The following is a 257,574-nucleotide window of genomic DNA, read 5'->3' as shown; positions in this document are numbered from 1 at the left end:
TCTCTGCTAAGGGAGCTCAGTCCCACATTAACCCTTCGGAGAATGCAGGGCTTTCTGTAGACTCCCCAGTGTTCAGGCTATTGACAATGGGGCAGATTTTCAAAGGGATCAACAGGTGCTAGGCACCCAACTCCCACTGGCTGAGGTTAGGTGCCTAACTTCCCTAGGCTCCTCTGAAAATCCCAACCAAATCAGCTACGTCGTCGTACAAAAAGCACAACACAGAACAAAACCCCGGCGGGCAAAGCCAAAACATTCAACGGCCCCCACGGCTTCAGAGAAACTTAAAGCCCAGGGCAAAGCTGGGGACCAGGGGCGCCCGCCCGCCCGCCACCTCTCAAAGGGACTGATTCACCAGCACGGCAACCACCAGGGGTCACGGAGGCACAAAAGCCGCCCGAGGCAGCCCGCAAGGGGTCTAGGCAGATCTGCTCCAGGGGTGGGAAGTCCTGCTGAGCAACCTGCCAGGAGCTGCTCCCCCTGGGCAAATGGAAACGCCAGGCAGGGGTGCAGGGCAGGAAGCAGTAGCCCAAGCTCCCAGGCCCTCGCTCATGCCGGGTTTTCGAGATGAATATCTACAGACACAGGCTCCCGCCAGCACTCAGCAGCCTGGAAAACTGCCAGCACCCCAAGGGTTAATTTAAACACACAGTAAAATGCCAGGGCTGATTTCACAGCTGTATGTTCCAGGTAGCCAAGTCTCCTGAGTCTCTCTCCAGCAGGGGCCTTGGGGGCGGAGGGAGTCCCAACCCATTACAGCAAGGGCATTGTGTCCTTGTTCCCGGGGTCTCTCGGCCTGAGGGGATCTGAGAAGGGATCCGGAGAAGTTCCTCTGGCCCAGCTACCTGCATGCAGCCAGCACACAGCAGCTCCCTGGCTTTCACAAGGGCGTGATTCCCGCTTTCCTCCCCAGCGGTGGGAGGCTGGGAAAGGAATCTCCAGCCCCCGTCTGTCTGCGGGAAACCCCTCTGAAATTGGCTGCCTTGTCCGCCTCCTGAGACAGAGGAGCCAATCAGGGTGACCTCACGAGGCAGGCCGGAGCTCCCCACCTCCAGGTTTTGGGGTAGGGGAGGGAGGAGAGCGTTTGGACCGTGCCTGGCACAATGGGACCCTGATCTCGGGCCACAAAACTGATGCTGAGGGCAGAACTGACAGGAGAACTTGTGTGGCAGGGGAGAACTTAATGCATGGGGGGGAACCTGACAGGAGGGCGGCGGGGGGCAGAATAGCTGGGATGGAGGGTGGGTGGGGACACAGAATGCTGGGTTTGGGGAGAAGCTGGCAGTGAGAGCTGGCACCACGGACCGATGCTCACAGCTGCGGAGGGGAGGGTCAATAATCACACCACAGCACTTGTTTTCAAAATCCCATGATTTCTTGGGCTAAGCTCGTGATTTGCTGGGCTCTGACGCACCCTGGGAGAACCGTGGGGGCTGGCAGGACAGGGCTGGGGAAAGGCGCGTTATCCCTGACCTCTAAGTGCACCGCCGCAGCCGAGATTCCCACGTCCCTCCAGGGAGGAGAGAGGGTGGCGCATACAGAGGGAAACAGACTAAAGGAATGGCCCCGGCGGCAGATACTAACCACAGTCACTTGGCCTGGCAGGCGGAGAGGCCTGGGACAGGATGGTGAATGGCTGGAAACAGCCGGGCCTAGAGAAAAAACCAAGTGTCTGTGGCTGGCAAGGACCGTGCCTCTCGGCCGAGCCCCGAGGATGGGTCTCAAAAGGAGGCCAAGGAGAACAGGTCCTGCTGCTAATCAAACACCCGCCAGCGCTCTGCACCCACAGGCGGCTCACCGTGCACGCTGCAAAGGCAGGCCCGCATCCCCCGCCCCACTGTAAAGACAGTGGAGGCAGCTCGGCTGAGACCACACAGCCACGTCACGGCAGAGGTGGGACTGGAGCCCAGGCCGACTGAGTCCCAATCCCGAGCTCTAGCCATTGGGCCACACTGCCCTGCAGGGGCCCCCTCATTCCTGCCACTGACCCCAATTACCAAGAGCCACTAAACCTCCCCGGGAAGCACCAGAAATGCCCCGGGAGAGAAGTCACAGCGAAGGAAGAGCCTGGGAACCGGATCATGCAGGGCGGGGAGAGTCCAGAGACTGGGTCCCTGGTCCCCATCCTGCTTTTGGTTCATGGAGCAGGGGGCCGAGGGCAATGGGGGGCGTGGTCTGGAGGGGGGCGTGGTCTGGAGGGGAGGGCTCCCCCCCACCGGGACTGCCCCTGCTCACACCAGACAGATCAGAGATTGTGGAGAGCCATTAACCCTGAGCGCGCTGGTGTTTCTCGGACACTGGGCAGCCAGGCAGAAGCTGCAGGAGAAGGCGCTTGGCTGCAGAGTCCAGGAGCCCGCTGGAGCAAGGTGACGGTTCCAGCAGCAACCCAGGGGCAGCCCGCGAGGAGCCGAGAAGCACCCTCGCACTCACGGGGCAGGGCGCTCAAGGATGTCAGTGTTGATCCAGAAAGCCCTGGCTCCTGGCTGCCTCCAAAGCCATCAGGGTTCCTCCCAAGACAGAGCCCCAGTCTGGGAGAGGAGCCATGGAGCGTGAGGCTGCTGCACTTCCCAGCCCCAGAGACCCAGCAGTGACACCCGGGTTTTATGACCCCAGACCCCACCAGCCTCGTCTGCAGGACCCTGGTTATTAACAGATTCTCAAGGACGCTTTGCAGCCCGCCACTTCCCCTCACGGCGATTTCATCACACCCTTGCGTCATGACACAGTGTCCTGACATGAGGTGATGTCATTTCAACACCGCATTGCCGTGAGTCTCCATGACACCCCAACACAGGGACCGTCAGGCCGAGGTGTGAGCCGCCACTGCCTCTCTAACACGCCTCCTGCAGCCCTTAGCAGCGGGTGGTATTAAAATACTGTGCGATTTAATTATTAGCCAATCTCAGCTATTAACCAATCAGGATGTTTTTACTATGTTATTAACCAATTAAGTCATTAACCTGCACTGAGACATCAACTTACTTGCTGTGAGAATACACAGAAGTGAAATATTTTCCCCTCGTACTGTTTGAATACGAGCAGACTGTGCTCCAGTACAGAAAGTGATCAATTCACGCGCCTCTGATCAATTCACGCAACTCTGGCTCTGTTGGGCAATGGTGATCGCCAGTTTGGCTCCTGAATCACCTAGGCCCCTGCACAATGTCCTGCAATGTCAACCCGCAGAGGCACCTGACCTAAGTGAATCATTCACTGCATGTCTCAGCCCTTCCGAATCCCCCCGGGGCCCAGGCAGGAGTTAGCGATCTGTATGTGGCATGCCAGGGCCTGTGACCTCAGCTCTCACTGCTCAGGTTTGCCTTCCAGGCTCCCTCTTTCTTCTCCCACACCATGGGAGGGCCCAGTCCTTTGTTATTTAATCCCACAGTTTGCAACCTGTCCTCCACCCTAGATGAGTATCAAACTAAAGGGCATCCCAGCTGCACCCACCGCGGGGGGATCAGACACACACTGTTATACACACACTGGGTGGGGCGCACAGAGGCCTCTGCTCCAGCGCTGGGTTGATTTCTAGGAACCTTTCCACTCGGAAGCGGGTGCAGCGGGATGCCGTCGAGGGCTCGGGGCCTTCCACCGAAATAACCTTCCCACAAGCAGCAGAGCAGAGGCTGGCATGAGACCGAAGATTCGCCTGTGGCTGGGACGTGCCTGAGAAGAGTCGCACACGAGCTGCCGAGCGGCGCGGTTCAAAACAGGCCGTCCACATCTGGCATGTCACATCCCTGCACCAGCGTGGGCTCCCAGTGAGGGACATCCCCTCGGCTGTCTGCTACCCAGCAGTGCTGGCTGCGTGAGCAAGGGGCTCGGCCCTCGCCTGGGACTACACGCAGGGCAGTCAGAAACATTTGGACGCATTGTGAAGAAAACCAAGGGAGTGGATGGGGTAACAGGACAGGGGCTGCACGGCCAGGATGACACAGAGGGCCTGGATTGCGTTCGGTTGGGTGTGCGTTTGTACGAGGGCGAGTGCTGCTGGCTTTGGGGTGAAATGCAGTGGCCATGCAGGAGAGGGGCTGGATCTGACAGTAGAAGGGTTGGGAGACAGAAGCGGGGCTAGAAGCAAGGAGAGGAACATGCAGCCAGGCGGGAGGGAGGGGGTGAGGCAGGCAGAAGAGGGGCAGAAGTTCATTGCAAACAACCAGCGATTTCAACGGGTGTCCAGAGTCCAGATCAGAGCTTTCCCCAGGACTGGGTTAAAGTCACTCCAAGGTCCCAGGCCCGTAACTGACACAGAGCAACCCCACAAGCGAGCAAGGCTGCTCTGCCAAGGAGCGAGCGGCACCGGGCAGCCGGAAATCTGCCAGGGGAGTCTCACCCGGAGACCCGCCTCCCCACCCGAGAACAAGCAGACCAGGCAACGTTGATCACATCGCGGCCAAATCCACCAGCCGCACTGAGCTGGGCCAGCCAACCCCAGCCGCACGGGGGCTCAGCTGGCGGGAAGCCTGAGCCAGGTTGGCATGGCCTGGCACAAGCGTCTCGAAACACTAACAGCTCAAGTGGTTTCTCTCTCTTCTAAACATGAACCTCTTGACTTGGGAGGAACCAATCCCACAGAACTAAGCCCTGCCCCGGCCAGAGAGCTAAGAGGGTGGCTGGGCCCCAGCCCCGCGTGCCGTAGCGCCCCAAGGGAGCCACGCCGGGCTGGAAATAGACCGAGATTGCGCCTCGCGTTCGGAGGAGACCACAGGGCACAGTTTGTGGTGTCTGATGTGGTCCCGCCTCGCTGTAAATGTGCTGCTCGCCCCACCCAGGCTGATGACAGGGCGGCAGCGCCTCTGGTAACAGGGAGACAGGCAGCTCCAATCTGGTCGTTTATGTCTCTGGCCGTTTTCTTGGCTTCCTTGTGTAGTAACGTGGAGCAGAGATTCAGTGACAAATGGTATTTAAAGGGACTGGGTGGATCTGCAGACTGTGACTCTAGGGTTTTTTGGTCAGTCACAGCCCCCAAGCCACAGCGATACAGCAATAGATCCCTTGGCTTGCCCCCGTCCCACAAACTCAGGCGTCTCCCACTGGTCTTGACGTTCTGGGTCACACCCGGAGGAGATCCAGACCGGCAGCCCAAACGGAGCTGGGTGTGCAGAGATCTGGGCACTGCAGCTGCACGTCGCTTTGCACTGGCAGGACCGTAGCGTCGGTGGGGATTACAGACTCCCCGGCCTGGTTCTGCTGTCACTTACCCTCCTGCAAGCCTGCACAGGAACTGGAGATGCCAGCAGATTGGACACGGATTTGTATTGGCCAGCCCTGGTGCCACGCTCGTCACCTGAGGCTCTCTAGTCTAAGCGACACTTTGCGATGGAGAGCGTCACACATCTACACTGCCAGGCTGCAGGGCTATAAAATTCCAGTGTAGATGTTCGGGTTCTGGCTGGTGCCTGGGTTCCGGGACCTCAGGGGAGGGAGGGTCCCAGAGCCCAGGCTCCAGCCAGCTGGGATGTCTACACTGCAATTGCATAGCCCGTGAGCCTGCATCAGCTGACACGGGCCAGCCACGAGTGTAGATGCACCCTTCGGAGCCCAGATGGACCAAGTGACTGGCCCAAGGTCACACAGCGAGTTAGAACCACAGCCTGGAAGAGAAGCCAGTTCTCCAAAACCCCAGTCCTTTGCTTTAACCACTAGACCGTGCTCCCCCTCGCTAGTGATTACTTTGTAGATCGCCCCCGGTGCTTCAGAGGATGCAGGGCCCAATTGCCACGATGCTCTCTGTGATCCCCAGTGGACTGGTCAGACTTAATGCCACTCCACTGACCGAAACTTCCCCTGCAGATTCATTGACATTCAGGATTCCCGGTGAGGGGCTCCACTATTGGAATACCTTGAAGAGCACACGAAATGTGGGCCGGGGTCACTTTCACAACACACCCCTCCAGAGGCTGGCAGCTTGTTTTTCCTCTTAAACTAAGAAAAACAGCTGAACAGCATCACTACGTAGGAACCTGGCTTTCCCCTTCCACGCCCAGTGTCACTGTCACGTCCTGAACGGTTCTGAGCCCCTCTGTTTGCGGCCAGCAAAACCGGGATCAGGAAAGAATGAGAATCTGGACTAACTCCTGGTGTGGGGCAAACAAGCACAGCTGTGTTTAGGCTACGCAGTCCCTAGGACTCAGGAAATCAGAGACATCAGCCCAGAAGGTACCTGCCCTAATCTCAGTCCAAATGTTTTATGAAATACTGGCCTTGATTTCAGTGACAACAGTGCTTTTATTTGAATTTAAATATCCGCTCCCTTGGGGTTTGCACCCCGATATTGCAGCCTATTGCTTGCGCAGGCGGACAAGAACGGGACAAAAGGTGAAGCCGGCCGGTCTCTTTTCCTGGCTGGGGCGGGGCGAAGTCAGAAGGCGAGTCACCGGCAGGCGTGATGGAAAAGGCAGGTAGTCTGGTAAGATTAGTGACACCAGGAGGGGAAGTTTGCTTTGGAAAATGTTTGATTCTCATAACTGGCCCCATTGAGTGGAGAAGCTCCGACAATCCCAGGGGCGGGCGGGCGGGTGGGCGGGCTGCCTGATGAGGTGATGCCAGTGGATGAATTGGGTTTTATTGAGCTGTCGGTTTATTTGTCTTCTTTCCAGATTTCCCCACCCTTCGGGTCATCTTGTTCCCTAACCACAGCCCAGTCTGCACAGCTTCAGGATGACTCCAGGCCCGGGCTCAGGGGAAGCCACAGGCCGCTTCGTCTCGGCTGGTGCCTCCGGACTGCCAGAGCGCTGCACAGCACTGCGCTGTGCTCCTGGACTGTCTGAAACCCAGCGGAGAGGGCACCAAGTTCACTGCGTAGCCACGGCCCTTTCCAGCTAAAGGCCACTGTTCTGCGACTGTCCAGTGACGGACTCCCGCCAGACCGCCTCAGGCAGTGATTTCAGCAGCTCTCCCAGCTGAGGACACGTCAGGCGTGGCCAGTCCTGGGATGGGAACACCCAGGAAGCGGTGTTACAGCTTCAGTAGCAGAGCATGCCCCGCTGAGCCAAGGCCCCCGTGCTTTGTTAAGGTGGCTCCGTGCTGCCGTCCTCCCAATGGGACACACGCCATGCCCCGGCGGCTGGTAAGAATCCCCCGGCCCTTTCATTTCAAGAGCAGGGAGGGGCGTTAGCCCCAGCCTCCTGGCCAATGACGTGCCACCCTCCTAACACCCGCCTGAAGATTCAATTGCACCCAGGATTCCTCTTCGCTTCCTGGCCCCAGCCGTTGTGCAGTGCTGCTGCGCTCCTTCCCAGATGCAGACGCATTTTCAGCAGAGATACTGTGTGTTGGGTCTTCTTCGTACCGGGCTGTGGGCTCTTTTGGGATAAAAGGTGCTACAGAAACGTGAGCTGGACCGTCATCGATGTGACGCACAGACCGTCGAGAGAGCTCTGCTGGCTGACCGGTCCAGCAGCGAGGAGGGCCAGCTTGTGTCTCGGTGCGTCCGTACCCAGTGCGTGAAGGGCTGGCACGGGTCCCCCTGCTGCATCCACTCTACGAGGTAGCATTATTAGAAGCCTCTAACTCCATAGCATCCGGGGACCATTTTGTGCAGCCATTCGCTTCCCAAACCTCCCGGCGCCCCAGCACCGCACAGCACGTCGATCCCAGCACACACCAGGCATTGAGGGCAGGTGGGGCTTGGGCTTCTTCCCCCCCAGGTCTCCTGTATTCACCAGCCATCATTCTCCAGCTCCTCAGGGTCCCCCCCATTTTCCTTGCTCTGACTGTCTGTTCCCCTCTCTTCACCTTTGCTTTCGACGGCTCTGGGAAGAAGTGGATGGCCCTAGTCCAGTTCCCGGCGAGACACACGTCCACATCCACCACGCCACCGGCACAGCTTGCGGTGAAGCTGGTGAAATATCTTTGGGGTTGCCCCGGTGTCATGCTGTGCCGTAAGCGGGACCAAAGAGCAGAGATCCTCCTTCGGGCAGGAGCCCACGCCCTCTCCCCCTGGACGCAGGGCCACCGTTCCCGCTGCCCGGCAGGGGGATGTTCTGACCTGGACATGGCTCACGGTGTGGATCCCAGCCTGAGATCCCCTCCCTGCCCCCAAGTTGTCAGGGCAGCTGAGAGGCTGATTTACAGGGAAGGGCTCTGCAGACGGCTGCTATCAGCCAGGGGCTCTCAGCTCTGCAGCTCACTCCCCGGAGCCTGTTGACCTTTAGCTAACACTCAGAGCCCCGTGGATTTGCACAGGCTTTTGGCAGAGGGGATGCTGTGGGGGTCAAAGGTTCTGTTTCCCTTAGGGGTTGGGGCCAGCCGAAGGCCTGTGGGGCTGCAATGTGCCTGGAGCCGGTTGCTAACAGTGCTCAAATTGGCTTCAAGTCTCCGAAGGGACCAGACCCGTGTGTCCTCCTAAGCCAGGCAGGGAAGTAAACATCCAGCTGTCTCCACGCAACGTGCAGGTTCCTCCCTGAGACCAAGCCTGAACCTTGGCAAGTGATCCACCTTGGCCCCCAGGGAGCTGCACGCCAGGCAGGCTCCAGCATTGCACCCAAAGTTAGGAGAAACGTACGTTTGTGGGCGGCACCGCCAGCTCGACGGGCCCCACCCGCTGCGTGAGACGCACCAGAGCCCCATGAGACTGAGGAACCAGGCGAGGCAGGAAGGAAGGGCCGGGCACGCTCAGCACCATCATTTCCCCTGAGCACGCACAGATTAGTGCAGGGCAAGTGGAGGGAAAAAAGCAACCCCTGCAGTTTGCCTTGTCACAAGCGGCGCCTTGTCATTCAAACCACGGCTGCTCTGATGAGACGTCCGATGTGGTTCCTCCGAGGCAGCCACTTGACACAGAGATTTAAACTTCCAGTTTCTATGTCTCGCCCTCAAGAAAAGCAGAACGCTCTCACGGCAGACGGCAAAGCGCTGAGAGCCGACAGCAGGGCAGAGTCACTAAGAACATCCCAAACGATTTCCTGCTCTGTCTGTGGGTCTGCCCCGGGGTACAAGGCAGGGGCTGTGGTTGCTGTGTGCCTTGTACAGCGCTGGACACACTCTCAGTACTTAATCAATAGAGAATGATTACAGCAGCAGGCAGGACAGCGGGGCAGGCATCAGCAATAGACTTTACGCTCTGGGTAATCCTGCCTCCCCTATTTACAGCTCCCAGCCATCCACCTGCAAACCAGCTCGCCCCGAACATATAAGTAAAGGCGCCCGGCTGGCTCAGGGGCGGGAGGCTTGGGATACGGAACAGCTCGCACTTCCAGGATACGGGTTCGAATTCAGCGTCAGTGAAACCCAACGTCACCCGCGCCGTGGCTGCTGGGTGGTCTCCATGAAGTTAGTCTCTGGTCTCAGCCCAGCTCCTTTCAGAACTAGCCTCGTCACAAAACCCGCCATCACACTTGGCACCACGTCCACAGCCTCAGCAGAGAGGCCAAGGGCCAGGTCCTGAGCCTGCCTCTCTGCAGAGACTCGGGTTCCTGCCCAGGCATGGGCGAAGCCACAATCTGTTCCAGGAGGATGTAAAGCCCTTCGGTCTCCAGCGCTGTGGGTCTGGCAGGGGGAACGAGAGAGGTTTGACACCAGGGTCTGGGCTACTCTCACTGATAAGGCAGGGAAGGGACACGCAAGCGGGATCCCTTCCGACCTTTGAATGCCCGGAACTGGTTCAACAATGACGCTAAGAAAACAGCTGATGGACTGGCTCCCAGACCATCACACTCCCCCTCTGCCCTCCAGACTCAACCCCACCGGCCCTAGGGCCTGGTGCAGAGACACACAAACGCTCTGCAAACCAGCCCGGGGCCTCTGTCATCAGACAGAGCCTGAGTGGTGACCAGGAATGGCGGCGGCTGAGATAGTGCAGGGAGGAGCTGGGTGGGTTGGTATGACACACAGACAGACACAGACAGACAGAGTTGAAGGAGAAGCCACTGGTGCACCCATACCAGGGTGTTGGTGAATCAGAAATCCCCAGACAGACAGACAGACTAGACCAGCTGCTCTGGGTCTGCAGGAAGGTCTCAGAGAGGCGGCAATGGCGGGTTCATTTCCAGATTCCCGGCCAGGAGGCGAGGGGCCGCACCGGCGGGTGCAGTGGGGCCGCACCGCGGAGACCCCCCGGGCAGGGCCGAGGATTTCGCGGTTGCCGGTGTCCACCTGCGCACAGCCGTCCCCAGCGCAGCCAAATCCCACCGCGACACGCCTGGGCGCACCACAAAGCCGCGGCTCTGCCCCGGGCTAACCCCCCTTCCCGGCCCGCCGACGGCGCCTGCAGAGTCGGAGCTTCTGTCCCAGCCCCGCCGAGTCCAGCCCCGGGGGCGGCCCGGACCGGCCCGGAGCGTTTGCTGCTCTCGGCCCCGCGCCTGAACCGCCGGGAAACCCGCAGCACGGAGCCACTTCAGCCGGACAGAGACGGCGGCGAGCCCGGGGCTCTGCCCGCGGCTCCACGCCCCAGGGACGGGGGAAGGCGCCTGCGAGCTGCCGCACGGCCCCGGGGGGAGCACCGCCCGCCCTGCCCCAGGGAACGCCGCCAGACCCGGCCCTGCTCCCGGCCGCTGCCCGGGCGGCTTCCGAGCGTCCTGCCGGGCTGCCCGGCGGCTCCCAGCCCCGGGGGGCGGCTCGTTCTCGGTCTAAGGCGCCGACACGCAGCGCCCAGCCCGGGAAAGGCTGCCCCGAGCGGAGCAGGGCGCGCCCCGCGGAGACACCCCCACAGCTGCGCCCCAGGGAGCCGAGCCGAGCCGAGCCCCGGCGAGGGTGCGGGGGAAGCCCGGAGATGGAGCCGGCCCGCCCCGGTACCTGCCCCGGTACCTGCGCGCCCTGCCCCGGTACCTGCCGTCCGCTTCCCCGGCCGAGGCGCGGCTGCAGCCGAAGGGTCCCTCCGGAGCGCGGGGCGCAGAGGCCGGCAGTGAGCGGAGTCCGGCCGCACCACCCCGCCGGCAGCCCCCGGCCCGCCCCAGCGCCGGCCCCTGCAGCCGGGAAGGGCTCAGGTTCCCTCCGAGCGCACCGCCTCCCGCCCGGCCCCTCTGCGCCCCGGCCCCGCCCGGCCCGGCCCGGCCCCGGGGGACTCGCTCTCTACACCCCGACCCTGCCTGTGCCTGGCCGGGGGGACCTGGGCCCTGCACCCCCTGCACCCCCACTCCAGGGGAGCTGGTAATGTGAAGGGACTGGATCAAGGGAAGAGAGGCTGGGGGTGGGCAGTAGGGGCTGGGTAAGAGCCACCCAGCTCCCCCAGCGCCCTCCTGCTGCCCCCCGACACCCCAGCCCTGGGTCTGTCCTTTCCCGCAGAGATTCAGGGATGTGCCCAAACGCCCCCCCGGGGCCCAGACCAGCAAACTCCCTTCCCTTGTGACAGAAGCTGGGAAGCTACCGGGCTCTTCCCCATCCCCGGGGCACCCCACTTGTGCAAGCCTGCGGCCTGCCCCTGTGCCCGAGAGACCAGCCGCGGCTGGGGGCTGGGAGTCCCCGGTCCGCATGCCGGAGGAGAGGCTCCGGGGAGCTGGGCATGGCAGGTTTCGGTTAGAGAGCATTCCCGAGAGCTGGGACCATGCCCTGGCGCTGATTCACTCCCCTCGCTTCAAGCCCAGCATTGTCAGCTCTGCTTTCCAGGCCAGGAACCTTTCCAACGTTGCTCAATTTCCCCTGCGGATCCCAGCCTTCCATGGGGATCCCTTCTGGACAGACAGGGACTGTGTGGGGAGCCCCCAGGTCTTTGGGGGGTGCTACTGTGGAGCAAACAGTAAAGCAGAAGAAGCAATTTTCCAAGCGGATTGAGGAACCTGCTTAAAACCAGTGTAACAACCTGCAGTAAGCTGTGGGTGCTGCATAGGAAGTTACACTAACCACCCTACAGCATCTGGGAGGAAACCTATTGACCTCTAAAGATGATGCCTGTTCTAGATAGGCCACTGCCTGGATGGTGCCTGACCTGAGCCTGCCAGGAAGGAGGAATTACTGATTTGCATCTGCATGTGACTGGACTGTGGTGTCATAAGTAGAGCTGCGGCCTGTGAGTTCTTTTCCCAACTTTGCTACCGACTTGCTGTGTAACCTTGGGCAACGTAATTCTCCATCTGTAAACGCCGTTAATACCTACCTCAGAGGCCTTCTTTATTTAAGTGAGGTACGAACGTTGAGATGGCTGAATGGACAAGTGCCGGGGTTGTGCGAAGTACTCTTTTTATCCACGATAAGCGGAGCAGGTATTGCTGACTATACTTACGTTTACTTGATGCCTTCCAGTATAAGACCCTGTTTTCAGTTGCTTCTAACTTTGCCAAACTTTAACCGTTTGGGATGAAATTTTCCATGCCCAGCGTTTGCCTCCAGCTGAACTTCTTTTTGGAAAGTTTCAGCTAAAATAGTTCCGCTATTTTAAATGAGGTTAGGGGAAAACACTTTCCTTCGCTCATGTCAAAAAACTCATAGCGCTGTTTTGTTAGGAAGTTCCAGCACATCCATGCTTTGGAGAAGGCACTTGCCCGGTATCAGAGAAGCACCTTTTGCTATTCCCATGAAAATCCACTGAATTTAGCAGTTATTAGCTCCTGAAAGATCTCAGTTTGCACATGCTCAGTAGAGACTTGTTAGAATTTGGCAGCTAAATTCTCCAGAGTCCATCTGCACTGAGCACGCTCCAACCCCTTGCAGTGCCCTGTGTGACCAGACTGCACATACGCCATCACCACAGAGCGACTGAGCATGCTCCAGCCCTGGGCTGCAGGGGCTGAGCTGGAATTTCAGGGCCGGTGCCTCTCCTGGCAGCTGGGTGACTGCTGTGGCACCAGGCCCTGGAACGGAGAGCAGGGAGCCTGGCCCCCCGGGCTGGTGCCTGGCCTAGGGCGTGTGGGGGAGGAGACCTAACTCCAGAGCAGAGAAGTGAGGACGTGGGGGGGTGGGGTATGAGACGCAGAGTGGGGCTCAGCGACAGGAGCAAGAGCTGGGAAGGGTGTGGAGATAGGAACCTGGAAGGCAAGTGGGTTAGGAGCAGGAGGGGCCAGGAACAGGAGCAGAGGGAGTAGGAATAAGTGGCGGAAAGGGGCAGGAACTGGGAGAGGGGTAGCAGCGGAGGAGGAATGTAAGTAGAAGGGGACAAGGAGAACCTGAGTGGGGGATAGGGTAGTAGGGACTGCGCTCACTCTACACCCCCCCTCCGGGAACTGACCCCAGAATTCCTAAATCTCAGCATTGCTTTGCTGTGAAACTCACCAGCAAAGTGTGTGCCTCCTTCGCCCTCTAGCAGCAGGTCCGCAGCCTGCAACTGCTAGCAGAAAACCAAATACGGAACAGCTGCATGCTGAACGAGGCAGACGCGCTGTGCAAAAAATGGTACCTAATCATGTAATTAAGGGCTGTATCACAATGCTTGTGCACAAGGGGGTGAAATTAAGGTTGCACAGACAACCTTAGCTCCTAGCATTTCCTGACATTGATGTGCTCGACTTCACAACCTGAAGAATATCCTTCTAATGCTGTTTTGCATGTGCAATTATATGTCCACAGCACATTAATGTGCATGGTGCTTTCCAGACAAACCTGGGCCAACGTCCCCACCCCATCAAGCACACAGTCACCCACCAGTCTGGAGGGGGAATTCCCGTGGAACTGATTGTTATTGAAACTGGGGCAAAGTGGAAACGTATCAAAGATCTGTGCCCAGGTGGCCTCCATAGCCCAGGCTGAAGACACTGAGCCCGTGGCATGATCCATTACCACAAATACATTTTCTGTGGATTTAATCTTTTTGTCTGATTGAAGCTGGTGCATAAGAACAAGAGTGAAAGCTGAGGACAGACCCATTGTTGGGAACACCTTAGATACAAACGCATTGGGCAAAAGTCTGTTCCTGTCTACACCAGCTTCAATCTGGACCAACTCCATTTAAATCAGTCTGGGTTTACCCAGGAGTAGGTGATAGCAGAAACCGGTATGTCACAAGCAATAGCCAACTACAGAGTAGACTCTTCCTAACAGTGTGGTGTTTACACACGGGGCTGTCTGCGTGTCTGGATTGGCTGACAGGGTTTTTTAAATTCTGGTCCCTGAACAACGAGCAGCAGAAGCCTGAACGTAAAGTGAGAGATGGAAGAGCAATCAGAGGAAAGTGTTTATTTTTTAGGTGATTTGAACATAATGGAACGGCTGGAAATGAAGAACCTGTCCAAAGGGACGAGCCAGCTGCCCATGGCCCACCAGCGAGTACCCGGCCTGCTATCCATGCTCCGTGGGCCAGCTGAAGAACTGCTGTATTAATGATGGCTGTTCTGAATGGTCCGGGAATGGAATTTTTCATTGCCAAGGGACCCGATTCCACTTCGACTGAGATCAGCGTCAGCGTTCCCGCTGAGGAATTGTTGGCGTGTCTATAACCACGATGCGCGACCCTCTCCAATTCCATTCCGTTTCTTTCAAAGAAGCTGGTGTCCTACCAAAGTACCTTGACAATCATTCTGAACCTACACGTGCTTTACTGGTATAGGTCACCCGTGCTCATCACCTTCTGAGATTGCTGATAAAACGTGGTTTGCTTTCCACTCCAGTGTATAGATAAGGCAAGATTCCTATCAAGACCGTGCAGCAGCAGTGTGTGGGGGGGTGCACTCACAAGAGTTCATCGGCACATTCACACCCTAGCTGAGGACCCCAACAATATAATTATTTTTAAAGTTAGCCACTTTGAAAGGTGAGCACATACCCAAGGGAGGACCTGCTTTACATGCAAGGATATCCCAGCGGGGCTATTGGCCTCATTCACTGTTGCAGGTTTTCTCCTTCGATTGCAAGTTCCCCACAGTGTTATTTGGCTGGACAGCATCAAACACATCGACAGGGCTGCGTGCTATAAAAATAATGCAAGGGCCTCTTGGCTCCAGGGTCCGTGTTTCACCTGCCCCAAGCAATCTACACACGCTGTCAGGTGAGGAGCTCCCTGCAGAATGTGCTGATTCCTCTACAGTTTTCTTCTTTTCAATAAACCCCTTTGCCCCTGGTGGCTGGGCTAGGGCCCTTTGCTGTGGAAGTCAGTGGGCTGCATCTTTGCACATCAGACACTGAAAGAACAAAGATGGGCAAACCTCTCCATGTGGCTCAGTGAGCCGTTACATTTGATGCTGAACAATGCATGCTAACGTCGCACCACTGTTGATTAAGCGGGCAGTGCATCAGGCCACACCGCTTCGTTTGTTTGCACAGCTTTGCTTGCACATACCCATCCCTTCTGGATTCCCGTCGGTGTAAGGACAGTCGCCCTTTCCGCATGTGCTGAAAATGCTGACACTGACAGTTCAAGACCACAGCTGCAGCTCAAAGTGTGGGCTAAGAACCCAGGACTCCTGCAGTGCCCAGGGGGGTTTATGGGCAGCTGTCTAAAGCGGTGTCCTGATGCAGGACTACAGGGCCAGTGTTTTAATAAGCCAGCAGGTGTGAATGGCCCTCCCAATGTCTGATCAAGCTAATGTGGAATGAGCCTTTAAAACCAAAACAAAAAAACCCCCACAAGCGAACGGTGCACATCGCTCTGCCCAGAGTACTGGGGAAACTTCACTAGAGCCATACTGACCTTGTTGGCCTGGGGGGGGGGGGAGGGGTTGGCATCTTGCTAATTCAACCCCCTGCTGCTGCAGGAGAAAGGGAGGCACCAGCCCGTCTCTGCCCCATTTCTCCAGGGAGAACTTTCTTGCTGCTCAGGACACAGAGGAAGCAGCATATTCAGCTCTCATCTCATAGGCGGGGGCAGAGCTTTCCTGCATGCTTTAAGAGCAGTTTGCTCTTCTGACAGTACATGGGGGACCAAGAAGAATGTGATAGTCCTGCTGATGCTTTTCTTGTCAGCCCAGGCTGATACTAGCTGGTGCCTGTCCCAGAGTTGAGAGAGCAAATGTATGGGGTGGTTCCTTATTACTCCCCCCAAGCTGGGAAGCCACCAAGAGACTTCTCCTGCCCCTCTGCTGTGTGAGCAAAGGCAGAACAAACACCCTGCAAATCTAGCAATGCTGCATAGGGGATAGATGTGGCATTGCCTGGGGATTAGCAGGGGTGAGGGGCTGGAGCCACTGAAGCTTCCCTCAAAAGCAGTTGGTCTGTTTCAGTATCGTTCAGGGCTCGGTCATTACAGAGTGAGTTAGAGAAATTAGAGGATTGGGCCAAAAGAAATCTGACGAGGTTCAACAAGGACAAGTGCAAAGTCCTGCACTTAGGTCAGAAGAATCCCATGCACAGCTACAGACTGGGGCCTGATGGGCTAGGCAGCAGATCTGCAGAGAAGGACTTGGAGGTTACAGTGGACAAGAAGCTGGATACAAGTCAACAGTGTGCCCTTCTTGCCAAGAAGGCTAATGGTATATTGGGATGCATTAGTAGGAGCATTGCCAGCAGATCAAGGGAAGTGATTATTCCCCTCTATTCGGCATTGGTGAGGCCTCATTTGGAGTATTGTGTCCAGTTTTGGGCCCCCCCACTACAGGAAGGATGTGGACAAATTGGAAAGAATCCAGCAGAGGGCAACAAAAATGATTGGGGGATGGAGCACATGTTTAGTCTGCAGAAGAGAAGAGTGAGGAGGGATTTGAAGCAGCCTTTAACTACCTGAAAGGGGGTTCCAGGGAGGATGGAGCTAGGCTGTTCAGTGGTGGCAGATGACAGAACAAGGGGGGAGGTCTAGGTTGGACATTAGGAAAAATTTTCACTAGGAGGGTGGTGAAGTACTGGAATGGGTTACCTAGGGAGGTGGTGGAATCTCCATCTTTAGAAGTTTTTAAGGCCCAGCTTGACAAGGCCCTGGCTGGGATGATTTAGTGGGGTTGGTCCAGATGACCTCAAGCTCTTTTCCAACCCTCATCTTCTATGATTCTCTCACCACTGCGTCCCCATTTGCTGTAAACTGGCTGCCCCTCGCTCTGATCAGGTATTCCTCATCCTCCATTTTCTGCTCTGCTCATCCATCCCCCCCATTTTCAATCCTGCTGCCCAGAAGTACAGAGGCGGAGATGAACTGAGGGCCTGACCAGCAGTGCGGACACCTATACAGGAGGGTGTCATAGCCCTCTGGTTGCAGACTCAGAAATGACAAGGTCTGAGTGGGGCATGACTGAGCTCCTCCTCCTTCCATGGCATGGGGCTGTCTCCTGGACCCCAGACAAGGCCTATTAGAGGGCAGCTAAGATTGTTGCTGCTCTGGCCTCTGTGAGCCACAGAACAGCACAGGCACCTTCCAGCAGCACTAAATTTACTTATTTACTCGGAGATCAATGGAGTATTAAGCATGTGAGCAGCTGTGCACCCAGCCAGATTTTAACCAACCTTTTTTCTTCTAATGCTGAGCATGTGGACAGAAAAGCAGCCACTAGTGCCTCAGTAAGAAAATGTAGCTAGATCCCATGGAGTATCAGACACCACCTGGAAATAGTCTAAAGACAGGGTAGAACTCTGTACCAGTTAGGGTAACCAAAATGTCCCTGGAAGAACACTGGCAGGAAAGACTGTGGGGGCAAGTGAACAAGGTATCTGAAGAGCTGGCTCTCAACCCTTCTACAGTGAACGCCATTTCTCTGTGCCGCCAGACTGGTAAAAGTTTGGTGGAGCAGGAAGGTCAAATGATAAGTTTAAAAGACAAACCTCAGTCAATTGAATTAAAGCTAGATCATGTTAAATAGCCCTATCTGCTGGTGAGATACAAGGACTCTGCATCTGAAATAGGCCTGTAGGTAATTTAGCTACTAGAATTACCTAACCGCACACCTAGGACTCCAGATGTTTGTAGAGGGATGCTTCCCGTTACTGAAGAGATGCTCCACGTGAAATTTAAGAGAACACAAGGGTTAAGGAGACATGTCTCTACATATGGCCCCAACACCACAGGAGAAAGAATTTTTCTAGTAAGAGAGGACATCAAAAGAAAATTTCAAAGACAGGATGTTTCATTTTTAGCATTTATTTGAGTTCTCTCTCTGCACCCCATAGTCCTCACATAAGGCTTGGTTGTGCCATAAACCACGATTAAGGCAACTTGTGTCTCTGCAGCAAAATGTTTTGAAATGGATACACATAAGTTACAATTCAGAGTAACTGTCCCTGAAGGAATAGTTATGCTGAAGAAACCATTCACACACAGAAGAAAACTCAATCCTACAAGATTAAAACGTGACTCAGGAAAATCATTGAAGCCTTATTTTCTTGCAAATTTCTGGCATTATTTTGGAAGCTTCTCTTAGTCACTCATAATGTGAGTAACACAGCTTGATTGCACTAACACCACTATTTTCAACACAGTACATCTCAGGTAATTGCAGCAATTGTAGTACAAACTCATCATGATATCTAAATATACAGGCAATCCAAAATATACACTAATATCTTTGTAAAATACACTCTTCTGGCAAAGCCAGAAAAAAGCAGAAGCTAAGTATTATTGTCAGTTATACCTCATTCCCCCAGCCATGTTTTAAAGGAATCCATTAAGTAAAAAAGAATAGAAAGTTTTATTGCTCTCCCATGGTAAAAATGTGTTTCAAGTTTCAAGATTTCAGATGCAATCATTTTTTTGCTCTGTTTCTATAGAGAACTATTTAAAAAACGGGCTATCCCCTGCATATCCAGGCCAAGAATCAAAGTCACTGGATGAACAGGAACAGCCCCAGTGCTCAGTGATAAAGAGTTCCCATTTTAGGGCAAAGGTAATGTGTACTTTATACGTGGTGATAGGAGTCCTGTGCAAACTTTAAGCTTTGTAGTTCAGTTCTGCATTCATTTTTGTGTACATGTCATAAATCGCATCCAGCACAGGAGTGGCTTTTGTTAGGAACTGGTGGATCTTCTCTAGAGTCTCCTCCTCGTTCACTTCCTTTCCCTTCTCAAGAGCCTTCATCAGATCCGACTTGTATGGAAGAGCATAGACTGATCCCTAAGTGGGGGAAAGAACTTGTAGTGAAACAGAGGTAGGCAGGACACCCAGTTTGCTTCAGAGTTCACACTGGTTTCTTGTACCAACGGTTTGTACAAGAAACCGAAGATAAAACTAGCACCTATCTTGGGCTGGACGCACCCTAGAAGCTGCAGGGGACTCAGCACCTCTAAGCATCAGGTCAGCATGTCTTAAGCAAACACAGATGTAAACTTATAGTTTCCTTCCAACTTGCTTAGTTTACTGAAGAAACCCTCAGTACAGACGATTAAATCAGCATCCCCATCCCCTGCCCTCTGCCATAGACACTGCCCTCTGAATTCACCATTCTGTTTTGCCTGCCAGTTTTCAGTCACCACCAACTTCCCCTGCCCTTCCCAGGCTCCCATTGGCAGCACCCTTAGGGCCCAGCCCACACACCCAAGAGCCCCCACGCACAGAGCAGAACAATCCCTGGCTCTGCACCAAAGCATTTAAGTTAGTTCTTACAAGCGCATCATCTGATCAATCTTCCAGACAGAATTTGCTGTGGCACGTGTCTATGATGTAAGCGCACTGGCTACTCAAAATTGAGCATCTCCTTGGGATCAGCGTACTGGCCCAGAGCCCCACGTCTCCTGCAGGGGCCTCGGGCATAGCACCCAGTGGCCAGGATTTCCAGGAGTGACTAGTGACCAAGAGGCTCAACCAGCATCACTTCACAGGGGCCAGGTTTTCAGAGGGCAGGAGCTCTGCACTGTCCGAGAAGTCAGGTTCCTCTATAGCGTCTAGGTGGGCTCCCAAATCCCGAGACACTTTGGAAAATCATGGCTCCCCAAGCCTAGGAGGAGCAGATCAAAGCCCAATCCCACAATCCTTATGCAGGAGAGACTGAAAGGTGTTTACAGACTACCTAGGGACCAACTCCCAGCAGCCTCCACCTCGAAGCTCTGATATAGGGGCTACACCCTTCAAGTCAGTCCTGTGACTCCCCCTCCCCACCCCCTTTTGAGACAAGGACTCACTGAAAAGAGCTTCTGCAGCATCCAGCCATGATACTTCTTCAGGGCTATTTCATAGGCTTTCATTGCATTGACTCGGATGAGGTTTGGGTTTTCCTCATCCCTCTCGCCATCCGAAATGCTCTGCAGGATAACTTGAATGAACTTCAGGCCTCTGAGTGAATAGAGAGAGCACAGAACAACCCTGTGAGAGGTTGGCACCAGACAACTGCTGATCAAGCATCGCACAGTTCACCTACCATCCCTCAGGTGAGGTTAGGAGGTAAACAGCACCTGCCAGCCTGGCAACTCCCTGAAAGCGTCACCCACATTATCAGTCTCCAAACGTCTCCCTGATGGAGGTTAACAGTCTGTGACCCCGACCACTGGCCAACCAACCCCGGGACTCTGGATTTCTTGCACCAGGGTTTTCACATGGCCCTCTCCGGTCAGGGAGCTCACATGGCCTAGGCCAAGTTCAGGTCACTCAAGACCCGAGCCACATTCCTTTCTTTTTGATTAGGTATTGGGGTCACCCAGAGAATGGAATTTCGTGGGCTGGAGATGAACCAGAGGGACAGTGCTAGCCTGACCTGCCAGAGGGAAAACTGAAATAACTCCACTGAAGCCCTACGTAAGACCAGCTAGACTTGCTATGCTCTACTGAGCTAGTGGTATATTTCTGCTTGGGATGGTTTGTGATCCAACCGCCCCCCACTTTGCCCGCCCCACAGCAAACCTATTAGCCACACCCAGCCTTTGTTTGTGCTGCACTAGACAGAACAGCATGCACCCAGAGAGGCACCGCCACATTCACCTGTAGAGTATACTTTACTCTAGGGAAGAGGCATTGTTTTACCAGGTGAAAGACATACTGAAGGGGGACACAAATTAATAGCAATGGCATTTTAACTAAGCTGGAAACACAAAGAGCGACTTCATTCTCTGTCCTGGAATCAGCATTTGGCATACAAGTCTAAGGAGCAAGAGATACACCCACAAGTGTACCACAGATGCAGAATCCACATTTCACCTTTTCAGCCACATTAGCGCCAATGTCGCACCAGCTTTTGGCCATGCTGCTCCATACATTTCCTTTTCCACTTCCAAAATGTTCTTTAGTGTTTTGAACTTGGTAGGATTGGATTCATAAACTGCTCGGATTTTCTGAAATCAACCAAAAGAAAATTCAGAGCTTTGCCTGAAAGTTGTCCACAGTGCAAGAGAAGAGTGAGTACATTTGCAATTAAAATACACAACGTTATGAGCAATGACCTCTCTGCTCCCATTACAGGCAGCTCAGCAATGCACAGCAGCATTGCAGAAGGAGGGAAAATGGTCCAAGTATTTATCCAAACTCAGGGTGTTTAGCATTTATTATAGCATCACAGCTGTGTAAATGGGGGATTCAGCAATCAACTAGCCAAGAAGCACATTCGCTGGAAACCCAAATCCACAGAGCTGCAGAAGTTCAGGCTCCTTCAGGAAGAACTCTCGTTTTAGGACTGCAGTGGTAAGGAACAAAATACTTCCAAGATCTGCTGAAGACGTTAGCCTGGTTCTCTCATGCCAACTTTGGTCCTGGTGTTCACCACTTTAGGGACTGTGTGGGACTTCACGCAGAAGCAACTAACTGAAAAGAGGCCAGCCAACACACAGGTAATCCAGTGGAAAGAAACCTATACAGATGGCTTGGGGGGGGAGACAGGAAGCAACAAGCTGCTCTGACTGCTCTTCTTCTTGAAGCTGTGTTAAACTCAGTGCCATCCTCTTTCCCATCTCCAACAGCTGTTCATTTTGACAGTTTCACATGGGAGGAGTTCACCATATTCAAGTCTCCCTAGCACAGCACAACACATCAGTTATTACAGCTATTGTAGCCTTGTGCATTCACATTTGAAGACTTAATGCAAGTACCACCAGAATACGGGTCTTGAAGAATCTGAGATCTCCTTCCTACCTTGATATTTCCAGCTAGATCTGCTTTGACTGGTGAATACACTATCGGTGCCCCGAGGCAATCTATGGAGAGAAAAAAAAAAAAGCTTGTGTCAGGAAGGGCAACAGAAAGAGCCGGTTTATAACAGAGCAGATCCCTGAGTCAGGGCATCCAACTAGCTACCTTTGAACTACAGTCAAAAGGCAACAGATCCGGAACATTTCACAGGTACAAAAAAGCCAGGCTGAAAAAAGCGTGGTCTGTCTAGAAACAGCTGAGTTAGAAAGAGGGTGTCCAGTGAAGTGAATAAATAACCATACGCAGGGCAAAAAAAAAAAATCACAAGCAGTCTGTGTGCTTATATCAGTATTTCAGAGACAAGCCAATTCAGACCCTACCAGTCAGTACCACCCATTTACCAGTGCAGTGAGCAAGACAGGTTTGCTTAAGGTCAAAACACTCTCAAGGTGGCCAGCTTGGTAATGCTGTATTACCACATCACTTTCGTTTTCACTCTGCCTCTCCAACTATTTAGCAAGCTTACATGTGTCCCAATTTGAACCTCTTCCTTTACTGAGGAATCTGACTTCCCATCCCACAGGCTTTTATAGTCTATGTTCTTGTCCTCACTGCTCAAAGGGAAGGATTTAGGCATGAACTATCCCGAGGGAAGAACACAGGGAAGACCAGGTACTTCGATTTGAATTCAACCCCAGGCGAGGGTCTAGCGCTGACTACGCTTAGTTACCTCATTATGAAACTGAAGTGCGGTCTTCATTGTGTCCTTCCCTTGTGTTAGCTCAAGCATTAGTGACCCAGAGGTAAGGTGCACCACTTTTTTTTTTTGTTTAGAGCAATGATTCCGATTACTTCCCCCCTTACGTGGCTGTGAACCTTATTTTTAATCAAGGCTGGTTAACTGAAGGGCAGCGCCACCTACTGTTAGTTACCCTGTTTGAGTTGGTGTATAACATTTCCCCGATCCCCTGAAATCCTGGCCCCTACTTGCCCATGGGCTGGCAATGATGTTTCGATCCAGGAGAGCCTCTAAGGGATATGGAGCCTTCACCTCTAGATCACAGGCCTGAATCTGGATTGGGTTGAAACTGTCCAGGAGTTGGGGCTGGGCGAGTCTCACTTGGACAAGCACACAAGGTAGAAAAACCCTAGCTCCACAGTTTGCCCTTGGCCAGCAGTCTCACAGGCGCCAAAAGTTGAATGAGATTCCTCTCAACCATACCAGCTCCCATCGGGCCAGGGCAGAAACACGCTGACAATGATGAGAGCGGAGACTCGGCACCGTTGCTGCCCAGGCCGTGCCTGCACTGGTCTTGACCTCACTTCCACCCAATTCACTTTACTGAGCCTGAAACTTTACTTTCCTGTGCTTCGGCCAGACCTCCGGAGAGAGTTACATACAGAGATGGGAAAGGACCATGACATGCTTGCACCAAATTTCACACCAGCACTGCTGGCTCTCAGGAACATCTCACCTAAACTGAAGAATTACTAAGAAGGCCAGCACGCAGCAGAGCACTAGAAGCCAGACCCCTAATTCAGAGAGCCACGAGGGCTGGTACCACTGACATTTGGGAACCATTTTCATGCTGTCTTACTTCTTCACATAACTTGAAGGGTGTTTATTTTACTGTACTGTTATTTATGGAGTTCTAACAAAATGTTTCAGTAAAATCAATGCATCTAATTAAAAAGTATAACAAGTCATTGATAGCAGTTGGCAATCAAGGCAGCCATTATCCAGTTTTATACTCTGCTTTGGTGGACTTTTGTCATGCAATTCTACCACAATAGCAGACATTGTCAGGAGCACAACCACTGTTAGCAGCTCCTGGAACAGAACACTAGCTATTGTCGGACGAGGACATTTAAAAGAGCTACAGATTCCACCTGTACAATGAGAGATGGACGTGGCCCGAGAACAGCAAGTCCTGACATCAGGATATGGAGAGGCAGCGGAATCAGCCCTCTGGATTTGCCACTGAAGATCATCAGCCCTTTACTCTATGCACACATCATGCCCACAGCCCAGCGCCTGGGGCACCCCAATACAGTGTAATCCCCACATACACTGGCAGGGTGCCTCACATACCACACTCCCCACTGAGATTTCTCTGCAGGGGTTGGGGCAGTCTGCTTAGAAAAAAAAAAGTTACATTTCATGACACCCCCATGGATGGATTCTGTGAATGGAAATGCCTAACAATCCATGCAAATCCTAGTAGCCAGCAGCCTGGGACCGCCAGGCACATCCACTCTAGACAAGTGAACTGGGTAGTTATTTCCACTGGACAAACTACTGACCCTTCCTGCATCCACAGCACGCTGCTGGGAGAGCAGTCTGACTGATTACAGACATTACCGTAGCACCCAGAGGCCCCAGTCAGCCTTAGGGCATCATTGTGCTGGACTGCTACATGGACACAGAAAAAGAGAGGTCACGAGAACGGCTTTGGCCATGCTAAATTTAAGCTGAAAGCCAGAGGCCCAGAAGATATCAGACAGGGCGAGGTGCAGGGCTGGCCGGAGCGGGACGGGTCAGAAGCAGAGGCATATCCTGAGCCTTCAGCATCAGGACAGTAGCCGGGACTGTACAAGTGAGCTCCTGTAGAGGGTGCAGAGTGAGAAGATGGAGAGCGGAGGACCATCCCCTCTAGGAACCAGCCAAACGGGAAGGAGAACCAAGAGGAAATCAGGAAAGCCAAGGGAGGACAGGATGAGAGAAGGAACATGAGCCTGGCAGGACCCAAAGCAGCAGCAAGGTCCACAAGAGGGCTGAGCTGAGAAGGAATACTGGACTCCGATCCACTGAACGGCAGAAGTGGCACTTTGCCCACCTAAACCAGTTTGCTAAACCACCTTCTCTGGCTCCCTGCAGCCCATTCCACTTCGGGGAAAGGGCCCAGGCCTGCCCAGAAGGGAGCCACCACCAAACAGCCAACATGAGATCCCAATCAACCAAAGGAGCAGCCATCCCGGGGGAGGATGACAACAGTTTGCGGGCACTGTTGGTGTGTTGGAAAGCAGTCTGTCACCCCCCCATTAACTTATGAAATTTTTCCATAAATACATACACAGAAAACTCCGCCCGCCCCCCCCCCCCAAAAAAAATCCCACTATACGTAAGTTTCATGATATAGTAACCCTTTGCTACCTAACCTTACCTATACTTGAAACATTTGATTATACAGAACATGAATCAATTACAGAGTTTACAATTTGTTTGTAAAAATCCAGCTATTTTTAAATCTTATTCTGCCTTCTTATTTTACATACAGAGAAGCTGAAGGGAAAAAAACAGTTATTAGAATAAGAAAGAACTGAAGAAAATTCAAAGGTGGGGCAAACAGTGGGGCATTCATTTAATAGGATCATTCAGATATTTCCAGGACAGCATCCCGTATCGCAGACTTTTTCTTGGGTATTTCTGTTACATTATACATTTCTTTCCATGGTGGCCAAGTTTACGTGGTCTCTTCTCTAACCTTCAGTTGCGGATCACTTTTTGGATTTCCATTTTTATAGCAGTATTCTTTTAGCAATTATGAGTGGCCTGCTGAGCCAAAGTCTTTCAGATTTATTCCACTTCCAGTTAACATCCATTAGCTTTAAAACTATGTTATTAGCTTGTACCAACTTTAATAGGAAAAAGTTAACTCAACCATTAAGTTCTGCCTAAAACATGCGGGTGTAGGAGCAGTCTCAGAGCATAGGCCACAAGCTGTTTCTTGCTCCTACAAGATCAAAAAGGTGCCTACTGCAGCCGCCTGTGGCACAGACCCTGTCTTGTGAACACAGCTGCTCTGCCTTTCACATTCCTGTTTTACCAGTTTTAGCCCAGTTACTCAGTTTCCTTCTGCTCTGTATCACTCCAGAACCCAGCATATTGGCTCAGGCTAGCTGCCTCACCCTAGCAGCTTCTATCCATTGACAGTGAAGTGCCCCGTTCCTATTTCACCCCACAAAGAAATCCTTGAGAAGCTGGTGATAAACCGGAAGGTGAGTGGGATAATCAGTACTGTTTCCTGCTCGAACTATACTAGACACTCGATGTGCTCACAATGTAACAGCAGAACGTCCACGGTGTTGAAATATCCCAATGCTATTCACTGTGGCCTAATACAAATCAGGATTTTTAGGGCTGGTTTACACACAACTTATTCCCAAAGAGATATTGCACTTTAAATCCACACCCTACTGTAATCCAAACTAACTTTCAAGTGTAAACAAGCCCTTAAATTACTCTACAGATGAGTCAGTGGTTACAGAAGACAAGCATGACAGGAATTCATGAAGGTGGCAGCTACTAATGTCTCCACTTGTGGCTCTGTCATGTGTTTATAACACAGTTTACTTTGGATACTACTTTGGATACTACTACCCTAACACACCACCACCTGGTTTGCACCAAGGCTGCGGTGTAATAAAACGTCTCTTCAGAAATCCTGTTTCTAAGACATCGCCAAGATTACCTGGTTGCCTGATGCAGAGTTTAAGGGTTGCTGACAGACTGGGGAAGGCTCAAGGAAAAGAATCCTGGGAAATAGAGAAGTTTCTGGAAGTGGCAATACATGCAAATCACTCTCACATTTGGCCGAGATCTCATCTCTCAAGCTGCCCTCCCCACAACAGTAGTCTAAAAGTACTCCCCCAGCATGATTTGGACAGTGCAATAAGAACTCAGCCAATCTTTGGGGTTATGGAGGGACAGAGGCTATGAAGTACTGTAAAGATCACTGCATGGAAGAGGAGTTTGCAGTGGCCTAGGGAATGAGGGGAACAGAACACAGACAGCAGTCTTGTGGTTAAAGGACTGGACTCCAGTCTGGGTTCCATCCCTGGCACCTCCCCTGATTTTCCAGGCTACTGTGATTTATCCAAGGTTTCTTGTTGTGGCTCAGCTCCCTCTTTGATGTGGTTGGGCTAGCCCAGGTGGGTCTTACAGTGGCCAGTTTGACTCAAGGGAATTTGAACTGCCTGCTTCAGCAGTTTTTCAACACAGTAGTTCAGCCAGTTGGATGTGGTCTTTGCTAATTAACCTTTCACTGCGGGAGTTGTCCAGTGACAACCCCATCAGTCACGGCATTACAACATGATCAAGTCAGACAGACATTGTGTGGGATGATCCCTTTGTAAAAAGCTTTGCATCTCACACATGAGCACTCCCCGAGCCCATAGCAAGGATGGGAGTGCCAGGTACTTTAGGGAGGTTTTAATGCACAGCATTTCTAACACTCTGCTGGGAATGTAAGAGCAACATAGTTTAAAAAAAAAAAAAAAAAAAAAAAAAGTGTTCAACAGATCTGCTGCTCCCCATGGGAATTCAGAGTCACACTTTTATTTGAACAAAGTTACTGTTTTTTTCACCCCAGATACATGCGGGAAATCGTGCTAGATTCTATTCCGGCTCACAAACAGAACTGTTAAGTTGGCTCCAGTTTCAGTGCCAAATTCTGCCTTCAACACACTGATCGTAAGCAAATTTTGTGAGGCTGCCAGAAGAAAAACAGCTTTTCCCTTGAGAAATCAAATAGTCACGGAGACAGGCATGGAACCTCTACTGTCTGTTTACACTGTCACTTTTGACACAGAGTTGCCCTTTACACAGACTGTTCTAGACCCTCCCCACACCAAGCCGAAGCAGGTTTTGTATGATCAGAGGTTCCAGCTCCACCTTGGAAAAGGATTCTCCCTCTAAGGGTTGCCAACTTGACTACAGGCCAGAGGTGCCTCACGCTTAGCAAGAATTTCAAGCCGTCTCTGTGCAAAGTGTTCAGCATAGCCAGGGAGCTCAGATGGGCTTTCGTTCGGAGGTTGAAAACTGAGATTGAAAACTGAACTATGCCTTGTCACTTGTATTGCTGCTAGTCACAACCTTCCCAGCAGCAACGAAACTAACAGAATGAAGTCAGCTTCCTCACTGCTGCTGGAGAGGCGGTCGGTATTCCCTAAATGACGGGTCACAGGAAGGGTGTAGGTGGATTGCATGTCACTGCCCACCCACGTCACTCCCCACACCCCACACATGCCTCGGAAGCACTCCCTCTCCCACCATCCTGCACTCTCATTGCTGCTGGGCCAGGGCAGCAGGGTGAGAAGTGGGATCCAGGCAGCCACAGCACAGGGGAAGCAGCTGGAGCCAACAAGTGGACAGTTAGCAGCCAGGGAGACAGGAGGGGGCAGGGGCTGGGAGAGGGGGCAGGGGCTGGGAGAGGGGGCAGGGGCTGGGAGAGGGGGCAGGGGCTGGGAGAGGGGGCAGGGGCTGGGAGAGGGGGCAGGGAGCCGAGCAAGAGGTTTGGGGAGGGAAGAGGAGGGCATTGGAGGACTGAGAAGAGCAGGGGAAGACAAAATGCAGTTGGTGGGTCGCCTTAATTAAAACGTGTGGGAATTACTGTGACAGCAGAGGCAGGCACTGGAGATATCCATTGGGAAAATGGATCAAAAGTTGAGTTTGGAGGACAGTGTCGCAGACCCCTCTCCACTGCAAAAGCCAGGAGGCTGGGGGAGGGCCAACACTTCCATTGGAATCCCAACATCCTCCTCTTTGCAAATAGCCCATGAAGGGAAGGGGGGCACAGAAACTGGTTTCTCACCTGGGTGTTGCCCCAGTCAGTATCTTTGGCTAGTAGGTTTAATCCTCCGGCTTTTAGGTGTGGGGTACAATTGCTAAACATTGTGTGCACATAGGTGGGAAGGAGGGAAAGATTTACAGGAAGTGCAATAGTGAGAATTGGGGTGGGGTCGAGAACTCAGGTTAGGGAAAGAAACGGGATAGAGAGTGATGAAAGGAAGAGAAGACGAAACAGTCACCAGAGACCATCCAGGAAGAGATGCCCCATGACCTATTCTAGGACAGCACATAGAAGCAGAGTTCACCTCTCTGTGTGGGGTGAAAGGACAAACCTTTAGAAGGCAGATGTACCCAAGGTATGAAGTTTAAATCTCATCACTGCTTGAGACTCAAACGATCAGAGGAAGTATCTACCAGGAATCCACGAACGTTAAAATCCACAGTACCCACACCTTACATGAATTCTTAGCAGGCGTTCAAGACAATGACTATTGTCAAAGATGAACCTGCCTTCTGAATGCAGAAAAGGAGTGAGGGGATTAAAAAGCCTTAAACCTTAGGCAGGAGGACAGCCTGTGCCAGGTCTCTAGCTCCTTTCCTGCAACTGCAATAAACCTTAAGCCTCTTCTGCTTTAACTACAACCCTGTCCTGAGGGTGTGAAGAGTGGGGTTTTACTTTAAACCTCCCTGCTTAGTTCAATGCTCACTTACCAGCCAAGTCCTGACAAGTGTCCCCTCCTCATTAGAACTGAACTGCAGACTTCAGCCCTGAAATGATAACAATTCTTGTACCCCAACCACTGAGCAGGACTGATCCAGTAACTTGCCTGCTAACAAACTGCATTCTCTTCCCACTCACAAACAGCCCCATCCCCAGATCTTGTTGGAACTGAAAGTCTGTCTCAGGAAGCAGAGCAACATTTTAATTACATTTTAACACCAAAAGGGAGAGACCATTATGATCATCAGTCTGACCTCCTGTGTAACACAGGCCATAGCACTTCATCCATAAATCCTGCATCAAGCCTTGCGCTCTACTTGTCAACTCCTCTGGGCAAGAAAGTTTTGTTGATGGGCAAGTAAACAATGTATTGTCCCATCACCATGCTACATGCCAGGCAAGCAGACTTTATGCCTGCGGAGCATGTTTTCTTCTAGGACAGGATTTAGAAGGCCAATTCCTGAGGACTGGGCAAAGTTCTCCCATTTAAATGCATTACAGGGGGATGCTGCCAACCCCAGCTGAGGCAGAAGAACTGGGGTGCAGTTTTCCCCTGCTCCATCAGGATATTTAATGCCAGAGTGTGGGAGCCTGTTCTTCTGGTTGGACTGTGTCCATTTACAAGATGACTGAGTATTAGTCATAGATTTGGGGGAAAAAGCAGCAGGAATCTCAGAACAGGAAAATGCCTGTTTCCTAGAGATGCACATTGACATTATGGAAGGAAGCTGCTGCTTCAGTGATGCCCTTTCCTGGGGCCAGGCAAGCCTTCACTTGTCCTGTGTCTCTTCCAGCCATGCTTTTCTGGACATCCCACCAGTGCGCCGAGTTTCCCTACACAGCCCTCATGGACTCACCACACTGTGTAACCTTAAATGCTCCCTTGAAACCTTACCTTATTCCAAGGCAGCTAATTAGGCTGAATTTTAAAGGGGGAGACTTCTGTTTAACTGTCTCCTCTGCCAGCTCCTGCTGTATCGAGATCTGGGAGAAGTTTGCCATGATCAAAGAGTCCGAATTTAGAGAGCATCTTAACATTACACCTGCCCGCGCCTCTCCTCTTAGGCGGTTGTAACAGAACCGCAAGCCACAGCTTGTTTGCTTTTGAAAACAAGCAGCCCTCCCCGCTTTTCAGACCCAGGCTGGGCTGGTTTCAGGTCAGAACGCAGGAGCAGAGTTTTAAACCCCAGAAAGGGAAGGCTTCGGACAGGAACACTGGGAAACCCGTCCACACGGGGCTCCTGGTGCCATTCATTTCCAAACAGACCAGGTCACCTCCAGGCACTTGAACTGTCGCCCAGGTTTGTGGGCATGCAGGGGAGGAAAAGAGCCCCACATACAGCTGTAGAGCTGTGTCGCTGAACACAGAACCCCGTCAAACCATGCCCTGTGTCGGCGTGGCCCCACGACCAGGAGAGGAAGCCTTCTCCGAAGGGCTGGGCCATAGCCCCGAACTGCTGGCCGGACCCAGGGTGTGGGGGGCGCTTCTCTGTTCTCGAAGAGACCCTCCGCCCGGCCCAGGGCTGACACGCACCGCACGGCCAGGCTGCGAGCGGCGCGGGCACGGCACCTGCAGGAGGCGCTGCCGTCCAGAGAGGGGCAAGCCGGAGCCGTGTAGACATAATCCCACCCGCACCGGGGGCCCGGCGCGGCTTTCACCGGAGCACAGCGGGGGGGAGGAGGGGGACGGGACGCACAAGCGGTGCCGCTTTAAAGACCCCCACGGCCCGGCCCAGGTTTAAAACAGCCCCGGAACCCTGCCGCCGGCGCCCAGCGGGAGCGCGAGTGACTCCGAATTAAGGGGCCGCGGAACCCCAGCCCCCGGCCGGGCCCAGCTCTCCGGACACCGAAGCCGGGCGGGCCAGCGGCTCCGACCCAGCCGCAGCCCCGCGTCTCCTCAGCCCGCCGCCCCCCGGGGCTGCCCGGCCCCAGACCCGGCCCCAGAGCCCGGCCCGCCCCGGGGCCCGGCCGCTCACCGAAGAAGGGCGGCAGGTGGGTCACGGCGTCCAGGAAGGGGCCGGTCTCGATCTCCCGGTCGGCCGGCACCACCCGGAACTCGTGCTCCAGCAGCAGCGCCATGGCGGGAGGGGGGGGAGGGGAAGCGCCGGGAGCGCGAGCGCAGCCGCCGCCGGGGCGCGGGCGACTCCGAGCCGGTCACTGAGCGCGGCGGGGGGCGGGGCGGGGAAGAGCCTCTGCGAGGCGGGGCCCAATCAGCGGGCCGGGCCTGACCCGCCCAATCAGCGGGCTAGCTCCGCCCAAGCCCCGCCCTTCCCCTCGCGGGGCCCGGCGGGCCGGGACACGCCCACTCAGGGAGACTGGCTCGGCCCAGCCTCGCCTCCCCGGGCCCGGCGCGCCCTCTGCGGGGTGAGAGCAGCGCCGCACGTGCCGCGCAGCCGCGCGAGGCCTCTCGTCCTCCCCGTCACCCTCTGCGGCGCGCGGACGAGGAGCTGGGACGTGCTGCTTGCCCCCGCCCCCACAGAACACGGGGTGGGGGGGGCAGCTGGTGACAGCAAGAGGCAGCAGGCTGCAAACACCTGTTTTCCCCCAGTGCACAGTGGGAACTCCTTGCTGGGGTGTTGTGAGGGCCAAAAGTATAAGGGGGCTAGAGACAGAGCGCGCGAAGGTGGTGGAGGACAGGTGCATCAGTGGCTATCAGCCAAGAGGATCAGGGGTGCAGCCCCATGATCTAGGTGTCCCTAACCCACCGACCGCTTGCAGCAGCAGCTAGGTGGCGGGGTGCAGCACCTGATACTTGCCCTGTTTGTTCATTCCCGCTGAAGCACTTGGCATTGGCCGCAGTCAGGAGACAGGCTACGGCGCTCCATGGACCATCCATCTGACCTCAAGTGCGGCCATTGTTATGATAATTTGCCTGGTGCTGAACTTGGGGTTAGAAGTCTGTAATTGCCAGGATCACCTCTGTGGCCTTCTTTGAAAATCAGCATTACATTGGCTGTCCACCAGTCATCAGGTACAGAGAGAGGTTTAAGCCATAGGTTGCAAACCACAGTGAGTCGTTCTGCAAGTTCATATTTGAGTGCCTTCAGAACTCTTGGGTGACCACCAGAGCCAGCACTGGGCATAGGCAGACGAAGCAACTGCAGTTCAAGGGCCTCTCCATTATGAGAATGTACCTATTTTAGTATGGGGTCGGGGTGGGGGGAAGGAGAGGAGGCAAAAATACTCCAGGCTTCCAATGGGCTAACACCAGCTCTGGTGAACACCACCTGGTCCTGGTGGCTGTAATGTATCCATTTGCTCCAAAACCTCCTGTATCCACACTTCAGTCTGGGACAGTTGCTCAGCTTTGTCACTGAAAAAGAATGACTCAGGTGTGGGAAACTCCCCCGCATTCTCTGCAGTGAAGACAGATGCAAAGAATTCATTCAGCTTCTCTGCAACAGCTTTGTCTTCCTTGAGTGCTCCTTTAGCACTTGCAGTCCAGCAGCCCCACTGACGGTTGGGCAGGCTGCCTGCTTCTCATGTACTTAAAAAACGTTTTGCTATTAGTTTTTGTGTCTTGCTCGTTGTTCTTTTTTGCCTAGTTATACTTTTACACTGGATTTGCCAACATTTATCCTCCGTTCTGTTTTCCTCAGCAGGGTCTGACGTGCTGTTTTTAAGGGATGCCTTTTTGTCTCTCACCCCCTCTGTTGTTTAGCCATGGGGCATTTCTGTTGGTCCTCAATGGGTTTTTTTTTTTATTTGGGGCACACATGTATAGTTTGAGCCTCTATTATGATGTTTTAATGCCAGTCCCCGGTGCACCCCACCCTCATGCCATCCTCTGTGCCCAGCGTGCTCTGCCCAAGTACTCCACCACGTTAGTGCCAGACACAGCCCCTGGTGTGTCCCACTATGCTAGTGCCAGCCGCAGCACCCGGCGTGTCCCCCTGCGCCAGTGGTGGAGGGCCTATCACTCCCCAGCCAATCAGCATCACAAAGCCCAGCACACTCCGCAGCAGAGGTGCCCAGTAGGTCCCACGGAGGCAGCACTAGTGATGCATGATGTGCCCCGTGGACCAAACCGACACTGCACATTATCCTCAGCAGGCAGCTTACCCGCCTAGTTGCACTTCTGAAATTAACGCCGCGCAGTGCCAAAGGCCTACCCGCCCTTTGGCTGAGCTGAGTTAATTACAGCTGGCACTAATGTCTTTCAAAGATAGTTTGCAGGCCAGGGCTGTGAAAACTGGGACTGATCCATGTGTTTTGTGGTGGTTAAACTGACAACCTGAAGTCTAATATATTGCATTAAGGTTGAACGTTGTATTTGTTTTCCCCTCCCAAAATATATCTTTTACATGCTGGCATTACATGGCAAGAGTCCTGTGCTAGGTCATTAAGCTGATTAAGATAACATCCCAGTCTGGCTCAGGAGCAAAATATCTTTCACTGTTTGCTTGGCAAAAGGTCAGCCTGACAGGGACAAATATATTTTGATGTCTTTTTGTTCCAGGAACTACGGTGTGTAGCTTGAGAGAGAACTTTGTGCCCCTTGGTGCCTGTCCATACCACAACCTCCAACTGTGCTGGTTTCCCCCATTTGTGAAAATCTGCAATCTGCCAATTACAGTTCTGCTTCACAGGATAGCGGCACGTTAGACAGAATTGTGCTGGAGCATCTGCACTGAATGCAATTAAAAAATGTGTTTGTACGTGATCATCTGGACGATTGTATCTATAAATCAAACTATAATCCTAGCAACAGATGCTGAGAAAACTGACTGGCTGTTCAGCCTCTTTCTTTATTTATACTTGACTGGCCCTGTTCCACAGGTTCCTTTCTCGGGCCTTAATGAGGTATTCTAATCTAGTTGTCATTAATTATTTAATATAGCTAAATTTTTTATATAGACCAGATGGTTTAATTGGCACAACATAACTCACCGTCCCTGTTAGATCAGGCTTAAAAAACTTGACATGCAAATGGTGAATTTGAAGCCCTCTTTCAAAAGGGTGGAAAAAGAGATTCAAACCAAAGTCCTGCACACAGAGGGCTAAATGCATGCACAGTGCTTTTTCCAAGGGCAAAGAGAGTTATTTCCCTAAATTCATGCTGGGCTTCATGGTACATCTGAAACAAAATATGTCCATGGGGAAAAGGAACTCAGGGAAGAGAGACAAGGTGGAAATGTAGTAAATTGTAGTAACTAAAATGAATCCCATTAAGCTTGGCACCAGTGTAGAGATAAGACTTGTTAGTGATAGAAGCCTGAATCAGATAGATATCACTGCAGTGTCTTTGAGAAGCGACTTGCTGAAGAATATATCTTCACTGATTTGTCTCAAGTACGACTTCATAAAAAGTCCTGTATATAACTAAAAATAAAAAAATTGTGTTAATGCAATGGTAAGGCAGCCCAGTTAAAGTCAGAAATTCAAAGGAGGCTGCAACCACCCCATTAACTTGTCATCTCACCTGTGTTTTACATTTATGTTATACATTTTACAGTATATGCATAATAAGACATCAAATGGGACATTTAACCTGCAAAACAAGTGCAAAAATTGCATATGTGCATCACAACCAAGCTAACATTGCTATTGGAACCGGAACTTCTGTATTTTCTGACTCTTTGTGATTTTAACTTTGCAGCATTCATAGGCAATTGGTGTAATATTTTGTATTTAATTTCTTAGGTTTTAGAAAAAAACCATTCCTTAAGGTGGCTAAGTGCTTACGTTAACTCAAATACTGAAAAGGATACCTTCAAACTGCCTTAAATATTTACAGCACAATAAATACTTAAACTGCTTGAAAGCCTTACAGAGGTGTAAGGTTTTAAGGCACAGTAAGTACTTGAGGGTAGCTACAAGTGCCTAAAACAACTCAAATCCTACAGATCACTGAACCTTTTAAACTATTTTATTTGGGGTTGCATATCTGTTCAAATGGCTAATAACATACATTTACAAGTATGCACTTATGAAAGAGCTTAAGCTTATTTAGGACCCAATCCTGCAAGGTTCTGAGCACCCTCACCACACACAAAGGTCACCTCAGAGCCTCATAGATTCAGGCCCTTAGTCTGTAAAATCATCAGGGCAGGGACCTTGGGTGAAATTCTGGCTTTATTGAAGTCAATCACAAAACTCCCATTTATTTGAATAGAGTTGGGATTTCACTCCTTGTCTCTTTCTTTAAAGTGTCATGTAGACTTTGAGCACTGTATAAATAATAAATATTAATAACTGCATTAATCCTCTAGACTGACAGGTGTCTATTAACATGCAGCTAAAGCATGCAGTGATTAGGCACACATTAATAAACAAAAATGTTTTGTGCTGAGTTGCATATGCAGAATATATTTTGCAAACTATAAATGCCAGCTCTGGATATACCTGGCTTTCTATTTCTGTACTTTTTACCTCCTTTTTAAAATGGTGCCTATTACTATCTGTATTTTTTTTAATGCCGGGTTTTCTTCAATATTTAAAAACAAAAAAACACCCTTTGAGCAGAAAACAATCATAGAAAAATCCAGCTCAGTAGGCATTTTTCAGTAAATTATGAGCATGTGAAAACAGGGGATTACATTGTTAAACAACTTTCACTATAGGATGTGTAACTGAGCTCCCACTATTTGAATTGTATTTAAGTAAAATCTTTCTCCTATGCACCCAGCCACCTTATCTTTCTTGATAAATTCAGAGATGGCACAGCCCAGTTGTTGTGAAATAACCATGAAGCAATTCTGATGTCACCGCCATTCAGAGTTCATGACTTGTATGTGACATTTATATACAACGACTTGTCTGCGATATTTAGCTACATTTGAATTATTTGCCTACAATCTACAAGCACCTGTGTTTTCTAGTTGCATGACCTTTGTCTTCCTTACCACTTCTAGATGAAGAACTTGGACCTGTCAGCAAGGGGAAGTGTGAACAGACGATAAAGTGGGAGTAGAAGATAAGTTGGAATATGATTACACTGTGTCTGTGGGGTTTGTTGAATTCTGTTTGCTAGTCTATGATCCTGTCTTCGGTATGAGTGCTCTGTGCTCTCTGAGAATTTATATCAGCTAGGTGAAAAGTTCATGTAGTTCAGTTTTGCCATATTCAGGTCATTTAACAGGGTGCCCGTCTTGCTGATTATTCCTAAATCTGTGTTGTATTTTATAGCTAGAACCGGCAGGATTATGTAAAAGAGATTTGTAGTAATAATATAAAAGCAGCTAATTTAAAGTAATTTTGTAATTTACTGGCCAGGCCTGTATGCAAATGAATTAGTCTAAATTATTAATATTATTTAAGTGACTTAAGACATTTCTGGTGTCTGACAACCAGAGATGAGGACACAAACTTTTAAAAACACATCTAGTTTGCAACCTTATGTCCATTAGGCTTATAACCTTGCTTGGCAATGTCAGGAAAAACTACCCCCCGTTAGAAAATGTGATCAGAACCATCTCTGCAGCCTTTGTAGAGATGCAGAAGCTTAGAAACTTGCTTCCATATCCTATTGTCTAAAGACAGGGCAGTGCATCTCATGTACTGCCCTCCATAGCAGTGATACGATTACCCCGAGCTCTTATAAGGGATTAATAATGATGATCAACCTATGTATGTTCTTCCATCGAATGCAGAATTCAACAAGATATGGGATTATTAGAGGCAGTAAGAGCTTGTTGATTTTAATCAGTGGGATTTCTTCAGGTTCATACAGGCCCCAGATGATTTGGGGCCAGCTTGTGGAGAACACCAGGTTGTGCTCGCTTTCATCTTTGTGAGTTCACCCCCACTACAACACTGTCTGCCACTGTCGCTAGTGCTGTTGTTAACAGCTTGTTGCTCATCCACTCTAACTATTCAACCAGGTCTGAAAGAAATTAAATTCCTAACCCTCCAGTGCAAATAACACTTCCACTTAATCAGTGATAACTGCTGACAATAACAGAGCATTGCCCAAATCGCATTCAATAGGAGTCATCCCAGAGGTACTGCCAGACAGATTAGAGCTATCTCCTTGACGGCCTGTCAGATCTCTGGTCTTAATGGTCAGCGTGTGGAAGTTTTGTAATGCTCTGCTCATCAGACAGCATGCTTTTAATAGCAGCCACATCTCCCGTTCCAAAGGTTAACATGCTGACAGTTATGTTCCCATTAAATACTGTCTCATCTCTGAAACCCTTCTATTCTGCACACAAGACATTGAAGGCAATTCAGCCATTTCAGTATTTTCTGCTAAAGAAATTGTTTCAGTAAGGTCAGATTCAAGAGAGCATGACTTACTAACTCACACTGAGTGCAAGGCTGTAATGTAGGTGCCTAAAACATTCACATGTATTTTTTGATCGTAGAAGGCAACAACTCCAGTCAATTTGGGGTCAGAAACTAGATATTTATAAAAACAAGGCTTTATAACACCTAATATCCATGTTTGTTTCTTTTTAAAATTCCAGTTGAAATGGTGTTCTGTTTGGCATTAAATCTTCCCCTGCAGTGTTTGCAACCTAAAGTATATCACCAGAGGCAACTGCCTGACAATCCGCGAATGTAATATTTACTTACGCACTCACAAGGCAGGCTTATCAAGACAGAAGGCTCACCACAATGTATTAAATGACTACTGCAGTAGCACTCCGCTCAGTTTGTGTCTGCTCACCTGAATCTGGAAACACCTCATTTATCCTGGGAGAAGCCATATCTGCACAGTCATCCCAGGACTGCTATCACCTCATTTCATCCTCATCAAAAGTAAAACTGATTGGAAGGAAAAGTGAAACTAACAAGTCCTTCTTCCTGGCCATGCTGCCTGGAATGATAAAAGCAAACAAATGACATAAATGGTGAAAAATACATTAGATGGTTAACATTCTTCCTGCTGGTCATGTGAACAATACGGGTGTTATTAAAAGCACTGGCAATATTAATTATATAATTTAAAATTCAAGGTTGACCCTTTAATATTCATAAGGACATACAGACTTCTGCCCATGGAATTAATCCTGTCTCACCTCTCCCTTTATCTCTTCATCCTTGCATTCTCCTACACTACTCAGCTACCTCTGTATCACTCTCCCTATTGCTACCTTCCTTCTAATCGCATTTTAAAGTAAGTCACTCCTGCTACACTGCCCACAAATGCTCATCCCACACTTGACAAAACGCTGCCACCCAATCCAACATAGGGGAACGTATACATAAAAAGCCATAAAAAGCCAGCAGTGCTAGTAAACTGCATTGTCTGGGGTCCATGATGCGGTTTGCTGTGTGCAAACACCATCCACCCGCTTATGCCTTGTCTACACTAGCACTTACACCAGCCAAAATGTTGCTGCTCAGCAGTGTGAAAAAAAACAACCCTGAGTGGCATAAATTTTGCCTGCATAAGTGCTTGTGTAGCCGCATTATGTCAACAGGAAAGAGCTCTGCTGTCAACATAATAAAACCACCTAAATGAGCAGCGGTTGCTATGTCGGTGGGTGTCTCCCGCCGGCATAGAGTTGTCCATACAAGCACTTATGCCGGCAAAACTTACATTGTCCATTTAACACTCCTGAGGGACAAAAGTTTTGCTGGCATAAGTGTTAGGGTAGACAGGACCTGAGTGCAAACTCCTGAGAGGGCTGATGTCTTCTTCTGTGTCTTGTACAGGGTCCAGCACAAAGCAGGGACTTTACCAATAAAAATAACAGTGACAGCTTAGTGTGGCCTTCACATTCGTGGGTCTCTCCGGCAGGGCTGTTTAAACAAGTAAGGGCCAGATTTTCAAATGTGTTCCTTGTTCAAAATGCAAAGACACGCACGTTGAAGGTGCCTGACTGTCCGTGCAAATGGTCCGAATGCACGTGCAAATGGTGCATGTGTGCATGCAAACAGTGGGAACACAAAAAGGGTCTGAGTGGAAATGTGTGTGTGTGTGTGTGCACACGTGTGTGAGCACAAAGGGTCTGAGTGCACACACCTGTGTGTGTGCAAACACCTGTGTGTGTGAGCACAAAGGATTTGAGAGCAAACCCCTCTGTGTGTGTGTGCACACGCGTGTGAGCACAAAGGGTCTGAGTGCAAACACCACCTGAGTGCAAGCACCGCGGGCTGGTGGAGGTTTGCACTGCGGGGGCAGCGGGGAAATTGTTGCTCGGAGTCGGCGCCGGCGCGTTCACCTATTTGCAAACTAGGCTGGGCGGGCGTGATCCGAGGGAAGGGGCGGTCTCGCCTCATTGCGCTCTCAGGGACAGCGTTTGTCCCTCGGAGGCGCCCGTAGTCCGCCCGGAAGTGTTGCCATGGTGCTGCGCGGCGGAGGCCGGAAGTGCCGAAGCCGTTTTACCGTTACTGTCTATCCGGCGGCCTGTCAGCCTGCCCCGCTCGGTGCCGCCCCGCGAGCCGTGCCGCCGCAGGCTCTGTCGGTAATGGCAGCCCCGGGCCCCGCGGCCGGGCCCGCATCTCGCTCAAGCGGGGGGAAGGGAGCCGGGGCGGGTTACCCCCGGGATTGCGGGGCCTGGCCCAGGCTGGGCTCCCCACCCCCAGCAGCAGGGCGGCCCGGTGCGCTGTCCCGTGGGGCTGCCAGGGACCCGGAGATGCCGCCGGCCAGCGTCAGACTGGTCCTGCTGCGAGGTGTCGGCAGCGGAGCGGAGCGGGGCGAGGCGGGGCTGGGCTGGGCTTAATGAAAAGGAGGAAAAGCGGCTTCGCTTCGCTGCCTGGGGGTGCTCCGGGTCCAGACGTGTCCCAGCTCACACCAGCGAGCCCCGCCTGCGACAGGCGGACCCGCACATTTGGGATCGTCTGAGCCGCCAGCTGTCCCCTCCCTCCGCACAGAGGCTGGGAATGGCTGTAGGGCGCTGCCCGTCGCTCGGTACGTTTAGACTCCCCTGTCTCGGTGCCGTGCAGATGGCCTTGCCTACGCTGCCCTCTTACTGGACCGGCCGGAGCCGGGCTCTGGAGAAGCAGATCGTGCGCCAGCGCGACCAGGAGGCCCGTTGGCGGCAGCAGTGGGAGCTGAACAGCCGCTATTTCAAGCAGTCCGGGGTGTGCAGCTCTAAACAGAGCCAGTGGAGCTCACGTCAGTCCTATCAGCAGAGGTAAGGACGCCGGTTGGGAGAGGGGCGCAGCAGGGGCTCCCGCTGCCCAATGCTTTCGGCTCTGTGGTCGGTGTTCCGGTGCAGAAGGACTCGTTGTAAGTGCATGCGCTGGTATGGGAGGCAGTGGACCCTGCCAGGTAGTTCTGCTGTTAGTCTCGTAAACTGAAACGGTTTGGAACAGCTAGTGGTCTGTGTGATTAGACTGACCCAGGGCGCCACTGCCATCTATCTTGTGTTTTGCAGACTGTCTTACTCTGGGCTAACATGCTGCTTAATCTTCCCTTCCATTGTGTGTCTTTGTTAGCATGAATGCATATCACCGTGAGAAAATGAAGGAGGAAAAAAAACTGAGCTTGGAGCAGAGACGAGAACAACTTAGGAAACTTTTGTATGAGGAGCGAGAATTGCTAGCAGCGGAACTGAGGGAGCTGAGTCTGAACAAAGAGACCGATCTGAGCACGATCAGAGAGAGACGCGAAGATCTGAAATCTGCTAGAGAAGAGCGCCGAAGAAAGGTAACTTGTGGAAGTGGGTTGAGACCTGTATGTGTGGGACAAGTGAATTGTAGGCTGAGTGGAGGCTGTGTCCGTCTCACACATGGGGCTGAGGGTAAGTCTCTCTTTGATTTAAAACTTCAGGAGAGAAATAAGTATCCCCTGTGTCTGCCTGATTGTGTGTCCTGTTGGAAAGGGATCTCATTCTGATTTCTAAATGCCCGGTTGGGTCTTGGTTAACTGAGTATCAACCAACACAAGAGGAAGAACTAAGTCTTGACTTCTTGCTATTGAAGATTCCTCAGAATTTTCTGTAAAATGGGCCGCTATCCCTGGGATCCTGACTAATTACACGCATCCTCCTTTTTATTAGTGCAGAAGTTTTAATTGGGGAAGCTGTTCTTCACTTTCCCTCCTGTTGCTACTTCCATGGGTTGGCTGCCAAACTAAATCATGAAGTGGCTTCATTTGACTGGTCAGTGAGTCAGTCCTTAAATAGACAGTTTGCAAGGCACTTGGAGAGCCTCCTGGAAGAGAGAAGCCATATAATTCTATCCAGTAATACGTCTAAAGATTCTGGGGTTTAGTCTTTTATTGATGGATTAGGACTTAATAAGAGTAATCCCCTCCCCCCATAGTATATGATACTGACCTGCTGATAGGATGGCAAATCCATTTGATTTAAACTGAGAGTTTTTAATCCATTTGAAAAAAAATGTATCTGGTAACATTCCAAAGACGCATTCACTAGCTGTCTGGGGCATTGTCAAGTGCTGTATTTCCCAATCATGATCACACTTCTTCTAATATTCTAATATTTGTTGAAAATATGATTTTCTCTAATGTAGTCCAACTCTCATGTTTTGTTGATAGCTTGCTGAAGAGCTGCTGTATGAACACTGGAAGAAGAACAATACCAAACTCCGAGAGGTGATAATTACTGGGATCCCTTCACTACTGGTTTGCATGTACTAAATCAGGTTTCAGATTTTTAAAAATTTAAGTAAAAGATGTCAAGCCAAGAAAAATGGTTCAACTACTTAAGAGCTCTGTGAACTGCCCCAGAGGTAGGTTCTCCTCTAGATAATTGGAAATCTCTAATTCCACTACTGACTGCAGACCCTCAACTCAACTGCAATGACTAAAGTAGAAGAACCTGCTTGTGAGGTTGGTGCCAGTGCAAGAAACTAGTTCAAGACAGCAAGAATCTCCCTGACCCTCCAGTCAAGCACAGGGGATTCTGCTGCTGCACTGCGGGCTGCCCCGGAGCAGCCAGTTGTCTGGGAATGCAGTGCTTGCTAGTTACAGTTTTCTCCCTGCCTGCAGACCTGTGACAATCCACGTCATAATTTCTTAGAGCCCGTTTCATATGACATGATAGAGAATAGGAGACCAGAGTGCACCAGTTGATTTTGTGATTACCTGTCTGTTCCCTTCTTCAGATTGAGTCAGAGCTACACAAGAAGCATGTCATAGACGCTTGGAGTGATCAGCTAACAGAAAAGAAGCAGGTATACTGGGATTGCTCTAAGTCACTCTAGTAACTGTTAGCTGTAGGACGAGTTCTGAAATGTAAGAGCAGATATTATTTTGGGGTGTTTGGGGGCGTAGGGTGGGGGAGAGGAATGCTCATTTTATCTGACTTCCTGCTGGGAAACCTTGCTTTCCTGTAGGGACTTATATGTATGCATAGGAGGTGGAAGGTTTGTGTGTGTTGTCAGAAGTGGAAGGGGCTGCCAAATAATCTCTTCTGCCCAGTTGTGAGTGAATGTGTAGTGAGTGTGACTCACTGGCTTACATGAGGATGGGATCTTGCAATTTAATTATTGCTCATCTTCTGTGTCAGGCAAGTATATAAATCTCCTTTCTGGTTTTATTTCTGGTTTGTTTGCCTGGTCATATAAAATAAGTGGCACGGCTTATTAGACTACATAAATTGCATGATTTGTTGTGGCACCAAGGGCCCTGTTCCAGCCTAGGAGAGCTAAATGCAGTATACACGTGAGCACAACTTCAAGAATTTGTTCCTACACCACAGGCTAAACTGTATGTCAAACTTAGCAGCTTCAGATATCAAAATAAGCAAGGTCTTATTTAAATCTTCAGTTAGTTTGCAGGCAGCCCACAGCAGATGGCTGTGTTGGCAGTGAAACTACAGATTGTCAGGATGCCTGGAGTGGCTCATGCATATGGGTGCCAAGTTCAGGGCAAACTGTTACAAACTAAACTGGCTGTATGTTCTATAATTAGATTTCACCAACCCTGTATCAAGTATAAACTCCTCAGACACTATAACAGCCTTAACATGGAGTCACTGGCAGTCCCTTTGGGCACTCCAGTCTATCTTGCCACACAGGCAAGCTTGCCTTTGTAATAGTTGGTGTCTTACACCAAAAATCACAACAATATTCAGGTTACTCCCAGTCATTTACCCCAGGTCATTTGTATCTGGGATCTCTCACCAAACACAATGCTTGTAGCCAATCCTATAATAAACTAACTAAAGAAAAGGAAATAAGAGTTATTTACAAAGTTGAAGTAGGTAAACATACACACACACACAAATGAGTTATAGTCTTAGGTTCCAAAAGGTAATAGAAGCTGCTGTAATATGCAAGTTTGCATATTATGTCCTTTAGGGCTGACCCAGCTAAACAGCTGGGGATCCCTTGCTTATGCTTAGAAGTCTTGCCCCCTCACTGAAGTCCAAGCAGCATCGGGGTAACAATTTCTTCTTGACATGGATTTTTATTATCTTCCCCTGAAGTTCAAGCTGTGATGGGACCAGTGTTTGTGCAAGTCTCCTCTTCATGGGTGTAGGGGGAACAATCAACAAAGTCGTTTTTCCAGTGATGTCCAATGGTTTGTCTGGCATCTATAGGCCTTCTTTTGCTGGGCAGGAGATGACCCCTCCTGTGGTAAATTACTATTTCACACTTGGTGATGCTTCTCTCCCGATCTGAGGGGATGGGGAAGGGGTTACATTTTAAAGCAAACACTTTTATGGTTATAGAGCACACTCTTAAATATTACCTTATAACATGGGATACAGACATTGTAAGTAAGTTTAATACATGCAGCATCCTACAAACATTTTATAAAGTCTAAACACTAAACACATTCTTATAACTCTGTCTATATTAACAGTACTAACACACAGGTGGTTTCCAGCTAGGCATTTGTTAGTGGTCAGGGAAGCCTAGGGGCCTTGGCATGAGCTGGCACCTGGTCTGCTAGCATCACACAGGTTAAACAACGTTATTTCAGATAGAAGGCTCCGTTTTAGCATTGTCTCTTTGTTCCCTTTTGAGGGGGGAAGGGCTTTGAACTAATTGTAAAGATGTTGAGTACTTACATTTCCACTTGGAATCCAGGGGAGCACTGGCTGCTCTGCGTGTCTGAAAATCCGGCCTTTTTTATTGAAATGACTGATAATCCAGGCTTTTAAAATATTCAAATATCTGTTAGTTGAAATACATGTGATTTGGTCTTGAATTATAGTTATTACATTCAATGTTTTGTTTGGGCTCAATCAGCAAGAAGCAACTGAGAGAGAAGAAAAAAGACGGTATGAAAATGAATATGAAATTGCCCGAAGGGAAGCCCTGGAAAGAATGAAACAAGAGGAAGAAAAGAAGTGGCTAGAAGAGAAGAAACGAGCGGAGGTGTTACTGCAACAAATGGAGGAACTAAAGTTCCAGGAGATGGAGGTAACCATTTAGTTTCCCCTCGTCTGAAGCAGAATGCAGTTGCTAGCCTCCAGTCCGTGTGGGAGCCACCAGAGCTGCGAGTTTGTTTCAAACCCAGTGTAACGGACTCCGAGAAGAGAGAGGTCAGGCCAGTGTTATGGCTCTGGCTGAATCTGTCTCTCAGCACTGAGGTGAAGCAGCAAGGCCTGTCGTTCTAACTGGATGTGATGTGGCTTCCGCTGGCGATGGCTACTTACCTGCTCTCTGTGTGTTGGTACTTTTTAGTGAGATTTAGCCTTGGGCCTTCATGTCTTCCTCCTGAAGTCTCTGAACACCCCGATCGCCTTCATTACCTCAGAGAAGGGGGGTTATTTTAAGAACCTCACCAAGCATCGTGGATTGCAGGCTGAAGGCTTTTTTTCCAGCAGGAGTTCCTAGTTGTGTCTCCAATATGCTAACACATTAAGGCAAGAGTGAAATTAGCGTGGGATATTTACCATATCCTAAAAACCTGCTTGAAAAGGAGTCCAGTTCTTCTTGCCATTTATCCCACAGGTGGCAGTAAAACATGCCACAACCACAGGTACAGTTCTGAGGTGGTGTCAGTCTCCTGTCGGAAGGAGTTCTGCTCAGTGTTGCAAGCTGCCAATCCTGAGAACACTTCCAGGGTAGGTAGGATGTTGGAGGATTTTATCTTGTTCCCTTCTCCTCATTTTCCCCCTGCACACCTGAGAATCAGGCTTTGCTATGGCTACTGCTCACTGTCAAGGAGGGCCAGCTAAACACTGACGTAGCTTCTGAGTAATGGGCACGGTTTTTGTGCTGTGTAACTGGTCTTCTGTGCTGCCTTTGCTCCTTCAACAAATATAAAGAATCTGAGCCTAGCTGGGGAAGATGGAGGCCTTAGCTCCCTGAAATGCTATTCCTCTTATAACAGGCAAGAAAACTGAAGCAAGAGCAAGAGAATTTACTAAAACAGCAATGGGAACTGGAGGAGTTGGAAGAAGAGAGGAAGCAAATCGAAGCAAGCAGGAAGAAGCTGGCGCTTGGGTATGCTCTGATATAGCTCAGTGCAGTGGTGGTTGGGTGGAATCCAGTCCTGTGTCCATGGTAGTACTTACCGTAGCTGGGGATATTTTCAGTGTCACTGTGGGCTGTAAATATTAATTAGCTGGATACTGTATATCTAGAAATGCCCAGAGTGGTGGGTAGGCTAGCACTTTACATAGACATCGGGAAAAAATGGCACTAAAGCAATAAGAACTGCTTCCCCTACCACTGCTTATAGATGGTTCTAGCCCTGGGCTGTGCTTTTCTGGATGTTACTAAATAAGAACATGGGACTTTGGAGCTATTCTAGTTTTGTATCCCTTTTTTTCCTCCCCCCAGTCGCTTTTTGAGACATCAGTATAATGCTCAGCTAAAGAGACGTGCACAGCAGATACAACAGGAGCTGGTAAGACAAGACCACAGATCACCTAACTGGTATATGTAGTATACCCTTCTTGCACTAAAAACTGCTGCTTCTGCATGTTGATTGCTTTCTTTTCGTATCTCATGTCTGGCCAGAGCCTTACCAAGTTTCTTCCATCTCCTCCTGGTGGCATTAGGGCATGAGGAAATTAGGAGTGGTGCTGAGGCTCTGTTACGTTATCAGCTTCCATTTGTGATCAGTCTTGACATTTGCGTGTTTGTGCAGATGGAGAATTTACTTGGAACCTGGTTTGAAAACCTGCTGTGTGTGTGTGTGTGTGTGTTACTTCTCTGGCTTTGCTGCAGGAGATGGACAGGCAAATACTATTAGCCCTTCTAGAGAAGGAAGATGAGGACCAGCGCCTCCACTCTGCCCGACGGGAGCGGGCTGCTGCAGACGCCGCCTGGATGAAACATGTGATTGAGGAGCAGCTCCAGCTAGAGAAGGAGCGTGAGGCAGAGTTCCAGACCATTTTTAGGTGCGTCCAGCACGTCTCCTGTAGTTCCTGTAAAGAGTCTAAATGTGTCAATGTATCCCTTTAAAAAAATCCTTGCTTCAGGTTGGTAGAACTCTGTAAACGTTACTTTGTTGTTACACATGGGTGAGGAAAGGACAAGTAGAAACCATCTTCTTCTATTCTGGCTTCCTAGTTAGTCTTGGGCTTTAGTAGGAAAGGCTGATTTAAGGCTGAATAGAAGTAGCTGGGGCGGGTTCTTTTGTGTTGAATGGTTTGGCTCCCCAGTCACAATGTGGAGATACACAAGGATATTAAGACACAATGACACAGTTCTTTTGGCTGGAAAGCATCAGGGTCCCTTTTCCTTGATGGAAGTGATTCCATAAACCCTGTCTTGTTGCAGCTAGTACCAGGGTTAATAAATCGGAAGCACCTCTTTTTAGAAGTAATGGATTGGCAGTGGTGAACAAGTCCACACCATGATTCTGGTCTGTTAGATTGGTTCTTCTGACAAGAACTTAAAACTAGCCTTTGACCATCCAGCCAATGGGCTTTGTGGCCTAAGTAGGACTTGTAAAGTTGTGTGTTGCTCTTTGTTTCTCAGGAGAGACGGAGGTTGAAAGGGATCCATTGTAAACCCACTGACTTGAGAACGTTTCCATGGGGTGTGAGTGGGAGCTGAATTTGGCTCTGTGAAAGCTACAGCAGACAGTATGCCCAGATGAGTTAGCACGACTCTTCGTACCCAGACAAGTCAGGCCACAGAGAAAGTGTCCTTGCTAAACATGCTGTTGCGAAAGAGAAGCTTTGCAAACTAAATTTCCCAGCAGGGCCCTGGGTCCCCATCCCTCTGGGAGCCAGGAGAGCCCTGAGCATAAGGTTTAGAACAGGCACACTTCTTCCCTGCAGTCCTCTCTGCATGCATAGGTAACCGGAGAGGCTGCAGGAAATAAGGCATTGAAGGTTTGTCTGTTCCTGTCTGTCTTGCTTTATTGCAAGCAGTAATGCTGGAGATCAACTCTCTCTTTCTCTCCCCCCTCAGGGAAGAAGCTAAACAAGTGTGGGAAAAAAGAGAAGACGAGTGGGAGCGAGAGAGGAAGGCCAGAGACAGACTGATGAATGAGGTGGTGCCTTCTCTAAAGAGGTTACTCTGCTCTCTGAAACAGGGCTTTCATACCGGCCTATAGTAGAGGCCAAGTGAGGCCTGCTAGTTACCTCTGTGCTGGGGAGGGGCTTTTCTGCTGGCCCAGGGTACTTCCTGAGGACTGGGTTAACTGTCTAGACTGAGATCTGCTCAGTTTGGTTTCTGAGTCTGGCCCCTTTCTTCCCTTCATCCCCCTTCTTATTCCAAACAGGTCCTTGCAGGCAGACAGCGGCAGATCCAAGAGAAGATGGAGCTAAATCGACGTGCCCAAGAGGAATCTGTAAAATGTCGGGAACTACTAATTAGAGAGCTTGAGGAGGCAAAAGAACTGACTCAGCGAGAGAGAGAGGAAGAGGAGGAACTAAAAACAGCTCGCAAACAAGAGCTGGAGTCCCAGGTAGAGCCCAGGTCTTCATCAAACCCACCCCAGGTCATTTAGGATGCTGTTAGTAAAGCAGAGTTACTTAACTGGTTTTGCTAGATTTTTCAATACATGGAAAAATGCTCTGTCACTTTCTACTGAAACTTTCCCAATTTACTAGCAGAGTAGATGCACAAGCAGATGTAACTGGTGCTTAGTCAAATAACCTCCCACCCCCATGCTAAAATACTCCCATAGATTACTGGTTCAAGCCTCTTGAGTCCTGACCCCCGCCCTTGTTTAGGCTGGGTCTCTTTATCTGTGATCTGGCTCTAATAGCGTATCTTCACAATGCTCAGCTTACAGAGCATCACCTCCGCGAGCAGGAGGAGCTACAGCGCCAGAAAGAGGAGGAGGAAGAGGCCAGGCTGGCAGAGCAGCACTGTGAGGAGTTAGTGCAGCAAGAGGCCAAGCGCATGAGTGAGCGGGGCTATCCCAGTACGGTAAGGAGCAGGATCCGGGGCAGGCCCAGATGGAATCATGCACGTCGCCCCTGGTAACGTTCCATCCCCGGCTAGTTCATGGGGGTTGACAATGGAGGTCAGTGTGCTGCAGGGAGTGACCAGCAACTGAACCCAGCACAGTTCCACTTCATCAGGAAGAGTCAGAGCTGCTCCTCAGGTGGGCAAAGGCTTCACACCTCCTAGAAATACTCAGTCTGTGCTGCCAGCGCTGAGGGGCAGTGACTGCTGGCAGAGCAAAATTCACTGCCTCCCACCATGCCACTTCTACCGGAGCTCCCTTATAATCAAATGAGAAGGGGCCACTGTCTCTGGAAGGTTGAGATTGCTACGATACTGTCTCATGCATTGCCCTTCCCCGTCTTTTGTTGATCCAGCTATTTTATAAGTCTTTAAAGCATGATCCTTCACAGCTGCCTCTAAGTACATCCCTACTTCTCAGTCTGTGCACTAGGGTGTGTCTGTCACCGGGTGATTCAATGCTTCAGCCGGCTGCTCCTAACATCCCCTTCCCTGCCCAAGGTCTGAAAAAGCTTCAGCAGAAGCAGGATCCTGTTAGCATTCTGGCAGCAGGAAGGCTGCATTTGACTTGAACTGGTTTCAGGAAGAGTTTGACATGCCCTGAAAAATACTTGTCTGACGCCTCGCTGGCCTCTAATTCCGGCCAGTGTGGCAGAGTGGTTCCATTCTTATCCCTTTACCAGGGCAGTGATGCTGACCTTCCACACCCTCAGTGCTTGGCACTCTGATTTTCTTTGGAAAATTGACTGTCCAAGTCACTGGTGGCTTTTCATGGGATGTTGTTTTGTCCACTAATAGCGCATAGTACTTCCTGTACAAAGCAGAACTGCCAGCCACAGCTTGTCCACCATGGGGCCAGCAGCTTGAGCCTGACATGCCTGGGAGTTTAATTCTGGGTGTAAAATTCTCATAGTATTTCTTGCTGTGTTGACTTTTCTTCCAGCACTATGGTCGTCCAAAAACAGCTTGGACCTGAGAAAGGATGCCCTTAAGTTCTAAGGCGTGAGCATCACAGCATCAGTATGAAGGACTCAAACAAGATCAGGATTTTGTGGAACATTTTAAAACCAAGAATCAAGGTGCTGTCGTCATGAAATGTGCTCAGTACAAATGAAGGGTGGAATTTTCAAAAGCATTGACCCAAATTCTCCCGTTCAAGTCAAGGTCAAATTTCCATAGAATTCAGTAGCAGCAGAGGTAGGCCAATGGAGCTTGCTTTGAAAATACCACCCTCAGTGTAGGGAGGGCTGTACGCCACTCCAGCGCTTAGAAGCTGTGAAGTGACCTGATGTAGCACAGAAGGCAGTCAACTGTCCACCTACACTTCAAACAGGAGAAGTGATGGAAGAGTAAATATGCTTTAAAATATCTGTATCGATGTGTGACCAATGCAACCCAGCTGAATCAGTGATACTAAACCCGCCTGGCTGCGCGTAGCTGAAAGGGGTTCTTTAGAGTCGTACTTCCTATATTAACTCAACGTAATGTTTCCTCAGCGACGAAGCAATTGTCCCACCTCTGCTGCCTTGACCCATGCACTGTAAAACAGAGTGTGTGAGAACTGTGGTGCCACAGCACGTCAACGCTTGACCAGTTTGTTAGGCTCTAGGATGTTAAAGATCTCAATAAATGTATAGTGTCTGGTTTAAATTGACTCTCTTTGAAGTTTTCATACCATCTCATTTTCAAAAAGGGATATCACCATAGGGTGTGCTTATGGCCGACTTTCTCCTCAAGGCTGCAGTACTAGTCTTACCAGTGACCACACTGGTTTGAAATTAGACACGCCCAGCTCTTTGAAAGTGGGGTCTTTTTTAAATAAATAAATAAATAAATAAATAAAAGCTAGCTCCCCCTTCCTCCCACACTAGAAGAGCATGCTAATGGGAGAAGTGATTCCTGCCCCAAAAGTACCTTTGTACGGAGGTTCAGATCTCTTAAATGATGTTACAGCTAGTCTGTGCTGTTAGACGCAGAGCTTACGCTTGTACGTGAGTGGGGTGTTGGCTGGGACCTCAGACTGCATCTTCCTACTCATCTACTCCCCCGCACTAGGAGGGTCAGTAAATGTTCCTATGATATGGAGTAAATGGAGCTGACTAAATGGAGCGGTAGGTCAGATGTTCTTACCTCCCAGCTACATGTAATTCCTGTGTGGTTGCTAGAGTCTCGCCGTCGGCATGCACTCAGTAGGTGGAGTGAGGTGGGGCAGGAGTCCCAGAAATCCAAAGTGAAGTGGTAATGTTGAACAGGTTAGTGCGATTCTACTGAGTCTTGCTCTGCCCTGAATGTTTGCATCATCTCTGGTAAAAATCTCATCTTGCCATCAAAGTGTATTTTAAAAAGGAAAACATGATGGAGGAGTGAGTGCTGCCTAACATTAACCAAGTTTATTCAGAACTTTCACACTGCCAGGAGTGGCTGGTTATCCTCGCATTTAAAGTAGTCATTTTATCGAGCTGTGCACCTGTTTATTTCACAGTAGTAGAAGGTAGCAATGGGACTGAGCTCAAACTTTAAAGTAACGGATGCTGTGAATGTTTTAAGTTGGTGGAGCTGTCTGGTTTAAAACATCCAATCGACTGGACAGGGAGGGGTTCAGACAGCTCAGATTCTACACCCCTCTTCGTGAGGGTAGTGGAGCCCCACTTTGTACGGCAGGTAGTTAGAACCTTATTCATGTAAACACTGGCAGCAGCAGCCCTTTTCAGCTGGCCTAAGCCCACAAGTAAATGAGTGGAAGGAATTTCCATATACAAAACAGCACCGATGGTGAGCACAGGGTGTGTCTCATCTTGGGCTGGACTGTCAGGGAGGGCAAATGCAAAAGGCAACTTAACTAAACCTTTTGAATCGGCTGTTCTAAATGGCATGAGATTCAATGCAGGATCGGCGCTGTAACACCATTACATGAACGAAGTCGTTGTGTCGAAGGCCAGGGCTATATGAGGAAAAGGTTTGACAGTATCGCTCATGGGGAGGTGCAGTTATCAGCAAAGTGCTTTTGCGTGTATAGCTCTGAGCAGCTCCCCACACGAAATGAGCCATGCTGCCAGAAGCACTTGGACAGTATAAAAATGTCACCAAAAACTCATGGCCTGAAGCACCCTCACTCCCAGCAAGTTTCTATTGTAAACCTGGCCCTCTGCCATAGAGAAAAATGAACATTCGATGTAGTTCAGCAGAGCACCCTTCATTTCATATTGCCTCAGCAGTCGTGTGTTCACAGCCCTTTCCCAGCTCACGGGTGACTTGTGATTTTACAGTGCACAGGGTTTTCTTACACACTACTGCCACCCCTGCAGGGGCAAGGAGGGGTTACTGCAGCGTGATACAAAACATTGCCCTGTGAGAGGGGCAGAAGGAGGGCGTGAGAAGAAAGTTGCTGAGTTTATTGGCAGGTTTCAACCCTTTCTATTTCTGGGCAAGGGTATCACTTCTGTAACTGAAATGGCTGAATACGTTTTGAGGATATTAATGCTCTGCAGTTAGGGAAGCAGTCCGAGGTAAGTTAATGTGCTACCACATCCCCATCTGTAACAGCAGTTGAGACAGACACTTGTTGGCATGTAGCTTGCATCACCTCTGGATTTGGCCTGCTGGTGCTATGCATATGCCAGAATGTAGCAGGCAAAGTAAGAGGATGAAGAACTATGGTTAATTCACCTCATTTTTAAATATGCACCACTGCTCAGTGTGTGTGTTACAGACATGAACTCCCTTTGTATTTGGCCCATATATCCCAAAGGTGAAGCACTTTAAAAGCCTGTTTATTGCATAAGTAGCAGGCAAATAATCCCAAACAATTTTACATCAATTAAAGGGTTGTACAATAATTTGATAGTAATACAGTAAACATTAAAGGCTAAATCATGAGTTGAGTATGGACAGAATTACACTGACATACGAGTTTGTAAAAAGGCATTTTCACTTTCCTGTGCACTGTTTCTGTAGATTTCTGTAAGAGCAAGGGGGAAAACATACAAGTTGTTTGAAAATGGGGATCCAGCCACAGGAGAAAGCCCGTGTCTTTTTGCACCTAAGCTACTCCAGGTACTTTAATAGCTCCCGCCCTGCAGCCATTCAGGGTAAGTCTACAGTGCAATATAAGAGCAGGGTTAGTAGAACTTGACTTAGCAGCCCCTGGGTTTGTTAACCGAGATCCTGAGAGTACGTCTACACTCCAATAAAACACCCGCATTAGCCATTGTCGGCTCTGCTGGGCTACAGAACTGCAGTGTAGATATTCAGACTTGGGCTGAAGCCCAGGCTGTGGGACCCCACCCTCAGGCTGAGTCAGCTGACGCAGGCCAGCCACAGCTGTTTCCCTGCAGTGTAGATATACTCCAAAAGTCCACAGTCATTTGTAACCCCAGGCTAGGAATGGCTGAATAACGGGTCCCAACCTGGAGCTCCAGCATCTACACTGCATTATGCGGGCCCAACTCCTAGCACCCTCCAGAATGTGGCCACGCTGGCCTTTTGTTCATGCGGCAGTTGGGAAAATCTGACCATCTACCAAACTTGACTGGCCGGAGGACAATGAAAATCAGCCTGTGGCTACTTTTGGCAGACTCCAGAGCACAAGTCCAGCGAGACTGTGCCTACTCTGCAAGGCAGTAGGGCTTGAACCCTGGGTCCTGGCTTGACTCAAGCTCAAACCCTCAACCTACCTCTGGGGCTTTAGCACTCTTGGCTAGCGCAATGTGTGTGTAGACACAAGGGGGGGTTAGGGTTGAATCTGAGCTCAAACCCTGGGCTTACACTGCAGCATGGACGTTCCCACACAGTCCAAGCATAGTGCTATGCGAGCTCTGGGCCCAGTTTACTGCTCTTTGGCAAACACCGACAATGGGTGAAATCATCTGATTAACACTGAACAAACAAGGGGTTTGTGGAGTGGAACCAGCTTTCGCTCCAAGTGCCATTTCCATAAAGTGCTACTCTGTCCTACTGGCTTCTTGAAAGGAAACCCCATAAGAAGAACGCTGCAGGTATCACACCAGAAGCACAACTGCTTAGTGCAGTAACTTGTTGCTACTATGACCAATAACGTGTCAGTAGAACAGAGAATTACTTAGACAAGGTGCAGTTTACCAACAGGACCATACAATTGATGTTCAACGTTTTACAAAATATCTAGTTACAGGTTGTGTGGTTACACTTTAGCCACACTTGTATAACTCACCACGCCAGAGTCTAACTGAATCGGGTGCTTGCAAAATCTGCTGCCAACCAAGGGCAGATGCCCAGTTATTCATACAAAGATTTTTTTCAGTTTTGGCACTGAGCAAGTTTTTAAAAAAGTTGATATCCTGAACTAAAATTTTAGGAAACATGACATGACTGTTTCCCACACAACAGATGTAAAAACGTGTAGTGATGTGCTGATGGATATTAGCAAATAGCACGCTTCACATTTCTACTGTGCTGGTTCAAAGAAGTTCTTAAGTGGGGTTATTCTATTTCATACACTCCATTGCAAGTGGTTTAATTTTGGGAATAGGTTTTAAAAATACTTGTCTTCTACAATTCAAATCACAGCCTTGTCTTAATGCATTTCCCAATGCTCAGAGACGGTGCTAAATGTGGTAGAGGGAGGCGACAGGATAAATTATTTATGAATCAGACTGCCACAAGATTACCCTCCCTACTTTCTTTTAACCCTAAAATAGTACAATACTTTAAAAAAGGCAGATCATTACAACATCAGCATCCAACAATAATATGGCACTTATTCAGTGTTTATATATACATACAAACACAATTTTAAAAGGAAGGAACCGCTGAAGGTTTACTTTTTGTTTGTTAACCTAAATACAGCAAATTATTATCACCAAAAAAACCAACCTAAAGAATCATGAGCAAGCAAACTAAATACTGCAGACTCTCCTTACAGAAGAGTAGACAGCCCCCTATCACAGGAGGCTTCTAATTCAAATGTGAAAAATAGATTCAGCATTTATATATTCAGACAAAACATTATGTGGTGACTCTTGAACAGTTCACCTGTAATATTACACTTGAACAGTAACAATGAGTGGACTAACATGGCAAACTGCATGTGTGGGGTCCTCTGGCTTTTGGGGCTTCCAGGAGAAGCTATGAATTGTATGACTATTTTATAACAAGGGAAAGTTGTTAGCTTGGTGGAAAACCCATGCCTTCAGAGTTCAAACTTCCTCATGTTTTTAACTATGTCTAACATCCAGGACGTATAATAAAGTCAGTATTTGATGGTTTAGCATCATGGGGAAATAACTATGTTGTGTGGTTATAGTTAGAAAAAATAATGAAGAACTACAACGTATCGGCTCTCTTTGCATTCAGAGTCCTAACTCCTTACTTCAACAACAAAAATAATTCATCTACTCCCTTTTAGCTCAACAGCATCTGCACAGCTACAGGGAACCACAAAACACAATCGTTAACTAAGTTCCCATTGCAAGACCAAGTTCTGCCCTCAACTGTTTAACTCACTGCAAACGTTAGTACTGTACAGGTGTTGTCACTGAGTGCCTCCGAATCTTTATTACTGACACTTATGTATGTATCAGAACAGACAACATTCAGATCTCGGGGAGGTTGTAGGACTGATTGGTAGATAGGAAAAACGTCTTTCTACATATAAACTGAAAAAATGGTTTGTAGCCAGACTGGAACATCTCAATCTCATTTGTACATGTTCACATTCAAGTAGAACAGAACTTTAAATGACCATCAAAATAGGTCACTCAGTAAGCATGAAGTAACATTTTTCAAAAAGCCGGATTTAGGAGCTTAAGTCCACATTTTCAAAGGCGACAGGCACTTAGGAACCCAAGTGTCACCAACTTTCAATAAGACCCGGGCGCTTAAGTACCAGTGTCACCTTTGAAAATGAGGATTTCGGTGCTTTTGGAAAATTTTACCCATGATCTTTAACGAATGGAAAAAAAGTACTGGACCTTTAATGTATTCACCACCTAAGGGTTTGATTAGCACATGGTGAGTTGTGTATTGAAGGTGACATAAGAACGCCATACTGGGTCAGACCAATGGTCCATCTAGCCCAGTCTCCTGTCTTCTGACAGTGGCCAATGCCAGGTACTTCACAGGGAATGAACAGAACAGGTAATCATCAAGTGATCCATCCATTCCTAGCTTCTGGCAAACAACAAACCCTGCCCATCTGGCTAATAGCCACTGATGGACCTATGCTCCATGAATTTAATTAGTTCTTTTTGAACCCTGTTATAATCTTGGCCTTCACAACATCCTCTGGCAAGGAGTTCCACAGGTTGACTGTGCATTGTGTGAAGAAATGCTTCCTTTTGTTCGTTTAAAACCTGCTGCCTATTAATTTCATTTGGTCACCCCTAGTCTTGTTATGAGAAGGAGTAAACACCACTTTACTCTTAAGGTAGGTGTCAATCTGCATATAGTTGGTAGTTTTGGGAGCCTTTGCATGAGAGGGTGCTATATAAAAAGTGTCCTTTATTATTTTCCACATTCCAACACAGTGAGGTATAGATTTGATGTACTGCATCAGGCATGGCTTCTTTAGAACTGGCCCTCATCTTCCATTTTAAAGAAATCACAGAACTCTTTAGTGAACCTGCATCTAAAAAGATATTAAACAATACTGCTGCAAACAAGACTGCCTTAAAGACAACACTAAGAGGAAATAAATGCTGTGGTCAGAATGAGTTAATCAGAGAAAGGAAAATGATGGGTGTCACCACTAACGCCCTTTCTAAAATAACATCCAATATAGAGACCAGGGGCACAGTGACAACTAAGAAACAGCTACTTAATCTCATGCTTCCTTCCAAAAGAGATCGAGTGACAAAGGCCTTGTATAGTTAACATTTAATAGGTTTGGATGCCCACAACTACTGCAGTTTCAGCAGACTATGGATCTATTGCACAACAGTTGATATAGAACAGAGAATACACATTTGTTATTCAATTCTCAGGAAGACTATATAAAATGTCATTCTACTGTTCAACAGTTACACTCCTGGAGCCTTCACAGTCCACTGTCCTGCTGAGAGAGTTTGTTATTAAAGGGGATTCACCACACAGACCATTTCCAGGATGTACAGACCAAAGGCCCTTTGATATGCACATTTGACTTCAATGAGAGTTGTGTGTGTGTGTGCGATATCCAAAAGCAGAATACAGCTCCAAGGAATCTCCTATGAGAACCTCTGATATAATGTTGGTATGTGATACTGGCTCAACAGTTGTTTGCAACGCAGTATAACCTGTAATTAAATTGGCAACACAGGCACAAAAAATAAGGCAGTGGGTTAAAGTAATCTTTGAAAGTTCTGTTAGAAAACATGCAAAAATAATACTGAGTTTAAAAAAGTTTAACTTGCCCCCTTAATTTTCTTGTAAAAATTTGAAAAGTTACATGTCTAAATTGAAACTCAAATCTTTACAAAAGCAAGACTAAAAAACCCAACAGGACTCAGTTGTTGTTCTCTTTGGTGGTGATGGTCACCAGTTGTTTAGCAGCCTTGGCAATGTCATACGCACACTGAATAACCTGCTGAGTGACCAGCTGGATGTCTGTGGTAAGGCAGGTTTCTACGGGCAGGGTTTTTTTGCATTCAGACTGGAGTCTGTAGGCACTAGATGTCAGCAGCCGCAGCGAGGTCCTTACCAGCTCAGATTTGGGTTTCTAGGAAGGGAAAAGCAAACAAAGCTTGAGCTAACTAGGAAACATAAGAACAGCCACACGGGGTCAGACCAATGGTCTATCTAGCCTAGTATCATGTCTTCCGACAATGGCCAATGCCAGATGCTTCAGAGCAGAACAGATAATCATGAAGTGATCCATCCTGTCGCCCATTCCCAGCTTCTAGCCAACAGAGGCTAGGGACACTTCAGCGCAGAGTTTTGCATCCCTGCCCATCCTGGCTAAAAGCCACTGATGGATCTATCCTCCATGAGCTTACCTAGCTCTTTTTTGAACTCTGCTATAGTCTTGGCCTTCACGACATCTTCCGGCAAAGAGTTCCACTGGTTGTGCATTGTGTGCAAAATACTTCCTTTTGTTTTAAAGCTGCTGTCTATTAAAGCAGCATGGACAATACACAACTGTTCTAGGATGACTGAATCAGTGAGATTTGGCATTTGTTTGCAAATGCTCTAATACTACAGCAAGGTGGTATAGGCTCAGCAGCTTTTGCCTTATCAAAGGCCAGGAAGGGAGGACTTTAGGGCACCTTGTGGCAAGGAAAGGCACTGGGAAGAAGTGGACTCTTTGGAATTCATTGATACCCACACATAGATAATGATTAGCTCCCAGGGAACGGTCTATAAAAGGCCTGAGAAGCGGCTTAGACTGCTAGATCCATGAGAGGCCTGAGATGACAGGTAAAGGAAAGTTCTGGTACAGCTCCATGACTGTTCAAGCAAGATTCAAGTGTCCTTTGCTTTTGGGAACTGTAGACATTCACATTCTTATCTGCACCTTCAATCATCCTATGAGTCCTGGTGTACCAACGAACCCTACCCACGTGGCATGGTGACAAATACAAAGGTGCTCGTCTTGATGAAAGTAATATTCCTCCCTCCTAGCTAACCATAGTTTGCTTTTTGTTCATTGCAAAAAATCTACACCCACAAAGGAACCGCTGTAAACTAAAAAGGAACTAAAGCGTAGGAATTTTAATTTCCTTGTTGATTTTCTTAAACCAAATGAAACACAAAAAAGAACCAAGTCCAATCAGAAATATTTCATGTATTGTACCAACTGCCCTTTAAAGTTTCTTACAGAAACCGCAAGATTAGTGAGGTTGAGAGCAGAATACATTTGAGAAATGTTGCCATTGCTGAAATAATAAAGCTACTCACTTTTGGGAACAAGGCTGCCATTTCTGTTACTGCCACATGTATTCTTTCCGAGCATGGTATATAGCTGTAAGAAGATGCAAAAGATTATTCAAACACAGCAAAAACATTTAATTTCATTGAAATTCAACTGGTTAGTGACCATTTCTCCAAAAGCAAACCAGTTAACAGAATGGCACCTTATCTTCTAGCGTTGTCTTAGCACAGCCTCCAAACACAACCGTAGCAGATTCTCTGCAACACACAAATATGAAGACGCTTCCCATTGAAACATTCATTAGTACATTATGTACAAATCTGTGTTTCAACAACACTGTACTACTAAAAACTTCAGGAAAGGCAAGAACATCACAGGTGATGTAAGAAGCTTTGCAGTAGGTAAATTAGAAAGTTTTAAACTATTCTTTGATTAACAAAGTTTGTGGGAGGAAGGAGGAATGGGTTGCACACATGATCCTATATCCAGCACTTTCAGATACTAATATGCTGATCTGTACTCAAGTATGGAAATACATGCTTACACGTGAAAATGGCACATTAGTGTATATGACTGACATTTCCTAAAATCATTATTTGCACACTCAAGCTTTGGAGTTGGGTGCTGCATGCGCACAGAAATGGCCCAACAACATGTTCCAGAGGAGGTTATCTGCCTGTTCAAAACAGAACATGTCAGGGATTTTTAAAAATTCAGTTATGTGTATGTAAGTAAATGGCCAGAAGACAATTGCAGGCCCAAAACAAAAGTTCCAGATTCTGCGGTTTAAAGGGCATTTTAACTGGAGACATCAGGATTGCACAGGAGTATCCAAAATCCCAGAGTGACTCTCAGATCCTAGGCTGAGTGTGCAGGGCTGACAGTAAAAAACAAAACAAAACACATCCTTGTGTGTGTAGGCTGACAGCATATTTAATCTGCTATCATTTTACGAAAGGAAGTTTCTGTACAAGCCCCAAGATACTATGAAACCAAACGTTAGTAAAAAATATAAGTACATAAGCTGCCAAGTCAAAGATCTATGGAGACTTAAATATACACTAACCTTGGAAATGGAGCTGAAAAATCTTTTTTTAAAATACTTTCATTTAAAAGTAAGTTTTACACAAATAATATTTTGTCAACAATTTGGGATGATCAAAAATTAGGGATGAGACCTATTAGGTCACCTTGTCTATACCCTGGTAACAGCGCAGACTACTTTCCTACAGATGATCTCCGGGGTTACATTTATGAAGTTCAGAGTTTCTTCAAGAAAGGTTTGCTATTTATCTTTACATCAGACCTGCAGAAAGCTATTTTCAACACTCTGTAGCAATATATAAGGTGTGACCACCACAGACAGATTGTTTCACTAGTAATTGCCCAACTACGCTTTGAAATACATGACTGATCAAAAGCTTGGAAACTGACAGTGTGCGGCATATTGAAGTGTTGTAGCCATGTGGGCCCTGGGATGTTAGAAAGACAAGATGGGTGAGGTAATATCTTTTACAAGACCTACTTCTGTTGGTGAAAGAGAAGCTTTCAGGTGACTGAAGATGAAAGATCCAATAAAAAATTACCACACCCACCTTGTCTCTCCAATATCCTTGGACCAACACAGCTACAACACTTCATACAACATATTGTGAGAGAGACCATTCAAGGTGGAGTGGCCCGTTAACATATCTGCAGTCACAGGACAAAAAGGGAGGGGTTAGTGGGTTACAGAATGTTGTAATACGCCATAAATCCAGTATCTTTGTTAAGACCATGATTTTTAGTGTCTAGCAAAAGTTATGAATTTAAACTCCTAGCCTCATCTTTTGAAGATGTTGTGCAGGTTTCCTTTGAGGATGAAGACTGAGAGGTCGGATACGGAGTGATCCTTTTGTGAAAAGTCTTCGCCCACGGGTGCTACGGTGTGTGTGTCTTATTTTATGTGTGAGTTCACATAAGAGCATAGTGATTGTCTGGTTCACCCACATAGTTGTTATTGGGGCATTTCATGCACTGGATGACGTACACCACATGTTGTGATAGGCATGTGTATGATCCATAGATCTTGAAAGGCGTGTTGTGGGGGGTACTGAATGGTCTCCTACAATGTGCGTTAAACAATCTGTTTCACTTTATATTTAGCTCTGATACTGAGTACCTTTCCTAGACTTGAAGAAGAGTTCTGTGTAGCTCAAAAGCTTTTCTCTTTCGTCAACAAAAGTTGGTCCTATGAAAGATATTACCTCACCCACCTTGTCTCTCTAGTGCACAGTATATACAATCTCAACTCATGTGAATCCCTCATTGTTTCTCAGTGTCAAGATTAACCCTTGTAGCATTCTTTAGTTTGCTGTGAAGACACAAGCCCAGGACGCACTTCACTTCAGAGAACATTTATTTCCATACTTGACAGTCCACCATGAACATTAGGCTGTCAATGCAATATTGTTTGATGTCAAATGTTCCCCATTCTTCACTGCATAGATCAAAAACTACCTATTTAAAGAGAAGCTGTTACGTAACTCCTAACTCTTAGTCAGTATACACACCTCACTTTTTTGGTGAACTAGAAGACTGTAAAACTTTATCTAAGACAAACGGAAAACAATGGAGACTGCCTGGTGAATTTAGACACCTGGTGAACAGGCACTACACAAAACCACCAAGAGAGAGCAGCTTGTAAAATACATGCATTTCAGCATGGTTAACGTTTAACTTTTGGACTGCATAAAATTTAGGCTAACTTTCAATTATTCTGTTTAAACTGAACAATTACAAAGTGATAACTAATAAAAAAGCAGATTTTAAGAATCTTTAGAGATTCTGCATTATACCCTGAAAAAAATTTAAAGATTAGCGTTCAAATTGATCTTTGTTTAAAATTATTGACCGGAAGCTTCTCTTTTGAAGTTACCTGAAACCTGTAAGAAGTTTAGCCTTCTGTCAAAAATCCACTTTTAAAACCTATATTTTTCCAATACTCCATTTAAGCTAATGATCTCCAGGCTAGTTAGTATAGTTCAGACCTCAAAGTAGTCTTTTTAAAGTTAGTTTATCAGGCAGTACCTTTCAAATGAAGAATATTTTTCCTTTGCATACTCTCTCAATTTTAGATCTAAAAATTACTTTCAGACTGAAATCACAATCATTTTATTTAGTCAACTTACAATACTGAACGTGCAAAAAACATGTCAATTACAGATACACTAACAAGGAAAGCAACACACACAGGGGTCATTTGAGTTATGCAGGAAAGTTGCTATAAAAGGAGGACATTGATTGTGTGTGCTGCATTCACATGAGCTCTTCCAAACAAATTGAGACTTCCCACCATCACAAGCTTTTTACCAGCAGTGCACTGTAGCAATCCCTGTTCTACTAGAAAGGAGAGTAGGGCTAGTAACCAATTTATTCCCCATGCGCTACACTGAACAGTCGAGGAAACCTATAGATGACAAGAGAAAATTTGCAGATTAAGCTTCTGTTGACTTCCGTGGCATAGTAACAGGCCCCAGTAATTACCTGAATGTAAGACTGTATTAGAGGTACAATAGTTAGGTGCATATTTCCTGGCCAACAGGGTTTGTTGCATCAAAGTTTTCAATGTATATTTGAGAAAAGCCTCTACTGATGTCTGAAAAGCAGTTCAAGCTCTCAGTACTTTATTAGTACTATTATTTGTACCACCAAAGCACCTAGTCATGGCACAGGACCGCATTGTGCAATGTGATATGCAGACACAGAATACTTGTCACTACATTTTTTTAACACACTGACTAAAATCTGGGTAGACACTAGAGGTCCGTGCGACATGACTGGCTTCCTACATCAACACACATTTTAGGGAATTGCCATATTTTGAAAAAATTCTTATTGCAGAGAATTTCTGAAGACTTCTTGTAACTCTTCCTCTCACTTTGGTATTTATGATTGGCCATAACAGTGTTTAGGATTAAACCTTGGGGAAAGGTCATAGCCCATAATACACTGGTTTTTAACTTTCCTTTAAGCAGGTTTTGTATCTCGGGTGCAGTAGGCATTAAAGATCAGAACAGTATTTTGGTTAGGGTTTGAAGTTTTGGTTTGCCAGTACATAAACTTATTAAAACCTAAAATTTAGTTTTGATGGTCATTTATCCAAGATAGAAACTAGGCTCTAGTATTCAACATAAACAGATTGTTACTAGACTAAAAGAATGCACAGGACAGTTTTAAATGTTGTGTGTTATGGATCATGCAAATAATGCTATATCTGCAGTAACAGTCCATGGACACCGCAACAATGTATTATGTCATCAGTGATCAGATGTAAATTATTTTGATAGCCAAGGACCAGAATGAAGACGCAGCTAGGGTTGTCAGAGGGAAACCTCAAGCCTATACTTCTAGGCCCTGATCTTGCTCCCAATGAAGTCAAAGGTAAAAGCTCCTATTAACTTCACTGGGCATAGGATTGGGCCCATAACTTTTAGTACTTCTTACCTAGAAGTTTGCTTATTGTTTAAAGCCTTTCATGCATAACCACTAACCACCCCTGTGTTGAACGTGCATGGGGGGAAAAAGGCAGCAGAGATAAAGAGAAAGGACACTGTGCCTGGAAGGCAGGGACAGAGGCCAGAGTACCAGGAGGTAGGATCAGGCTGCTGGAGGGTCAAAGGCTGCAGGGGAGCTCTCTCAGCCCAGGGAACCAGTGTACTGAAGCAGCCGAGGCTATGTCTGAGCTTAAGTATGCCTGCACGCTCTCCTGGTCTATTTAGACAGAGGAGCACGGGGACAGGAACAGACGAGAATGAGAAAAAGGAAGGAGTTTCATTAGGATGACGGAAGAACAATTAACATTCATGTTCACATTATCCATGTGGCAAGTCATTTTTATCTACAATACTCCCAAAACAAGTTCGGAAGCCATCTCATGACAGTTCTCAGCAGCTCAATTATATGACTAGGTATTTGCAATGGGACTTTTCTAACCAGCCTTATTCATATCGGAATGAAGCTGAAGACGTTTGTTCCATTGTTTTCCCATGTAGCTCACTGCTATGTAATTAATATACTGAGCAGTAGAACATCTGAGGCAAAGCTATGCGGTACAATACAATATTGCATTGTTGTCCATGGTTCAGTTTTGGAAGGTCATGTTCATCTAAGGATGGTAACCGATGTGCTCCATTTGTGGCATAGAAGAAAAACTGCTTTAACAACCAAACAATTTTTCCCTTAACTCTGATCTCTTAGAATCTTCCCTTCAATATCTTTCTTCTACAGCAAAGAAGGGACAGAAAAAGTCTCTTTGCAAGGCTAATCATTTCTTTCAAAAGATTTCCCCATTCATTTATCTTATTTGCATTTATGAATTTAATCTGTTGTATTTACATATCTAAAGAGATCTAAGTGTCTTGTGTAAAAAAATACTCCCTTAACTTGAGGCACAGGAAAACATCAGGAAGAAGAAAAGGGCTCTTTACTAAGTATATCTTCACTCAATTTAGCAGGGAAAAACTATATGTCCTGGGTTCATTCTTCTAGGTCATTTTAGTGTGTCCCAAGTACTGTTACCAGTAAAAATATACAAATAATCAAATACTCTTATTTGATTTTTTTTTTTTTTACACTGCATCTCCCCTCTGCATGAACCCTGGGAGCAAAAAAAGAGTGATTTATGGAAGAGTAAGTCTGAATTTTGACTAGTGAGCTGAGTCAGAAAATGTACCCTGACTTCTCCACCCAGGACCACAAAAGAAAAATCTTGCATCTCTCTCTTAGCAAAAGGGAAGTGCAAACAAAGTAAATAAACATGGAAGAAACAGAAGAGGCCACCAGAATGCATCTGTTGCCCATTTTTCTCAATTATGGAGGTGGAAAAGAGCTCAGAAACTGAACTAAGCAGCCGACATGAGCTGCAGGATTTAAACAAAGGTAGTTAGCTGGTTTAATGGATAATGTGTTGCATAGTCCTTCAGCTCTGAGTCTGTGACTGCAGTTCTAATAAGAACTGCCACAGGGAAAGGAGAAATTTATTGGAGCCTAGGACCACGCAGTGCTAACATGGAATGCTCTAAAATGCACTGTGATATACCTGCCATTATATGCCTATGAAAAGCTACATAGGAGAACCACCTGCTGCTTATGCACCACAAAGAACCATTACCAGCACCTCATGGAGATTTGTTAGAATTAACTGTCAGGTTACAGACTGTATGAGGGGGGAGGGAGCCCAGGCTGAGCATTAGTTTGTTGTACAGATAAATAGGTTACTTTGATTTTTAGCACTGACAAATTTGAGAAAAGCTTATCTAGTTCTTGCTCTACTCTAACAGTTCAGAATAACTTTAGCTGATGGCTTATCTATGCTGTATAAAATAGACTATACAAGACTATTACAGAGAACATAGCAAGTATGTACACAAACAAAACCATCTGCAGTGTAAGGGACAAATCCTTTCCGTCTGCAGCGGTTTCACAAAGCTTACACTCAGTTACTGCTGAGTGTTGCCTTCTAGTTGCCCTGATCTATACATCCTTCATAGTCTGAGGATCCCACCTGTCCCAGGGCCTGTGCAGTGGTCCCTTGACCTCCACTCTCTTGGCAACAGGACTCGCAAGGCAGCCATCTCCCCAAACTTCCCCGGGCCTGTACTGCTTCCTACTGCGTGGGATGCAGGCAGATTGGGAGTTGACACTGCTCCAAACAGCTGCTACTCCTAGGGATATCTGCGAAGTCCCAAGGAAGCGTTCCATGGAGATGAACTGTTGCAAGTCCTTTCCCCATCTCAGCCAGTGGGCCTCTCACACTCTGGAATTGCTGGTAGAGCAGCTTTTGTGGCCCTGGGTGGAAGGAACATGCTGTCGAGATACACTGTGCCCATGGCCCCAACATCATCTGCTGCTCACCTCAACCAGGAGAAGACATGACCACACAGGATCATTTACATGAAATTACCGTCTCTGTGCCTGGAAACATTTTATTATGTTTTTTAATCTTGGAAATTCCAGAGCTGGTAAACTCCCCTTCTTACCGGTCATGCTTATTCTCTTGTGCTGCTCGCAGCAACTCCTGGATATTTTTAGTGATCTGTTCAGTTTTTCGAATAACATCCTCTGTACTTGGCAAAGTGGAACTTGGGGCTGCATCTGTATCCAAGTTCTCAGGGACAGACCCTTCTCCCTGCCAAATGATACTTCTCTGCCTTCCTTTCCTACCTGACCTGGGGGAAAAAAAGAATGTTGAAGTGGTCACTCTACTACAGAGCAGTTTCTATTAGCACTTAATTAGTGCTTTACATCTTCCAACACTATACAGACACAAACATTAGCTCATTCATGTAATAAGACATACCCTGACTCATCCAGCTCCAAACTGGGGGTGGGGTTCTCATAGTCATTTTCAGGCATGCTATTCTGTTTTTCTAATTTCGACACCTATAGAACAAACAAATGTTTAAGGATAGCACCTAGAAAACTTTGCCAGAGAAGTATTCCCTGTGTAAAATAGTTCATTCTCTTTGCATAAGACTTCATTTAGGACCTACATTACTTTACAAGCTCAAGCTGTCATGGCCATTAGTCACTGTTCTGTTCTGTGCTATGTTACACATGCTCATACGTTTTAGGCTAAGATCTTAGGGGCTGAGATTTGGTTCATTTCTCCCACAGACAGCTGTCACATGCCACTATATGCAGCAGCAGTACTGAAATGAGTTAAATACCATAGGTTATCCCTCAGTTTCACCAAAAAGAAAAAAGTTACTTGCCTGGCTACTTATTCCTTCTTTAGTAAGTAGCTTCTTCCTAAAGTATCTTAAGTATTTTATTTTTACAATAAATTTTATACCTTAACATATTAGGGACTGTTCTTCCCCAAGCATTACAAGCTGATCAGCTCTACAGAGCAGGGTTCTGCTTCTTTAACATCATAACTCCACATGCAGCCACTTGCCACTGGGATGACCTCCCTGCCCCCAAGAAAACTTTGTCTCCATTCACACGCTGTTCAGGAGGAGGACCATACAATAATGTTGGGATCAGTTTTGGAATCTGACAACCATCCAGTTGCAAATGACTGAGCAAATGTGCTTTTGCAGAGGTCTGGAGTTGGAAGATGGAATTAGCTTAACTCCCAGACAACCACAAGTTGGATGCCTTCCAATACAACATGACCAAATTATGTACAAGAGAGGGACATCACCTATCCCTTGAGATTCCATAGTATGGTCCTCTACACTCAGAAAGTTTTCCCCATTAGATTCTATGTAATCTTTCAGGTAACATGCTATTCTACCACGTCTGTGAGCTTCCGCTATAGTTTATATCCAGAAAATATATCATCCCAATTATTTTTGTTCTGAGTACTTCGCAACCACACCAATCCCAAGAATTCATATCCATGGCAAGTTTGCAACCTAGGATTTTAAAATAATTCCATAAATCATGGGAGGGGACAGTATACTCTGGAGCTCTCTCCCTCCTTCCTCAAAAAGCAGCTCTGGATTACTTATTCTCCTCTTCTGGGCCTGACACCAGAGAACAGCAACTCCCCTCAGTGGAGTCTAGGCCAGGACATTCTACATTAGTACACGTTTTCTAGAGGACAGACTAATTATGCCCTTCTCACCTATGAACATGAAACATTAACGTCACTATGAGGCTTGGCTTTGTACTGCACAGTGCAGATCCTGGAATCAAAGCCAAACCAATCCCAAAAGTATTATGGGATTTCGTCATTCCCAGTCACATTAACCTCCCACCGATCTTTATTAGAAAAACATAGTGAGGATCGAGGGAATCTCCAGTGTTGGATTTTAAAGGAAGTCTCCAATCGGCACACTTTAACACGCACTTTCCATGATAACAGCACAAAAGAGTCTAAGCCTGATAGACACTACTTTCTATTATTCTTATTTACAGAGGTGCTCCCATATGCTAGGCACTTTCCAAACACTGAAGGACAGTCCCTGCTCTGAACACCTCAAACTAAAGAATTTCTATCCAATTTACAGCCACCTTGCATAGAAAGAAACTTAAATTGTGGTGTTCTTTTGATTACATCTGGTAAGGTAATTAGGGAAGATGGAATCTGAAAAAAAATGGTAGGCATATTCTGACAAAGCTGTACATAATAGTATTTGTATGGCATTTCTTTATCAGATGGTACATGGATAGAAACTGTTTGCTAAACAGCAAAGCTGAATACTCTGGTCACAAATATAAAGACATCAGCCAGTTTAAACAAAAAAATCAAGACTTTGCCTTAGTATTGGAATTAGAGATGTGTAAAGTAGGATTAAAAACCCTTAAATTTGAGCATGTTTTTCGTTCCTGTGATAAATCAACTGTCCCAAAGTGGCAATTCGCACTTTACTGTGAAAGAAGACAGGCACTTAAAGATTTATCATCTGCTACTATTCCATATAAATCAAGTATTTTTCAGATTGGGCAGAAGTTGCCAAGTCGTTTGTATTCGGAATTAACTTGTGTTCTGAGGTTTTTAAGAAGGACTCAGAGGCTGAAGAAAACAAATATCTGACTAAAAATAAGCATCTGAGAGGTAAATGATTACTCAAAATGTTGATATACAAATCTCCATTCCCTCATAGTTCAACTGCTAAATAATAAAGTTTGACCTGAGACACTGCATAGCTGCCAAGGAAACAGACTGATACAGTGTTTCAGCTGCAGTATCAGGCACATGGAAGAGTTAAGCTAAAAAAAGGAGAGAAGGTCTTTTTAAAGAAAGATATCTCAAAAAATTGCCAAGTTTTAAAAAGTCATCTATAAATGCTTTTCTCTTTTAGTTTTCTCCTGTGAAAGTCCTGCTGTAATGATGAAAAACGAAGCTTAAATCGATAACACACAATACTACAAAATGGGTTCTGTCAAACTACCCATAAATGTATTTGGATAAAATCGACAAAATATAGGAAGAATACAAATGTATTAAGTAGTATATAGTGATGATTGTTACACCAATTAAAGACAATTGCAGATTCAAGCTGTAGAAGAGAAATGCAATTCACTCACTGCGATGACCCAACGTGAGTCAGCTATCATTTACTTATGCAAACAGGACAGCTAATGTTTCATCTTGCTCAAAGAGAGTGTAAAAGATATCAGTTCTTCAAATTATAAATTAATTATTCTGAAATATACTGAACAAACATGTGTAGCAAGGATCTATTTGTTAAAAGCACAGCTCTTTCACGATAGTTAAAGAAAAAGTTACCTTGTAGTTGGGGCTGGTTTAGATGGCATTATTCTGCAATTTTTTTGGATATATAGAAATATTTCTAAAATCTCACACAAAATGTAAAGTCTAAAAAAGGAAATTAGGCATGACCAGTCAACTGTATCAGATTGTTCAATTAGCCAACCATCCCATACCTTGTGATTTTATAGTGAGGATACTTCATTCTGTGCTTCTATTAATTGTCCTCACATTGGGTTGGATTTAAGGCTGCAGTGAAACGGTTTACAACAAGGATGAGAATACAAGCATACTTATCTGTTTCACATTTCAGTGTTTTTGTAAAAAGGCACACGATGCCTCTGTGAACACTGTAGTCCAGAATCAAAACTGTTCGTTCATGAGGCAGAAACAATGCAAACAGGTGTCTTCGGGATATCAGAGACTTTTATAGTGCAATTAAAATCTCCTTTGTAGTGCAATGTAGTGTAGTGCTTTTGAAAGGTCCTAGAAACTAATTTCTTGTTGATTCTCAGGGAGCAGCAATGTAAGCTTCCTTTACATTGTGCCAGGAAAATATTTTTACCCTGACCTAAAAGGAATATTGCTAAGAATGAGTTCAGTCTCCAGGCCCATTCAATCCTCAGCCACTTTCAACACTGCCAGTACAAGGGCTGGGCAATATTAACTGAAGTGGTGGGTAATATGGATGCTTATCTGATAAAACTGGACAAAGAGCTCACTCATTTCAAGCATCTACTGAACAGCTGTCAAAAAATAACATCCATCTCTGTCCATCAGTACCAAACTGGACTGGATGCAAAGTGGTGACCCCTAGAGATAGCAGACTCCATAGCTTTTACTAACCCTTTGAGCACACCTGTGCCTCATGCAATGCATTTTAGTCAGCAGAAATAAAGTATGTGTTGGCTCATGAAAGATCAGTAAGTGCCTGCTAAATAACTTCCCTTTAGCAACCAGCTCATTTTCAACCGCATATTGTGGGATAAGTGATCTGGAGCAACTTGTGCATGGTGTTAAATGCTAGAGGTATTTTTAGTTAGTGTGAAGTTAGACAAGAGTGAAGCAAGTATATCCACAGTATGTGGCAGAAGAAACTGAAAGTGATGAAGTGCTGCTTCATGCAGGGATGAAGACTACTTAGTAGATAGAGGGGAAAGGACAGAGGCACAAGGCTTCCAGGGAGATGGTCACCTCCTCCAGGTAACAGACTGATTCAGAAGGTACTTAACCCTTTGTGTGCTTTCATCCCTTGACCAGGAAAGCGTGGAGGGGAAGGAAGGCAGAGATGAAGAGGAGGTCACAAACGCACTCCTCCCGATCTAAAAAAAGGGGGAAAGAGAAAAACACTCGGGAAAACAAAAAACCAAAAAAACCCAAAACAAATATTCTGAAAGTAACTTTTAAACAGATATGTGCATTTTAAAAATTGGATAATCAAGGAGGTGATATGGCCAGAATGACTGAGAAAACTGACTGAGCTAGACTGTACTTTTAAATCCTGCAAAAACAGTTTACTTCTTCAAGCTAATTCTGATATTAGTATTAAAAAGTGTTGAATTCCCAAGTGAACAAATAAATTCACCATAACTTTACATTAAAACCCTGCTTCTGCAAAGGCTTTCATTTAACTAATACATCACACTAGGACTGAATGGAAAGATTTTAATAAAGAAAAAATAGTATGTTTCTGTAACCAAGTTTCACAAGAAAGAAAGCAATGCCTTAGAACTGTTAGTTCTAATCCAGCAAGATGTTAACAAATGAGAAGTTTCAGAAATCTATGAAGCTTTCTTACACCTTGAATAAATTGCTGTGTACAAAAGAGTTCTGACATTTCTTGCTGCAGGAACTGCCTTTATACTGAAATCTTTCACAGCAAGTCAACATCATCTACGATGATATAGCTTTTATCATCTAGTTTGAATTTCTAATAAGCACTTTATTATTTCCAGCAGTTGGAGAAGTCCCAGACTTGTTAACTGGACTGAAAAACATCCAGGCTCATGGCATTAATGTCAAATGGTTCATCATCATCTGCCAAAATGGCACTTCTTGCAAAATAGTTTAGATGTTCATGACTACTGCTTGCATCAAGAATTTTGTTTTATATGCACTTGGCACTTTTTTCAAAGCCAGGAAAGAAATTTCAACTTTCAAACAAACAAACAGTCTTTCAAATGCATTTTAATGTATATAATTGAAAGGAAAATACAAGATAGTGCTGCCCCACAGTCAACATATTGACAAAGCCTCAAAATCCTAATTCACGCCAGCAAAATATACTGTCACACATTTCCCCCTGCTTGTGGCAATTTAAAAAAAGATACTTTAAAGAATGAACTCTTGAGTGTTGGCATATTTTGTGTTGTCAGTCTAGAATGCAAACGCCTTAGGGCAGGATCAGTGTCTATGCTGACCACACTATTGGAACTTAAATAATAATTTAGGAAAATACTAATCAGGACAGAATTGGTCACCTAAAAAAAATAGGCTGTGAATACTACAGGAAGGGAAAAAAAAAAAAAGAGACTATAATGAAAAGCTGAATTGCAGAGAGGTCCATGGAAGTAGACTCACCTCCAAAGAAAAGGGCTAGGATGCTTCGATGTAGCATTTCTACTCATGAGTTATGTTCAATGAACAAAGTTCAATCCTAGTGTTTTAAAATGGCTTGCAAGTTCCACATAAAAGCATGTACCTGTATGCCTCAAGAACCGAGATCCACAAACTACACCTACCTTATTGAAACACAGGGTTTTTCTCTCCTGCTTTTGAAAGATTCATGCATGGATATTTTGGCAAATATATTGTGGCTAAAGGAAATAGCTGAGCAGAAGCCAAAAGTTCCAGTTTACATATCAGAGAATTATGTTACAGCTTGTATTCTTCAAACCATCAAGCTCCTGCAGACATGTTAATACAGCAAACACAGTGATAATTCTTACTATTTAACTTCACTAGGAAGCAGACAGAGATTTTGGAAAATAATCAGGTAAATAAGCAGAGTTGCAACAGAAAAAGCTGAATGTACAGAGAAGAGCAGAAGCATTAGCAGTTTTACTTACATGTGGAGGGAAAGGCTGAAGTCTTGTTATGCTCTCTTCTGGATATGTGACTTCTCCCATAGGGAGGTAGGGTTTCTGACCCGATCCAGTCTCATACATAGACATAGGTCTGCTACCTCGTGCAGATGGTCGTCGCTTTAAAGAAGAATGGTTGTTGGGGTCTGTGTATTCAGAACCAGTTTGGACCTGATATATATTGGTTGTGGCCTGTCTTCTGAGATTCGTATTTTCACTCTGTAGTGTTTGAAGCTGAAAGAAATGTTTAGCAGTGGGACTTTGTTTTTCTACAGCAAGCAAACTGAGTTCATAAATACATGCCTGTCACCTTAAAAAAAATCCACCTAGCTGTTGCTAGATTAATTCTTTTTTTAATGGAATTTGCTCTCTTAAAGTCTACTTCATTTGCTCAGTGTAAGTGACAAAAAAGTATTTTATTGCTGGTGTGGTAGATTTATAAGTGTCAGTTTCAACTTACTATTATTTTAGTTGGGATGCAAGTCAAATTGGATTTTAAATTTGGCTGTTGAAGTTAAAAGCATAAGATCCATTTCCACGCTAGTTGTACTTTCACATAAATTTTTCGTTACCATGAAGGCTGTTTGAACAACAGAAAAATAAATTCTTTTCAAGCAAAGCTCTCAGTTCAGCAGTCACTACAGTAACTTAAAGATGACTTAAATAAAGCCTGTGAATATGCAAATGCTAAAATTATAGCACAGACACCATATATACAGCACAAAGAAAACTAGTGCTTACTTTGCAAAGCAAGAGGACAGTGGAATTAGGCTTACGAAAATCAGCTACTGCTTTCTAAGAAGCCAACAAGAAATATGATTTTAAAGCGTTTTATTACTTAAAATCTGTGGGTAGGAAAAAATGCAGTAATTTTAATTTTGTTACAGAAGAAAATTTCTCAGAATAAGTTTGCTATATTAACACATCATGAAGAAAACTGCAAATATTTAAATATCATCATGTACATCTTCTCAAAGAATATGTGGAGCATTCTGTTTCAGATGGCCTTTCATTAGGAGTCATAATATTCAGTATTTACTTGCATTTTGCTTTGCATCAGGTGAACCTTCAAGAATACCAGTCTGTGCTGGAAAATTGTAGTCTGTCTGACACCATCCAGAACCAGTAAGTGAAGATTTTGATTAGCATCCTGAAGCCATTTTAAATATTGCCTTTCCCCACTCTGTGCAGTCTGTCATACCACGTATTGTGTGTTAAGATTTAAGGGTCAGCAAAGAGCAATGTTACTCCTTAAAAATTTGACGTTTTAATACAATTAAGCAGGTCCATGCTGCACAATCTCCTTTTCCCTTTATCTTCCACCACATATTTTATAAACCTGGGATAGTGTAATTTCAGCTGTCTGCTGTTGATCAGCTAGTGTTATATCAGATCAATTCACCACCACTGTCAAGGTTTCAGTCCGCCAACAATTGACCACGTATCAGAAAGTCACCACTCTTTTATAAAAGAACACCCATTCAATTATAGGAGTTTTCACTTGATTTAGGGAGAACCCATCCATAAGTGACATACATCAATACTATCTTTGCCTTTTCTTTCATTGGTATCTTTTTCAAGTAACTGAAGTGTGAAAGATCAGATACATACCATGCTACTAGACAATGAGAGACAATTTTTAGCTTATATCTTTAAATTTTATCTATTCCTAGAAAAGAGGATATTCCTAGTCCTCATTGACATAACTCTTGAGCTACTTTAGGAAAATTGACATCTCCAGTACTGTAGTTTGACAGCACCTCTGGGCTGGTTTTTTCTATGAGGATAGAGTACTGCAGCTACAATTATGTGCCATTCCACAGCTGCAAGACTTAAAAAGGGACTGTTTTTAGGCTCATTAATGGAATCCCTTCCTGACAAAGCAGCTAGCTTTTTTCCAGGACAGCATGGCAGACATTATCCAGGATAATGAACAGAGTGCAGCACATCCGCACGCATGTGCGCACGCATGTGCACACGCACACAAAATACTGAGAGTAAGCAAGTAGTTATGGGTTTTCATAAGGAATTCACATGTACGCTGACCCACTGAAAAAGTACAGAACTAATCCTGTATGTTTTGGATACTGGATCCTACCAAATATATTTGTATGTTGGCTGACAAGCTAAATTCTAGAATCTTAGTAACTTTCTAGTATCAGTAACTGATAGCCTGTAGACAGAGGATGTATATGTACCAAGAGATAATCTGGTGGGTCTTTTCCATTTCCATCAATTTTATTTTCTTCCCCTGCAATTAATTTTTGCACCTTGGCTTCCAGTCACTCTGCTGGTGATCATCCCTTAAAGTTGTCTACATTTTCATAAAACCTACCAGATACCTTCGCATGCATGTATACCAATATTATAGCTAGTTCTATGAAGAAGAACTTGCAAGCATGTGATGCACTATATTTGTTGCTGGCCTGTAAGGACACAGTGACCTTGTCTACACAAGGATCTGAAGGTCTGGTAGCCTGGCTTTAACTTGACATATGTATATTCTTAACATATGCTAAACTGGTCTTGCCTGTAATCGACTTTTAAAATGTGCATAAACATGTTAGTTAACATGCGCTAAACACTATACCTTTTATCTTAGTCTACACAAGGCCAGTTTCGTGGGTTTAAAACAGCTGTCCTATTTAACATGGAGATGGCAGATTTTTATTTTAAATTTCCTTAGATTCCACAACCAACTATAAATTCTACTTCCACAGATCTAAAACGGGGACAGGAAAAAACTACAGGTCTGTTGTATATAAAAATATTGAGGCCATGCTACTTTTAAATTTCTCTTCCCCTTCCAACCTGGAATGCCATTTCAACTTTTCATTGATCTCCACTAGCCCTTATTACTGGAATAAATAGCTAACCTAACAGGAAGTAGAAGGTGCACTTTAGGCACATCTGCTGTCAGCTATTTCCTAAGCCCCAAACAACTGCTCATTTTGAAACAAGACAATGGAACAGAATATGAGGGGTTTTTAAACAATGGTTTGGAAATAAGGAAAATCAATTAAGCTGCACTAAACAGTTCCCAATAACACCTTCCATAAAAGACAAGACATTAAGAGTTTACTCTACATGGATCTATTCATTTGTATGACATCAATTCCAAACTAGTTCTAAGTTGTCAAAATACTTTGGCTGGTCTTCACATGTAGTCCTTTATTTTATATTTATATAAAAATAAACCATTAGTTACAGGGTTTTAATTTTGCTTCTGTTACTATACTTGTTACCTTTTTCTGCATGATTCTCAGTTCATCACTCAAGTTGATGTTCACCTTCATTAACTGCTGTATCTTTACCTCAGAAGCCACCAAAGCATTTTTAACCTGCATATATTCTTGTGCTGTGACTGGTCCATCTGACAAGTCTGAATCCAGGCTCTACAAATGAAACAAATTCTTAGATAAAATACTTACTTTACTTGTGAGACAGACAGTAAGGAAGCAAAACTACAATGGTTTTAACAGGTTTCCAAAACAGACTTCAAATGACACTTGACACTACTAAAGCTATGGACCATCTCAGAAGAAATCTGGTCTCGATGAATTCATAGCTCATTTACATGCAATAATATTAGTCTCAGGATTTCAAACAAGAAATGGATGGTGCTTAAAGATTTTGGGTAAGTGTGCAATGAACAACTAGTATTTGATATTCTGGCTTTTATTATTCACATTAGTTTATGTGGTTAGAGCAGGTGATGGAGTCAGGATTCCTAGGTTCTAGTCCCTGCTCTCTGTTTTACTGCATTATTTTCAGGAATTATTTCACCTCTCAGCCTCGATTCATCCACCTGTACTTTGAGATATTCTGATGAAAGAAGCCAAGTGATATATAATACAAAAGTGCTACAGTAGTTAGAGTATTTGTGCTATTGGGTTCATCATTTATCTCCAGATAAAATAAATTCTGTATGGGGCTCATTATAGAACTTACAAATGTTTTAAGTCATATTTCTGATCCTGCACAGAGATTTTATATAATAGGGGAAGCAACTGTGAAATGTAGTTGAAATAATCATTAATGTGCTAATCCTAGGAACACGTATGAATGTGCTTAACTTCACTCACATGAGTTCTCCAACAGATTTCAATGTAAGCACGCATACATAAGTATTTGCAAGAATGGGGCTTAATAGCCTACATCATTAATAAAACCTACCTTCTGTCTGTTTGCTTTTGCTGCATTTGCTTCCAGATCTGTATCTTCATCTGATGCAACACTATCATAATCAGGCTGGTCATTATCCTGACTCTCATTACTATGCTGGCTGTTGATAGCTCTCAATATCAGTTCCACATTTTCTATAAACAAAAACGAGTTACATTTAGGATTTGTAAACAGAATTGGTTTCTTTTGGTTAATAATATCAGAAGAGAACTTCAATCAGACTAAAAGAAAGCATGAGAAGTGTTATGACAAAAAATATTTTCTTCTTCTTGTTAGAAACATGGAAAGTTAGCACCATCTAGTGTGGCTGGATCCTCATTGCTCAGAATAGCCAAATCTACAGTAGCAGTAAAATGCTGATTCTATAGTCTTCAATTTTAATCCTTTCACTCCTCAAAATATTTAGGCAACTTCAATACAGAATTAAGTTTTACCATCTTACTTAACACTTCACACAATGAAGAAAGTAAAGTACAAAACAGAATTAGACTGCCAACACATATACATCACTATTCAGTTGGCTAATATGGGGAAATTGTATAATAAAACACTATCTTTTTGCATTTCTTTAGAGAGAAAATGATTGTATTTAAACGTTTGTTTCATATCTCCAGTACTGGAACTACATCTGTGCGCTTACTTCTTGGTTGCTGTTTTAAATGGTTGTACTCCTTGATATCAGCGAACTTCAGGTATGCTCAAACAGCACAGAAAGTGAACATTTGCAGGCAAACTAACACAGCCAGTTCTAAAGCCGGTTATCTCCAAGTACAGTACAGCAGAGTCCCAAAATTAGACAGTAGCTACTAGGGCCCATAATCCCTATAACACTGGTGTTTTCTTGACTGCCAGCCAAATCAATGTGAGAGATGTAGATATAGATATCTCTGGTCTCCAAACACTTAGGAAGCCACCTGGGGAATTCCAAAGAATGCTATTCTATTCCATCAGAAAGGACACTTCTGGATTGTGTACGTCTCAAGTCCATTTAGTTAGAAATATCACCCTTAATATTCAAGTCTTCTATAATAAAGCATTATTCTTGAGCTCAAATGTGCAGTCATCAGCAAACACTACTGGCCTCTTTACGACATCAAATCACACACCCATCATTTTATAGTGATGACTTTACTCTGTTTACTCATTTCAAAAAATGATCAAGTGTACTTCTAGATAATGCTGTGGTATCACTGAAATTACTGATATTCAAAGTCGAGCATAGAAGGTTAGACAATCAGTCAAAAATATATTCACCTTTAGAGCCAGTGACAGGATTCCCTTGTTGTCTTCGCTTGGCATCACTTAGAATGTCTATAACTAGTGTAGCAAATTCATGGGCATTAAAGCGCGCTAGCTTCTGTCTCCCCTAAAGCAGAGAACATGATGCAAAAAGTTACACAACATGCCCTGATGGACATGGAAATTCGTGGGCAAAGCAGATACATCTTCATAATGCCCCTATACCAGAACAACTGCAGTAATATGCTTCCTCATAGAAACAGCATCTGTACACCATCATTAAAGCTCTTTGTATTTATAGTATAACCCCGTTCTCTGGGTTTTAAAAATGTTTTGCAAACATCTGTTCTCATAAAAACTGCATACAAAGGTGACTACCCAGAAGCAATATTAGTGTGTTTACAATAGTTAACTTTTTGTATTAAATATTAATATGGTGCCTTAGCTTAAAATACATTGGCTGCAAAAAAAACTGAAGGGTCACCATCTGCTTAATCACACTTATATATACATTTATTTCACACCCACCCACACTATTTCTACAAGTAACACCCAAGATTACCATAACATAACCAGAAAGATTACAGAAACAGTGCCCTTTTTTTGCCCACTTTGTTTAACTCAGTTTCATCGTTTTCCCTTTATGGTAAGTTGATTACTCAGTTTCCCCGGCTTTGTGAAAGACTCTAATAAGAGACAAGAGTACCAAAATAGGGAAATGTAACTGTAAAACCAAAAAATTGTGGCAGACGTAATGTGAAACTATTTTAAATTCTTTTAAATGGAATACACTTGAAATTGAGTGTCCCTTTCCCCCCAGTTTATTAAAGTGAAAAAATTCAGAACACCTGAACTATGTTAATAAAATGCTTTTGTAATACTAGCAAGATAACTTACCTGATTCCGTGTTGAGGAATACTCAGGATTTACAGGAAGAAAAGGGACAAGTGTTGTCTCAGTCACCAATGTGCTGTGGTTCTGAGTAGCAAGCCAAACTGTTTAGAGAAAACAGAGTCAGCGTTGGAGCAGCTTCACCCCACAAAACATCTACTCATTGGACTAGATCAAGAGATCACAGTTTCAACACTAAAAGTAATCAGATTCAAAGGAAGAGCTTTTTCTGAGAGTTCTCCACTCAGCAAAATAATTAGGAAAACATTTTAAACCCCAATATAAAACTGAACACTCGTTACTTGTTGCAGAACTTAGTACCAATCAGCACCTGAACACAAAATTACTTCATTCATTTATTTGCATTGTAGTGCATTTATCTGCACTAGCACCTTATGTGTAATGTCACATTTCAAGTTTTAATGACATATATATTCCAGAAGGCCTTATTCACCTGCATCCGTTTCCCGTCTGTCAACTTCATCATATACATCCATGGCAAGTTCTTCAAATAAGTGGTTACTTAGCTAAAAATAAGAGTGGAGTGATTAAGGATTAGACAACAATAAATTAAGCAAAAAACCCCTTACGCTGCACAAAGCAGATGTGCACGTCTGTATTCAAGAGATAATCTATTACTTTGCAATCCAGGAAGCAATGACAGATTAACAGCCACAGATAAGTTGGGGCATTCAATTTCCAAAGCAGCTTCAGAGCCTGTTTGGTGCTGGACAGATCAGCCCTCTTCTACAACCAGCCAGTACAGATAAAGTAAAATTGACTTTTTTCCCCGACCTTGTGAGAATCCCAGCCCCTCCAGTAATATTATATTAGGGGAGAGGGAGGTGTTTCTATGATTAAGAGAGCAGAGCAGGCTTAAGTAGTGATTACTTGTTCCAGAACTTATTCCTAACGTGAATAGTTCAAGAGCAATGCTTATATTAGGAAAGAGGGACCTGTTGAGATCAGAGAAGATATAAACCAAGGTGTCTGGGTTATTCTAGTATTTTATTTATTCAGGTAGGGATCGTGGGCAGTAATATAAATTGCTAGTTAAAAACTGTAAAAATGCCTGAGTGAATGCAGCCCTACCACTCCCCTCCAATACAAATAGGCAGGGTCAATTTAACTCCCTTCCAGAGATCTGACTTTATTTACAAAGAAACTAATAAATCCCAGCCCAAAGCACCCCACCTTCCCAAGCATGGCTGCTCCTAGGGCTCCCCCACACGGCTGTTTGGCCTGAAACCTACTCTCGCAAAAGAGCTATCCCAACCTTAAGTCCAGGGTGGAGTCAATCGCTGCAATGACTCAGCAAGAGTACATCTATGTTTCCTTGCAGGGTTGTAATACCTGCTGACAGAGTGGGTTTAAAAGTGGAGATAGTGTTCAAGATTGGAGGATTTGTGTTTGGCTGAAATTCTTTTTTCCTATATTGTATTTTATTCTCCAAACTTATTGCCCCATATAAATCAGAAGCTTCACAGCCATCACTATAATCTTTGCAGAAAAAAACAAATTACTGAATAAGAGGATAATACAAAAATCATTCTTTCCCAATGTATTACATTTTCATCCCCTGAAGAAAAGTCAGACTGAATTAATTGAGAAAATTCTTTTTGGAAGGAACACTGATGGTATTAGGAGCAGGCACAACTGATTCTCAATCTGTTTTAAGGAGGAATTCGGTTTGAGAAGTATTTTAAAGATACTAGATGAACTAATACTAAAGGCAATTGTATCTGGCAAACACTAATACAGCTATTTTTACTTCTCAAAAAGTTAAAGGCAGATAAAATAATATTTAAGCATCCAATGTATGTATGGAACACATGAAGACATGAGGTAATATAAAGTTAAGGTCATTAGTTTGAGATAACATTATTAATGAGACACAGAATCACAGACATCTTACCTGCAGCTCTTCCTAAACAAGCTACAAATAAACTTTATTTCCTCCCCACCAGAGCTTTTTTATTTCTCCCTCATGCCGTTTTCAGTCTTCTTTGAATGTATTAGTTAATATGGAAGTGACATTTGTATAGGCAGGAACTAACGAAAGCCACACTGCATTATAAAGTCGATAACTTGGGAGATGAAGTACAGAAGTTTGCCACGTTACTGTGACTACTTGTGGTTTAGCATACGTTAAATAGAAGCTTTACTTACAGACTGAAGCTTCTTCTTAGCTGCTTTTGCCAATTCAGACAAATCTAGACTGCTATGAAAACAAGAAGTGATCACTATATCTACAATAATAAAGAAGTCAGTATGAACAGCAATTCTCCATCGCCAAGTTTCTCCATAAAAAACCAGTTCACTTTCATTTGACACTTCCTGGAATGTTACAAAGATTACACTTTGTTTCAAACTTTAAGGGCTTGTTTGCACATGGAAGTTAATCTGAAATAAGGCAGAGTGTAAACTAAGGCAGATTAACTATTCTTGATTAAATCCATGTGTGGATGCATGCTCTCCAGAATAAGAGCATCCACATACGGAGAAATATCGGGAATAGCTGCCCAAATAGAAGCCCTAAGAGTTTATCTTACTTTTCAGGTACATGTATGCAGTACTGTTGTAGTTGTGTTGGTCCCGCGATATTAGAGAGGCAAGGAGAGGTAATATCGTCTATAGGACCAACTTCTGTTGGTAAGAGAGAGAAGCTTTTGAGTTACACAGAGCTCTTCTTCAGGTCTGAGAAAGGTGCTTTGAGCACCACAGCTAAATAAAAAATGGAACAGATAGTTTAGTGTACGTTGTTAGCACATATTCTGAGCCTCAGGGACCATTCAAGGTGAAGTAGCCACCCCTGTAGTAGTCATAAGACAAAAAAGGGAGTTATAGATTGTTGTAAAACGCCATAAATCCAGCGTCTTTATTAAGACGATGATTTTTAGTGTCTAGCAAAGTTCTGAATGTAAGCTCCCAGGCTTGTCTTTTCAAAGGGTTGTGAAAGTTTACTTTGAGGATGAGGACAAGTAGGTCAATGATAGAGTGATCTCTTTGTGAAAAGGCTTCACTCACAAGGGATAGCATGTTTTTGTCTTTTATCATTTTCCTGGTTGAGTTCCTTCGAGAGTGTAGTGACTGTCTGGTTTCACCCACATAGCTGTTATTGGAGCATTTAGTGCCCTGGATGAGATACACCACATGTCGAGATAGGCATGTGTAGGATCCATGGATCTTGAAAGGTGCGTTGGGGGAGGTGTCAATCATTGTAGCAGTGGAGATATGGCTGCAAGTTTTGCATCTGTTGTTCTGGCAGGGTTTGGTGCTGCTTTGAGTTGGTGTGTCCTGATATGTGGGGAGCTTGCTTCTGATGATGAGGTTGGAGAGGTTGGGGGGTTGTTTGAAGGTTAGAAGAGGGGGTTCAGGAAAGATTTCTTACAGGATAGAGTCCCCATCAAGTATAGGCTGTAGTTCTTTGATGATACCCCATATGAGTTCCAGTGTGGGGTGGAAGGGGTTTTATTTCTGTATTGAAGCAAGTTCTCTCAGAGTCTCTGGGTGGCCTGTTCTATGATGCAATCTACTTCTCTGGTGGAGTGTCCTTGTTTGGTGACAGTGGTTTTGAGTGTGTTAAGGTATGTATCCCGGACTGTGGTATTTGAGTGCCTGGCTGTAGATAACAGATTTCTTAGTGTGTTTGGGGTGGTTCCTGGATTTATGAATGTAGGTGTGGTGGTCTGTGGGTTTCCTGTATGTAGTTGCTCCAGGACACACAGAATCAAGTGGCTACTAGCCATTCGGATTTCTATCTTGCACCTCTCAAGAGGCAGAATGTGTTAAAGGACACTGAAATGCTCTTAGAGGGAAGTTTAAAATAAATACTCTTCTGATCCTGCCCTAAAAAAATGTCCTGTGTCAACTAAAGAACAGCTGTAATAAACCCATAAGGATTATTTTACTTGACTGGTGGTACAGGCGGGTACCATCAGGTGGATAAATGTGTTAAAGCACCAGAGCCTCATCTCAAAGTCACCCACAAGACGTATTGTATTGTCTGACTGGCTATGAAGCAATCCTCTGCTATTAGCTTCCTGTCTCAAGATTGACACACAAATTGCAAATTTTGTGGTTAGAACAAAACCAGAACTTAATGCGGAAACCCCAGACCCAGAAAGTCGACAAATTGTGAGCCCATTGTATATTACTGGGGAGAATTCTCCCCAGTACAGACACAAAATCCTTCCAGTAGGACTCCTTCCAAGCAATTTTGTGAAGCAAAGATTCAAATAAGGCAGTTTGATGGAAGGCACAGGGTAAATTCCTAGAGGCAATTATCCTAGAGGAGGATAAAGAAGAAATGTCCAATGGAGCGGGCATTAGACAGTGCTGAAAGACCGAAGTTCTACTGCAGGCCGCATGACCTGATATGTGATCTTGAACAAGTCACTTCTCCTCTCTTTGCCTCAGTTTCACCCTACGTAAAATGGGGCTAACGATAGGAAAATTTCTTACCAATAGTTTCCTTTCTGCTAGCAGCATCTCCCACAATTCCTTGCATCTGAGCTGCTCTTCTCTCTCTGTAGCTCATGGAGGCAAATCAGAGTTTTGGAGCCACATTGCCATGCCCCTTCAGCATTTGCTTGTGTCCAGATGAACTATTTCCAAGGGTACGTCTACACGGACAGCGGCAAAGTTACCGCCACCAGATTGACCTATTGGAGCGATTGAGCGGTCAGTGAAGACCCACTCAGTCGATCCAGAAGTCGATGCTGGTAAACCACCCCCTCAAGTGGTGTAGCACTGCATCGATAGGAACGTGGCGCGGCGCAGTGCAGTGGAGATGCCGCGTAGAAGGGAAGCACAGCAGTCAACAGGAGTTACACAAGCTACTCTGTTGCCAGGGATCATGTGGAACATGCCCTAACATTCTGGAACTGGATCTCCAATGCCTCGTTCACTTCCACAATGCGTAGTCTAATCCACCTACCAACAGAGAAATGGAAGCTCTGAGTCCTTGCATGGAAGGATACAAACATGGCACCTGATCTCCTTGTGGACTCTATGTTTGAGGCAAATTTTCAGAGCCCTTCTGACATGTAAGGTGTGCCACTGCTCCTCGGTGGGATGCTGTGGGCTTGGACCAGATGAAGGTAGAACCACCTCTTGGGAACCCTGGAAGGAAGAGTTCACCTTTGGGACAAATTATTTCAGAGTTCTGAGCACCACCTTGACCTCATGAAACATGCAGTAAGGCTCCTGCACAAAGAGCATTGCCAGCTCCAACACGTGCCTGGAGGACGTGATGGCTATCAAAACAAGTTCTGATGGACAAATAAAATGCTACCACTGATGTCGGTGGTTTGAAGGGAGGGTTTGTCAGGGCTCTCAATATAAGTGGCAAGTCCCACTTGGGAAAATGAGGTTTAATTGCCAGTATGGGTAACTGGACTACCCTAAGGAATCTGGCTACCTGGGGGTTCTTTGGCAGAGAACCAGTGGATCATGAAAACATCACACTACTAAGGGCAGACACCTGATAAGCAATGGTATTCAGCTGGAGACCTTTGTCAACTCTTCTTGGAGAAAACCCAAGATAGCCAGAATTCCTGGATTTCTAGGGTTTGCTTCATGTTCCTGGCACCAGATGCAAAACTTGGTCCAGATAGAGGAGCTTTCAAGGTTGATACTGTTCTACGAGAAAGAAGTGTTCTGATGACTTTGGAGGACAGACTCTTTTATACTAGTGCTTCCCTTTCAATAGCCAGGCCGTTCGATGCAGCTGGTTCAGGTTCAGATGAAGCAGAAGGACCTTATGAGAGGATGCCCTGTCTCTTTGGGAGCTGTAGTGGCAATCCCAATTTCAGCCCTATCAAGTCTAAAATCCAGGATCTCATCATGCAATGTGGGTTTACCAATATTACTGTCGCCTGTTCTCATTTTTTTTTCTTAACCATCTTCCTTAATAATCGAAGAGTGGAAATGCACAGAAGCAGGTCCTTCAGCCATCAGTGCAATAGGGCATCTCTTCCCACGGATCTGGGGTCCTCTTCCCTAGTGAAGTACTCTAGTCTCTTCTCAGTCACATTGTTCGTGAGTAAGTCGGTTGGGGGCAGGCTGAACGATCAGACAATTAACTCTAAGCCATCTTCATTCAGGCACCACGCAGAGTTGTTCACCATGCACCTGCTGAGCCAGTTCGCCTTCTAGTTCAGATCTCCCCTTATGTGAGCTGCTCTGAGGGAGAGGAGAGACTGTTCTGCCCACTGCATGATTTGCATTGCTTCAACATGTAGCATTGGGCTTCTTGTTCCCCATTGATTGTTCTTGTATGCAACCATGACCGTATTGTTTGATAGTCAGGACGTGGTTCCCCTCCAGGCTGAACTGGATCCTTCATAGGATCAGCTTGAGCATTCTTAGTTCTAGGAGGTTTATGATGTGAGTGCTTTCCTCCAGGTTCCAAATGCCTTGAGCTATTTGAGACCCCAGGTGTGCTCCCCAGACCTCCAGGCTGGTGTCGGCTGTGAGGATCAGGGGATCTGGAAAACATATCGGCATGCCCTTGCAGACATTGCCTTGGGCTGATCACCATGTGCTGGAACCATCACTTGACTTTTCATATGTTTGGGGGAGTGGTCCCATACCTTTAAGATAAAGCCTTAAAGTCACCTGATGTGTGACTGCGCCATCAAGTGATCCCTATGCACGATACTAGAAGGCGTAGCGGTAGAAGGCTCAGGGCAATAGGGGTCTCCTGCAGTTTCAAGACCTCCTCACGTTGTTTTGGATCTTCTAGAACCTCCCTAGAAATGGAGATATCCTTGCTATCAAGGTATCTATGTCCACACCCAAGTGAATTATTTGGTTGGACACAATCAAAGAGCTTCTCTTGATGTTGATAAAACCATGCACCTGCAGGACATTCAAGGTCAGGAATGTGGCTCTGTGGGGCGCTGCTGGGGATAGTGCTCTAATTAAGATGGCATCCAGGAAGGGATACAGGTGGATCTCCTGTGATCTGAGCCTCGCTATGACTACCACTCACATCTTTGTAAAGACACAGGGAGGTGAAGACAAGCTGAATTAGGAAGGAGGGAGGGTGTTTATGAGCCCTATTTATTTTCCTAGGGTGCCCAGGACCCATTTTAGGACTTAGGGCAGATTTGTGGGGGTCACAGATCCCCCCCCCCCCAATCTGTTCTCCAGGGACCCTAGGGACATACCAGAGTTGGTTTACTGGGGTCCTCCTCATCAATGAAATCTCTCCCTCTTCTGCATATAGACTCCTAGTCCATTTTTCCCATGTTGGAGTTGCAGCTGCTCCACCAGTGAGCAGGGGATCCCACATGCTGCTCTGTCTCATCACCTTGGGACCTACCAGAGTTAGGATAGGAAGGTCCAATGCAGGCTGAGAGCAACTCACCATCTGCTGAACCTTGGAGGGCAGTACCACAGACTGAGCACTGTTTGGTTTTCATTTGATGCTTTTCAGGCTGCTCTGCCATATCTCAAGGGTGCAGAGGAGCTAGCAAGGAGGCACGGCAGCTAAAGCTCTGGAGGCACTCCAACACCTGGCTAAAAAACTGGCTGGGAGTAAGGGGGGTCAAGGAGGAGCTGGGAGGGAGATCACTGCTCACTGCTGCACCAAACTGTGTCAAAAAAGCCTTTCTTAAGCAGATATGAATGCAGGAGCTGCAAAACCTGTATGCATACTGCCACAGAGGCAGAGAAAAGAAGCTAGCACAGTGGTCCCCAAAGTTTTTAGGTCATGCCCTCCCCCCCCCCACTCCTGTCTGCACACACCCCCGCCTTCCCCCAGCTGAGGCTGGGAGTGGGGCCATGGTCAGGGCCGGTGGCTGCAGATGGAAGTGGGGTGCAGCGGCCAAGGGCTGGGGGCCAAGACTGGCAGCAGAGCTGGGGGCCAAACTGGGAACCGCGACCAGGGCCACAATTATGAGGTGGAGCTGGAGCAGAGTTTGGGGCAGAGCAGGGCTGGCCTGGGTCCTGCTGCGCCCTCCCTAAGGTGACACGCACCACAGACTGAAGAACTCTGAGCTAGCAGGAGATGAGGGGGCGTGGCCAGACCCCATGGCTTCAAAACTTTGATCCACCTCAGCAAGCTGCAGAGTAAGGAGAGCAATCCAGACATAAAAAAATGTGAAATGCTGGGCTGCAGAAACTCACCGTGCTTTGAGAGCTATGCATGAGGAGTCGTATGTAAGTACTAAGTATTACTATTCATGGATAAAGATCTTACTGCACCATGAAGTATTGTACAAACAATACTCATCACCTGTATATCTAACTGAAGATTAACTGATTTTAATTAAAGTTCTTTTTAAAGCAACTTTGTTACATCCATTAGTGTGTTTGCAAAGTAACTGAAGTCTACAATAGTTTACTTACAGCCGTCTTATTTCCAATTGCACAGCAATAAAAGAAAAATATATGGACTTTATTATGATATGGTAACATTTTATATTTCTTTTAAACAAACTTGACCTTTACATTCATAAGTTCTTACCACTAGCACAGCCAACACTATAAAAAGATTACTAGAAAATGCACATTTTCCTGCAAATGTAAGTCTTACAGAACTATTTCAGGATACTAGTTCAAGATTAATTACTGATATTATCAATCATTTGCTTTCCAACATTAATTTTGCATTTTCCTTCACATACTTAACTAAATGATAAATTTCACATCCTTTTACTTTTTTAGTTTTCCTCAGATGCTAAAGTTCTAAAGCAGAAAAACTCATATGATGGACCAAATGTGTCAAATAAAGAACACACACAGGATAGAGTGACAGGAGGGTTGAAAGATATTTCAATAGAAAATTCAAAAATGTAAAGTATTTAAAGTACTAGTTATTAATTATTTTGGTATTTATTCTAATACATGCTATTCAATCAGCAGTCTTACCTGTCTGCCATTTGAGGTATAATAAAATGCTGTCCATTTTTGTGATCTGAAATTGAGTTAAGCTAAATGTTAAAATATTTAAGATGTGTTTCAAACATTGTTACTGGCCTACAATTCTCAGTTTCATTAGACCATATAATAAATGTGTTTTATTAGTAGACTGCATCAAGGTGGTGAAGCACTGGAATGGGTTACCTAGAGAGGTGGTGGAATCTCCATCTTTAGAGGTTTTTACGCTGAGGCTTGACAAAGCCCTGGCTGGGATGATATAGCTGAGGTTAGTCCTGCTTTGAGCAGGAGGTTGGACTAGATACCTCCTGAGGTCCCTTCCAACTCTAATATTCTATGATTCTAAGTCACAGATCTTCGCTCTGCAAACTGCAGAAAGGGAATCTTTGCATTTGGCAAATGCAGGATGATCAGCCTCCCACATTAGGTTTCCTCCTAATTCCTAACAATGTCTTAAGCCCTGAAGCATAAGTCTTCTTCCAAAATTTGTTAGCATTAACTAAGAATGCTGGATAGTCTTGTTATCCATATACACATCCACTCCTTTTGTGAAATAATACTAAGACTTGGACGTCAGTGACATCCTGTGACCAGAAGTTCCACAGTTTAATTACATGTTGTGTGAAAAAGTATTTCCTTTTATCAGTTCTCAATTTGCCACATTCTGATTTCACTAAACTTCCCTTTGCTTTTGGATCATGAAACAGAGAGAAAAACTCATAATCTACTGTCTTCTGCCCATTCATCTTTATATAGTTTCATCATGTCTCCTCTTATTCATCTCCTTTCTAAAGTAAAGGATCCCAATCTCTTTTTGTGAGTTTTTTCCATGCCCCTAATAATGTCACCTTTCTCTGAACACCCTCTAATTCTGCAACATCCATTTTGAGATGGGGTGACCAGTACTACAGAGCATAGGTGAGGCCGCACCGCTGAATTATATAAAGACATTTTAATATTTTCCATATTATTCTCCATCCCATTCCTTATGTATTCTTACATCTTTAAAATAATAACAACTATTTGAAAAATAACACTTTTTGTACTTACCTGGTTTCCTGCCACAGAGATAGAATGCTAGTCTATCAGTAAGTTCATACTGTATTTCTACAAGGCGCTCAGCCAATTCATGGTGCCCTCCTTGTCTATAGACATAAAACAGAAAATGGCATTCATTTATGATTCACTAGTTATAAAATGTAAAGATTCTAAAATTGCTCAGAAAAGATTAAATTGTGAACACAACATCAGACCACTACTACATTTTCAATTGAGGATGTGTTTGAGATTTTGGGTCACAGAATCACAAGAGAATTTTCAAAAGTAAACACTAAAAGGGAATTATAGTTAGACTTCTCTGATCTGTTCGAAATTAGTTGCTGACAACTCAGGAATAGCTTCGATTATCTGCCTGCTAAAGAATCTGATTAACAACTTAACCAAAACATGCAGGATAGTCTTTTCTGCGCAGTTTTTGAGATGGTAAATCAACTTTGTCCAGTTTAGTACTGAAATAATAGCAGTGGCAAGAACTCTGGTATACGGTGTCTCATTCCCACAGAACACCTGTTCAGTCCTCGATGTCTCCTTATACATTAACTTACAAACAAACAAACAAATAAATCCATCCAAGCACTGAGAATACACTACTTCTGAATCTTGATGCTACTGGAATCGTCTGGAATACAGCCGTAGCTTGGTAGCTAGTCTGTGATTTTATACACAATGCATGTGAAGTCTTGCTTCAGTAACACAAATAAATAATACATTATTTGGGACCTGGCTCATGCCACTGGAGCTCCCTTGATATAAAAAGGAGGAAGCTGTCTGCAGTTCATTCTTTCCTAGGGAATTTGGAATTGAGTCCCCACCAGTCCTACAAAGCCCAGAGCCATTTAGCTGGTAGGGCAAAGCCCTTCTGAGACCCTGCAAAGCCAATCTGTTCTCTCGGACACTTGAAGAGAGATGGGTAAAAAATTGGAGATATTTTATTTGTTCTGTGTGCATTTATTTTATCCTGGGAAAAGCACTCATTTGAGGTTTAATTGTGAAATTAAATGTCAGGATACCCCGAGAACTTGGGAGAGGTGATCATTTATGATTTTATTTTAAATAATCAAGACAGACATCAAAACATCAAAGCCATTTACCTTGCATAGTCAACTGGAGTTTTTCCACTGGAGTCTTGTGTGCCAGGGTCAGCACCATAGACTGCTAACAACTCTGCCTGTAAAATCTGTCCTGCTTTGGCAGCAACATGAAGTGGGGTGTTTCCTTTCTCCTAAAAAGTCATTAAAAACCACATGCTTATATTTAATCAGCAGGTCTGAATACATGACAGATATAAAATGTATGTCAGCTGAAACCAAATATAACTATAATGACAGACTAAGAGTTGATTTAACACCAAGCTAACAAAAAAAAAAAAAAAAAAGGTTTTCATACAGGATGAAAAAAGTTGGCCTGAGCTCCTAAAGAGAGTAATCTCAAGCATGTCTCCAGATTCCCTGTCCTCACACTGGAATGGAGTTGCTGAAAAACAAAAAGGATTGTCTGTTAGTCTGGATATACAAAAACAGTAAGTCAAAGTCATCTTCACTGTAGCATTGCATATTTTATTTTCCAACAGTTTCTAATAAGGTGGATCAGTTAACTTTAGAGGCCTGTGCTTCTCCAACATCTACATATAACTTCCATCAGACACTGTTGAAAAGTACTTTAGTTCAGGTTAAGTGTGAATTCTTAATAAACAAAAATGCAGAACCATGGAGATACTAGTCATCTTTCATTTTATGTTATGATCAGAGTATGATCAGGTCTACTCAAATATCAATAGTATCTTGTGACAACAGCAAGCTGTTTTGTTCCAGTACACTAACTGCAAGGAAACAATACTTACTTTACTAAGGTCTTTGGCAGTAACACTATCGTCTTCTCGGCATGGCAAGCGATGAACAAATGCTAGCATTTGATATTTAGCTCTAATGAATTCCGCTTTGTTGGGACTACAAGAAGAAATCAAAGCAAAGGAGTTGCAAAATAAATGTTAGCTTTTTACAAATAAAATAATTGAAGCACACAGCATATTTTCATACAGAATGACATAACAAATGACAGAGTACGGCACTAGGAAATATTTTCATTATGTACACAATTCAATCCAGATTTTAATTCCCTATTGAAGGGTATTGTCATTGAAAGGAATATCAAAATAATTAGAGGTAGTAGGAAAATTATCTCCCTCTCCCAGTAAAAAACTTTGATGAAAAGAAAATGTTCTCTTTTTCTTCAATTTTTTTTTTGGGTGCGGGGGTCATAGCAAAACTGAAAATGTTTCAGTTTTGAGACAATAACCCTTAGAATTCCGGAAAAAATTTATGACCAATTCGAAAAGTAATATAATTACTACATTATGTTCAATTATCCTTGTTACAAGCTTAAAACCTGTCCTGAGATGTTATGAAAACCCTCAACTTCTACTGATTTCACTGAGAGCTGCTGGTGCTCAGCACCCCTCAGGATCAACAACAAACTAATATACAAAGTCAGATAAGAAACTATGCTTTTAAAACTAACTAGCTTGAGCTTCTGAAAGAAAATATTGATAAAAAATGGAAAAGACGATACTTGAGACATGTAAGAGAAGACTTAAAAAAAATCAATACCCAACAACTGGGACTACTGATGATGCATTAATACTATTGATGCACATGAAAATATCTAGTCACTCAGTTCTTCACTCATTTCTGCATAGTCTTTGAAACATACTTGAAGATCACCGAAGGATACTTTAGAGAACATTTAACATCTCCCCTTCTGTGAGCACAGATCAGGGGTTAAATCAGTGAATAAAGGTGAATAAATCTGAGAGAATTCAGTCTCATCAGCAACACTCTTCAATGTCCTTGATAAGACTTGATACAAGATAAGGTTCTTATTCATCTGTTGCTGCCCTGATCACAACTAGTCAAAAATAACTACATTTTTAGAAAGGGGCCCCTGAAGACAAAGAGTTTTATAAACATTTTACTTACTGCACTTTATCTTGTGGGTTAGCTTTGCGCCTTCCGCTCATAACAGATGCAGGATCCAACAAAGAATGTTCCCATATGGAATTAGCACCGTTATTATACAGTGTTTCAACCATCTGAAACGCAAAATGCGTACAACAGGCATTAAGTATTTTTATTACTCCCTGCACAGGCAGAATACTTGAGCGATGGTATTTTCCAAGTGGAAAGCATTTTTATCCTACTCCAGAAAGTTATGAAGGAAAAGAGGTTTTTTTACATTTTTATTAATATTAAGATGTAGTTGGTGTCAAACTTTATTTTGTTAAAAAGAGAGAGGGTTAGGATGATATTCTTTTGTTTAGAGTTTCCATTATAAATTTTAGATTGTACATGTCCCAAAGCCCAGTTAGCTTGCTGCAGCTCTTCCTGTTTTTAGTAAAGAGCCTCCCCCTCAATCTGAGTTAAAGAAGAGGTTCATCATATATGTTTAACTATCTTATTCATTTTATGGTTGTATGGCACTTAGAATACCTTGGGATGGGACTTAAAAATAAGTAGTTTCACAGATTATATCACAAGCAGGGAAGACAGCATTTACCTGAAGACAGAAACCTAGTGCTGCTTTATATTGCATTAATATAGGTAGAGCCACACTTTTACATTTGGGGACTGAAGACTTTGTTCCCAAGCTCATTTCCCCAAAGAGACCCAAACTCAGCCATGAAGGAGGGATGGGGCAGAACTCCTGGGGAGATCAGTCAGTCGGTTATCTTCCATGAAACTGGTCCATCATTCACTTGCCTTTTTCCCCCACAGGTTCTTTGTTTTGTTGTAGGGATGTAAGTTAAGATGCAAGTGGTTGTCTACTCAGACCTCCCTATCGTGTAGGAAGCATGGGTGGCTTCTCCCCACTCTGACTGAGAGTGGTCTTTTTAGGGGGTGCAGAAGGTGACACACACATGGCATGGTTTCTCCTTAGCTTTGGATCTTCTGCTGCTTAATGCAGCAGCTACCTGTCTCAGGAAGAGAGTGCAGTCTTCCGTACATATGAAGTAACACCAGAGCACAAAGCAGAGAGGTAGCGTGCATTTTGGGGTGGGGAAAGGGAGAAAAATCAAACACATAAAATCTAAACTTATTTTAAAATAAAATAGAATTTGCCTGACTCTTAACCTAACCCTCATTTTTATTTTACTTTCATGCACATTTACATAGTGAAAACTTTAGAATCCAGGCATGCTACAAAAGCAACATCTCGCTTTTTAAGTTATTCATCTAAATGTCTTTGGTTTGTGTTTTTTAATAAAACATGGACAGGCTCACATGGAGGTAAATCAGAACAGTAACACATTTGCATGTCTGTGTGCCCATGACTAGATGGATTTGCCTTAACAGTAGGTTTAAAACGTGGAGGTAACACTGACTTTAGTAATCTATTACAGCAAGTTAACAGACATCAACAAACCTATTTTAAAAAGAGCTTAATGGAGCAACACTCCCCAACAGAAAGTTTCATAATTAGATTTCTCTAAGAACTGTATTCTCCAACTCTCATCAGAAAGCAATCATCAGCTTTTACCTGCAGCAATGTTGGAGGCCACGGTGTGTGTTTAAGATGCCTCACTTGAGAGATATGACGTCCTAGACTCCGATGAACACTACAGCACTCATCACAAATGAGAATTCCCCTGTTTACTGATGCCCAACAGGGGTCTGGAAAAGACAAGTATCTTTATTACAATATGGTAGGCATCATGGTCCAGTGGATAGGGCACAGGACTGGGAATCAGGAGTCATGGGTTCTATTCCTGAATCTACCACTACTTACTTGCTATATGAACTTGGGCAAGTCACAAACTCCCTGGGCCTCAAGATGTTGGGGGAAGTATAGGTGTTGTGGTTAGACACTGGACTGGGACTCAGGAGATCTGGGTTCTGTTTCAAGTTCTGGCATTGACTTGCTGTAGGACCTTGAGAAAAAAAATCACTTACTCTGGCCCGTTTCCCATCTATAAAATCGAGAACAATATTTCCCTTTCTCAATAGGAATGTTGTGAGGCTACGTTCATGAGGGGCTGAGATATTACTGTGAGGAGTGCCATAAAAAAGCCTATGATTAACAACATGTCCATTTTCCTGTCTGTAAAAAGGGGATAATACATTTCCCATCTTTGTGAAGGGCTTGGAGATCTTTAGTTGCAAAATGGTATAAGCAACAAGTATCATTTTATTTATTGTTCAAAGTCTTAAGTCCTGCCTTATTAGATCTACAGCGTTTTCTTATGTATTTTTATTTGACTATACAAATAAGAGACACTATTTTTATAAGACAAAAGAGCAAGATACAGCTATGTTCATTTCAAGAACTGGCTAAAAAAATTACATGCCACATTGACTCAATTCTTTAGAATGCTACTTCTACGCTAAGCCAGTAATTTTCTAGTGTTATAGCACAGCATGTTTTTATCACCAATGGCTCTCCATAGTAAGACTAAGCCAATGACATCTGGGCAAGTCAATGAGATATGTCCAGTGTTCTACTATGGAATAGTCTTGACCATCATGGGTAGTAACAATGGCCCAGAGTATTGTGCACACCATTCTGGTACGTGAGAAAAACCAGACAAAAAGCATACCTCCGAAACCTTTACCCACTTACTAAAGGTGCATGTCACTTGAAACGCTAGTATTCCAATATGGTTTCTAAAGAAGACAATAACCCATTTCCCAATCTATAACCTGTACTTCTGATGTTGCAATTCCTATTTTTATAAGTTATTGGCTTATGGTAGTGTCCTACTAACGTGCCAGGCATTTTCAAGTCAAACAAGAAGCAATGGTCCCTGCCCTGAGGGGCTCATAAACTAACATATAAATAAATAGAGGTTGGGGGAATGCAAAATACACGCTTTCTTTTTTTACTGAATATACATGTCACTATTTTGAAGTGGATTATGTATTTTATATAATATGAAACTAGCTGCAATTTAGCCAGAGGACTCAGAGATGCTATTTGCTTTTAGTGGTAGCTCAAGCAGGATATGTTCAGTAAAACCAATACAATTATTTGCAGTTTTGCTAGTTTCACCACTAAAAATACATCTGTCTCAAGTTTTAAAAAAAGACTACTCCCAGGACATGTGCAGTGGGATCCTTCACTTACATCATATTTTCAAGATTATTGTGCGCTAAACAAGGTGTTTGTCTTCATAGTAAAATAATTAAACTAAGCTTTTTGATGCTAGTATTCACTTCAACATAAATCAGCAAAAACTGCAATATATTTTAAGTATTGAATATTTAAACAGAACATTTAAATTCCTAGTGCTTCTCCTCTCTTCAGAAACATTAGAAGTTTCCAAAATTTACAAAACTTCCTTTGTATATTGTTTATATAAAGTTTGTTTTAGATCAAAACCAAGATTCCTTTTGAATATAAGCTTGATTACTGAACTACTATTTCGCAGGAGCTCTTCTTTAATCCTATTGAGATCCAACCGGTTTCAGAGTTGTAGGAAGTCTTTAAGGCTCTGCTTGAGTTGGTACAAAGTTTCAAAAGACCAGAAACCAGCAAATGGGCAATTAGAACACAGATAGCTTTCAGAGAACTAATATTCTACCAACTATACAGAAACAAGTTTTTGCTCAAAATAGGAAAGGTTATGAAATGTAAACAGTTTAAAGAGAAAAGTCAATACGAGTCCGTAGATTCCTACTGCTATCCATATCTACACATCACTATAGCTTATAGTGATAGAATATTTCATATGTTGACATTTGAAATCAGTACACACACTAAACAAAATATACAGACATTGCATTTTACACAGATGTTATAATATCTGTGCTACTGAAGAACAATTTTTAATAGGGCACAGTTTACAGTACAAAGACTACATACATTCTTCTTGCTGACTATAGTAACTATTCTTATTGCTGTCACACCCAAAGGCCTTAATCAATTTCAGGCACTGTATAAACACATGGTAGGAGACAGTGCCTGCCCCAAAGAGCCTGCAATCTGATCTGAAACAAAATATTGCAAGTGGAAATAACAGGAGGAGAGAGTACAAGAGTAATGATACTGAGAAGGTAGTAGCCTTACTGAATAGTTCAGAGAGGGAATTCTATGCATTAAGAGTAGTGCGGACAAAAGCATGCAGAAGCTTGGCAAAGTGGAGGGAGTGATATAAGAAAAGACTTAAAAATCTGATGCAGTGGAAAACAGTAAAGTCAATCAAAGGATTCTCAGGGGATTGACACAATTAGAGTGATGTTCTTAGCTGCTGCTGCTGAGTGTTACAGAGACCAGAGAGAAGGTGGATATAATCATTAAGACATGAGATGCTAAGGATCTAAATGAGAATTATCAATTTGGACTGAAAGAAAACGTTTGATTTTTTTAAAGTGTTTGGGGAGGAAGCAGCAGGAGGAGTTAGACAAGGCCTGGATGTGTTAGGCAAGGAAGCAGAGAAGTCAAAGAAGCCCCCCAGATTACAGGCCTGAGTGACAGGAAGAATAATGGCATCTGACAGAGAGTAAGTGGGAGGTGGAGAAGGAAAGAGCTGAGGAGTTTCATTATATTCAGAGTTGCACTAATTTAAGTAAAGGTGTAGTTTTAAACAGATTTAGTTAGACTGTAGAAACGGCTGCATGAACCCTCTTAATTCAATTTAAACCTGGCTCACAGGAGGTCAGACTGGATCATAATGATCCCTTCTGGCTTTATAAACTATAATCTTAATCTGATTTAGTTAAACTCAAGTGGACTGGAGGGCAGTGATGTGAACATTGGGTAGGAAATGGTGAGTTAAGCTACATGGATATAAACCAGGCTTAAAAACTGAATTAATCAGTGTAAAATCCTGTGTGCACTGTTTAACTGAATCTTTTTTAAACAAGATATAAAGTTAAACTGGTGAAACTCTGAATATAGATAATGCCTTGTTTTAGCCACGGTCAAGTTCACATTGCTAGCAAATCTTCTTTGAACATCTTGCCACAGAGATCAGCAAAAATATGCTTGTAGGAACCCTACAGAGCAATTCAAAAAGAGAAGCATCATGTGACAGGCTTGCCACTAGTTACAGCCTGAGTTTGAAAAGTGAATTTGTAAAATGATGCAAAATAGGAAGTGTACTGCCAAAGCACATATGAAATCGTGTTATGTCAAAGAAGAACAAAAGACTTGCACTTTGCTATAGGATAAAAACTTTTATTTTAAGGCATTGAAGAGGCTAGAATGAACAACGATTAGTTACAAGGGAAAGGCAGGCCAGGAAAAAAAAAAGCTTACACAGAAGGATTACTGTGGTAGTAATTCTACTACAGTTTGCAGTGGTGACCATTTACTCCATCATGTCTAACATACTTAAGCAGTACAATGAAGCTTCATAATAGAATCATGGACATGATGCAACTGACAGTTTGGCAGATGTATCTGTGACATTAACCATTTGGTATCAGGCAGGGAAAAGCTGAGCACATCCATTCTGGAATCCTCATTCATGTTGAAAAATTCATTACAACTAAACCCCAATTATCTGAAACCTGGTCACCCAAGACTCTTCTGTGTGTTTTTGTTTTTACACACAAAGCCCCAATTTTATGAAGATTGTTAATATCCATGAGGCCAATTTGGCTCGGCAAGAATTCTTTAATAATCTGAAAATCAAAAAGGAATCCTACAAAAAAGTGGAAACATGGACAAATTGCTAAGGAGGAGTACAAAAGAGTAGCATGATCATGTAGGGACAAAATCAGAAAGGTTGAGGCACAGGATGAATTACACTTTAGCAAGGGACGTGTCATATAAAAGGAAATAAGAGGTTCTTTAAATGCATCAGGAACAACAGAAAGACAAAGGAAAGTGTAAGTCCTCTACTTAGTGGGGAAATAGAGTTAATAACTGATAACGTGAAGAAGGCAGGGCTGTTTATTATCTATTTTGCTTCAGTCTTCACTAAAAAGGTTAATGGTGACCAGATACTCAACACAATTAATATAAACAAGGGGAAAAGAACACAAGCCAAAATAGGGAAAAAAAGGTTAAAGAAAATATTTAGTTAAGTTAGATGTATTCAGGTCAGCAGGGCCTGATGAAATTCATCCTAGGGTACTTAAGGAACTAGCTGAAACAATCTCAGAAACGTTAACAAGTATCTTCTAGAAGTCATGAAGGAAAGATGAGGTCCAAGAGGACGGGAGAAGGGTAAGCCTTGTTCCCCTTTTTAAGACAGGTATTAAGAGGACCTGGGTAATTATAGACCAGTCAGCCTAACATCAACACCTAAAAGGATACTGGAACAAATTATTAAACAATCAATTTGTATGCACCTAGAGGATAATGAAATGATAAAAAATAGCCAGCATGGATCTGTCAAGAGCAAATCCTGCTGAGCCAACCTGATTTCCTTCTTGACTGGGTTACTGGCCTACAGGATGGGGGGGGGGGGGGGGGGGTGGCAGATACAATATATCTTGATTTTATTAAGGCTTCTGACAGTCCCACATGACATTATAATAAGCAAACTAGGGAAATGTGGTCTAGGTGAAATTACTACAAGGTGGGAGCACAAGTAGTTGAAAGACCATATTCAAAAAGTAGTTATCAATTAAAAAAGGTTGCTTTCAAACCGGGGGGAGGGGAAGCATACTGAGTGGGGTCCTGCAGGGGTCAGTCCTGGGTCCAGTACTATTTAAAATTTTCATTAATGACTTGGCTAATGGAGTGGAAGGTTTGCTTATAAAATCTGCAGAGGACAGCAAGCTGGAGGGTTGCAAGCACTTTGGAGGACAGAATTAGAATTCAAAACAACCATGACAATTGAAGAATTGAGCTGAAATCAACTATCTGAAATTCAGTAAATATAATTGCAGTTCTTCACTTAGGAAGGAAAAATCAAATGGGAAATAACAGGCTAGGTGGTGGTAAACTGCTGACAAGGATCTGGGGTTTACACAAATTGAATATGAGTCAACAATGTGATGCAGTTGCAAAAAAGGCTAATATCGGTCTGTAGAGTACTAAGAGGAGTGTCACATGTAAGACACAGGATATAATTATCCTGCTCTATTTAGCATTGGTGAGGCCTCAGCTGTAGCATTTTTTTCAATTCTGGGCACCACACTTTAAGAAAAAAGTGGACAAATTAGAGACAGTCCAGAGGAGAGCAACAATGATAAGAGGTTTAGAAAACCTTACCTATGAGGAAAGGTTAAAAACCTGGGCGTGTTTAGTCTTGAGAAACGACGACTGAGGGGGGATCTGATAAGTCTTCAAATACGTTATAAGATGTTATAAAGAGGATTGTGATCAATTGTTCTGCACATTTACTGAAGGTAGAACAAGAAGCAATGGTCTTAATCTGCAGCAAGGGAAATTTAGATTAGATATTAGGAAAAACTTTTTTGTAGGATTGGGCTGGATTTGATGACATCTCAAAGTCCCTTCCAGCCTTATATTAGAAAAATTGGGATGATCAGAGTTTCTGTATATTGCAGTCTAGTGATTAATTCCAGTCTTTTATCGGTCAGGCCAGTGATCTTCGAGAGTCACAGCATAAAACACAAATATAGTATGAATCACAGCAGCCTGAGAAGGAAGGACTATTTATAATGCTTCGGTAATCCTTAGAAAGAACTGTTACCGGGCAGATTTAAGTGAAAAACAAAAACAAAAAATACACCAGAAATTTTTAAATACAATATTTTAAAAACAGAACTTACAAATTATGGTCTCCCAGTTATCCACTAAGGCCATGATACTCCAAACACTTATGTATGTGTATAACTTTACTTGTGTGAGTAGTACTATTGAAGTTAATGGGACTGTTCATAAGTACAGTTTCACACACATTTGCATAATGATTTGCAGGATGGATGCCTAAAAGAGGCCCCAAAAAGACAACTTCAGGAGGCTAATTCAGATACAAAAACACTGGTCTAATGCAGGAATCCCCTCAAGCAAAACCAAGTAGAAACTCCCTAGTCTAGTTTTACTATTCAAGCTGAATAAACTGAAAAGAGTAAATTACAATGGAGGAAAGTAAAATCAATTTTGGAGACTCTTCAGTTTTAACAATTTTGGTAAGAAAGGTAAATAATTGAACATGTTAATTTTCTTTTGACCATGAATAAATATTTGAGTAGTTTTATTTAAAACACTGTAGCATTAAAATTGTGCAGGTATCAATCATCCCTTGCTACTGACAAAGTTCTAGTCTCTGAGAGTATGTTTACACTGCCCTGAGACACCCGAGCTTGCCTTGCCAGGCTCAGGCTAAGGGGCTGTTTAATTGCAGTGTAGATGTTTGGGCTCAGGGCTGCAGTTCAAGCTCCTGCATCCCAGAGCCCAGGCTGCAGCCTGAGCCCAATGTCTACACTGCAAATTAAGAGACCCTTAGACTGAGCTGGAGTCAGCTGGCCCAGGAGGATCCTAGAGCCTGGGCTCTAACCCAAGCCTGGGCATCTACACCACAACTAAACAGCTCCTTAGCCCAAATCAGCTGGCACAGGCCAGACAGAGGTTTTTAGCTGCAGTGTAGACATACCCTCAAAGTCATTCCTCATGCAAGCTCATGAGGAATTACCAAGCTCTGAGGTCAATGTAGTTCAACAACTGTAAACCGAAAGTAATGTTAGAAAAACAACATCTGTCAACAGATTCTTTTTATCTGATGGTAGTTTACTGTTTAAACCTACCTACAGAATTGCTTTATTCAACTGATAGATCAAATGTCTTGCAGCTAGACCAAAAAAATCTGAATTTGCAGAAATTAACATATTTCAAGGCAGCACAACAAATTTGTTATGATTTCTAAACTTCCTAGTAAGTATGGTACATTATGAACAATCTTATGCTAAAAGCAAATACTTCTGCCCTGAATGTTATTCTACTTGATTTGACAGAGCACAATTCTATTCTGTATATGTTTCAAAATTATAGGTTACTAATGCACACACAAAATAAAAAAAGCATGAAACGTATGTAAAGGGACACTGTGAAATACAATGCATACCCTTAAAAATGTGCAACATTTTAGTGGCATTCCTCATTAGAGTGATAGGGAGTATTGATGGAAATGGTAACATTTTCTACTCTTCTGAAAGATTTTAAATGCCTCCATCATCGTTTAAGGCTATATCTTAGTTTTACAAACCCCATCAACAAATTAAAACATTGCCCTGCACTATTTCTAATCCAGTCTTTGCAGGACAGCCATAATGAATGGACACGGACAATAAAATCCTGAACACATTGAGGCCCTATCCTGGGAAAACTGTACCTATTTTCTACTAATCCCACCAGATTATGTTTCTTGCTTATGCTCTGGTAACATTTGTATGGCTTGGCATGCCAATAATACACTGAACTGAATTGTCAGGAAGTGAAACTGACTATGAAATAAAGTCTTAAATTAGCATCCAAGCAGAGGAAAGCATAAAAAGGAACAGCAAACACAAAAAGTATATCAATTAAAAAATTATTCTATTTTAATATTCTGTGGCATCATAAACTATGTTTGGAAACATGTTTAAAAGCCTCCTTCTCTGGACAGTATTTCCTTAAATGGAAGTGCACACATGGATTTAGCAACGCAACACATTTTTTACATTATATTAGTATGCCAATTTACAAGATTTATCTCACTAAATATTTTTCTGCAAATTTTTTTAAACTTGTGATACGCTTTACACATCTCATAATTTGAGGTAACTTCTCCAGCAGACTTAGAAGTTTCCCTCTAGATCCTTAAAATAACTGTTGTCCCTTCTAAACACACACATTTCATTTTTACCCTCACATACTGCCTGCCTTGAAAGGCCACTCCTTTCCCCTCAGCTGTCCATCACCAGGGACATTACCACCAATCTTCCAGGCTCTCCAGCCCACAATCTGGGCGTCATCTTTGATTCAGCCCTCTTTCTAAACCCACACATCCAGACAATGCCTAAATCTTGCTGCTTACACGCATCCACATACTCCTAAAATCTGGCCCTACCTCTCTGTCCACAATACTAAAATTTTCATTCATATCTTCATCTGATCTTGATTACCTGCAAGTTCTTTCTCTCTGACCTTGTCTGCTGCAGTGTCACCTCCCACAATCTATTTAAATCACTGCTGCTAAAAATCTAAAAACATGTAATAAAAGTGACAGTCCTTGTTCAAAGAGCTTGTAATCTAAATGTTAGTAGCTGAGCCTCACATAAAAGTTTTGTTGACAATTTTGGTATTATTGTAACAACTCATATTTTAAACTTGAAACTGACAGTAAAGTGAAATTGTGAACTGAGATTTAAATAGCTCCCCCAATTATATATCCAAATAGCCACAGAAAGCTCACAAGGTGGTGGTCCAATATGCCCTTTCATTTCCTTTTCTGGAAATGTCACTGACTGAATGAGCTACAACCTCTTGTTTCTAGAGACAGTTCCTCAAGATGAAGAGACTTTAGCAAAGCATCATTTTAAAGTTTATAATTCTCGCTCTAGAGCATAACTGGAGAACTAAAGTGTCAAGAAATGAGACAGGAGCACTCATAAGCATCAACTTCATTTAAAGAAAACAATTTGCTTTTACCTAATAGTACTATATGTTGACATAAATAGGACATCCTTAACTCAGAAATTAGTTTTATAACATTACAGTTTGGGACTTTTAAGTTCATATTTTGGTAGGGCATGGAAAGAAGGTGGCCCTGTTCTACAACTGCAACTTTAAATGCTCTTAAAAGTTTTTTTGTAAGTGAATAAATAACTTATGTTTCTCTCAAGTCTGGATGGTGAATTGCCAGAATAACTCTTAATACTTTGCACTTCTACCATACCGTCCATTCATCCAAGGATTTAAAACTCATTACAAACACTGATGAGTTAAAGCCCATCAATGGTAGAGAACTATTATTATTATTCCCATTTCACAGAGAGGGGAGTGACACACCAAAGGTCACAAGAGAGCGAGTTAGCTAGCAGAACCCAGGTCTACTGATTTCTAGTCTTGTGATTTGGCCAGATGTCCCTTGCCCAAACTAGGAACTGTTTAAAACCATTTTCAGTGTACAACTGAGTTATCAAAAACCATTCCAGAAACCCAGTCTATATCACTATTTATATTCCAGTAGTGCGCAGGGGCCCCAGTTACTGTGCCCTGCACTCTATGAACCTGAAGACACAGACCCTGCTAAAAATACACCCCAGTTGTTTCAAAAGCCCATGTCCACACCAGAACATCAAACCACTCTCGCTGCGGCGACGCTTGACAACCTTGGCCACAGCCAGCCCCAGCCCGGGCAGGCGTGACCCTGGTTTTCAAACACAGGCACCTGGCGTGGTGTGCGGCCGGACGCGGGCAGGAGGCCGCGCCAGGGTGCAGCGGGGGGGGGACACGCTGGCCGTGGGGAGTGGAAACGGGGGCAGGCAGGCTGCAGCCCGGCACAGCACAGCACACTCCTTTCCCCACAGACGAAGGGGGCTGTTTCCTCGTCTGGAGAGCCGCGCTGCGCTGCCAGCTGTCAGCGGCCGGGACTGCACGGGGCTGGGCTCTCGCACTACTTCTGCACCGGGCTTCCTGTTTGCTGCCCGGCCCGGCCCGCCAGCCAGCGCCGCCAGGCCGGCCTCTTTCCGCTCGCTCCCCGCCGGCCCCCGCGGGGCTCGCCCCCCGCCCAGCGCCACAGGCTGCCCGGGCCGGGGCTCGCCGGCCACTCGGCCCCCCCGGGCCGGGGGGTTAGCGGCTGGCCCGGCCCGGCCCGGCCCGGCTCCAGGTGCAGCGCGGGGCGCACGGGCCCGCAGAGCCGCCGGGCGGGCGAAGGCGGGCACGGCTCGGCTCGGACGCCGGGGTCCCTAGGGGAAGGCGGCGCCCCCCCCCCCGAGAACGTCCTGAGGGAGGAGGCGCCGCAGGGCCGCCCATCCCCCTCCTCAGCCCCGGGCACTCCCCGCCTGCCCCCTTCCTACCCTGGGCGCTGCAGTCCGCGCAGACCTCGCTGCTCCTCAGCCGCTTCGACATGTCGGCGCGGGCGGCGACCGCCTACCTCAGCCTCGGGCGGGCAGGGAGGCGAGGGCCGCTTCTTCCCGCCGCTCTAACGGGTCCCAGTCCAGACACTGAGGAGGAGGCAAGACTCCCGCACCGCCGCCAGAGGGCCGCACCACGCAGGCGTACGCCAGCGCCGCCCGCTACGTCGCCAGCGCCATTCACCAAGCCCCACGCCGCGCTAGGCCGCAGAGAGACAGGGGGACTGTCACGTGACGGGGAAGCCGCCTAGGCGGCAGCCGCCATCTTAATTCCTGGCACGGACCAGACGCCTTCCAGGTCTACCGTATCCCTGGACATGCCAATGATAACCCATGCTTCCAAGGAAGCTCTGTGTGCTCTGAGCACAGTCTCTGACCATGCACCAGGCCAAGTCTCCAAGGCAAGGCTCCTTGTCCCCAAGGCACAGGGGCACCACCTCAGTGGCACCCTTGCTAGCATGGAGATAAATAGGCCGAGGGAATTGAAGTTAGTAAGGGCATGGGTGTCTGAGACCAGACTGGCGAATGGAAAAGGACAAGCTCACCCCCCTCATCTTTCCCTTCTCCTGGGTGATCTGTCTGCAGCAGGGAGTAGGCCGAGTGAACTGCAGTTAGGAAGGGTGTGGGTGTCTGAGACCAGACTGGTGAATGGAAAAGGCCAACTGAAGGCCAAGCTCACCCCCCTCACCTTTTCCCTCTCCTAGGTGCTGTGCCTGCCTTCCTAAGCAGGAGCACATAGTAAAGAGGGAGGAGAGCAAGGCAGGGAGGTTCTACTGTCTTAATTTGCCTTTGTCTACACAGCAGTGCCAAGCCCAACGGTTCAAATAGTATGTCAGACCCCAAAATCATGAGATTCAAAAAACAGCAATGATCTCTGGATTCTTTTTCTCTTCTGTTTTTTTGAGACGTTAGGGCTCACCTCGCTCACAATTTCAAGCTTTCCTCACTAGCCAGGAGGGCTAGAAACTAATTTGTTTCACAGAATGACAGTTGGGATTCTCATGTGTTCAGTTGTCTTCAAGAGCCGGGCCTTAAAGTACAATACCAAATATTTCACGACTTACAATAAAACTGTAAGTGTTGACAATGCTGGCACTGCTCCATTTCACCTGCCTGATCATTTGTTACCACCAGGTAGAAAGAAGGGTAGGGGATCCAACAGCCATCATGCTGTAGCATAGCAGCCAGTGAACGGGGGCTGGAAGGGGGAGGGGGAGATCTGCTTGCACATGTAGAAATCTGCACAACTGCCCATATAAGTATTAGCTGTCTCCCCCTCTGGCATCTAACTCCCTTTCTACTTACCGCTCTTGCAATCAGTAGTTATTTACTAATCTATCCATCAATCTAGCTCCATACTTACCTGTTTATCTAGCAGCATGCCCATTTATCTAGCCAGTTCGCTGTCTGTTGCCATCTTACTTTCAAGGCACCGAACAGTAAAGTATCTGAGTGCCATAAAAGGCTCCCTTGCTTTTCTCTGGAGCAAGGAGGCACCGGCCAGTGATGGAGACACAATACCACAGCCAATGGTCTACTCTGAACCAATGAGGCAAAAGGGCGGCGGGCTGCCCTCTTCCAAGATGGCACCCTGAGGGGTAGAAAGGAAGCTGCTGCTCTCTGACCCCCGCGTGTGTGGGCAGAAAGGACATCCTTGCTGCCCTCACCCAAGATGGCAGCCGAGACGGATTGGAGGATCACGCTGCCCTAACTTAAGATGGCGGCCGGGAGTCAGTGCGCGATACTACCCTCGCCCAAAATGGCGACTTCGGCCGCACGGAAGTGCTAGGGAAGGTCGCTCGCTCCCTCCCACTTGGCTAGGGAGCCTTCAGGCGAAACCAATGCCGTAGCGGGGGGGGGAAGAGCTCACGCGTAGTTATGCTCCGGGGATTTCCCACCTCAAGGCAATGGGCGAACCTGTGAGGTAGAAGGGTCCATCTGCCGGCCCGAGGGGAGGAGCGGTGAGGGGTGACTTCCCCCCGCCGCCGAGGGAGGAGGACCGGACCCCGGAGCGGCCTGGGGGGGGGGCCGTGAGCGTCCCCCGTTTCAGGAGCGTGGTGGTTTCTCCCGCCGCTTCCGTCCCTGATGTGAGACGTTCTAGGGGAGAATCAGAGATTCCCGGAAAGCGAGGGGCTGGGGTCAGGAGAGGGGAGAGGGCAGGGCAGGGCAGAGGCTGGGGCCTGGGGCCTGTGCGGGGGGGCAGCAGCTGAGGGGGCTGGGGGCCTGTGCGGGGGGGCAGCAGCTGAGGGGGCTGGGGCCTGTGGGGCGGGGGCTGGGTTTTGGCGGGGCTGTGTGGGGGGAGAAGCTGAGGGGGCTGGGGGCCCGTGGGGGGAAGGGCAGAAGCTGAGGGGGCTGGGGGCCCGTGGTGGGGGGAGGGGACCCAGAGAGTGAGGGGGGTGGGGCGCGGGTTGTGGGGGGAGCTGAGGTGGGTGGCCCCCGGAGGTGGTGGGTATCGGTGGGAAGGGAGTGGCGGGGTTGGATAAGGGCCCTGTGAGAGACGAAGAGGGGGAGATCAGTGGGGCAGGCCCGCCACAGGGAGGGATAGTGGCAGGATGAGCTCTCCGGGTGAGGCTAGCAGCAGGTTTCCTCTGCACGTCTTAGTCTGGAATAATGACTACAGAGAGCTGGATGCAGCGCTGGAAGGCAAGGTAAAGCGGATACCAGGCCAGCATATGGTGCAGTGACTGGTATAGGGGTTGTCCTCCTCTAAAACTGCCCATGGCAGGATACAGGACATGATGGGCTGATGATTAGATTCAGGATAGTAGAGATCATCTGCATGCATTTGTGTGTCCTGGGGATCTAGAAAGTAACCATCGCTTGGTTATATTTCTCTTTGTTCAGCTTTTTGGGCGGGGGGTTGTCTGTTTTTACATCTGTTTTTTTTTTTTGTGAAGGCACAGAGAATATACCCATTGTCATGCAACTTCTGAATATTAAATATCTGACTGTCTTTCAATAAAGCCAGTTTCAAGGCATTGAGACAGATACAGATGGATTGTAAACAACTCTGTAGCTGTCAGGAAAATTTTAGAAATCATTTGAAACAGGGCCAAAAGACAGGCAGATGTGACAGGCACTAATGCTTTTTGCCAGAAAAACAGCAAAGAAGTACCACTTAGCTGGGAGGGAAACCACTGCACAGAAAGGGTGTCAGCTATTGCCAAAGACAAACAAAAATTGTTCTTTATCAGACTGACACCCTCAGGCAGCCAACAGCCCATTGAAAATTGAAGGGTTTTATTTTTCTTTCCTCATGTTTTGTTGAGCTGTTATCTTCTCTACCCTAGCACTGATCTGGTGGTGGGATTACTGCTTTTCAAAGATAGTCAATGCAGTAATTTCCTTCCTTGTTAAAACACAAAGGAGTTATTTCAAGTGTAGTCCTCTGAGCTTCACTGGTTGCCTGAGCACATAGGAGCCCAGCTGCTTTGCATTTGCTAAGAATAATATAGAATTACAACTGTGATAGAAAATAGCTGATCCTCATGGCTCGTTGTAGAACAGAGAACACAAGAATCCAGCAGTCAGGCAACAGCCGTGGTAAAAGTAACAAGTGTTCAAAGAAAGGCAGTAGGAAATGCTTTCAAAAATCTGCATCAGAGCCCAAGCAACCAACAGTATAGCGTGCTAGTCAGACTCGGGTTACCAAGGTACTCTGGTGATAGCTGCTTCAGGAATACACAGATAGACCTTTGAGGTTCAGTAGTGCAGGCTACAAACTGGCAGAAGCATAGCCTGTTTGCTTGTATTGTGCCTGAGACAGTACTTGTTCAGCTAATGCTGCCTTCTGACACAAATCATGATGGTCATCCTCAGCTCCAGCTGTACGCTATGATACACTAGAATTTGCTGAAAGCATACCTTTGTTGTTTTTTGGAGAATCTTGGAATGCTGTTACTGTGTCTCTAATTCATATAATCTTCAGTCTGTACTAAGGAATTCTCTATACATTTTACTGAATCCTTGGTTGGAGTGTTTATCTCTCTCTCTTTTAAAGTTGTAACATTATTAAAATAGCCATTTGTAACTTAACAAAGATGGTTTTACTATCTCCATTTATTTTTATTGTCTGTATTCTAGTACCACCCACAGTGCATAAAGCCCTGCTTGTGCACACACATTGTCCTGTTCTGTGCCCCAAAGAGCTTACAATACAAGAAGGCAGGCAACATATGAAGGGCTGGAAAGACACATTTTATCAAGCCTGAAATGTCTCTCTTTTAAATGAGAGTTTTAAAATGCATTCTGGAAATACGCTTCCTCTTACATCTTCAAGACAAACTACTTGCTGGGTGTCTCAGATGCACTGTTGTAGGGATTGAAGGAAACTCTAGCCAGATACAGTCAATATGTGATGTGATAGATGGATATAATGTAGTTATAGGTTAATCATAGCAAAGAAATTGAGTTAAGATTGTTCCAAAGAAATGTGCTCTATTTTTTGTCACTGAAATAGGCATTGCAATGTTGGAGAAAGTAAAATGAAGATCATATGAGCTGCAGCATCTAATCACAGCACTGAGATGACGATGGTTTAACTCAGACTTTCTTTATGCTTTTTAGTTGGTGTTGTAAACTTAATGCTGTCAATAATCATGTTAACTTACTTTCCTTTCTTAGCCCACTATTGACTTTTCCCATTTTCCTTTAGTTATAGATGCTCTTCTGTTTCAAATCTCTAAAGCTAGTAGTGAAAAATATATGTAAGGTATGAGTACGTTGTGCTTGCATGTTTTGGATATTTGCCTTGTTTAGTTGCATTTCTTAGTGATTTGTAGAGAATGCACTCACTCTCCATTGCTCTGTGTATCAGTCAAGTTGATGCTTTTTTGTCATTTTCTTCCATATTCTCACCAAACAAAATACAAAATATGCAGTGTAAAGCCTGTCACCTGCTCTTGTGAATTTTTGCTGATTTAACGATATCTTCCATTATAGTGGCCACGTTAACGAGTGACTACCCATGGTACAAAATAAAAAGCATGGAGCTCTGTCTACTCCTTCTAAAAGAAACTGTTCATGAAGAATTGGGGGGGGAAATAATCTAGAACTTGGTTTGGTTTTGTTTGTCCCCCTCCCCTTTTCTTCCTCCTCACTTCCCTCCCCCTTTCCTGTCATGGTGACACTTACCTCCCTTCCCACAATCACTTTTATAGTGCCCAATTCTACTCCGGCTTGATTTCAGTAGGGAAGTATGATCAGGCTTTTAAAAAGGCAAATGGGCAATTCAGCAGTAATAGCAAAAATAAGTCATGTAAGATAAGTGGTTCCAAGCCATGAACTGTTTTGTAGGAATATTGAGTTATTATAGCTTATTGCTGAAAATCTTTGTTTTAACTGTCTTAAGTGTGTTCTGACGATTTACATTTGCTAGCACAGTTTCAGCATTAGCTAACTCTTGATTACTCACCAGGATGTTGATCAGCGTGACCCACGAGGTCGGACCTTGCTGCACCTTGCTGTTTCCTTGGGATATATAGAGTCTGCCAAAGTCCTCCTTCAACACAAGGCAGATGTCACCAAAGAGAATGCACAGGGATGGACAGGTAAGAGATGAGCTCAAAGGTAGTTGTGTATTAATAGCTTTCACCTTAAACATTGACAATTTAAAATCCGTCCATATAAATTTCACCTTAGGCCTATGTGATGTGGCTGCAGTGTTCACTTTGCTTTTGATAATATTAAACCTAGCCTGGGTTTGGGTGTCTTGCAGTTTTACATGAGGCTGTAAGCACAGGAGACCCAGAAATGGCACACCTGATTCTGCAGCATCGGGACTATCACCAAACATCTGCAACCCTTGGAGGGGTTCCTGAATTACTCCAAAAAATTAATGAGGTAATGCTTAGTGAGACCTGACCTGCATGCTATACTGGTCAGTTGCATCTGGAATAATTGTTAGTTTGGTTCCAGTTTACTTCAGTCAGCTACTTTAAAGTCAGGATGATGCATTATTCAGTTCAAAATTGTATCTATCAGCTCTATATAAACGTAGGGGAGACTATGGAGTTTTCTCTGTTTTTATTAAAAATCCCAGGTCTCAGAGTAGGATGGTTATTCTTTCTACGTCAAAGGCTGTGTTATGTGCTTCTGTAGTAAAATAACAAATGAAGAATAATTCAGTAGAAAACGATAGAGTTAGACTGTTGCAGAACAGTGTTTCACTCTGTGCCCATTAATTTCAATTAAATGAAAAATATCAGCACATTTAAATTCATACTTGTTGGTTTCATTGTGCTTATTATCAGGGGCATCTCAAAACCTCTACTTCCTCTTGTTTCTAAAATGTACATGTGATATGCTGTACTGAATGTTAATCTACTGTTCTCTCCCTCGGTGGTTCATTTGAAATACTTTGTTTCCACACTAGACTTCTGATTTTTATGTGGAAATGAAATGGGAATTCACTAGCTGGGGTAAGTTTGTTTTTTTTGGGGATTTTTTTTAATCTTTCTCACCTCTAAGTTTTAAGAATTGCTGAAATAAAAATAATGTTAGCAAAGAAACACTTGTAGAGCCCTTACTTTCTCCCAACCCATTTTTTTTCCTTCAACTCAAAGTCCTTTGTGTCTTGAAGATTCCTTCTGACCCACTTTGCCTTCTGCACAAACTACCCTTCCTGCAAATATCTGGGTTTTTTTTTTTTTTTAAAAAAGGAGCACTGTGATGAGGATTTTTCAAAGGACCGAGACATCCTTGGGAGACACATAAGTTAACATAGTGACCAAAGCAGTATGCATCAAGACATAAAATAGTCAGAAAACTTATTCCTTTACACTGCAAAATAGCATTGCAGGTGATTTCACTTTCTCCAAACCACTACATATTTAGTCATTGCATGAGGCAGGATACAAAATTGGATCAGGCCACTGGTCTGTTCCAGTGTTTCATTCCCTGCCATGTTCATCAATAAATCAAGAATCATCCTGATAGTCTCTCTGTACTTTATTATTTAGACATAGATTCATAGGTATTAAGGCTAGAAGGGAACATTATAATGATCTATTTTGCTCTCCTGCATAACACAGATCATAACATTTCACCAAGCAATTCCTGTATCAAGCCCATAACTTCTGGTTGAGTTTAGTCTTCCTATGCTTGTCCTCTTTTTGTTAAGGATTTTTATATTTGCACCTGTGCGTGTCATTTTGTTTCTTTTATAGTTCCACTAGTTTCCAGAGTGTGTCCAAATGATACCTGTCGCATTTGGAAAAGCGGTGCTAAGCTACGCGTTGATATCACATTATTGGGCTTTGAAAATATGAGCTGGGAACGAGGGAAACGTAGCTTAATTTTCAAGGGAGAAGGTAAATGCTTTCAAACATCTGATTTATTGATCATCAAATAGTACACAAATACAGTGAGAAAAATCCCAATGTTACTGAAAGGACACACACTGTAATTATAAGCTTTATTTTCACATGCTTTCACAGACTTATTTATACTGGGAAGTGCATTTTCTGGGATTTCAGATCGCTGGGTGAGGCAAAAGTGGTTGAATTTTCTGTTAAGAAAAATCTTCTGGAGCAAATATGAGTCATAAGAACATGCCTTTACCCTTTCCTCCCACCCCCAACAAAAAGCAGAAAGAAATCAACTGTATTTTTCTTCTTGGAGGCCTGAATCTTTATTATTAGAGTCTCTAATTCCACTATGCAAGATTATCAGAAAAATGACCTGTGCAGGCACACAGTCTGCTTGCAAATCCTTACAATGATGGTGGTAATCACTTAAAAAATTTGCCCTAGGCAAATGATTGATTAAAACTTTGCAAGGCAGCTTTAATCCTCATTTTAATCTATAGTGTGTGGCTTGGGTCTCTTCAAAACAAACCTTCAGTATGAAGTCTGTAGTCCATAAGATATATCCTTTCAACAGATACTGGAGGCTGGGCAGAATTAATTGAGATAAACCATGATGACAAAGTTGTCACAACAGAACGTTTTGAAATCTCCCAACAAATGAAGCGTCTGACCTTGGGCTCTATGACTCCAGAAAGAAAGGAGGTGGAAAGACGCCTTACATCTCCAATTATTAATACGTGCCTTGATACTAAAAATATTGCTTTTGAAAGGTAAGGTATTTAAGCTTCTCTTAATGAACAAATCCTCCGGAAATGAAATATGCAAGATTCATTATACTTGCAATATAGTTTTTAAAACCTTATATTACATATGTAAAAATAATATGGGGTGTAACCATAACTTCATATCTTGTTCTGTATAGACACTTTGACCTCTCAGCTCATTGCTTCCTGTTTTTGCAAACAATTTCCATTTGGTGTGGAGTCCATTTGCACCATAAGATATGGTTACCTATATTAGTAGGGACCATGTTATGTATTCTGATTTCAGATATGTAACAGTGGTTCCTAATAGGGTTTACAGCTTTTCTTGACTTATTCGTTCTACCCTGGCTTCAGCTCAATCATTTAAGTCTATAAGAATATCTCTACATATATTATCAATAGAGAAGACAGCGAACTACTTATAACCCTATTCCTCCTTTTGTTACATTAGTTTATCCAGGTATTTATTCTGCATGATCAAAGGAGCTCAAATGAGCCTTGCTTTCTCTAGGAAGCAACTCTACTGTGCTGCACATTTTTGGAGCATTCTGGAGTGCTATAAAGCAGTTGTTATAACTGTTGGAAGATGTGTGAAGGTTTTTTACTGCAAGGAGGAAGAGTTTGTCAAAACATGATGCAGAATTTTAGCCACTGAGGAACAGCAGTTATCAGAGCTCACTAATTGGTTTCAAAGATTTTTTTTTCCCCCCTTGAATACTAAGATGTACTTAAGGGGTAAAATTTTAAAGTGTTCCAGTTTTAAGATTTACTGACTTTCATTGGAACTTAAATTCCTAAGTTTCTAAATTGCTTTTGAAAATGGGACACAGGAGCATTTGAAAACATTACCTGATGTTTCATAGATCAGTGTTTCTTTGGCTCTACCAGTCCAGTTCTTCGATTGTCAGCCACATGTCGGTAGTTGAAATTAAGTTCAGCAAGTTAGTAGTGATTGTCTGGCTGTTCATTGTTCTGTGTGAAATGATGCAATGGTTTCCAGACACTCCCAACTCCTAGCTGGTAAGGCATTCACATCACAAGCGACAAGTCACACTTCATTGGTCTTACGCCAAAGTCTGAATGAGAGCAGAAATTAAAATACTCTGTCTTCATCCTATGTTGGAAAAGGCTGTTGGTGTTTTCAGGGACAGCTTACATTATTGATGCACCTTTTCTCTAGAGCTGTTATATCTGATACCTCTCAAATGCTATTCAGGTGAAATGTTGTTAAGAAAATCAGTGGCTTGGCGGTAAATATAAACCACAGATATATAGACAATCGTGGTGTTTAATCTTTATCAGAACTACGTCTGGATTTTGGGTCTGGAGGACAGAGAAAGCAGAAGGTGTTAATGGTTATGAAGCAAAGGTAAACATCAATTCTTTATAACTAAGATGCCTTATAGCTAATTGAATTGTAATTGTGATCTCCTGTATCCCCTGTGGTGCCTGAGAAAGGCAGAAGGGTATAACCATGAGAGAGTGCTCTCTCCGGAACCTGGAATTGAGCCCATTGTTTCTGCTGTATCTACATTCCTTTGCTGTCTATCGAGTAGCTGTGAAACCCACTAGCAAAGTGTCTCCATCTCCTCTAGTGACAGGTCTAGGAGTAGATAACCTTCTGCTCCCAGTTACTCCATTAAATCCATAGCACAGTCTGATACCATTTGAGCTAAAGATTCCAGCTCTGCTGATGACCAATATAGAGAGTCAATATATTTAAACATGAGGGAATCTTTTTTCCCCAATGTTAAGCTTTTCTAAAACTGAAATTGCATTACAAAAAGTTTTTAAAACCTTAAGGTTGCAAAGTCAAGCACTCAGAAGTTAGGAAATGCCAGAGTTATGGTCTCTGCAATCGTAATTTGTCCCTTTGTGCATATGCATGATGATTAGTCTATAAAATTACATGATGACATTTATTTTCTGTGAGATCTCTGCCTCATTCAGTGCACAAGATGGACTGGGCTCTGGGAATGAATCAGGGATGATGAATGATCTCCTTTTGTGAATAGAAAATCCTTGTTTCTGGTCTTGGCAAAGGCAGTCTTGCCCCACACACATTGGTTCAGAATGCTGCTGCAAAGATAATTTCCCAGCCCCTCAGTTTGACCATCTCGCCCCCATATGTTTGCACCCCCTCACCAACTCCTTTTCTCCTGCATCAAACATAAGCTACTTGTCTTCACTTTCGAGCCCTTTTCTGTCCTGTGCCCACCCCACCTGTCATCTCACTGCTGATCAGCCCATGGGATCAAAGGTACTATTGTCTCACCTGAGAGAGGTGGCAGGAGTCCAGGTAATGTACTAAAATGGTTTAAGTCCTTCCTGGAGGAAGCAACCAATGGGCAGGGATGGGAAACTGGAACCCTCCCTTGTGGAGCTGCACAAGGATCAATTCTCTCTCCAGTCCTATTCAGCATCTACATGCAGCCATTCAGTGATTTAGTCAGGCAACATGAACTCCAGGGCCAGCAATATGCAGGTAACCGAACTGTACCTTTCTTTCACCCTATGCCCATCCCAGTGAAACAAAGATGTTTTAGTGCTTGGATGAAATCAGCTCATGGACGAAGAACAGCTGGCTGAAGCTGAACGGCAGCAAGACAGAAGTTATGCTAGTGGGCAGAGGGAGGCGTTTTGAATGATTCACAGCCACAGTGCAGTCACTTTTGGTTGAAGGTACATACCCACAATAAATTAGTTCTGCTTTATAGCATAGGAGGCTCCTCGCTTCATCACTGATGTGAAGTTCTCACATGTCAGCATCTGCAAGTAACTGTTTCTACCATCTCCCATGGGCTAGGAGACTGGTGGACAGTGACCTGACCTCAGTTATTCAAGCCTTTGTCACCTCGTTTGGCCGATAGCCGCGCAATATACCTGCGCATGAAATTTTCAGTGCTTAGGAAGCTCCAGGTTGTACAAAACACTGCGGCATGTCTTCTCAGCAACACTGGCTATTGTCAACACATCATGCCCGTCCTTGGCGTCTTATAAAATATTCAGTCAAATTTAAGATCTTACCCTGAAAATAAGGCCACTCCTTGGGCTGGACTCAGGGTCTCTTAAAAATAACGAGAGCTCTGGGATGAAGACCACAGTTGACAACTCCACTTCTCTGGCACAATGTAACTTTCTACCATAAGGGTAAAATTCATCTGCAGGAGACAGAGATTTCTTGGGGTTGGTGCAAAACTGAGGAATGAACTGCCCCAGGAACTAAGGACCATCACAAACCTCACCATCTTCACTCTCCGTGCAAGGTGCATTTCTATGACTTTGCCGTCTCTGAAATAAATATAGCAGTAGGTGTGTGTAGTATAAAATAAAATCCCAAGCATAGTACTCCTCTGCACATACTCCTTCACCTAGGGAGAGGAGGAGGGACCAATTGTGTCTGTGATTAGTCACATTGCTGTAGGCACTCGGATATTATGGTGATGAGCATTATATAAGATCCTGTATAGAATAGAATCTATAGGACCTCGGCCCCATTTGTTGCTGAAGTTAAAAGCGGGTTCTGGTGAATGAGGGCAGGGAACTAACTACAAGAAAAGGAAAATATGGTCTCATGGCTAAAGCAGTTGAATGCCACCCTGGAAAATTGGATTCTATCCATGCCTCTGCCACAGAGTCCACAGCATCAGATAGGCAAGTCAAGTGAACAAAAATTTTCACTGGTAGTTGCTAATTGTTCCTCATTTTCGAATGCCTAACTTGATATCCGGGGGGGGGGAAGAGGGATAGTAATTTTTTTTTTATATTTGCAAAAAGAGCTGAGAACTCACAACTGTAACTGAGGTCAGTGGAAGAGGTGCTCTGAACATAGCACTTTGTAAGTACTCTTAGAAAATCAGGCCCTAGACTTCTGAAATTGAGCACTCAAAATGTGTTGACTTTTTTTTTTTTCCTGTGCTCTAGATCCCCATGTGTAAATGGGGATGATAATCACTCAGCTCACAGGGTTGTTAAGATAAATTCACTAATCTTTGTAAAGAACTAAGATACTACAACAAGAGCACCACAGAAGACACATTTTGAAATTCTAATTTACCTGTATTCAGTTACGGGTTTGGCAGGTGTGCGGTAAATAATGCAGTGGGCCACACGTTTAATGAGGATAAAAATAAGCAGGGAATAATTTCCCATTCAGTGAGCACTGTCCATCCTGTGGTGTGATAATGTAATTAAATTGTCTCATAATGTAAACACTCAAGGGGGGCAATTTAGAATTACCTTAATTCTGGCATATCTTAACTTCTGAGTGGTTGTTTGCACACTTATTGGTGGGTTGTCTGTTTGGTTTCTTTGTTAAAGTGTAATGACTTAAACCTATACAATTGACCCATGTAAAACTGAATTCATTTGAAGCTCTGGTATGGTCAAAAAATGGGCAATGTAAATGGAACCTCCTCACCCCACTGGTTGCTTGAAGTCAAACTAACAAAGTTTAAATCATATCAGTGCTGCAGAACCACTCCTGCACACCGGTGGGCGCCGGAGTTCCTTCTAGTTTTGCATAATCAGAAGAATCATCAACTAAATTCCATCTGCAGAATTTTATCAGTGGCTTCTTACACAGAACAAGCACAGTTTAAATTTTCTTCCCGGTCCCCCCTCCCTCAAAATTAGCATGTAAATGGGGGATCTGCACTTCTTCAGTTTAAAGTGCCCATCCAATCTTTCAACTGGAACAAACTTCATTAACAGGAGACCTGTCTGCAAGCACCTGAATCTTCTCCCGAGAGTTTCTGCAAGGGCTTGATCCAGTTCTCACTGAAGTCAAGGACAAAACACCTTTGACTTTTGCAGCTGTAGGATTGGGACTAAATGACTCCTGCTAGCTACTTTTCCTTTGTTAATGGATTCTTGGATAGATATTTTTATATTGATTCTAGCAGCTTGCCCAGCAGATGGCTGTCTAACTCAGCATTAGCATGAGACTCTGTCAAGGTAATGACGTAACAATACTGATGTGTAACATTTTCAGCACTTCATGGAAAAAACAGCTAAATAGGCAGCTCACACAATCATGTCTCACTGATTTCTGATATGTTAAAAATGAGCAGATTCTTGCTTCTCCCCTCTCCCCTGCCTCTTGGTTTAGATTTTTTTATCTTGTTGCTTTGGGTATCTTTAAAGATGCTGCTTTTCTGATCTTTTTTCATAGTTGTCAGTGGGCTCCAGTCTATGGCTGGAGCTGTTTGGTGCTATGGTAAAACACATGATAGATGATGATATATCTTTTTTAAAGGTCTACGCGGCAAACAATGTGAATGTAGTCACAAAAATCCGAACAGAACACTTGACAGAAGAAGAGAAAAAAAGATATAAAGGTAAATTTCTATAGGTTGTCTGAAACTAAATAGAACATTGCATTAAGATCTTTCCTGCAAAGAGGCAGGACGTACCTTTGTACACAACACATGCAGGGTGCAGAGTAACCAGGCAAGTTACTCTGACTTGCCTTGAACCTGCCCTATCGAATTCCAGCTACTAGGTGTACTTGAGCTGGCTTATTACTTGGCTCGCTGAAGTTCTAATGTACGTGTGAATGATTCTGTGTAGTTTTGATTCTTTCTATTGGAAAAAGGTGTTTTGAAAGTAGTGTCAGTTTTTCCTTTGAAGCCCGAAAAAATGGTGCCCCCCACCCTGGTTTCATTTTCTGTCCCTGCACATTCCCTGCCCTAAAAGCTTCTGTACCTTCGCTTCATACTTATTTTACCTTGGCTAAAACTATAAGATGTCTGCATCATTTTTTGTACACTTAATTCTGGGATGCATATTGAAATAATTGTAGACAGTGGAAGCAGGCCAGACAGTAACCTTGTATGTAACCCTGAGTGTGGTTTTCAGAAAGAGCCAGAAGTGAGGCATTGTAGACGATGGTAAATTTTAGATGCCCCTAATGTTAAGGTCCTTAAAATCATCATCCCTGTCGTCTTGTCTTTTACCCATTCTTATATTTTGGGCCTATCTAGCAAAGAGTTTGTAGAAAACCAGCCTCACCACAGTTGTCACCCACTGAATGAGCAGTGCAAACAAGGCCATCCTCTGTCCACCTTCTTCTCCCTGTGGAGCTAGGGCTTCCCTTGTCTCAGAGTCTGAGTGGATGCATTGCACTTCTGTGTTGTTTAACACTGTTAATGAGCCTATCCTCCCCCTCTTCTCTTCTCCCTCCCCCCACCAGCTGACAGGAATCCACTGGAATCTTTTCTGGGGACTGTGGAGCATGAATATGGTGCTCAGGTGAGTAAAATGCTTCTCTCTTCACTGACTTGAAAGCCAGTCACTGCCACATTGAGAAGTAACACTAATGAGTTGTGTATCTTATGGCAAACGTCATCAAAACTCTTTCTTCAATTATAGAAAGGTAGTTCAAACGCTGGGTTCTAGACTTACCCAGGAGAGTTTCAATCCCTCGGTGTCGTGTCCTCTCCCCCCCGGCCACTGGGAAAACTATTGCAGTAAGAGGGTAATTGTACTTTTTGAAGACGCTCAAGACTGGGGGAGGTTCACAGAATCTGGAAGGAAGTGTGGGAAATGGGGCTGCTGGAGTGAGGTGAGAATCTGAGGGTTTGCCAGGGGCTTCTGATTTTACCCTCCCCCCCCCCCCCCAAATAAATAAATAAAAGACTGGAACGTCAAATGTACTGAAACAGCAAGCTACAGACCTGCAGCAGCTTTGGACTGAAGGTGCGATGTTTCAGTGGGGACCCAGCAACACAAAGCAGTGACACGGGGGGTACAAATGCTGCTGCAGAAGCAGCACGTTAGCATATAACAATTTTGAGAAATGGGAGGTGCCCTTGGGTTCTGGGCAGAGTGTGAATTATTGATATAATCAAGCCTGTTTAAGAGAAGATGCTCTTACATCTGTACATGTTTAAAGATGAATAGGTAATGGATTCACCAGCTGATGGCTCTGCCATGGGTGCTGCTGAGGATCTTTCATGGGATGATTAGGTACTTGGCCTTCTTGGAATTTGAAGTTCCCAGCATAATACTGGTTTCTATGAATAACGTAGAGTTTAGGACTGCTTCATTTTATGTATGCAGTGTTGTTGTAGCCATGTCAGCCCCAGGATATTAGAGAGACAAGGTGGGTGAGGTAATATATTTTATTGGACCAGCTTTTGAGCCACACAGAGCGCTTCTTCATAGTTTCTAACTTTAAAGTATTAAATCCTCACACCATTGTAATTTGGCTACATTTTTGGGGATAGACTCCCCTGTCTTTATAAAGCATTGTGAGATCTGGAATCCGGATGAAGAGTGCTATATTAATGTCTAGATCTGTCTTTTAGTCCGTTGTATCTGTGTGGTTGTTTCACTACGGGCTTCACCTAAATTGAAAATGAACTGCTTTATGCAGTTGTCCTTTAGATTGCACCAGAATATGAGATACCATCTGAAGCTTTCTTTAGGAGGGGCTGATGGCTACCTATTACGTACTGTTTATTCTTACAGGACCTCACAACAGAGTGTGCCACAAGGAATAACCCTACAGCCATTACTCTGGAGGAATACTTTGACCCGAAGTTTGATCTGAAAGATAGGGACATAGGAAGACCCAAAGAAGTCACTATTAGAACACAGAAGTGAGAAACGTTAATGTATAATTTGAAATGGTCTTGTCTTAAACTCTCTCTCTTCCTATTTGATGTCTACCTGCTTTGAGTCTCCTCCAGTGTTTTGCTTTTAGAAATCATATTGTAAATTTCTAATACAATTCACTTTATTCAGTGAGCGGGGATTGAATTAAAGTTGGCATTTTCAAAAGCACTTAGTCTTGGCCTTGCTATGCTCCCTATGAAACCAGTGGGAGCAGACTTAGGCTAATGCTGAGCATTTCAGTAAAATCCCACCCTTAATACAAATGAATGGTGCCAATCTGTCAGAGGGTTCTGGAGGCTAAAGTTTGTCAGCAAGCCAGACGTAACGTGGAGAGAGTCAGTATTAACTGCTGCTGTGCTGTGCCTCAAGTCTGAGATGCACGTGCAGTTCAGTCTTGTGTGTGTGGCTGATCTTCAGCCTCTGAGACCTCCAACCAGGGTGACAGGTTGGAAGTTTGATTTCTGTGATGCACGTCTCTCTGCTGTGAACTGGACCTTCTCACTGAATGCAGTCTAAGCTGTTCTTAGATGGTGGTTATTCTTGGTCATTACTGCTTACGTGGGTTATAGTTCATCTAGGCCACTGGTTCAAAAAGCAGCTTTGTATCCCAGAATGCACCAGAACTGTATAATTCATTCTCCAACCCTAGTGATATTGTCATCAAATAACACTGTATGCATTTTGCTACATATGTAAGCGCAAAAGTGCAAACTCTTCTAATATCCTCTTGTGTATCTCACTGTCACAGGTTTAAAGCAACCTTGTGGATGTGTGAAGAATTCCCCCTCTCTCTCATGGAGCAGGTCACGCCAATCATTGATCTGATGGCCAGAGCGAGTGCTCATTTTGCTAGACTTAAAGACTTCATCACTTTGGAATTTCCACCTGGATTTCCTGTCAAAATTGGTACTGTTCAGCAATCTTTTGCATTTAGACTTTCTTCATTTCCATTTGCTTCTATTGGTGTTCTCCAACTACAGCACAACAGTTTAAAAACATGGACAAAAATTAAAATAGCTCATTTCCTAAAAATGCCACCTGTCTTCATACCCATCTCCCAATCAGAGACCCTGGGGAAAAATTGAGTCTTACCATGTATCCAGATGGTCCTTCAATCTAAGCTCTGAAGGACCAAGGGAAGTGAATTACATGGGCCAGGAACCTCACTAAGAACTAGCTATTGCTAGTCTCTTCTGTGCCTTTCATAACTGCAACTGCTCGAGTATCTCAAGAGACCACTACTCCTCCCAGAGCTGGGACCCAAATCACCGGGGCTTTATAGATCAAAATCAACATCTCAGACTTAACTCAGCTGACCACTGCAGGTCAAGAAGCGATGTGTGATTTGGTCTCTTCATGGAGCTGTTGCTTCATAAAGGGGCCACTGCTGCATTCTACACGAGCTGCAACTTGCAAAGGGCGTAAAGGTGTGTCCCTGTGAAGAGTCATTGCAGTGATCGGCAGCTGGTGAATGGGGGGAGGTGGATTGGCTGACTTCTCTATAAATGTAATGCTCGTCTCAAAACTTCATCTGCATGACGTTAAGGTTAGGACACAGACTAACACTGAGATTTGATTCTGTGATAAAGCGAGGTGCCGTTCATCGTGCAAGCTACATAACGTCTGTGAAATGTATCTTCTTAAGCATGTATAAAAACCATTGCTGCTGCTGTAACTGTGGGAATGTATGTGGCTCTGCTGTGTCTTACAGAAATCTTGTGCTACTTCCATTTACAGAAATTCCCTTGTTTCATGTGCTGAATGCGCGAATTACATTTGAAAATGTTAATGGCTGCAGGACAGCTGACGAAACTTCATCACAAACTGTTCAAGGTGCACAGTGTGACTTGGGTAAGAAGGTGTAAAGCTCTGGTGGGTTTATGCGACAGCGTTTTGTGTACTTGCTACCTATGGGATGCATAGAATAAAGCAAATCGTAGGCTGTATACAGAGCTGAACATGAAGAGACTACATACTGTAACTGATCTGGAAAGCCATATGTGTAGTGAAATATCGAAGTGTCTGCAGTGTGTATTCAGCAATCAGATGAACCCATTCTCACTTCAAAATCCCACTCAATCGCCTATTCAATGTTAACTTATTGGGTACCGGAGACTAGTGTTCTTGCTTTTATTGTTTATCTAAAACCTATGTATGTGAGAAGTACAACGATAAATCATTGTCAGCAATGGATTCGCTTCCATGCATGTATAGAAAGGGCTACCATGCGGAGGGTGTGCACGATAATGGGAAACATTGCATATACATAATGCATTGCTCTGTGGGCTTCTGACAAATTGTTCTGCTAGGAATCAGCAACCTTAGTGATAGATTGGCTGCACTTCAGTGTTTCTTAACTTTGGCAAACTTGCCTCTCTTGCTGTTGTCTATCAAAGTACAGTGTAGCCTGCTTAGTTCTTTGGTGCCACATGTTGGCTTTCCCTGCTAAAAAACTTGCTTCCACCATGTTCATCTATGTTCTATTTATTCCTGTACTTTGGCTGCTACATAGGCCTCTCAGCGCTGCATTCACGTAGGGTGTATGTATTGTGAGGTGGTTTGTGTGAACTTGTGCTCTTGTTTTGACTTATTAATATTAAATGAAAGTGGACTTTGGGAGTTGATTTTGTGGATTAACAAGCTGTAAGTGTACAGTACAATACATCTTTAACTATATTTTTAGCTTCTACAGCCTCTAACTTTGAGGTTGACCCGTCTGTGTTTGAGATCCCCAAATCTTACCACACTCAGGATGATGGTAGGAACGTGCGTGTGCAAGATGAAGATAATGAAATAATGCAGTTTGCTATTCAGCAGAGTTTGTTGGAGTCCAGTGGGAATAAAGTAAGTCTGTACTGCCAGCTGTTCAAAATTCTTTCTTTATCTAGAAAAAGTGTAATATGTCTCCTTTTCCCTCAGTCCCAGTTTTGATGTGGAAAGATTTGCCAGGCTTGTTTAAAATGAAGTACTTGTTCACCAAAGTAATTGTACACCTAATACAGAGTTAATTTCTTGATTGAGCTTTATATTATCTACCAAAGCGATATCTCTGTATTTTAACATGAGCTGCATATAGCAAGACATGTCTCTAAACTCATACCGAGGTAGTTATAGCTCTTACAGGAATGGATGACAGATCCCTATAGTATTGCAGTTTTCAAAAGAATCTTAACACAGAAAGTATTTGAAACTTTTCATAGCAAATATCAATAAGATATTCATGTACAACTTAGAAATTACTTTCAAATATGACTTGCATTGCTAATTCCCTAATCACTGTGGCATTTTCCCCCCAGGAAGCCTTAGGAATGCACTCCAATGGAGCAGTTGCTTATGCACAGGACTTTAATATACAGTATCAAAGGTAATTTCAATTTTCTAAAATTCTTAAACATGCTAGGCCAAATTTCTGGGCCAGTGTGTAAATACCTCCTCCAGTGACCCACAGGAATGCTGCACTTTCTATATACAAGTAGGAGAGCGCCCAGGCATATGAGGCAAGGTACTCCATAAGAATAGAAGCCCAGATCATTTACTTTGTGGTCCTGCTACTCTCCAAGAAGACCCTCAAATGAGTCTCCTTGTGTAGTAGAATACGGTCTTGCTAGCTCAGTCTGAGGATTGGAATTTGGGTTTCTTTGACCAGCCCTTTGATCATCCTCTAAACCAAAGATCCTTTACCTAGAGAACCTTCAGTTCTGGTCTTGCTTTCTTCTGCAACAGCTGCTAATGTGATCCCCCTAACAAGCTGCTTTGACCCTTATTTACCATTCGTAGGATGCTTAAGGAGAGTTTTTGTTTCTTCCCAAATGTAAGTTACATGTCCTTACTAATGTAGGAGCAAATTTTTAATGACCCTCTGAAAACAGGCTGCAGTATTTGTAGATTCTTCCTCTTGCAGATGCCAAGATGCATTTGTGCATGCATAAAGAATGGTATCACACCGCCTGCTTTGTACATACAGATGGCTGTGCTTATAAACTGAGTGCCCTTCCAGAGGCCTGAAAAGTCAGCCATCAGTGAGCTGATCTTTGATAGCCGGCTCTCAGGAGCTCTCAGAGAAAAATTGATTTCATGTTTGGAAACGTCATGACTACTACTCCTTCAAAGAACACAATCCTCTCTGTAACTCTCCTGGGCATTGCTTTCTTTCCCTTCAGCAAAGGGAGGTTATCTTGCAGTTGGAGAGTCACATCACTCGAAGTAAAATGGGATATGTTCCTCTCAGCTCTTGAAACTGTGTTTCTCTCTCATCAGGGCACTTCAGGAGAGCTATGTTATGAATTCAAGTAGTCCACCCTCTGGCACCCCAAGTGAGTCTTCCAGTTTTGATAAAGACTTGCAGCTTGCCATGGAGTTATCTGTCAGAGAGCAGCAGGAGCAGGAGAAACGGCGTCGTGAAGAGGAGGAGGAAGAATTTCAACGAGCTTTGCAGCGCTCTCTCACAGAAAAATAGACTCCTTCCGGGATGCTCTGAAATAAGTGACTACGTGTATAAGACACCGAGGGCTGCAGTAGCTAGGTGCCCGAGGACCACTCTTGGATTGCATAAGTAGAGGACATCCAAGCCACCTTTTAATTGTCATCTTTACCATAGAAATGCAGTCCAGAGATGCTACAGCTCTCCGCATGCAGTTCTCCATCTTGATCCAAGTGGCCTGGAGTATTGTGTGCAGACACCTGCAGTTTCTACGGACTGCAACCGCCATGATTAAAGATGCAGGCAGCTATAGAATTCCAAGATCTACATTTGGCTCCCAGGCCGTGCCTTGTTCAAAAATTTCATAAAGGGGAGGGAGAGAGAGAAATATATTAAAGAAGAACTGCAAACGTTGCCTGGGTTCTGTATTTTGGAGCACAGCGACATTTGAGAACCTGACACGTAGGGAGTTCAGAAGAGAAACTTCCTTATTACCTACCAAAGAGATATTAATCTATTCAGTCTTTTCTAATAACTGAATGCCAGTCACTGTTTTGTTTCCAATTAGGGAGGAGAATGTGTGAAGTAGTCTTTCACTCCAGCAAGTGTTTCTTTCCCATCAGATTTGGGTACACATGGCTTAAGGATATTTCCTCTTTTCTATTCCTGAGCATTTAAAGTGGTTGATTTTTAAACTTGAAGAGTTAACCCATGCTAGAGGTGCACTCAAGATTAAACGAATGCTCTCTGACCAAGGGCAAAAAAAATAGCTAATAGAAGTTTTTTACCTTAAAAAGGGACTACCTGTTAATTCAAATAAAAGGTTCTCGGTGATGATTCAAGACCAGCTAGCTCTCACAATCAGAGGGCAGCAGGAAAATACATAAATGAAATAGGTGCTTTTTAAAAAAAGATCAATTTACTTTTTTGTGAAAGAAATTTACACTTTACTTTGGAGATAGTGTGCTGAATTCATACAGAGATATTAGGTGAAATTTTCTTGTATGCCTGCTAGTAAATAAGTTCTACCATCTCAAAGGGAAATATTAATACTGCTTTTTAAAAGTCAAATGTACATCCTTCATGTGAATATGTATTTTTTTATCTAAATCTTTTTATTGATTTTTTTTTAAGACAAACCAATACAGTACAACTACACTCGTAAAGAATAGCATCGTTTGTGATACAGGAGTGTGTTTTAACCAAGGTCTCTCAGGTCTTCATTCATACTATATCGTTTTAGTTCTTTTGTCTGCATTTCAGTAAATGAACACAGCATGCATGCTGTGATTGTCAAATGCACTCCACCAGTACATACTGTACGTCCATAGGAAAGCCTTATTGCAGTGAAACAAATCACTAAGCAATTTTTCCTACTTCTTGCTGGCAGAAGTGCAATGAAACTTATGGTGCATGTGGTCTTATCCTGCATTTGATACTCAGGCAAAACCAAGGGCTTCCTCTGGCTCTGTGTGACATGCTATTAACCTGTATAATGGACATGATAGTAATCAGTAACGGTTGGTAATTTAGAACTCAAATTTCTACCGTATAATCATCCATTGTTTAATGTAGCAATCAGATTAAAATTCTTTGTATGCACACTTGTACCAATATAATGTGCCATTTAACTACACAGCTTGCATTTCATAGAACTATAATGTCACCCCTAAATAGTTTGTTTGGCATTAGCCACAACACTGTAAGTCACTTGCTTGCCCATAAGCAGCTATGCATTAGAATTATTGCTCCTCTCCTTGGAAAGAAAATTGCTGTAACTGTCACAGCTACCTAAAAGGGACGAAAGCCTTTTGTTGGGTTCTTGACAAGTTGTGAAGTAACAGATAAAATTATTCAGGTTTTTTTCCCTCAAGTGGAAATAAAGAGCATTTCAAGAGCATTTGTCTGGCATTCTCTTTACTAATAGATTAACAAGATCTCACCCTCCCAACAATGCATTTTTTGTGCTTTGGTCACCATAAACTAAATGTTCATTTGCTTCCTATTCTGTGAAGAATCCTTCCAAAGGGGAGTGGAAGCTGGGTTGGATAATACCAATTCATTCTGTTAAGCACGTTAATTGTATTCAAGGCAGAGCTGGCACCAATAACCACAGGTAAGGCTGCCAAATACTTTCCATAAGATGCTGTTGTCAGTTGCTTTACAACTGTAACCATTTGCACTGAAATTTACCATGTCTGGTGTCTGCCTCAAGCCAAATTACTTTATTTTCATTTTTTTAAGCTTCAGCACTGTTTGAGAACAAAGCTTGGGAGTGTGGGGGGGAGGGATGGAAACCTGTTAAAATCATTTAACTGAAAAGCTCTACTGCCTCCGTGCCCTGAAGCAGGGCTGTGTGCATTGCTTGGTGTTGGGAGGTGACATTTGCTGCTCCTCACAAAATCTGGCCCCATTGGCCCAGCTTATAAGCATCTGAAACGACAGCAATTCCCACATACTCAGTAGAGGCTTGTTATTGATTAGCAGCTACATTCTCTGCAGATTTATCAGCACCAAGCATGCTTGATTCCCACACAGCTTCTGCATGCTCATGGACTGGGCACGTGCCATCCCCAAAGAGCAACTGTGCACGCATTGTCCTGGGGCTGCAGGAATTAAGCAGGACTTCTGCTGCATTTACTCCTGCCAGTGACTGCAGTGGGACTGGACCCAAGAGCAAGGAGACTGAATGTCTCTTTTATGCTCTAAATGCTCTGTGCTGGGGTGCCCAGAGAATGTAGAGAATGAAACATCCTCACTGGAATGTAGGGGGAGGCTGAGCCAGGAGCTGGGATCAGTAGGGTTGGCGCACCAGACAGGATCTGATGAGGAAAAGACGGCCCTGGAGAACGGGCTGGACTGAAGGGTAGAACACCAGTGGTGTCAGTGCTCCTGGATTGATTGTAACACTCTGCTAGCCCTTAGCTGGGGCCACTTTCACAGTGACAATTTCCAGCAGCCCTTGCATGATTGTCAATCCTGCCCAGGAGAACCCCCTCTCCTTGGCTGCTCATCCCCAGGAAGCAGGAAAGGTAGCCAATCAGGGCTGCCTGCAAGAGGTGGGTCAGAGCTCTCTCAGGAGCCAGAGGAGTTCTGGGGTAGGAAAGGGAGCTGCTGACAGCCTGCGAGAAGGAGCAGAAACAGCCCTGCAGCTTTGCTCCCCCTGCCCCCAGCTGTGAACAAAGGGTCAGTCTGCTCTCTGCTCCGCCCCCTCCATCCTTGCAACAACAGGACAGAGAAGGGGAGGAGAGAGAACTTACTAGGACTTTTTGGGTTTGAGGAGAAGCTGGAGGTGCTGCACCGCGAGACAGTGCTTTCTACAATCTGTCACTTGATCTTCAGTTGGGTCTTCTGCTGAGAATTCAAATCTCCTTTCTCTGGCATTGTCACATATGCACATTGGGGGTTGGCAGGGGCAGTTCAAAAACTGAGACCAAAAAACACAATATATTTTATTTTTCACTCAGTTTCTGGGGGATCTGACTCAGGATTTTTGAACTTTCCAACTTTGGAAAGCGTATGATAAGAGAGGCAGGAAACTGCAGCGAGAAAAGACTCATGGCCACAAGAACTGAATGTCATGGTGAAGAACTGGTACTATCCCTTCTCTGGACGAAGTCCAAGGTTAACACTGGTTGTCTAGCTTGTTTTTCTGTTTTAATGACAGTGACTAATTAGTAAAGCATCAGCTGTATAACCTGGTCATGACATTCTCACCCTATGTTCCTAGGGTTTTGTTTTTTTAAATCCCAACTTCTATAAAAACTTTAAATTGTGCACATTAATGGTTTTATAACTCCTACCTTGAAGCACAGTAACTGAGATCTGATATTTAAGTTTTTTTACTTTTCTGTTTTTGATGCTGTACGTTTTGCTCCAATATGACATTTTCATATACAAAGCTATCAAATATGCAGGGTTGGTCTAAGTTAATTAAATAGTTTAAAACTGACACATAATCCATGCAGACATTTTCTGACATTTATGGGTAACTTTACACCTTCTGTTCTGAAATCCTTTGTACAGTACAAATATTTTCAGAGTAAAAGAGAAGCATTTGCACCCCTTACGAATATCATGCTTTTGTTTGAGTTCTGTAAGTATCCTTGTGTGTAAAGGTGATAGGAGCGCAGCAGTAACGTATTGCACACTATAGTTGATATTTACAGAAGCATTTTTTTTAAAGGGCAAATATTTTCCTTTTTAGAAATAGTTTGTAAGGTTCTCACCTTCCAGAGCTTATTTAGAAAGTACTTACCATTCTCTAAACAGCTATGAATCATTAAAGCTGTAACGAGTTTTTATGTATTATAAATCCAGATTAACTCTGATCTCTTAAAATTCACGCTGCAATTTGACAGCTATTGAATCTCCCTGTGATCTACAGTACGCCTATAAATGGCCCTGAAACTGAGATTAAATGTTAGGACAAATTGTTGGTGCTATTGAGCTGTAAGTTCAAGTACTTATGTGTATTTGGAATGTCTTTTGAACACAGTTTAATATGGACACTTTTCTGCTTGCTCTAGATATCCTGTAAGTAGCAATTCATATTTAAGCATGAAGATGAGAGTTCACTCTACAGTCAGGCAGCTAACCCAGTTTTATTTTCATCTGAATTGCTATTGTAATTTTTGATGACTGCAATAGGAAAGCACAGGGAACCGGACAAGTATTAGCAGGATCAACTGTAATACATTTAAGACCTTGATTCAGCAGGATATGGATAGGTACTTAAGCATGAATTTAGTACCATTGACTTCAGTGGCTTAAAGTTGGGTCTGTGCTTAAATGCCTTGCTGAATCAGGGGTGTAGTTCCTCAATTTATTCTGGTTGCAGACGTGACCAGGATACTGATCCGTTCAGCACAAGAATATTTCACATGAACAATTTAAAAGGACTAGCCCATCGAGGGGGAGGGCATGCACAGCACTGTATGTTGCACACGAGGAACAGAAAAATTCAGGAGCGGTGTTAAATTCTGAAACTGGAATTATTCAACTCTGACAGGGATAAACAGCACTAAAGACTCTCTCCTACCTCCACTGAAGTCAGACTGCCTTGGTATTCTGCAAATTCATAGTGCAAAAACAGCTGTAATGTCCAAACAGAAGGTCATGTTCCAGCAGCGGTTAGCAGCTAGTGACAGTATTTAACTGTATTTGCAATACATAAAGACAAGAAAGGAGAAGTCAAAAGCCCTGAACAGCACACTTGCTAACAAACTCAGGTGCACCGCTAGATTTCAAATAAGGCCTCTTCACTTACTGTGATATTCTTTAAGATACGATGTGGGTCATTCCCTAGACTTCAGTCTCCCCCCAACTCAGTATGAAACTAGCATGAGGACAGGCATGCTAAGGTTGGATAGGCCATGTATATGCCAATGTAGATGTGCCTATTGCCAACCTGAGAGTAGTTTTTGGAAAAGTCTGACTGACTCCTTTGATATACTCAAATTAGAGCATTAGTCTCTAAGTGCTCCCTGCTCCTCTGACCTGGATACAGTATTTCTTTATTTTCTGTCCTAGAATGCTGTTGGACAGCACACTTCCTCCAGGAGAAGTCCGCATTCAGGGCCCAGTGAAGTGTTCCTTGCAGTATTAATCTGCACGCTATGATAAATATCTTAACCGTCATGCAGGATTAAAGTCCTAGCCAATTTTTTTTAAAAAAGTAATTGCTCCTACAATTTTGCCATCAACAACTAAACTACCATTTGCTCTATTTAAAAAAAAAAAAAACTAAAAATTCCAGCTGTTGCTAGTTATCTTAATGTGGATTGCCACTGAAGGGAACATCACAGTTAGAACCAGGTTGTGAAAGAGAAGATAGTGGCTGCTCAGCTAATGGGCTTTTAAGCACTTCTATTATTCAATTTTCAGTAAGTCAGTTATCAGCTGGGTGCTATTTGTGAATGATACAGGGGAATAAACTCATCTTTATATCAACAGGATATAGGACAGGCACCTGAAAGTCACATTAATACTGATGGTAACTAAGTTTGTGGCAGTAGTCTGACCAATTACTAGGTGGAGGGAGACTTTACCATGCAGTGCTGCAGAGTATCCTGCTAGAAAAGTCTTCGCACTCGTTTTCTAATTTAGGGTGCGTCCCTGCAGACACTGAGAATCTGACTTGCGCAAGTGCTGAATACCTCGAACTCCAAATGCAGTCACGAGGGGCTGTAGGCGCTCAGCTCTGAAACTCATGCCCTAGCTGTTACAAGCCACCCCCAAGAGTGGACATTTTTGAGAATTTTGGCCACACTTTTGCTTGTTACAGCTAAAAAGCTCCTACGGCTTGTCTACATGGGGGCACTCAGGAAAGTGACGGAGTTCACTGAAGGTGTGAAGTTAATGTGCATAAATTAAAGGGCATTAAACCCTGGCAGGTCACTCATTCAGAAATAAGGTGGGCTTAGTTCACTGTGGCGTAAGTTACAGCAACCTAAGGCCACTTTAATTCTAAGTGTCCATACAGGAGCTTCCTACATTTCAACTTCTGCACACTCACTTCACATCTTCAGTCAGTCGGTCTTCACTTTCTTGAGTGTCCCTATGTAGATGAGCCCATAAGGTCCTCTCTGATAACCCTCAATCAGCCTTGGCTTGTCCCAGACAGGAGGACTGTCAGCAATGGCTGCAGGGCTGATTGCCAAGTCCTTTCACAGCGCTGTGGCAGAGTTTGGAAAAGTGCAGAATATCTGTACACAAACAACTGACTTGTTTGGTTAGCTTTTTACTTGTACAAGGGCCCAAGCTGGGAGTGGGGAATGTAAACAAGAATATCAGTGCAGGCAAGCAGATAGAGAAGTAGCTACTTCTCTATAACCTCGCATGCAGCTGCATTTTCCCCTCACTACCACGCTAATGAAGATGAACGTGTAATTTTAAGTGAGATGAAGACTCACAGGAAGAGGAGACAGTAGACAATTCGGCTGATACAATTTACAAAACAGAAACAAAGGAGCAGCGAGAAATAAAAAACTTACCACCAATTTACTCTCACTTTAACTCATATTTTACTTCAAGGCTGTGAATTGCAGTGTACAAACACGAGGGCATCATCTTATTACATTACAGACAAGGAGTCATCACTACTTTCAACAGCAGTCACATCACCCCTTTAAATAAAATGGAACCAGCAGAGGTTACATAAGCCGCAATAGAAGGTTGAAGACAACAGAAGAGCCGCAGGGAAATTTAAACAAACATTGTAAAATAAATTACAAGTGACAAAACAGTCCTTTGTTAAATATCAAACAAGAAAAATCCAGTTAACTACTTATACCAGTGCAAAATAAAATAGCAGCATTTATATGCAGTATGATTTGCCAGTGTAAACACTTTTACATACTATGCATATAACAGAGCTGCACATAAACTTACACACACAAGACTTCCACAAGAGTTTGAAAGTGACACTCTCTCTCTCATCAAAGCAGGCTCTCAGGCATGACTGACTTTCTGGGAAACATCTACAGGACTGAACTTAAAATGACTAACGGTGTAAACTTCATCTACTGAGCACAAGCCTATTACATAGCCAAGGACATGAACATTTGTTCACCCCTGTGACCTGCTCTACAAATAAACTTGGACTGGATTCCTAAAACCATCATGGCTATTTTGGTACAAGTGTGAGTGTGGACGCTTATTTCAGTATAAAAGCAGTTAAGTCAGTAACAAACCAACAAGCCCCCCAAATAACAAAATCAGTTTTAATTTGTACTTTTATTTCAGTTCAGATATGTGCATAGACCAGGCCTACAAAGCCAAGTGCATGGTTCTAGTGGATGTTTAAGCCCTCGCCTTTGTAATGATTTTCATAAAAATCACTGCCAGAAACCTAACAGAAGACTCCATGCTTGAGGAGAAAGTTACATTCCTTAAGACTGAAAAAACTATTGGATGCATCATAATCTAATGCACGTGCCTGCTTGCAAAATTATGATTTTTAGAACAGAAATCAAAAGTTATAAGCTTTCCATTTAACTATGTTACTGATGCCACCACACTGCAGTCCGAGTGGGTATTTGATAGACTAGATCTAGAAAACAACATTTGAGACAGTTGAAACAGGTACTCAGCCTTAATGCCAAAAATGGCATGTGAACCACTTTACCTAAAGCACATTGTGTTTCCATTTTAGGATCACTTAGAGGGGGTGTTTTAGGAATATTCATGATGAGGGTTACTTACTTGTGTCATATTCTCACTTGTGAGCTGAGTGCAGAATTCAGACACACCCCAAGGCTACATGGGGAAGCCTTCCTGTGGGCAACATCAAAGTAAAATACGACACATATTCCTAGTATTTGTCCTAACTCCGATAGGAAAGGCTAACTGAAGTTTACAGCTAACATTTTCAAACATGAGTGCTTAGGATTAGTCACCGACATAAGATTTGACAGACTGAGGCCACGTTTATTTAAGTGTCCAACTGTAGGCATCTACGTTTGAAGACATAGGTGTCTGTCAAGTTACAAATTGCTAGAGATCCGGAAGGAGATTATCTAATTCCAGCTATGGTGAGAGCAGCCACTCAATAGAGCAGTTGTTGGCATGCCTCTGCTAGGGAAACCACTGGTTACATTACATGTTAGAGGAAAAAAACACTTTCTCACAGTTGCTTTACTAAGCAGCCATAACTGTTTACAAGCCAGAAGTCAGACTACAAATCAGGCTGGTTTTACGATCACTGCAGAGCACAGGTGATTTTCCAGCACTGGGGTTTTGATCGTAAGATTTCCACAAGCAAAGCGACCGATCCAATCAGATTCTTCCCACTCTGCTACCGTCGTCGAATGGGCTTGTACACACAGACTGCCATCAGGATCATGGTGATCAACAGGATACTGAAGATGCTCCCCATGAGCACTGCAAGAGGGAAGAAATGCCATGTGTGGAATAGGGGGTAGGAACAAGTGGATATATGTTTATCTTCCTATTTAGTGCAGCATGTCTCAAACTGGTGACATCAAAGGTCCTGTTATGAACTTGCCAAGAGTCCCTAGATATCATCCAGGGCTTGATCCAATTCCCAATGAAGTCAGTTTTTCCCTTGTCTATACTGGGAGTTGGACCACACTGCTAATTTGTCTCTGCATTTCTGGCCAGACTTTCACTGTATTAAAGCTGCAGCTGCATCTGATCATTTGTACTCCCCCAATTTATGTTTGTGAAATGTATGACTGGTGCATTAAGCACTCTGTACATACCCCACCATCCACTTGCCCTGGAACACTTACTTGTACTTTTACCTCACTTGATAAGGCTATCAAACCTCCCGCTTATTTGAGTTAACCGGGAATAACGACCTGTGGTACTGAACGTGGATGGCCACAGGCAGGATTTTAGTACTTATTAATTCATACAATTTATGACCAGAAGGGACCATTATGATCCTCTCATCTGACCTGCATAACAAGCTGGAGATTTTTACGCAGCGATTCCTTCATCAAGACCAATCACTTATGGTTGATCTACAGCGTATCATTTAGAAAAGGCCAGTCCTGATGTAAAGACTTTCAGTGACAAAACCCACCCTTTATCCTAGATAAATTGTTCCAATGACTAATTACATTCACTAAATAAACAACCTGTACCTTGTTTCTAGCCTGAATATGTCCTGGTTCAGCTTCCAGTCATTGGATTTTATGCCTTTGTCTGCTAGAATGAAGAGCTCTCTACTATCAGAAATCTCCCCAGGTAGATAGTTGTAGATTGGGATCAAGTCACCCCTGAACCTTCCCTTTGATAAACTAAACAGATTGAGCTTTAGTCTCTTACGGCGATGCAGGTCTTCCAGACCTCGAATAATTCTTGCTGCGCTTTTCTGAGTGCTTTCCAGTTTGTCAACATCCTTTTGGAAGTGTTGATACCAGAACTGGACACACTCTCCCAGTAAAGGTCTCACTAATGCCAAATACATTTGTAATACCGTCTTCTGACACTCTCAATATTCCCCTGCTTATATAGCCAAGGATTACATTTGCTCTCCGATACCACATCACACTGCAAGCTCACGTTTAAGTGGTTACCTATCCACCATGACTTCTCCCCATCCCCAACCCGACAGTCCTTTTCTGATTCACAGGCCCTCTTTTTGTAAGCGTGGCCTGTATAGTTGGTTTCTTGGAGCCACTAAATGCAAGGTTGGGTATTAAAACACATGTTCAAGTGAGCCTCGTTTCCCATGCAATCCAGATGGCTCTGTAGACCATCAAGTAGACCAGACTTGCTCTTACAATTGTTTATTACTCCACTAATTTGTGTTATCTGCAGACTCTACCAACAATTATTTTATGCTTTCCTCCAGATCACTGCCACTGGTAAAAAATACTGAATAGCACCAGCTCAAGAACTGATTCCTAGTGGATCTCTCTAGAAACATCACCACTGGCTGTTGGTTCCCTCTATATGATTATTTTTTGAGAACTATAAATTAGCCGTTTTTAATCTATATAATAGGGATTTCATTTTATTACTGGATAATACCATTTTGTCATCCCGATATAGAAAATACCACCCCCTCCTTATCCATTCCCTCACACGTGCCTATGAAGCTTCACACAACATATGCTTAGTTCTCTTGCAGGCTCCAGCAGCAGTAGTTGAAAATTTACAGCCAACTTGTATTTTATCCTGCTAACATATTATCTCTCTTCCCTACTTGCTGCTCTCATTTTCAGATAGACTGTGAAAAAAGGGAACGTTTGATCGTCGCTATTAGACAATTTGTCACATGAAGAATATGTCCTTATCAACAGTGTATTTCTTAGAGATAACATTTCAAATGAAACTTCAAATTATTTCACTGGCATATGAAACACAAAGACGTCTGCTTTCAGAAACCTTTCATCTAATGTACACAACAGCCAGAGAGAGAAGAACAGACCAAAACTTGAGCAGTTAACATTCTTCGTATTCCACACTAGTTTGTTCACACTTTTCTAATTTTAATCTGATAACTAGATGAGACTTTCTACTCACACTTAACTGCTGTTTAAACTAGCAACAGGATGCGATGCTTATGCTAAACACTCACTGGTGTGGTTAAATAGGCCTGCCTTGTGGGGATCCCAAACTTGGGGAGATCAGTTTCCAAACCCAGTGACCCTTGCTGCCATCACCACCATCCCAAGGATGGTGAAAAGTACTGTATTTCCAGATCAGGGCCACCTGGGGCTGCCAGATCTGCCAAACATACAGACTGGGCAGCTGTAAAGCATAGACTGTTAGACGAATGCATCCATGTCTGTCTATATATACAGTCATCCATCAGCTATACTCAAGAAGCCACATTCTCTGCAGCAAACTGGACCTAAATTCTGTGGCAACTTCCAATATATATTTTAGAATGGAGGTTTTTATTGAATGAAACTAGAGTGTGAAAAAAATCCATCAGTACATCAGCTGAGTTATTTTTATTTTAAATTTAGTCCTATGCTATCTCCACATTTTCAGTTTTCAAAATGCCACATATATTTAGGTTCCAGAGTCCACACCTAATGAGATGAATGGGGCAGCTCACACCTCTCAAGGTTATAGTTTCAAGCCATCTTCAAACTCAGGAAGACAGCATTGTCTCCGCTTACCCCTCACTCACCTTTCTGAGGTCATTTTTGCAACAACCATGAGAGCTAGAAACAATTTTTTAAATGAAATCAAGGATTCTGGAGCACAGTCCTGCAGCAAGGGCTGAATTCTGCAGCCTTGGAATATGAGGAACCTTAACTAAATGGACACAAGTGAGTATGAGGGATAAAACCCAGAAACTTTGGCTCAGAAAACCTCAACCCAACTCAGATCTATTGGAGTTAAAGAAGAATTTCAGTTAATAGACATGTGATGGTGTTTGGGGTACCCAGGACTGCGAGTCTCCTTGTTATCCTCACTGCCTTGAGCAAGAGGCAGACCTGCTTGTGCTTAACGGGTGACAGCTCCCTGACACCACCAGCCTGCTAGTCACCTGAACAAAATCTCCTTTGGGCAATGCCAGCCGTTACTTTGCCTTGTATGTTAAGTAGGTGCACTCCAGTCCCTCAACCCCTTTGAGGCATTCCCCTCTAGTCCAGACCCTTCTCCACTGAACACTCACGGAAAAACCAAGTCTGCTGTCCCCATGGGAACAGTGTAACACCAGCCTGATTGATTCACTTCAGAATTGGATCTTAGCTTAATATCACAGCACTGAGATACATTTATATGAATGAAATCAAGGATAAATGTATTACCAAAGATTCAAGAGATAATGAGTAAGGATAATGGAAATGAAAAGGTTACATATAAGACAAAATCCAACACTCTTTCTAGAGAGACTAAACTTAACACACTAACCTACTGTATAAAGAAGCCCTAACTAACCCAAAGTCTTTTTCAATGTCTTCCACCAAGGTAAGCAGAGATCCTGCTTTCATGAATGTAAATGCACTCACCACTTACTCCTTTATCTTGCATCTAGAAAGTATTTTTTTGTCTTCTACTTATAACCCCAAAGTTCCTTGTCTGTACTCAGAGACAGCACAAAACCCCATTGCTTGTTTTTCCTAAGTCCTGCTTCTTCCTTGTTGATTTCATATATAGATGTGCAGCCACCATGTTGGCTTACAATGCTTAATTTACATGCTGACAAAGAATAAACATCTTTTGTCAGACAATCTGTTTGTCAACTCTGCCTTGATATAGACTTTTAAACACATTTTCAGTTTACATTCATAACTCCTGACATAGCATCTGTACATACATCTCATAATGACATTAATGACCAAAGTGACCCTGGCTCTCATTTAAGACCTTACATGACAGTCTTTGGTGAACCAGAACATACATACTAGAATCAGGATATTCATGTAACTCCCTTGCCGGTCGCCACTGAGGAAATCTTAGGGTAAAAACCCACAGTGGGTCTGCAAACACTAAAGGGAGAAGGTCTGTGGAGCATGTGCGCATTCCCCCCCACTCCCGAATCATAGAATATTAAAGATGGAAGAGACCTCAGGAGGTCATCTAATCCAACCCCCTGCTCAAAGCAGGACTAACCTCAGCTAAATCATCCCAGCCAGGGCTTTGTCAAGCTGCAGCTTAAAAACCTCTAAGGATGGAGATTCCACCACCTCCCTAGGTAACCCATTCCAGTGCTTCACCACCCTCCTAGCGGAAAACTTTTTCCGAATATCCAACCTAGACCTCCCCAACTGCAACTTGAGACCGTTGCTCCTTGTTCTGTCATCTACCACCACTGAGAACAGGCTAGCTCCACAAGGAAAGAGGGAATAGCAGAGACCAATCTCACAGAAGAGGAGAGGGGAGAAGAAAGCCCAACAGCAGCTCAGGGCTGTCCACTCCTTCCTACTCCACTGTGAAGAACGAGTCAGTCCTTGAGCTGCACGGAGAATAGAAATTTATATTTTGTGGAGTGTTTTGAGATTTTTGACATTTGTTTTCATTCCAGTTAGGACTAAAACCTGCAAATTTCCAAAATTCTCTGCGAAAGAAAACTCAAGAGAAAAAAAATAATTTAGTCCAAAGCAAAACGTTTTGCTTAGATTTTGGCTTTATTTTATATGTATAAGGGAACACAACATAAAAAAACAAAAACAAATCAATTTTTGAGAGGGGGAAAAGAAAATCCAAACATTTAATTCCCCCCAACGGTGTCGAAACATTTTGACGTTGTCAGAACTCCTCCCACCCCCCTTTTAATCTGCTCCATGAAATTTCTGCCCATTGACAGGAGTGGGCCAAGTGGTTGGACCCTGACACATCGCCCATCTCCAATGGGTCACGGCTCTCTCCTGGGGGTTTCCGACCCGCCCGCTACGGAGAGAACGAAATCCTTCCCCCGCCCCCCGGGTTCCTAGGCTTACCCAGGGGACAGCTCTGTGACCGGGCCCAGGCCAGGCCTGGCACCTGGGCGAGGGGACGGCAAAGGGCCTGGGTGCCATCGCGCCCTCACCCCACGCCAGCGCCCCACGTTGCTGGCTAGGCTGGTCCCAGGGAAGTGGGGACCCGGGTCCCCCTCTCTGGGGCCAGCCAAGGCAGGGTCCCCCCACCCCGGGGCCAGTCTAGCCAGGGTCCTCCCACCCCGGACCAGTCTAGCCAGGGTCCCCCCTTCTCTGGGGCCAGTCTAGCCAGGGTCCCAGGGCCGCCACCAGCGCACCTCCCCCGGGGGCACCCCACGGGCTTGCCAGAGCCCAGCAGGCGGCCGGAGAAGGCCGGGCCGCCCCACGCTAGGCCGGGGAGAGCGGGGCGCACAGCGGGAGAGGGGTGCAGGGCCGCTCGGCCAGTCAGAGAAAGGGACCCAGGCGTCCGGCCACCCCGCCTGAGGGGAGAGAGCAGCGAGGCACGCCCGGCCCGGGGTGGGGGTGCGGTGCGGGCTGGGCTCGGACCGAAGGCGCCTGAGAGGCGGGCGGTCAGGCGGGGGCCCGAGCGGGGCAGATGGGGCGGCCCGGCGGCGAGGGAGTGGCCCGGCCCGGCCCCTCCTTACCCAGGTTCTGTCTCCGCAGCACGGCGTAAGGCCGGCTCCGCTCCGCGGGCCCCGCCGCCCCGCCCGGCCCGGCCAACGCCAGCAGCAGGGCGAGCCCCCAGCCCGGCCCCGGCCGCCGCAGCAGCATCCTCCCGGCCCGGCCCGCCACCTCAGCCGCCAGCCCAGCCCGGCCCGCCGCGGATAAGCGGGGAGGCGGGGCGCAGTGAGGCGGGGCGGGGCGCCCGGCTGCCTGCCGCGCTCTGTCCTCGCTCCCTTCCCGCCTTTCTTTCCTTCCCCTGCCGGGCCGCCTTATCTCCCATGGCCCTTCATCTCCCCCCCGGGATCAGCCAGACTCCAGGCCGTGTGGGGGGCTCCTGGCTGCGGGTCGTTACTGGCACTCCCCAGTCTGTTATTTCGCAGGACCCCTGCCTCTGCCCAGTCACACGCTGGTTTCTGACCCCAGGCTGGAGGCCAGGCCTGTGGGTAGTCGGTGCCTGGCTACCTGGAGCTCCTTTTCTGTCAGTATTGGCCCCTGCCACTGTGGCCACCTCTCCCCGGGTCGGTTTTGCCAGTCAAACGCGCTGGCTTAAAGAGCCATGGGGAACCAGCGCACAAAGGAGATGGACGCAGCTGAAGCAAATTGATTTACAAACCCGAATGTATCTTCACTTGCCCAGCTCTAGTGGAAAAGCTAGTTGGTTGTAAGGAGACAGAGTGTCAAGCCTGATACCGATAAACCGGGGTTGCATCAAGGGAAGTTTTAAGCTTGTGTTAGTTACCTGATCTTTATAAAAGAAAGAAGAGAACCCTGTGAGGCAAGGAGCTAGTTTTCCTAGGCAGACTGTGTGTGTCCTAGGAAAACAGCAAGGAGATAGAAACCGCTCTTATATCGGTTGGAGACAGGGATAGGGACGCATTCAATTTCCTTTCTGTTCGTCTTTGTACCTCTTACACAGATAAAGGCAGACGAAGCAATAGTCCAAGTGCGTGTGTTCAGACAGGAGGTTGATAAAGTTTGAGTCCATATAGATTTCCAGGACTTTATAGTTTTATCCTGACTTTATTCTCCATTTCTAATTTCCTGTGTGTGAGTCATATCTTGATATTACTCAGGGCCTGAAGCAATCTGAGTGAACAGAAACACAGAGTGAAGATAGATGTCTTCTTTAACTTTACAACTAATCACCTCTGTCTCATCAGTTTATCTCTAACCTGTAAGACTGATAAAGGCCACAGAAGAGAGGGGATTAAAAGAGAAAGGCATGGATTTAATTTCTTGACTGCTCTGTCCAAGTAGAACAGATCTTTTGTGCAGTTGAAAACTCCAGCCCACACCTAGGTTGCATGCTACTGAACATTCACAGAAACTTAAGAACATAGGAATTGCGAGGCTGGTCAGAGTCAGGATCCATCTCGTCCAGCATTCTGTCTCTGACAGTGGCCAGCGCTAAGGTGTCAGAACCCTGCAGTAGCAACTATGGGATCATTTGCCCCCCATATTAGGTCTCCTCCTGATCTCAGATAACGATTGGTCTAAGCCATGAAGCAGGGGACCAAGTGCAACGCCCCTGCTGCGCAGAGGAAGGCAGGCTCTGGTAAGAACTGGGTTTGGTGGAAGTGGAGTTATGGGTATTTTGTGATGGACTCTGTAGAAACACCAATATACACAGAATCACTAGTAGAGGAGTTAAATCCACCCTCTGCCATTAAAATCAACATGTTCCGCAGATTAAGTACACTCTAAACAGGGCAGAGACTAGATTTAAGAATGTTTCCCACAGGGATGTATGTGTGGTCTAGGTGACAATATAACCCTACCCATTTGAAAAGTTGTTAGTTGTGACAGAGGTAGATACTAGTAGAGGAGGGCTTTTTCCAGTCCATACTTGCAGCTCCTTTGCAGCTGTGCTGATGTCTGGGTGCTGGGAACAAATAGGGAGATGTAGGCTGCAATGAGTGTTTTCTAGTTGAAATAGTGGTTTCCTGAAACACTGTCTGGTCCATTGAAAATACGTAATTATACAAACAGCGTGGGAAGGAGGGAAATAAATTCATAAGTAGCAAATAAAATGAAAAAAAATCTAGCCTTTATTTATAGAGCTTTCTGATACCATCCCGAGCTCATTAGCACGACTGTAAATCCAGACTAAGTGGAAAGGCTGGGCCAATTCTGCCTAAAACTATTGGAGTTGTAGGGGAGTGAGTCGGAGCAGAATTTTTCCTATTGACTTAATGGAATTGCTCTAGATTTATACCATAAGTAGACTCTGGCCCTATGTCTTTACATACATAAGCTAATGCATTAGTTAACATCTGGCATCAGCTGGAGACGGCTGAACCAAACACCCCTGAATTTAAGGTAAATCTGGATATACAGCCAAACTTTAGCAGTTGATCTAATCTATAGTGTCAATCAAAGGACCATAGGAATTTAAGAAAATGGATTCCCTACAGGCAAGTTTAAAAAAGGACTGTGTCCCTTGAAATCTGGGGTGGTCAAACCATGGCCACCAGGCCCAGTATCACCCAGGACATTCTGAATCTGCAGCCTCCCATCTCTCTAGTGTGGAGGTGCCCTGTGATTCTCAATCTTTGCAGTCTATTGTACCCCTTTCAGTAGTCTGATTTGTCTTGTGTACCCCAAGTTTCACCTCACTTAACAATTATTTGCTTACAAGATCTGGCCTAAAAATACATAAGTGTCACAGCACAGTTACTGAAAAATGGCTTACTTTTTCATTTTTACTATATAATTATAAAATAAATCGATTGGAATATAAATATTGTACTTACATTTCAGTGTATAACATATAGAGCAGTATAAACAAGTCATTGTCTATGAAATTTTAGGTTGTACTGACTTCACTAGTGTTTTTTATGTAGCCTATTGTAAAACTAGGCAAATATCTAGATTAGTTTATGTACCCCCTGGAAGACCTTTGTGTACCCCCAGGGATACATGTACCCCTGGTTGAGAAACATTGGTATAAACTACATGCTCTGACAGGGATAAACTCCTCAAATCAGACTAGAGTTTTACTTGCAGAAACTTGTAGTCCCAAAGGACACAGTCTGGACTACTCACCCCTTTGCCAGGGAACAGCATGATTAGGAGAAAGGCTGGTTATAAAATAACTAAAGCTAATCCCTTTATAATAGCATGAGGGACTTTTCCATTATACCATCCCTCTCCCCCTGCTATCTGTCTGGACTTTCTCTGATGATTCCTCATGCATTGGAAATGAGATCTTTCTGCGTTTTCTAAGAGGGCCTTGCTTTGGGAATCCTCCTGTTCTTGGCATCAGTTTCAGGCATGTTCTGTTTGTTGTCTTTCAGAAGAGATACTTGCTACAATCAATCTTATTAACAACGGACATCTGGGCTCATTCCACACGTTTCCCCTGAATTTACGCAGAAAAGCGTTAGCAAAGATGATCAGAGTCTACAGTTTGCAAAGCACATACGAGTAAGTAATGCTTACAGTAACAGTCATTTGCATTTTAAAAGATGTATTGTACTATAATCCCTCCATTTATTACCAAAATGATTCCACAGTAGCTGTAGGAAATGGGAGTCTACAGTTCATCAGGGTGAAAGCTGCAGAATGAGGCTTACAGCAACACAGCTATGTAAAATAAATTATGTTTTTAATAGGAAGGTTTGATCCCTCAAAAATTGTCTGTTCTGTTCATTCCCTCTGAAGCACCTGACATTGGCCTCTGTCGGAAGACAGGATACTGAGCTAGATGGCCCACTGGTCTGACCCAGCATGGCCATTCTTATGTTTCACTATGCAAGATTTTCATCTTTAAGATAATGTCCAGATATAAGGTAACAAAATAATACAGAAGTGTAGGAGACAGGTGGGTTACGTACACTTAATTAAGACATCATGAGCACAACTGTGTGCTCTAACACTGTTCAGCTTTGTTAAATGTATTCATTCTCTTGAGTTAAATAAAAATAAAGCAGGATGCTTTGAATTCAGTCGGAGTAGGGAAGCAGGTTACAAACGAGCCTCATAGATTGAAAAGTATGTCAGGGATAACAAAATCTTGTATGCAGAAGATATGCCAAAACATAAGAATCCATTACATTTCAAGAGAAGAATGAGGGGGGATTTGATAGTAGCCTTTAAATATCTGAAGGGGGGTTCCAGGGAGGATGGAGCTAGGCTGTTCTCAGTGGTGGCAGATGACAGAACAAGGAGCAATGGTCTCAAGTTGTAGTGGGGGAGGTCTATGTTGGCTATTAGGAAAAACTTTTTCACTAGGAGGGTGGTGAAGCACTGGAATGGGTTACCTAAGGATGTGGTGGAATCTCCATCCTTAGAGGTTTTCAAGGTGCCGCTTGACAAAGCCCTGGATGGGATGATTTAGTTGGGGTTGGTCCTGCTTTGAGCAGGGGGTTGGACTAGATAACCTCCTGAGGTCCCTTCCAGCCCTAATCTTCTATGATTCTATGATTACAGTGCAACAGCTGTAGTGATAAAAATGAGAGTTGGAAGGTGTTTAATGTGAACAAAAAGTTTTTGTAAAAGCTGAAAAAGTTGGTAGATTACATTAAAGGTGAACTGCAAACATTTAAAAAATTGTTTAAGATCCCAAATCGCTAATGCGGAACATGTGTACAATGTAGTTTATGAACCGAGTAGTGTGTATGTGTACCACTGCTCTCTACTGGATGGATTCAGAACGGCTCAACTGAGTGTCATAGATTCGATACTGCTACAAGCTGATGGAGATTTTCCTTTAGCCTAAGTTATAGAGGCCTATGCTTTTGGAGCAGGAGGATTCGAATTCTGTCCCCATTGTTATTGTGGAGTTTCAGACAGTCCCAACAGGTAGCAGAATGATAACCTTGAAGTCCTAGGTTTTGATAGGTTTTGTTATATTTGCCTTTTATAAAAGAAAATAGTTAAAGAGCATTCCGGTCTTTGCGTCCCACACTAAATCTGAGTCCAGTGTGTTGTCTCTTCTGCTGTAGCTGGTGATCTCCCAGTCACTTCCTGCAGTGTACAGAGAGCTCCTTTTAGGTAACTGGGATGTTATCAGTTGTTATAGGATAAAATGTGGAATCCTGAACTCAGGTCTTGGAAGGTAAATAAAAGAGGAAATGATCTTCAGCTGAGCTTTGGCTCAGCAGGGCACCAGACTGGGAGTCAGGATAGCTGGGATCTGTTCCTGACTCTGTCTAGACAAATCACTTCCCCTCTCTGTACCTCATCTGTAAAATGGGGATTATGATACTCTTTGTAAAATGATTTGAGATCTATGGAGAGAAGCATACTACACAGCTGCTAAGTATTAGTAGGCCGAGGACCGTTTAGTTAGCTGATCAAAGCTTTGGGATTCATCTTTAAATAGAATTTCCCTAATAGGCTTTCATTTTGGTAGGAGACTGTTTAAATACTAAGGCAGAGCAGCGACTGCAAGCTGGGTTTCAGATCTGTGATGGCCCAGTTTCCCTCTAACACAAAGTTTTTCCAGTGAAACACACGCAGACCAGTTGTGAGTCCAATCCACAGTAGAAGCTAATCACCTCTTTAATACGGTTACAAAAAACCCCAGCTAGGTATTCTAAGATCATCTGACTACATTTTGCTTTTATGAAAACAAAACTTCAGATTCTAGGTCCGTAACTAGGTTTATCTCATAACACTCAATGTCAAATTTATTTTCCACGTCACTCACATGTTAAATAAGCACTCATGGGTCTTTTGCACTCCACATTTAATATTTGAACAAGGAGACTGCAAGCCTTTCTAAATGATTCATGAGTTGTAATGTCAGACATAACAATCCTACTCTTGTAGAGCGTATTCACAGCTATGTGTCCCTTCGTTGTTAGGCCCAAAAAATTGAGGGTGTCATCTCAGAATGAGAATTAGCAATAAGGAATTCATCCCACATGTAGCTGAAATCCAAGTGGTTTTGAATTCAGAATCATCACTTTCAAACAAGTGAACAATGATAGGAGCTTATTTTGCTTTCCTGGCAATGGGTTATACTTGCTACTTCTGCTTTGTTTTCTCTTTGAAAGGGGACTTTGATATCAGAACAATGAGCCAAATACACACCCGGGTGCGCCTGCCATGGAAGTCTGACTGCCACATTCAAGGGGTGGTGTGTCAGGGGGCCAGCAAATGCATGTCGGTAGCAACGGAGTGTAACTTCTGCTGATTTGGCATACAGCATTTTGGGCCAAATTATGAACTTTGTTATCGTGATGTAAAACAAGAGCAGCTTGCCAGAAATCAGTAGAATTACTCTGGATGTACAACAGGGTAACTGAGGTCACCATCAAACCCTTTTTTTATCTTATGCTTTCCTGTGAGTTGTTTCTGCTGTTATACACCATGCTTCTGGGCCCCTTCAGCGTGTCAGTTGCTCTATTTTTACACACCTACCTATACTTTGATGCAAGTTACATTCCTCTAGTCTATGCTTTACCATCATTTTCTGGCCAATTTATGTCCAATATGGAACTTACCTTGCTGTTTGCCAGTTGAATTTGGCTCAGAATATTGTAAAATAAAAAGAAGAATATTTACACACACATCCATTTACTCTCCCCACCTGTCTGCACTTTCCCCCTACATGTGTGTGAAGAACAGATTCCTTCTTTGCAGTACACCATCTGCACCTCTCTGATCCAGCTGCCAGGTCACGGCGCAATGTTAATGAAATAGCAACCTAAAGTTGTGACTCCGCTGCAGAAGGGAGGAGGAGGAGGAGGGACAAACCCTTTCTCTAAACAAAAGATCTCCTTGATAACAAGAAGCACAGCTGGGAAAATCCTAAAGAGTGATGGGAGGGAAGTGGATCTGGGTTTAAATATAACACAGAATATAGTTCCAACTAATGGTTCTCCCCATGGCTACAGAGACTTCCAGGCATGGCAGTCCAAGCAGCTCTACTCTGTGGAATGCTCACATGAGCTGTAACAGAAAAGGAGGCTGAAGACCTGGTACCGGGCGTAGTTGTGCTTCCACAGGCAGTGGTTCTGTTGGGTTTGTTGTGCCTTCGGTTCAATCTGAACCACATCTGCTAATGCCGTAACTGACATTCAAGCAAAAGGTACAGATATGGAAGAAGTCGCTTTGGGTCATAAGGGAATTGGGAGCACAATCCACTTGATAAATGCGGTTGCCAAAGTAACATGGGAGATAGACTAGATCACCTTTTTGAGGTCCCTCCCTGCCCTATGTTTCTGTGATTCTATATCAATCAGGCTTCCACTCAGACTAGAATTTTATTTATAACTCAGACGCATTGAAAGCCCAATCCAGCTCTCAGTGCAGAAAGACTCTTCAATGGGAATTGGATCAGGCGCATTATTAAGACATGGACAGTACAGGCTTTTACTGAGTGCATATTTGTATACAGCCGCTATGGCAAGAGGACGTGGCCCACGGAAGGCAGATTAGGTGTGTGCTCCACACCTTGTGGCGAGCTTTGGCCAGTGTGTACAACTCTTAGGGAGAGAAACAAGGGAGCAATTTAAACAGTGATGGCAGCTTTTCTCTTCCCTGTCTTTTAGTTGGCTTTGTAAGTAACAGTAAAGCCAAACAGCAGTCTACACGACCCTTTGTGTGCGCCCAGAGGACTATGGCACCGATGACATACAGACTGAATCCGCTTGCTGGTCTCGTATAGTTTTCTCCGGTCGAATGCACACTGCTAGACGCTAGGAGATACAAGCAAAGAAAAAGCCATGGGTTACTTATGGCTCTGGTGGCTAATGTAACTGGTGCCATGTAGGGACAAAAGCTGGGTGGTTTCTCTGCCTCTGTCCCGTGCCATTGAAATGCCAGAAGCCTGGGCACATCCTAGTGATTCTCCCGTGGTTGATGGCACCATGGTGCCTGGTGCAATTTAAGCCAATCACAAGTCATGGCACGCCAGCTCAGAGGATGCGCTGTGCTCTCAGGTTAAGGCTGACGTGCCTCTCGCCAGGCATGACAGCCGCTGATGTAATTGTGCATCAGGCGCGGGAGCCCTGTGTGTGGCAGACGGGCTCTTTCCCGCCGCTGAGGAGGAATGAGGGACTTCGGAATTTATGAGGCTGCTCTCAAATTGGTCACTCCATTGGGATTGTGGGACTGAAGCCTGACAGAGGAACTGTTTGTCTCGTGCTTTTAGAAAGATTCAGGCTAATGTGATATAAACCCAGTGGTCCAAATTCACCCATTAAAGTCAATGGGGTTACATCTGGGAGGAATTGTGGGCATTGTAGACCAGGGATAACCATTAGAGACATATTCCAGATGGGGCCCCAGGATCTCCTAGCCAGGCCTAGATCAAGGCTTTAAAATGATCATTCCTGGTCTACGCTGGGCAGGCAAACAGTGCTAGCTCGAGCCAGTTTAAAACCAGCTCATCTGGCATGATTTAATCACCATGTGACCAAGGCCACGAGTGGAATTTCTCTACAGAGCTTCCAGACCCTGCCAGCCTGCCGAAGACTTGAGCCCTGATCTTTCAAACTGTGCTGGCTCCCGCGATATCTGACCCACACTGGATTGGAAAGCGTGACCCTCAGCAAGTCCTGACCTGTTTAAGAGATCCCGGAGTCCAGACCAGCTTGTACACCATGTAGAGAGGGATACAGATGAAGGATGATGCTCCAACGAGGTATCCCACAGAGATGCTCCACTCTGGGTAGTGCTGGTCAAACAGCACGAGAGGCGGCTGGTCCAGGAGAGAGCTGACTATGATAAACTGTTAACAGGTAACACAACCAGCATCAGGGGAGCTCATTCACAGAATAGCCCTGCAATTCACATGCACCACAGCCACCCCTCAACCAGTGTCAGTGGGTTCACACCAGGGACGAATCTGACCCCGTATCTCTTGCGAAGAGGGAACTGGTTAGTTAGGAAAATGTCAGCAGAAGACAAGGCTCTCCTAAGCAGCTAACTTGGCCTCTCTTACGTGTGTCGTGTGATGCTGTGCTGCATCACACAACGTGACAAATCATCGGTACAGTGGAAGAACATGGCTGTTTAAAGAGGTCGGTGGGTGGGCAGAATCCAGCTTGGACTCCCCCACCCACCCACCCGCAAGTGGAGCCTTCTGACGTGCCATATATACAGGGCCAGCTCCTCCAGCGTATGAGGACAAATTCATCCCTGCTTTAACCTCATTGCATTCCCAGGGGATCAGCGAGGATGGATTATTTGGCCCTTTGCTTTGTGTGTTTAATGTCTTCTTTTAGGTATATTTGCTACTGAGTTTAGTGCTGGTAACAGATCCTGGGCTGACAGCCCTGGAGACTGACTCACCGTCTTTCTCCTCAGAATAGGCCCAGCCCAGGCCGTGCCAGCTTCCTCATTCTGCCCCACCAGTGTCCCTCACCCTTAAGAAGAGTTCAGTGCAGCCAATGGCCTCCCTGCCTGCACTGCTAGTAAAAGGACCAGTGCTTGCCGGCTGTGAGGCTGGCTTTGTGATGTGGCCATCTGTCCACGGGAACTTGACCGAGGCCAGATTTATCCCATTCAGGCTGCCCCTTCACGGGTACCTGTGTTTTCATATCTGTCTGCTGTGCCACTCCCCCAGCTATGTTAATAGATAGCTGGCATTTTGGACGCAAGCTTCCTGCAGCCCTAGGAGCACTGCGACCAAAATTGGGGTACTTTGCAGACTGTCAGTGCCTCCTATTAAAGGGAAAAGGCTGGGGATCAAATTTAGAAATCCTAGTTAGTTAGTGTTTGCTGCTGGAGGAGAAGCTATGGTTTCAGTGTGATACTTCGCTACGTATAACGTGAACAGATATTGCTGTGCTGAGGGCACCACCAGAACATTTGCTGTAATCCGTCTCTCTCTCTCTTGCACACACATGTCTTCTGGAAGTCTAGGCGTTTGTTAAAAACTCCCCAGGGCAAAAAAGGAAGGTAAATACAGAATGGAGGGGCAGTAGCATTTGAGGGAATTTAGAAAGTTAGTGTGGCAGTAAATCACAGTGTGATAAAAAGCCATTTAAAACAACACCACTAGGTTTTTTCTGCCTGGTAATATTTGTTCATGTTTATACTAGGATCTCCTGCATAATTGCCTTCCTGTCTTGGACTAACTCTCCAGTTAAATCAAATCAGTGTACAACATCTCACCAATCTTACTGTAAATATAAGTTTATTGTGCAATCTAACTTAATGCCCTTATTTCTCTTCTGCTATTTATATTCTAATCTTTAAAGGCCAATCTGGATTTTAAACTGACATTTCCCAGAATGATATTCCTAACACTGATCCAGTTTATGGGGTTTTCATCAGCTGAAGAAAACTGCACTCCAGTTACATGTCTTATTGGTAAAATCAAATAATTTTCCTTCTGCCTTGATGACAATACTTTGCCCTTACAACCTAGAATCTCAAAGTGCTTAAAACATTAATTAATCCTCACAATCCCTCTCTCTGTTCAAGGTAGGTAATATGAATATCCTCCCCATTTTACAGATGGGGCATTCTTTGAAGTCCAATGAAAGGTTGGCACTTCAAAGGTGATGGATCCAGTACAAAGCATAGCACTGGAGTTGCATTTAAAATAGCAAACTTGGCAAGTTAAGCCACAGTGAAGCTGATACATTACAGTCTTTAGTGTCAACAGCTTTATTTTATAATGTGGACGTGATAAGGCCAAATTCACTGCTGGTGTAAGCAGGTGTGATTGTGTTGACTTTAACTGAATTGCAGCTGCCAGCTGTGAGCTTGGCCCATGGTACATAGATTATCAGCCTGAACATATATTGTAAGGTCTTTTCTTTGACAAATACACCGTCTCAGTGAGTACAGACAGCATGTCATCTTCCCTTTTGAATTTAAGAGTTTCCTATTGATTTCTTATTACCCAAAACAAAGGGGAGACTTTTCATAAACAGCCCTTCTTCCTGACACATCCAAGTGGTTTTCTCTACCACCATGAACTAGACAGGAGACTCTGAATGTGCATCTACAGGTCACAGGCTCAGGCAGGCTGCATGCAAAAGTTCAAGTGACCTGGAGAGGGACTTGCTTGATAGAAGGTAAAAGGAAAGTTGGAAACTTAATTTTTTGCTTGGGACAAAAATACTTACCGCTAAAAAGGCAGGGCTGATGGCAACCCAGCAGACCTTCCAAAATATCCCTGGGGTGAAGCCCAGCATGGCTTTGACATCGTTACAGAACATCTGAATTCCTGTATGAGGTTGTGGGGCAGGAAAATCATGGACATTGTATCACTGTTACAGCAGGGAGGAATCAGGAAGCACACCCAGAGGGCTTATTTAGAAAGAGTTTCATGAAAGTGCTTGGAACTGCAGCACTTGTAAGTTGCCATTATTGGTCCCAGACATTGAAAGAGTCATGCACATGTTTATCTTTATACATGAGGAGCCCATTGAAAGTCACTGGAACTTACTCATGTGCATAAGACTTTGCAGGATCATGACCATAGGTTATGCTGGTGCATAATACAAGCCTAATTATGGAGTGGGATTTTTTTTCTTCTTACCATAAAACCATGAGACAGCTATTGCTTCTAATAACACCACAGCCAGAATTGAGCAGCCGGCACCAAACTCCTCCAGGAGTTTTACAACATACGCCCCACCCTGGAATGACAAATGCAAACAGGCTGTAATTTTAGCAGCTCTTACGTGAGAAGTGAAATGCTTAACTGTAGCTACTTCTATTGCACCAGTTTTCTCAAATGTTCAATTCACACTGTGCAGTGGTGTTTATAAGCACCATGGGGTGCTTGGAAATGAAGGGGTTAAAAAGAAAATTAAGGAGACTTTTTAAAGACTTCTAAGGATGGAGATTTCACCACCTTCCTAGGCAACCCATTCCAGTGCTTCACCACCTTCCTAGTGAAAAACGTTTTCCTAATATCCAGCCTAGACCCCACTGCAACCTGAGACCATCGCTCCTTGTTCAGTCATGGAGCTGAAGTCCTCCAGGTGAGGTTGATTGAGGGAGTCAGTATAAAGGGAGTCTGCTGGGTTAAGTTAAGATGAGCTAGGCAGAAAAAAGAGGAGAGGAAAGCTCTATGTTGTTGCACACGCCACCACCACCAGCCCGCCCCGTAACAGCAACAAACTAGCATGGGCTCTGAAAAGGAGAAGGAGAACTCTTCAAACTATTAGAATGCATCAGCAAAATAGCAGATAATGGAGAGTCAGCTGATAAAACTTATTTGGACCTTCTCAAAGCCTTTGGCAAAGTCCCAAGCTAAAGGAAATTAATTAGGGTCTGGGTGAGGACTGTTGTTTAATGTATTTATTAATGATCTGGAACATGGGATAGAGAGCAGGGCAGCAAAACATGCAAGTGACTCAAAATTAACCAGGTTATTTGAGGGTGGAGAAGGTTGTGAAGAGCTCCAAAGAGACCTTTCCAAGACAGGTGAATGGGCAGTGCCGTTGCTGATGAAATTCAGTGTTGACAAATGCCCGGTCAGGATAATCTGAACTGCTCATTCATGTTGCTGGGCTGGATGTTAGCTGTAGCCAGTTTTCAAGGCTGAACTTTTCGCAAGGCCTGTGTGATAGGCCCGCAGAGGAAGGACGTAGCACCTAATGTGGCTCAGGCTTACTCACGTGTGTAAGGGTGGTGAGGGAGCCCAGAAAGCATATGGTGATGAGGCCAAGAACAAACAGCTCCCTTCGCTTTGCTAGGATGTGAGGGTATTCATCCATTACCGCCGTGATGACAGCCTCCAGCCCCCCAAACTGCAAAAGCAACCAGAGAAGACAGTGGGGTGAGCCAGAAAAATGAAGCGAAGAGTGAAATTCCACTCTTGGTGTAATCCCAGTAACATGTGTATTGTTTCATTAGCTTGACTGGTCTTTTCTGTGATTTATTCCCCTGTAACATAGAGTAGAATTTATTCCCCAAGTGTCTGATTTACAGTTTCCTGCACAGATGTTATCAGCTGTTGACAACGTAGGGAACACCCGGGGTTCGTTTTCAAATTTCTAAAAAAATCATGAAATCTTACAATAAATGTTCAAATGCAATTTCTAGAACACGAAAAACTTTTTGTTTTTGTTTTCGTGAAAACTTTTACACTTTTGTTTGTTCCCATTTTCCCAACCAGCTCTAACCAAGATCGATTTTTTTCTGGCATCTTGGGGGCTTGTAAGGACATGGATAGGCCAAGGAACACCAAGTAGCAGCAGGGCCTGAACCTGAGACATACTGAGCCCCTATTGCTCCCACAGCCTACAGAGAGTATTGCTCAGGACCCAATTCTAGTTCTTTTGAAGTCAATATTCAACTCCCATGGACTTTGGGGGGAAGCAGGATCGGGCCCTTACAGAACAGAGAGGGATCAAAACCTTGTTGAGTGCATCTGCACATGGGTCATATTTAGAGATGTATAGATGGGGTATTACCTTTGCTATCCCCTCCCACCTGTGCGCCCCCATTTTGATGGATTTATAGCAATGACCACAAGTCCCACCCCAAGGTAACTCTTCTGGGAGTGAGGTGCCTGGAACGTACAATGGTGCCTTTCTTGGGTCATTTTGCCCTCACCTGAAAGGAAAATAAAAGTACCTACCGTGCTGTCCAACCCCAGAGTTATCATCATAAGGAAGAATATGATGGCAAAGAAGGTAGAGCCCACCATATTTGCGATGGCTTCAGGGTAGGTGATAAAAAGGAGACTTGGACCTAGAAGGAAACATGAAGTTATTTCCTTCCATCCAATTGCTAAGGAAATAGTCTCTGTTATGAAAATCCCAGGGCTTCTGCCTTCTGCTCATGACGGCAGAAGCTGAACGAAGTAAGGTGATTTTCTGCCCATGCTGGAAAAACATGTAGGTGGAGTTTTTCAGAGGCATGAGTGGAAGTTAAGTGTCTCGCTCTCATTGAAAAGTGGTACGAATTCACTATCTAACTGCTCTCTGGGTCTGTGAAAATCTTGTCCTTACTCATACCTGCCAGACGTTACCAGTCTGGGGTTTCCCTTTCCGCACTGACGGGAATTCCATCATCTCCTGTAGCCATTTATTCCATTGCCCAATTGACCTCGCTCTTGGTTAGCCTAATCATTTCAACTTTGGCCATTACTGTACCTGCAGCCACCCGTAGTGGGTACCGCACGCAGTAACACCCTAACTTCACCCTGTTTGTTTGCTTGCAGAGGACCAAATTCTGCCCCTATTCACAGCTGCGTGACTCCAGTGCTTTGACGCTTCTAGGAAAGGCTCAGACCTGAGTCAGGGTGTGGAATCTGAACGTTCATGCAGCGATCACTGTCCTGACAAATGTTATTTAAGGCTGTGAGGTCTGTGAGAATTATCTTTCCTTATGAGAGATGGGGGCATTTCAGGCACTGAAGGGGGAAGTGACTTGCTCGAGGTCGCAGAGCAAAGCAAGAGACATAACGTGTATCTTGGTGCTCAGTACCCTGATTTAATTGCTAACCCCCCGTCCCTAATACATGGTTCCAGAGAGGCAGCTTGCTCATATCCAGAGCTGGCTGAGGCTGGAGGGGAAGGGTGCTGTTCCAAGGCTAACAATGTAAGGGAGGCAAACCTTTATCTTTTGCTACATCTTCCACCTCCACATCTCTCATTTCAGCCATGTAGCCCAGCACGGTGAAAATGACAAACCCTGACAGGAAGCTGGTCAGACAGTTCACTGTACTGGTGACAATGGCGTCTCTGGAAGGCAGAATGGGAGCGGGTGACTGGAAAGGGCAGGGTATTTCAAAAACTCTTTTTCCATTTGTATTTCTAACCCCAATACCTGCAGGCCCAAAGCCTTCCCCCTATCCCCACCCACCCCCAAACTGTAAAGAGGAAAAGCTTTACAAGTGAGATTCAGTTCGCTCACATCATTAGGCACAAGAGTGATTTCTTCCCATGGGGCTGAATGGCCAGGACCGCTGCATCTTCCAGCGCTGGAGACAGGAGTCATGTCTCGGGAGGACAACTCTGCTTGCTTAGGACTGAACAAAGAGTTGGGCAGAATTTCCCAAACGCTATGGGGCAGGTCACCTGACGGCGTAAGTGCTGGGATTTGCATTGCACTGGGGGAGTCCAACTGTTGGGACACTAAGGACAACTAGCCTGGAGTCAGAGGGCTGCACCTGCTTTGTGCAGAATGGAGTAGGGGTTTCACACAGTCAGAGTTGGGATCAGAGCTCCAGGCTCCCTGGCCATGTCCCAGGCCTGACCGCACCTGTCTCAGTGAGCTTTCCGCAGATCGCACATCTGGGAATTTGGATCCTGCAGTGAAAACTGGGCCGAGGTGGCCCTCGGTCCAGGTGGCAGCATGGTCTCCAGCTGGCCTTGCTGGATCTGTGACCAGTATGTGCAGAAACAGTGTGGAAACAGGTCCTTTCTGGAGGGCGGAGACAGTTCTAAGACCCCCCCAGCTGAGCAATACCAGGAAAACCCTCAGTGCCCTCTGGGAATTCGCTGGAAGGTGCTGACTGCCTGGAAGCAGCATTCCCAGGCTGTAGGGAAGTGGCTGCTGATAGCATCCCCCCAGTGCATGGGAGCAAGAGAGAAGCTGGCGGGCCTTGGCAGAGGCTCCCATCCCGCTGCTTGGCTTGACTGTCCTGCCCTGAAGTGGCTCAGGGTGCACTGCATGGCCATGGAGGACTGGCACTGTCAGGGGTATTCTTGCTCGGGCGGAGGCCCGGCCACCCTTCTGCGGGTGCAATTTGTGCCTCCCAAACTTGCACCTGCATCTTTGTACCCTGCAGAGATGAGCTAGGGACCCAGATCTGAGAACTCGCTCCTCTGGCTCTTCCATTTGCACCTGCCCTGAAGGAGTGAGGGGTCCAAGGACTTGGGATTCTCACCTGCAGGCAAAGAGGGGGTACAAGCTCCAGGCCTGCTGAAGGGAAGCTGCCCCACCGTAGCCAGTGCCGGGATGTGGATGAGCTTTCTGTATGATTGGCTGCACACAGGGGGCTCAGCTCACGTCCCTGTTCCTGGCTATTCCACTGGGGCAGAGTCTGCAATAAGCTTGGCTTGGTTTCTTACCGGTAACAGTTGTTGTTGAAATGGTTGTAACTGGCTAGAGCGAGAAGAACACCAAATCCAGGGCCCAAGGAGAAAAAGATCTGGGCAGCAGCATCAACCCAGACCTGGCAGAAGAAGCAGAGAAGCTGGTGAGAGTCAGGAGAGTGGGTGGATGCCAGGGTCCGTGACCTGGCCAGGAAGCCTATCTCCCAAACACACACCGGCCACCTCCTGCTCTCGAGACAGTGGCATGGGGTGTAAATCTGGGCATCTCAAATGCGTCAGTTCCCTTTGCTTTCTGTCTGACTCCAAAGCCAGGAGTGACTGAGTGCAGATCTAACCGTCTGTCTGTCTGTCTCTGAAATTTGTCTTTTTCCTAGTTTTGAAAGCGCAGAAAAATTCCAAGCTGGCCAGGGTGCCTGCGGCACTCCCCTTTACATGTGTGTCTTTGCTCTTGCAGGGCTCACCTACGCTGGGCAATTACATCACTCTGGAGCGTGATCCAGAGGTGTGGTGATAACTAACATGGTGTTAGATGCAACTATAGACAGGGTATCATGTCAGCAGGTCATGGTTAGCCCTAAGGATCAAACAGCTGCTCCAATGCTGAATGCTCTGGGCTGGATTCTTGTTTCCACTGTGGCCCCTCTGCGCCACTTCAGCAATGCCAACGGGTGTTATGTGTGTCAATGTACTAGATCCCAGGCAGCTCGGGGACCGGCTGTAACACAATGTGATGTCCCAGATCAGACGATCCCTTGGGTTGTGTGTCACATTGGTGACCCCTATTTAAATATCTTTTCCTGAATGCTGTTTCTTGCGTGTGGTTCCCTTGTTCCCCAATTCCTCCTGGAAAGACACCCCAGACACGGGGGAGTTGGGGAGACAGCTCTTTTAGGGTGAAGGGAAGCACCCTGGGGTAGTTGAGCAGCAGTGAACTTGAGCACGGACACCTAATTCAGTTGCAATCTAAGCGGAGAAACCTCTCCTGGCATCCAGCTACAAAGGGGCTTGGCTCACAGTTCCTGGAAGAAGCGATGGCTGTGTATCTGTTATGAAAGGTTTTAATTGGAAAGTATATCACTGATTACCTTGAATGAAAATTTTCAAGTGCAGCTCTAGAGTAATTACAGACAGGAAGTCTATTGTCAGGCCCGCTTTACAAAGATGGGGTGAAAACACAGCATAAATAAAACTCGACGGCAAATGAGATGGGTGATTCAATTAAAGATTTACATTTCCAAGAGCTTGTCCAGCGCGCCTCTATTTTCTGAAGGAATAATGAACCCATTACTCTCTGGTTCTCAGATCTGCGCTGGGCATCTCTGCCAAATGAATCTGCAAGCACTAACTGCTGGGGGGGTGGGGTGGGTGCTTTCTGAGATGGATGTAGCAGATGTACCATCGTGTGGGAGGATGGGAGATCCAGCAGGTGCAATTAATGTCACATTAAAGCACATTTAACACTGCTGCTAGCATCCTCTCCCGGCCTGGTTGCTCTGATCACATCAGCCTCTGCCTCTGAGTCCCCCTTCTCCACCGCATCGCGTTTCCAAAAGAAACGACGAAGGGTGGCTATGCCCATGGTCTATAAAATCATGGCTGGTGGGGAGAAAGTGAATTGGGAAGCATTATTTACCCCTCCGCATAACACAAGGAGCAGGGGTCACCTAATGAAATGAATAGGCAGCAGGTTTAAAACACACCTAAGGAATACTTCTTCACACAACCCACAGTCAACGTGTGGAACGTGTTGGTGGGAGATACTGTGAAAGCCAAAATTATAATTGCGTTCAAAAAAAGAAGTAGATACATTCATGGAGTATGGGTCCATCAGTGGCTATTAGCCAACATGGTCTGGGATGCAACCCCGTGCTCTGGGTGTCCCTAAACCTCTGAGTGCCAGCGACTGGGATGGATGGGACTGATCACTTGATAATTGCCCTGTTCTATTCCTTCCCTATGAAGCACCTAGCACTGGCCACTGTCGGAAGACAGGCTACGGGGCTGGATGGACCATTGGTCTGACCCAGTGTGGCCGTTGTTATGTTCTGATGTTCTTTGAGGCCCCTCATGACTTAGCCCTGTCCTGCAGCTCCAGCAGTGGAAGGGCAGCGGGATGAGGGCGCTGCCTGTTACCACAGTGTTGCACTCAGAGCAGGGCTAGGTGAGGTGGCAGAAAAAGGCCCATGGCCCTGCCTACACAACAGCTTCCAGCGTGGCTGGTGCCGGTGGAGATCCTACACATCTGCTTTTCCCTCATGTCGCCAAGACTGTTGAGTTTGGGCTGACGTGTGCGGAGCTCACCCTGTGTCTGTCCATGCTCTACCTGTCCTGGGATAGACAGGCAGAGGTCTTATGTCTCCAGGTTTGGTGAACCAGCCCTGTCGTCGCATAAATGGCTTTCAGTATAAAAGCGAAATGGAGCATTGAACCTGTCTTAGCTTGGCTTCCAGCCTCTCATATGGCTCCTCTGCACATTGCTAACCACCACACGCCCCGCGGCAATGGGTGCCCCAGCGCAGGGGAGAGGTCTGCATGGCGGTGGCTTACAGCAGTGCTCATGAGCTTCTCCCAGTTAGGTCTGAGATAGAAGACGATCCCTCTCCAAGCCCCTGGTAGCGTAGCTCCCCGGATCAGCAGTATAAGGAGGACGATGTAAGGCAGCGTTGCTGTCACCCACACCACCTGGAAAGCAGAGACCGGACAAGGGTATCAGCGACAGGAGAGGTGGACTCCAGCCGTGGCTCTAGGTCACATCCAGCAAAGAATATCAGTGCAAATATTCGCAGCGTCGTCACAGATGCTCTGTGGCAAAGGGCCGCCTGCCTGTGTGTGTGAGCTGGTGAGAGACGAGTGAACTCAGTCTCAGTAACCACTGCTTGGAATGATCATTCAGCTGAGGGGCAGAAGATGATTCTCCAAACCTCAGTGATGCTGTAGTCTGCCCCTGGCTTTTACTGATCAGTGGGGCCGTCAGCTTAGAACGGGTTCTCTCATTGCCTTTGGCAAACGTAGGAAAGGATTTCATACCTCCCAGGTGATGCCGCACTGCAGAGAAGGGCTGAGAGATACAGCTTGTGGGAGGGACCAAGTAACAGCTTGGGCAGGGAAATAGCTACCTGACCTCATTTAAGGATTGTCTACACTTACCTCGGAGATTCGGCAACAGTCGACCGGAGTTACGCAAGCTACGCAAAAGACGTGCGTAACTCCTGTCGACTTCTCTGCTTCTGTGCTGCGCGCTGTCTTCAATGCACTGCGCTGACGGGAACCTACTTGAGAAGGTGGCCTTAATACGTCGATTTCTGGATTGACTGAGCGGGTCTTCACTTGTGGGAGTGTATTATTTGTACCCTGACCTGATGGCTACCTAAGTGGACACTTACAGCAGGCCTGGTGCTGGACACCGGGTCAAGTGAGGCTGCCTACAGGGAGCTGGAAGGTGGCCACTTTCACTCAGGCGCCTCACTGGCGGCGAGTTCCCGGGACTTGGCCGCCATCCACTAGATAGTAGAAAGTATTCAAGGTCGTAAACAAGATAGTTGTGTGAGCTAAGATGCTACCAGTAATATGTAAGCTGTTCCCGTGTGAAGTAGGTGAAATCATATAATAGCCAATCAGAAATTGTGTGACCATTGTATGCAAAGATGATAAAAGGGTATATAAGCTGGAGAACAAGATGGAATAAACGATTCTGCTTGCAATCATATTGGTTGTTGTGCTTTATCCGTCCCGCATCCTCTGCCATCAGCAGTGGAATCCTCCCTCGTCCTCTGCTATCAGCATTGGAACCCAACATTCACTGACTGCTCAGTCCATCCGGAGAAGTCGATCTGACAGCAGCGAATTTGCTGCTGTCAGTGAAGACATAGCCTCAGTCTTTGCAAGCCTGAGAACTTACTTCTGTGCGTTCACATGTCTGACCTGGGGATAGGTGGGGGACGTTTGCTGCTCAGGCATTGTGCGTGCGGCGCTCATTCAGTGATAACAAGGGGAACGGAGGTTTGCCCTCATTCATTCTAACCACCACATTCTGCTCTATACACTTATTCTTATTTGTGCGCTGCCCCTTTGGCTCCAAGTGGCCACATTTCTGCCAAAACCTTTTTCACTGAACAATGCAGATTCGGCCACACTGCAATGTTTTGGGAACGTGGGTCAGTCTTGTTGAGTGGTTTCCATTAAAAAAACAGACACAGATTCTGAAAAAAGTCAACATTTTTCAGTTCAAAATGACTTTTTGTTTTAAAATTTCCTTCAATTTTGTGTTTTAATAATTAAAAAAACCCACCTTAAACGCCTGAAATCAAAATAAAACATTTCATTCAACCCAAAACAAGGTTTTTTTTAACTTTTTGATTCACTAAAAATGTCAAAATATTTAGTTGGAGGGGAATTAAATTTTTTATTTTAATTTTTTTACTTGCCATCGAACCAAAAAATCCGTTATTTGCACAGCGCTGCTTAGCACTACTGAGAATCAGGCCAGGAGGTATGCTATTTCCTTCTGTTTCCCAGTTCATTCTTCTGCAGACTGCTGTACAGCTTACAGAGAGAACACCACCCTTGCGACTGGCAGCATTGAAAGCAGGAGTGCCCAGTTTCAAGAGAACCTTAAATTCTTGAAAGGGACGGTATTTAGCCGTGGACTGCAGCAAGGAACGTTGTTGCAAGATTTGGGGCAGGGAGAACACGAGGCAGAAAGACTGCAGGAGAAAATCACCTGTACCTATGGACTCTCCCAAGAACGCAGCGCAGATATGAGCTACAATTTATTGGATGAATTTGGCCTTTTTTCCTTTATTTGCAAATCGCCAGGGATCAGATCCCAGAGGTCTGATGTGGGTTTGTGATTGAAATGACTCCCACATTTCATGGGTGAATAATCCCGGGACGGCAGACCTTTGGCAATGTGCAATTCCCACTCTGCCGGTGAGCCCCATCCGTGACAGGATATCACAAGCGCAGTGAATGCGCTGTTCCACACTCCTCTGCTGAGGTGCATGCTAGTGAGATGCAGAGTGCTGGGGTGGGGGAGGATCTACACGGCAGGGCCTGGGGATTTAATGTGCCAGGCTCTGCTTTAGCGGCATGATGCCTCTGTATGGAAACACAGTGTTCTTCCTCATTCAGACGCTGACAGGATGGCACAACAGGGGTCGGAGCCCTCGTTACCTTCCCTGAGGTTTTCACTCCTTTCCACAGGCTGAAGTAAACAATCGTGAAGATGAGAAAAAGGCAGAGGAGAAGCTGCCAGCGGATCCCACCTACGTCATACAGGCCACGGGATTTCTGAATCTCAAGGACCTTCCTCCTGTGGCAAAAAAAAAACAACCCCAACTTAGTGACTAGTAAAAGAAAGAGATGGGCATGCTGAGCCGTCGACAGCTGGGACACTCAGGGAATGGTCAGACCTGACACCCTGCTCCTTGCGTGCACAGTCCAGAATGCCCTGCCCAGAAGGACATTGCTGAGTTGTGTCAGACAGACCTGTTGGGAACACGGTTGAGTGGGTAAGGCCCAAACCAAGGCCCTGGGACCCCTACATGCTGCTCTTCACCCAGGCCCTGGCTTGCTGTGTATAACGGCCTCGGACTGGCAAATCACGCAACCACTCTCTGTCTCAGTTTCCCTGTATGTGAAATGAGGGTAATAATACGTATCCACCGCATGGAGCAGCAGGAGACATGTTTGTAAATCTTGCTGAGAGTCCCAAATGAGAACATAAAGCCGGGTTGTTATATGTGTGCATGAAATGGAAAGACGAAGTATCTCTCTCCCTGCTGCGCTGCACGGCAGGCTCTCATGTCTAGGTCCCGTGGCGATTGGATACCAACGAGAGAGAGATTTCCCCCTAATGCCTAATCCACTTACATGCACTTACGTGTAAAACTCTTCCGCTGGCGACTTGGAGAAGGCAGTCCAAGTCACATTGCTCTTTCCAAAGTAGTTGGTGCAGTTGGGGGTGTTCCAGGGATTGTCACAGCTTGTCCAGGGCAGGGTGCCCGAGAAGGAGGAGTAGAAATAGTACAGGGCCCAGGCGATGATGGTGTTGTAGTAGAAGGAAACGTACAGGGCGATGATGCAAATAGCAAAGCCAATGCCTGTGTGGAGAGAAGGGCGAAGTCTTTAGAGGAACTCAGCATGGGATCCTTGGCAGCCGGGCAATTTGTGCATATCAGTGCTATTCCACGTCAGTCATGGGATCATGGAGCATAACTCCATGGGACTGAGAGAGAGCAGGACACAGAGCCTGGATCCAGGGACCGCTGCTTTGTTCCCATGCGCTGCTTGTACAGTTGGTTGTGCCAGGCCACTTAATGGAGTTACACTTGGGATGAATTTGCCCTACTTCTTTCTGTGTTTTTCGATATTTTGGACACTGCTGCTTTAAGAGGCGCAGGGGAACAGGTTGGGGGAAGGGAAATGAGAAGTGGAAGGGGCCACGGGTCAGGGAATGGAGAGCGCGGACAGCCAGGTGCTATGTGTGTGCAGGGCCAGGGGGCAACGGGGGGCCGGAGTTGAGAAATGGAAGAGGTGTTATCTGTGAGCTGTGATGTTTCTGCAAATGCATCTCAGAAGGGGTGACAACCAGAAGGTGGCAGGACTCCAGCATATGTTGATTTCCTAAGTGCTGTCACCCCAGGGAGAGGGAGAGAAATGCCTCCTCGATGGATGGTAGCAGTGTTGGAGTTGCCATAGAGACCCACCCTCTCACTGCTTCCTTGGGCCAGGTTACTGCTTACAGATTTCACACAAGATTGTCAAAACCGACTAGAGATTTTGTGGGCTTCAACTTTAGGTGCTCAATTTGAGATAGATTAATTCCGAAAACCAGGTCCTTGTAAGGTGTCAGGTTTTGGCACCCAAAGTCTTTAGTTGTTTTTTAAAAATCTCAGCCTTTAATTTCATCCACCAGACAACGTGGTTTATTATTCAATAACTGCACCTTACTAATAAACATAAACAAGGCCAGACTGGGTCAGACCAATGGTCCATCTAGCCCAGTGTCCTGTCTGCCGACAGTGGCCAATGCCAGGTGCCTGGCAAACAGACGCCATGGACACTTCAAAACAATGAAGCAGTGTATTCATTACTCCTGAAGCTGGACTCCCAAGAACTCTGGGTTATGGCAGAAGGATAGCTCTTGTTATTGTGACTGAAATAAAATCATTATGTTAGAACTTTAGCAATTATTGTGCACGAGACTGTGGAACCAGTCGTGGACTGTGTGGAACAACCTTACCTGAGGTTGCCTGTGTGCTGTGACCATATTGCCTATGCTGCTGATCAACTTTGTCTCACTGCTTCCTCCTACTCCCACATCCGTCTGTGTCTACCTGCTGTCTTTTGCTTTATGCTTAGATTGTGACCTTGAGCAAGTCATACAATCTCTCTGTACCCGAGTTTCCCCGTGTGCAATGTGCCGCAGTCTCAATCTACCCGCCTGAGGTGTTGTAAAGCTTAATTCATATTTGCAAAGCACAGGGGGCCCGGTAGGTGGACAGTGCTACTGACGTGCTAAGTAGTCAGTGAGGATGGAGTGGAAAACCTCGGCAAGATGGCTATGTATGATGCAGTAATTTATGATGCCGTAATTTACTCAGATTTCTCTCAGTTTGGCGAAGCAGAGGAGACAGCACATTAATGCTACGTTAATGTTGAGTTTCCAGGGCTGGGGCAGGCATGTCTTACCTTTAAAGATGGGACAGATGTGTTTCCAGATGGTGATAGCTCCCGTCCTATGAAACTGTCCCAGGGCCAGCTCCATGTAGAAGAGAGGGACCCCTCCAAAGATGGCCATCAGAGTGTAAGGAATGAGAAAGGCCCCTGCAGAAAGAGAGGCAGAAGTGCCACTGAACATCATGGCATCGACAGCAGCAAAGGCAGACTCCCAAGCCATCCAGACAGGTGGGGAATAGCTATGGGAAACAGCATGTACAGGCTCCAGACCTGAGACACCGGTCCTGTCCCTCTCTGTACCCCAGGGTGGGCACGGGAGCCAAAATCCTGGCCCTCCTGAGGTCCGTGGGAGTTTCCCTATTGATTTCAGCAGATGCAGGATTTCACCCCGAAATGTCAGAAACAACGTTACAGCTCTGGCTTTGCCACTATCCCACCGATACAGGCCGGGGTGCACGAGAGCTTGGTATCCCCTCACGGTGGCATTGGAAGAGGCCTCTTCCTACACAGCCTACGTCAGCATCCAAACCCTGACAACAAGCGAGCCATTTATGGAGCAGGCCTGCCGGCAAACAGGTGGGCAGGTACCGATCCCCCAGCTCCCCGGGAAGCTGACGCTGGTGGACTTACACTAAGGGTGAATTCGGCCCGTCCTCCATGCAATATGGGGAAAGTAGCTGAGAGAGAGTTACTGAGTGGGCTCAGTGTCTGGGAGATGTACTGTAAATTCTCTACAACACAATCCGGATACGTGTGTGTGTGTGTGTGTGTAACTTAGCTAATGAATCAACATTTCCTCCCGACGGGCTGTGGAAACACACTGGCTTTTGCAAGTGGATGGGTGTTCTGAAGTTCACGTGCGATGGCATCATTACATAAAGCGGTCCCGTTTTAGCCCGGAACAGACGGATTGGCTGTACCACTGGGCAGTGCAGATGATCAGAAGGCAGGGAATGCGATATTAAGCACCTTTCAGGTTTTAAAGGCTCTACAGAGAAAATCCCAATGAATATGTATCATTATTCAATGAACTAAATAATTAATGCTGTAATTTGCATTATTCATAATGATGCAGTAATTACCAGGGCTAGACTTGTACCCACTGGATTCTTTCTAACTGGGACTGTTCTCTCTACTCATCAGAATAACTCGACTGGGATTAGCTAACTTAACCCCCACAGCTCCTCTTTCTGAGTGTCCTAGACCCAAGGAAATGGCTGTTTGATACTAACCCATGCCTGGGTGGGGTTTCCCTTTAGATGAATGGCCACTGGCCAAGGGTCGTGCCAGGAGATGTGGGCGTCACCAGAGCCCCTGTGAATGTGAGCAAGGGAAATCGACTCTTTCTCCTGAGGAAGGTACGTGCCTTGGCAGGCCTCTGCAAAGGTCTTAGGTTCATGCCTGGATCAGCATTCCAGAAACCTGGATACTTCTTGAAATTATCCACGCGCCCTGCAACTGCAGGCAGAGGGATCTCAGGCACTGGGCATCACCAGTTCCTGCTGGAAAGAGGCACAAGAACTGCCTCTCTCCCCATCATAACTTGGTTCTGGACTTGGCTGTAAAATGAGGACTGAATAGACACATATTCCAATGCGTCAGAGTGGAACTGCCCCCCAGAAAGGCTGCAGTGGAATCAGGTGCGTGCAAGCGAAGGCACTGAAGGAAAGTGACCTGGATCCCAAGGGAATTCATGGCTATTCTTCCCCTCCGTTGCCCCACTCCAGTGACACAGGCCGGGCTTGAGCGACCACAGCACCCAACCACAGGGACTGTGTCTTGCTCTACGCCTGTACAGCCCCGAGCACAAAGCACGGTTGCACTGTGAATGGTAGTGAGGATAACCTGTGGTCACAGGTGTAACCGATGAGGCTGTGTCCCAGTGGGGAGGAGAATGAAGGAAAGGTACCAACCTCTCCCTTTACAGTCCCAGGACTGGCCTGGCCATGCGGGCAATGGTGCAGAAGGGATATTGGACCTTGCTGTTATGGGCCGGCTCATACCATTTAGGCACAGCCCATAGCGAGGGGCAGCGCAGAGCTACATTGAGCAGGGGAAGCCTTGAACCCTGCAGATGCAGAATGCCTCCCAGAGCTCCCAGGCCTGCAAAGGCCGCACCTGTGTGGGATGCAGCTTCCTACGCCCCAGAAGGGTGTCGGGAGGGGTGGGGGAGCTCTGGCTCCGTCCCCTTTTAGAGCTCTGTGCAGATTACCTTGTGATGTCAAAAGCCTGACTTCGAAACTCAGTGTGTCGGGCACATGCGAGAGAATGGGAAAGGGAAATGGTTTGTAAATGGGGAGGCTGACAGCTCAACGGTACAGCACAAAGCAAACAAGCAGCATCCGGACAAAGTGCATTGGAGCCTCACCCTTCTTTCAGCTCTGCTGATCAGAGGCGTTCTTGGTAGCACAGGGAAGGATGCTTCCAAACCACACTTTCTCCCCTGACCGTGTCCTTTCAAGCATGAGCAAACCGCGGTGACTGAGCAGGAACAAAATGGCATCCCACATCCAAACACGAGCCGCTCACCATCTTTTGTAGAAGCCTCTGCAGCCTTTCCCCACAGGATTTCTGACTGCAGAGTCACTAAAGCGCCACTATCAGCCCCAGCAGTTTCAAAGTGTCCATTACTTGTAAGTCTTGATAGTGACCCGAAAGGAGCTGGTGCTATTTAGTGACTGGCTGTTTTCAGTGACTGTAACTCCACCCTTTACAGCTGTAGGTGGAGAGGCGCAAATGATTCTGCGTGCAATTAGGACCAGAACACCCCTCTTAAAGCAGCTAGAAGCTAGATTAACCAGCCTGTTGCTTGAAATGTTTATTTGATACCTGGCCAGGAGCAATAAAAACCCCCGACAAGCAGTGCTGCGGCAATCCATCTGCATCCTACTGGAGGTCAGCAGAAATGGTCTCATGAAATGCAATCAGAGGCATAGAATGACTGAGATCTGGTTCACTACAAGCTCTTTATGGAATCTGCTCATTTGCCAAGGAAGAGAACAAAAAGCCACACACCTCTCTGTACGAGGAAAGCAAAGGCTGAAAACTCCTGAGTGAAACAAGACAGGGCTAGCTGAAATTGCTTATAGCTACTTTCAGGGAGTGTTTTAAATACGAATAAAAAAAAAGAAAAGTGTTCACAGTGGACAGATTTTAAAAGTTTCCTCTTATTTTGCAGGTAACTTGTAGCACTCAGCTGCCACAACTTGCACAACACCTCGTTTTCTTCAGCAAGAGAAGCCCAGAAACTAGCTGTTATGAAAACAGAGGGTTGGTCTTGGAAGGAGAGCTTAAGGAATGGCCTTTTCGTGGGAGTGCAAATCATTCTGTAAGTTCTACTGCGTGACAAAAGCAGAATGTCTGCGAGCAAGCGCAGCCAATTAAAACACAATTACTTTTATTAATTTACTTTAGGATCATAAGTGAAAAACAAATCAGGTCCTATGGGCGCTCTCTCTCTTTCTCTCTCTTGCTCTTTGTGCTATTTCCTCTCTCTTTCCTTTATTAAACACACCCTGTGAATGTTCTGACAGTTTTATTAAATGCCTTTTACATTTATATTTACTTGACACGTTGATGTTCAGGCCAAACTGACCAGCTGGGAGCTAATGCCTGCTCTCAGTTTCACTGGGTTTAATCCAGAATAACTCCACGGATTTCAGTGCAGGTATTTTGGATCTACATGGCTGAAACTGAGATCAGAATCAGGCCTGCAGTGATTAGCGTGGGACTAATCATTTTATTCTTATTTGCCATGCATCGAGGTGTGATACCCAAATGCCCATGGCTTTTAGCAATTGAATCCACTGTGTCTTCTGCAAACAACACAGTCTTAATTTCCACATTATTACTTTCTTTAGAAGGACTTTTCTACTCTTGTTTATTTAAAACAGTTTGTTTGCTTATCAGTTGATGGAAACCTATTCTAAAATCAGTATTCTGGTTTGTCTTGAACTTTTGGGTAATTATTTCTATCAGGAAAAGATCATTCGGATGTTTAATTCATTGGTTGAACTTCTACTGAAATCTGTTTTATTTCATTCTGAAGGCAAGCACCATGGACAGCTCCGTAAGGGGCGATTTGGCTTTATTTTTAAAGCCTGGAACCGTGCTAGTCAGACACCCGTAACCTTGCACAGTAAATCTTAAAGCAAGGATGATTTGGACATTTGAAATTATGATCTTAAAATGAAAAGCATCACAAGTGATCAGTTTCACAAACTGGGAAGATTGCAAAGTTAGCAACAACCACGCAGTGTTTGATCTTTTTGGTCCCATTCGTCATTTTCAATTTTCTTTTTAAAAAACATATATATTAACCATAAAAGTTACTCTACCCCGCCCACATTCATAAATTCACACTTCTAATCCCATGAGGAGCAGTGTTGCTGGAAAGATATTTAAAATAAGAACAGGTATAACAGAAAACAGACAAATCCCAGAAGAAGTTTTGTCATTCAACAAATATGCTGGGGTCAGACAATAAAGGCTGTAAGACCCAACTAAACAAAAGAAAGAAAGAAATAATACATTTTTTAAAATTGAAAAATAAAAGCCATTTTATTTTCTTTAGAAGAGGGTTAAAAAATAAAGCTGTGTGCTTACCCCCTCCATTCTGATAACAGATATAAGGGAACCTCCAGACGTTGCCCAGATCTACAGCAAATCCAATCACCGATAAAAGGAAATCCATTTTTTTGCTCCACTTGTCCCGGGAATCTGTTTGGGTCATGAGCAACACAGGGTTGGCAGTGTGGCTGGGGGTTGTTTTTAGACCCTGCCTAGGAAGGCTATCAGCTTCAACTGGAGAGTTCTTCTCTGACATTCTGCCTCTGATGCAAATCCTGCTGGATTCAAGCTGAAGAAGTTTGAGAAGGGAAGGATTTATTTATTGCTGATGACAGATCCAAGGAGGGGAGGGTCACACTGACTTGGCTTCTCCACCTCCAGCCTGGAAATCCACACCAGGAAAGAGAAGTCATAAGAAAGACCCATCCTTTGATCAAAGGCAGGAGGGGGAGTGGAGAAAGCATTTCATTGAGAGCATGTATCTGAAATGCCTGGACCGACTTCATAGTGCTGGTTTTTAATGGGTTCTCTTTACAGGGGTTTTTTATCTGTGCCGGCGTATACATTGCTCTTGTGCTGGGTGAAGTGGTTACAAGGCAGAGTGTGAGATTTATCATCATCCTTGCTACTATGTCAGGTTGATTTGGAAGAATTCAGGTTAAGTGAAAATGTATTTTTAGGTTGGTAGCCTGACCACTGCACCCTACTTCAGATACTCTTGATTGTATCGTGGGCAGGGTTCCATAAAGACCATGGATGGGGTATCAGTACATAGACCTAGCGTTATTTATCCTGAGAAGCAACAGTTCTGCTTTGCTTTCACATTGTCTGATAAACAGCCATGGCTTCATCTTTTGTAGATTTTTTTAGAAAGCCACAGTCTCCTTACGTTGCTGGTAACGAACGAATTATCATGACTTCAAGGACTCTACAGTTTAGTCTTCTAGGGGAAATCTGTCCTAAGTTATGATTGACTTAAAATATCATTTTACTAGCTAGGATGCAAAAGGTACAAATGAGCTCAACCAAAATGCACTGTGTTTACTCAGATTACAAAAAAAACATTGGAGCCGTTATAAACCAGCAGGTGTGTATGTGTTTCTGATTCTTATAGTGAACTTTCAGAATTATCTATTTGCATTATCCTTTAAGGGTCTATCTATCTTTATGTTCTCCCTGTTTCTTTATTTAGCAAAGGGCTATGGGCTGCCACAAATCAACCATCTGAAAGTGAAACAATTTTTTTGCAGAGCAAATGTTATTAGGAAAGGGGTTGCGCTATAATGAAAGGTCATTACACTCTTGGAAATTTGATTGGCATAATGACGAATTTTATTACCAACATAAATTCTGTGCTTGGTTCAGTGCAGGGAAACATTGACACAGAGAAACAAATAATGAAGGGAGTATTTTGCGGAGAGAGAAATGGGATGTCTGGTGCAAGTGATTCTAAACTCTCCTATCACAATACAGAGCCTTTCTAGAAATATTACCATTGAAAGGAAAACAGGCTTTTTGGCATATTGATCATTTTTACCAGTTTACACTCTTGGGCCCAATCCTGTCGTCCTTACTCGGGCAAATTCACCACTTAAATCAATAGGAGTTTAGCTTGAGAAATGGCTGTGGTTCGACCCCTTACTTTCTGCAGCACAGAATGAGAACATCGGATTGCCAGTTCTTATATTTCTTACATTAGCTGGTCTAGCTCCTAAAAATATTCCTGGGCAATGGAGCTATGCTGATTTGCACCAGTTGAGGGCCTGGCCCTATATAATCTTTTGCTACAGCACAGAGGAGCAGTAGGTATATCTGCAGCTCCTCAGTAACCTTGGCTGCATTGTTATCTATATTTTGATTGCCTTTGTTCTTGTCTATCTGCCAGTTTAACCACTGATATTCCAACCTTGTCTGTTCCAGCATCTGCCTCGCTCTCTTCAGTCAGACTGTGGTCTCTTTTTGGGATTGCTATAGCAGCTGTACTTTTACAAAGGTGGGCCCCAGCCCCGGGCTACCTACACACCCAAAATGCCAGTGGAAATCAGTGGGAGCTTTTGGTACGCAGGGATTATCAGACTGGCCCCTAGAGAAGAGTGACAGCCCCGAGTCCCTCAAAGGACAAACCCTCTCACTACTTATTTATTTTCTAAGGAATCCAGGTTGTTCTCTGCCCCCTGCCTCACCTCCACTGTGGTACCCAGAAACGTCACACGACGACTGATATTTTTGTGCAATACATTGTTTTCTTTTACCATAACAGAACACGGTGCTGAGAGCTGATTAAAGCTTAACATGCTAGATCACTGAGCCCTTTATGTGAGAGACAACTGCCCCATGCACGCCACCAACAAACCAGCTGAGAAGGGGCACATCCAAGAAGAGGGTGGGCAGGTGGATAAGAAGCATAAAATCAGCTGGACTTCAGTGGCTCAGTTCTCTCCCAGAGGGAACCAGCCAAGCTCAGTAAAGGGCTGCTTGGAGGCCAAGGACCACGACTGCTGGAACCTGCAACCTTCCGGTGCAGTCACTCAAACCCTCCTCTTTTCCTCTGCCCTTTCTTCTGTGGCTGAAATGATGACGCCTGCGCTCCATGCAGAGGGAGGTGACTGCCCTGACCTGGCTTGATGTTTCACTCTGGGTTAGGTTGCCGTCTTAGCCCATGCTAGATGTTTGACCCTAGCAGGGAACTCTTCATCCATAATAGAACTTGAGGGGAGGAGAGGGGCAGAAGGGAGAGAAACTCAGATCACAGCATCTTTCATTGCCTGGGGACTTCTGTTCAAACACGGGGGACTGGATGCAGTTCTCTCCGTGCCCTGACCAGAAAGGGTTCCTTGGGTCACCTGCTCCAGTAGTGGCGAACAGAGCTCGCCACAGCACTTTCAGCTCCTACTTGCCCTGGGTTTCTCAGGAGAATTCTTCCTGGCCCCCTGGCTGGGCGGAGATGTTGTTATTATTATTATTACTATTTATTAGCTGTATTATGGTAAAGCCATGGATCCGGGCCTCGGCGTGCCAGGCGCTGCACAACACAGAACAAAGAGATGGTTCCAGCCCAAAGGAGTTCACAATCTAAATAATCCTACAGTCACATGAACCTTAAATCATCTGAAGTGGTCTGGAGTCTCTGCACCCACTATCCAGAGTGACAGCACCAGTGAGGTCTTGGAGTGTCTGCAAAAACCCCTTCTGGGTCAGCACAGCGGTCACTGTGCCCTCAGTGACATCACAACTAACTGTGCTCCGTTTACAAGTGAACAGCTGTTTTCCTGCGCTGTGCTCTGGGCTCTGAGAACCAAGCTGGGGTCTTTCCATCTGTATCACAGGTTCTACAGGGCCAATTAGACTTCAGTGACCTCTGTGCAGCTCTGCTGCCCTTCTTGGGCTTCCAAAGGGGTCACTGGAACGCTGCAAACTGCGGACATGCGGCACAGGGTGCAAGGGAATCCAGACCACGCTCTCATAGCGGGGCTGGCTCCTGAGGGCCCGCGGAGACAAAAAACAGCAATGCTTTTTGTCCTTCAGCTGAGTGGATCTAAGCATGAGCTCACTCTGGGACAGGTCTGTGGGCAGAACAACAATTTAAATGTAGGGCTGTTCCTAGCCCAAGGGGCTGGGAACAGAGCGGCAGGTGGGGTTCTGCAGGGAGCTCCTCCAGGAAGAAGCAGGTTGCCCAGTCTCCATGGTCCAGTCCGTCCGTGGCCCTCATGCTGACTGGAGTCCATTGTTGTGGCGATTTTATGTTCTGAGGATACTCGTCTGGTCAGCATTGGGCTGAGACCACCTGTGGGTTTCACATCGGCCATGGACCTGATATTGATGACCTGGGCTCATTAGTGACCGGCGGCAGGTTTAAAGCAGTGACTCGGTCACCGAGGGCCTGGACGTTCTCAGGGTGCTGTATGGTTTCTGGAGGGCCAGGGACGCAAGCAGCATTTGCAAAACAATCGGTGGGCCAGCGTGGCTTCTTCAGCTGACCCCAGCACAAGGGCGGCTCCAAAAGCTCCCCAGGCTCCAGCGCCGGCTTTTTTCAAGCACCTCTCATCTGTAATTAAGAGGAACTACAAAAGAGATCAAAATTGGAAATGTGGTTAGTTACCGGCAGGATTAACAGGTTTCCATGACTACGTGACGTCAGCTATTTTAAAAACTCCACCATTCTGAGGACACCTGCGCAGAGACCGACTCCAAAGGGACACAGCACTCCGTAGTGGTTGGCTCCATTAAAATTTGCTCATGGAGGGACGGAGAGATCGGGGAAAACTTTTCCCTGGAAGCTTTTTTATAAATTATTCACATCTATGCAAAATCTATTTAAAAGAGTCTAATGAAAATATGTCCGTATTAATGTGTGTCACGTGGCTGAAAACTGCTGCCCTGGCGCTCGTTTAACTAAAGCAATTCCGGGAGAATAAAAAATCTGTAAAGGAACCAATACATTTCAGTGAGTGCAAATAAACAGCCAAAAATTCAGCTGGTGTGAATCATCCCTAGCTCCATTGAAGTGAAGGGGGAGGCTGTGCTGATCTACACCAGCTGAACATCCAGCCCAAGGTCTGAAAAGCAGGGAAAGTTGTAGTATTTTGCTGTATACATACCACTGAAACCTGAAGTTGGTGGATATTTAGTGCGTGGTGCTCTGTCAGTCAGCATGGCGATAAGGAATTCCATGCCTTAGTCAGCCCTGGCTGCTGATTTATTGATTCTCCATTGATTGCCAGTGTCTATTCTGAACAAAAGGGATGTTACAGACGTGTCATTGCGCTGGGAAATAGGATCCCCTCCAGTCCCTGCCCACACCTGGCTGTGCGGGATCTTTCTCAGCACCCTGAGCTCCAGCGCTGGGCCCTGTCCCGTTTTAGTTGGCTCAGGGGATGGAGTTTCCACCATTTCCTTTGAGAGACTGACCTGCAAGCTAATAGTAGAGTGCACTCTTAGTGCCAGTGCAACCCTCTCCTCTGACCTAGGGAGACAGCGAGACTGTACAGAGCAGGACACGGTGTTACACAGAGTACATATCATGGGAGAAATGGTGTATGCCACACACACTCCATAAGGGCCTTAGCCAGCTCCCTTGGATGTGAATTCACTCCCATGAGAGTTGAACTGAGCCTAAATCTCCAAGAACAGGGTGAGTAAGAGAGACCTGGAAGCGAGGCCATTCTCCCTTTTCTATTTAACCAGGGTAGACCCTCTCTCCCTCCTGCACCTGTCTACGTCCCTCCCCTGTGCTCTCTCCACTTGACCTAGAGTTAGTTGGCAAGAATTTCTTCTGTAAATTGGATTTTACGACAGCAATACAGCTGGAGCAGGCTGTCACGGGTGACCAGGCCTCGTGTTCCCACTTTGCACAGCAGTGAATTTCACCCCGGGTGAATATGGAACGGGTGTGAGTGTAGCTGGAGCAAACTGATGAAAGGTCTGTGCTTACTTTTCTGGGCGCTGCTGTTGCCTTTGACGAGCAGGGCTGGAAACTGCTGAATTGAATGGGGGTTTTGCATCTTTCCTTAGAAATCAAGGTGAGAAGGCTGCTTTCCCATTTGGATCTATTCATATAGTGTCTGCTGCGGCAGCGCTGTTTAATCCTTTCAGTCTGAGATAGGATCTCAGAGGCGTAAGTGACGGAACAAAGAGAGCTGAATCCATGGTTTAAGGTGTGTGTTTTAAACCTATATTAAAATGTTTTCAAGAATTTTTAAAATAGGGAATGATTTTTTGTCTGGATTCAAACATTCTCCTGAAGTGGCTGCAAACTAAACCTGATAGCATTGTCTGGTGCCTGAAAGTGAAACTAACTGGAGACAAAAGTGAAACTATTGGCTTATTTTCACTGACTAAGCTAAGTGAGAAATAAAAATGAAACCTCGAGCATCAATGGTGAGCAGTTTCTGCCTTTCCTTCCGCTTGAAGAGGCTCTTACATGGAGACATACATTTGTTTTGTAAGATTTTTAACCGGAGAGAGCCCATTTAAAAACTCAGCACAGCTCAGCAAATTGCACCCCAGAGTAGTATCTACACAAAATGTTGGCGCTGTTCCTGTGAGACCCAACCTGGGGATGAATAATCTACCTTTTCCCAACATGTTCATTGTCAGTTTGATTTGCAGGCTTCTATTCCACCAGCCTGTTATCTTTGACAGATTCCACCTTGGGGATCTTTCTGTCAAATAAGCAACAAAATTCATAAAGCTCAACTCACCGACATCTCAAGTTCCTGACTTTCTCTCTGAACATTGTATCAGTCACCCATGCTGCTCTGCAGTTGCCCAGAAGCAACGCAGCTCTGGTTCCATCACATGACCCCATGCTCTCCAGAATTGGACTCACCCCGCCACTGTCAAATCAATGATGGGGAAGCTTTGAAATCCAAAGTCTTTAGAAACAGCAATTTGGCAAACTAATTGTAGGTACAAGAGGAGGCAAATTTGAACAGAGCATCAGATCAATATTTTGCTTCTTGCTCATTGAGGTTTTTCTCTATTATCTGACATTCCTTCAGAAACATTTCACGGGATAGGCTCCGGGAAATGCAAATAGGCTAGCACTCGACAGAAGATGCAACACCTGGATCCTTTCCCAAAGATGGTGGGGTGTTCAGAGCTGATGTTTTGGCTTGGCCTCCCTTTAGCAACAGGGCTGGCAGTGTCTGTAGCTATGACATCGTGAGGTCTTTGCTTTTTGAATGCTGTTTCTAAACATTTCTAAAAGCTCAGTCATTTCATGCTCTGAGTCACTGCAGCCTATTACAGTCAGATACACACAATGCTCTCTCCTGGAGACTTTACCTTAGTTCTTTCTTGTTATTATCCTTACTCTGAACAAAAGCCATTTTAGATTTAAGGTCTCCCCAAAGTTGGAGCATGTTTGGGCCCATTTCTAACAATATGGACCGGATCCTCCGCTGGTGTCTGTCTGACTGTCTATCTTAGGTACTTCTATGGAGCTACCCTGATTTACACCAGTGGAGGAACTGGCCCTAAAGACACATTTTAACCCCCTCTGGCATCCCCATTCACCCCTCTTGCTCTCTTCCCACCAGATACCAGCCTGAAAGGTCTTGCATTTCAGTGACTCTTCCTCTAACTGAGTAGGGCTGGAGATAGGTCTCACCCAAGACCCCAAAGTGCAACCTCCACACGGCAATGTGTTGCACTAGACAGAGTCCTCTGCATTCATTGGCTTAGCAAATCACTCTTCCTACCTGCTCACCCATGCGCTGAGCTGTCAAGCGATGAATTGCTGGGTTGATCCAACTTTGGGCAATTTAGTTTAAGCTGCAGAGACAGCAAAGGGCAGTTTAATTGATTTAGCATGATACCCGGAGATGTAACGTAATCACATTAAGAACAAAGCAGCTTGCTCTCATTTAAGCTCCCTAGCCTTCTGAAAATTAGAACCAATCACATCTCACCCGGAACACCTCAGTCTTCAACTCATCAATTTCTATGGGAGCTGGAAAGAAAAGACCAATGGCAAGATGCTGTGAGTTTGCCACGAGGATTTAGAGAGAGATTTTGCTTGCTTTCATTTTAACCAACAACTCTCTCAAAGGAGAGAGAGAGCCCCTTTCTTCCCAGGGAGAAAGAAGTTAGACAAAAAGAGGAAGGCAGCAAGGCTTGTGATGGAGCTGAGGCCCGGAGCTGACGAGCTACATGTTTAGGTATTTGTGACTATGTTCCCCTCCAGCGCCTGGATGTCTGAAAACAGGATAAAAGTCTCAATGCTGGCAACAGCTAATGGCGCGCCTCCTTCGTGTCACTGGGTGAAGATCTAAGTTTGGGAAGTGGAAGGTCCTGATGCTGCAGTCCAACAGGTGACCGTGAAGCCACTGATTTGTTACACTGTGTCTGGAGATACAGCCCTTCTGCTCTTACTGAGGGTGTGGTGTGTGGTGAGCATGGGGGAGAGTTTCACTGCCTGGTGAAGGCCCTGATGTATGGTGTAGTCACATCTTTAAGTCCCGAGGGTAGCATTTTTATTGTGCTTCAAGTGGCCATAACTGCATTCTGTAAGTGCATGCCCCAGACACGTCCTCCCAGCACCGGTGGTAGTAGCTGGAACATGTACAGCAGGGGTGCAGATGCACTGTACCCATTCCCTTCTTCTGGTACAGGCACTCGAGGGTCATTAGGCAAAATGTAAATCTAAATACCACAAAGTGATCGCTTCGTGCTAGAAGCTCAGAGCCTACTAAGGACATACAGCCAGCAGGCCCTGATTTCCCTGTGCGTGCACATCTGCATTGCTAAAGCACTCCTCTGGTGGGCAGGGGGCATTTGAAGGAAGAGTGAAGTCAACTGTGGAAGCTAATGGGAGTTCAGCTCATTACTTTATCTTCTGTAGTCAGGAGAGATGGGATAGATAAACCTGAGACCTGGTTCCGCACTCCTCACTCAGGTAAAACTGCCAGTGGCCTCCTGGAGCGTGGAAGGGGCCCCTAAGCAATTGTAAGAAGGGACAATTCTCCTAAGAATTCTAAAATAGGTGCATGAATGTGTATAGTGCAAGTTTGCTTTGAAACTTTGCCCAAATACAAAAGTTCTCCTGGGAAATAAATCCTTCCCCAGGGAATGATGATGGGTCATCGCTGCATAGCTTTAACAGGTGACTCCAACTTGTCCGTCCAATGTTAATTTGCCTGGAGTGAGGCAGAGAGATTGACAAGACTGAAGATTTCAGAAACAAAAATACATTGCACAAAAACTTCATGCTTAATTTACAAGAAATCGTGATCTTTCCACTCCTCTGGCTTCCATCCTGCCGGCGCTTCATCTTATTGTAACAGACTGCACATTTAAGTCGCTCCAAAGCGTGCCTGGTTGTAAATATTAGTCTTAACTTGATATATCTAAACAAAAACAGCATCGTCCCTGTTGGATCAGTCTTTTTAACATGTGTTATCGCCATGGAGTCAAACTAGGCAGTGCTTGTAAAGCACACTTCGTATGAAAAGTGCTATAAAAGCACGAGGGCGTCTTCTGAGGTATCACACAGAACTGCTGTTAATGTTCAGCAGTAAAGGGTGGGCTTTTCAAAAGGATTCAGCTGTCAGCCTCCCAGGGGCAGCTGCTGGGAGATGTTTCAAAACCCAGCCACTTCAGCTAGTGTCATGATAGGAGCTGAACTCTACTTAAGATCTGGCAATAAGCCTGGACTTTAGCATTATTGAGACACTGGGTGTCTCACCAAAGGACTCTATTGCTAGGAAAAAACCTGTAGCAAGACGAGGAGATGCCCCTGCTCTAGTGATAAGTCCTTTAGACACACAGCCAGACTAGGCAGATTAGATTATACAGAGTATTATACCCTTGTAAAAATACCCTGCTGTTTGGCTTGGGAAAGGACCACTGCTTTGCTCCAGGACATCCAAAGGTGCATACGTTTTTTTTTAACTGCCTGCTTGAAGGGGAGTCCACTGTTTTTCTCTGTGTGAGTCTATTACAGCGATGCTACCAAAGATGAGCCACTTCCTGGAGTCCATTGCATTGGCTGAGAAAGGACTGCTTGGTTTGGCCTGCGTGCAGAGCCTGACATGACACATGGCTGCACGCACGTCTCCAATAATAAATACTTTGACGGCTAAAGCTGAAAGAACTCATCCAGTTAGATTGACTCCGCAGAACTCGTGCTGCCTGCTCACTTTTAAAATCTCACTTAGCTCAGACAGTGCAACTGGACTTATCTGTGTCATCGTGGTTTAGGGCCAGGTTCCCTTCGTGGCAGACGCAGTGCACCTCACCCCCCTTGAGGCTGGTCAGTATCTTTATCTGCATTTTACAGGGGGGAAACTGAACCACAGAGATGAAGTGACTGCCCAAGATTGCCCTGTGAGTGAGTATATGGTAGAGTTGGAGGCTCCTGGGTCTATGCCTTTACCACAGGACTGTCCTTCCATTCCTGGCGGTGGCAAAGGCTGAGCCAGTCCTGTCGGCTCTAATGGCAGAGAATATGGTACTGAGAGTATCATCCTCGGAGCAGAAGAGGTTTATCCCAGATTAGTGCAGCGCAGGGATCTCAGGGTGACATTTCCAGGTTACCCCAGAAAACATGGCATGTTCTCAACCTCAGGACTGGATCTTTATGCAGAGCATTGACTCCACACTGCCCCAGCTGTGTCCTCAGGTCCCAGGGGAAACAGGCTTTTTCTGCTCTGGGTGATCAGCTTGGCTTCTTAGTGTTTGATGGAGCTTCTGTAGTGGGTGTTTAATGGGGCTTTGATGCTTTATTACTGTTCATTAACCTGTTTTAATTGTCTGTGCAGCACCTCGAGGCCTGCAGACATAAATAACTGGGAGGACAGTTCTTCACTGCAATAAAACACTTGCAGCTGGCTCAGCTCAGCTGCTCTGGCTCCTGGGGCTGGGCTGCAGGACTATAAAACAGCATGTGGACCTTCCGGCTTGGACTGGAGCCCAGGCTCTGGGACCTTCCCTCGTGGGACCTCAGAGCCCAGACTCCAGCCCAAACCGGATCATCCACACTGCAATTCTATAGCCCTGCACCCGAGCCCTGTAAGCCCAAGTTAGCTGAGCAGGGCCAGCCGCAGGTCTTTTATTGCCCTGTAGACTTACCATGAGAGTCAGGATCTCTCAGAGCTGTCCAGGTCAGCTTGTAGCAACCCGGGCTCATGGCAGGTTAGAGCATATGTTTGAATGGGAGGGGCAGCCATGGCCTTCTCCTGCTGACCTGGGACGTTGTCCAATAGGGTCAGGAAACATTGACCTGGACTGTGAGCCCCGTGGTGTCTGAGGTCTGCAATGCCTGTGTAATGCAGAGTTCTGTCCTCAGTCCGATCGGGTTTTGCTGGCCGCCATGGGCTCCTTTGGACAGTTCTGCATTTTTTTTTCATCTGAAACTATGCACTGAATTTGAATTGAATTTGCATCAGTTCAGTGCCCTGAAAAATGCATTTTGGAGCCAATTTACAATTCACCAGAAAGATTTTGTCCTGCTTTTGCTGACAATCCTGCATTCTGATGCCAGCAACAGAGTGTTCCATCATCTCAGGTGGCGAGGGGGGGGAGGGACGACAAGGGGTGGTGCATGATAAACACCCTTCATGGGAATATTGCAATCGCTTTGTGTCATCAGCTCAGTTCTCCTGACATCTGCTTCTTCCCAGATGGAACGTCTGGTGGTTTTGGTTCAGATAAAACAAGCTCAGATCTGTTTCTGCTCACCAGCTTGTTCTTCTCATCCCAATGGCTCATGTGATGTGCCCTGAATAGGAAAGGGTACACGGTCTGAGTCACTTATTAAATCTCTCCAACTCCATCAATACCAATTATTTTACACAAAGCAGAAAGTTTCTGTACTAAACCAAACACAATGGCGCCATCTTGTGATCAGAGACCCACTCTATTCTGAGGATTAAAGTGCTGATTTTCGCAGCCAGGTCACTAAGGCATTTCATTGGCCAAAAGATGCAGAATCCCACAAGAAGCAAGATAGTGAAATTAATGCAGCGGGTTAAGTCCTGCAGCACATTTTGAATCAGTGTAAAGTGTAAACTCCTTAGGGCAGAGTCTGCCTATGCCAGTAAGTTGCACAGTACTGAGCATGTCAGTAATTAGCGAGTACAAAAATAATAATCCTAATAATTAATAATGGAAGTTCTGGCATTGACTTTAGTGGCAACTGGATCTATCCCAGTGATTTTACCTCTTTTACCTTCCTAGCTTCAAAACCTTGTCCTGTTTCCCACCTTGAACCCAGTTTGCTTATCCTGTGACACCCCGAAAGCAGCTAACCTGATTGTCCCAGTTTGATGATCACCACCTCCATCAGTGGGACACCTAGTCTGACCATTATTTCTGTACCCGATGTTCAGAGTGAGTCATACCTATAAAAACACCCAGAAAAAAGACTCAGACCCCAGGTCTTGTCTCCTGCCCTTGGTTCTTGTTTAAAAACATAAAAATGAAAGAACCTGGAATAATTAAATTTAGGATCATAGGATGAATTGAGAGGATGTTCTTGTGCAGTGAAAGGATGTCCAGATGTTAAGTATTGCAAGCAGGGAGCTCTTATGTTCTTCAAGAGGGCTGAACAAAACTTGGGCGCTAATTTATTACATTAAAATAAATTAAACAGTCATCACATCCTGAATCTTAGACAGGCCCTGCATAATGACACCATTGTAATACATGCATGGGATGCTCTCTTTATTATGCTGGACCTTGGTTAGCAGCACACAGACAGCAAAACCCGACATATTCCAGCTAATTGGCCAGTAAGCAGTCTCTTGAAATGGATTACTTTTACAGAACCAAAGACAGGTTACACAGAACCTCTACCGGCCAGTGCATTACGTAAGCTATAGTTATGTCCTTCGGGTCCCTGGTTTTTTGTTAATTGCTTTTTGCAAAGACACATTCTCCTGGGACCACAGAGTGGTTTGTAGAGGGAGGTTGCAGTGAACTGTGGCTTCGTGCTCCATGCACATACTCTGCATGGTGATCAGCAAACCACATACCCAGAACACTAGGAATAAAACTCATGGACTTTGGCTTCATGGAAAACACAGGCCAGTTCCTGGTGAAGTGAAGGCGTGGCGGCTCTGAAAGGGAGAACAGCCATGCACAGGAGCAGGTCTAACATGTTCCAGCCGGCAGAGGGCACTGACACACACTCACAAGTCACAAAGGCTCTGATATAGGCATGAACTGATCTGACATGTTTCGCCCAGGCAGAAGCAAGCACATTTTAGACAAAGTGAGAGCAAAGCCTATCAAGGCAAACATTCATCTGATATGCCTCCGATTGGAAATAACTGTATGCTCTCGCTGTTTGGAGAGAAGCTCCCTTCAGTCTCACAATAGCTAAATCCTGGCAGAGAATAGACAGGAGGGGTTGATAGCTTTTTATCTGACAGGGCAAGGCCCCTCATTTTACCTGGGGTTAATTAGGACACAGATGGATTGCAGTTGGCAGATGGCTACCCGAGATCACAATCTCAGGGAGGAGACTTTGCTTTCAGCACGTCTGAAGGGCCTAGCAGTGTTTTTCCAAGCTGACAGAACGCTAAGGTCACAGCTATCAAAGGGAAGTATTGAGGAAGTTTCATAAATATGCCAAATAAATCCCAGCAGGTAGATTACAGCGAAAGGGAGCCCCGCTCAGGACCTGCGAGAATATGTGGTTACCTGCCTGGTGTTGCCAGCTGCTGCCAGTGTTCTCAGCCCTGGCATGGACAGAATTCAGTACACTAAATGAAGATCACATGGAGAGTGTGATAAATAGGGAATAACACTTTGCACTTATCTAGGATGTATCATCTGAAGGATCTCAATGTGCTTTGGAAACATGAATGAATGAATTCTAGGCCTCACAGCGCTATGCTGAAGCTGGCATTAACCTCATTTTTCAACCAGAGAAACTGAGGCCCAGCTGAGTGCTGCCTCACCAAGCTGCCAGCAGCCAGATGGCTGCAGCTTATTTGCATATGATGAAGTTAATTGCAGCTGCCCTCATCTTTAATGTGGTTTGTAGTTATTGGAAACTGAACTGCAGAGGAACAAAGAGCTTGTTTGTATGGAAATGTCCTTAAGAACAACCAATGAGGGAAGAGAAACACAGGAAATATGTTAATGAGATGGAGGCAGAAGTGTTTCTGTGTCATTTACGGTATTTCTGTGAAACATTTATCAGCGGTCTAGCCTTGTCCAAGCCATCACCACTTCCCTGCGCTTTACTTTCTTGGTGCAGGAAAGCAACGAGCTACTGCTATGGATTGGCATGGCATCACATGGGGCGATGCCACTTTGTGTCTGATAAGGATCCGGCCCACACATAATTTCCCAGACTATTGGCTCAAGACAGGATATTATCTCTGTTGGATGCAGCTCTTCAGCATTAAGGACGAGGGCTGCCACCCGCTGCCCTATAATTCAGCAGCCTTGTCCCCTGACCCTCGTTTCACTTCTATCTGGTGTAACACTGCTGAGGGGAATGGCTGCTCTGGTGTGAGCGGAAGATCATGGGCACCATGGCACGGCATTCAGATGAGCAATCCAAGCGAGAGGCACTGTGAATGGTCCACAAATGGTTTATAGGCTGAACCCTTGGTGATTGTTAGTATCCACTGGACCGCTTTGGGTAATTAGCAGGAGTAGTCAGGGCTGTATTATCCATTAGACACAATAATCACAGTGCCTAGGGCCTACGAAACTTGCAGGGCCTACGAAAAAAATTTTTATATATAATTTGTTATTTTTATTTAAAAAACTATTTATGAATAGCTTAAAATCAAATTAGTTATTTCGGTGGGGGGCCTACGAAGGCAAGCGTGCCTAGGGCCTCTGAAGGTCTTAAAATGGCCCTGGGGATAGTTGGCAATTAGCGGAAGAGCTAAACGGGCTGTTGCTTTCCTGCTGGTGTTTATGGCTTATTAAAGGCAGATCTGGGCCCAAGATGCTGGGTGAATAAGCTGGGGAGGGGAGTGAGCTGGGGGCCAGCCACCTCCATGGAGCAGCTGCAGATCCCCTTCCTAAACGACAGTGTCTGGCAGCGGGTTAGGACACCAGCCTAGGACTTAGGAAACCTGTTTAACTCCCGGCGTGACCTTGAACTAGTCTTTTAGGCCCAGATCCTTAAAGGCAGGTCAGTGTCTAACTCCCCTGAAATCAGCTGAGGGGCCTTTGCCGCTGTGCCTCAGGTCCCTGCCTGTAGCTGGGGATAATGCAATAGCCCTGAGCCCGTCCTCCCGGTGCGGGGGGGGGGCTTACTTATGGAGTGGCCAGAAACATAATGTAATCTGCTGGGGGCGGGTGTCTAAAGACCTGCAGGATGGTCAGCCTGCTGTCCGGCTCGAGACCAGCGTTCCCACTTCTGTGCTAATCCCAGTAACAAAATATTACCCCCCCTTCATCCCCCGTGTGAGCGCTAGAGACGGTCTGCCGGGGGGGGGGGGGGGTTGCTGTGGGTTTGCCTTGCGGGGGGGTGCGGCTTGTTTTGCATTTCTAAGGGGGTGACCCAGGGCTAGGTGTGGGGGGGGGGAGCCCCGGCCCTGACTCAGTGCGGCCCCCCCCAAGCCCTGCGCGGCTCGCGGCGGCGCCAAGCAGCGGCTGGGGGGGGGGAGGTCGGACAGACGGACCGACAGACGGACGGACGCCCGCCCTCCGGGAAGCCCCGGCCCGGCCCGGCCCTGCGCAGCGGGCTGGCTCCTCCTCCTCCTCCCGCCGGTCCCGGCGAGGGGGCGGTGTTGCCTGGCCCAGCCCAGCCCAGCCCGGCGCCCGGCTCCCTCCGGCCGCCGCAGACGGGGCGCAGGCCGGCGGAGCAGCGGGAGCATGGCGGCGGCGGCGGCGGCCCCGGCGGGTAGGGCGGGCGGCCCGGGCGGGGGGGTGCGGGCGGCGCGGCCGGGCGGCCCCGGGGCCACTAACGCGCCTCTCCCGCTTCTCCCCACAGAGGCGGAGACCCGCCAGCGGCTGCTGCGCACCGTCAAGAAGGAGGTGGGTGCGGCGGGGGGGGGGGGGGCGGCCAGATGTGCCGCGGGGGGGGCCCAGATGTGCCGGCGGGGGGGCGGCGAGGGAGGGAGGATGGACGCGCCGGTGAGCTGCGCACATCTGGATGCACCTGTTTATGGGGGGGAGGGGGTTACTACGGGCGGCTGCACATCTGGAGCGCGTGGTGTGTGTGTGTGGGGGGTGACTAAGGGATGCTCCAGATGTTGCTCTGGGGGGCGGGGCGGGGCTCGCATGGCTCTCTTTGGGGGGGCTGTCCTCTCCCCCCCCCACCTTGTTGATCTGTTTCTTGGTGGCTGCTGCAGGCTGTAAGCCGGGGGGGGGGGGCAGCTGGTGATTTGGGGGGTCTGGGGTTGATGTGAGGGTCCAGGATGGGATGAATATTTCTGGAGCAGCTCTGCCCTGCCCCTCCCCCCACCTGCCCCCGGCTGTGAGCCGGGGTCTCTGCTTGTGTCTGTGGGGAAGGCGACTAATCACCCCCCCCCAGTGCCAGGCAGGTGGAGGCGCCTGGGCCCCGAGCCAGCGGAGGCTGTGCAATGACCAGCTGGGCAGCCAGAAAAACCACCCTCCCCATCTCAGCCCTGTGGAATTTTCTGGCCTGGGCTGCAGTGCGTACCTGCGAGAGGAGAGTGTGTCTCCAGTCCTGCGCGATGGCACGAACCCGCCCCGCCGTCCCCCTGCGCCTGCCTGGGCCGTCAACCGCCGGACTCTTCCCCTACCTGCATTGTGAGGGAAGGGGGGTGCTTCAGCAGGGGGGATCACCGTCTCGCCCACCGCTCCGGGTTATCCCATTGCCACGGCCGTCCCTGCTGGCATGGACACAGCTTTGGTTTCATAACGTGATTCTGTGGGAGAAGGGAACATGAACACATCGCTTCTGCTGCTGAAAAGATACATGTCAAGCCTGACTGAATTTATTTCATTTTGAAAGCTGGCTGCTGGGTCACTGGCTCCTGTTACTGAGAGGGTTTAATGGCTATGTTGACACAAAAGAGCATATTGTCTGGGGAAGGGTCAGACTTATTCTGAAGGATTCTGACCTGATTTTTATAGCTGTCTGCAGGTAATGGAGGCAGCATGGCCTAGTGGTTAGAGTAGGGCACTGGGAATATGGATTCCTGGGGCCTAGTCCAGCCTCTCACCCACCATTTGTCATTGGGAGAGTGGCTTCAGTTGTATCTTTGTCTCACTTCTCCTGTCCCTCAGGGATGTTATAAGTTAATGGAACCTCAGATCTGAAAAGCACTATTAGATCTTCAGGGGCATGGTGCTGTACAAATGTGAAGCACTGTTTCCATTTACAAATCTTTAAGGATGTTGTTTATTGCTTGCATTGTGGTAGCATCAAGGACCCCAGCCATGGACCCAGGACTCCCCTGTACAAACCCAGAACAAAAAGACAGTCCGTGCCCCCAAGAGCTTCCATCGAAGTGCTGATAACCATTAAAGGCCATGCTTGGGTGATACACGGTTACACTGTTCAGGGGGTGTTTGGGGATATGGCTGCGTTAGCAGGCGTCCTGTAGCTAACCTGCCATGAGCTGCTTGGAAAGTTTGCCCCGGTCTCACTTTGACTCACCCGAGAGAGAGAGTTCCATGGGAAAGCTCACGCTTTGTCTCTCTAGTGGGCTCAGCATTACGTGGCGTCTCAGACGTGGCAGCAGTTTGTGCAAGCACAGCCTGGGAGCTTAGGACCCAGGTTCAGCCGTCTCAGTCCTTTCTTTTTCTAGATTGTAGACAGCGCCTTTGGGAAAGTTTATGGGCCCAATATTTACCCTGCTTAAAAAAGGAGGCAAGCTCTGTGTTGGGGACTGAGGATTCTCTCTTTGGCCCTGACCCAGGCCACTGCTGCACTTCATATCCTCGCCAGAGATGACGCTTTAGTTACCATCTTCCCAGCTGTTTCTGTTGTATCTGTTCAGTGAACTGCTGCTCCCCCGTTTCTTAGCATCCTCCACTTGCTTTGTAGCCCCCCGAATGGAATATATATTGCACAGACCATGCCTCTGGTGTTGTCCAGGCAGGGACCCTTCATCTTGTATTTTGACAGAGAGGAGCAGAATTATTTGTATTTTCTTAAATTGCACATGTATGATCCTGGTGTGTCACGGGGAAACAATCGGCATAGCACACTGGCTCCAATTAAAGACCCTTCCGAAAAGTCCAGTGGAAACAGAGCACGTTCATGGCTATAACTATATCTAATTTGAGCTCCAATGTGCGGCTTGTCTTGTCTTAAATGTTTCTGGCTGAGGGCTGGGTTGGTGAGCATTGCAGGGGACATGTAACAGTGCATATTTGTGCTATGTGAGTGCGTGTGCCCACAAGATGAGACAGCTAGAGGGCTAATATAGACCTGTCTGGCTTCATGGTCTCCCTTTTAACATATCTTGAACAGTCTCTCTTTCTGTTTCACTCTCCCACCCGCTCTTGTGCTGCAGGTGTATGCTCAGAGAGAGCGCAGTATATAAATCAAATTGCCCTCGTGCAGCATTTTTCATCCTCCGGCTTTGAAATCTTTTACCAGTGTGGGTAAGCGTTCTGAGCCCCATTTTACAGAGATGAATCCCGAGGTGGAGAGAAAGGAAGCGAGTGGCAGGACGTAGAGTAGAACTGAGGTCTGCCGACTCTCTGCTCTATCCACTGGTCATGCTGCGTTTTATAAGGTAACCCAGACACACAGTTTGAAAAGATTATTTCCAAACCACACAACAAATAGACCCGTTTGTGCCCTTCCACACCTTAAAATTCGTTGTGATGAAATACGTCTCATTGCCTTGACAACTGCTATTAAACTGGAAGAAGGGTCTGACAGTTATTTAACATCTGAAATAAAATTGACCTCTCGTTATTACAGTCCATCTGTGACTCCCTCCCATGAATTGGGGTTAACAGAAAGAGGAAGCAGTCTCTGAAAGGTCTGAGGTGGTAAAGGCAGGGGTGGTGATTAGCGAAGGAGATGAGTAATAATCAGTGCCCTGACTGAATAAGTTAAAACAGGGTCGGACAACGGGCATCACCTTCAGGTCTGCGAGTCTGTTCTCTTTTGGTTCTGACCCTGCCCTCATCACTGTAGCGTCTGAGTGCCTTTCAGTTGTACATGAAGTGAGGCGCCTCACATCTGTCGTGTGTTTCATTCTCTCCCCAGAGGAGCGCATTGTATTTTAAAACGTAGACATTCTTCTGCATGCGTTAGAGAAGGTAGGTTGAAGAAATGTGCCCTCTCCTTGGAGTAGAAGGTGGGGAGGTTTGTGAAGGTCCTTAGTTCCTGGGGGACTTGATGCCACAGTCTGGGATTACAGCTTCCTTTGGTGCCATTCTGTTGCGCAGATGAGCAGCCGTTTGATGCAGCATTTCAGCGGGTCCAGGTAAATTCAGCCAAAGATGAAGTCTGTGTCAAAGGAGAGAGAGGAAGAGGAGGTGGGGGGAAAAAAAGACGACATGGCCAAGTGAAATCGCCCTAGTCATTCCCCCCTCTCCCTGGATGCATGTATGTTAGTATGTGGCACAGTCTGATGTTTGCTTTTCATTTAACAGGCCTCAAACTTGCGCATTACTGTCATGTCCCTGTTCAATGTCTTCTGTGTGGCAGATATAGAAACATTCCAGAATTTCCTCCCACTCATCTACACTGGATTGCAAAACATTTTTTTTCTTTTGAATGCTTTGCATGGGATTTTCTGGCAGTACCTGAGCATGCCAGGCTCAGCGTCCGAATACCTGGCTTCTATTTGCTCAGAACACATAGTGGTGTTGGCAAAGGCATGAGGAAGATGAAGACATGTGGTGCCTGGTCTGACTCCCGGTGAAGTCAGTGGAGATCTGCCGCTGAGACTCTGATTCAGCAAGATGCAGTCTGGCGTGTACCTTGCTGATCCCAGGATCTGCATTTCTCTTCCCACTGTGCTTCTCCATTAGAAGTAAGAAAAATATGTGAGAAAATAGGAGTGTCTGGGTTATGCAGTTAATTATTTAGTGATGTTCCTGATAGCTAAAACAGGCAACCCCTTCTCCATTGTTGTCTGGAGCAGCATTGTGCTCTCTTCTGTCTCCCCAGCTCATTGGTTCTACTTCAGATATTTTTAACCTGATATTTCTTTTCTGAATTGATTTAACCCTTTTGGGTTAGGCCAGAAGACTAAGGCAATTCCCCATGGATAGCAGCACTGCAGGAATTTCCTCCCTTTGTTGCACCCCCCCAAGACTTTCTGCTTTAGCACAAATGCTAATTTTTGTTCTGCTGAATTAGGACTGGAGTCTCTTCTGCTCTGGGGTTTTTCGCCTCTGGGGTAGCAGATCTGGTGCAAACATCTAGTGTAGATGAGCTGCGCTGTTTGAAACTGGGGGAAGCCATGCTGATGGAAGCCATGATTTACACTGGCCATCCCTAGGGGTTTGCAGTGGGGCAGCTGCACAGGCATCCAAATCTCCCATGTAGACAGGGCCTGTCTAGAGAGCAAGCAGATATGTGGCACAAATCATTTGAAAATCTCTTAACTATCCAGTGCAGTATAACTTCCCATTGCAGCTTCCGTGCCTGCATGCCATGCTGCAGAACATCGCTGTTGTGTGTGGGTTTTTTTAAGAAGGTTTTTTTTTTTTTTACAGATGTGCATAGGAGCTGCACATTCCGGAAAAAAGTATGTGGCCTAAAGTGTTTTATGCTCTTATCGTCCCTTTTGTGAGATGTTTTGGGACCAAATGGATGGAAATAAATCAAGTTGATCCTGAAACTGCAAATGATTCCTGCTGTGTTATCAAGTTAGCAGACTTGGTCGGGAAATAGATCCTATTTGCCATGAAATATTATGAACCATTTTTTCTCCAAATTTTTCACGTTATTGTCAAAATGAAAAACGTTTGGTTGTCAATCACTAAAAAGTGTTCCGCTTGCAGGGCGGGTCCAGTTTTTCCATAAGTATCTGGAAAATTTCAACAAAAGCGACGTGTTCTTGCAAAAACTTTCACTTCATTGAAAAAACATTTTTTATTGATTTAAAAATTTTCAGTACGTTATTTTTCGCTCAGCTGTTGGTAGCAGCATTGCAGAGTGAGCCTCACACTTGAAAGGACACGGGATATGTGGGGCCCAGATCTTCACCACCATGTGCTGTCACTTCCACCAGTGCAAAGAGTAAAATGCTAGCAGATCAAAATGGTGCATTGGTTCACCAAGGAGAAGTGCAGAGTCCTCCACTTAGGACGGAAGAATCCCATGCACAGCTACAGACTGGGGACCGACGGATATGCTAGGCAGCAGTTCTGCAGAAAAGGACCTGGGGGTTACAGTGGATAAGAAACTGGATATGAGCCAGCAGTGTGTCCTTATTGCCAAGAAGGCTAATAGCATATTGGGCTGCATTAGTAGGAGCGTTGCCAGCAGATCGAGGGAAGTGATTATTCCCCTCTATTCGGCACTGGTGAGGCCGCATTTGGAGTATTGTGTCCAGTTTTGGGCACCCACTACAAAACAGATGTGGAGAAGTTGGAGAGAGTCCAGCGGAGGGCAACAAAAATGATTAGAAGGAGAAGGAGAAGGAGAAGGAGAGAAGGAGAGAGCTTAAGCATCAACCATTGTCAAGACAGAAACAAATACTGAGTTGATTCAGCTATGAGACCTGCTCAGACTTAACGAAGATGAGATTGAAATTCTGTAAACTTATAAGGAAAGTTCTTGATTATAAAGGAACGTTCAGATGTCTCCCTACTACACATACAAGTCGTTTAAAATGTGACTGCGTCAGAAGTAAACAAAAGACCTGAACATACAATTTCTTGGGCTGTCTGCATTGATCTCTGCTGAAAACAATATTTCTAATCACTAGGGGCCATTTTCTGTCTGTCTGAAGATGAAAGCATTTGCTTATAGCCACTTTCTCAGACTCCCGCAAACCTGGGGGGAAACTTTCATTACAAACCCAATTTTCTTGTCCCCTTCTCGTCTGGGTTCCCTTTGATAATGTTTCAGGGGGATCTCTGCTTCCCTTCCCTTCCCTTCCCAGTCCAGCCTTGAATTGGGGCTGCCGGAAATCATCCTCCTATGCTTGCGGCATCGGTCTGTTGCCGTGGAAATGCCTGCCCTGTCAAAAATTCAGCATTATGGCTTCAAAGTAAGACAGGTTGTGAAGGTGCACTTGCACACAGCGTCCGTATTTGGCAAATATGGCATTCATGAGACAACAGAATCAAAACAAGTGTCAGTGCAACGTTATCATTCTTTATTTCTGTGGTGCCGGTGGCGTGCTGCGAATTTCACTGAGACTGGGCTACCGCTGATCAAGCATTCGAACGTCAAGAAATCACCAAGGTTAAACCTCTTTCACGTGGTTTGGTCAAAACAACACCAACATCCAGGCAGGCGAGTTTGCATTTAATGAGGAAACCATGCACAGAACTTACTGCACATGTGCATTGTGCTCACATTTAATGTTGCATGTAGGAATCCTGGGCCGAATTCCTGCTTGGCGTAAGCAGGTGTTACTCCATTATCAAACTCAGAACTGGTGTAAACGTTTGCAGTTCCATTGCTATCACTGAGTTTGCAGCTGATTACTCCCGGTCTGAACCTACGTGTGCGACTCTGGAATTTCTTAACTCCTGAGCACTTGGTGGTTTTGTGTCCCCCGCTCGCCCTCTGCCTTAATGGTGCATTAGCATCAATCTTTGCATTTAGAGAGTGTGTGTGTGTGAGAGAAAAAAGGAAGCTGCTAGCTAATTGCCCCATTAAACACTGTGTTTTGGCTATGTCAAAAAATATACCATATTTCCTTAATGAACTCGAACTAGCAATACCTCCAGGTCATGTGAAGTGCTTGTCAGCTGGCATAAAGATCTGCAAATCCCTTGTGTGTCCCATGTGTCATGCACACATTAAATGCAAAGGTTGACGTTAATGCAACAGTAAGCCGAGGGGAAGAGGGACACACAACAGCCGAGTGCTGAGGAGTCAGGGAATTCCAGAGTTCCAGGTTCAGATCTGGAGTAATCCTGTGCAAAACCACTGACTGCAATGGGGTTTATATCCCACCAGCCAGAGGTGTTATGCTGTACTTAGTAAGTGGTGATAAATAATACTTCTAGAAAAGCCAAAGGTCTGAGTCAAGAGGATTCAAATTGATGGCTCAGTGGCTACTAGAATATCAAGCTGCTGCATATTTCCAAATGGCAATGTGGTTAAAGTGTCTGGTGCACTGAGTACAGTGCAAGGATGGGGTCTATGTCTGCTGAGGTAGGCCTGCTCATTTATGCACTGGATTTGTTACATGGCGTGGATGGAATTCCCCCTTCCCATCTAAAACCAGAATGCCCTGGTATTGGCTGGGTTCAGTGGCATAACTCCATTGAAATCCAGGGGCTGGATTCCCCGCTGGCGGAAGCAAGTGTCTGCGATGGAGTTGTGCCTAGCCATGAATGGGGCCGAACAGCGTTAATGTTTAGTGAGAGGAGATTTGGACCCTTTGTCTGGAAATTAATGGGCCCTGGGCTAATGCGATTCACGTCCGCTCCTGGGCAGGCCTCGGGGATTCACTGCCTCGCTGGTGCTGGAGTAGCCGCCTGGGCCAGTGTTCTTGGCTCGCTGGCTCTGCGTTATTTCCTCTGATTTGGAGCATTCCTTGGGTCTGTTAACTTGGACAGTTACTTTTTAAAATTAGTTTTTAAAAGCCGTGTTAAGTAGTCCTGCAGTAGAACCTCTCCAGCAGTGACACGGGGCTAGGGCAAGTAGAACCTCAGTGTTATGAACACCAGAGTTACGAACTGACCGGTCAACCACACACCTCGTTTGGAACTGGAAGAACACAATCCGGCAACAGCAGAGACCAAAAAAAGCAGCAAATACAGCACAGTGCTGTGTTAAACATAAACTGCTAAAAAAATGAAGGCAAAGCAGCATTTTTCTTCTGACTAGTAAAGTTTCAAAGCTGCATTGACTCAATGTTCCATTACAAACTTCTGAAAGAACAACCATAATGTTTTGTCGAGTGTTACGAACATTTCGGAGTTACGGAAAACCTCCATTCCTGACGTCTTCGTAACTCTGAGGTTCCACCGTATTTGTCTGGCCAAACAAAACCTTTTCAAGGTGTATTTTATTTTTCTGTGTTGTCTGCTCTGGGATTTTATTGTGAAGTCCTCATTCCATGAGTCATGGGATTGAAGTCAGAAAACCTGAACCCTAAAGGCAGATAAAAAGAACTAAACACTTTTAATTAAAAAACCAAACACTTCCCTCATGACTTTTTGGGGGTCTGACTCAGGAGTCTTGATTGTTGGGGTTGGCAGTGCTGTTTTCTCACTCACTAAATATGGGCGTCAGGGCTTCTTTTTCAAAGAAACTTATGAGTTTCCTTGTCACTGGAGCAAGAGAGAAATTAATTACAGCAGTGACTGCTCCCACTGACGCTGCTGCTATGGCTAACCCAGAATATTTATTCTGCAATATCTTGCGTCTATTAATATGCTCGTGGATTGGCTGTTTGAATATTCCCTTATCAGCAAAACACACTTTTCAATGTGTCATTGAGAATAATGGACTTGCAGGCAGCATCTGGAAGGATTTATTTGTTTGTTAAATATAAGGCAGAGAGGATGGGCCAAAATCTGATCTGTCTGGTGTAAATCTGGAGTAACCACTCTTACTTCAGTGGTGTTGTGCTGGACTTACGCTGGTGTAACAAAATAGAGTTTGTACCTGTGTGTCCATGTGGGTTTGTTTGTTTTTAAAATGACAGATCTGCTATTGCCTGCGTGTGAGCCTGGGAAACTGCCACCCGGTGCACATTTGAAATGTAATCCTAGTTCCAGTATGAAGCAGCGGGCACAAACAGCTCCTTAGTTATGGTGTCTGCCATGCACATGTGGTCTCACGTAGGGCCAGAGTCTCTGCTTGGTTTTAGTGGCATGATGCCGCTTTCCGCCAGCCAAGGATCGGTCTCATGGAACGCTGTTTTCACTCATGTCCGACTAAATCTGCAGGAAGTCCATTGAGCTGAGGGTAGAAACGGCGGGTTTACCCTAGCGTGACTGAGAGCAGCATTTTGCCTCTTGACTTTAGTGTAGCAAATGGCTGTTATTTCCTAGTCCCTGGAGTGCATGTGCCAGTGATAACTGTAGTCTGCTTGTCCAGCGAAGTGGTTCTTGCAGGTATCGCAGTAAATATGCTGAATTAGTTGGGAACAGTCCATTAGGGACCCAGCGGAAGTGTTGACTGGAGAGTCCATGCGTTTCTGGGTACAGCTGATGTGGTTGGGGTGGCAGCGTTCGAACAGACCAGTGCACGATTCTATCGGGTTGTTTATTTAATGGTCAGCTGGCCAACTCTCAAGCTGATAAGTGGCAGACTTTGGCTGCAGCTTTCAGGGTGTTTGAGAGGTCTGCTTGGCACCTGCCTGTGGAATAATCACTGTTCATTTACTGCCAAGGATATGAACCTGTAATTCAGAGCACCCACATCTTGATACTGTGCATGTTCTAAGGAAGGCGGATAAAACAGGATGTTGTGGTTCTGTTTTCTAAAGGAACCAGGTTAACAACTCGGCTGCCTTTGTCTCTGAAATGTAAAAGCAAATGTCGTGCTCATGAAAGGTGCTGGATTGACAGCCCTGGAGACTGACGTCCTGCATTGGTCTGCAGCGTGGCTACAGCATGGTCGTGTGCTGTGAACGCGCCTGTCAGTCATATTGTCTTGTCCACTGTCTGTCTGTGTCCATTTCTTGTCTCTTATCTTAGGTTGTCAGCTTCTTGGGGCCAGAGCTGTCTCTTGTTCTGTGTCTGTGCCGCGTCTAGCACCAGGGGGTCCTGGTCCATGAGTGGGGCTCCTAGGCCCTGTGATGATACAAATCATAAATAATTGTAAATGTTCACTTCCCTGCACTGCCCCGCCAGGGCCTCATTCCCTGACCCAGGGGGACTCCATGGCCATCTGTTCCTGGGTCTCTGCATAAGCTCTCTCCTATAGGGACATTTGTTGTGCAGGGTTTTGTGATGTCTTCAGTTGTCTACTAGGAATTGAACACAGGTTCTCAGCATTGGCCACCAATCAGTCTTCAGATGGGAAAGACTTATCTCGGCTGAATTCATGCCCCCTGTGGCCTGGAGGTGAGAGGTCTGTATCCCTGTGCCGGCTCCTGAGCCATCCAACCCCTCGAGGTTGAATGCTGACTGGTCAGTATGCTGAGGCCAAGTCTGAAGATGAACTGCTTGTGGCTATTTTGCACCAGTGTTCTGCATGCCCATCTCTGTAGCTCTGTGCTGCACTCCTGCAGCTGGGCTAGATTGCCAGCCCCTACATCGCTGGGCTTTTGCTGCAGGGTTTGTGCACCAAATTGGTCCTTCTTTGGGACTTCTGCTATTCTCTGACAGGTTAAATACTTTACACGTGAATTATTGCCATGCCCTTTGGTACTGCGTTAGTGATTAGGACCACAAGTGTCCCGTGGGAACATCTGAGTCGCAGATCAACCCGCTGAAGGTATGAATGTGAGCTATACTCTGGGCCAGAGTATCCTCTTGTGTATCCCAGCATGAATCGAGTAACCCCAGTGAAATTGCACTGGTGTGAAACCAGTGGAAGAGGGGAATTGAAGCCTCTCTTCTGATCGCATTTAGAGGTTGGCCGTGCTAACTTGGTTGCTGTTCCTTTGAGTCACGCCTTCCTGACACCTTCACAAAGAATTTAGAAGGTCAGACTTTACCCCTGGTTTCGGAGAACCCAGAATATGTTTCAAAGATGTAGACCATTACCTCTGTTAAAATAACAAGGTAAAAGCCAGGAGCGATTTCAGCTTTGAGTCCAGCGAACAGTGAAATAAATAGACATTTCAAAGGAGAGTGCTTGCTAGGACTCTGTCTACATTAGGCTGCAGGCGTCTTACCAGTACGTCTTCTATCCCTGGGTAATAAAAACCAGTCTTGCAGCCCTATCCCTGAGAAATACCAGTCAGATGACCATTGGCAAAACAGCTGCATTACCACCAGGTGAGCTGCGCTGCTGGTGAACTGTTCCAAGTCTTCCTAGAGGAGACGTGCCCACAGGTGTTTTCTTTTGGCTTCTCTCTCTCCCTGAAAATTCCTTAGCTGCTTACGGTACATGAAATTATAACCCAGTGCCATAGCCCGGGCAATGGCTGCATTCCTTCCATTGAACCGTACCTGGCACTTTTGCTGGGAAAGGATTGAAGCTCCGATTCCGCAAAGCATTTAAACGTGCTTAAAATTAAGCACATCCTCGTGTCTGATCTTAAGTGCTTTGCTGAATTGAGACCTGACTGAGGACTGCGAGATTGGGCCCTCTTGGCTTAAATTATGGCACCGAGGCTGGCAGTTAAAATGTCTCCAGGAACAACTCGTTAAATATATGATCAAAATCATGTGAAACAAAGATTGCAGTGGAAGTGAGAGTAAATACTGGCATATAAAGGAACACGAAAAGCAAACATACAAAAGCAAACCCAAGTTTAAAGCAGATACCATATTTGCTGTGGGCACAGACTTCAGGCGTGAAAGGTTATTGGAAAAAGGAACATAAGGGCTTTTTCTTCTTACAGTAAAGAACGGGAAACGACACTCTTTGGGTTGTGAACCCCATTGCAACTGCCAGAACAACTGGGAGAAGGCTATTTGTATTGATGTGGTAGGAAATACGAGAGGAAGAGGATATTAGAGCAGAGGGCGAGTGTGAATGATGTGAAAAGGGGAAACCAGAATCCACAGCTACCTAAAACAGGAGCCCAGGAAGACGGTTTGAAAGGAATTGGATGTTCAGATGAAATGGGGAATGGAAGTTGCTGTCTCCATAGTGAGAAGGGGATCAGAGAGGATAAAAAATGAGCCCAGGCTTCGCGTGTAAATGATGTGGCTCAGATGAATGACATTTATGTGCCAGAAACTTAATGGGTCTTAACTTTATTAAAAACCTTGTTTCAGAAGCTGGATGGTGCTGGGAGTTTGCTAGAGAACTAAGCTCCAGTGAACATCAGATTGCTTTTCCTGTAATCCCGCTGCATATCCCAAAACTAATTGGGCCCAGTTGGGCTTCAGCTCCGGAAAGGCTCCGGGCTATGGTAGAAGGAGCATTGCAGGTCAAGATTGAGGCGCACGGGCAGAGTTGTGTGTGGAGTAGCAGCGTTGCGGCAGAGCAGGGTTCTGGTGTGCTGGCATAGCTGTGCATGGCACAGAAGTTGGTGGTTTCGGGGGTGCTGCGGGTCAGGACCGAGGCGCTCTGGCAGTGGAGTGGGAACGTATGCATAGAATTTTGCAGTCCGATTCATGGCGTCAGGTAGCGCCGCTAGATCTTGATACTCATCAGTATTAAAAATCACTCGCAAATTAAAGGGAAAAAGTGGGCTCTTTATTAAATCAGAGACTTTATTGCCTTTTCATTCCCGTTTAAAGTGGAGTGACTCAGCAAGCACAGGGTATAATTATTACTGTGGAAATCTTCATTGGTTAGGCTGGTCTATAATTTCTGCTGGTGAGCAGCCTGGTGGTTATGGAAGACATGATTGTTTCCGCAGACCTGAGCAGGGCGTTACGTCAGCCTGCTGTGGACAGGAGGTGGCCCTGGAAGGCGGCTGTCCTGTTGACGTGTTTTTCATGGCTAGGGGTACGCTTAGAAACGGGAGACCCAGACGCATTCAGACAAGGGGCTTGGAATAAAAACCTTCCACAACTGCAAAATTGGAATAATTCCGACCGGTGGTTCTAGATTCCAAATAGCCTTCTGGTCTTTTCCAATGTCTCGCTTATTTGATACAACGCAGGCTTATTCTCTAGAGTTGTTCATACGGATTGTATCCCAGTGGCAAGGGCATTGGCTGGGGGCTTGGGAGACCAGGGCCCTATTCCCTGCTCAGCAACTGACCTTAAGAAAATCACTTTCCTTCTCTTTCCTCCTCGGTCTTGTCAGTCTTGTCTCACTGGTTTGTTCCTCGCTGTGTGTCCTGGGAAGCCCTGTGATCTCAGGGGACCTTTGGATGCTGCTCCATTACAAATCAAAGAAAAGATGCCAGTCGATGTGATTTGAAGTGAGATGGAGGGTCGGGGCTACAGAGATGCTAGGAGGCTGCTCCAGATAGCAGGGTGCTGCTGGTGTCGCTTTGTAATAGTGTCACTGGGCGTTCAGTTATGTTTCACTCCCTGTGTGCCATACGCCTCGGAAGAGCTGATTGCTGGGTGCCTGCCTGGCTGAGAGTTTGCCCATAGTAAGCAGATGGCTGTCGCCATCAGCATTTATATTTAGCTTAATGCACTGTAACCCGACTAACAAGAAGGTCCGAGGAAGAGGCTTCTGGGCTTGTCCCCTCCCATCCTTCTGGCCGTCTGGGAGTGGGAGAGGAACTGACCTCCTCTCTTTCAAAAGCTTCCAAGGAGACTCCTTCACTTGGTTGGTTTGTACCCCGGCGCCCTCTGATGCTGACTGATTGCAGCCGTGGAGATGGCCCCTCTGAGCTCAGCCGAGTCCTGTGAGGATCCTCGCAGATCACCGTCCCGCAGCCCTGCACCCAGAGCATGCTGTGGGTTTACCACTGAATTCATTCACGCTGGGAGTCTCCAAGGGGCCTGTGGGAGTTAGGCACCCAGCTCCCATTGAATGGGCTCCTTTGAGACTCCCAGCTCTTCGGGAGATGATCTCAGCTCCGTGGGCCTTCCTTTGTTCTTGCTCCTGAGGTTAGTGGGCTGAGGAAGGGCTGCAGAGCTTGGCCCTGTGTGCACGCACGGTTCCTGCTAGCCATGAGCCACTGCTGCATCTCTTAAGTCACCATCCACTGGGCCCTCTGTGGCCGGACCACAGATATTCTCCGCTGTTACTGTGTTGGTTTGGGATGGTATCTTTGGATCCTGACTACAGTGGTCACCACAGCTTCCTTCCATGAGATCCTGTTGTTCTGCCAGACCAAGTGGGGCAAAATTGCACCCTCCCCCATCATCGGTGTGCATCACATTGCTGCAAATGCAAAACTGGAGGCCAGGTTTTCAAAACCCGGTCCAGTGTGCACACAACTACCTATTTGGAGTCCCTCTGGGGTGACCGATAACCAGCCATGGCTGTTGCAGAGCTGCAGAGGTGGCAGTTTTGGTTGTGCCAAGTTCCCGGAGAGGCACAAAACTGTCCTGCTGGCATCATTCATCCTGTAACAATCTGGATATGCAGATTGAAAGGCGTAAAGGCAGCTCTGCTGGTGCTTGCACCAGGAGCTGGCCAGAGGAGGGGAGAAGGGTGTTAGAACTGGTCAGTAAATGCTGGAGTGCTTTTCCCACAGAAGATTTGTGAAAATGAAAATTTTATTTTGTAGAAATTTATCTCCATGTTTTCCCTTGTTTTCAGAAAGAAACAAAACCTGCTGTTTTTTGGTAACAAAGCTCTGGCTGTTTCGGCAGACGTTTTATGTTTATGTTTAAAAACAAAAAGCTCAATTTTTTTATGTCAAAAACAGGCTTCCTGAAGTAACTTCCATTTGATACAAATGTCAATTTTTTGGGTCAAAAATAGCATTTGAAAGAAAATTTCAGGCAGCTTGTATAATTAATTGAATGAACTGATTTTACTTATAGGCAAGGACTGACTATGTTTTATGGGTTTTAAGAACTTGAGTTTGAGTTTAAAAAAAAATCCGGATGAAAATATTGCAAGGGATTTTGTGGCTGTGGGGCTGAGACAATTCTGAAATTTGTGTTTGGCTGTTGAATAAAAGCTGCTGGCGATGAAGGTGGCTTCTCCAAAGACCTTTTTAAAAAGGCATTCCTGACTCAGCTGACGTGCGTTGTCTGTCGCATCTTTAATGCATGAGCCGCCTCCGTTAAGGGTCTCCAGTGATTTTTGTAAATAGCCAGAGAGTGCACAAGGCTTCTCACTAGCACTGGTGGGAGCTCAGATGCTTCCTTTGCCGAGGCTCAAAGAGCCCTTTGTCACAAGCTGGCAGTGTGGGAAATCCAAGGCAGTGGCTTTCTGACTCCCCAGCGGTGCAGCATCATTAGCAAGGAAGTGCTGAAGACGGCATCTGGCCAGAAAAATTGATTTTTCTATGAAATGGGATTTGAGGGGTGTATGTGTGCGTGCTTTGCTGTCTGCAGACATGGGCATGTAGTCCCTACCATAAGGGGCTTACTCTGTGGTGTAGACACGGACAGTATAGACTTGCAAAAGAGAAGATTTGTAGCAAAAATTCATTCTGCTGTTTGAATGGCGGGATGGCTGGCCTTGTGGTTAAGATGCTGGACTGGGACTCGGGGGATCTGGGTTGACTTTCTGAGTTGGCCACATGCTCCCTGTGTGACCTTGGGCAAGTCACCGAATGTCTCTCTGCCACCGTTCAGGGAGACCAGCCCTTCCTTTGTCTCTCTAGCCTGAGTGCGCTTTGAGAGAGGCACTCTCTCTTGCTGTGAGACTGCAGCGCCTGGCATGATGGCCCTGTCTTGGCTGGGCCCTTCAGGTGCTCTCGTAATGCTGCTGCTGATAAAGGAAGAACAGCTTCATATCTCTCTCCAGAGTGGCTGAAATCTGGAGCCAGCTCCTTCCCAACCTCCTCGGGCAATTGAAGTGTGAGGGAGAATGCAAGTGACCGGAACCTCTCTCGCTTTGTGCATTGCACCATCTGATCCCAACCGCCAGCCTTGCCGCCCCGCTTACCACCTCTTGGGAAGTAAATATTTCCCTGCTGGAGATGGGACCCTGATCTCTGCGGAATCTGTGTTTTTTTTTTTTGTTTTTTTTTTAAACCTTTCGCTGTCTTGAGTTGTGGAAAAATGTGGACTGTCAGGAGCCTTGAGGGGAGGTGAGACCTGGCCCCCAAGCAAACCAGGTCAATAGCTGTTTCCAGACACGTTCCTACAAAGCACAGCTCAGTCCCCGGTGATTTTATTGGTTTTTTTTATTAAGCGAAGCTCTCCCTTTGTGGACCCTGCTGGGTCTGAATTAGTGCCTGATTTTAGCCTCCAACCTGCACTCCTTTACAGGCGGTAGGCCCAGGTACACTGGTATGCTTTGATTGCACTGGCTCTTCATCACCTGAGTAGTGCAAAACCATCGGCACATATCAGTGTATCTGGCCCATTGGATAGGCAGGCTGCCAGCTTCCTTACTGCTTGATTGCTGGTGTGGCAATATGCAGGCTGCCTGCCTCCTAAGATCATGACTGTCCGGATACATGAGATGATGGGTGGGGGCGGGAGGGGGGGGAGGGAGGAGAAGGCGCTAAACAAGGGGCGTGACCCTGAATCTAACGCACAGACCAGTGCAGTTAAAAGCTCCAGTTCCTCCCACTGTGCATTATGTGGACTGAAAAGGACCGGTGTGGGACTAGATTATTGAGCAGACATAGTTACTGCCACCTTGCCCTGGAATAAGTTGTGCCCTTGATAGTCGCCAGCCATGAAACTGATAAGGTACCATGTGGCTTTTTCCCAGCGTCTTTCATCTGAATTGGAGGCCTGCCTGTGTAGTTCACACCCACTCCGGGTGGTGCTCTGTCTCCCTCGGCTGGTGGCTGGGCCATGGTGAGAGGAGGTTGAGTCTGCTGCAGCCTTGCTAAACAACATCACTGGTCCTAACCACATCAGCCACACCATAAGGGGCTCATTCATCTGCACATCTACTAACGTAATATATGCCATCATGTGCCAGCAATGCCCCTCTGCCATGTACATTGGCCAAACCGGACTGTCACTGCGCAAAAGAATAAATGGACACAAATCAGACATAAAAAATAACAACATCCATAAACCAGTGGGAGAACACTTCAATCTCCCAGGGCACACTATCACTGACCTGAAAGTTGCTGTACTTCTCCAAAAAAACTACAAAAATAGACTTCAAAGAGAAACTGCTGAGTTAGAAATGATCTGCAAACTTGACACATTCAAACTGGGTTTAAGCAGAGATTTGGAATGGCTCTCTCACTACAAGAGGTAAATTGCTTTGCTCACCCATTCTCACCTCCTACTCAATGACTGTCATTAGGCCCCAAGTACCCGGCTTTCATCCCCATTGTTCTCTTTGCACTTGTATATTTATATGATGCTCCTATGTTTCTCATTTCTACCTCTGCATCTGACGAAGTGAGCTGAGTCTCACGAAAGCTTATGCCTGCTAAAATTAAATGTGTTAGTCTTTAAAGTGCCACAGAACTCTCGTTGTTTTTGCTGTATACAGACTAACACAGCTACTCCTCTGGAACTCTTGCTAAACAGTGGGACCGTTAGCTCTGAAAGAAGAGTTTCCTGTGTTTCTATCCAGAGGTTGGCCCAGGTTCAATCCCGGCTGTTGCTGGTCCCCCAGGGACGTGTCATGCCTGCAAAATACAGCACTCTAAAATACCATGTGGGCTAGAATCCCCAGCCAAGTCAGAGGCCTCATTGCCCGAGGCACAGTATTACACCCATGCAGAAAAAACACTGGTTGCTGCAGGGAGCTTACAGATGACGCACACAGGCAGGCAAGAGGTGGCAGAAAGGAAGTGGCGTTATGGCAGGTGTCACTACGTGGTGCTGTTGCCCAGTCTTCCAAGACGTGTTACTTGCGCATTTCGGTCATGGCGAGACATGCTGTGTGGTGGTCTTGTTATGCTAGGCTCTGGGTGGAGGAGCTGTCCGTGCCGCAGGAGAGTTTGCTCTCTCCCTTGATCTCTTATTAGATGAGTTTCTTGAAGCAGGCTTGCTCCCTGGGAACCGGGCGTTGGTGCTGGGCTGAGATCTTTGGGAGGAAGGATTGCCTGCATGTGGGGTGACCACCTCTGTTCCAGGACAGACGCTGATGTGTGGATTAAGTGACGCTTAAAATGTACCCGGACAGTGCACCGCTGATTTCTTTTCGCTGGGCAGACCAATCCGCAAGGCCACAGACGTCTACAGCTGGGCCTAGAGACAACGGCAGTATTATCGCCACGTTACATAGGGGGAACTGAGACAACTGTTCAAGGTCATACAAGGAGTCTGGCAGATCCAGGTGCCCAGGTCTCTGGAGTCCCAGACCAGAGCCTTGTCCACATCAGCATCCTTCAGAGATTCCTGCTGAATTGATCTGGATGTGCCAGACCCATCTGAAAGCTGATGGTCTCTGCCAAGGCTTTTGTAGTCAGCCTTGTGCAGAATGTTGACCTTGTCTTCCAGGAATGCCCATCTGCGTGTCTGGATGTGGCTGAAGTGGGGTATTCAGATCCACAACACTTGAGGGGCAGGGCGCTAGACAAATAGAGAGCTGCGGCTGTGTCAGGTTTAAGTGCTGTTGCCTTCTAAAGGGTGGAAACTCGCTCTGTATTTGAACTGAACAGTGCGTGTTTCTGCGTGTCTGATGCTTCTGACGTCCCCATTTAGCTTATTATAAACTGTCCCACAGAGTTAGGAACATTGTCCAACGGCAGGAGAGGCTGCTTTGGGACACACGTGTAGAATCAATAGAACAGCCTGCTCATCCCTTATTGCAAAGGAAATTGTGAATGCAGATATAATTTATTATCGGAGGCAGATTGTTTGCAATAGTGTGTGGGGCAAGTTAGGTGGAAGAACCAAGCCAAGTGAAAGGGCAACAGTACGGGTAAATATTGGCTTAGACTCATAAAACTGGCAACTATTCATTTGCTCCTGATCCTTGCACCACAGCTGTTGTCTTAACTGCTGTCATGTTCAGTTTTATGGTGGAGGAGCACCGACAGCCGGGATTGCGGGAGTCAGGAACGGCACGGAGACAAGTGACTGGGACAACTTGGTTTGGGGTTTCATGGCTAGAGGTGACATGTGACCCTGGGAATTTTGTAGCAGATGGAGACAAAAGCCTGAATCCTTCTGTGTGGTCTAGCTATTAGAGATTGGGTGTTGTGGCTGAAACAGGCCCAGTACTGGCTCTCTGTACAGACTCATTTTGGAGTTCAGGTTAGAAACGTGCAGACAGTGGTCTCCAGTTGTCTGACCTGGGGCCTGTTTCCCTGCCTGCAGCCTGCGCCTTGCATACCCAGGCCCCGATTCTGTAAACATGCACATGCTTATTTTGAAGCAGATGAGCAGACTCACTGAAGTCAGTAGGACTACGCATGTGAAGGAAGTTAAGCAGGTGCTGAAGTGCTTGAGGGTCAGGGCCCAAGAGAGTAGCAATGGCAATGTATCTAGACTTGCTATAACTTGCATCAGAACCAGAATGGAAGATGAAGATCATGTACAGCACCATGCAGATATCTCATCTGAATATATCCTCACACCTGAGCAAATGAGTGTGGGGGAAAAAAGCCTAAAAATATGGTGCAGAAAACTAGTATGCAATAGGGCACTCAGGCAGGCAGTGTTTTGCTCTGCCATCCTAACAGTGAGTAAGAAGGGTTTTATTTGTACCATGTTTATGGAATCCAGTTATTCATTTCTCTGTAGGCATCTTGAGGTCTCAGTTGCTCGAAAGATTACCTCTTCCTTTGCAAAGTAGAGCCTTATTGATGGATGGGTGTATGTGTTACTGAGTAATCTCGTAGACTGCGTTGGTTAAAGATTTGGTCTCCTGAGGCATATTGACCAACATATAAAAGAGAGAAATAGGGACCATGGAAGGAATAGGATGGGATGAAAAAATAAGTTATTTTGCTCCATCTCTGGATGTTGGCTGTGTAGTGATCACTGGTTCACTTCAGCTGGACCAGTCATTTGGAAGAAGATGTAGTCCGCTTTAGTGGGCAGTATTTGCTGTTAGCATTTTGGGACAGAAATTAATGAAGGTCTTGAGCTTGTGTGGTATTTTTTTTTTTGTGTGTGTGTTACATGGTCTTTCGTGTGTGTGTGTGTGTGTGCGCGCGCGCGCGCGTGTGTGTGTGTGTGTGTGTGTGTGTGTGTGTGTGTGAGAGTGAGTGAGCGAGCCTGTTTCCTCATTTCAAAGGTTATCATTACTCTTTGCTTACAGCTGGTATGAGGGAGGGTGCTCCATTATGATGAAATATTTCATAAAAGTCTGTCAAGCTTTTCCTCCACCTGAATTTTACCTATGGCTAGATCAAAGGGCAGCAAACATCTCATTATCCTCAGGAGAGAGTTGCTTTAGCTAGATAGTGGGCATTCTCATCTGAAGGAAGCTCTTGACTTTGTATCTACAATATATAGATTAGCATAAAGATACTGCAATGCAAAATGTGTAGTGGAAGCTCAAGTGTTTTCTTCTGTAAATATTGGCTGACTGTGGGGTTTCTGTCCTGACTCATAGACTCTAAGGTCAGAAGGGACCATTATGATCATCTACTCTGATCTCCTGCACAACGCAGGCCACAGAACCTCACCCACCCGCTCCTGTAATAGACCCTGACCTATGACTGAGTTATTGAAGTCCTCAGATCATGGTTTAAAGACTTTAAGGTACAGAGAATCCACCAGCAAGTGACCCATGCCCCATGCTACAGAGGAAGGCAAAAAACCCCCAGAGCCTTTGCCAATCTGCCCTGGGGGAAAATTCCTTCCTGACCCCAAATATTGCGATCAGCTAAACCCTGAGCATGTGGGCGAGACTCACCAGCCAGACACGCAGAAAGAATTCTCTGTAATAACTCAGCACCGACCGCATCTAACATCCCTTCACAGGCCATTGACATATCTACCACCAATGGTACAGATACCACTGAGAGAGATCTGTTCTTACTCCCCCTCCCCTGGAATGTCACAACTGCACTTCTTCCAGCTTCATAAGAGAATCTGTTAGTCCAGTACAGTTCCTGTTACCGTGTTACAAACAGGCTCCAGCTGTAGTTTCCACCTCTAATTTCTCCAGTTAGGCAAGAGTCGCAAGTACAAGCCTGGCTAATATCCCGAAAATTGAAGGGTGTGTCCTCTCGGCTACCTCTCTTCATTTCTCATCCTAGTACGTCTTATCAGCCCCATTCTGGTCTCCTGGTACCACCTGCGCTATTGAGGCTTTGAACAAAACACTCGTCAAACAATGAAAGTGAAGTGCAGAATGAAGGTTATGCCTGGTCCAGTTTTGCTACCGCGCCATTTGGGGAGAGTAGACATGACTTCCACATCCAAGATCTTATTAACAAAGAGCTGGGCCCTGCCAGCAGTGCTGTGTCCCTGCGTGCATGTTTTGCAGTGGGTTTGACAATTATCATGCTAACTATGAGCCTCGTTCTGAGCAAGGGCCATTCAGAGACCCCAAGAGAAGAGAAAGTTACTCAGGAGAGAATCTGCATTAATCAAAGGGCTGTAAATCTCCTAGGCAGGCATCAATTAAAAACAGAAGAGGAGCCGAGAGAGCGGGAAGCAGGGTGTTTATACGCAAGGGGCCTGGATTCAAACCCAGGGAAGTGATGCTCATTGACCTAAGATCAGGCCCTTGGTTCCCAAGTGATGCACAGAAAATTTCAGAAGGTGCAAAGGACATTTGTCTCCTTAACTCACAGGGGGTGGGGTTGGGGGAGGAGACCACCGCAAATCGTTGTGAAGCCCTGCACACTAGCCACGCGGATAAGCATCGCAGCACGTGTTCCCCAGGAGGCTCATTCTCTCTGGATGGACAGATGGGATGCTCTGTGCCCTTCCTGTCCCTCGGGCCGATGTGCGTTGGTCGCTTCCAATCTGAGCTCGCCTGAGCCCCACACAGGCCCAGCGTGCGCTCGCGCCTCGTTCTTGGCAGTTGCTGACATCCGCAGTGCTGAGTGATGAAACTGAAAGTACGGAAACTGGTATGCACTGTGGGTTCAAGAAACGAATCTCCCCGCTTTTCAAGCTTCTTCCTGCCCTGGGTGTCATCTTGCAGCGCTGAGTCTCTGCCGTACACCGTAAAGCCTGATTTCATAAACTGTCAGTGCCCAGTTAGAATTGTCTCCTCATCCTCTCAGACCAGCCCTGACTGAAGGTGTAGCAGCAGCAGCATTGTTAGCATCTAGGTGCCCCAACCTTGATCCTCCTGGGCCCTGTTGTGTCAGGTGCTGTACCTACAGCTAGTAAGAGCCCCTGGCCCCAAAATCCTGACAATCTAAATAGAGAAGATGGCCAAAGGGCGGAAGAAAGCAAGATGATTCTCCCCCTCTTACAGATGGGAAACCAAGGCCCAGAGACACTGTCATGCAGGAGCTTTACCTCCAAGCTGGGAACTGAATCCAGGTTCCCTGACTGGTGTCTTAACCAGGAGACCACCCTTCCGGTTGTGGGAGGAGAACTAGAGCTGCTTTTGTCATGGACCAGGAGGTAGGCTGTCAGCGCCCAGAGGTCGAGTTGGAGCAGGAGTCAGAGTTCAGCCCAGGGTCAGAGTTGGAGTCAGTAGCCAGAGGTGGGGTATCAAGGCAGGGAGCAGGACCAGGGCAGGGAGACGGGTCCAATGTAGCAACCAGGAGTCACCTAGTTACTCAGACAACTTCCTGTGCCTCCTTCTGGCTTATATAGTGAGTCTGAGCAAATTGGAGAGGCCAGACCTCTCCTCCAATCAGGAGTTTTGTGGGCGGAGCCTCTGGTGAGCGAGAGTCCACCTGGCAGAGAACCTGGGCCGTACTCGTGAGCTGCTGAGTGCTGGCTGCAGTCCCAGGGCTGCCTGAGGATCCACAAAACTGGATTTGAGACCGTGATCCCTCAGCGCCTGGAAAGGGAGGAGTGCTAGCTATCCAGGGCTCGTGCCCTCCAAATAGCTTCTCACTTGTGTTATGTTCTCTGCGGAGAGTAACCGACTCAGTGTCAACCAATTTAAACCACGCCGGGACAGCTGAAATCATTCTTCACAGATCCTGCTTCCTCCTGGGTTCAAGAACAGCGTCTGTTAGTCACCAGGAACGCAAGAGATGGAGCCACGCTGAGAGATGACCCATTTTCTTCGAGAGAACGGGGTGGATTTGGTTTTACAGATTTGAATCAATCTCTGTATTCAGAAAGGACCTCCCTCTGTCAGCTGAGAATTATGCACAGTTGACCCTGGGTAACTCTTCTGAAGGAGTTTAATTTTCCAAATGGTTATCATTAAGTGTCTGGCATATGTAGGCTTTGCTCGGTTGAATCTTAAATAAAAATAAAAAAAAAGCTTCTTAAGAGACCATCACAGAGAGAAGGATGCTTATCTCTAAGTGGAGCATTTCATGCACACCAGAAGCACCACACAGTGAATTCTACTGTGTCAGAACACTCCAGGGTGAAGATGCTTTTGAGAAACTGGAACGAGAGAAAATTTGCAGCTTGGAAGTTAAGTTAAAAAGAAAATTTCAGACTTGACGGGCCAGATCCCCAGCTGAACCTTCATTGACTGCTATGGCGACTGACACCAGCTGGGGAGGTAAATCAGGGTTGCCATCAGCTGTATGAAAGAGATGGGAGCTCCTTTATGACTTGGCAGAGACAGACCTCCTTACCAGTTCCCCGGGTGAAGCGATGGCATGTGCTCCAGGCATATCCTGGGGATGCACGGTGATAGCCATTCCTGTAGTTGGCTGCATCAGCTGGCAGGGTTGACCTCTATCGACTGAGGGCTTGATGTGACATAATGTCACCGTTGCAAAGAAATGATGCGCCAGGAGGGCAAACCACCAACCTGGCAAGAGAATGCAAGACTTACAGCGTGAGACTGACTCTGGAACCTGTGCCAATTCACCCAGGATGACTTTTGTTTAATTAATAACACGTTGGGTTTCCTTGTTGCTTTCCAATAAGAGTCTCAAAGTGCATGACAAATATTAAGCTTTGCAATGCCCCTTTGAAGCAAGTCTGTGTTCTCCTCATTTAACAGTTGGGGAAACTGAGGCACAGAAAGGGGAATCAGGAGCATCAGTGGGGACAGAACCACTCTGGATTCCAAGCCCAGCACTCTGACACTGGGCTATTAACCCTAGTACTGGCTGAGGCCCTGTGATTTTGCTCCAAGGGCTATTTATTCACCTACAGTTCAAAGGGAAAAAATCCGTGAGTTTTGGTTTGTCGCCTTGAGCCCCAGCCTGTCGCGTTTTTGAACATTTATCCCCTAGATGTGAGCAGCAGGGGGCTAGGAATCCCTGCTGAGCCTGCTCTAGTGTAAGCTAAGCACAGGGAGAATGTTACCTGCAGTTGACTCTTTCATTGTTGTTTGAATGGCCAATAAACCAAACCTCAGGAAGCTGAGAATAAATGCAGAGTGCCCAGATTGCCTTCTGAAGGGGGTAGGAAGGACACCTGCCACCACTCTGTTCCTGGCTGTGCTCTGATTCATTAACGGATGATCGCTTTCTACAATGGCTTATTGCTGTACGTTGGGCTCCCACGGTGCATTGGAGACAGGTCTGCGGGATCTTCTGTTTCAGCCCCGAGACCACTGATCGCTGGGTGGTTTTCTTGCCCCAGTGGTGCTTGGTGAAGGTGAACTCTTGAGGAGATTGAGGGAACTGGAGGAAGCAAGTGCTGCACTGGAATGTGATCGGGCGGGCAGCTGTGTAAAAGCGACAGGGGACAGTGAAGTCCTGGGTTAAATTTATGGTCTGGGTCTTTTCTCGTTCTGCCAGCGTCAGTAGTTCTTGAAGCCTCTGGATCCATTAGGAGAAGCCAGTGCCCTAATCTGTGTGACTCGCTCATCTGCCCACGTGGCACGGTGCCGTGGGTCATGTTTTAGGCCTGACTCTTACATCTGACCTTCCATTTTGTACCTTCAAAATCTGCTCCTAATTATGCGGGGTCCTTTTTTATATCAAGCCCCTAATGTCCAACCTACTTGGCAAGTTCCCTTTAATTGAGTGAACTGAACAAAATGCCAGTAATATGTCACGGGCACCATAGACACAGTCACTCAGAGTTCAGCACTGATTACCTTGCTATGCAAATTACAGTCCTGCTTTAATTTGACGAGTGCTGATTCACTGAGGGCTGGCTTGATGGGTTGGTTCCAGGTTGTTCAGGCCAGCTGCATTGTATGAAATTTGTCAAATGCACATAAAACAGGAGTGCATAAAAAATCCCCATAAATGTATTAAAGCAGGATTAGGCCACCCTGATTGATTCTTTTGAACTGAATGTCATTCAGTTCCTGGATTTAATTTTCTGCTCTCTCTTCCCAGTCTAAGGCCTCTCAGAAAATGTAAATGAAGCAAAATCATTTGCCTGATTTTCTTTTTATAGCCTCGCTCTTTGAAGTGGCTTGCATGGAGCCTGGCCAGCCAATGGACTGGGTCTTTTCATGAGACCACACAACTGATGTGTGGCCATGTGGCCTGCTAGTGGCCATCAGAGAAGTAGGACAGCAGAGAAAGAGTCCCTTACTGAAAGGGAAATGATTCTTTGCCTTAGAAACTCAAACCCTTTAAATAGCTTTGTGTTCTCTTAGCCCTGTGATTTTGGCCCATGTCCTGGCTCGTGCAGAGGTTCACGGCTTCCCTTTGCTGGATGGAGCATGTCAGATCTGCTCCAGTGTACATCTGTCTGTCTGTAATTCTCTTGTTCTGGCCCAGTTATGGTGCATGTGAATAAAGGCTTTTTCCTCCCTTGTTCGACAGGTGAAGCAGATTATGGAGGAAGCTGTGACGAGGAAGTTTGTGCACGAGGATAGCAGCCACATCATCTCGTTCTGCGGTAAGTCTCCGAGGGCAGGGGTGGAAAAGAAGCAGACCAAGAGAGGTTGACAGCCCAGCTCTGTCTCCATGTCAGGCTACTGCTGCTTCGCAGCATAGTTCTGGCCTGAGAACTCCCCATTTGAGCTCCGTTCTTCTATGGCACATTGTGCTAAGACCAATGGGCGTCACAGGCCAAGAAATGAATACTTCTGTCAACAAAATTACCCCCTGGGAACATGGTCTATAATGGAAATGGATTGAGGACGTCAGAAGAGGGGACCCATGGATGTCATCTAGCTAGTTTTTAAAAACAGACAGGCGGACGAGGTCCTGGAGTACTTAGTATCTTTTATTCATTTATGAGTGGATTGAACAAGAGGCCCCGTTATGTGATATTTGAATATTGTTGTGTTGTGGAATATTAATATATGTAAATGAGAGCCCAGGGCTTGGGACGAGCACCTGCTTCCTATCTATAAATGTGTGGGGGTGGAAATGCTGGAATAGGAGAGCATGTGCAGTGAAGGTTTTAAATCCTTTTAAATTGTACCAGTGAGACTGTATGGGAGAGCTGTCTGTAGCCTCCTCTGCCGGTTTAGTTTTCGACATCTGGCCTTTGACACAGCGTCTGTGCTCAGTCTATTAATACCTGGCTTTTTCCCGGTGTAGTGACAATTTTGAGATTTGGAAAACATGTACCAGAATCAGCCAGTGAAAAGAAAAATCGGGCAACGTATAAAAAAGCTCCCCAGAGATTTTGCTTGGCCTGGGAGTGATAGGTGGGCCTGCCGAGGTGTTTGCAGCAGGAATTGTGGAATAGAAATTCTAAGGGATTTTAGGAGCATCCTCACCCATAGGAATTTTTTTGCTGCACATTCCAGTACAACAGTGGAACCAAGCTGCCTTGTTTTTGGTGCATTAACCCGTCCCGTTGAATGGTCCATCCTCAAATTCAAGAGATTGCGTGTCTGTATTCTAACTGCATGGTGCAAAAACCGACCAGGCAAAATGCAGTTTGGGAGACAAAATAATCCAGAGGGAGGAGACTGTCCAGCTGCAGACACCCACTAACGTGCACATTGCCCTTCAGACAGACAGAACTCATAGCCCCTTGCAATAGCCAGTGGCCAGGAAGCTCACTCCAGGAGCAGCCCTCACTCCTTCTTTGCTAGCTCTTCTGGCCTGGAGAGGTGTCCTGGTGATTGCATCAAACCAAAGACCTCTGCTGATAAGACTTTGTAGCAAATGTATTGACCTTTATTTGAAAGATGAAGGGGGGTGGGAGGATGGTTCCAGCATCATTGCTGCTGCTGATCATAAACTAACTTCAGTGATGTAAGAGGCAAAACTTTCCCTTCCCATTATTTCTCCTGTTTAATGGTTCTTTCTCTTATGACTGGATAGGGTGACCAGACAGCAAGTGTGAAAACCTGGGACAGTGGGTGGGGGGCAATAGGTAGGAGGCAAGACAAAGCCCCGAATATCGGCGTTGTCCGTATTAAATCGGGATTTCTGGTCACCCTGGGCCTGGAGCCTCTCCCTGCTGAGAATGCAAGTTTGTGGTTTCAGGCTACAGGGACCAAAGGGCAATCCTGCCAGTATCGACTGGCAAAGATGACGCCCTGGAATGGAGAGTGTTAGTGTGTGCCTGTCACCAGAGTGTCAAGGTGTCGTTTTGCAGGGACTCTTCCTCTCTGACACCCATGTGTCCTGGTTCAGGAATGATCCACCGCCTCTGTGGCCTGACCCTCTGGCCGGACCCCCTCTAGGGTGACAGTAAACAAAGTAATGGCCAGGTGGCTAAATTGAGTTAAGATTTAAAGTCCCTAATATATAAACTAGTCCGTCAGAGACCCAAGGTCAGTGTTGTCAAGGTTAGGCCCATTTCTGGGCCAGATTCCTTGGGTTAGGGCAGGGAGAGTCAGTGTCTTCCTTCCCTCTCCTGGCTTCACCCAGAATTGGCCCCAGGCCAGTAGAAGCTGCTGGCCTTTTTTATGTGCCCTGCTTGGCTCTGATTGGCCTGTTCCTGCTCCCAGCCCTTCTAGGTGCCGGAGGACCAACTCTCGCTGGTTCTGCCAGCAGTGGTTCATGGAAGGCCTCCTTAGGCAACCCCTGGAGGTCTGAATTCGCTGCTCTTCCCCTCCAGCAGGGCACCTCCTTAGGGTGTGGTGTGCCAAGGGGTGGGGCCTCTGGTGGGGGCCGCGAATGCCTGGTTCCCATCACAGAGGATTGGCTCCTTTAAGAGAAGCTGTTTGACAGACGTGTGTCCTAGCCAATGGCATAGCAGCAGCAGCAACCTGTGGGAATCCTGTGGGTGGAGTCAGCCTTTGAAGCCCCGCCCTCTGAGCTAAGATAAAACAAGCTGGGAGGGAATGCTCTTAAGGCTGTCTGGGAGGCAGGTCCTAGAGCTTCTTGGATTGTCCACTCCAAGGAGTGGTGCTAACAGCAGGGCCCAGAAATCTGATGGACAGCGGTAAGGTGCCCCTCTGGGGAAAGGGCAGACCTAGACACCAGGGACTGAATTCAGCCCACGTGTAAGTGGGTGCAACTCAGCAGGCACCGATGATGTCACGCCTCTTCAGGCAGGGCGGAATGCGAAGGTGACAAACCCTTCAAACAAACACGTCTAAGATTTATCTCTCTGTGCCCCAAAAGTTTTGCAACATTTCGGATGAAGTCCCAGCTTCCCCCCGCTACCTCTTCATCAGTCAGCATTGCTCGCTGGCTGAGTGCTCGTTGATGACACGGCAGAAGTGGGTCTGGAGGAGATGCCGCTGACCTCGGGCAACGTAAGAGCGAGAAACATAGGGTCTCTATCCTACTCTGGGCTAACAGTTGAACTGCATAGTAGCCACTTCCTCCAGACCCCTCTGCTTTGAATCTGATTGTGCTCCCTTCTTGCGAGGGGTCTGTGCAAAGCAGAGGCCTGTGTTGTGATAGCAGAATCTGTCCAGGATCCTGTCAGACGCTCCTGTTCTCAGGGGTTCCTGATTCTGCTCTCGGCCTGGCATGGAGGCCTGAGCCGTTGCCCTCTCTGTTTCTATCTGTGCTGGTGCATAGTCCACTGGATTCGGATTGTTTTGCGGGGCTCCCTAATCTCTCATCCAGTTGCCAGCTCTTCTGATGGCATGTGAGATGGGGTTTTCCTTTCTCCGTCCATCTGTTGGGAGTGTGGAATTGCCTCTTTTTAGGGGCATTTCTTTTTTTAAACGCATAATTATTACTGTTCTGGAAACCGCCCCCACCCCAGCATGGGTGCTATTTGTACTGGTGTTGCAGCAGCTTCCTGCCACTACCAGGAGGTCCCAGTGCCACATGGCGGCACCAGCACGCAGAGCCCTCAGGAAATCCTGCAGGGCAGCTCTGGGGCCAGACCCCACTGCACAAAGCTGGCACTGACTGTCTGGCTGTGCGTGGTTTGGTAATGTGTATGCATCTCATCCCTGGGCAGGGAGGGCTGGGGAATTCCCTGTCTCTACGCTGGCCCCTGGGGCATGCTCTGCGGACTCGGAGCAGGATGTTCTGTCCTAAAGAATGGTGCTGTCCTGCCTCAGACGCCTCGGTACAGACACAAAAGGTAGCCCTGCTCTTTGAGGGAAGCAGGGTTTTCCCGTCTGACTACAGCTGTGCACAGCGGTGCCTTGGGGAATCAGTGACTGCCTTTTCCCGGTGGCCCCGTCCCTGTTCCAGGCAGCATGCGTCTCTTGGAGAGCCACTAAAAAGGCGTCTCAACCCCCCCCTGAAGAAACTGCGTTCTCAGCCCACTCACTCTCTAATTCTGTCTCTCCAGAGCTCACGCTGCTCATCTCCTTCGTGGCTGTTTCTCTCTGCGGCAGGACTCCTGGCGCGGTGTCTATGGCAACGCACGCTGGCGAGACGCCAGCGCTGTGTAGCAACAGCCTCCAGCCCTGGGGTGTGATCGGTAAAGGTGTGGCTCAGCCCATCTCTGACTCCTTTGGCCTGGGCTCCAGGCAGTGCGAGGATGCCTCTCACAGGTCACTGATAAACAGGTGATGCGGGGCCTGCCTTCCCCCTTGTCATCAAAACATCACAAGCCGTTCATCTGTTCCAGCCGCCTGGCCGGACTCATGAAACGTGGGGAATGCAGGGGGATGGTGCGTGACTGCAAGCGTGTCATGGAAGCAGGACTCGGCACGGTCTGTGGGTTGCCGACAGTGGGAGGTGGGTTCAGTGCCCTCCGGCTTGGGCTGGGCCCTGAACTGAATTTAGCGCTGGCGTTGATGAAAGCCTTTTCCCAAGTCAGTGGGAGCGGCTTGCCGGCACACCTGAGCCACAAAATCAATTAATTACCGGGGGACAAAGAGTGGGAAAATAGGGAGGGGCGTGAGTCATAGCATAGGGCAGAACAAGGGATCCAGAGCAGGCCACTGAACAAGGAGCCAACCTATTTGAGCCCTGTAAAGATGGGTGGAGGGTTTCCATGGGACGTAAGTAGCTAACTCAGCAAAAAGCGAGGGGGGCGAGGAGGAGCACTACACAAGAACATGGCTCAGTTACTTGGGTGGGACAAAGAATGCAAAACCAGAAAGGGAATGCAAGGGCATTAAACCAAAGGCTCCAGACGAGGACGCACGCTGAGCAGAGACCCACACTGACAGCCCTGGAGACTGAATGGCAGAGCTAGCTGGGAATTTTAAGCTGGAGTGATTTTTTTTTTCCAATGGAAAATGCAGTTTCAACAGAATCTAAATTTTCCTTTGGGGGAAAATCAAGGTAAATATTTGGTTTGATTGGTTTGACTCAAATTGTAATGTTTGGGGGTTTTGTTGTTGAATTGACCTGAAACATGTTTTGTTTTGAATCAGTTCTACAAAACATTAAATTGCATTTCCCTAGCAGTGCGTTGCCTCATGGGAATTGTAGTTTGGAGCCCTCATCTTCTATAGGCCAGGCTTCTGAGAGGACTAACCTCCGATAATGTGACACTGATTCCCTCTGATCCAGCTGCATGGTATATGATGGTAATCACATGATTAGGGTTGCACCCTGGGAAATATGAAATAGCCTTGGAACCTGGCCCAGAGGGCAGGATAGGGCATCAGGCTCCCAAACTACTGTTCCCACGAGGCCACATGCCACAATGGGAAAATGCAGTTTTCACGTTCAGCTGCCTTGAAATGAAACATCTAAGTCATTTCAACAAACTGAAACATTTCAGTATCAGGAACGTTGAAACGTTTTGATGGGCTGTGCATGAACAAAATGTTTTTACACTTCCAGAGCGGAAGTCTTTGGAATATTTTGTTCTGGAAAAAAAATTGAAATTGCAACTTTTCATCCTGATTTGGGATGAAAACAAGTTTCCTGCCAGATGCAAATTCTGAATTTCAGAATGGTCCCAGCAGGGATGAATTTGAAGCCAGGGACAGAATGCCTTTGTTACTACTTCAAGAGTATCCCAATCCTTACAGCCCCTTTTGATCTCTTTCTTACCCCCCCCCATTATATGTTTGCTGTTCTCCTGTTACCCATGTGCGTGCACACAACTAGACATACATGGGAACACTCAATAAACACAGTAAATAAACAGAAATATAGTCCCACAGTGCATCTCTTGTATGCTCCCCTTTTGGCCTGGTGTCTCTCCACTTACCAGCATGAGATTCGACTGGCCCCAGTCGAGCACTGTGCCATTTCCGTAGCATGTCACATCCAGAGGTCCCTAAGCACTTCATAGCCATTCCCAGTGAGGTGAGCAGTAATTACCCCCCAATTGTCATGGGGACTTGTCCAGTGTCTCTCTTGTCTCTTGTCCGGAACGTTCCCTTCTGAGCCGCAGTGGGAGCTGAAAACCCTCTGTCCCTCTTTCCTTGCTTGTGCGCTGGGCAGAGGGGCAGATCCTTGCCGTGAGACTATGCTCCAGTGCTGGGAAAGCTGCATGTCAACTTCATCCATGTTTCACTGTTTGCTGTCACTCTTCTCCCTATGTGAGAGCCAGCCAGCCCCGCAGCCCTGCCCCAGGCCCAGCACTCCCTGCCGGGGGAGGTTTATCCTCTGCAAACTGCCAGGCTGGAATGAGACTCGGTGTACTAGGATGCGGCTCCCATGGCCAGATCTCTTCCCTCTAGGCTCTTGCAGATAGGAGGGTTGTTCTGGTAGCTGGGTCCGAGGGAAGCTACTTGGGTTTGAAGGACACAAATCATTGAAACACCGGGAATTAGTTTCTCCGGGAATTAGTCTTTTGCCCTGAACAAGGCCTGCTCCATGGCTCGGTTCTGGGATCTCCCCGCTGGAGAACGCTGGCCGTAGGGCGCAGAGGTGGCTATTTAACACCACCCTCACCTAGAGCAGCTGTGCCTTGAACTCGGGGAATGCAAAGGAGTCTTAAAACCATCACCCCACACTCCATCTCTTGAGCTGTGCTGTGCAGCAGGGGCAGCTGAGAATGGGGGTAGGGGTGGGGTGGCTGTATGCATTGAGTGATCTGCTAACTACCCAGTGCAGCCAGACCTGCTGAGACTGGGAGCTGCAGAGTCTCTTCCAGCTTGTGCATCCTCCAGAGGGTCGTTTACTAAGTTCCAGTCGCTTGCACCTTTGCACTGGAGCAGCATGAATGTCACCCAGGAAATAACTTGCCCTGCAGAGCCTCTGCCACTATTGATGGTGCACGGGATGGAAAAAACCCAGCGTGACTGGCAGATCCCAGGGTGAATCTGTTGGGCTGTCAGTTAAGGGGAAGGGGGGAAAACAGCCTTTTGCTTTTAACCTGAGCACAACTTGTGTGGGAATCCTGGACACAGCCAGTGCACAGAGGTGACCTACATGTCCAGTATGGTTTATAAAGCAGTGAAGTGGTGTCCTGGAGAGATAGATGGCTGGAGGATAGTGGTAGGAAAAGTGAATGGCGAGCTCTTGCTTTCAGAGACATTGCTTTGAACAGATACGCTTTCCAAAGCCTTTTCCTATGTGCTGGGCTCTCTGCAGAGTAGCTTTTGCCCCCATGTCACCAGAGCAGCTCAATGCCAATTCCTGCCTCAGGATACATGCACGGAAATCCTGGGGAATCCAGTGGGAAGCTGCGTGTGCAGGGCTGAGAGCCGAGCTATTCACTTGCTGGGCGTGGGGTGCCTAGCCAGGGGAGGTGTAGGCCAGCGGCTGTCTTAGAGACTTAACTCTCCATTTCTCCATTCTCAAGTCTCCATTTCTGGACCCATTGAGAAGGTACCTCGTTCTCTAGCTTGAACACTGGTTTTGTTGCAAAACACCTGAGCACTCACTCCAGGAAAACGGGTCAGGGGTTCAGAAGCACTGAGCCCCCCTCAGCTCCAGTCAAAGTTAGTCGACTCTGAGGCAGCGCAGCGTCCTGGGAGAGCAGGTCCTCTCTGGAGAGCAGCCCCACTGCACTCTCATCTTGCCAGGAAAGCAAAGCTCAGCCAGGGATTTGCCAGGCCATCAGCTGTGTCTCCTTCCTGGGAGAAAGGCAGTGCGCAATTTGACACCATTGGGTCAGGACTGAGGTATTTAGCCAAAGCTGTCAGGACAAGGATGTGGCTGGAACAGCACCGGGACAGGGGAAGCCCAAGGTCATTACCAAGGTGCGTTGGTGGAGCTGTGTGCAGGGAGCCCAGGAGTGGAGTAACAGGCGGTGCTGTGGGTCAGGATTGAGGTGCGTTGCCGTAGCTTTTGGGGATGCGAGGAACAGAATAACAGAGGAAGTGACAGGTCAAGTTGAAATGTCTGGAGGCCCAGGGCTAGAAGAGATGGGTGTCATGGTCCTGATGAGCACACATGATGCGCCAATTCCTGCGTTGTGGCTGTCACAATTGAATGGAGATTTTCCTACATATCTTGCTATCTGTAGAAACGAAAAAAGAAAGGCAACAGCACAGCCTCCATCCCTAGCTTTTGAAAGCAATTAGGATCCGTTCATTCACCATCTCCCGCTCTCCAGGACGCAAGGCAGGTGGGCGCATGTTCCAGTCCTGTGTATCTGCATGTCTTGTTAGCAGAGAGCGGCTCTGGGAGAGCAGAACAGGCTTCGAGGAGTGACGCTCTCTGCTTCCTGTACGGTACGAGGCTTCGCAGCCTGGAACTATTTATAGTATTCTGTGCCTTGGAGCTGAAGCATCCAGGCAAGGACAACGGCTATCACTGGCTATCTTAATGAGCCACGGTATTTTCCAATGGCTTCTGGCTGTCTGTTATTGCAAGTTAAATTTCAGCTCTGTGCAGATCCCTGAGTGCTGTGGTAGGAGTTGGCTTTATGAAGAACACGGTCTTCATACTAAGCAAAATGCTTTGCCCATGTCGGCATCCAGTTGTGTGCTGCTGCCCTTTTTCCTCTGCACGCTCTCCAGTTTGGATCTCAGGATCCGAGCCCTCTCAGTCCTTCTCTTACTTCAGTCCCTGTTAATGATGTCCCTGGCTGACAGAGAAGGGCAGCTGACTCCAGCAGCCCAGTCTTACCAGTCGTGGAGCCACAAGGTTTCGGGAAAATAAATGTATGTTGACACCTATCAAGTCTCTAGCTTTTGAAGGGAGCATAAGTGAGCACCCCCACTGATACACAGGTTTCTTTCGCTCCTAATGCCTGTGGAAATAGTTCTTCTTGGCACATTCCATATTTAGTATGAATACATTAAAATTACATTTACCCTGAATAGCTGAGCAAAGATTCCAGGCCAGATTCCTACCTGCTGTAACTCCGTCAAAGCCACAGTAGCATTTCACCAGGAATAAAAACTAGCCAAGTGTCTGGGCATTTTATGGGCAGAATGTGAATATTTTGTGTGTGTGTAGCTGCAGATTATGTTTTGTTTTGGGGGCGGTGGGTGGAATATGTAGCTGAAAATATATTTTTGATCGTACTTACCTTATTGCAAAACTTCATTTAAAGCGTGTGTGTGTGTGTGCGTGCGTGCGCGCGTGTGTGTGTGCGCGCGCGAGAGAGAGAGAGAGATGGCTATAAAGAGTGTTACTTTAAATTGTTTGGATGAATACAGGAGTGCCCGTCCCAAGCATTCAGCAATCATAAGCCAGGCCCAAACCATCATAAGACGTCTTTTAAAAGTGTTCTGTTGCGTTGATTAATGCTGGTTTTGACCCTTTAGGGTGCACTCAGGTCACATTTCCGAGCTTTCCTTCATACCCAGACGGGTAAAACCTTTTTTATCCTAACAAAAGCGGGGGGAGGGATTCTCACCCAAATCGGTGATTCCAGGAGCTCTGGGGCTTCACAAAAGACACCAAATGCCACAAGATTCACAGTGACAGTGTGTCGGCACCACGGATATGAAAACAATGGGACGGTGCTTTGTTGTGGGTTGTTTTTGTTTTTTTTTAAGCCCCCGTTTCAGTGGTGAGGACACCCTCTCATTGAATGGTTCCTGTGTGATCACAAACCGAGCCTGCTGGACGGGCAGAGCCAGCTCATCTGGGTCACGAGCGTTTGACGCCAAAGAGAGTTTCTCTTGTGGGGGAGGCGGGGCTGGTCATCAGGGGAAGGCTCCTCGCCCTCCCCAAAGCTTTGCATCCCGGTCGTGCAAGATGAGGGTGGGCCAGAAGGTGTCAGCCCAGGCCAGAGGTGTAAGAGCTGCATGGAAAGAGCTGTGCACAGGAAACGATTTGCCCGTGTGCAGACACAGGACGTGTTATTGGTCCCTGTGTCAGGGCATAACCTCCCTCACCTGCAGGGCTAGGGACAGAAGCTCAATTAGTCCTGCCCCGCACCTGGTGAGTGATGAATGGCCTCCCGGCCGGAGGGGTGGAGTAAGGCCTTATAAGTAGAGTGAGGGAGCTCTGTTGCGGGAGACGGGTCGCTCTGGCCCCAAGAGGCCCTGAGCTAGGTTTTAACGAGCAGGATACAACGGGGGTAGCGCACTACAGGAGCAGGTTAGGCTTGAGGTATGGCCGGTGAGGGTGCGAGGGCGAAGCCTGAGCAGGGCAGAAGGGGCATTCGTGTGAGATGTGTGAACTTTTGTGTGGGCTGGTTGTGCAGCCCCAGAAGGGGTTCTGGCTTCGCGGTGACTCGGGCAGGGAGCCGAGCCGTGGGACAGCTAGCGGGGAGTTGGGTGTCGGCGCAGGCTGAGGGAGGCTGGCGCAGGAGGGGGCATCTGAGACAGTTCCTCGCATCCAGGCACCAGGGACGCCCTACAGGGGAGACGTTCACTCGGAGCGCTCTGAAAATGCGTGTAGGTGGGGAGGGGTAGCCAGTCACGTCACTGAGGCGATGCAGGGGGCGGGCACGTATTTTGTGTGGAGCTTAACGAATTGATGCTGTTTACTCTCACGGATCTTAACGGGCCTGATTTCGAGTGATGGGCATTTCTGCACATCCACTCCACTGAAATCAGGGAGCAACAGAGAGCAGACCATGGCCCCCTGCACGCTGGCAATAACTTGTTTTCTCAGTGAGCAAAGCTGGCTCCTGGCATTAAAGAGCAAAGGGCTGCAGGAAAAAAAGGCAAAAGGCTCCCCCAGACCTTGTCATGCGATCTGAGATGCTCCAAGGAGTCAAAATCCCAGCTGCTAGCTTTATATTTCGGTGCAGCTCCTCTCCCTGGTGCTTTCCTGCCTATGGATGGTGTCTGTGTTACCTTAAGTCTTACAATCATAGAAATGTTGGGCTGGAAGGGACCCCGAGTGGTCAGCTAGTCCGTCTCCTGGCGCAGAGGCAGGACCAAGACAGGAAGTCAGCACATTCTCGCTTCATCACAAGGCCCAGAAGTTACCTTGAAATGGGTGTGTTTGCAGGCATAACTAACAGCCGTATTACCTCTATTGCTGTGTCAGACGTGCCGGTCTTTGGATCTTTCCTTGTTTTAGGCAGGGGACAAAATGTGAGTCTGATTCATCTTCAGGGAAGATTTCTGCTGTAGGGTGAGACCACGATGCTGCAGGAAACATCCGGCGCATCGAGTTAAAGGCCAGTTTGGTTCCTGGAGAGGCTGTTGGTGGGCTTGTGATGGGCTGGGTAACCATTTGGCTTTGTTGCAGCTGCTGTGGAAGCCTGCGTCCTGCATGGCCTGAGGCGGAGAGCAGCAGGATTCTTGCGCAGTAACAAGATAGCGGCCCTGTTCATGAAGGTGGGCAAGAGCTTCCCTCTGGCAGAAGATCTTTCTAAAAAGGTCCAAGATCTGGAGCAACTCACCGAGAACGCGTAAGTGTCATGCCCTGCTGCAGCGCCTCATGTGCTGCCTGGATGTATCCCTGCTGGGCTGCGACATGCAAACCTGGGGGGCTGAAACCTAGGCACCAGAATTCCTGTGCAGGCCTCTACCCAAGAGCCTGGTTTTCAGACGTGCTGAAGTCCGCGGGGGTGGGAGGTGCTTGGCACCTCTGCGGGGAGCTCACTGATTCAAGGCCTACTGTTAGGCCCCCGAGTATGAAAATCCTGGCCCTAGTGGAGTAGCTGGGGGCCAGGTTAGGAGGTACCGTGCCGGGTCTGTTAAGAGGCTGACTGGTTTCTGGGTTCTTGGTGGTGACAAAATCGGAAACTTTGCCCCAGAAGATGGTTATGAAGGATTTACAAAGATTGTGTTCAAAGCACTTAGGCTGGACTGAAGCGCGTGCTTTTTCTCAGCAAGGCACATGAGCCCCTTGGGTAGCTTTCAAAAGCGCCAAAGCCCCGGGTATGAAAAGTGACATAGGAGCCCAAATCCCATAGCCCTGCAATGAGAGGCAGGCCCTGTGGTGCCTGAGTCCCTTTGACAATGGAACTGGGAGACCGGTGTCGCTTGGGTGCTTGACTTCCATGGCATTTAAGGGCTTGCTTAGGGGTAGGCTTGGCCCAATTCGATTTTTATTTATTTTATAATTTCAGTGGATGGTATCAATGTTTATTTTAAAACATTTTTCTGTTCTTCTCGATTGACATTTTCAGGGTGGTGGGAAGGTATTGGGAGGGGGGTGGCAGACAATCATTTAATGACCGTAGACATTGAGATTCATAAAGTTAAAGCTTTATAACCATTGAAACACAAATCGTCAACATCACGTGCCCAAATACACAAAGCAAAGAGCTGTTGTCGGAAGACGAGATGCCGGGCTAGACGGACCATTGGTCCGACCCAGTCTGGCCATTCTTACGTTCTTAAATCAAACTCTATTAAGTTCTCCAACAGCATTTTTCTTTCTTTGCCTCTCTCTAAATTTTGACTATTATTGATGGAAATATTTTTTCATTGGTTTGTGTGTAGGGTGAAATTGATGTTTACCAACATGTACCGATTAAAAAAAAAATAAATCTAATCCTTCCAAGCCTACTTAGTTCTTTGTTGAATCAGGGCCTAACTCAGCAGCTCTTCTTGGGGTGCCTTTGTATTGTTTCTCAGTTCCATTTCCTTATAGCTGGTCATTAATTTAACATGGTCACTTCTAAAAACTCTGCCACAGGCCTCTCTGGAAAGGAGGAGTGCATATGGACCAGATGAAGGCATCTGTTACCCAGTGATGGTCTCTAGCACATGTGGACTTCCCTATGGCCACTCCTCATCAGACTTGCCAAGTCCTTGCTGCACATCCAGTCAGGGAGGGGCCAGCATGCCAGCCCTACATTAGTTGCTTTTTGAGGAGCAGGGAGCTCATTGCACCATTGCTTAACTTGCTGCTTTGGTTTGGAAAGTAAGTCTGTGATGTTGTGTTCTGCCTTGTGTCTCCGAAGGCGAAACCAGGTCCAAGGCATCCAGGAGAACGCACGCAAAGTACAGAAGTTGCCAAACCTGTCTCCCCAGGCCATCAAGCACCTGTGGATCCGTACTGCCCTCTTCGAAAAGGTCTTGGATAAAATCGTGCATTACTTGGTAGAAAACAGCAGGTGAGTGCTGGAGCAAGCCAGCTGTTTCCTTTTCGCTGTTCTCCCCGCAGCAACCATCGTAAAGCCGGTGTCCTGTCGACTGGGCTGGCCGTAGTGGTGGCTTAGCTTTCCTGTGCCATGCAACCCGCACAAAGCAATTTTTTTTTCTCTCTCAGCTCAGCACGTGGCCCAAGATCTGAAATTCTGAATGGGGTAGTTACAGGTTGTGACTCAGGGATCTCTATCAAGCTTGCTGAACTAGAGGTGGTTATGTGTGCTCCCTGTTTATTGCTAGGCCAGCAGGATTCACTTAGTCTTTAAGTCTGTCTCCTGCTGTCAGCGAGCGAGTGCCAGGTTTTGCCTGGGTATTGCTTGGGCTGGAAACCCTTGGCTCTGTTCCTGAAGGTATTCCTGAACAGTGGGGCTCCCAATGTTGTGGTTTGGGCCATGTGGGGGGCTGGTATGGATTGTGTCCGGTGCAGATGGAGACTGGAGGAGAATTGTCTCACTCTGGCGGAGCAGGATGGCCTGCGATGACCTTCAGTCCTTTCTCATCAGCACTAACAGATGCAGAAAGACACAGGCGGCACATCCAGGAACAGAAACAATAGGGAAATTTATAGCTAAAGGCGTCCTCTCTGTCAGCATTTCTGCCAGCGGCATGTTTTTTTTTCTTTACTTCTAGTAAATACTATGAGAAAGAGGCTCTCCTGATGGATCCTGTAGATGGACCAATTCTTGCATCCTTGTTGGGTAACTTTATCCTTTAACCTACTCTGAGCTGACTTTGCTGACAGATCCGTTCCCCCCCCCGCCACCTTCAGTTACATCATTTACATGCTCATAATACCCTCTTTTCATGAGAACTCAACGGACGTTTAATGGGTCTCACCACAGCTGGGATGGGCAGATGTTACTGCGTGAGTACTTTGAAAAAGAAACCTTGCCAAATTCTAAATAATGCCCAACTGATTGCAGCTGGACTATGCTGAACATCCACTGCTGTTGGTTCTCGTAGCCATTGAAACATTGACCTTCCATGTCTTCCATGTGCCCAAGTACCATTTTAAACAATGAAGACTTGGAAAGAATGCCGCCTGGGATCAGTAACCTAGGCTCTGGTTTACATGCCTGTAGCTGTTGATCTAGTCTTGGAATTCCCCGTGATATACCAGATAGTGTCCTGGTTGGCTGCTTGGTAGCCCCATAATCCAGCCTGAGCAAGGGCCAGTGCGCAACTTCGAATTGGGCTGTTCCTCTTGGAGTCACATTTGGGTTCCCAAAATGTCGGCGTTAAGTGTTCCCAATGGGGATCCAAGAGGGAAAACGTTGCCCTGTAATTCTGGCCTTTACTTGGTCTTTAAATATCATCCCTGTGCAGTGGGGCCTTGCGCATTGGAGTACACCAAGATGAAGACGGCTGATCACTTCTGGACTGACCCCTCCGCTGACGAACTTGTTCAGAGGCATCGGATTCATGGTTCGCACTGTCGCCAGGACTCTCCCACGAAGCGCCCTGCCCTCTGCGTGAGTGTTGGAGGCCAGCGAGGGTGGATTGCTTCTCGCACGGCTCCTGCCTCGGTGAGGGTGGGGGAGACATGCATGGTACTGAAGCTTCTTTAGTTAGCTTGCAGAGTGCGCTGAGATCCGCAAATGAAAGAAGCTAGAGAAGTGTAAATTAACAAGAACAGCAGGATCCAAACCTCAGCCTCTGGAGCTACGGGCTGCTTGGAGCAAGATGGAGCATTGCATCTTGGGAGCTGTGGTCTCTCTGGGTGGCAACTCCAAATTAAAAATGAAGGCAGCTGCAGTCTGCTGCATTTAGTGCAAACTAAGTGCAGCCCTGGGGCTTTCATTGGTTCAGGGCTGACTTTGACTAGTGTCAAACTGGTTATCTAGATGGTGCAAGAAAAAAAAAAAGGAGAGAGAAACCCAGTTCTTGCTGTGGTGTGTCTGAAACCTTCCTGGATGCTGGGCTTTGCTAGGGCGGGAGGAGGTGAAATCAGCTCACAAAACTGTCCTGGGCTGGTTCCTTCTAGATTCAGAAAAGGCATTCGAGTGGCAGCATGGATGACCGGCCGTCACTATCTGCCAGAGACTACGTGGAGTCCTTGCATCAGAATTCCAGAGCCACGCTGCTCTACGGCAAAAACAATGTCATGGTGCAGCCGGTAAGTAGTGTGTGTGTGTGCAAGGAGGGGGCTGAAGCATGTGAAACTCGGGGAAGGGATCAGCTGCTTTAAAGCTAAGTGGCTGTCCTGGCTGTACGAGCTAGGGGGTGTCCCCCGATTTTTGCTAAATGGAAGTAATTTCTCTCTGTTTTCTTTGTAAAGAGAGATGACATGGAGGCGATACCAGGGTATTTGTCTCTTCATCAGACTGCAGACATCATGACGTTAAAATGGACTCCCAACCAGCTGATGAACGGTTCTGTGGGAGACCTGGACTATGAGAAAAGGTGATTCGCTCTCTGTGCATGATCCTGTAGGCCGGAGAACAAGAGGGAAACGAACCATTCAAGGCCAAAATGTTGTGCTAGGTGCTTCTGAACGGCCTGCTTGAAAAACTACTGCTGGCAGTGGGGATCCTTCCACTGAGTTCAGCAGGGTTTGGATCAGGTCCCGAATGTTTAGCTGGTGTCTGATCATACGTGCTTTCTGAGAGGTGTAATGTAAACGGTGAAAAGCCCTAGTCTGAACCTCCTGGGCAATCCAGTTCAGTGATCTGGGTTGGTACCACTTTTTACCACAGCCTCATCAGGGAACGCTTACCTGAGCGGAACAGATCAATTGTCCCAGAGTTTAAACCAATAACAGAGAGCACAGGGCGGGGAGACCTTGCTAAGGGATCCATCTCCTCAAGGCCGCATTCAGCCAATCAAATCGGAGAGGCTGGTTATGCTGAAAGATGTGGAGCGATTTTGCTTTCTCGCCCTCCCAGTGGTTTCCCGGGGAGAGACCTGGAGGGCTCGTTGCAATATTTGGGGTGGCGGGGGAGGGTTGTTAATGCTGCTGATTGATTGGGAATTGCAAAGCGGATACGCAGGGAGTCTGAGCTGAGCAGCTTCCAGAATAACAGCGCTTGTGTAGTGACCGGATCGGACCAGAGATAAAGTGACTGAGGTGTGTTGGGGCCAAGGGAATGACATGGCTTTGAGGCAGGTGGTTCTTTCCCTCCATCTCTTTTAGAGCCTTGTCCTGCTGCCTGTCACTGGTGTGTCTGAGCACCTTCCACAGAAAATCAGTAGCAGAATCCCTGGTGGACTCCACATAGGCTCTGGCACGTCTCCCTTCATGGGGTCAGAACTCCCCTTGGGGCAGCGTTCGCCGAAGAAGTGGACAGCGGGCCCCTTTCTCTGGCATCTGCTATGTGCGTTGGTGCTGTTTTTCTCGTCAGCAACGCTCCCTTTTACACACCAATGCTAACAAACCATGCCAGGCCTTTATGAGCAGCTCAGAAAAGCCCCTTCCAATAAGCGCAACAGCTTGGATTGAACAGTAACCATTAGCAAAATTCCCAAGTGCTTTCAAGCATAGATCAGTTCTCCTGGAACAGAGCTTTGAGGCGGAGAATTGTCTAAATTAATAGTGCAGGAAACCCAGGCACAGAAAGAACTGAGCACTATACTCCCCTGGTTTGAGGTAAACGTCTGTGTAACTCATTTTCATTTTTGTCTATTCTCTGTACTTGTCTCTGGTTTTTGCCTTTGTTCCTTGCATCTTCACTCTCACCCCCGTGTGCTTCCGGGGGTCTCTCTCTGCTGCTGGGTGGGATGACTGGCACCCCGCTGTGTTGCTCTTCTCATCTCTGTATTGCTTTGCTGAGTTCTTGACCTGGTCCTCAGGCTAATTTCTAAAATTTCCCAGTGTCCAGGCAAGACAAGGAGAGAGAGAGGTCAAACCACAAAGTAAGTGTGTCTCCTTCGGGGCTTGTTTTGCAGTTATGCGCGTGCGCACACACACACACACACCCCTTTCTTTCTGTGCACCTGTCACACTACATTTCTGGAATGCCTATTGGTGCTGAAAACCTGGACTTTAAAATCAATATATATAAATACAATTACCTAGAACTTAAACAACTTTAGAGAGATTTCATCCTGCCAGGTTCTCCCTGGAAATCAAACTGCCCTCTCTGAGGCATTGTCTTGGGAGAAGAAAATGAAATGTTTCTTTAACGGACCCATCACAGGTTTTTTATTCCGTGTCCATTTCCTCTTGTGATCTCTCTGCCGGGGCTCTGCCCCCCGTGCCATTACCCTGCTGCTCTCAGGTCATGCTCCTGCACCGCCATCCTGCAGGTCTCGACTCGACATTCGTTCCATTTGTCCTTCAAAGCAACAGTGAGGAAAATTTGAAATGAAAAATTGTTCAGCCACTTTCAAGCAGTGTCGTTAGGAAAGGCAAAGCAGGACGCGGCTGCGCAGAAATCACCCTGTCCCCTGGTGTGAGGCCGGCGCTCAGCAGGCTGGTGGATCGTACCCCTGCACAGATGGCTCAGCGTCTCTCCTATCCTATTAGGCTTCCCTGGGTTGTCAGTGGTGAGCTGGCCTTGTGCTGCTCCCTCTGTGGAGGCGACGCTTACCGCCGAGGGCAGAGGAGGTGTTGAAGTTGTAGCTGTTGGGTGAGAGGAGGAAGGTGCTGCTCTGGCTTGGGGCGGGGAGTTGGATTCTGGCTTCCTCTGTTCAAGTGCCAAATTCAAACAACCCCGCGGGCAGAAAGCAGCGTGAAGACGTTAGGGAGCCGGGGCCTTTTCTGTGACCTGTCTGGGGTGATCAGTGGTGGTTCCGCCTCCCCATTCTCGGCCCCTTCGGCACATGGATTAAAAGGTGTAGCCGGTCGCTTGATGACCCTTGTGGTTTGCTCTTGAAAATATTCAAGAAACCAACTCACCAAGCTCAGCCAAATGTATTATCTAAAGACAAAGCAACACAGTACAGGGAAGAAAGAGTTAATACATCACCAGTCCTTCCCAGGAGGCAACTTCTCACAGTGCGTTCAGTTCCCCTGACACAGAAGGTGCTGCCCAAACGCCCCTTACCCTCGCCATCTTTTATAGCATGGCTGCGTACAGGCTGCGGTGCCCTCTCTCATGGCTTGAAGTTTAACTCTCCAGCCGGTGCCAGCTTTGCCTTGGATGCCTCTGTGTACTCTCCCGTCTTTCACTTGGATTATTAAATTCCAGACGCCGAGGGGCACAGAGATGGACCCGAACACACAGGCTTCATGCATCTCCCGTTATTTCCTTGTGCCACGTTGTACCTTTGCTTTGTAATGCTCGTCCATCCAGCTCTCGACGGTTTTTGTGTTTGCCTAAGTCCGGTGCGGAGCTGTGTGGGTCCCGGGGGGTCATGGGATATATGCCTCAGCATCAGTGAGCAAGAAGAAGCGGAGTACAATTTAGCATGATTACTCCCTCACCCCCCCACGCGCATAATACCAGCATGGAGGGAGGGGGTGTAACCTATATGCACTGGCTGACACACAACTGTTGGTTTCCCAGAATGGAGTCTCTATCCCGCAGAGAAGGGATTTGTTCAGGGTCGCTGCTCCGGGGCCCCAGACAGAGCAGGCCGCATTCCCCGCAGGCATGGCCGGTGCATGTGACCGTGTACTGGGAATGATGCCGAGGCGACCCCAGTCAGGCAGACCTCGGTTTAACACAGCTCGGTCTTGTTGCCCTGCTTTAGGGAACGCAGTGAGACGTGGCCCCAGGCATTTCTGCAGGGACGGTACCGCTGCCCCAAGCCGTTTCCATGGCAGGCGCTTTGCTGTCGGGCCCCTGCTGTTGCTCACATCCCCCATGTCCCTCTGTAGCTCCCGGTTGTGTCAGGGGGTTCTGGTGACTTGCAGGGCAAGATCCTCAGCTGACGTAAATGGGTGCAGCTCCCACTGGGTCTGTGCCCATTTACACTCGCAGAGGACTGGGCCTGGAGTCGTGCCAGTGAATGGCTTGGAAGGCACTGCGGAGTTGTGTGGCTGGATTGGCTGAAAGCCCATGGGGCGTAGGACTCTGCTGAGTGACCGAGGCATCTCTCCTCTCTCCTTCCAGTGTGTACTGGGACTACGCCATGACCATTCGCCTGGAGGAGATTGTCTACCTGCACTGCCACCAGCAGGGTAAGGGAGGTATTTGTGTGTCCTGCCGGTGGGCCCGGCTTTGTCTCTGCAGCTTTGGGCCGTCTACGCGCAGGGGGCGGCTGCACTCACTGCAGCAGGTCCCTGGAGAACGTGACGAGGGCAGCGCGCGCCCAGGATAGGTGCTGAAATGCTTCGTTTCTCGGGAGCCACAGGTTCAAATCCAAGCTTTGCACTCCCGAGGCAGATGAAGTGAGCCCTGTGCGTGGCTTTCCAGAGGGGACCTTAACAGCAGGGCCTGCCTGCTGTGCTGGGACGGCGAAGACTCTGGCAGGGGTTCTGGGACTGCAGCCTGTGGCTCCCGTGTAACCAGAGAGGAGAGAGCCCTTGTGGTTAAGGCAACGGGCAGGGTTGCAGGAGACCTTGCTTCCGGTGCGGGCTCAGCCGTAGACTCCCTGGGCATCATTCAGTCTCTGCGCTCCAGTCCTCACCTGTAAAATGTGAGCAGTAACATTCCCCGGGGCTCTCTGGTCTCTTCAGAACGTGCACGCTTTGGGGCAGGGCCTGTCTGTGTGCTGCGTGCACATGGCGTCACACAGCGGGGGCCTGATCCCAGTGGGGGGCCGAGCACTGTCCTAACAAATGGAATCAGTTTTTTGCCCCAGTGGCAAAAATTTGCCCTCTCGTCCCCAGGGCAGGATTTACACCTTACGCGCCCCAGGCACAGCACCTCCCGCGCCCCCCGGTTACAGCTGACCCTCGTGTTTTCTGCTGGGGGGGGAGGGGCTGGGGCAACCAGCTCGGGGGGGTGGGAATATGCTCCCTCCTGGGCTCCAGCTTCTGGCCTGGCCAGGGGGTAAGACCCCAGGAGAAAGGAGGAGGAGTAGGGGGCGGGGCCAGAGTTCCAGCACTTGTGCAGGACCCCCAAATTGGCTGGGGCCCCTGGGCATGAAGCTACTGGCCCGTGCGGTAACCGCCACTGTTTAGGTGTCTCTGGAACGCCGGCGCCCCTAGGCACGTGCCTACTGTGCCTCATTGGAAATCCGGCCCTGCTCGTCCATTATTCAGGGTGCAGCAAACCAGCTGCTCTCCACCGCAGAGGTGGCTGCGTTACAGTGGTGCCGTTTATATTTCATCTGCAAAGTGCTTTACCACCTTCTCTAGAAACATAGATTGTGGGGTAAGGTTCCCTCCCTCTTCTGAAACGAATGCAATGTGGGCTGACGGCGTTAGGTGACTCCTTTGATCTGCATCACTGATGCACGGTTTCCTGACCTGTGCGCCTCGTCTCACCTGTTCTGTACGGCGCCCCACCTGCTGGCCAGAAAACAGCAACAATAATCGTCATAAAGGCCCGAGTGCTAACAGCTATAATGTGCTCCTGCTAGAGATCACGTTTCCTGCCGAAGGTTCCCTGAATCACGGCATTCCCTTCGTTAGGGACAGACCTACGCCAGCTCGCCGCTAGTAAGTCAGGCCGGCACATTTATCATCGCAGAGGCCAGGCTTGCACTGCTGGGTTTTTTCCTGAATTCTTGTTAATCTCGGCTCATCTGATGGATCGTGGGTGTCGTTCAATATCCCTACCGACCCCTGGAGGTGTCGTAACATGCACACCAGTACCACAGCATACGTGGCTGCGGGCAGTTTTCCATGCATTCGGTGGGGGTGAATTTCTCCCTAGGGCAGAGCCTATGAGCGTAAGCGGGGATTTAGCGGCACACAGGCCTTCTGCCTGGGGTCAGTGTTTATTTCTCCCCCGGAAGCTCCTCTGGATGGCTCCAGCCTGCTGTGCCCTGCTTGGTGGGGTTACCTCCAGCCCGTTTTCCTAACTTCTGTGTTGTCTCTTCTCTGCTTTCGTTCCTGTTGCTAATAGTAGACAGCGGTGGGACCGTAGTTTTGGTGAGTCAAGACGGAATTCAGAGGCCTCCGCTTAGGTTCCCCAAAGGAGGGCACCTGCTGCAGTTTCTGTCCTGCCTAGAAAACGGCCTCCTTCCCCACGGACAGCTGGACCCACCTCTCTGGTCACAGAGGGGGAAGGTAGGAGCCTGGACTGAAGTGTGGTTTGGATACAGTGGCTCAGTAACTGCTCTGACCTCTCGCCCCCAAGGACATGGGCTCCTGGCTGGTGCGGGAGCTGCAGAGTGGCACCTGCCCAGAGTTAGTGGCAGCTACAATTTAAGAAAAATCCCAGGGTTTCAATCCCTCTGGAGTCAAGCACACAAGGATTGGACAGGAGTTGCATGCGATGGCATGATCTGCAACCCCCATAGAACAGAAGGCCATGCAGCAGAGTGTATCTCTGTGCATCCCCTGTAGAACTGTACCCTGCTAATGGACAGGTATTCTTGGGCCACAGACTGGGCTAATTGCAGGGCAGGCAAAAGCCTGATTTCTCACACGCGCACAGCCTAGCAACCACAGCTGTCAAGAAGGAACAGTCCCAACAGGAGCTTGCTGAATACAAGCAGTGTAAATGTGTTTCAGGCAAACACCCCATCCAGGCGGTTGTTGGTACCCGGGAGCAAATCATTTAGGGTAAAATGCACCCTGGGTTAGAAGGCCAGTCTCTGAGCTAGGCGCCACTTCAGCCTGGAGGGTTTAAGGAGGACCTGAATGATCCCTTCAGCTGGCCTTTTGGACAGGGATGCATTTCCCCGTTATTTAGTAAACTCACAGTGAGCAGACGCTGTCTGCTGTCTTAGGGCACTTGGCATTTTTCCTGGCGCGTGGGGGTCACATCGAACTAGCATAACACCAAGCAGGTTGCAGCTGCTCTTGCCTTAGCACACAGGATATTGCTGCCATTCAACAGTGGCCTACCAAGTGGTCTTAGCAGGCGACACCCCATCTCGAGGGAGGTAGCCTGCCATGTTGCATGCTGGGATCTACAGTCCCCATGCACCCATCTGTGTATGAAAGTTACGGTGGCCGGGGACTCTGCTGTGGAATTCTGTTTCAGAGACTCTGGTACAAGATCACATCATATCTCCGACCTCCGGGGTAAATGTTTCCTTTGGGTGAATGTAACTAAAGCAGGTGGGTCTGCCAGCCCAGGGAATGCCGAGGATGTATGAACGCCTAGCTCCATGGGATGGGGGGGTGTTCTTCCGTTAGACAACGTTTTCAGTGGCAAAGTGGCAGTTGTCCTGAATGTAAGCCCGTGACCTGGCTTTGTAAATAGCAGTGCGTGTTTATTTAGGGGAAGGTGTTTCCAAAGCTGAGAAAGCGAAGTCCCCAGGGCTCCTCCGAGTCAGCGTCTGACAAGGAAGACGATGAAGCTACGGACTACGTTTTCCGGATCATCTACGCCGGCATGCAGTCAGAGTTTGGTAGGTGCACTCAGTAATGACACGCAGCATGGCTCGTTGTCGGAGTGGGACTAGCCCGACACCAGCGCGGCTGGAAACGCACAGCCTACGGCCCTGCCGAAAACTGTTCCAGGGGAGGGTTGGTCTGTCCCTTTTCAATCCCAGTAGGGTTTTTTTTTAAACACCATATTTTGTTTTAGCTGTTAGCCGGGCAGAGGGCAGCAGCGACTCTTTTGCTCTGCTAGCTGCAGACAGGCCCAGGTGCCTGTACAATCGAGCTCCTGAATGCTGCAAAGAATCTTCCACAAATATTCCTTGGACTCCGGCCGTGAGTCTGCCCTGGCTGTGTTCACGAGCCTTTCTGGGGAGTCTCTCTGTGCAAGCAGGTGGCCGTGGATGTATTAATTGGGAATCCTGTTTATTTCTCCTCTGGCGCTGGTGCAAATCAGGAAACACTTCGCTAACCCCAATGGACCAGATCCTTGGCCTGGTCTAAATCCCTTCTGTGCTACTCCAGCAGCACAAAGAGGGGATAATGATGCCCTGTGAGAAAATTCACATTGTCTTAGCTGGCTTTGCCCCACTGGAGCAGGTGGGGATGATCCTATTGGATGGCCTGACACAGAAATGGATCATTAGATCTCGTTTGACCCCCTGTATAATGGAGGCCAGAGAGTTGCACCCAGTTACTCCTGTATCTTGTCCAATAACTTGTGTTTGGCTAAGGCGTAGAAGAACTATGACTAAGACTAAAACGAATGCTAGAGAATCCCCTTTCTGTAGCTTTCTTTTAAACTGTCCTATACAGTTCCACAGCGGGGCAGAGCTCTCTGTTAAATGAGCGGTTGACAGCCCCTCTGGCACGGGTGTCATCATCTGTCACATTAGATAGGCCTTTCCCCGAAGGCATGCAGGCTGAAATAGCTCTAACTCCTGCATGGCTTCTTTGTCCCCTCATTCATTGGTGCCTTTGCCCTGTCTCCTTATCTGTAGTTCCTGTTAACAGTCATTCTGGTCCTTTCCTTGCCTCTCCTGCAATCTCCATTGCCCTTGGGAGGGAGATGACCCAGAGGACTCCTGCTACGAGCAAGATTGTGGTGATCCCCAAACGGTCTCGGAGTCTCCCTTCCAGATCCCTCACCATGCCAGGGGCCGAACGGCATCCGCGTAATGTTGCTCTCACCCATGTTGCTTTCATTGCTTTGCTGCTTGGGCCATGTTGTCATTTGTGGATCCCCGCGTGCTGACCTCAGCCGACCCACTTGGGTTACATGCTTCCTGCAGCTGCGTTGAGTTGTAAGCGGGGAGAAGGCCTGGGTGAGGCATTCCTGGTATCCCTTCTCCTGCTGCACATCTCAAACAGAAGCAGCTGCTCAAGCATGCCAGGCAGGGAAGGCACAAGCTTCTCCCATCTGGAGGCCTGAATTCCTATCCTCTGAGCTCTGACGTGGAAATTAACTGGGTTGTCACTTCCTAATCGCAGTTTGTGCCCATCCCCAAGTCCCCCTTCGGTTTGGGTGGATGGGCCGTCTCTGTTCAAAAGAGACCCCAGACAGAAATGGCAGGGGTGCTTCAGGTCACGGGCGTGTGGAACAGCAGCGGGGCTGTCGGGAGGCTGGCTCCAGGACAGCTCAGCATGTGCAGGGCTCTCTGAATAGGGAGCTCAGACTCCTCTGCTTGGCCTATTGCAGAGAAACCGGAGACTAAATCTGCTCTCAGTTTAAAACCAAAACCCTTGCAAGTGACAGTTCAAAGTCCACCCAGAGATTTAACCACTGACAACATCCCGGGAGCTGTCTGCCTGCGCTGCTCTGGTTCACCTCTTGGAGCATCTTAATCCAGCTGTTTCTTCTTCATTCACGACTCTAATATTCTCCCTTTTCACATGTTCCCTGTGACTTCAGAGGCATTCCTGCATGCAAGGGATGGGTGAATTCTTTCCTTCCATCATCTTGCTCTCCTTCTGTGAGGGACTGCCCAGTGTATCCTGAAACAAGGATCCTTGATTGCACTTATCCTGAATGATTGGGCTTTTCCAGGTTTAATCCTGTGTTTGACTGGCCATCTCAGACTTGCTACCTGGGTCTTTTTCAGCATGCAGCAGTCCCAGGCGAGCTGACTGAATGCACCGGAGATTTAACTGGGTGACGTTTGTCACTTTCACCCTGGTTCTTTCCTTCCCTGCCATTGCGTCTCTACTCTGCAGTGGGATTGGCTGCCATCAGACCCATGTGGTTTACTACAGTCCGCTTGGGAAGACGATGGGTTATTGATCTCTCTAATCAGAATTTCTCTCTCTCTCTCTCTCTCTCATCTGGCGTGTGAGCCATCTGTCTCCTATTGCAATTGCTCAGTGATGTCTTTCCCTTCCCTCTCGCAGTCCCCCAGGACCTGGTAGACACACCAGGCAGTGGCCTGCCTTCCATGTGGCAACCTAGTGTGACCCGCAAGTCCTCCTGCTCCTCCTGCTCCCAGAACGGCTCCTCCGATGGTGGCCCGTCCAACGGCTGCAACCATGAAAGGTACAATCGGCGGAAGCCATGTTCATGTGGCTGGTCTGCCTGTCCTAACAGCGGGAATGCATGCGGAACCAAGCTGAGCTCCCCAGAGCACGTCAGCGTGATGATGAGAGAGACAATGGCACCCACTTCCCTGGTTCTTAAACCGAAAACCTTCTCTAAGTCAGACTCCAGGGCATGAGTTTTCCCGTCTCGGCTACTGCTTGCTGACTCGGAGCCTGGTTTTCAAATGGAGACGCCTTCCTAGTATGTATAAATCTCATACCGGCTGGCACTTAGGAATGGAAATGAGCCAATAAGGGCCAGTTGGGGGTTCCCATGTGTGGCTTGGACGGATGTTAGAACCGGGGAACCCTTGATTTGCAGTAGGGACCCAAAAGCGGTTTTGTTGCCCAAGTAGAACCGGAAAGGTCTTCAACTGGGAGTCCCAAATGGGCTCATCCTGTCCTGGGAGGGATTTGTCCAGAATGGGTTAATTGTAGTCCGCCAAAGGTAGGGCCTGAGATCCAAGCCAGGGACTCCCAGCTCCTGATCTCAGCTCTCCTAGCATTCCCATTGCAACTTCGGGCAGGTAGTGTAGGCTGGGATTTTCTGAGGAGACTAAGGGAGTTAATAGGAGTTGGGTGCCTAACTCCCATGGGCTCCTTGGCAAATCCCAGTTTTACTCTCTCTGCCTTAGTTTCCCCACCTGTAAATATTCATACTGATTGTAAATTGCCTTTTCCCCCCGCACAGTCAGCCCTCGTGGGGAAGTGTTTATCAGTCAGTGGTAGCAGACAGCTTAGCATGAACACAATATTTGATCAGTTACAAAAAAAACCCACCCAAAACCTGAGCTGTCTGGCTGCTTCTGCGGCAGCTGGACAAGCCTTCTGCCTCGTCCCTTCTCCTGCCATCCAGACTTGGCTTTCCTGCCTAGCAGAACAATTATCGCAGGGTAAACAAACCCCGGTAAAAAGTTAACCCCTTCCCCCTCCCTTTGGTCAGAGACGGAGAGCAGTTTGCCCGGTCATAGAATTACTGCGGAGAGCTGCATTTTCAGGTGTTTGTTTGTACAGGGGGAGCGTATCGGCAGTCGAGTGGGCCATGGCTGTGTGTGGTGGCAGGGGCAGTGATGGGGGGCCATTCCTCTCTTGTAGCTGATTGGTTTTCTTCTCTCTCGGCAGAACCCCGCTCAAGCTCCTGTGTGACAACATGAAATACCAGATCCTCTCCCGGGCTTTCTATGGCTGTGAGTGTTCTCTTTCTCCGTAGGGGCCTCTAAGATAGGACAGGCCAGATTCCCCTCTTGACTGCAGCCTGTCTTCGGTGGGCTTGTGACTGAGAGGAGAGTTGGCCCAGTAGAATCAGTCTGTTGCCGTATGCCATGCACGTGCAGACACCAGTGCTGTCAGCCACCTGCGTGCGCGTTGCGCGGGGAATGGAAGTTGGGGCCAGAATTTGGGTGGGCTGCCGGGGTGCCAGAACCACGGTCGTGCTGACCAGTAACGTCTCATTGTTTCCTGGGGCTCCCCCATCTGTCTGTGTATAAACTTGGATTGTAAGTTCTCTGGGGCAGGGACCGTCACTGTTCTGTGTTTGTACAGCACCTCACGCAGCGGGGTCCTGGTCCGTGACTGGGCTCCAAACACAGGCCTTGGCCCAGTGAGCTAACAATAGCAGCAGCACTTTCGCCTTCCTGGCAGTGAAATGTATTCAGCTGGGGGATGGTCTCCCAAAGGGGGAAAACCCCTTGTTTGTGCCTCTTAGACTGAGACTGGGAAAAGCACTGGAAGCCAGTGGCCCAGGGTGGACGGACTCGCTGGCGTTCCCAGGTCTCTTCTGTGCTTCCCTCTGTGTTTCTGGGGCTGCCCGAGTTCCTTGTTCTGAATGAATCCTTGCTTCCACCTGACCCAGGGCTGGCGTACTGCCGACATCTCTCCACCGTCCGAACCCACCTGTCTGCGCTGGTCAACCACAACATTGTGTCTCCCGACGTACCGTGCGACGCCAGCAGTGGGCTGACGGCAGAGATCTGGCAAAAATACCTGCAGGACAGCACGGTAGGGACCAGCATTCTAACAGGACCGGGAGACCGAGGCCTAGGCAAGAGTTACTGCCACTTGGCAAGAAAAAAACTTTTCCATGGTTCTCTTACCAAGGCTGATAGGCAGCATCATAAGCTCTTCTGGCAGAGACTCTGTACGTTAGCAGAGGGGCTGCATGTGCTTCTGTAAGGCGGAATGAACCATGCTGCTCAAGAACCACTGCGGCTGGGGTCTGGATTGTCCAGTTTCCGTCTGCTGTTTGCTGCTTGAGGTTCCTCAGACAGGGAGGGACTCATGGATGCACGACAAAAGCACAGCAGCGTTGCCCCAGGCTATCGCGTGGCTACAACACCTGACACCTGCCTAAGCCATTTTGATTTTTTTTTTTTGCTCTTTCATTCCCCTACTTTGCATTCGGTGTTTTGCACTTTGTTCCTCCATATTGTACCACTCGTACACGCGCCAATACTAATCATGAATTATGTGCTTTGCATCTGCGGCCCTTTCTGTCCAAGGATCTCACAACACTTGACAGGCACGGATGCACTGATTCAGGCATGCAGCCCCCTGAAGGGGAGCACAGTTATCACTGTTCCACAGATGCTGCAAGAGTGGCACCGAGGTCAAGTGGCATGCCCAAGGTTACATGTCGATTCTGTGCCAGAGCCCAGGAGCCCTATCTGCTAGACCTGTTGAAGCAGGAGCCTAGGAGTTAAGGGCCTGGCTCTCTGGCTCTGTCTCCAGCTCTTGCACTGACGTGCTGCAACTTGTCTACACCACGGCCAGTGGGGCAGCTCTGCCAGGAATAGCAGTGGCGGGATCGCTAGTGTAGACAGGGCACAGGCATTCTTATCACAGCAGGATTCAGTGATGCGGGGGCTGCCAGTGGGAGCTCTGCCCCAGTGTGCCTGCTGTGGAGCTGCATTGTTGGCAGTGCAAAAGAGTGAGAATGACCTCGAGTAGCCTTGGCCAGATGCCTTCCCCTTCTGCGGCGCATCTTCCGCCCGTGGACGTGGACGGCTACCGCTGCACCAGAGCCCTGCCAGCCTTGACAGGTGCCCTTCACAGCCAGCGTTTTCCAAAGCGTCCCCTCGCTTTGGGTGCCTGGGTTTTGTTTTTTGGGTGCCCGTTGTCCGGCTGAGCACTGTAGTTCAGGGCTTGGGGGTGCTTGGGAAAACTTCGGGCTCTGGGTGTCGGAGCTGGGCACCCAAAAGGAGTGCATGCTATTGAAAACGTTTGCAGCAGAGCTTAGAGATCCTTGCAGGGTGCTACAGAAGGGCAGGGATTGTTGTTGCAAATGCTAGCCAATTAGCTTCTGTCCTGTCCGTGGCCTTTCAGTAACTGGCTGAGCTCTCCCCGCAGAGTTACGAGGAGCAGGAGCTATTACGGTTCATCTACTTCGGCGGGATCCAGCACGAGATCAGGAAAGCCGTGTGGCCATTCCTCTTGGGCCACTATCACTTTGGGATGATGGAAGCGGAGAGGAGAGAGGTCAGTGCCTTGCTGGGTTGGCTGCTGCCAGGACAGTGACCTGGGTTTTGGAAGCCTTAGAGCATAGAGCTGCGTCTTTTGTGCCCGGTCTGCGGTGGCTGAAGGCATGCACCCCTGGCTCTGATTGTCTGGTGGCGCTGACGGGAGGGAAGGGCTGGGCCGAGATGGCAGCAGGCTTGGGGAGGTGCTGGGTGCAGCATGTGGGTTTGTGTTGGCTGGGATTCAGCAGTGTCTGGGGAAAGGTCTGAGTGCCGAGGTACCAGGCAGTGAAATGCTCCTGTCTGGCTGAAGGCTGATCACCTTTACGAGTACTTTGCCCAGCCGTTTGGCAGCTCCTCGGGGAGGGAAGAAGCTGGCTCGGAGTTTCTCCATCATTTGGAGTCTTGTTGGGGGAGATTCTCTGGCCTGCACCCCACAGGAGCTCAGACGAGATACAGTAAGGTCTCTTCTGGCCCTATGGTCTAGGAAGGCTGGTATTCGGCCTGTGCATGAAGCACTCACAGGGTGTGGAGAGCACGTGTGGTGTGGGGTCGTAGGCAGGGGCTGCCCGGCCCCAAATCGGAGTGTCCTGGCGGCTTCACACGCCCTCTCTGAACGCTGCAGGTTGATGATCAGATCCGGGCCTGCTACGAACAGATCATGGCGGAGTGGCTGGGCTGTGAGGCTATCGTCCGGCAAAGGGAGAAGGAATCCCACGCTGCGGCTCTGGCCAAGTGCTCTTCTGGGGCGAGCTTAGACTCCCACATTCAGAAGATGATGCACAGAGATTCGACAGTCAGCAACGAGGTGAGGCGACTGAGTGGGGCCCCTGGAACAAACACTCTCGCCCTCCCCCTACCGTGGGGTAGGGGGGGAGGGCTCATTTGCCCTGGTATTTTGCTGTTGGCCTCTTCACCTTTCTCTCTACCGTCCTCTCTATTTCTTTTCCTCTCCGATCATTGCTCACGATGACCCTCTCACTTCCCAGCTAGACAGAGGGAAGGAAGCCACTAGAGCTTCCCCTGGGATAGTGCTTGGGATGCGCTACAGACCACCGGGTCTGGATAGAGACCTCCGTCGTAAATACTACTGGGAACTGTGTGATTATGAGAGAGTTTAATTTCCCAGCTATTGACTGGAACACGAGTGCTAGTAATAATAATAGGGCTCAGATTTTCTCGGATGTGATAGCTGACAGATTTCTTCATCATGCATCTGACGAGGTGGGTTTCTGCCCACGAAAGCTTATGCCCAAATAAATGTGTTAGTCTTTAAGGTGCCACAGAACTCTCGCTGCTTCACCAAATAGCTGCTGAACCAACAAGCGGGATGCCATTTTAGACTTGGTACTGGTGAGTAGTGAGGGTCTCATAGAAGAACTGGTTGTAGGGGACAACCTTGGTTCAAGCGACCATGAGCTAATTCAGTTCAAACTAAATGGAAGGATAAACAACAATAGATCTGTGACGGGTCTTTGAATTCAAAAGCGCTAACTTTAAAACATTAAGAGAATTAGTTGGGGAAGTGGACTGGACTGAAGTACTCGTGGATCTAAAGGCAGAGGAGGCTTGGAATTAGTTCTTGCAACTTTGACTTGAAGTATCTGAAGCCTGCATCCCAAGGAAGGGGAAAAAAATTCATAGGCAAGAGTTGTAGACCAAGCTGGATGAGTAAGCGTCTCAGACAGGGGATTAAGAGAAAGCAGAAAGTCTACAAGGAGTGGAAGACGGGAGGGATCAGCAAGGAAAGCGACCTCTTGGAGGTCAGAACATGTAGAGATAAAGTGAAAAAGGCCAAAAGCCAAGTAGAGTTGGACCTTGCAAAGTAGTAAAAGGTTCTATAGCCATACAAACAGGAAGAGAACCAAGAACGAGGAAGTGGGACGGCTAAGCGCTGAGGATGGGGTGGAGGTTAAGGATAATCTAGGCATGGCCGAATATCTAAACAAATACTTTGCCTCCGTTTTTAATGAGGCTAATGAAGATTTTAGGGATAGTGGTAGGGTGGCTAATGGGAATGAGGATATGGAGGTAGAAATTACCACATCCGAGGTAGAAGCCAAACTCAAACTGCTTAATGGGATAAATCGGGGGGCTGGATAATCTCCATCCAAGGATATTAAAGGAATTGGCATGTGGAATGCAAGCCCATTAGCAAGATTTGTAATGAATCTGTGAACTCAGGGGCTGCACCATATGATTGAAGAATTGCTAACATAGTTCCTATTTTTAAGAAATGGGGAAAAAAGTGATCCAGGTAACTACAGGCCTGTTAGTTTGACCTCAGGAGTATGCAAGGTCTTGGAAAAAATTTGAAAGAGAAAGTAGTTAAGAACATCGGTAACGGTAACTGGGATAAAATACAACATGGTTTTACAAAAGGTGGATTGTGCCAGACCAAGATGGTCTCCATTTTTGAGAAGATAACAGATTTTTTAGACAAAGGGAATGCAGTGGATCTAATTTACCTGGATTTCAGTCAGGCGTTTGATACGGTTCCACCTGGTGAATTATTAGTTAAATTGGAAAAGATGGGGATTAATATGAAAATTGGAAGGTGGATAAAGGAACTGGTTAAAGGGGAGACTACAACAGGTCATATTGAAAGGTGAACTGTCAGGATGGAAGGAGGTTACTAGTGGAGTTTCTCAGGGATCTCTAAGTAGGGCCCATGCTACCAGATAGGATAGGAATGCCTGTCTCTGCCCCCCCGCCCTCCCTGGGCTTTGGCAAGTGAGCGTCAGATTAGGGTGACCCCTTACATTGTTCTGTTGCCCTTTACTCATGCAATGAGGATAACATTTCATTAGCCCTGTGTGAACTGTGACCCCACGCCAGCCAAAACTGAGCACTCTGGCCCAGCAGCTCTGTCTGCTGAACACCTAAACAGAGTAGGCGTGTCTATGCAAATGAGGTCTCCTGAAGTGTCCCGTCCCCCCACTTTGTCACGCGCTGTCGGGGGAAGCCCATTCAGACCCTGCTTACACAGACGTTCCTGGGGATGCGGAGAAGGGAAAGGAAATTTTGTAACGGAGAGCCAGATTCTCCCCTCACTCGCTCTGGTGTAAATCAGGAATAACTTCTGTGAAGTCAGTGGGAGTGACGCCCCGGTTGATCTGGGGTAAGAGGGAGGAGAATTGGGCTCGGGGGCTGTATGGCTCTATTCTGCCGGGGTCAGACGCTATGGAGATAGCTGACAGACGGGTCTCTGAAGACACGAAGTCTTCACTTGCATCCTTGTTCCTTTTCATCTCATTGCTGCTGACCCCAGCTTAGTTCCTTTGATTCCGCGCTGTGTCAGAGTGGTGAACCAGTCCCACAGGAACAGACGCCTGGGAAGGAAGCCGTTGGGGTCGGATAGGGACCTGCTGGGGAGGGTTGCTGGCATGGGACTGGCATGTGTCAAGGAAAATAAATCAACAGAACGAGCCCCAGGGACTGGAGGGCAGGATCTTGCCAAGGACACACAACCTTGAAAACAGAGGCGTGCAAGTGCCGTCAGTCCAGCTCTGTTCTCCGAGGAGGAAAACTGGCGCAGGGCATCAGTGCCAGGGTGTTGGTACGGGGCCAGCTGCCAGGAGTGGCAAAGACAGACCAGGGGACTGCAGTGCCTGCGGGAAGAGCTTTCTCTGCGGCAGAACAAGCTGACCTCATTCTCAGGGAGCAAAGCCCATCTCAAGCAAGGCCAAAAAAGACCCCTGGGTCAGGCCGTCTGAGCTCCAGCTGTGCTCCAGTGATAGTTTATCTGTCCTCCTGCTGACTGCATGCCTGCGTCTGTGCGAGCACTGATTGGTATAGAGATGGAGGCAGCTCTGTTACCCATAGACTGTGGGTGGGTGGCGTAGGGGATATGCAGGGAGTGCACAGCTGCTCTTGGCTGCTTGTAGGAGCTAAGGTGACACGTCTCTTGCACTCAGCCAGGTGCAAGTGGGCTGGGAATTCGGCGTTTACTGCATTTCCGTGAGTCATTCCTATCTCAGTGGTGCCTCCGTTATTTACATACGACCTCTCTGCCTGGTCCTGGGATGTGCACTGGGAGAGGCCTTGATAGATCCAGTAAGAGTGCAGGGTCACCCCTTCCCCACCTTAAATCTGAAAGCTACGGTTGCAAATTGCCCCTGCGATTATGGAGAAAGCAATCACCCCTTCCTCTCCCCTGGAGACCCCACCAACAAACACACCAAGGTAGGCACAGGCTGCAGATTCCTTAAACTTCACTGCAGCGTTACATACTATTAAGTTTCCCACCGACTGCATGAGTCAATTTGACATGCAGTTAAAACGGCACCTGGGTTACACACTACAGAATATAGCTGCGTTATGGACGTCAGAGGAGCAGGCTGACAGCTGAACTAAGGAGAACCATGGTAGTCGCTGGAAATGAGCTATTGTTCAACAGACAAAGCAGCAGCAAAGCAGAGTGCTTTGTCATTCATTGCACATCCATAGCAGAAAAGCACCCTGCCCCACTTCAGCTGGAAGCCAGAAAATGCCGTGCTTGCTCTTTTAGTTAGGTAAGCTGTGTCTACACTAGCACTGTTGTCAGTAGAACTGTTGTCGGCCTGAGGTGTGGAAAACACACCCCTGACCAATGTGGATAGCACGATGGCGGCGGGAGACCTCTCCTGTGCCATAGCGAGGGTCGCTCATTGGGGATGGTCGTAGAGCGGCTACTGGGAGACCTGGCAGCGGTACAGCTTGGCTGCTCTGGGGTCTCCAGTGTCGACGTGGCCTTCGTCTTGACAGAGTCTCTTTGAAAAATAGCGACACTTTACAACGAGCCCACGCTGTGCTTAGGTTGGGTTGGGTGGTTTCACTGCTTATGTAAACTAAGATGGGGTTAGTCAGTTCACTGCTGAGTCAGGATGGGATTAATGGACTCTGGCACTTCAGGAAAGCCCCAGAGGCCAGAAGAAAGCAGTTCATCTCCTCCGCAAATGTACGGCCTGGAACAATTGACCTGGGACGTCGTGGGTCGTTTTTTCTCCCTCTCTTGTAAGAAGGTACTGGTCACTGCTAAAGACAGGACGCTGAACTAGATGGACCCAACAACCTGGTCTAGTACGACAAGTCCCATGCCCCTGTGAATCTGCTGTTTCCCTGATTCAAATACTAGGATTATTCAGGTGCAGTTTTCCCGCCTGACCCTTGTGTGCAGACGTGTGTGCTTCCGACGCTGCCGCTGCCTTGGCTCCCCCCCGGGGTTCTGGGTGGGGACGGCGTCAGCCAGTGCTTTGCCTCTTGCACTGAACTCTTCTGCTCTTTTCTCTTGCAGTCTTCCCAAAGCTGTAGCTCTGGCAGACCCAACCACCCCCAGCTGCAGAGTGACTCCAGCTCCAGCACACAGGTAACCGGCCGCGCTTTGCAGGCTCTGCCCATTCCAGAGCGGCCACGTGCTCCTTTGTCTTGCTTTGATACAGCCAGCTTGATACACTAGTTTTCAACAAGCTTATCTTGGGGGGGGGGCAAAATACAGTACACTGAGCTCAATGTGGCTCACCCCGCTGCGGCCTGCATGCTAGTGTGAAGGCTGCGGAGATCAAGACGGAGCATTGCTTGATAGATGTAACATCCAGACCTCCTGCCTGGACTCGATGAAATGACGCTGGATGTTTGAAGCGGAGGACCTCAGTGTACACAATGCATGATGTGGCTTTGGTTGTCTGATCTGGCCCGGGCCATGGCAGAGACCCGCAGTTTGGTGTCGTCCAAAATAAAATTCAGCTGATCCTAGAAAACGTATTGGAGCATCCCGAATGGGTGCTGCAGATAGGCGGAGCTAGCATGAAGATGTGCTGGCCCTTCTGTGTGGAGAGAAACGTCCTCAGGGCTGTGGCTATACACAGAATGGAGCTGCTAAATGCTCTGCCTCCAGCTGGAATAGCTCTTAATTGGTGCCTGAATTTGGCTCCATATCTCATGCATAACCCTAAGGCGGTCAGCATGCTGCCCTTTAAATGGTTGTTAATGTGAAGTGAATGAGTCTAGGTTACTTCCAGAACTCCAGTCACCCGAGCATCTTGCTATGGGCTGTGCTTGAAGTTAGTGTGCTTTGAAATCCACGATGGAAGGCTTTGGCTGTCTTTGGTTAATGGGTTGGGAAAATCTGCTCTGGAAAATGACCATAAAAAGGCATTGTGAGCCTCTTGCTTGTCTGCGAGTGATTGTCGAATCCACGCAGCTTACAGGTAAAACCAGACTTTCTTCCAGCTGCCAGCCCTGCATGCTCTTCCTGGGCTCTGAGAGGCATGCAGGGCTCTTTCTAGCTCCCCCATTGTTATGCCTTCACTGACAGCCGTCCCGCCCCAGTGTCTGGTGTCTGTGCGGTTGCCCAGATGTAACTGATTTGGCAATGGGAACGTGGTTAAGTTGTGTTGAGGGTGTGCAAGCCAGACTAGGACGCAGGCTCTCTCTGGCGGCTGTGTTGTTGCTGAGGTAATGGGAGTCGGAAGCAGTAAAAGCTGCTCACAGGTTGACTCTGAATGTGTATAGGAAGCACCATGGCTGGGTAGGATGGTTTCCTCTTTATACGGTCGCTTTTCAGAGCAGAGCGTCACTTATCGCCCCCCCGGTTTGGAACCCAGGGATTGTGTTACCAGCCGCAGAGTTAGAGATTGTTGGTGAATGCAAAGGGCATTGGCCTGGGCTAAGGGGGGTTTCTGCTCTTCGTTTGCACAGGTGTTTGAATCGGTGGATGAGGTGGAACACCCCGAGGCAGACGCCCAACTTGAAGATGGCAAACTAGCCAAACTCCCCAATGGGACTATTGCCAATGGCACATGTTCCCCTGACTCTGGCCACCCCTCTTCCCAGAATTTCTACAGCATGTCAGGCTGTTCAGAGCACAGCTTCAGCACAGACGATAATGCAATGGAATCAAGCAAAATCGTGGCCTGTCCCCAAGTGCAACCCAGCGGGGCAGAGGCCCCGAAACCAGAGCACTCCGCCAACACGCTGTCAGAGGGTAAGCTGGCAGGGGAGGATCTGCAGGGTCTGGAGAGCCTGGAAGCTGAATGCCCCATCAATGGAAGCTTAGAAGTCTACATTCCAGTCAGCGGCAGCGCAGCTGGGGAGTTGCCTGACAACGAAGCGGTAGGCCTTTCCGTGGTGGATGTGGTGGAGAGCTGGGCTGAGAGCAAAGCTGGAAAGCACAGTTTGATGGGGAGTGAAGACAGTTTGTCTGAGGAACCAGAGATGGAGAGCTTGTACCCACAGCTGGATTCACTAGCTGTGGCTGACTTGACTAACAATGAAGTATCTCCTGTCTCCTCAACTGGGGTCACCTATTCTGTGAGTATTTGCTTAGGAATTTCCATCTTGGGCCAGGACCCAGCAATCTGTAGGTCCCTTTGCAAATGCATTTCACCCATTGCTCCGTGAGACTCACCATGTTAGTTCTGCAGTTGCATGCATGATGGCTCACTCCTTCACAACCAAACCTCTGAACAGAGTGCGGTGCACGGGGATTCGTTTGACTTCGCAGCGTTCCTTTGGGGATTTTTTTGGATGAATTCATCTGTATTATTTCGGTCCATGTTTCTGTAGCCAGAGCTGCTGGACATGTACACTGTGAACCTCCACCGCATCGAGAAGGACGTGCAGAGATGTGACCGTAATTTCTGGTACTTCACCCCGGCCAACCTTGAGAAGCTCCGCAACGTCATGTGCAGGTATCGCCCTGTGGGATTAGGGCAGGAGCTGACTCCGACATTTGGTCCTTTCACACAGATGGCCCTGTTCGGGAGTAGGGTAGGCAAACCACAGGTGGTGGCTGCAGTGTTGCTCCGAGCCCATTTGTTTTCTGTGTTATTTTTCCCATCTAGAAGTCTCCAGTGTCCTAGTGCAGCTCGTGATCAGGGTATTAAGGCAGGGGTTTGCGGCTAGTTTTTCTCATTTTCGTATGTGAAGACACAAGACCCCAGTCTCAGTAGCAGAGGAAGGATAGCAACGGCCTTTACGGCCTGTCGGTTACCTCAGGTCCGGCAGGGAACATCCTGTCTTGTGGCATGAATCCAGCCCGTTCCAGCTTGCTGCGTGGCTCAGAGTAGACGGGCAAAAGCAAAGGACACCTCTCTTCAGTGTGAGCAAGGTGTCAGCAGGGCCCATTGCCTCCCCACGTCCAGTGTCCCCCTGCGTAACACAGGGCAGCCCTCTTACTTTTCTGGTGATGCAGAGAACGTGTTTTAACAAGGATTCACCTACAGAACTCAAACCCTATGGGGGTGCAAATGCCAGGCATGTGTTATTGCAGACGGTACAGTGGTGAGGGCTGTAGGAGTACAAGGAGAGACACGCACAGCTGGGTGGATTTCTGGCTTCTGTTGGTTTGTCATCCATGGAGAGGTCATTGCAGATCCTCTCTCAGATCGCAGACCACTCCGGCTGTGCAGAGCCAGCCGCACCAGTGGCAGTGAAAGCTGAAGCGTTGATATTACACATCTCAACAATATGAGGAAAAGAAGTTATTTCGTGAGAGTTGTCGCTTTATCTCATGGCCAGGCTTAGAAGAGCTGGGCTGAGATGAGACCTGGTGCAGCCCGTGTCTGGAAAGCTAACAGAAGAGTTGGATCAGGGGGATGAAGTGATGATTTCCTTCTGCCACTAAGAGGTTTTTGAGGCCTTCTCTAGTGAATTTTGATTTACTACCAAATATGGCACGAGATCGTGGCCAGGCTAATTGCTGTCCAAGAGCCTTTGACCCAGAAAGGGAGAAACAAGTAGCAGCAGGAGACCTGCAGAGTTGGGCTTTCTTGTAGGCCAGAGAATAGACCAGGGGACAGGTGTGTGTGTGTGTGGCTTAAAAAAAAAAGAGAGAGACACAGAATTAGTACTCAACTCTTTGCTGTTTTCACCAGTGCCCCTGTCCTGCTTGGTCATGGTTTCATTTGCTCCTCAGCTGGTCCGTGCTGAATCAGGATCCTGACAGGTTGTGCAGCATGAATGTATTGGTCAGTGTATCCCTTCGCCGGCCAGGCATGAAGGGGAGTTACTCATTTACAGGCTAGCTGCACCGGGAACAAGTGAGCCCAGCCAATGGTAGGGTTAGCAGAGGAAAGTGAAGGCAGCTCCCTCGTCTCCTCACTGACTTACTCCTCTGGCCCTCGTACTGCTGCCCAGGCTGGGTGGGGTGATGAATGCTGCAGAGTCTGCGTGCTTAGCCGCAGGGGAAGCTGCAGTGTCACTCGAGCAGCACCCGCGACTGATGGCAGGTGGCGGTGATGGACTCTGAAAGGAGCCCTGCCCGGTCCGTCTCCAATGGACTATTGCATGCCATGGGGCGAGGGGTTGCAGGGTAGCGCGTGGCAATGAGATGTGTTCTTCAGGCTCTTCCAGAACTACAGACGGTGCCCTCTGCTCCAGCCCCGCAAGGGATAAAGGAGGACGCAGGCAGCTCTGCAAACCCCCTGGTTAATTAGAGCTGTGACCTTGTCCCTTTCCTGCAGGGGCCACATCTTCACTCAGTTTTACTTGGCCCCACTTGCCATTGATGTCGGCCGGGATGCCGTTCACACCTGTGTGGGGTGCCGCCCAGTCTGTCATGACCACACAAGGCACTGGGGAATCGAGCCCTTTGGCTGCAGGCTTCGGCCCCATGGAATCAGTGGGGCAGGTAGGCTGCAGCCAAGGACTCCACCCCATTGCCCGCAGGAAGGTGGGCGGCCCGGGACAAGCCTCCCTTCCTGCAGAGCCGCCTCCCCTAAGAGGCCTGACTCCTCTGGGGCGTTCACACCCCGTCTTCCCTGCTTTCTCCCACAGCTACATCTGGCAGCACATTGAGATCGGCTACGTGCAGGGAATGTGTGACCTGCTGGCACCTCTGCTGGTCATCCTGGACGATGGTGAGCGGGTGGGGTCACCCAGCTCCGGTGGGAGCGTTTCTCGGCGTGTTTAGGAGGGGAGGCATGGGGAGAGCTCGCTGGCTTGGCCAGACCCCCAGACTGGGAGTGTCCAGGCTGGTCTGGCTCTGGCAAGGTGCCGGGAGTCCACGAGGCTGCACGTCTCCATCTCCAGAACAGGGGTGGCACGAGAACTGGCCTGGCTTCCTCTGCGCAGCCTCCCTGTGCGCCTCAGCCAGGCCTGGAGAGAGTCCTCTGGGCGGCGTAGAGAAGCTCCATCTCCATGGCCCATTGCATCCTGGCGCACTCTGCTGTGGAGACTCAGCTGTGTGTGTGTGTGTGTGTGTGTGTGTGTGTGTGTGTGTGTGTGTGTGTGTGTGTGTGTGTGTGTGTGTGTGTGTGCGAGAGCGAGAGCGAGAGCGAGCGCGAGCGCACATGCAGGTGTCCCGTCTGTAATTTGCTGGTGAACGCGTCCGTGCACAGAGCCGTGACACGCTCCCTGTCTCTTACCCTGTGCAGAGGCTCTCGCATTCAGCTGTTTCACCGAGCTCATGAAAAGGATGAACCAGAATTTCCCCCACGGGGGAGCCATGGACACTCACTTCGCTAACATGAGGTCGCTGATCCAGGTATGATAAGGGGAGGGCAGCCTCTCAGACCAGCCGGAGAGAGGTTTTTCCCAGCCCCCTGTTGTGCTAGAGGGGCTGGGGGTTTGGAGGAGACCCCTGTGGGGGGGCTGTGGAGGAGCCTGTGGGAGAACGACAGCAGAGCAGCTTGAAGAGAAGGTCTGGGCGCGTGTGTGGGCTGCACGGGGGCAGGGCAGGAAGGCCGGCTGGGAGGACCAATGGTGCCCTTCAACACGCTAACGGGACCCCGGTCTCCCTTTGCTCTTTTTGGACAGATCTTGGACTCGGAGCTCTTTGAACTGATGCACCAGAACGGGGACTACACCCATTTCTACTTCTGCTACCGATGGTTTCTCCTGGATTTCAAGCGAGGTGTGTGGCATGACCTGGCCCTGTCCTCCAGGCCGCTGATGAGCAGACCACAGGAGGACAGTCCCAGGGTGCTTCTACTTAAGAACAGTGGCATCAGTTCAGATATTCCTTGGAGTGGGGGAGGGGGCAAATTCAGGGCCATGTTTGTCTCCGCTCACCCTCCCCCACCCCACAGGGACCCTGGCTCTCCCCTCCCTCTTTCCCACATAGCGCAGGAGTTGTCAGGAGTTGAGTTCTCAGCGCCCTCCCCTGCGCTTCACCCAACACACTCCCCGTGTCCTAGCTCGCAACGCCATTTGGCTCAGCCTCTGCCTTCCCCTCTCCCCTGGTCTGGATGGAGGGGCAGCTGGGCCAAGGTTCAGTGGCGGTGTGACCCCCCGTGTTAGGGCCACAACGCCACTCCCTGAGATTGGGCCTGGCCACCTCTCTCGAGGGACAGCCAGGTCAAATTTCAGCGGTGTTCAGACCACAAAGCTGGAGTGACGCCAGCAGATTTGACCCTTTTCTCTACAGGGCCACCACATCTCCATGCAAAACGCCCCAGTCCCCAAAGCGTTCACAGCTGAGGGGGCCAAAAACAAAACTCTTCTTTTTTAAAAACAAGTTTCAGCCGAGGGGCTTTGTGACACTCTCGTCTGGTGGTCTCTTCTTTCACCCCCCGGAGACCTTCACTCACACGTGGAAGAGACAATACGTTTGGCTTCCTCCCGGTCCCCATTGGATAGTTGTGCCCGTTTTGCAAAGCTACAGCGCAAGCCAGCACAGTGGGAGGTCCCTGTGTGGGCGGCCGTAGGTCTGGAATATCAGCGTGTTGGTGAGCGAGGGGGGTGAGCAGAGCTAACGCTAAACTTGGTGGTAACTGCGGTGGGACCGTCCCTTATTTGGCAGTAATGCATTCACAGAATTCTGCTGCGTTGCATTGTAATGTTTGAGCAGCCGTGTTCGCATGTCAGGACATGGTTTGGATTGGACAGCGTGTATAAGAGGTGTGATGACTTCCACAGAGTCAGACTTTAAGGCCAGAAGGGGCTGCATCCAGGAGCGGAGCTGGGTGGCACCCCCTCCCCGCTCTTCTGTGGGGGCTGGCCCAGGCCTCGCAATGCCCCCGGCCAAACGTTCCTGGGCACGCCCCACGGTTTGGGGACCACCGATCTAGTCTGACCTCCTGCAGAGAACTTCACCCAGTTACCTCTGTATTGAGACCAACATCTTGTGTTTGGCTAAAGCATCTTCCAGGAAGGCTGCCAGGCTGGAGCTGAAGACATGGAGAGATGGAGAATGCTCCCTTCTCCTGGGAGTGGGTTACAGCAGTTAATCACCCTCAATTCTCCATACCAAAAAATTGTGCCTTATTTCTCATTTGAATTTGGCTGGATGCAAAATCCCACCTTTGGCTTTTGTTCTGCCTTTCTCCACTAAAGTAAGACGACCTTTTACGCTGAGCCTGACTGTTCTGTCACCTGCACCCACGTAACTCCAACGGCTGGTGAAGTTACTCCTGATTTACACTGAGGTGAGATCAGAGTCAGGCCACACTTAGGTCGTTATGTCCCGGCAGGAGCCTCCTTCCTTTCCATCTATGAAAACAACTTTCTGTGTCAAATAAGCATCAGTCTGCAACAAAACCCCCTTTGAAAAATAATTTTGTGATCCTCCAAAGAAGGGAGCCTCCATTGTTGCTGGGAATTCTCCATAGACCCGCTCCAGGCCCCGAACCTGCCCTAAACGACCCCCTGGTTCAGCCATTGTTCTCTCTTTCATAGAGCTGGTGTATGACGACGTTTTCTCTGTCTGGGAGACAATCTGGGCAGCTGCACACGTCTCCTCTTCGCATTACGTCCTCTTTATAGCCCTGGCCGTGGTGGAAATGTACCGGGACATCATTCTGGAAAATAACATGGATTTTACAGATATCATCAAGTTCTTCAATGGTACGTCTTGTGTTTTGTTGGACTCCGTCTATGGCAGGTCCTCGGTCTTAGTCACTAATATTTGTGGTTAGGGTACATGCTAGTCTATCCTGATAACTAGCGTTTGTTGAAACGCAGTGGGGCAATATTGCTTATGAGGGACCGCGGGGCTGAGGTCCTGAGCAGAGGACTGCGAGCCGGCAACTTGTTGGTTCTGATCCTGACCCTGCGTCCGATGTGGCCTTAGGGCAGCTGCTTCACTGCTGCATGCCTCCGATTCGCCACTTGTAACATGGTTATGCTTCCCTCGAGAGAACAGTCCCCCAGGGATTCTTTTAGCTAATAATGATTCTCATAAATACTAAATATGGTGCTTCTGGACACAGCCATGATCAGGGGCCCTCCACTGCTCCGATAAGCTTCAGCTCCTTCCTAGAATGTGGCCCGGGCAGAGAGATGCAAACCTTTGAGGGGCTTTCATCTTTCCCAGGACTTGCAGCTCTTTGGTCCAGATACCTCCATCATTTGTTAATTACTTTTCCTTCCATGTTCCAGAAATGGCCGAGCGGCACAACACCAGACAGCTCCTGAAACTGGCCCGGGATCTCGTGCACAAAGTCCAGACGCTGATTGAGAATAAATGAAAGGCCTGGGAAGGGTGGGGTGCTCAGCGAGACGGCAGGGACTCCGGTCCAACGCTTCCTGCCCCGTCTCCTTTTTCTTTAAGTGCCACCCCTGTAACACAAATCTTGGTAGTTTGACACATGCTGCTCTGTAAGGTGAAGGTACCCTTATCTCTGCTCTCTGCTGTTGAGTTGAGCCATTAGGGGACAGGTCCCTTGGTTTAGTTCGTCAGCTCAGCATTCGTTTTCAGTGACTGACCAAAGATCTGTAAATCTGCACCTTATTTTTTGTTTTGTTTTAAACATTTCTACCTTGGAAGCAAATCTTGGGCAGACATTCCCTTGCCTTGCTTTGCCTTGGTGTTATTACTGCGGTTCTGGTTCCCGTCTTCAGCAGGAGCACTTTCCAGACAGCCCTCCCAAAGAGGCTGGGCTACAGGCAGGCTGTGCTGCTGCTGCTCCTCCTTGGGTCCGCCTTCGGATCTGCAGCTTGCACTGCAGGGGAATAAAGCACTTCCCTCCACATGGCCAGGAAACCAGGCTGCAGCAGCTGGTAAAAATAAGGCTGTTCTCAGCATTTGGTTTTGTAGTAGGAGTGTGAGGCTGTGCCTTCGGCAGAGAGAGACTCAGCAGGGAAATTCCTCCTTCGATCTCCATTAACACACCCGCTTCCTTGCTTAGAGCTGTGTTTTCCTCCCATTACCTAGGGTTTACAGCTGGCTCATCAGCCCAGGATCAGAGCACGTGGTGTTCTGATTCCGGCTGAGTTTCCAGGAGAGCTCCGCTGGAAAGTCTGGTTTCAGCTATGGGTCCTGAGCCCCGCAGAGTCAATGGAAGGACTCCAGTTGGACGTCAGTGGGCTTTGGATCAGGCCCACGTGGAGGGAAATAGACCAAGCTTAGTGTTCTCTGCTCTGGGTGTCCAGAGCGCTGCCATCCTGCCCTGCAATGGCGCTCTAGCATTGTGCTCCCCTGGGCACTGTGCATGCAGCACCTTGGGCAGCAGGAGAGCCATGGGAAGACTGAGCTGCAGTGAGCTTGGTGCGGTTAGTGCAGCCAAGAGTTTGGGTTTATTTTTCATCTCAGGTAAAAAAGTAGAAGAGGAAAAGAAGAAAAGTAGGTTGTGTTAGTGGGTTAGTTTCCACCTGCCCGGGAAGGTCATTTTCATAGCTAAGCCATTCTGTGGTTGGCATGAACATGTGCTCCTGGCAGCTGGGAAAATGCTTTGCGGTAGCTCTTTCAAGGGTACTTTCTCTCAGATTGTGCTGCAAAAATCTATGTTTGCCAAACATGAAACGTGTGATTAAATATGTTCTCTCTCCCTGTCCTCAGCTCCATCAGCAGGGCTCAGCCAGAGCCCTCTGTGCTGAGGGAGTGGTGTTCACCTGAAAGGGAAAGGGACCCAGAACACTCCTTTGTACTGACTGTATTTTGTATTTGTGTGTGGTGTGTCTCAGGCATTGCTTGCAGAATAAAGCCTGAAGAAAATAGTGCATGCTCCAGAAAACAGTTGCAGAGTATGGTGAGCCAGGCTGCAGTATGTGAACAAATCAGCTAATCCCTCTGAACTATAGGGATTCAGAGTCTGTAGCTACAAACCAGGGAAGGGCAGTGCCTGCTGAACCTGTTTGCTGGAGAAGAATACAGTGGGAGGTGAAAGCAGAGGAAAGCTGTCTTCTCTAATTTCTCATTTTGCCGGTTATTTATACTTTATCCACAGAAGCTAGGAAACCCTTTGAAGCAATTTCCTGCCCATTCTGGAGCAGATCTGTTGTATTAAACTCCAAAAAGAGCTTAATTTATTGGAATAAACCGTCTGCACTAGCATCTGAAATAGTCTGCATGGAAACTGAAGAATTTGGGCTTTAAACCTTCAGGTTTGAGTGTGCATCTCTCGAAAGCAAAGAGCAAATCTCCCGCCTACACTGGTGACCTCTTCCTGATCCTAGAGCGTGTAGCTTTTCAGATATTAGAACAGATAAATAATCTGAGCAGCCTTGTTCTAAAGGGGGAGGGGTCGAAGTGACACTTTTGCATAGGAAAATTAAGGAATAATAACCATTAGATAGGCATAAAAAGTAGTAACTCTGACACTAGCTTTCAAGATTTTATTTTTTTTAAACAGATAGCTGAGAATCCTGCACAATATCTGCTATCTGCATTATTTGAGTGTGTCTTCGGGCCCATCGATAGCAGTGTTTTTGAATAACTTCTAACAAAAAAGTATTTATTTATTCTATTGACTGTACATTACTGTGTGTCCTTGTATAATGAATTCAGTGAGTGTGACTCTTTATGCAAATGGAGATATATCTTTTCAATGTTGCAAACATATCTTGTAAATGTTTATCAGAAAATTGTGTCTATATATACAGGCTAGAGAAAAAAAGTGATTTAAGTGGGGTATTATTTTTTGAGGAAGGAAGAAATCTTTGCTTCTAAGAACTGCGTGGTTCTCTATAGCACCTACTCAATGATGTGCCAATCTGTCACTTTCCTTGTACTGTGAGAATTGTTTTGTTACATCAACAAAAAGCTCAATGCAGGTTAAGAAACCATTTGACCTCAGCTTTGCTTGGTTTAGCTCTGATTAAAAATTGTGGAATAGAAACACAGAAGTGAGGATTCTTTCCCTGATCCAACAACGCGATCACCACGCGTGGCCTCTTCACCAGTGATTTCATTTTCACCCCACTGATTTCTGTGGGGCTCTGCACAGGCTGGCCCCATTGCCTGGGTAGAAACGATTGCAGAATCAGGGCCTGATGTGTTCTACTGCCGCAAATTAGACTCCCCCAATAATTTAATATATAGGCTGCAAGAAACACTGCATCCGTTTTGCTCTAAGAATCTGAAAGTCCAACTGTGATCCCAGGATATTCTCAAGGAAAATAATGAAAAATATCCATAGAGAAAGCTTAAGGGATAAATTCTACTTTCGCTTTGAGTGTAAATCCAGAGTAACTCCGTTGTAGTCAGTGCACCAAATGTAACATTCGAATGGGCACTACCAGCCTATGTTAAAGCCAGTGAAACAAAATCTGCTCTCAGATACTCCGGTGTGAGTTGTGCATGCAAATCTCCCAGCAGAATTTGGCTAATAGCGTGTCTTATATTGAATGTTTTGCTCTTCGGATGCATTTCTTGTTCAGATACCTTGCCATGTTCCACAGTCACATGCACAGCTGTAGGCAGGTTGGCAGATCGGTGGAGTTGATAAATAGTGCATGTTAGAAAGTCAAGATGTACTGTAATCATGGCCGATTTCCATAGCTTTTGTCAATATGTGGTCCTAGCTCAGCTCTGCGTGTGTGTCCAAAGAATGTGTACTTGGAATTGCAAAGGCCCTGAAAAACTGTGGGATAGTTTGGATTTCATAGAGACAGAGCTCCTGGAAACTTGAGATTTTTCCAGCAGAACACGCAGAGGGCAGTAGCAGGGAAGGGGGCATTTGCTTGTCTGTCTGAAATAAAAAATTGTGAGAAAATTGATTCCAAAACCCAAATGTGAATTAGAATAACTCGTGACTGTCTGATGTCCCCACCCGTCAGTGGTTTTTGAAGTACCTTGATTTTTGTGAGCACCAGTCTTATGAACAGCCAGTTATCCAAACCATTGTTCCTGACAGGAAAAAATGGTCACATAATGAAAGAGAAGTCGCTGAAGAACGAGTCGACATCTGATGGCTCAATACATAGGAAATCTCTTTGGAGGGGTTTGGAGGACAAGAGGAAAGTGCTGCCGAGTACCGTGCTGCAGCATGAGCGCCCTACCACTGGACATTTGAGATGTTCCGTTTTAAACTCCTCAGTCCCGAACTAGCTTGTAAAAGAGGGGTGCTGTTGTAAATAAATGGGAACTGACCATACACGACTTCCAACTAACGTACACTGGGCCTGGTATGTCATGGGGCTTTAACTTGGCATGTGCACACTGCCCTCAAAGGGGTGACTGCACCATGTGCAGACGCAGCCGAGACAACTTTCATCTAGCCAGCTCGGGTGCCAGTAGCAGTACAGCTGGGGTAGCGCAGGCTAGTCACCTGAGTACATACCCGGGTGGGTGTGTGCGAGGGCAGTGAGCCTGCGCTGCTGCAGATTCACTGCTGTGAGTCCACAACAGCCTGCTGTTGCTCCATGTGCTGCTGCGATGACCTCTTCGGTTGTAGTGTAGATCTACCCTTCGATCCACTGGTATGCACACCGTTTTGTGCCAGTACACACATCCACTAGCATGCTCTGTGTGCATGAGTGCCAGTGCACAAACCGTAAGTGGAGGCCACCTTTTACGTCAGGCTTGTATTGTAACTTGTATCGAAATCCAGACAGAGAACGTCAAATGTATGTCAGTTCCCCCTGACATGGATTGGTGCTCTGCGAGCCTTTGTGTATCTGACGTCCCGCGCACAGTGAGTGAACTGCCCTTGTGGTCATTTAAACAGAAGGAGTTCGGAGGGGAGCCATTGTGCTATTTTCTTCACCTGTTTTGGGAAAGCGTTTGCTTGTGTGTTTAATAGAATGAAGGACGTGGTGAGACCAGGGGAATGCAAGCTCAGACTCCCAGGCTAAAAGTCTAGGGGTCAGAGTCTCTATAAAGCTGCCCAGAGTTACAAGAAGAGGATCTTGCTTGTCTAACTGTTGCACCTCTTTCTCTTCTTCCTCAGTCCTTTCCTTTCTGCCCGAGTGTGCGCCTGTGTCACAGAGGCCCTAGAAGTTAAGAATCACTTTGGGTTTTCTGGGAGGAGAACAGAGCCATCTAAGTTGTTTGTTTGCACAGCTTTCTTTTCTCATCTCTACAAGGGAGAGTTATGAACTGCCTTTTGGATACTGGGACAGAGCCCTTGGCAGGGAAATGTGGTAGACGATTATTGTGAGATGGGGCGAACTAGATGAGCCAGATGAATATTTTCCTTCCAGCTATTCCATATGGATACAATTTACCCCTGTGCCGCTAAAGTCCCATTTAAAGTCATGCGCTGACCCTCTCCAGAGAGGTGAGGTTTTTTGCTCTCTATACCGTAATTAGAACTATTTAGCTCTCAAATCACTTGCCTTGTATACAGTCTACTAAATATCCAAAACGAATTCCAACCCTGTTCCTTTCCTCAGGGGGTTGTTAATGGATTCTTTGCCTGCATTTGAGCTTTCTGCAGATGTGACCCTCCAAACCCTCTTGAGATCCATCTTTTGACGTGGTGTTTGTTCTTGAATGTGTTTTTATATGAGATGTTCTTGTTTTTTACTGTGTTGAAACTCTAAATGGCCTTTCTATAAACACTTTTCATATAGGTTGAGACTTTTCTTCACAAGACCAAGGTTGCATTGGAATGCTGCAGAGTGTTACTTTTATTCAAAGCCTTTTATTTTTTAGCAGCCTATGAACATTCACAATTTTGTTTTTGCTGTAGCTAAAGCCAGCAATAGAAGTACAGGCCTTAACGATAACTTTTACTGATGGCTTAAAAGCCATCTCAAGGGAAGCAATTATTCCTGGTGCTGTAGTATAGACAGCATAATTTTAGCTCTTCTGTTTGGGTAAAATTCACCTCTCGGTAGAAAACAGGCACAATCCACTTAAATCCCATTCAGAGGTATGTAGACCTTTGTGGGCCTAGGCCGAGGGGATTTCACTCCTACTGTAGTTTATTACTTGTTTTTTGGAATTCTTGCACCAGAACATCTTGACTTTCTTTTCTGTCCCCGCTTGCTCTCCAGTTGACTGATTCATTGAGTTAGGAGCTACTTTAGTGATAGTCTATAAAGGATACATAGCCCCATGTTCCAAGACCCTTGTCAGACACATGACATGATTTTATCTTACAAAAAATCAAGTGGCTTGAAAATATGCAGTGTGAATCGCTGCTCTGTTTTTCCTGTATTGTAGCTTTCCTGTTCAGCCAGTGATCGCTACTGAGCCAATTTCATCAGTGGGATAAAGGAGCGAGATTTTTTTACATTTGACAAATGTACTCAAGAAATAGCATCCTTGTGATTTATCTATCTGCTTTGGAATTTTAGCTAATACCAGCGGTTCTAGTAATGTTTCCTATATTTCTTGAGCACATATAGATACTGAAAGAGCACAATTTGTTATTTATGAAATGCAGGTTTTCTAGCAATATAGAAATTTGGTAAGCGTTGCTAGAACTAATAATTAAAACTCTGAAGTAGATAAAGATGGTGTTTACTTGTATAATATTGGACCTCTCCCGGATACCTTCCATTACATTGCCTCTTCTGTCTTCCTAGTTAGGGCACCCAAAGCACCGTCACTCTGTCCTGTAGTTACACCATGCACAAAACATACGTTAATGATTAAAATGTTTTTAGTTTTTCAGTCCCAGATTAGATTAAATGTATTTTTGAAGACACAGTAATGATTTTTTTCATCGTGTCACTACAGGACAGAGTTTGAGGTTGTTTGGGTGCCTAAACTGTGTGTTTCTATAGCTCAGCATATTCGGATTTCTTTTAAGCTTAACCTTAACTATAAATTTTGCCCTAAATTAGCGACGTACACTGTTTGGTTTTTGTCTGAGAGTTTCCTCTTAAAAAAAAGAATGAAAAATTCATTCATGAACACTGAATGAGAAGCCGAAAGAGACTTACAGTGTGATACTGCTAATGATTTCAAGATATTAATTATGACCCTTAAGTATTTTATTTTTACTTTTAGGGCCAGGCTTCCCAGTAGGTTCTAGCTGTGTTATGGGGCGCAGGAACAGCACTAGGTAGCCTGACTGTATCAGCTGGGTAAGCTGTATTTACAGCTGTTCTGCGCTGCCAGATCAGCACGAAATAACCAGAACTTATACCCCCAGCTTTTGGCCGCCTCCTGCCCTCCACGTTTCACCTCTGGTTCCCCCTCCCTCCTTCCCCCTGTGCCCTTTCTGTTGGGTGGATCTGGTGCAATGGATTGGTTTTGGAATGAAATAATTATGATTAATGGTAATTTTTTCTGTTGCTTTAACTTATGAAAAGTATCGTCTTCAGCAGGGGCTGGCACATAAAAGTATTTAGAAAAGCTCAAAGAATTGCCTGCTTTCAAAATGGCCTCCATCTCCCATTGTTTCCAATAGCTGTGAAGCCAGGCTGCTCTCAGAGTATAGACAGTGGTCCTCTCTGCACTATGAGGAGCTTGCTGATTGGAGGCAGTGGACATCTTTACTAAGGGCAGCATGTGAACTCACTCCCATTAAGAACACTAGGAGGTAGCAGCCATTTCAAAACAGGGCAGTTTTTCATGGCATTCTCTGTAGCAGAACTTTATCTCCAGCCCCTGCAGAGGGAGAGATTTTCAGTAATAGCTAAAAATAACCATTTATCTGAAAAATAAATAAAAACTTCAAATGTTAGCCTATGCACAAGTTCTCAGTGAGCTCTAACTATATGAGAAATTTGAAGAATCTGTGTTTCCTTACTGAGATGATTGAGGTTAAATAAAAAGATCTGACGGTGGATATTATATTTCTTAAGAGACTCCTTTTTACAAAATTAATTTACTCCTAAAATTAACAGATTTACTTGAAAATTCTCAGAAAATTAATTCTTCTCTGAGTAAGTGCTGAGTTTGGAGAGGGTAATCTGTATTTTTCATAAACAGAGGCTGTATCCCTGTTTTATGTACAAAATGCAACTCAACTTTCACTATGGACTCAGGATTGGCACCTATATAATTCTAAAACATATAGTACCAAGCTTAGTTTTTTGCTAAATTCAGTGGGGAATCTTAGAACATTTAGAACAAACATCTTATACATCCAGGAAATTAATGATAAACTTATCACAAGGATGTGTTGGAAAAAGAATTAAAATTAACAGGATTATGAATGTACTGTACGAACTGATGTTAAACCTTTATGTTGCCCTACAATGAATTGCTGCTTTTATACATAGGATGCCATTTTGGTCTCTGGGACTCACTCTATACGAAATTAATGAGCATTGTAGCTTTTATTATAACATTTGTAGAAGTGCTGCTAACGTCTGTCTTAGCATATTTCAACGTCACACTGGGGTATAATATTGGTTTTATATTTTACTCATGCGTTTAGTTTTCTTTGTAAATTGTTCGTTACTGTTGTTCAGAAAGACAAACTAAAACTATATTCTCTATGGTTAAATGTATTTTCAAATCAATAAAATCCTGGTTGTTGTTTATTGCTGTGCGATTACTGACTAAAAACATTAAGAAAGGAGTTGTGGAAAGTGTTATAACTCTTTTAGCCTGATTCTTCACTGTCCTGTGCCATCAGTTACATCTGTGCAAATGTTATCAGATGGAGTAATGTTTTACACACAGGATGCAGTCTTCCTATTTACAGGTATAAATGCTAATGCAGGATCAAGGCAGTGGAAAATCAGAACCCGTCTGTACTCATGACTCTCATTGACAAGGAAGTTTTTCATGGATCAAATGTACACTGTGGGTCTTGTTACTTACAAAGATCAATGCTTGAACTCAGTTCCTTTCCTTCAAAACCCCCCTGATAACTGTTTGAGTGTGTCAGAAAAGCTGCATACAGCTGAATCCTAATCAACCATCCGAAGATCTGAAATTTTCAGGAGGCTCAATAAAGCAGGAAAACATGTTGGGAGCTGGTTGGAAATGGAGGTTTGGATAACTGAGTCTTTTGCGTGGCACATGCACAGACCTAATTCTCTCCAGCAATGTCTTTCCAGCTTCTGCATTGGTTTAGGAGCTGGTTCAGAAGCATGGACAGAAAAGGTGACTGTGGAATAAGTCTTAGAAGTGCCTCCTCCTCAAACACTGAGAGACAATTACACATTGCTTGTAAAGTTCATCACTCTTGTGAGGAATCGGGTGGTTAGCAAAACATTTGTCATTCTCGCCCTGTGTTCTTCGTGAAAACCCAAAGACTGCTTTTGCTGGTAGAAAGCTGCTCATCTTGGACCTGAGTCACAGGATGGGAGTCTTGCCGCGAACTTTGGATCTGGCCCTTTGCGCACAAATACTAGTGAAGGAAAGATGGTGGATATCACTAGGCTCTTCTCTCTCTCCCTTGTCCCCTTTGGAAGACTAAGTAGGAGTCCTCCACTGGTGCAGTTGGGTCTATTCCCCTTTGCATTGTTACTCAGGGTGAAGGGCGGGAGAGAGAATGAAGAGGGAGGTTTTTAGCTCGTAGTTGTCCCGCATCACTGCATGAATGATGCATCCAGTTGCCAGTCCATCTGAGGCTTGCATGATATACTTGCTTAGGAAGATAGAGATACCATCTGATTAATGCTGAAGCAGAATTCAACTACCACATCATATCACCTGCTTTTGCATCTTGACATTGAATGACCTGGAGTAGGGTAGAATTATAAAGAACTTAAGCGTGTCTGATGTGTTTCGTTAGTAGCCGTATGTGAGTAATTCAAACTATTGGATGGAAATGTTTTATTTGACAAATGTGAAAATAAACAGTCGGTAAGGAATAGACACACACAAAATAATGCTGACAGGGACGGATGTTTAAATACAGCTTCTCTGGTGCATCTTGGAATTACAGCTCAGACTTAGAGTCTTTCCACAGCTCAGAATCTGAGCTAGGGATCCATGTGAATGCAGAGATATAAATAGAGATAAACAGTTACAGATGGTGAGGGTGCAGAACTAGGCTAGACACCAATCTCTAGGGAAGCATGTTACTAAAATGCATCCAATCGAAATTGTGATGCTCTAAGCTTTAAAAAATTGTATTTCACCCAGCTTCTGTATTGCCAACCTCTGTCCTGTCCTGCGTAGC

At 46.7% G+C, this 257,574-nt stretch overlaps 7 protein-coding genes and 1 long non-coding RNA gene across 21 annotated transcripts; 4 read left to right on the top strand and 4 right to left on the bottom strand.

Annotated features, from left to right (window-relative positions):
- Positions 1-17,850: 17,850 nt before the first annotated feature.
- On the bottom strand, positions 17,851-31,172 carry GLTP (glycolipid transfer protein). The gene is made up of 5 exons (XM_067539447.1): positions 31,041-31,172; positions 21,776-21,837; positions 20,849-20,982; positions 19,840-19,990; positions 17,851-18,835 (listed from the first exon to the last, which is right to left on the bottom strand). Exons 1-5 carry the CDS (start codon positions 31,141-31,143, stop codon positions 18,653-18,655), a joined length of 633 nt encoding a protein of 210 aa, XP_067395548.1. The 5' UTR covers positions 31,144-31,172; the 3' UTR covers positions 17,851-18,652.
- An 8,083-nt stretch (positions 31,173-39,255) lies between these two features.
- TCHP (trichoplein keratin filament binding) lies at positions 39,256-50,630 on the top strand. 2 transcript variants are annotated; one of them, XM_067539445.1, is made up of 13 exons: positions 39,266-39,419; positions 39,901-40,091; positions 40,396-40,606; positions 41,459-41,515; positions 42,028-42,096; positions 44,122-44,295; positions 45,212-45,324; positions 45,664-45,730; positions 46,054-46,226; positions 47,248-47,329; positions 47,561-47,746; positions 48,070-48,213; positions 49,196-50,630. In XM_067539445.1, exons 1-13 carry the CDS (start codon positions 39,297-39,299, stop codon positions 49,226-49,228), a joined length of 1,623 nt encoding a protein of 540 aa, XP_067395546.1. In that variant the 5' UTR covers positions 39,266-39,296; the 3' UTR covers positions 49,229-50,630. The 2 variants fall into 2 exon arrangements, with proteins under 2 accessions (XP_067395547.1, XP_067395546.1); XM_067539446.1 differs by lacking the exons at positions 48,070-48,213; positions 49,196-50,630 and having other exon boundaries at positions 39,256-39,419; positions 47,248-47,349; positions 47,561-47,740.
- A 1,375-nt stretch (positions 50,631-52,005) lies between these two features.
- GIT2 (GIT ArfGAP 2) lies at positions 52,006-102,744 on the bottom strand. Of its 8 annotated transcripts, none has more exons than XM_067539441.1 (21): positions 102,535-102,744; positions 92,408-92,540; positions 92,159-92,292; positions 90,601-90,713; positions 89,466-89,571; positions 89,012-89,098; positions 88,717-88,847; positions 87,617-87,711; positions 86,558-86,603; positions 79,847-79,898; positions 78,132-78,204; positions 77,684-77,781; positions 76,802-76,913; positions 75,539-75,681; positions 74,608-74,757; positions 71,348-71,596; positions 69,512-69,601; positions 65,415-65,497; positions 65,095-65,283; positions 58,102-58,165; positions 52,006-56,923 (listed from the first exon to the last, which is right to left on the bottom strand). In XM_067539441.1, the coding sequence occupies exons 4-21, from the start codon at positions 90,711-90,713 to the stop codon at positions 56,711-56,713; spliced, it is 2,094 nt and encodes a 697-aa protein (XP_067395542.1). In that variant the 5' UTR covers positions 92,159-92,292; positions 92,408-92,540; positions 102,535-102,744; the 3' UTR covers positions 52,006-56,710. The 8 variants fall into 8 exon arrangements, 7 of the variants coding, with proteins under 7 accessions (XP_067395542.1, XP_067395545.1, XP_067395539.1 ...); XM_067539444.1 differs by lacking the exon at positions 92,408-92,540 and adding an exon at positions 62,702-62,827; XM_067539438.1 differs by lacking the exon at positions 92,408-92,540.
- A 2,318-nt stretch (positions 102,745-105,062) lies between these two features.
- ANKRD13A (ankyrin repeat domain 13A) lies at positions 105,063-124,600 on the top strand. Of its 2 annotated transcripts, XM_067539437.1 has the most exons (16): positions 105,109-105,239; positions 107,246-107,302; positions 108,008-108,140; positions 108,308-108,432; positions 108,965-109,010; positions 109,758-109,901; positions 110,473-110,668; positions 111,965-112,031; positions 115,920-116,001; positions 116,856-116,914; positions 118,136-118,266; positions 119,031-119,188; positions 120,020-120,133; positions 120,966-121,126; positions 121,579-121,646; positions 122,540-124,600. In XM_067539437.1, the coding sequence occupies exons 2-16, from the start codon at positions 107,252-107,254 to the stop codon at positions 122,736-122,738; spliced, it is 1,734 nt and encodes a 577-aa protein (XP_067395538.1). In that variant the 5' UTR covers positions 105,109-105,239; positions 107,246-107,251; the 3' UTR covers positions 122,739-124,600. The 2 variants fall into 2 exon arrangements, with proteins under 2 accessions (XP_067395537.1, XP_067395538.1); XM_067539436.1 differs by lacking the exon at positions 107,246-107,302 and having other exon boundaries at positions 105,063-105,239.
- A 5,103-nt stretch (positions 124,601-129,703) lies between these two features.
- CUNH12orf76 (chromosome unknown C12orf76 homolog) lies at positions 129,704-137,376 on the bottom strand. The gene is made up of 2 exons (XM_067539435.1): positions 137,197-137,376; positions 129,704-131,585 (listed from the first exon to the last, which is right to left on the bottom strand). The coding sequence occupies exons 1-2, from the start codon at positions 137,321-137,323 to the stop codon at positions 131,500-131,502; spliced, it is 213 nt and encodes a 70-aa protein (XP_067395536.1). The 5' UTR covers positions 137,324-137,376; the 3' UTR covers positions 129,704-131,499.
- A 1,291-nt stretch (positions 137,377-138,667) lies between these two features.
- On the top strand, positions 138,668-164,205 carry LOC137147404 (uncharacterized). Its single transcript, XR_010918203.1, has 3 exons — positions 138,668-138,770; positions 140,512-140,641; positions 164,000-164,205. It is a non-coding gene; the product is annotated as an uncharacterized lncRNA (long non-coding RNA).
- Positions 144,730-165,646, bottom strand: LOC137147402 (sodium-dependent serotonin transporter-like). Its single transcript, XM_067539434.1, has 13 exons — positions 165,427-165,646; positions 160,834-160,968; positions 159,023-159,242; positions 158,314-158,452; positions 155,689-155,823; positions 153,157-153,260; positions 151,697-151,824; positions 150,717-150,829; positions 149,752-149,883; positions 148,665-148,764; positions 148,249-148,349; positions 145,731-145,898; positions 144,730-144,864 (listed from the first exon to the last, which is right to left on the bottom strand). The coding sequence occupies exons 1-13, from the start codon at positions 165,644-165,646 to the stop codon at positions 144,784-144,786; spliced, it is 1,776 nt and encodes a 591-aa protein (XP_067395535.1). The 3' UTR covers positions 144,730-144,783.
- A 14,188-nt stretch (positions 165,647-179,834) lies between these two features.
- Positions 179,835-255,982, top strand: SGSM1 (small G protein signaling modulator 1). 5 transcript variants are annotated; one of them, XM_067539433.1, is made up of 26 exons: positions 180,633-180,706; positions 180,797-180,840; positions 206,244-206,319; positions 217,257-217,419; positions 218,923-219,075; positions 219,740-219,807; positions 220,436-220,581; positions 221,094-221,225; positions 221,388-221,512; positions 225,106-225,173; positions 227,008-227,171; positions 228,334-228,463; positions 229,436-229,609; positions 230,823-230,964; positions 232,128-232,192; positions 232,858-233,003; positions 234,351-234,479; positions 235,083-235,265; positions 239,733-239,804; positions 241,136-241,747; positions 242,003-242,127; positions 244,214-244,296; positions 244,813-244,922; positions 245,195-245,291; positions 247,055-247,222; positions 247,757-255,982. In XM_067539433.1, exons 1-26 carry the CDS (start codon positions 180,679-180,681, stop codon positions 247,843-247,845), a joined length of 3,492 nt encoding a protein of 1,163 aa, XP_067395534.1. In that variant the 5' UTR covers positions 180,633-180,678; the 3' UTR covers positions 247,846-255,982. The 5 variants fall into 5 exon arrangements, with proteins under 5 accessions (XP_067395532.1, XP_067395534.1, XP_067395530.1 ...); XM_067539431.1 differs by lacking the exons at positions 180,633-180,706; positions 229,436-229,609 and adding an exon at positions 179,835-179,992; XM_067539429.1 differs by lacking the exon at positions 229,436-229,609 and having other exon boundaries at positions 227,011-227,171.
- Positions 255,983-257,574: the final 1,592 nt, after the last annotated feature.

This window comes from Emydura macquarii, unplaced genomic scaffold (assembly GCF_026122565.2).
Source record: "Emydura macquarii macquarii isolate MOO-44397 ecotype Brisbane River unplaced genomic scaffold, CSIRO-AGI_Emac_v2 contig_554, whole genome shotgun sequence".
NCBI classification, from domain to species: Eukaryota; Metazoa; Chordata; order Testudines; family Chelidae; genus Emydura; species Emydura macquarii.
The sequence above is the reverse complement of the archived record's forward strand: the minus strand, read 5'-3'. Positions and strand labels throughout refer to the sequence as shown.

Coding starts and splice junctions, on each gene's coding strand:
- GLTP (XM_067539447.1), bottom strand. CDS start 31,143: ATGGCGCTGCTGCTGGAGCACGAGTTCCGGGTGGTGCCGGCCGACCGG. Junction 19,991..20,848: donor GCGCTAATGTGGCTGAAAAG/GTGAAATGTGGA, acceptor CTATTCACTCAG/AGGCCTGAAGTTCATTCAAG. Junction 18,836..19,839: donor TGCTGCAGAAGCTCTTTTCA/GTGAGTCCTTGT, acceptor TCCCCCACTTAG/GGATCAGTCTATGCTCTTCC.
- TCHP (XM_067539445.1), top strand. CDS start 39,297: ATGGTGCTGCGCGGCGGAGGCCGGAAGTGCCGAAGCCGTTTTACCGTT. Junction 40,092..40,395: donor CGTCAGTCCTATCAGCAGAG/GTAAGGACGCCG, acceptor TGTCTTTGTTAG/CATGAATGCATATCACCGTG. Junction 44,296..45,211: donor TAAAGTTCCAGGAGATGGAG/GTAACCATTTAG, acceptor CTCTTATAACAG/GCAAGAAAACTGAAGCAAGA.
- GIT2 (XM_067539444.1), bottom strand. CDS start 102,586: ATGTCGAAGCGGCTGAGGAGCAGCGAGGTCTGCGCGGACTGCAGCGCC. Junction 71,597..74,607: donor TGAGAATCATGCAGAAAAAG/GTAACAAGTATA, acceptor CATTTCTTTCAG/CTTCAAACACTACAGAGTGA. Junction 69,602..71,347: donor TTCAGCCTTTCCCTCCACAT/GTAAGTAAAACT, acceptor CCCTTTTTTTAG/ATCGGGAGGAGTGCGTTTGT.
- ANKRD13A (XM_067539436.1), top strand. CDS start 105,144: ATGAGCTCTCCGGGTGAGGCTAGCAGCAGGTTTCCTCTGCACGTCTTA. Junction 109,011..109,757: donor ATGGGAATTCACTAGCTGGG/GTAAGTTTGTTT, acceptor TTTCTTTTATAG/TTCCACTAGTTTCCAGAGTG. Junction 120,134..120,965: donor AGGTGCACAGTGTGACTTGG/GTAAGAAGGTGT, acceptor CTATATTTTTAG/CTTCTACAGCCTCTAACTTT.
- CUNH12orf76 (XM_067539435.1), bottom strand. CDS start 137,323: ATGCTGCTGCGGCGGCCGGGGCCGGGCTGGGGGCTCGCCCTGCTGCTG. Junction 131,586..137,196: donor GCTGCGGAGACAGAACCTGG/GTAAGGAGGGGC, acceptor TCCCTCTTGCAG/TGCTCATGGGGAGCATCTTC.
- LOC137147402 (XM_067539434.1), bottom strand. CDS start 165,646: ATGTCAGAGAAGAACTCTCCAGTTGAAGCTGATAGCCTTCCTAGGCAG. Junction 160,969..165,426: donor CTGTTATCAGAATGGAGGGG/GTAAGCACACAG, acceptor CTCTTTCTGCAG/GGGCCTTTCTCATTCCTTAC. Junction 145,899..148,248: donor TCAGCCCTGCCTTTTTAGCG/GTAAGTATTTTT, acceptor ACCTGTTAACAG/TTTATCATAGTCAGCTCTCT.
- SGSM1 (XM_067539433.1), top strand. CDS start 180,679: ATGGCGGCGGCGGCGGCGGCCCCGGCGG. Junction 217,420..218,922: donor GAGCAACTCACCGAGAACGC/GTAAGTGTCATG, acceptor GTGTCTCCGAAG/GCGAAACCAGGTCCAAGGCA. Junction 235,266..239,732: donor ATTCGACAGTCAGCAACGAG/GTGAGGCGACTG, acceptor TTTCTCTTGCAG/TCTTCCCAAAGCTGTAGCTC.